Here is a 238,559-nt window from a genome sequence, read left to right as displayed (position 1 = left end):
TACTGGTTAAACTTCCCAGGTACTTTCCTGGAACTAACTGGTTGCCTTTCTAGAACTTTACAGGTTCTGGAGTTTAACTGTATTTGCAGCTCACTTTCTCAGAAAGTACCAAGTACTTGCAAGGTACATTCCTGTAACTTACAGGTTTAAAATGTCAGAAAGTATGTAAAACTAACTAGTTACTTTCAGAAAACCTACCAGGTACTTTCCAGCAGATATAACTGTACATAAAGGTTACTCTTTCAATACTTCCTAGATACCTTTTAGAAAACTTATAGGTACTTTCCTTAAACTTACCAGATATCTAACTTCGTAGAAACATACTGGTTGAATTTTTGGAAAGTTTTTGGAACTGACTGGTAAATTTCCAAACCTTCCAGGTACTGTCCTGGAATTTTCTAGGAACCAACGGGTTAAATTTCTGGATCATTCATAGAACTGATCAGATACTTTCCTGTATCTTTAATCATACTTGCCGGTTACTTTCTCATAATTATCCAGGAACTTTCTATATTTCCTGGATCTGTATTGTACTGTTTTAAGTTGAAGTAAATCCACAAATTTCACGACCTTTCATTTTGAGGAAAGTAAATTTCCATCCTTAAAACTGCCATTTAAATATTTTTGTTAATCATGGATATTTCTCAAGCTTTCTCAATTTAACAGAAAAAGTGGTTATTAAACATTTTTGCAGTGAAACATCTTTCACTATCCCAACCTGCATTTAAAATATCCTACACCGGTTGGTGGGTCGAAGTTCCCATCCTGGGTGTGTTTGTGTGTGTTGCTCCTCATCCATCATGACAATCATGACCATTATTCCAGCGTCAGCCGAGGCCGTTTCACATCCATCTGGCTTTTATGATAAATATTGCAAGTGATTTGCATTGATTGGTACAATCAGTAGTCCACGTGAAAGTGCCATTAGTATTGATCTCTTCCCATTACTATACCCAATAAGTCGCACTCGTGCATTAGTCTATTATTTAAAGGAAGTAGCTGTATTTTTCTGCATGCACATCAAAAGTTGTTGTTATATGTTGTGCAGTAAAGCAGTGAAGGCAGTGAGAAGCAGCAGCCTGTCGCTGATGTGTTTGTTCTGCAGGGGCGATGCATAAATAGCGAAGGGGAGGAGGATCACTGACAGCTCCTAACTGTTTCCTAATCTGCCACTTCTATATTCTGTCCAACCCCAGCTGGAGACACTTCACACTGTAGCCAAGGTGACACCAAAAACGGAAATCGCACCAGATCCGTTTGGCTGCGGGAGAAAAAGCCCAAAAGCAATTATTAAGCCAAAGACTTTTATTTTTGATTCATGACACAAAACAGAAAACAACTGCAAAATTTGGAGGAATTTCTGCATGCAACACCATCGCAGGACAAAAGTTGTGACTCAGTCCTTCTGTGAACAATGTTCTCCCACTTCATCCGTCCATTTATTCCGAATAATCCTGTTTCAAACAGCCATCAATGCATTTAGTTATCAGATTAATGGAAGTATCTGTGAAACGGAGAGCAGAAAGACTGACAACATAATGGTCAGTTAGTAGAATCTCCTTCATGCACCATTTAATCGTGTAAAGACCTTTTTTATCTCTGCAGAACACACTTGCAATCTCAAAAGACTTAGCAGGTGGTTCAGCAAATGTTCAGTTGCTGCAAAAGCATGCTACAGGCAGAGACGAGTTGCTCAGGCAGAAACACCCAGCTTTACATAACATCGCACTATTTCTGCCGCACATTCAGCCTGAGCAAACGCACCGGATCTGAAAACATCGCTGTCTGAGTCACCTTCCTGAAAAACAAAAACACATCATCTGGAGTAGCTGGGCTTATTCCCAGTAACAGAACCGTTTATTTGAGCTTTGTGCAGCTGCAGCGGATCACAGATTGACAAAAAACCCAAATAAAGCTGACGGCCGTGGCATCAGCCGTCACTTACCTGGAAACACCTGGCCCGGTTCTGTCACACAGAGGAGGAGTCGTGAAATTTCATTTTCAGTTTTAACTCCTTGTAGTCCGGATTTCCAGTACAAATTCCTGCTAAAGATCAGTCAATTATATGTTTCTTTAAAGGGCAAATAGGATCATATCATAAACCTAAGAAGTCTTGAAACTAAAAAAAATCATTGAATTGGTTTTCGAAGCAATGAATAATTTTAAGATATTTTCTGAAAGGACAAGAAGAAGGTTAGGGCACCTGAAAAAAAATCTGACTTTAATCAAAATATTGTCTTTTTATCAGGATACTGAAGCCTGTAGACCGAGAACGTTTTAGGTTAATCTCACAAATTTTCTAGAAAGAATTTAGAAATTTCTGAAGAGTAAAAGATTGATGAAAAAAAAAAACTCTGAAATTTTTAAATTAACCTTGGAATTTGGAAAAATGTTGGAAATTTCTCAGCTTCAAAAGTTGAAAATTTGTGAGTAAAAAATTTGGACATTAAATTTTATAATTTTGTATATTAAAAAATGTTCGACTTTTGGATGTCAGAAATGTCCATGTTTTTTCTAGAAAATCTCTGAGGTTTATCTAAAATTTTCAGTTTTTTGGCGGAAATTTACTCATATTTTTTTTTTTTACTATTTACGTCATAGGATTTTAACATTAATCTCAGAATTATATCATATATAAATTCTGAGAAAAATGTAATAATTTCTAGATTTAATTCAGAAACGCAAAAATTTGAAGCTACTCCATTTTTGTTTACATTTTGTGAAACAGGAAGTTGAGCTCAGAGTCTTCAGAGGTTTTCATGTTGTTTCATTCAGTGGTTCTTGGTGCAGCGCCCCCACAGGCCAGAAGGGGAACAGGTTTTCAATTTGTTTGTATCGTTTGACACAGCAATGCGAAATCAAACTGCAGCAGCTGAAAATGTAACAAATGTTGCAATTTACGCCCAGATTGTACCGAATTTAGTGTGAAAACACTGGAAGCTTTTAAATTCCAGGATAGGGTGCTGGTTTGTTTGGTTTCCCAGTTTTGGCACTGAGATTTTGTCCTAATCTGTCTGAATCTGAAGAATGTGAAGGAATGTTGAATTTGAGATTATATTCCAGGAACATTAGTTGTATGTAATTTGTTGATGTGGATGAAACGAGCTTTTAGAGGCAGCAGATTCTTTCTGTTTGTGATGCTGCAGAGATCTGATGCATTCAGGTGACTCACGGTCATCGTGTTTACAGACCTGCAGCCCCTCAGATTCCCCAGAATAGAAAACGGCGTCGGTGACCCGCCCTGACTCCTGTTGCCGGTCAGAACTTATCGCTGGCTGGAGACTTGTTATTAACCCAGCAGCACAGAGACATTTTTTCCTCTGAATCGTTTCCAGCTAACAGTCAGCGCTGAAAATAATCAGGTGGGATTTGTGCTGAAAAACAGACAAATTTCTGCCTCCTTTTGACATATTTACTAATTAAGAGACCAAAAAAATGCATTAAGATTAGTGTATTCAGCTCAATGGGGGAATATAGAAAGCAGAACAAGAACAATGAATGCAGTCATCCAAGTCCTACACAAAACAAAAATATAGCAAAACTAAAGTAAATTCCTGCTACTTTACAATCATACGTTCACTTAAATATTCACATTATTGAATAGATTTATTTATTACAATAGTGATGATAAAAACTAACTTAATAAATCTATAAACAAAGAGGATGTACTTAGATAAAAGAAATGAATAACAACAACCAGGGGAGGGTCTACGAATTCAACTACAATACCAGAGAAGAAGAAATGAAGAGGAGAGGCTCCGAATCCTAAAGTCACACGGTTAAAACAACGACAGAGTTTTCAAAGGTGATTCAGTTTTCAAATGCTGAATAACAACAAAAAAGACATTTTGTGTAAATGTAACAAAAACCTGGTTACGTATGTGGAAAACGGGATATTAGCCATCAAGAAAATTAACTTATCTCGCGAAAACCGTCAGAAAATTAACTTTAAAAAAAAAAACATTTGTAAAAAGTAAAGGGGGAACTCAGAAAATTAACTGAGGAAAATGAAGAATTAACTTGTCATTTTGAGAAAACCTCAAGGGAAAGAAAATGCAGAAATCAGGAAATGAACTCGTCATGTTGGGAAAACCATCTGGGAAACAGCGAATTCAGCTTCAGTTTAGCGAAAAATCCTCTTATACTCTGAAAAATCCTCCGTTTGATCGATGAGTGAAATCTCACCTGGATGATCAGAACAGGTAGAGACTCAGTCGCCTCCTCCAAAGCGATCTCGGCCATCTGTGGCGCAAAGCGAGGCTGCAGCGTGAGGCAGCCTGCTGGCAGCCGACCAGCAGCCGTCAAACCAACGCAGACGAAGCCCCATCATCATCATCCTCATCATCCTCCACACACACACACACACACACACACACAGGCGAGCAGACACACTTTTATCACTTCACAGCTTGTGGCCTAATGACTTCAGACTCACACACGGATGTTCGAAACTTTCAATTATCTGTGAATTATCACACCGAGGCAGATCTGCAAACACCTTTAACACCAACAAGTCACTTTCATTTTGAATAAATTTAGTTTTTTTTCCATAAAACCAACAAGGATGGAGCAGAATCAATCCCTCCTTACGCGTTATTGTTGTAAATTTAGCACACAAATACTGGCTGTTTATGTTTTCCTGAGGTACTCAGACTAAATACGTTTCTGATTTTCCTCTCGTCTCTTTTTCTGGCTCAAATTCTTCTATCATTTTGAAATATACATTAAAAAATGTGGATGAGAATAAAAGAAATAAGTTGCACAAGAAGGTGAAACACAACAAAATGCACTATTATAATAATAATTTAGATTGTTAAGTGGTTGTGCTTTATTTCAAGGTGACTGCACTACAAAAACAAATTCTTACCAAGTATTTTGTCTATTTTTTAGTGCAAACATCAAACTAAATTATAAGTAACTTTTCAGCAAGAAATAGGAGTTTGTTTTAAGTGAATACTTTATAAATATCAATTAAAAGAACCAGTTAGTATGGAGCTAAATTGGAGCCGTAAAGTTCTTTCTAAAAAGAAAATCTACACTGAAAAAAAATCTTTGAAACTGATAATTTGGGTGTTTTGCAAACAATCACTGGTAATGATAACAACAACAATAAAATAATTTTGTATTGTTAACTGTGCTTGCACTGCAAAAGCAAACTTTTATTACGTCTAGTTTCTGTTGCATAAATAAGTTTTCAGTAAAGCTTGTTTCAAGTCAATAATTTATAAATCTCGATAAAAAGTGCTAGCTCCACCGGCGTTTTTATTTATTTATCTCTCCATTTATGACATGTTAAAGAGCAAGGACTCGCTGGCAAAGCTTTAATAACTACTGGAGAGAAACAAAACTTCTGTTTCTAAGGTGATCAGCAGCATTTAGCGATTCAGACGAATATAAAAGGCCTTTGTTGGCGTCTGAGTGCGTCGCCATGGTAACCCACAACCAGTCAAGGTCACCTGGCTGAGCGCAGGTTGGGTGTTTAACGGAGGAAGACTTGGTTTCACTGTGAAGCAGCTCAGACGAAGATGAGTGTTCAGATTTTTTGTGCTCAGCAGCTGCTGGGTAGCAGTTGGTCTGTCACACGACGCCTTCTGTCGCGTTTTCAGCCATTTTCCTGCATAAATTATTATTTCTGCTGGATCCCGATGATCAGGCGCCTGGAAGATTCACATGTGAACGTGTTTAATCTGAGCGTGTTTAGTAGAGAGGATGGTTAAGGATGTTTTAGCTGGAGGTTTGCAATTTGTGCTTCATTCAAAAATCACAAAATCTTACCGAGGATTTTTTAGTTTCTAGTGCAAAATGTGTCGGTTTCAACAAGATATAGTGAATAATAAGTAAATATTACGTAAATAATTCCTTGATATTGATGGTAGAGTCCCAGTTCAACTGGCAGATTGGGAAAAATGTCTCATCATAACTTAACTTTTCAAACTCAGAAATTTTTCTTGAAAATTTCCAAGATCAATCTCAACATTTTTTTTGTTTTTAGTAGAAGATTAATCTCAAAATAAAAATTTCAGAGGTTTTTTTATAGAAATGTTCAACTTTTCAAACTCAAAAATGTCCTTGTGTATATCTGGGAAATTAATCTCCTTTAGGAGACAATCTAAAAAATTCAGTTCCTAGTACTTTCCCTAAATTTAAGGAATTAAAATAAAACTTAAAATAAACTGGTTTGTAACTATTTGTAAGTTAGTTTGATCTAACTTCAAGAAACTAGATCAAAAATACTTGGTAAGATTTTGTGTTTTTGCAGTGTGGTTTCTGAATAATAAGTCAACAACAAAGCAAGTGTCTCTTCCAACACAAACAGTGAAAAAACAGCTGACCAAACGTGCTGGAACTCTACCTGGGTTGCTAGGTAACAGGCTGGGCTTGGCTGGGGTTGCTAGGTAACGGTCACAGTGCCCTTAAAATGTGAATAATCTGACAGAGGAACCAGCAATTGATACAAGTTCTCTACAACTTGATGGCCAAATATTAAACGGGGTGTATGTAAACATTTGAGCCTATCAGAGAAAATTTAAAGTAAATTAAAATCTGTGCTTCAAATTCTTTATTTTGGAAAAGAAAAAGGGCCAATTAAATCCCAAAGTCCGTCTGCCTTGTTGATTTTGAGCGTTTTTAAAATTCTGCCTGGAACATGTAAATCTTAGTTTTTTGGCCTTTTTGGCGTCACGTGCGCAGAATTAGGACGCGCATGCTTCCCGTTGTGACTCGTTAGTTCAACCCTCATCAATCAGCTTCAAATAAACGTTCGCGACGAGGTCAAAGAGCCGACCAGCAGAGTTCAGAGTTCATCGTTGCGTTTTGACTGATTAATGACATGTCATGCTGCAGCACCTGTTCCCACAATGAAATTAGCATTTTATCTCATGTCTTCTCACCGAGCTCCATGTTTTCAGTGTTTGGATACGTTTTTGTTAAAGGCCAGAAGAATATTTCTAATATTTTATGTATTTTTCAGGTTGTACTCATTGGTTTGGTGTCTTTTATTCAGCTACGAAATCAAAAATGAATAGTGTTTCCTTTTATCACGCTATATACTCAGAAAAAAAGTCACGTTTCTTTTGATAAAATTTAGTCGTTTTCCACTAAACCAACAAAAATCTAGCGGCAACAAATGCAGCACACAAATATTATATATTCCTGAGACTCAAATGTAATTATGTTCCTTTTGTTTTGTTTCTCTTTCTAGTTGAAAATTTTCAATAATTTAACCACCACACAATTTTGGGGTTTTGCAAACAATAGCAATAACTGATTAATAATAATAATCACTTATATTATTAACTTGTTGTACATTTTCTTTTTTCAAAAGAAGAAATGAAACTATCAAAAAAATATTTGAAACTGACAAAATGTCAAAACTACTTTTCAGATTAAATTTTATTTTCAGTTTCAAATCTTTATTTATTTATTCAGTTTTAATTTTTTTCCCATTTGACGGCCCTAATTTAGCTCCATAGATTAACCAATTACAGAGAACTGTTTTGAAACTCAAACTGGTTGGTCATTAGATGGATTAACAAACTTTAAAACACTAAATCTACACATAATTCTGACTTTTATATTATTTCTCCTCCTTTCACTCAGTCCTGACCTCCAACTTTTCGGTTAGCGGTGTAGCTAACCAAAAAGTTAGCTAAAGCGCTAACCTCTAGCTAACTTTTCAATTTGTGTTGTAGCTAGCCAAAAAGTTGACCAAACATTTAGCTTGCTTAGCTCTCACTGAATTAAATTTTCCCTTTAGCTGAACGCAAACTTTTCGATTAGTGCTTTAGCTAACTCAGATGTTAGCTAAACATTTAGCTTACTTAGCGCTCACTGAATTAATATTTCGATACATTTTGAAATGTGAATTTACTCGGCTGTTTTATAAACTTTCAGTTGAATAAAGTTCAACATTTGTGCTCAAAGTTTTGGTTATTGACAGTTTGCACACTTCTGCTAATCCGCTAATAGTGGACGTAACATTTTTGTTAGCGTTTTTGCTAACTTTGAAAACATTTAGTTTCCACTAAATTATCCTAAATTCTGAAGTGTGATTTTACCTGGCTGTTTCGCAAGATAAAGTTTGACATCTGTGTTGAAGTTCTTTGTTACTGACTGTTAAATATCCATTTTACTGTTAGTGTATTTAACTTTTTATGCAATTTAATCAAGAAAAAGACAGCAGTGCTGCTTGCTACGGACTCAGTTTTGACACTCTTACTTCTGTTTTGGGAAAAGCATGATTTAAAACTAATGATGTGCCTACGGTGGTTTGTCCTTTACTTCTTTTTATATGAAGCATAGTGAAATAAAGACGTTTAGCTTTATTTTGAGAGCATATTTAAGCCTTAACACACAATATCACAGTGCAAAATGTATTAAAAAACAATCTTTAATTTAAGTAAATTTATTCAATGTTGAGAAAATCCAATGTTATCAGATTTAATTGTGTGCCAGTCAGCAGGATCTTTAGAAGTTCAGATAAAATGAGTGTAATTGAAGCTCAGCAGAGGGAGGCAGGTGGATGAATTGCTCAGCAGATGCAGCTTACAGGTGATTAATATAATGACACTTGTGACAGTTTGATGACTGAGAGCCCTCATTAAAAATAAAGATGAAAAAGATGCGTCTTCATTTTGTTTCCCGTCTGTGCAAAGTCATATTTATCCCTAGGAACACAAAAAAAAAGATTAAAATGAGAATAAAACAAAGGAAACGAGCTACTTAACACAGATTGTTCATTAAATAAACAATTATAAGTTTGTTTGTGAAGAATTCTTCATCTTTTTTGTGTTAAACTTGTAGAAATGTATCTGTTTTAGGAGGATTAAACAACAGTAACATAAAAATAGGTCCCACATTTGCATATTCAGTTTAATCAGGCTGTAAAAGAATGTGCCCTGTGGAGAGTAATGATGCCTTCGCATCCTGACGGATGACTGACTCTCTGCAAGTGTCAATCACGGTTAATGTCATAGCTGCTGAGCTTCTGAATAGATTCATGCTGCAGGTCATCTTTCTCAGCCTCCTGAACAAGAAAACACAACATTAAAACTTAACATGTGAGGGGAAGATCTTAGGAAATCTAAGCTAAATCTAAATATTTATCCTGGATGGGACTGAGGTGAGCAGATGGGCAACAGCTGTAAGGAGCAGGAAGCTGAGGCACTGAGGAAAACACCACACTTATGATCAAAGATGGGAACAAAATGAAACACAAGGCGCTGCAGCAGAACCACTGTGACTCCAAACAGATCATGAAAACATTAAACAGTAGATATAGCGCAAAATTCACAGTTTTGTTCTTCCATTTTGGTCTTAACTGCTAATAAAAATTGTCCAAACATTTTTTTAAAAAAAACACTAACTTGTTTTTTCGCAGTAAGTTGATGTTGTTGGTGTCTGGAAAATGAGCCATTTCAAAAACTTGCCAATTGTTAAGTCACAATCCATGAGCAATCCACCATTACCTAGCAACCCCACACGAGCCAAGCCCGGTTACCTAGCAACCGAAGCTGAGCTCCAGGACATTTGGTCTTTACAATGACCCCTGGAAAACACAAGCGTTTTGTTAGTGACTTACCATCCAGAAGCCACTTGCTGCAATGTTGTTGGTTGTGCAGGAGGCTCCACTTCTGCTTTTCAAAGATGTACAGTAGGATAATTGTATGTCTGTTTTCAGCCATTTTGACGTGGGAATGTAAATGTTGCATTAGGGCTGTGGGCGTGGCCAGCGGCTGCTTATTTGGATTTAAAGTGACACGTCACCCTAAAACTACAGCAGTGTGTAATAGGACCACTGTGGATGGATAATACGGGAGTACATTTTCAAAAAATGCCAAAATTTTGAGATTAATCTCAAAAATGTTCTAGAAATGTTTTGTTTTTTTAATTCAAAACTTTTCATTTGTAGGTAGTTGTGTTAGTTAATTTTAAGTGGAAATTTTGGTATTTAAAAAATCAAAATGGCAATTATTAATATAAATAACAAAAAATAAAATGTTTCCAAATCAGTTTCTATTAATAAAGAACTCATGAAACTTTAACTGGTGAATTTTTGGTTAAAACATGTTTGTTTTTCATTCAGTGGGTAGAAAATCCAGAAGTAAGAGAAGAAATACTTTATAATAAAATTACTGAAATTACAGCGTAGTAAAATACTCCTAAATGTAATTTTTTTATCCAAAAAAGTCACTCTAGTAAATGTACTAGAATAAATGTAAACAACTCGGATTTTACGACTTGACAGGATAGTTTGAAAACAGTTTGGTTTTTAGAAAGTATTACTTCACGTAGAAGCTAATAGCATTTTTACCAAAATCTGTTAGCTAACCATTAAAAACATTTGAGAAAATAATTTCCTGATATTAACAGTGTTGGTAGCAGATGTGCATCAAAGTCCCTCAAAATGTGTTTGAGTCTCTTTTGTCGTCCAGGTAAATTGTTAAACCTCATTTGTTTGGGGTCAGAATCGTCTGGCAGGAATATTAAGCATGTTCATTATTCAGAAGGTGTGAGCTGAGGCAATCCCATTAGGCAGAAAACAGAGGACCAGGAAGACGCCTGCTAGCTCTCATGGGACGGCATCCAATTAGCACTTAAGCTTTTCCCCGACATGTTGGCTATTTTCAAAGAAAGAGTGACAAAAATCACACAGAAACACAGACTGAACATCTTCTTTTAACATTTATGCACCACAGGTTCACCTGATTTTCTTTTGTGTTTTTGATACTAATGAATTTAATTGGAATTTTCTGTTTCATTATAGCTGTGTCTCCATTGACCTTAAAAAGTTGCACATTTTAATTATGAACATTAGTTAGCTCAATGAAAATGAATTTTTTTCAGCTCAGATGAAGTAGTATTTCAGTTGAATCAAAATGAATTTATTTGACAAAACTACAATGAAAAGACTTTCATCACATCACAAAATTCATGTGATCAACAACAAAATGTTACTACTGGCGGAAACGACAAAAAACCCGACAGGAAGTAGTCATTTTTTTTATGACTCATGTACTTGTAATTCTCATTTAATGGAAACACAGTAATTGGGCAATTTTGTATTTTCACCATTAGCGGAATATTGACAAAGTTTTGCATACATTTGTAATGGAAACAAAATAAAGCTCAAGTGTTGCCTTGTTTTGTGTTCCATACGGTAGTTTACATAATTTAATCAACAGCTGATCCAGCCTGCCTTTGATGTTTTTTATTTTTTTTGGGACATTATGTTTGCAGAAGTATTACTGCATCTCTCACATGCTACCATATTTACACAACTACAACTCAAGTATGTTCATCCTCATACTACACAATGCAAACATTCTGTCTGCGCTGATGAAGATTCACCCACATCCAGGATCCAGGCATCCAGGATGATTGGCACTAAAATTGAAACTTTTTTACTTGTTATTATTATTAATCTGGTAAAGGAATTTTAATCCCAGAGCAGTGGTGCCTCCAAGGGGGGGTCCAGGGAGGCCGTGCCCCCATCTGGCCACAGTATTAGCATAATGTTCAGGTCATATTAAACTATACAGAGTTTTACTTAATACATAAATACAAAACCCAAAAAGTAGATAAATAAATTTAGAAAATTAAACATAATTTAAGTATGGTTATGTATTCAAGCAGCTATTAGCTAGCACACAGCGCTAACATGATGCTACTGTTACGGAGTGAAGCTTCTTCAAACAAAACGGAGGCTCGTATGTCTTTTACTGAACCTTTCTGTTCAGTTCTTTATTGAAGAGAGAAAACGGCGACAGCTGATAACGGCAACAGCTGTTCGTAACCAAGACAACCAAAATATCAACAAAGCAAGATAGTGACAAAACAGAACCAGATACTTAAGCATTCTTCAAAATAAAAGACTTCTTCTATTCAAATAAATCATGTCTTGCACTTAAATATATTTCACTTCATCCTTGTAATTATATACAATCATGTTGAATTCAATTAATAATAATCATGTAATCTATGCTTAACATATAATTGTAAATCAGTCACTTATCATACTGAACAACATATAAGTGTAAAAAAGTCACAACAGCTACTGCTAGCAAAACAATTGTCAAGATATAACCATCCATACATTTTCTTACACCCTTGTCCCTCGGTTATGCTGGTGTCTATCTCCAGCTGACGTTGCGGGCGAGAGGCGGGGTCACCTGGACAGGTTGCCAGTCTGTCGCAGGGCAACACAGAGACACACAACCATGCACACACACACTCACACCTTGGGGCAATTTGGAGAGACCAATTAACCTGACAGTCATGTTTTTGGACTGTGGGAGGAAACCGGAGAACCTGGAGAAAACCCACCATGCACAGGGAGAACATGGAGACTCCATGCAGAAAGACCGGGGCCAGGAATCGAACCCAGAACCTTCTTGCTGCAAGGCAACAGCTCTACCAACTGCGCCACTGTGCAGCCCCCTGTAAATATATATGTCCAAATAAATTAAGCTCTGGACGCCATGTTTAATTCCTAACAGGAAGTCGTGTTTGGTTTGAACTTCTGAAGCAATCTGATTGGCTGACATAGGTTTTAGTTTCGCACTACACTGCCCCCTATGGGTTTGGCATGTTTTTGCGGGGTCATGTTGATGAAAACTTTTCTGAAACCGATCGTGTGTGTACAACATTTTTTTAAGTGATGTGGCGTAATTATTTTATTTTTATAAAGACCGGGCTTTAAAATTACGGAGGAACCATAGATGAAACTAATATAAACAGCAAAGAGAAAAGAATGTTAATCTAAGAAACCCAACTCTAATACCAAATAATAATTCAAGAAGTAAACACACAGAAGATTGAACCAAGACCAGATCTAAAATAAGAAAACAGAAACACAATCTGAGTCTAAGGCTCAAACATCAACGCATTATGATATTTTCCCAATGTAGTTGAGGAAGAACAAACCTTTATTCCTAAATCAAGCAAAAAAATCTGTTTTAGTCCTTTTGGGATTATAGAACAAAATTTTATGTTAATTTGACTTCAAGTCAGCGTTACAATTATCAAGCTCATTTCGTCTGAGCTTGAGAGAGTAGCAGCCTTGAACAAATGTTGACTCGTGTTGCTTCACAACGTCTTTCTTTCTGAGCTATGCAGAGATTTTTACTGCAGGATTTTTGCTTCTTTTCCAAATAATCCTCACAAATACTTTTCCTTCTGTCTCATACGCTGTCATATGGGGTAAGTTTGAAAAGGGAACAAACTAAAATGGCAAGAAATAAAGAAAAGCAAAGAAATGATCAAAAGAGAATAACTGAAACTAAAAATTCAAATAACAAATAATCATAACATACACAGTTTATGATTTATTTTAAGATTCTATGTGATAAACCAGGAAACATTTTTTTAAGAAATGTTCCCAGAAAAGAAAAGAAATTTTATTCAAAAAAGTGTGAAATATTCTTATTGTATTTTTGGCAGAGTAAACCGTCTGTATTATGTACAAAATAAACCACGTTAATAAGACAATGATAAAATTGGCTTACATTATGTTACCAATAAAAATAAGTATACAGCTTTATACTGGACCAGTGCTTAAATAAATCTGGTCAGATACACTGCAACTAAATTAACCTGAAATCAAGGGGAAAACATTCGTAAAATTGCCTAATGTAATTAGCATTTAGGCTAACAGTAGTTAGCATTTAGGCTCATGGCAGTTAATGGTCACATTGACGGTAATTAGTATTTAGGCTAATGGCGGTTAACAGTCACACTAACGTTAATTAGCATTTAGGCTAATGGCGGTTAACAGTCACACTAACGGTAATTAGCATTTAGGCTAACGGCAGTTAACAGTCACACTAACGGTAATTAGCATTTAGGCTAACGCCGGTTAACAGTCACACTAACAGTAATTAGTATTTAGGCTAATGGCGGTTAACAGTCACACTAACGTTAATTAGCATTTAGGCTAATGGCGGTTAACAGTCACACTAACGGTAATTAGCATTTAGGCTAACGGCAGTTAACAGTCAGACTAACGGTAATTAGCATTTAGGCTAATGGCGGTTAACAGTCACACTAACGTTAATTAGCATTTAGGCTAATGGCGGTTAACAGTCACACTAACGGTAATTAGCATTTAGGCTAACGGCAGTTAACAGTCAGACTAACGGTAATTAGCATTTAGGCTAATGGCGGTTAACAGTCACACTAACGTTAATTAGCATTTAGGCTAATGGCGGTTAACAGTCACACTAACGGTAATTAGCATTTAGGCTAACGGCAGTTAACAGTCAGACTAACGGTAATTAGCATTTAGGCTAATGGCGGTTAACAGTCACACTAATGGTAATTAGCATTTAGGCTAATGGCGGTTAACAGTCACACTAACGGTAATTAGCATTTAGGCTAATGGCGGTTAACAGTCACACTAACAGTAATTAGCATTTAGGCTAATGGCAGTTAACAGTCACACTAACAGTAATTAGCATTTAGGCTAACGGCAGTTAACAGTCACACTAACTGTAATTAGCATTTAGGCTAACGGCAGTTAACAGTCACACTAACGGTAATTAGCATTTAGGCTAACGGCAGTTAACAGTCACACTAACGGTAATTAGCATTTAGGCTAACGGCAGTTAACAGTCACACTAACGGTAATTAGCATTTAGGCTAACGGCGGTTAACAGTCACACTAACGGTAATTAGCATTTAGGCTAACGGCAGTTAACAGTCACACTAACGGTAATTAGCATTTAGGCTAACGGCAGTTAACAGTCACACTAACGGTAATTAGCAGTTTTTCCTTCTGTCTCATACGCTGTCATATGGGGTAAGTTTGAAAAGGGAACAAACTAAAATGGCAAGATATAACAAGAGAAATTTAATCCTAAATTAAAGTTTGTTGTTATAAATAAAGTGTATTGTTACATACATATAAATTAAAATATAAATATTTGACGGATCTTTTTTCTGACTCACATTCAAACCCGATATACTCGCACTATTCAACCTGGCTTTAAATACTTCAAATAAATGAAAGTATTTGCTGCTTTATTTCTGCAGACCAGCTCGTCCTCCGCTGCTCTTCTGTCTCCTGCCGTCTTGCTGAGATTGACCTTTGCTTTGTGTCATCACAGGTCTTATCATCTTCACACAGAAAACATACATTCACAGCTAATCTCTGTGTTGAACCTGCAGCTGATAGCTCAAGGCAGTAATAAAAGATGGCGGATCCCCTGAAGAGGAGGAGGAGGAGGAGGAAGAGGAGTTCCTTACCTCATCTTAAATTTAATCCCAAGAACAGACACAGAAAATCTGTAATTCAAATAAAAAGCTTATATTTGGAGGAAGGAAGTGAACAGAAGATTGATTTTCTGAAACATTTTCCACACTCACTTAATGTGATTGATGTTAACATTTATAGTAGAAATCTAGGCAAACACCACTTGTGTTTAAACAGCTTTAATCCAACTCCAGTCCATTTGCCTAGAAAGTCCGGTTCGGTTGGGGAGGAGGGAATGCTAATCGAACTCTGGTCCGCTTTCAAACCTGTCAGTTCAGTTGAAATGAACTGGTGTGGTTTGAATACATATGTGAACAGCAAGAAAACTGGAGACCGCTCCGAAAGCAGGAAGTGGACTACAGTGCAGTGCATTCTGGGTAAATGAAACCAAAACAAACGAGTTAGCCTAGCGCTAGCAGGAGAAATGGCTTGTGGTCTTTAACCAAAGATAAAAGAGAAATCCTCCTCCAACAAAAATCTGATGGAAGGAAGGAAGTTGCATTTATCTTCAGGGGTTTTTGTGTTATTTCCTTTAGTGGATCTTGGTGCAGCGCCGCCACAGGCGAGGAGGGGAACAGGCTCTTTAAACGATTTGGTTCATTTGATTCAGTGCAGTGTGAAAGCGAACCGCAGCAGCTGGAAATGGAACCAAATCTACCGATTTATCGTCTTTACTCAACTCCACTGCTGATCATGGCTTGTCTGCAGGTTGAAGGACTGCTTGTCCTCCCACCGTTCCCAGTCTGCCAGCAAAGGCTGATGTTATTGGTTCAGACGCTTTTCCTTTGCCAAACAGAGAAATACATGGAGGTAAACTCAGGAGGAAACAAACAAAATGAAGAAAACATCCAAATATTATCAATTTCCTGCTAAAACAGAAATAAACCTTCAACCCACATGAAGATGTAGGGCTAAAGAAAATTACTTATTTATTGCAAACAAATTAAAAATGAACAGATTCCAGTAAATAAAAAGAAGAACAATTTAGCTTAATGAAATTGAAATGCATAAGCTGCTGCAGCTGTGAAATGAGGAAAACTGATTTATTTTTTCATATTGTAACATCTGAGAGGAGGAAGTGAAGCTAAACCCGATCATGCAAACACAACAAACATAAAGCAAATATTGCAGCGTGTAATTTCACCTCCAAACCGAGGTGTAAACGTATTACTGCTTGGTGAACGCAGAGGCAGAGAGCGTGCACTGATGTGACGATAATGACAGAAGAGGGACTGTCACACACACACACACACACACACACACACACACACACACACACACACACACACACGCATACACTCTCTCTCTCTCCCTCGGGGGATTTGCTCGCCCCGCTGAGTGGCTCGGTTTGCAATATGAAGCACCACAGGCAGGATTTCTGTTGGGACTCTTCACGCTACGCGTCTCATTTGAAAGTGATGCAGACAGGATGATGTCACTTCCCTCCACTGGGCCTGAATTTCATGTATAAAAATCAAGTTCCTCAAAAACAATACTGAGGTTTTGAAGCAACAAAAATTAAGACTTTGTGTGACGCACTGCAAAAACACAAATGGTGTTTTTGGGTTAGTTTATTAGTACGATTGAAATAAGACAAACTAACTTACGAGTAAGTTTTCTGTAAGTTTTAGGAGCTTGTTTTAAGTCAATAATTCATTAATATTGATGAAAAAGTTCTAGTTCACAGGCAAATTATAATATGGAAAAAAATGTCTTTCCGGGGCTGCACAGTGGCGCAGTTGGTAGAGCTGTTGCCTTGCAGCAAGAAGGTTCTGGGTTTGATTCCCGGCCCCGGTCTTTCTGCATGGAGTCTCCATGTTCTCCCTGTGCATGGTGGGTTTTCTCCAGGTACTCCGGTTTCCTCCCACAGTCCAGAAACATGACTGTCAGGTTAGTTGGTCTCTCTAAATTGTCCCTAGGTGTGATTGTGTGTGTGCATGGTTGTGTGTCTGTGTGTGTTGCCCTGCGACAGACTGGCGACCTGTCCAGGTGACCCCGCCTCTCGCCCAGAACATTAGCTGGAGAGGAACCAGCACCTCCTGACCCCACCAAGGGACAAGGGTGAAAGAAAATGGATGGATGGAAAAAATGTCTTTCCATAAATCGTGAAAAAGAATTAAAATCTTGCACCACAAAAGCTCAGAATTTTTTTAAAGAGTTTCTGAGTTCAAAAGTTAAAAATTTGCTAGAAAAAATACAAACAAAACTTGAGAATAACCTCAGAATTTTTCTAGAAACATTTGTACATTTTGAAATTAATCTCCAAAATTTGGACTATATCAAGTGTTTCATATATTTGACCGTTGAAAGCCAGAAATTTCTTCTTTTTTTTAACAAAAATTTCAGATTTCTTTTGTAGCAAAATTTTGACTTTTCAAACTCAGATATTTCCAAGTTTTTTCTAGAAGATATCTGTGATTAAAATAATTAAAAAAAATTTTTTTCAAGAAGCAAACTTTCAACTTTTCAAACTCAGGAGTTTCTGAGTTTTGTCTAGAAAATTTGTGAGATAAATCTAAAAATTACTGATTTTTCTCCAAGCATATTTTTGACTTTTCAAACTCAGATATTTCCAAGTTTTTTCTAGAAAATTTTAGATTTTTTCTCTTTTTTTGACGGAAATGTGCTCCTTACACTAATGCGCCCATATAAAAGTGAGTAAGTTAATTTATTTGACGTAAATCCCTCCGTGTAACATGTGAAATCAAACACATGTTCCCACAGCAGAGGCCGGGTCAGCGGGGTCACGCGTGGGTCGGTCCGTCCGTCCGTCCGTCACCAAACTGAAACAAAATGGCGGCGCCACCGGCGGGGCGTGGACGAGGCTGACAGGCGGCCGTGGCAGTGTCATCCTGCGACACGTCTCCTCCTGTGACTGACAGCCGATCCCAATTAACCTCAGACAGAAAAACACGCACAAGTACATCTGCTCTCCGTGTCACACACACTGGCGAGACACTCATGTCATTTTACACCGTTACACCCTGTGAGAGTCAGATTATATGTAGTTAATAAAATGAAATTAGGGCTGAAATTATTAATTGGATGTATTATGATTAATCGCACTAAACGATTACTGAAATAATCATCTAATTTAGTAATCAATTAACTAAATTAATCATAGACCCATTTGCTGAAACATCAGAGCAGTAATTAAGACTTTACAAAAATATTCACATTTTGCATTTAAGATCAGCAAAAACTTCTTTATTCTACCTGAAACTCTTCAAGTCATAGTTTCAGCTTCACCTGCTTCATATAAAATTATTATAATAAAAAAAACCTCATATTAAGCGTCTTTGCTATCTAATTGGTTAATCCAAAATATTATCATCAGATTTTGTTTTATTTTAGGCAAGAAAACGTTTTTCAAACCTTATTTGTCTTAGTTAAAACTGAATTAAATTAGTTATTTGCATTTATTTGTGTATTTCTAAAAAACAAAAAGTCTTAAATAAAAAGTTTAAATTTTCATTTTTTTTTTTAATTGATCGATTCATTGTAAGGATATTTGATTTTTAATCAATAACTGAAGTAGTCCTTAATTGCATTTGTGAATAAATTACACCTCTGACACGAATTGAAACTTAAAATTATGTATTTTATTCCCCACAGCAGGAAGAACGTGACTCTGGCTCCCTCTAGCGACGACATGGACGCAAAACATGCCTTTAATTTGTAGGCCTATTTTGTTTAATAAACCAAAACAAAGTAATTGCAATTTAATAATAAAACATACTTGTTTTATAATCTAAATAAAATACGGAAGAGTCCCTTTTCGAGTAATTTAATCTGAATATAAATCCATCTGTTCTGTTTCTGGCTTCAGAACATTAATGAACAAACACAGATTATATGTTATTGATTGGCTGCTGTAAGCGTTTAGATATTATCGTTTTCTATTCTGTAATTATGTGAATAAGCTGCATTTCGTTTGAGAAGGATGTGATTCCGGCCAGTAGATGGCAGAGTTTACACGCATTGTTTTAAAAAGTAATCATATGTAGCCCTGAAAAGAAGCATTATTCTCCCGTTTGTCACCTATTATTACTTCATAAAAAAAATTACTGATCCACAATCTACAGCAAATATCTTAGTACACTGAAATGAGATAAAACTGATTAAAACTAACTTTTAAGCAAAAAATGTGAAACGTAAAATAAGCTCACGGCTTATGATTTCTTAATATTGATTTTAAAAAGTACTAGTTACATTGCCATATTATTTCACTTCTGGCATTGAATAAGGGTTTTTTTAATACGTTAAATATTCTGCCAATTGAATATTTAACATTAATATTAAGGCATTATTGACTTAAAACAAGATGCTGAACATTTATTTTATCTTATCTGAGGTGTAGAAAGAAATTTGCACTAGAAACTACAGACTACAAACACTTTAATTTAGTGTTTTTGCAGCTTTCCCAGGTAATTTACTACTATAATTTACTATTAATAAAATGTAGGTCAACCGGAACTACTTCCGGTCAGAGGCTCCGCCCACTTTGAGACGTTAATGAAGCTTTATTGATCAGAATGAACTTCTTGAGTGTTCCTCAGAGAAATGTGGGAATAAAATAAAACCCTGGTTCTGTTTGGACCTCCGGCGGTGCTGTGGGAATGGCGAACCGGCACCAGATGAAAGAAGCCCTCCAGCAGCGCATAGATTCATTGAAACAGCAGCTCCACACTCTGAGTCGGGACATCTGGACCCGACCGGAAGTCGCTGGCGAGGAGGTGAACGCTCACGACGCGCTGGTTCGGTTCTTCTCAGAGCAGGACCGGGCTTGGACGGTCCAAAGCCACTACGAGCTGCCGACCGCGTTCCGGGCCAGCTGGGGTTCGGTCGGGCCGAACGTGGGTTTCCTGTGCGAGTATGACGCGCTGCCGGAAATTGGGCACGCGTGCGGTCACAACCTAATAGCGGAAGTGGGAGCTGCGGCTGCTGTGGGGCTGAAAGCGGCGGTGGAGAACCAGCCGGAGCTCCCAGTGCAGGTAACGGTCCTTCACTGGGTCATTCTGGTCTCACTGGGAGGAAGAGCACAAGTTAAGACACTGCTAGTATAGATAAATACCCCCCTTGCCAAGCTAGCTAATTGGTAATAATTACACCAGACGTCTATGGAATATCAACAGTACCAAAAGTCAATAAGTCCTTTGTCACGTTTTAAATATACCTTCCTAAAGAAATGGTCCATGTCATTTTTCACCAAAAGCAATTCATTTATTTGGTTAAACACAATCAGAAATTTCTTTGTTTTTCTTTATTAGAACATTTCAGAAAGTTTTTTGATGAAAATTTACTCCTATTTTTTTCTTTCTACAATCTCCTTAATATGATGTTCACCATCTCAATGATCAATAAACTTTAATTTTGTAAAGGAAACTTACATTGGAACAGGAAGATCTATCTATCCATCTAGACCAGGGGTGGGCAACTCCAGGCCTCAAGGGTCTCTTGCAACTTTTAGATGTGTCTCAACTTCAACACACCTGAGTCAAATAATGAGGTCGTTAGCAGGACTCTGGAAAACCTGACTGCACTTAGGAGGTGACTCAGTTGTTGGATTCAAGTATGTTGGACCAGGGAGACATCTAAGAGTTGCAGGACACCCGCCCTCGAGGATCAGGATTGCCCACCCCTGATCTAGACAGACAGAGTTGTGGCACTTTTGTACTTCCATATAGGGAAAAAATTCTTAAACCATGAAGTACCTCTGACTTTCTTCTCTAAGCTTTTTTATATACAGTTCTTCTATGTCTCCTCCATTACATCATCTTGTTTGTGAAAACTTTATTTTGATCAAAAATATAAGTAATAAAATTTCTGTTTAATGGTTGATAAAGATGATAAAGATGCATACAGTCTCATAATGTTGACTTTATTTTAAAGGCTATGATTCCTGGAACAGGTTAGAATTTGTCTGAAACATGTTTATTACATTTGTTACACAAAATCGTTCCTAGATAATGAGATCTTAGTCGGCCCAGTTCTGGCTGTTTTCAGATGTTCTATAGTGTCTTGTCACTTTAAATTCAAATAATCTGCCACACCCCACAACTGTACATTTACAAACGCTCATGAAAATGGCTGTAAACAAATGCACAACTATACAACCACACATCTTTGAAAAGCAGAAGTGGAGTCTCCTGCACAACTAACAAGAATACAGCAAGTGATTTCTAGATGGTAGGTCAACAACAAAACACTTGTCTTTTCCAGCAGCCATTGTACAATGCATACAGCAGGAAAACCAGCTGACCAATTGAGCTGGAGCTCCCCTGGGGTTGCTAGGTAACACAGCAGCACCTGTTAATTTATGACGTTGTATTCTGGGAGTTTTTCAAGCAGCTAATTTTTCAAACACCAAAAATCTTTAACTTTTCTGCATAATTACTCCCCAAGAAACAGTTGGGTGGGTGTTTTTAAACACTTGGGCTTTTCTTAAAAGCAGTTGAGACCCAAGTAGAAGTACAAACATATGCAAAATGTAAATTTTGCCTAATAGATCCCATTTAGGCCAGTTGACTTATGTGGATCATGGATCATGACTGGCACATAGAAGCTGATATTTACGTCAGGTTACTAAACCCTTTTAATCCCAGATAACCGTTCTGGGAACACCCGCAGAGGAGGCGATTGGAGGAAAGATCGACCTGATCCGAGCCGGGGCTTTTGCTGATGTGGATCTCATCTTCATGGCTCATCCGGCTCAGCAGGATGCCTCCTTCCTTCCCACCGTCACAATCGCTGAGTGAGCTCTTTTCCTTTCTTCTTCCTTTTCTGCCTTAAAATAAAAACCTGAACTAACCAGGTTGATGTCACAGGGTGTCGGTGAAGTACCACGGGAAGGCGTCTCATGCGTCTGCGTATCCGTGGGAGGGGGTGAACGCTCTGGATGCTGCTGTGCTAGCTTATAGCAACCTCTCTGCGCTCAGACAGCAGCTGAAGCCTGAGTGGAAACTTCATGGTGAGGGAAGAAATGTTAACGGCTTATTTATTCCTGCTATGGAGAGAAAAACGTGGGTGCTCATTTTTCAAAGCCATATTTTTACCATGTTATCCATTCATTTATAAATTAGTGAAATCCAAAAAAACACTAGCTGCATTTTTATTAAGAAATGCTCGCAAAATGTTGTTGATATTCTGCTAATGTTAAAAAACACAATTTTGCAACTGCAATGTTTCCATTAAATAAGAATTACAAAACCACACATGAATATGTTTGTATTAAAAAACATGATGTGCCATCATCCTCCTCCCACTTCCTGTCATCTTCTTTGTCATTTCCACCAGTAGCAACATCCTGCTGTTGGTCATGTGGCTTTGTAATGCAAAAAAAGTGTTTCAAATGCAGTTTTGCGAATTATGTAAATTTTTGTTTGTTTTTTTAGCCACATTAAATTGGTTTATTTTGCAAAATTGAATCATTATTGTCGCATCATATGAGTCGCATGATTAACAAGATGTTTTTTGGAAAAACATGAGTGTTTTTCCGAAATTGGCTTGTTTGTATTAAGTGTTTATTTTTGTGATTCCAATTTCCTTGTTGATAAAACAGTAGCTGCATTTCCATTGAGCAAATTGGAATTACGAAAATAAATCTGCTTAATGGAAAAAGAAAAAAAATTTTTTTAATTGGTATGTTTTCGTTAAATTTAATTTTGTAATTCCTAGCTGCATAATTATATGATCAATGGAAACGTCACTAGTTTAAAACAGCATTTAATTATGTGCACCAAGTGTAAACCTAGTTACTGCATATAAAAAGAAAATGGACGCCTTCTTTTCTATCCTCCGTTTTTCTTTATGTCTTTTTGTTTTCTTTCCTAACAGGCATCATCAAACACGGAGGGGTGAAGCCCAACATCATCCCTGCCTTCTCGGAGTTGGAGTTTTATCTGCGAACCCCGCGGCTCGGTGATCTTTGGGAGCTGAAGGCCAAAGCCGAGGCGTGCTTCAGAGCTGCGGCTCTGGCCACAGGCTGCCAGGTGAGCTGCTGCTCATGACTCACCTGTCGTCTAGCATCATCTTTTTTATCTCATTGCTGTAATTATGCCCCAGAATGTTTGTCGCTGTTGCATAACTGCTGCCTTTGAGCTATAAGTCTCCTCAGTCTGCAGCTGATCTAAACAGGCTCTAGTTTCAGGAAACGCACAAACAGAACAGCTTGAATATGATCTTAACCTACACGAGAGCCTGGACATTTTTTTAATTACATTTTTAATAACTTTGGCTGTGCTAAAGGGGAAGAATAATGCCAAAGTTCACATTATTCATGTTTTTACATTTCCATTTGGGTCTCAACTGCTTCTCAAAACAACCTAAGTGCGTAAAAAGAAACACTCAGATGTTTTTGTGGCAATAAGTTAATGTTTTTTGGTGTCTGGAAAATGATCCGTTTCAAAAACCTACTTAAAATTGACTTTTCTGAGCTTTACATGCTTTACTCGTGAAATTGGAACCATATGGTAACACAACAATCAAACAATGAGGATTATTCTTGTCATTCTTAAAGTAAACTTGCCAATTCTTAATAGATCTTAAATTTTAAACACACTGTGACTGCTCCTTTTGGTCCCTGTAGGTGGAGATAATCTACCCGGCCCATACTTACTCCAACATTCTGCCTAATGAAACTCTGGCAACCCTGTATAAAAGCAACGGAGAAGCTTTGGGCATGGCGTTTCCTGAGCATCCAGCCAGCTTCTCTGGTTGGTAAATATTTAATCTTTATAAAAACATTCTCCTCTCTGTCTGTTTTGCAGTGCTAACATTTAGCAGCAGGTCTTGTTTACAGGATTGTTTCGACACAGAGTCATTATCGCAATGAATTTCTAACTATCCGGCAGGTTCCACAGACTTTGGCAACGTTTCATTCATAGTGCCTGGGATCCACCCGTTCTTCCACATCGGCACCGACGCGTTAAACCACACAGAGAAATACGCCGAAGCAGCAGGTACAGCAAAGTTATTATGTTATTATAGTTAGCTAAAACTAGCAAAAATATTTCTAACTGAGGTAAATAAAAACTATAACTAATGGAGAAAAATACAACTGGAAGTAGAATGAATGTTTATAAAACTAAACTAAGCTAAAACAGACTAAAATTAAAGATATAATATCTTTGTTTTCTCGTTTATGAATCTATTTTTACATAGTTCCCACAAGTTTGAACCAGAAGTGATGGGCACCATCTTGGTAGGCAAAATATAGATGAACCGTGGCTTCCAAACCAACAAAAATAAATTATATTGACACTTTTCAACGATATGGAAAAGAAATGCATATCAACAAAATGGCTGCTATCGTGATCGAAACATGTCAGACAATATGAACAAGCTTCCTCCGATCTCATACTGTGATATTGTTACCTACCTACTGAGCACGAAGTTTAATCCATGGACGCTTGAAATCAATGTTTAAACGGATTTGTAAAGGACGTACGAACTCTTCAGGTGAATAACAAAATCAGAGTAAGGACATGTAGCAAGTTACATGTGTGCTACATGTTCAAAAGCTACACTAGCTAAGCTAACTTTGCTAGTTAACACTGCTAGGCAGTAAGTACTGCAGTATATATCACTGATATTTATCTTAGTATTACACAGAGGTGGATAGAGTACTTAAAAATTGTAATAATAAGTTATAACAAGTTAAACATGAACAAGGTGAGAGTTAGCTCTAAAGCTTGTGGCTTGTTTATTGTAGTCATAGTAAATCCATAGCAACTGCCTACCAAGATGGCCGACAGTTACAAAGATCACTGAAGTGTAACATCACATGAGAAATGTGTGTTAGCCTTTCGAACTGATGTTAAATTTACCCACACCCAACACAAGCAGTTTACATCGGCTGTCGGCAAATTACGGCGCTCCATACGGCACCTACGTTAGTCCACAAAATGGCCACCGCAAAGTTTAAGAGAAAAAAAAACACTCAGTTGTTCAGCAAAAATGTAATCTATTTTTGAAAAAAGATTAAAAAAACTAGAACTACTACTGTAGCTAATAAAAACTAAACAATATTTAATAATACTAGTGTGTTTTGCTAGTTAGTAAAAACTAGCAAAACACACGAAAACTAACTGAATTAGACAAACAAAAAGTCATAACCAAATAAAACTATTGGTTTCTGGCTATAAAGATGAGGATCCCTTCCATGCCACGTGGTGATTTCTATTTTTAGCGTTTTCTTTTCCTTCTTGCGCCAGGAGCCGAGGAGGCCCAGTTGTACGCCCTGCGGGCGGCCAAGGCTCTGGCGATGACAGCTGTGGATGTGCTGTGCTGCCCGGATCTGCTGCAGCGCGTCAGGGACGACTTCAGGCTGGCCAAACTGAGGGAGGAGACGCGACCAGAGGGCAGAAACAACAACAACTCGCATTGAGACACACAAACTCCCCGAACTCCGCTGGACGGTTTCACTGCTAAAACAAGAAATTAATGGCACTTTGAAACAAATTTCAATGTATTTTACATGATAAACTAACACAAGTGGGGTAAAAACAGGAAGCATAAAGAAAATAAATTATGATTATTGATTCCTTTTCTTTTACAAATAAAAAAGGAAAAGTGTGGTGTGCAGTTTACTAAAACTCAGTAGCGCTGCAAAACCACAAAATCTTACCAAGTATTTCTAGTTCTTGCACAAATATCTTAGTCCAGTTGAAATAAGACAAAACTAACTTGCAAGTAACTTTTCATCAATATAAGAGCTTTAAATCAATATCAAAGCCAATAAGTCTTTGATATTGATTTAAAAAGTTAACTTGTAAAGACATTTTTCCCTGGTGAAAGTAAAATAATCTGCCTGTGAAACTTGTACTTTGCTACTGATCCAGCTCCTATTGTGCTGTAAAGTTAAAGGACTTTTGTTTTATTTCAAGTGTGATGAGATATTTACACTAGATATCAGACAGAAAACACTTGGGATTTGTGTTTTTCGCTGTAAAACATCTGTTTACACAGTGAATCTTTGCGGATGTTAAATGTTACAGTAGAGATTATAAACCAACTTGGTAAGATTTTGCCGTTGTTCCGTCTTTGTCTCTTTTGCAGCAGAGTATCCCAGTTTTTAAACTCTCTCTTCTTCAGCAGCTTTTATGTGATAAAGAGTCGGATATTTCCCCTGAGGCTGCTTGGAGATGAAATGCAGAGTCAAAGGAAACCGCTCAAAGCTGAATCTCTTTCACAGGTGAGCAGGAACTCCCGATGTGTCCTCAAATGAATGTTAATGCTGCAATGTGCCTCCCTAACAGCAGGGGGTGCTTCACTTTGAACTTTTTCTTTTTATTTGGTGTTGGATCAAACTGGGGTTTATGCAGTTTACATGCAGACATCCTGTCATTTAGATCTTAGTGATGTTTTCACGACTGACGGCTAAAGTGGCAGAATACTGGGAATTTAGGCAAGTAAAAGCAGCATCAGTTCAAAGGCATAAATTGGGGGCACAAGTTCTAGTTTCAGTTGGACATTTTTTAAATCCACAGAGCCAAAATTTCAACTTCGAAGAAATGACAAGCATTTTATAGCTCCAAAAACAAACTCCTGGTTTGATATTTCATCACTTTTTTGTTCAGAATTGGTGGATTTCATGGCACAAACTCAAATTTTAATCTATTTTCAATAGAACTGAATTGCAGAAACTTAAATGTTGGCCTGCTTTGTATATTAGAAAACTACTTGCATGTATAATTTGGATTATTACTGTTGGAGCATCCAGCTGCACCAAAATCCTAACAATTCAAACCCAAACTGTCACTTCTGATGAGCCCAAATTGATAGAGTTGTTCCAGAAAATACAAAGAACTTTGATTTAGATGTCAAACATGGTGGTGGCAGCATCATTCTGATCATTCAAGTGCTAAATCACTCAAATTAGGTCCAAAACCTGCTTTAACTTTCTCTAGATGTGTAATTAAAAAAATATATATCTTAATGTTTGATGCAAAATCATTCAAACCCAGAAAAACAAAAGTTTGAATAAATAAGTATGAGCTCAAAATTAAAGTTATTCCAGTTTTGTAAATGTTTTGCTTCAGTTTTCACTCTTAATTTTTTTCTAATTTCTTTCTTTTATTAAGGTTAAAAATAATAATCACAGCCATGCATGTCAAAGCTCTTCGTCATTCTTATATTGCATGCAAGAGGGAATTTACATTAGCTGTGATAAATTCAGCACAAACTATTTTCACATTTTTAAGAAAATAAAACGGTTCTCTTCAATCTTTAATTTACCTCAATCAAAGTACGTTTGGTCATTTTACAAATTAAATATCTACAGAAGATGATTAAGGTGAGTAAAAAAAAAAGGATTCTGAATTTTTTTCTGACTTCTAAGATTTCAGAATTTTTCTCAAAATTCAGATTTTTTTCTAAGAATTCTGTTTCCTCAGAATTCACTTTTTCACTTTTTTTCTTATATTTTTTTTTTCCTTCAGAAATCTGACTTTTAATATTCTGAAATCAGAATTCTGAGAAAAAAAAATCAGAATTACTTTTTTCCAGTGGCCCTAATCTTCTTCCGTAGATATCTCTATTCCATTTCACCAAAACTTTATGATAAAAGATAAAACTATCAACTAACAGGTCACAGTGAACCTCAAAGCCTCACGACAGCAACAACATAGGAGATCAGCTTCAGTATAAAAAAAATAAATGAACATGAAATACAGACGTTTTAAAAAAATACTAAAACAGGTGTTTGGGATTTACTTCCTATATATTCAGATATTTTAAAACCCTTTTCCTAAACAAATTGGCAATAAAACAGTTGCACTGATCAAAAGTTTATGTAACATAAAATGAGTCATGATGCAGAAAATCTGGAAATCTACCAAGAGAACTGAATACGAAAACTTTGACTTATTGGAACAAAATTTGTTTGGAAAAACTCAGAAATTTTAAGACTAATTTCAGAATTTTTTCAGAAAAACAAAAAATGTTTACATTTTGAGATTTCCAACATTTTCTACAAAAACGTAGAAATTTCTACATTTCAGAAGTCAACAGTTTTTGACTTTTCAAACTAGCAAAGTTTCTAAAAGTCAAATATTTCTAACAAGTTCCTTCAAAGCTCAGAAATTTCCTTGTTTGTAGAAAATTTCTGAGATTAATCTCAAAATTTCTGAGTTTTTCGATGAAAATGTACGCCTGGCCTCCTTATCTACAATGGCCCTAATGCGATGTCGTAAAATATAAATATTCTATTAGATATCAAAATCTCCATATCGCCAGTAGAAATATTTTAACATGTAGCATCATGACAAACTTCACATGACTGTGAATTTAAGTAAAAACTGAAGTTTTTATGAAGTCAGAATTAGAGGTATTAGCAGATAAATTCCCTTAAGCCTTGGAAACATGAGTTCATTTAAAGTTTTTTCCCACGTTAATGTTAAATGAGTCGATTCTCCCCCAGCAGACCTGAAAACAGAGCGTCACTTTGCTCCTGAGGTTCTCCACGTCTTTGTTGATTGTCATGCCCAGTTTTTCTGCAGAGCGGAATTTTTTTTTTAAAATGGCGGTTTTTCACTTTTTTCACAAAGTCCAACGTTGTCATCGACACCAGACACGCAAAAGCACACGGATTTTGACGGAGCGATGAAACGGCGTTCTCAACAGTTTTAAGTGGCTGGGGCAAGAAGGCAAAAGTTTTCCATCTGTTGTTGATCCCCAGTTTATCCCCTGACGGAGCATCGGTTTAGCTTCTGCGCTAGCCAGCCGGCTAAATGGCCTGCCAACTAGCTAGCCATCCGGCTGGCTAACTAGCCTGCTGGCTATTTGGCCGGCTAACTAGCTCGTCGGCTATCTAGCCGGCTAACTAGCCCGTCGGCTATCCAATCGCGTTCTATTTAAAGCATCCCAGTTTACGAGTATATGGACCAGTAAATGATGTTGAAGAGGACGTACGCGCCGGGGAAGACGACCCGGGAGTATTTGTCTATGGCGTGGGTGTCTATCCAGATGTTGACGTAGCTTCGGGAGGCCTTCACCTGACCCGTGATCTGAGGGTCGTTCAGCGCCACCTGGGCCAGGATTCGCTCCTGGCGCCCGCCGTTCTCAGGTATCCCATAATTCCCCGTGGTGTTGACATCCATGGAGCCGTAGCCAGTGATCTGTGGGTCGATCATCATCTCGTCGGGGTTGCCGATGCCACATGTGCACGGCAGCTAAACATAAAAGGTAAAAGGTGCATAAATCACATTTATTTAAAGGTGATCAACTCTTTAGTCATTTCATAAATGTTTTGTTCAAAATTATTCTTAAATAATGAGGTTTTAGTCTGGTCTGTTCTGAAGTTATGAGTATGACGGTATTAGGACCACGCTAAGAAAATAAAAATTATAAAATTACGAGAATAAAGTCATATTTTAATGAAAATAATCATAGTTATTAAGACTTTATTCTCGTAATATTACAACTTTATTCTTGTAGTATTTCAACTTTATTGTCATATGACTACTCTTAATTTAATTTCTTTATAAAAAATTAGCATAACCCTAATGCTCAACCAGCTGACTAAACCTGCTGGAACTCTGCTCGGGTTGCTAGGTAACGGTTGGAACTTTTTCTGGGGTTGCTAGGTAACAGATAGAACTCTGCTGGGGTTGCTAGGTGACAGGCTGGGCCTCACTGGGGTCACTCGGTGAGGGGCAGTGCCTGCTGATTTGTGGCATTACATTCCGTAGTTTAATTTTACAGATACCAAAAAGCTGAGTTTTTTTTTTTTATCACTTCAGATGTTTTTAGAAGCAGTAGAAACCCAAATGGAAGAACAAAAAGTGACTTTTGCATAATGTGTTCCTTATTGTCAAAGGTAATAAATAAAGTGTGCTAATTTCTGTATCACACTAAGGGCATTGAAATGAGTTCGCTGTGGAAGATTTATTGAAGATGTTTTTGCTGCAAATGTTCCTCGAGGTATGTGGGCAGTTTGGCTCCATATGCCACAACATTTGGCACATGAAGAATAGCAGCTCTGCATTCCCAGAAATAATTTACCGTAGCCCTCTGAGGAGCTTAAAGAGAGACGATTCAGAAAATATTTATCTGTTTATTGGCAACGAACATGAATCATTAATGCTCGTTTCTGCCAGTTTGGAAATATTTTCCCCACAAATCAGGTCAGTCTCGACTGATGCGTCAATGAACTCGATTTAAATGTCTGAGTTTTCTGTGTTTAAACGGGTTTTCTTTCATCACAGTAACAAAACTTAAATATGTTCTGTGTTTGACCAAAATGTGCTTTTTAACTGCAGCTGCACAGATTGATGTCGACAAATCTCATAAATTATGCGCAGGCAAATATTTCAAGTATATGAAAACCTTATTTTTTAATCACATTCCTTTATACATTTGGAAAATATCCCAGATCTTTGTAGTAAAATTAACTGAGTAAAAAACTCCAGGCTAACTAGAAAACGAAAGCTAACTACAATGTGGAACAACATTTTAGTTTATCTTTTGAACTTTTATCTCTGAAATCTCCAACTATGGTACCTTAATGCTGTGACTTTGGGTGAAATGTCAAACCCAGCTCCAATTTCCAACTTTGCTTTTTTGTGTTTTTTTTTATGTTCACTTACAAAACCAACATTAAATATTTAAAAACTCTCTAGTTTGAAAAATGTTGCCATCAGATCAAAATCATCTTATTTATATTTCACAGCAGGCAGGAAACATGGAGAAAAATCCAACAAACGAGCAAACAGAAATAACTTACTCTCTCCCTCAGCTTCCTCTCTTTCCTCTCCTGCACAGTTGAGAGGTAGTTCACAGCCGCATACTCGATCACCGAGAGGAAGACGAAGACGAAGCTGACCCAGAGGTAAATGTCCACGGCCTTAATGTAGGACACGCGAGGCATGGAGGCGTTGACCCCGGTGATGATGGTGGACATGGTCAGCACTGTGGTGATACCTGGAGAGAAGACGGTTACAAACTTTATCAGGACATCAAATATGTCGGTCAATGTTTAATTTATTATGGTTCATTTACCAACAGGTGGGTTTTTATCTTTTAGGCAGACCTGTGAAGACACTGTTGCAGCAATCAGTGCGATGAAAGATAAACGCATGGACGAGTTTCTCTAGATCTTGTTTCAATATACGTCCTTTAGTCCTGGAAATGTTTTTCAGGCGATGGAAGGCTGATTTTGTAACTGCCTTTATGTGACTCTGAAGGCTCAGGTCAGAGTCCATCACTACACCCAGATTTCATCCTGATCTCTAGTTTCCAGCTTTAATAGCTGAAGCTTTGTGCTTTGACTAGATCGTTCCTCTTTAGGTCCAAAGACAATCTTTTCTGTTTCTGTTCAGCTGGACAAAGTTTTGGCACCCTGTTTTTTTCCCAACCATCTGTTTAGTACATCCTGTTTGTAACCTGAGCAAACGAGAGCATTTAGATTTTGAATAGGAGGACTGTTGCTGATATTATCCTAAAAGTTAGTTTAATATTTAATTAGATTATATTTTAAAATGATGGAAAAGGCGAATTACTTGAGGTCTAACACGGTTTTTGATGGAGGAATAGCTCAGATTCTTTGAGTTAGACGTTTTTATGTGGTTGTTTTCTTCAGCTCTGGCTCTCAGAAGGATCTCATCAGTCTCTTATACAAAAACCCCTGAAGGATCTAACCTTCCTGAAGACGAAAAACCTTTTTCTTTAGCTGCATTTCTTTTCTCCTGTTTATTTATTTCATGTTGCAGCATTCAAGACCTCAAGAAACAGGATTTTTATCAGATTTTTCTCACTTTATAATCCTGTACAAGGTGCAACATTACAATGTTTTAGGATTTGTAATGTTTAAATCAGGGACGAGGCAGTCATTTTCTCTGTTTAAAGTATAAACTTATTTCGGATTCATTAGCATGCCATATTGAAACAGTAGGTACAGAGTTCATGTTGAGTCTGATCAGACAAATGAAGACTAATCAGGTCAGAAGGGGTGGTGAACCCCCACTCTGCTCAGTTCTGCCTATAATGAGCTGTTTTAGGGCCTCTTGTGACCAAATATGCTGCTCAACTTTTACACTCGAACGTGAAAATGGCTGCAAACAGATGCGCAATTATACATCTGTACATCTTTGAAAAGCAGAAGTGGAGCCTCCTGCACAAACAAGAAGATAGCAAGTAGTTTCTGGACGGTAAGTCAACAACAAAACACTTGTCTTTTCCAGCAGCCATTGTACAGTGCATTCGGTGATAAAACCAGCTGACCAAACGTGTTGGAACTTCACTTGGGTTGCTAGGTAACGGGCTGGGCTCAACTGGGTTTGCTAGGTAACGGTACAGAGTGACTTGGCTAGACCAGACTTTTGTTCTCCAATTTTTGGTAGAAAACGGGAAAAAAAAGAAAATATGATAAATCATGAAAATTGAATTAAGTGATTTATTGCGTAATGCGACATGCCTAGACTCAACAATCGGGACATTTTTGAAACAGCTCATTTTCCAGACACCAAAAAACATTAGCCTGATGCTAAAAACCGTCTGGATATTTTTTTTTAACCAGTTTGAAGTGGTAGAAACCCAAATGAAAGTATAAAAATGCCAATTATGCATAATAGAAAATGTACTAATATCAAGAGATATCCATTTAATTAATTTAGTGTATGTAATCTTTGCAGCGTTGGCAATAAACCCTCAAATTATGTACCTAAATTATTGAGAAAGCTTTAAGAGAGGCTATTTTTTAGTAAAATATATCTACCTAGTGGCACCCTGGCAGGCACGGCCCTGCGATCGATCCAGAAGGAAACCCAGGACAACATGACCATGAGGGTGGCGGGGAAGTACGTCTGCAGCAGGAAAAAGAAGATGTGGCGCCGCAGGGTGAAGTGGATGTACAAGCGGTTGTACCAGCCTGCAGCACAAAAAGAGAGACAGCGCCAGTTATTCCCACATTGTCAGGCAGCTGATGAGCCGTGTCAACGCTTCAGGAATTGTCCCTGCAACTTTGGCAGAGAAGGATGCTACACAAAATCCTTTTCATGCGCTGAGTCGCTGGAAAGTGACATGTGGCTGTGTGAACAGTGCAAAGCTTTCTGTGGGTTTCCTGCAGAGCACAGCAGGTTCACAACAGCCTGTCTGCTTCAGTTCGCTGCCAGGATTATGGATTCTTCACTGCAAAAACACTAAATCTTACCAACTGTTTTCTAGTGCAGATATCTTGCTGCACTTAAAGTAAGACGGAACTATCTTTCAGCAAGTTATAGAAGCTTGTTTTAAGTCAGGGGTCCCCAAACTTTTTCCTGTGAGGGCCACATAACTTTTCCCTTCTCTGGTGGGGGGCCGGAGAAGGGAAAAGTGTTACACGTTTATCACCTGGGCTGCCGGAAATTGTTGAGGGGGCGGGGGTGAGGGCGCGTTTCTCGATTGATTTTTACCCAGAAAGCACATGGGCAAAAACCGTTAGTGAAACGGTCACTGGGACTGACTAGTATATATTCCATTGAGGGAAAGTAACTTTAACATATGAATTCCTCCTATGTTAACATAAAGGCTAGTACAAGCTGCTACTTACAGGCATTGCTTCGAAGAATTCGACCTGTAATGCGGCGTGTTCATCTGCTCTACCGCTAGCAAACAACCGTACTGATTAAATAACATAAAAGTCAAGCAGTTCCCTAAAAGTCCCCACAGATGGCAAACAAAACACCCACAGTTTACAGGACACACTTCCTGCTAAAGAGCCCTCTGGTGGTTGAAGAAAAATCCACATATAAACCGGAAAATACAATATATGAAAAAAAAATCTGAATGCTCTCTGTCATTGTTCAGGGGGCCGGACCAAATGTGGAGGCGGGCCGGATCCGGCCCGCGGGCCGTAGTTTGGGAACCCCTGTTTTAAGTAAATAATTCCTTAATATTGATGAAAAAGTTCTTGCTTCCTTTTACTGATAACGTAGGAAAAATGTCCTGAAATAATCGAGAATGGAACAAATACCTTTTCATTAATATTAAGGAATTATTGACTTAAAACAAGCTAATATTTCTTGCTGAAAAGGTATTTTTATGTTAATTTTATCCTATTTCAAGTGTACTAAGACATTTGTAGTAGAAATTAGACTAAAACTACTTGATACTGTGTTGTTCTGTTTCTGCTCTGCAGACGGCGGGTTCCTGTATAAAGTGCCTGATCCGTTTTGTTCGAAGTGACATGAGGAATGAAGTTTTAATCCAGGTGTGTGGATCTACCTGTGCTGCTGTAAAACGCCAGCTTTGTGGTGGTGTGAAACTTTTGGATCAGGAACTGGGACAGAGATATTCTGTCGTCCGTGTTCAGAGATTCGTTTCCTTTCTTCCAGTACAGCATCAGGTCGTCGTCTGTGTACGCATCTGTTTGGGAAACATGTAGAAAATTTAAAACATTTTTAGTTGCCAAACAATTTTAACCCATTTGAATAATAAACTGAACTTGGATCCAGGGCTAGCTAAGCTCGGTTAGTGGCGTTTAACGTTTATTAATTTCCCTTTTGGATCAATAAAGTACTTTTGAATTTGAATGAATGCCCTAACTCTTTGGTTACCTAGCAACAACCTCTTGAGGAACTTGTTACCTAGCAACAACTTGCGCAGCAACAGTTTACAATTTTGCCGCTGTGCCTCAGAACTGCTTAAAAATAAAAAGCTGCAGAGGGAAAACAGGAACTTAAATATTTAAAACAAAAAACTAGTCAATAACTATCAATATCGACTGATATGAAACGCCTATTTCTTCAGTCATGATACATTTTGCAACCATATTGTCCATCCCTACATCATATATTTAAAAATACTAGCAGTCTTCAGAAATTAAGAAAATACTTATAGTAAGAGATAGTAAATATAGCAACAAGGTTTGTTTATATTTGAAGAAACCTCAAAGTAAAATCTAGATGCGTTTCAGTTGTTGGTGTGAAACTGTGGAATAAATCAAATGTGCTTTTTTGTTATTTGCTTGTAAAATAGTGTTTTAATTTGTTTCCTTTTTTTGCAATGCAAATGTACATAAACAAAGCTAATCTGAATCTGGATGAAAAAGTGAACTACCCAGCACCATCAACAGGCATCACGGACTCTACCTGCCATGTGATGGCTACGTGCTGCTCTTTATTCACCGTGAAGTTTGAAAACATGAGACGGACTTAAAAGTAAAGCGGCAGAAACTCCTAAAACTTTAATGGCGCAGCAGATCTGGGGTTTCAGGGAATATCTGGTATGCAAAGCGGCGGACATGTCAGTCTCAGCGGGGGGCAAGAAGAAAGCTCCTGAAGAGTGATGATATTAAAATTTACTGTCAGGCGTCATGATCTGTGGAAAAGAAATCGGCAGGAATACTCTGGAGTCGGCCGGAAATCTTTAATGTTTCTGATGGGGGGAAAATTTTTACTGCAAATATGTAACCAGAGTTAAAGTGTCAGTTTATCTGACTTTATCTCAGATTGGAGTTTTTATCCTGTGCTCCAGGTGCTGTATTTCTATTTGCATTAATTTTTTATAAAGAGAAACTGCAACATTCACTGTTTGTACGTTTTTGTACTTCCACTTCAGTTCGTACTGCTTCTAAAAACAGACAGTGTGCTTTAAAAAAAACTGCTTTTTGGTGGTAAATAGTTTTTTTGCTATCTGGAATATGAACCATTTCAAAAATCTATGGAATGTAACTTGACAAATCAGCAGGCACTGTGCCATGACCTAGTGACCCCAGCAAGGCCCAGCCCGTTGCCTGGCAACCCCAGCAGAACTCCGCCCGTCACCTAGCAACCCAATCTGATTTCCAGAACATTTCATCAGACAGACTGTTTTATTAGCTGTTTGCAAGTATTTCTTGTCCAGTTTTTAGTGGAAATCTCTTAGTACATTTAAAATAAGACAAAACTAACTTATAAGTAACTTTTCAGTGAGATTTATTAGCTTGTTTTAAGTCAATAATTCCTTAATATTGATGAAAAACTAGTTCCACTGGCAGATTATTTCACTTATAACAAGGGAAAAATGTGTAGCTGTATCTGAAATAATCTCTTAGAGTAACTAGTACTTTTTAAGATCAATATCAAAGACTTATTGACTTAAACAAACTCCTATATCGGTGTAAAGCTACTTGTGAAAGTGACTTTGGGTTTTGTACTAAGACATATGCACTAGAAACTTAAAATATGTGGTAAGATTTTATGTTTTTGCAGTTTAACTTTAAGTTCTGAGGGAGAAAGTATCTTGAGAATGAATGCTGTTTTAGTTTTTGGTGTTTCCAAACAAAACGGTTGAAAATAGATCACAGTAATCATTGGCTCCAAAATAAAGCAGCTTATTTCATCTCACGTCTTATCTTCAACCCCAGCTGTAAAACAAAAGACCCGGGTCTGACGTGTTGAACTTTGCCCCTGGAAATCATTTCACTCACAGCTCTCAATCTCCAGTGAGCAGGTCTGTGTGTCCAGGGGGAAGCGGCTCAGGTCCATGTTGCACATGGCAGTGACTGTGACCCTGCAGAAAAGACGAAGCAGATCCACCTTAAACCAAGACAACAATCTGAATATCAGATGAGAATCACTCAACCTGGAGCTGCTCTGTTTTATAACAAGGAAACTAATTAGTGTCTCCTATTGCTGTGTTAAAAATGTCCTATTACCCTTTAAAATGTAATCAGTATTAATTATCTGCAGGTGTTAAAGGGTTGAGTCGTTTCACCATCATGACTCACTGACTTACAAAAGCCTCCTTGATTTATCTCCACTGTGAAACTGAGATATCCTTCATATTCAATCAAGGCTTGCAGCTCCACAAAAGTTTCTCAGCCTCCATTTCACCTGCAGTGCTGGCAGAGGAACGTCCTATTCAAAGCACCTTTCACACTTCCAGCAGTGCTTCAAAAGCTTTAAAATGCATTTCTGGGTTTTTCTAGAGCAGCATAACCCAATTAAAGTGGAATATTTTAATTTGAGTACATTTATTGATATGGGAAAAATCCAATATAAAGAAAAAAGTTACGTTTTTTACAGAATTACCTGCATCACAATTATTGATCCATCTGTTATTAATGGTTTATACATGTACATTTTGCCAATACTCAATCTCTCTGCATCAGTGGAGACTTTTGACCCTAATTATTGGTTGAGTAAACAAGAATCATTAGTAAAAATATTGTTTCTGTCTATTTGAAAGTACTATTTTTAATTCTTCACCCAATTCTACCATAAATGTGTTTATTGTTGCCACCTTTGGTATTTTAATTTCTGAAAAGTATCCCAAGACCAGTTGCATGGTGATTAAATTTAATTTTAATCAATTCAACAATACTTTATTAATCTCTAAAGGGAAATAAAACATTGTTCTAACTTATATTAGCAGCATTACTTGGACTTTTGTGATGTTAATAGTTGCTCCCGGTTCAAAAACCACCTTGTTGCTATGGTTACGCATCATAACGGATGTTGAAAAGTAGCACAAAAAAAAAAAAAAAGAATCAGCAAAAATCCTTCCAGCTGCATTTCATCCAAAATCAGAGGGAATAGTGGATCAAAAAAGTGTCTCTGCCAGAACCGGAGAAATTCAAGAAAAAAATCAGAATGAGGGTAAAACAACCAGAACTAACATGACTAAATATGTTATGTGAAATTGTTAGGTATTATGTAGTATTATAGAATACAAATAGAAAATGTAAAACAATAAAATTGCGAGGACAAAGTCATAATATTACGAGAATAAAGTAGAAATGTGAATCAAGTCATATGTCAAGAACAAAATCAGAGTTATTGCAGGAATTAAGTGGAAATAATACAAGAATAAAACCATCATATTAAAATAAAACCATCATTTTTGAGAATATAGTCGTAATATTACAAGAATAAAGTTATAATATTATGACTATTCTCGTAATACTATGACTTTAATCTCATAATTTTATTATTTTTATTTTCCTAGTGTGCCTGATGATTTTATCAAAAATCAAGCCATATTTTTAACCTCACCAGTTAAATGTTCTCAGATTATTTTACCCTCATAAAAGACAAGTTGGCTTCTTCCATATCTTTATTAAGGTGCCAGTAAGGAAGATAAAGAAAACGGCTGCACAGATGTGGTTACACAGCTGCATCATTGCTGCTCTTTGCTTTGTGAATTAGATAGAAAAGTAAAAATAAGTTTGTTCTTATACCTGAGACTGTAGAGCACGTTTCCGTCAGGGTAAACTCTCAACATGACGTTATCAGTGGTGGTGTCGTGGATGAAAGAGCGCTTGGAGTGAACAAAAAACATGTCAGGAACCCAAATCTTCTTCACCAGACGACTGTCGAAGGTCATGCTCTGGTTGTTGGTGCTGGGAAACGACAGCCGCTCATCTTTCCAGTAGTGACGCAGATACAAAGTCATGGTGAAGTCCTGCAGGAACAGAAATATTTAAAAACTCAGTTCATGACAAACATCATCTTAATGCACTTGGCAGGACAAACATCTAAATTTGTCTCGTAAGTGAAATTCTGATGAGATTAGAAACAGATGGGCAACAAAAACATAACTTTTTATTTAAATTGACACCCTTTATCACCCTGGCTTAGATTTAATCTTCCAAAAAGGTTATGGATGTTAACTGAAAAAAGAAGAGACACATTTCATTTTCAGGAACAACCTGTTGAAAATATGCTTTAAAAACTCTTAATAACATTAAGTTAGCTTGTGCGATAAAATGTAAAACAAGCTTTTGGGCAACGTTTACATTCAGTTTTAGCGGTTTGCATGTTTTTTTTTACCCAAAACATGAATACTAAACTATACTAATACTAAAATAGTGCAACTATTTCAAAAAATTTCAATATATAATTTTAGAAAATGGCTGCCAGTTACATCTGATCAGTAGCTGATAGCAACATCAATGCTAACACTAACGGCTAACCAAATGTGCAACACTTTCCAAACAAAAGAGCTTATGACTTCCAGCATCATAGACACAGAAACATGTTTATTTTAGTGATATCATCAGAAGACACACATCGTTCTCATGTGACGTCACACTTATAGGAACTTTGTAGTTGACAGCCATCTTGGTAGGTATCCTTAACTAACTGTTATGACAGTTGCTAAGGAGTTGCTATGACAACAATAAACAAGCCACAAGCTTAGAACTAGCTCTCTTCTAATTCCTACCTAACTTATAAACAATATAAGTACATTACAGCTATTAACTTTATTTCATTCATGCTTTGCGCTGAGCTTGCCTACCAAGATGGCGGATCAGTGGCGCAGATCCCTTCCAGCTCTGACTTGTTGGTGCGATATGAGTCGATCCCTTAACTGTCATTTTTATTTTTACCATTACATGGAGTTCTTGATGTCCAATAAGTGAAGTGTGACCTGTAATTCATGACTTCCTTTTTAATTTAAAATGATTTTTATGAACCCAAAAAGCTTTGCCATGCTTACCATATCCACCTCTGAGATGGTGTCAATACTTTCCACCTGAACGTCAACACCAACAGGTATTGGAGGACCTGAAAAAAACAACAATTTCAAAATATTATTTTCTGCTTTTCCAGAAGATAAGAAACAATGTAACTAAACACGCAATCATTTTGACCTTTTACCTACAAAAACTCTCCTCTCAGTCAGCCAGCTGATTATACGGTTTAGTCTAAATAAAATGTTATTTTAGTCATTAAAGCAGCTTTCTAAAACATTATTGTTTTTTTCTGACCTTCTAAACTAATGCTGCTTAATTTTTCTTTCATAAAACACACCATTACTGTGCCTAATGTACTGTCACTATGGCAACGCCAGGGCCGGCGAAAAACCTTTTTGGGGCCCAAAGCAGATTTTCATTTGGGGCCCCGACTACTAACATGTCAACACCAGATTCTTCATCATTCTATGTGTGTAACATACCTGCTGTCATTAGCATAATTTGTAATTAACTTACATCATAACAGTGTTAGCTGATGATTTTAACCTTACAAGAGAAACAAACTTAAAAAATAAATATTCAGGTTTGCAGATTGGTATTTAAATGTGCCATATTACTTTAACTATTTCACTTGCGGTTTAAATTTTAATTACAGTAAGGAAGTTAACAAGTTTGATATCTTATATTTCCCCAACAATGGCAGCAAGAAGCAAGAAGAGATTAATCTATTATTTGCATAACAACTATAAAAACAATATAGAAATTATTTTTTTATATGTAAACGCATTTAGTTTGTGTTATTCAATGCTATTATATGTTTTTTAGTATTACATGTACTGCCATGTTGTTTATTTTAGATTATAATGGGACATAAGAGTTTGAATTAGACCACTGTAAACAAAAATTGCTCTTTTCTCTAAGCCAAATCTTGATCATTTTTACATCTTCACTCAGCTTTAATTCTTACTGAATGGTAAGATTTTAATTTTTTTGGCTACAATCTTCAAAACAAATAAATTTGTGTTGATTCTAGTAACGTTCATGCTTCAGATGACTAAACTTTCATTGAAAAACTCTAAAACTGATTGTATTTTTGAGAAAGTAGCTCATATTCACTGGATTTGTTTACTTTTTTTTATAGAAACGGCATTTAAAAGAAAAAAACAGCGGCACAGACACTAGCACACAGCAAATGCTCGTGCTACAGCTGTGACAGTCAGGCTTTGATTTATCTTTGACCTATTTCAGCCGCTGTACTCTGCATCATCAAATTCCCACAAGCAGAAAACAACAATCAGGTCATAACAGATAAAAGCTGATGCAACACTGGATGCAACTCCACTCTCTCTTCCTCTTCATGCTTCACATTGGACATCACAAACACGATCCTGCAAAGCGTCACTTTGTGTTTGTAGATTGTTGTGATTTAAAAAAAAAAATAGCAGCACATGTTGCAAATTAAAAGCGGTCACGGCTGATTTGTTGCTGCTAAAATAAGCTTTTGTTTTTGCATCAAAGGAGAATCAAAACTATATCAGTATTTTTGGTCTAGTTTCTATTGAACACTTGAAATAAGACAAAGCTAACTTACAAGCAACTTACCAGCAAGATGCAGGAGTTTGATTTAAATTAATAACTCTGTAATATTGATGAAAAAGTTTTAGTTCTATTGCAGATTATTTCACTTATAGCAAAACATTTTCCCTTGCTATAAATGAAATAACCTACCAGTAATCGACTAAAAAGAAGCAGAACATTTTCATCATTATTGAGAAATTAACTTAAAACAAGCTTCTGAATCCTGGGCTGCACAGTGGCACAGTTGGTAGAGCTGTTGCCTTGCAGCAAGAAGGTTCTGGGTTCGATTCCCGGTCTTTCTGCATGGAGTCTCCATGTTCTCCCTGTGCATGGTGGGTTCTCTCCAGGTACTCCGGTTTCCTCCCACAGTCCAAAAACATGACTGTCAGGTTAATTGGTCTGTCTAAATTGCCCCTAGGTGTCAGTGTGTGTGTGCATGGTTGTGTGTCTCTGTGTTGCCCTGCGACAGACTGGTGACCTGTCCAGGTGACCCCGCCTCTCACCCGGACCGTTAGCTGGAGAGGCACCAGCAACCCTCCCGACCCCACTGAGGGGACAAGGGTGTAAGAAAATGGATGAAGCTCCAGAATCTTGTTGAAAAGTTACTTAAAAGTCAGTTTTGTCTGATTTTAAGTTTACTAAGATATTTGCTCTAAAAACTGGACAAGAATTGCTTGCTAAGATTTTGTGTTTTTGAAGTGTAGAAGCTAACAAATACATTATATAATTTCTGTCTTCCAGTCTGAGTTTATCTTTGCATAATCGTTCAACAAAGTGGAAACAAAATGAAAACGTGAAGCAGAGCTGCTGCTGATGATAATGGCGTTCTTAAGATTTCAGCGAGATTAGAGCCTGCAGGACTAAAAGGTTAAAACAAAAACAGAAAAACACTGATTGGATCTTAGTGTAGCATTTCGGCGTGTTTAATTTCTAAAGTAGTTTCTAACCTCCAAACGCCGGCCTCATGGTGAAATCGTGATCGTCTATTCTCAGCAGCTGCTCAGATTTTGTCATCGGGTTTTTCGTCAGGTCTGGACTTCGTTTGTAAATTGGACTATTTGGAAAATAAAAGCAAAATGTTTAAGAAATATAAACTTTTATATGATTTAAAAAATAAAAGAAAGAAAAGGCATTTTTCTTTAATTTTTACCTTCCAGACTTCTGACCACCTCCTCCCTCCATTCTGGTGTCTCTTCTCGATCTGGTGATTCAAAACAGAAAACATTATGGCAGATTTATTTATACTGGGGTTTTTCTATCGTTTTATCGTATTTCTTTTGTTTTTACAGTTTTGTCACACTTAAATGTTTCCAATCAGAAGCACATTTTAATATCAGACAAAGACAACTCGAGTAAATACAAAAATCTTTTTACATTTTGTATTTTATATGCTACAGAAAACAAATCATTGTAATCACAATGGATCTTAATGACTTTGGATAAAAATGAAAAAAAACCAGCTAATATTTTTACATTTAGATATAATAATAATAATAAACAGGTTTTTAGCTGTTTTTCATTTTCTTCCTGGAATATTTGTATTTAATTTTCACAAAAATTACATTAAAAGTACTAATATTGTATTTTTAGTTGTGATTTTATTGCCATTATGTTGGGATCTTTGTTGTTTTTTTATCCCACAGAAAAAGAAGATCTATTCTGTTCTTGCTAAATTTTATTATATCTTTATTTTAAATTCTAAACATAGAAATGAATGTGTGATTTAAAAAAAAATTATAGCTAGTTTATGGTATAGTTGATATTTATCTAAAATTATAAGTTGTCCTTTTTCAAGTTGTCTTGCGACATTTGCAGCTGTGAATAAGTTTTATTTGGCTAGCCAGAGAATATAAATCCCCAACTCAACGTTTACACTGGCACATGAAAATGCACAGCCGTACATCTTTGAGAAGCACAAGGGTAACCTGCTGCACAACCAACAAGAATGCAGCAAGCAATTTCTGGGTGGTAAGCGAACAACAAAAACACTTGTCTTTTCCAGCAGCCATTGTGCAGCAGTAAAACCAGCTGACTAAAATGTGCTGGAACTCAGCATGGGTTGCTAGGCAACAGGCTGGACTCTGCTGTGGTTTACAAATTACTTATGTAAAAATACAAAAGTAAAAGTCTCCTAAAAGTATATTTTTTCCAAACAGATTACTCAAGTAAATGTAACTAGTTACTATCTAATTCTGGTTTTAATGCGTTGCAGCCAGTTGGTCAATTTTGCACCAAGTGACCAAGGTGTTACTTTCCAATATGGCCGCCAGTCTCTTTGTACCTTAGGTATAAATTTTTAGGCCACGAGCAGAAAGAGGGACAGAATAAATTAAAAAATAAAACCCAAACTGGATTAATAGAGTAGCGCTGTGCTGTGACAGGCGAAGCCAAATCCCTGTCGACTGAAGACGTGCATTCAGGAAATATCAAAGACGGAGCGGAGCCGAGACGCAGAGACTGAAGCAAACAAAAGAGGGAATAATGCAGAGCGAAACAAGAGCGAAGGAACAAGGTTTCACTGGGTTAAAGCTGCAGCGCAGTCGGTGTTGGGCCAGTGGATGCTACACATCCACCCAGCAGCTGGCTCTTAATCCTCTTGGCAGAAATGCCTCTGCAATCCCCTCTCTGCTGGCCTGCGGCACATGCAGGCCGCCTGTCCGCTGCGTGGTCCGCCACCGCAGCTGCGGGAATACATCACTGCTGAGGCCGCACCGCGGTTACTGGGCCAAATTTGTGCAGAGGTCATTATGGACGTGTTTACTAGCAGCAGGCCTACAAATAACAGCCACTGAAAACAGCAGGATAACTGTAAATAAAAAAAAGGCACATTTTGTATTTAATCCTACTAAATGTTAAATATTGAGAGAATTATAAAACATAAATAAATTTTAAAAAATGGCTTTGTCGAAAGCAGAGATATCTTTCTAATCATTTCAGAGTAATTTTTTACGAAGGTCTCCATGTGCATCTTTCTTAAAAAGATGCGGATATAGGAATTCTAATTTAAATCTCAGAATTCTGACTTTTCTGAAAATTCAGAGAAAAAAGTAAAAATTCTTTATTTTTAGTACCATCATCCTAATTCTCCTCCTCAATAATGATTCTGTGGCCGCATGCTAACTAAATATTTAGCTTGAAGCTACAAATCTAGCTAGCTAAATAAGTATTCAGTTTGTAAATTAAACAGTTCTGGTAAATATATACTTATTTTCAGTATAAATATTAAGCTAAGGTAAGGTAATTTTATTTATATAGCACATTTTCAGCAACAAGGCAATTCAAAGTGCTTATTAAGCTATTAGGTATTAAGCTAGCAGGCTAAATGTTTAACTTCAGTCTATTTAGCTTTAGACTGAAGTTAAATTTAAGTGAATATTTATCTTGCTAACCAAATATACAGTTTAAATATTTAGATCTCTAATTAAAATTTATTTACAAGCAGAAAATTGTAAGAGTTTTGATTAATGTCCTTTAAATAAAAAACAAACAGGCTAAATTTGTTCAGTTTTAAATGGTAAAAATTTTGCCGTTGGGTCTTTCGCTTCAGAATCTCCACTATGAGGCGTTTTCTCCTCTGCTGTTCTCCTTCTGTGGGTCTCGTCTTTCCTGACTTTCCAAACCCAGCAGCACTCCGTCGCTTTGGGGATTTCACAGTCAATTCAGGAGACAGGTGATGAGAAACAGAGGAGGGGAAGAGTTGAATGCAACATAAATGTCTGAGGTTTTTTATTCAAATTGAATTCACAGAGCCTGCATGTGCCAGCAGGGAGAAGTTTGATGTGAGGTGACTTTTAATAGGAAGAAACGGCAAACAAGCTGCGTTTCCATTACAATTATACGCAAAATGTACACAGTTTTGCAATTGTGGTATTTACATTAAATAAAAAATGCTATTAAAATTTGTTAATTTGATAAGTTATTAAAAAACATGCAGTGCCATGATCTTCCAACCACTTCCTGTCGTCTTCTTTGTCGTTTGTGCCAGTAGCAGCATCCTGTTGTTGATCACATGATGCATTTGATGCCAAAAAATGTTTTGCCAAATAAAACTAAATCTATAAAGCCAATGAACAACACCTCATATTAGCTCCAAAAAGTTTTATTATGTTTCAAAATTGACACATTTCCATTAAGTTTATTTATTTTTGGAATTTTATGGTTACGAGAAACACAAGCTGCGTTTAATTTACAAACTTTGATATTTTGCTAACATCAAAAAAACAACAATTGCAATGTTTCCATTGAGTAAGAAATGCAATTAAAATCACACGTGAATAAGTTTAACACGATATGTTGTTAAAAATCATGGCATGCCATCATCCTCCAGCCACTTCCTGTTGTCTTCTTCTGCTTCGATGTCTCTGCCAGAAGTAACATCCTGTTGTTGATCATGTGACTCATAATGCGAAATAAGTGTTTCCATTAGCATTGTGAAATAAGCTAAACCATCCTAGCACAAAAACGTTTTATGCGGTTTCAAAGTTAAGCAAATTTAGTAATAGCTTGGATAATTTTAAGATCAACGGAAATGCAGCCAGTGGCGCTCTTGCGTGAATTGGAATTCTTAAAATAAATTTGCTGAATGAAAACACTGCAATAAAAAAATACATTAATTAAAAGGTTTTTGTGTTAGGATCAGGTTTTTCTGTATCAAAATGGTATTTTGCAAAAGTGCAATGGAAACTATTTTTTACATGATCAGCAACAGGATGTTGCTACTGGTGGAAATGACGAAGAAGACAATAGGAAGTAGTTGAAGGATGATGTTTTTAATGATTTATCATGTGAACAGAAGTATTCATGGGTGATTTTAACTGCATTTGTTGTTTAATGGAAACACCGCATTCGTGAAATTGTGTTGTTTAGCGTAATATCGACAAAGTTTTGCGCACATGAAGGAAATTTAGCTACTGACATTTAAAGATTACACCCCAGTTTGGAGCTGCATATTCTGTCATACTAATAATAATTTTAACTAGCTTCTGCTCGTATTTTAATGATCATCTCACCAGAGCAGCTTTTCTTTCTTTCTGAAATCTCACCAGTCCATTAACTTTGACCCTTTTATCAGGATCTCTGCACACAGCAGCTGTTTATTAATTAAAACCTATTTGTTTCCCTCAGATGGAGGAGAGCCTTAATAATGAACTCGTTTTTCTGATCTATAAAAACCAGCGGAAGCATAAAAAGTGATACTGCATCTAAAGGCAGGGGAGGATTATGATTTGACAGGGTTTGTTGAATATATTAAGTGGATGCTGATAGCATTTTGAGGCATTCAGCGCTGTTCTGGCACACTTTGGGGAAATCTTATCATCTTCTGCAGATTTTAATTCAAAGACAGCTTCTCACTTCAGGCAACAGGCTGCAGCTGCACTTAGTGCTGATATATTTTTAAATGACAAGCTGAGAGCGCTGCTGTGTATTTACCATCCACAGAGAACTTTCTCTTCTTTTTTCCCCACATTTAAAGTTGAGTGTTGCTTGTTCAAAGTGCTTATTTACCTGATGCCTTTGCAGAAGTTGTGTTTATGTTTGCACAGTTTCTGTGGCAACCAAACTGAAAGCGACGCCTGAAGCAATTCCAGGAAATGCACTTTTTGCTTATTACAAAATGATGCAATTATATCTGAAGAGCTTTAGGAAGGGATGCCAGAGTTTTGTGCCACTGTATTAGGCAAAATTGGTGCATTTTCTTTCTATTATTTTGTTCTGTGGGCAGGAGGGATCTCCTGTTGCTGTCTGTACTGCAGCGTATATTAAGGAGCCTCTAACTCAGTGGTTCTTAACCTGGGTTCGATCGAACCCCAGGGGTTCGGTGAGTCGGTCTCAGGGGTTCGGCGGAGCCTCTGCCGCGGAGGTAAAGACACACTTGTGTAAAGTCGTGATGGCGCTCCGCTTTGCCATCACTTGCTGCAGAGGATCACGTTACATTGCTGAGCCAATCAGAGGATCACGTTACATTGCTTAGCCAATCAGAGGATCACGTTACATTGCTTAGCCAATCAGAGGATCACGTTACATTGCTTAGCCAATCAGAGCTGTGGAGGAGCTCTGATTGAAGGAGTTTCACTCTTTTTACCAAATTCTATAGTCTAAATCTGCTCCTTAGTCGCATCTTTTCAGGGTTGCTACTGCCTCTAGTGGCGTGGGGGTGGTAACACAGCTAATATAATTACATTACTAAATCAGAATACCGCAAGGTGGAGGAGGAGGAGGAATAAGAGGGGTTCGGTGAATGCGCATATGAAACTGGGGGGTTCGATACCTCAAAAAAGGTTAAGAACCACTGCTCTAACTGAAGACACTCTATTATAATGTACCTGTCTGTGCTGCTAGCTAAAAAGTTAGCTGCGCTAACCCTAAAGCCATAATCGTAAACATTAGTTCTGCTAATGCTAAAGTGCTAACTTCAGTTCATATTACATGTAGTCTGTTAGTTTGTTAGTGGAAGTGTGCCCACCACTGTTCATAATGAACATTTTTTAACTTTCTATGTGTCTCTTAAAAATCTACAATAATCTTGTTTGTTTTGATCCCATTCAAGATAAAATAATTGAACTGGACCTTTTCCCGCCAAAATAAGCAATTAAAACCAAACAATTCAGTCATGTATATACAGATTGATCTGAATTTTAATATAATCCTGTTTAGTTTTTAACTGGTAAAAATTTTGCACACAGCACTATCTGGTATGGTTCCGAGGTCAAAAGGGACAGAATTCAAGAAAAACTTTGAATTATTGTTGAGAGGGGATCAATATGTCGATCGCGATCTACCAATCGATCGCAAAGCTAGTCCGGATAAATCGCATGACATTTTAAAAACATAAACATATGCCTTTCATTCAGCCCGTTACTTCATTGATATGAGGGGCTGTTTTACCAGTTGGTGGCGGTAATGTTTCCTTCACTTGTTATACAAACGCCATTATAACAAAGAAGAAGAAGAAACGAACACTATCTTATTGCGCATGCGCTGGGTGCAGCCTAATGAACTGCATGGCTAGTTAGCTCCAGTTTTTAGCCTTCGGCTCTTCTCTTAAGAAATAGATTAAACATAAATAAGTGAATACTTATAGGACTGGAATACGTGATCTGACACCAGTGAGTTGATTTTTGTTTGTTTTTGTGAGCGTTTTATCTCGTCAGTGTACATTTTTAAATCTTCAGACACCAAGAATTAAGTATCAACACTCCGCCTATACGAGACGCTGGCTGTTTTAATTAGCTGTCACAGTGAATGGAGGAGAAGAATTTAAATTACTTTAGAAAGTTAGTTTGTTTTATTCTGAAAGCTGCGGTGACAATTAGAAAAGCTTGATCATTAGATCAAATGGCAGACTTGTTTTAAAAATTGGGAATGTAGGTAAAAAGGCCTGGATTTAAACATTAAAAGCATTTATTTTCCATTTTTAATGTGAAGTGCAGACAGAAAGGCAGCGTGTTGCAGCTAAACTAGGTGAGCTTTAGCTGTGCCCTACTTTAAAAAATATTTCCAAATTTTATTCAGACAGCTAATACTCTCACATCCTGCACCTAATACTTAGCAAGACTTCATGATTTAAACAATATTTCTTAATATTCCATAATAAAAATGCAAAATAAGTGTAAAAATGGCTATCGTTATTCTTTTGATTTCTTTTGTAAAACAAGAATTCTGAACATTAATGAAGCTTAAAAAATGAGAAATGGGTTAATTCAGGGAAGAAAATTGTGAATTTTATAGAAACATGTTAAATATTTATTTATTTTTGTCCCCAAATGATCACAATGCTACCTGCAATGGGCATAAACCTTGATATATTCTGGCTGCAGCTAAAAGTTGATTAATCAGATTAAATCCGACAGTTTATAAATTACCTTGTTGATCAGATGACATTAGCTTTTAAAATTAAAATACTTTTTAAGCATAAATGATCCGAATGCCAGAGGTCAGTCCTGAGACATTACTTCCAGTCATTAAACTGGAAACGTAGATGTTTCATCGACTGATCCAGTTTAGACCCCAGTAAAAATGTTTAATCCAATGCACACATTAACCAGACTGCAATTAGCCTAAATTATCACCTGGAAATGACATTGGCTACAACTGCAGCCGGCGGGGAAACAGTCATTATCTGCCCTGCAGCATCATCCCATCGTACATAAATAGAAGTAGGGATTTAGGTCTCCCTCTCTCATCTGGCCGACCTGCTGTCTGAATAAGTCTGTTTTCTGAGGGGAGGGAGCATCCAGGTGATGCAAAATAAACTACGAACGGGGAATAAAACTTTCAGTCTCTGTGCATTTTCATCTTAAAATATTTGTTTTCTTTCTATAGCTTTTCCTACGACGGCGCATTAGGGCCATTGTAGATGGAACAAAGGAGTCAATGTCCACCAAAAAACACTCAATTTTGAGATTGATCTCAGAAATTTTCTAGAAAAAACAATATGAGCCTGAAAAGTCATAAATTTGCACAAAATAGGATATATATACATATATATATATATATATATATATATAAATAAAAAATTGGAGAGTAATCTCGGAAATTTTGAAAATTTGAGCTACAAAAGTAAAAAAAATAAAAATTGCTAGAAAAGATGTCTAAAATTTTTAGATTAATCTCAGAAAAATTCTAGAAAAAAACAAAATGTCCGAGCTCTGAAAAGTTGAACAAATTTCAAGATTAATTTAACATATTTTCCAGAAAAATTTTGAAATTTTTCTGAGCTTTTAAATTTGAAAATATTGCAAATTTTCTAAGTTTGAAAAGTGACAATTTTAGGCATTTTGAGCTCAGAAATGTTCTTGGTTTTTTTTCTACAAAATTTCTAGGATGAATCTGAAAATGTCAGTTTTTTTCTCGCAAATTTCCAGCTTTTTGAATTCAGAGAATTTTCTTTTTTTTTTCTAGAAAATTTCTGAGATTCTTTTTTACAAAAGCTCAATTTTTGGAACTCTATTATGTTCTGTTTTTTTCCAAGAATATTTCTGTGATTAACATGAAAACTTCGTAGTTTTTTTCTTGCAAATTTGCAACTTTTTGAGGTCAGAGAGTTTCCTTGTTTTTCTATAAGATTTCTGAGATAAATCCCAAGATTTCTGAGTTTTTTGGCTGAATATTACTCTTTATTTCTATCCGCTTCTGCCCTAGTTGTCACCTGTGGGTCGTTACCTGGTTTGTTTGTAGGGCTCCAGCTTGTGACCTCTCGGCTGAATCATCTTCGCTGCTGTTCCTGCCATCCAGACGCAGAAAAGCATCAGAACCGTTTCTGCCTGCATGGCTCACATTCCCCGGACCGCTCCTGTCAGTCAGAATCCGCTTCCCACCGGGGTTTCCAGCACTCTGCCCTCCTCAGACATTCCCTTCTCCAGCGCCGGAGGAGCCGATAAGACGGAGGAAAACGGCAGCAGCAACCCGGCTATTCTCCGCGCTGAGAGGAAAACATCCTACTGTGCTTAATCTCCACAGTGGGAAAAGCAATTTTGACTAAACCCGTAAATCCTTGAGCGTCAGATGGTACAGATTTGATCCCTCCAGTGGCGGATGTGCCTGCCTCTCTGCTGCTTTCAGATACCCTGCACTCTGATGCGCTCTCCTCCACTTATTGCGCCGCCCAGATTCACCAATTCTCGCAGTGATGCGGCGCGCTCCTTTGGAAGGTCAGGCACACAGAAGCAGAGAGGAAGCTCTTTGCTTCAGCAGGATCCGGAGAAAAGATGCTTTACATTTACACATTTCAGTGCCAGCAGAGGTTTGTCTTCTGAATATTGCTGCTTGCTGCGTTATTTTTCAATACCTGAGTTTCCATCCACCATAACACTGCGTAAATTGAAATTACAAAAATACCTTTGCTAAATCGAAACACATCAATTTGAAAAAAAAACAAGTGTTGGCAGTAGGATGAGGTGCTATTTTCTTTTTGGGCTGTATCAAAATTTATTTCACAAAATTGCAATGGAAACACGTTTTTTGCATCACACAAGTTGTAATCAATAGCCAGATAATACTACTGGTAGAAACAACAAAGAAGACGACAGGAAATAGTTTGCTGATGATTTTTTAATGACTTATTGTGTAAAAAACTTATTTGATATTAATTTTGTTTCTTACTTAATGGAAACACCACAATTGGAAATTTGTGGAAATTGGAATTATGAAAATAAATTTGCTTAATGGAAATGCGCAAAATTTGAAAAATAATTAATTTATTTTTTTTTTAAGTTTTAGCGCTAACATGAGGTATTTTTTGTTTGTTTGTTTTTGCTGTACATGTGTTTCTCAAAACCAATGAAAACATCACAAGTTATATGATCAACAATCGGATGTTACTACTGGTGAAAACGGCAAGGAAGATGACAGGAAGTAGTTGGAGGCTTATGGCGCAGCATGTTTAATGATTTATTACCTGAACAAAGTTATTTATGTGTGATTTTAATTGTATTTTTTAAATTCTAATTAGCAATAGATTTTGCGGCATTAGTGGAATATCGACAAAGTTTTGCGCACATTTGTAACGTAAACTCAGCTGAGTACGTAATATTTTTATACTATAGTTGTACGGAAAACTGCTGAAAAAACATATTTTCACAATTTCCATTAAATATGAAAACTTTCAAAATCACATGTGAATAAGTTTGTTCATGTAATAAGTCGTTAAAAAATATGCAGTGCCATCATCCTCCAACCACTTCCTGTCATCATCTTTGTCATTTCCGCCAGTAGTGACATCTGGTTGTTGATCATGTGACTCGCATGATGCGAAAAAGTGTTCCTATTACAGTTTTGCAAAATACAATAATTTCAGTACAGCCAAAAAATCCAAAACTTTTTAATCAAAAAATGCTATAAATAAAATATGTGAATAAGTTTGTTTACGTAAAGTTTGTTTACGCTGTGCCATCATCCTCCTACTTCCTGTTGATGTCTTCTTCTTTGTTTCTGCCAGTAGTAACATCTTGTGTTGATCATGTGATTCATGTGTTGCAAAAAAACTGTTTCCCTTAGTTTTGTGAAATAAACCAAACCACCTCATCCCAAATTTTATTAAAAAATGTGTTTGTTTTTTTTAAATTGATGTGTTTCCATGAATCTGTGATTCCAATTTGTGCGATTTTATGGTCGATGGAAATGCAGCTGCTGTCAAAACGTTGAGCAGGACCTGCAGCGATAAAGGAACCTGTAAAACTGCAGCTGTGTGCTTCTGTGGTGACATTTTGGTTAGAACAAGCTGCTTCTTCATTCAGTGAAGTTACTCACAGTGGGCAGAGTATTTAAACAATTTACTAAAGTAACTTCATAGTGAAATTACTCAACTAAAAGTAAAAATTACGGCGTATTAAAAAATACTCCTAAAAGTAATTTTTTCCGAAAAGGCTCCTCAAGGAATTGTAACTAATTACTCCCCCTCTGCTAATTTATTTAATCCAGTCAACAGAAAAACTCAATTTGTTTATAAGCAACAAGATATATTTAAACGGCACGTTTTGTCCACCAAAACGTGCCGTTCAGCTGCAAACGCCAGTCAAAAAAAGCGCTGACGTCATCATCCGCCTGGCCATGTGTCCCCCTTTCCAGACCGCACAGCTGGATTATAAGATCATGAATTTGGGTTAACTCCACCTACGTCAGTCTAAAAATTGGTCTAAATAATCTTAAGCATTATTTGTTTTTCAGATTTGCAGGTCCTTATTTACACAAGTGTCACTGACCGAGCAAATACAAGGTTCACAGATTACCCAAAGACTCACGAGAGTCGTTATTTAGACATCAGGACTTTGTTGTGCTGGTTTAAAGTAGGTCTTTGGAAAAAATACATATATATATAATATATATATATATATATATATATATATATATATATATATATATATATATTAGCTGTGAGCTAGAAATAATAATAATAAAATAATTATTTTATCGAAATATTTATTTCCAGAGCAAAATTTTACATTTCCACTCAGAAATATTTGAAAGCTAAAAGAAAGTACGGAATGCCAAAAGAGCAACAATGCAATGCGATAAGGAAATAATTTTTTAACCACATTTAAAAAAAAAAAAACATTGTGTATAAATTTATATATCTATGCAAAGTGTAACTCAATAAAGAAGCAAATAAATACTTAAATGCTTATATGATGTCGATCATTTAAAACTGTACATAAATAGATAATCCGTAGTCGTAAATTAACTTCAATTTTCATTCTTTGACACTTTTGAAATAAATATTTAATGGAAACTTTATTCTCAGAATTTAGCTAAATTTTACATTTCCATCCATTCTTCAAAACTATAAAAGAAAAATGTACGGAATGCCAAAAGTGCCGCAATGCAATAAAGAAATAATTTGTTAAATATTCACATAAGCAATATTACGGAAGTCTTACAATGTCAAAAAGGGATATGAAACAAGTTTCAGTAATATAAAAAAACAAAACAAACAGAATTTCCTAGCAGAATTAATGTTTTCTTAATTAAATCTGTATTTTATTAAATCTCTGTTCAACATAGCAACATTTAGTTCAGGTTCTATTTTAGCTGTGAGCTAGAAATAATAAAATGCAGGTCAGATTTCTATTTAGAAAGTGTCACAACCTTTTATTTTAACAAAATAATTGTTAAAAGTTTAAAATCATAAAACAACTTCATAATCACAACCAGCTGCAGTGCACGTACTGGGCAGAACACAAGGGGGCGCCAACTCCACATTTACTCAATAATAGTAGATACAAAAGTAGTAAGAAACTAAAACATTGATGTCGATTTTATGTGCTTATTGTTTCACCACATTTAATTAAATGCTCAAGCTACGTTTCTTTTTACAAAAAAGAAACGGAGAAAGAAAGCAAGCAATCTATAATGAGTAATAAAAAAACTATACATCTTTGCGCACTTTGCGATATTTAAAATATAAATAAAAAACATACAAGTGTGGCCATAACATGTTTAATATTTTCCAAATCTGTTCTAACTTGAATGCTGAGATAAAAATAAAAATAAAAAACATGTATATATTTAAAATTGTCACGTTGTGTTGAAGCACTTAAGAAAAACAGACTAAAAACTGAAGCTATAATTGAAATTTAAATTTGATTCTGGTTTAGGCCATGTTTAGGCTCCTTCTTAGTCTGTACCGGATTCAGGTATGAACTTTCTGCCCGTCATTTTGTGTGTTAGGAAAGAGTCTCGACTTTAACGCGTTAATTTCACCCTGAGTTTTGACTGTTAGACTGACTTTTACTCAGAAAGAAATATTATTTTTCATGACGTTGACGCATTATAATTTTTACGCTATATTTTCTGAGAAATACGTAAATAAACCTCTAAGCTAAAAAGATGTAGTTGAAAATTGAGTTTTGTGGAGCTGTCCTGTTCGATGTTTCAGATAGCGGGACTGTGCCTTGCAGACAAAACTCCGGGTAAATTAACCATCGCTGTCATTGGTTATCGTCTTCCTGGCGGGGAACTGTGAAACTTATTGCGTATTTTGAGCCAAATGTCGGGGATGTTTACTAAGATGATTACAGTAAATAGTTGCTTTTTTTAATCCGACACCCAAACCGACCATGAATGTTGAACGCGCAGACAAGCGGCAGTTAAAATGAGCTAAAGGTTGTTCGGTTTATCCTTTAAGAAACCAGCGCGAAGCTAAAGTTGTCGTTTCCTCCCAGCTGCAGGTCTGCCGCTAGCTAAACAAAGATGAGCTCCTCTCGGGAAATTAAACGCAAGTATCTCTTTGTTTACGTGTTTTCCCTGCTAGTTTTGAAGGAGGATGCTAACCTCCGCGCTGTTGTTGTTTGTGTTTCATCAGAGCTGCAGAAAGCAAAAAGCAAAGCTCAGGCTAACAGAAACTTGAAGGAAGAGGCTAACATCTGCAACCAGCTCGGAGAATTGCTGTCCAGGACTGGTGAGACATGTTTACACTTAACATTCTACTAAATAGTGACAAAAATAGTTTTTAAATACATAAACACTATGTTGTGACCATTTCAGACTGCTGCATTAATTTGATGAAAAGTTTAGTGGAAGGAAAAAGTGTGACGTCAAAAGGTGCACTAGCAGCCTTGTCTGGATTCTGAAGCAGTAAATGAATGAACTTTGTATTGAGGACATTTCTGCTTTAAAATCCTTTCTTCTTCTTATGTAATCATATTTTCTGAAAAACTGAATTTGTGCTCATGAGCTGTAAGGAAGAATCATCAAAATTAATAAAAACAAACTTTTGAAACTGGTTTAATCAGACGATATTGTGTAAAAGTTTACCTAGCTGAATTTAATTCTTTTGTAATAACACTGAGTACACATCTACGTTAAAAAATTCAGTTTTAATCTCTACCAAATTTAAATATTTGATTTCCAAATGTCTGAACATTGAGAGGCAAAGGGGAGTTGCAGCCAAATCCCTTATTTGTTGTACAAAAATGACCAATAAACTTAATTTGGAATTACTGAAATTAAGTGACTTTTCAAAATACTGTAATTTATTCAGTTTCACCCATATATTAACAGTATTTTTGGTTTTAATTTTACTTATTTCATACTTTACGTCTTACTTCAAACTCTTCTGTAACTTCTGAGCATCTTTGCGACGATACATTTTACTCAGGGCTGCAGCTAACAGTTCTAGTCATTTATTATTCTGTCAGTTATTTTGATAATTAATTGGATTAAAACATTGGCACATTTTGCAGATATTTTTTTGCTTCAATTGCAATAACATGGCTTTTTTTTTATTAATAAATGTACAGCAAAAAGATTTTATTTTACAGACTTTTAACCAGGTGAAGCTAAACATGCTACGTGAGTCTGGGGGAGAACATAATTACAGAAAATTAAGGTTTTCATATCAGAAATATATACGGTACATATATGTTGGCTTAATCATTTCTCTGAATGTGTTATTTTTCAGAAAATGGCCATTTTTAGAGTCTGTATGCTCCACTTAGCGATTAATCGATTAACAGATTAGTTGAAAATTATTCCAATGATCGATTAATTGTTTCAGCCCTTCTTGGATTCATGGTTCCTTGTTTCAGTTTGTCTTATTGGGTTTATTTTGCACCTCAGGTGACTATGAGGGCGCCATTAGGGAGCACCAGCAGGAGCTGGCGCTCTCTGAAGCGCTGAATGACGTGATTGGACGGGCTGTAGCAAACCGCAAAATAGGAGAGTGCTACGCTGAGACGGGAAAAATCGAAGCCGCTTTAAAGGTTGGTTTTCCGTACAAAAAAGCCTTGTGTCATTAATGATCAATTAGATTAAAATCAGTTTCAATCGATTAACTGATGACGTCCGCTTAGACCTTCTTTTAGCGTTGTAGTTTAGCCGCCATATGTTATGGAAAGATGGTCAGTCCTTCTGATACAAGAGAAAATCTTAAGTTTTTAAGAAAATAGCCGCTTATCAATTCATTGCTAGTCGATTTACTCATTAATTGATAACTTCCATCCCTACATTCGTCGCCTTTAACTCTGATTCTGGAGTTGTAGGTTAAGGGTAATGTTTCTGCATAAGGAAGTGTGAGACGTTTTGCTCTCCAGCACCAGCGTTGTCACCTGGACCTGGCCCGCTCTGTCGGGGATCATGCAGAGGAGCAGAGAGCGCTGGCCACCATTGGTCGAACCTTCCTGTTCCGGTATGAATCCGACCAATCAAAAAGCAGCTTAAAGCAAGCAGAGGACGCTTTCAGGAAGAGCTTGGCTGTCGTGGATGAACGCCTAGGCGGTGCGTGTCGTTTTTGTTTAGTTGATTAGTGAGTGATGTTGAATGATTTTCTGTAGATTATGTAATTATTTAATATTTTTAGGGACGGTGCCTGAGCGAGAGATCAGAGAGATGAAGGCTCGTCTCTTCCTGAACTTGGGTCTGGTGTGTGATCATCTGGGGGAGCAAAAACGCTGCAGCGAGTTCATCCGACGGAGCGTTTTCATCGCAGAGTAAGAACAAGCAGATGGTTCATTTATCTGACATCAGCTGGACCAGCGGAGTGATGTCAGCACATGGCGGCCATTTTGTTTACTGCTTCTGCTTTGAATTCATATCAACTCCGTGACAGAAAATCAGCAGCAGGCGAAGATTTTTTAATGGGGAGAATAAAGTTGTAATATTATGAAAGTGCAGTCCTACGACAATAGAGTCGAGATAACATGAGAATAAAGTAGTAATAAAATATTATTGGGTTATTGAGCATCTTTTGAAGTGATACTTTGGTTTTATAGATAATACTTAATAGAAATACTTAATCTGATCATATTTTCTTGTAACTTAACTAAAATTCTTGTAGTTTTGGTCTAATTCTCTGTCGTACAACTCAGATATGAATAAAAGCCACTTTTTGGAAATACTTTAGTAATTTCATTTTAGAAAAGAGCAACAAAGTTAAATCTGCCAAAACAATAATTTTGATGAATTGATCAAATTGTCCCGATTGAAATGTCTTATAAGTCAGGAAGTTTCGTCATTAATTTAGTATTTCACGCTCCACTGATTGCCGATGTTGTGCATCGTTGCTTAACCTGGTGTTTGTCTGAAGGAAGAGCCAGCTGCTGGAGGATCTGTACCGGGCGAACTTCAACCTGGGCAACATCTTCTTCCGCAACGGCGAGCCGTCCAGCGCCGTGCGCTGCCTGGAGCAGGCCAAGGACTGCGCCCGGAAAATGAAGGACAAGTTCAGCGAGAGCGAGTGCTTCCACTGCATCGGCAAGGTCCGAAACAAGTTTATTTCATTTTAGTTTAGTTTTATTTCGCTGCTACTTTTTTTGTCTAATTCAGTTAGTTTACTAGTTTTTATTAATTATTATTTAAATATTGTTTAGTTTTTGATTAGTTATTGTTAGTTGTAGTAGTAGTTTTAGTTTTTTCAAACTTTCATTCAAAGATTATTGTATTGTGATTATGTAAACAGGGCTGGACAATATGGCTGAAAGCTTTATCACAATACAAGTGTTTCATAGCAGTTTATCAATAAGTATTGATTAGTTTTTTGTTTTTAAATATGTGAAATATCACCAAACTGGCGGTTTAACCTCCTGCTTTATCCACAGTTTCTTATCAATTTGAAAGGCTCAGAAACTGATTCATATACACAAAAACCAAGGATGTTGTTCACATAATTACAATATTCTGCGTTGTTTTATAAATGCACAGCGCAGTTCCTCATTAATTACCGTTTTAAATTATGTCAGTTATTGGAAATGTTTCCATTCTTAGTTTAATTTAACTGGAATCAACAGGTTCAGCTTTCTCTGGGCGACTTCGTGGCAGCCCGACGATCTCTGAAGAAAGCCCTGCTTCTCGGCTCGCAGCAGCCGGCGGACAAAATGGCCGTGAAGAAAGCTTTCAAATACGGTGAGAAATCATCTCCTGCCTTGTTTCTGGCTTTGTTTTTGTAAGGCAGTTGCTTTTATTTCAATATTCTGCAGCTGATAAGGGGTGTAGGCTGGAGGAGAAGCTGTCGGAGGATCAGGGCAGCAGACCCAGCTCTCACCAGGCTGTGGAGCTGACCGAGCAGCTGGGGGATCTGTGCTGCAAAGTGGGCTGCTACAGCAAAGCTCTGGACGCCTATCGTGCTCAGGTGAGACGTCAAACTGGGCCATAAATCCGTTCCAATTACTTATTTCACTTTTGGTGTTTGGAGATTTAACTTTTTGGAAAATCTGGATTTTTTTTTTCCCACCAGTTCTGAAGGGCGGCCATCTTGTTTCACAGCTTCTGTTTATTTGGACTTTGAATTCAGGTCAACTCTACGATTAAATATTAGGACCAGGCTCAAAAAGGTTTTATTTTGATCATGAAGTCATAATATTACCAGAATAAAGTCGTATTAATACTACAGTCATATTGTTACCATATTATAGTTGCACTAATACAAGAATAAAGTTGTATTACCAGAATAAAGTCAAAATATTGGGATAATAAAGTAGCAATTTTATAACAAACACTGAAAATAACAAAAAATTAAAATGAGGAATGTTGAGCATCTTGTGAAGTTATACTTTGGTGTAAATTTTACAAATAAAACTTAATACTTAATCTTTTAACACATCATATCAGTAGAGGGACTTTAAAACAAAAAGAGCCACACAAACCTGAGCTGCTCATGTCAGATCCTCATAACTGAAGATGTTTTCTGATTAAGGCGAATTTTGTCTTGTAATTTTATAAAGTTATTTTTTAATTAAGATCCACACTGACTGGATGAGCTGGTCACCAGCTCTTCATAACGCCACTTGTTATACATTATAACAACTTTTTTCTTGTAATTTTAAGACATTTTCTGGTAAAACTGCGTCTTTATTCTCGTAATTAAACAACAATTCTTACAGCCTAATACTCCAGAAAACTCACAGAAAGAATGCTTGAATTAAAAAAACACTTTTTGAAAATACTGTCAGTTTTATTTAGCTAAAAAAAACCGATCTGTTATTTAAAAAAAAATAGGAGATTTTATTTGTAATCCATATCGAGAAGCATCAACATCTTCGCCTGTGAACTCTCCCTGCCGACTTTCTCTGCGTTTGTTTTTGTTTTGCGGCTCAGCTGACGGCTGCGGAGGCTTTGGGGAAGCCGGGTCGGGAGCTGGCCGTCATCCACGTCTCCCTGGCTGCGACCCACACCGACCTGAGGCAGCACCGCCAGGCCGTGGAGCACTACAGGAAGGAGCTGGCGCTGCGCCGCGGCAACGCCGCCGAGGTGCCGATGAGCAGCACGCTGCTGCATCTTCTGGACTTCAGCTCACTGAAAATCAAACAAATTAAATGAACAGGAGCATTAAGTCGCAGGACATCATCAGGAACGACGTCATGAACCGATTACTGAAATAATCGTTAACTAAGTGGAGTGTACAGGCTAGAACAGTGCTGAAGTAACAAGGCAATCAGCTGTAATTAGGTCAAAACTGTACAAAATCTATACACTTTGCATATAAGATAGAAAAAAAACTAATTTTTCTGTACAAATATTTCTCCTCCAGTGGCAGATTTAGCTTCAAATGGTTTAATTTCTGTTCAAATATCATTTTGCTATCCAGTTATTAATCGCTTTATCAAATAATAAACAGATCAGTCCTATGCTGTATTGCTGTAAAGTCGAGCAGAAAGTGTTGAGCTTTTTGCATATTGATTATGGGGGAAAAGAGAGACTACATTTCCTAAAAAAAAATTTAATACAATTGTGTAGAAAAAAGAAATTTCTGAGTTTGAACAGTCACATTTTTTTGTGGGAAGAAACCTAGAAAAAAAATTTTCTTTCAGAAATTTTCTACAAAAACGACATGTCCGAGTTTCAAAATGTGAAAATTTTCAACTTTTGCAACTCAGAAATTAAAAAAAAAACAAAACAAAAATTCTGTTTTGTCTTCTGAATTTTCAACTTTTGGAATTCTGAAATTTCAAAGATTTTTCTGGAAAAATCTAGAACAAAAAGTTTGTCTCAAATTTTTTAATGTTCAAATTTAAAAATTTCCTTATTTTTTCAAAAACATTTTCTCATTTATTTAGCAGAAACTTACTCCTCCCTTTATTTTTGTTTTGAGCCAGACTACGACTCTGACACATCATCATAGTTATTGCATTATAGAAAGTACAGTTTTATTATCTAAAAACAAAATGAATTGTTTGCATTTTTGTTATATTTCAAATATTGCATAAAATACGTTTAAGTGGATAAATGAAAAATTCATGACAAAAGTTCATTCCGATTACTTGACTAATCGCCAGAATAGTCTGTTGATAAGACCGACTATTCCTTTTGCACTTTTGAGTTTGTCTTTGTTTTGGCACTTCAACACTTCCATATGCACTCATACAACTCATCCAAGCCTTTGCATTACACCAGTGATACTGATATCCACAATCCATTGTCGTTTTTGTTAATAAATATTCATTTGTATGCACTTTAACCGCAGCAAGGACGACTGTTTCTGTTACGACCCTGAGCCAGTCGTAACAAATGGAGTAACAAAAGGAGGGGAGCAGTTAAGGCTGCAGTGTTGATTGTTTTCCGTGTCGCAGGAGTGCAGCACGTGGCTGAACATCGGCGCCGCCCAGGAGGAGAGCGGCTGCAGCTGTGAGGACGTGGAGAGCAGCTACAGCTCGGCCGCCAGCTGTGCTGAGGCGTCAGGCCAGGCCCGGCTGCAGGTGAGCTGGTGAAGTGGCCCCAGCAGAGCAGAGCGATTTATTCAGCCTTGGAGAAGCTAATTAAATCGATAAACTGTAGTTTCCAGTGTGTTGTTGCTGATGGCAGCATCACAGGCCTCCTCTGTGGGAGCTGTTGATGGAAGCCGGCTCTCGTTCCTGCAGAAGCGGGCGCTGCGGCTCTGGCTGGCGTCCCGGCGGCGGCGCGGCGTGGCGAGCGATGATGCGTTGGAGGCGCGGCTGCAGCGGCTCTGCGCGGCGGAGAGCTGGGACCCCGAGGGGAGTGAGGGAGAGGAGGAGGAAGAGGAGGAGATGGAGAACAGCGAAGCTCTGGATGACAGCGACGTGGTTCTGTCAGACTCGGGTACGGCGGCGTTCATCAGAACCGAGAGAGAACAACAATCAATCAATCAATCAGTTGATTAATTGATCCTGTTTGGTTTTTCTGCAGACGACGATCTGGACGGTTACGACAAGATGGTGTCAGGAAGAAGGAAGAGAGGGAGGGTGAGTGGCACAAGCGGCCATTTTTAATATCTCGGTTCAGACATTTTCAGTTTTAACCTGTGACCTTTCACCTTTGACCCTCTGTGCTGCAGTGGAACAAGAGGAACGAGAAAGGAGAGACGTCTCTGCACAGAGCGAGCATCGATGGAGACCTGAGGCAGGTCCTGTACCTGCTGGAGCAGGTGAGCAAACCAAATGCTTTCATCTGTTCGTTCGTTTGTTCTTTCTTTCATTCATTCATTCATTCATTCATTCATTCATTCATTCATTCATTCATTCATTCATTCATTCATTCATTCTCATTTTCCTTCCTTCTACTCTTCCATCTTCTTTTCTTAAAGATTTGAAGTTAAAACGCGGAGTATCTTTGAGCTGTTTGTGTTTCAGGGTCACCCGGTGAATCCCAGGGATTACTGCGGCTGGACTCCGCTGCACGAGTCCTGCAACCACGGTCACCATGGTAACCTGCTGTTTTTCTGGTTCAATTATCTATTTTTATTTTGTGGAAAATGATCCGCTGGGTTCATGTCGTTCCTGTTTTGTTTTTTTGTTGTTGTTTTTCCCCAGGCATCGTAGCCGTGCTTCTGGACCGCGGCGCTAACATCAACGACCCCGGCGGCCCGCTCTGTGAGGGCGTGACCCCGCTGCACGACGCACTCGCATGCGGAAATTTCAAAGTGGCTCGGCTGCTGGTGGAGCGAGGCGCCTCCGTCACGATCCGAAACGCAAAGGTTTGCGTTTTCTTTTTCTTTCATGAAAAAGAAGGAGGATGCTCTGAATCGTTCATGGAAAAATGAAAACGCAGCTGCAGACGTGATAAAAGCAGGTTCAGGGTGTTGACAGCAACATGTGGGGGCAGGGCTCCTGCAGGAAACTGATTTCGCCGTTTTCCAGTTTAGGGAAAGTAAATAAAAGTTTGAAGATTTTGTTTTAGAAAAATGTCTAAAACAAACTCCTCTTAAAGAGCCTTCCTTCCTTCCTTCCTTCCTTCCTTCCTTCCTTCCTTCCTTCCTTCCTTCCTTCCTTCCTTCCTTCCTTCCTTCCTTCCTTCCTTCCTTCCTTCCTTCCTTCCTTCCTTCCTTCCTTCCTTCCTTCCTTCCTTCCTTCCTTCCTTCCTTCCTTCCTTCCTTCCTTCCTTCCTTCCTTCCTTCCTTCCTTCCTTCCTTCCTTCCTTCCTTCCTTCCTTCCTTCCTTCCTTCCTTTCTTTCTTTCTTTTACAACACGAAGGGCTACTTTTCTTGGCTCAGCCTTTATAACAATAATACATATGATTACATGCCGTCTAATAATATTAATGTTAGGGACTATTCACAATAGTTATCAGTAATTATTACCATGGCAGCTATGGGTAATTGCTATTATGTGATCAGAAGCTCTTAGTTTAGTTTTAAGTTTGATTCCCTTTCTTAGCTTTTCTGTGTGATTTTAAATTTCCCACAAGTGACAGTGTGGATTATTGCAGCTGCTGGACGCACTGTGAGATTTTCCTTTAAATAAAAGAAAAGTTATTGTATATTTTTATTATCCCTCTTTATTATTAACAAATTGTGCAGAGAAAAAAATGTCCGACAGATTATAAGGTAGCACAAAACTATCCCTGCACCTGACCTGTAAGTGCGCATCTCTCCAATGCGCATCATGTGCGCGTCGCACAAAACCAGCGCAAACTTAAACCACTAAAGCAGCGAAGCCTTTGTAACACAAACGATGCTAAATACTAATAAATACATGGAAGCGGAGCCGACCTGTGATCCACGGAAAGAGGAGGATGTTGATCCAGCTTCAGGTGTCAGACTTGCAGAGGAGAAGGTGAAGCAACATTGTTTGCTTAGTTTTTACTCATTTGGAAAACGTTTCAACTAGATTACATTGTTTTAACACACAGTGTTAGAGCGACGCTAAGTATGAGTGGCAGATGTCAGCTAACGGGTGACCCGCTAACTGTCCGGTTCGGGAAACTTTTCTTTGCCTTTCTTACCCCTGACGATAACCCTGAGACGACGTGGCTCAGATCACGTCGTCTAATTCTGCAGCTTGTAGAAAACATTTCCTATAAATTTGAGCTTTATTGTTTTCTTTTTTGAAGCAGCTGACTCTGCAACGTTGGTTTTATTTCAGACCCGATGTTCGTGGTTTTCACACTTATCTGGTTTCTCTTCTTAGCAGCTTGTCAGATGATGTTTTGTTTTATTTGCTGCTGTAGCTGAACTTCTGCATTAATCCAGACTAACAGTTGAAATATTTTCCACTGTGGATAACAGATAGAAAATACGACTAAATGCACTTTTCCGTCACTTTTAATTTGATTATATGTTTAATGCTTTTGAGTATTTTGGTAATTAATCGAGCTGCAGATCTTTGAACCGCCGCCATCGACTCAGATCTGACAGGAACGTCGGCGCTGCGGTGGAGACGATTTACTAGTCTGTGGTTTTTAGCACTTGATGTTGTTAAATCATGTAGATCAGAAATGATCAGCTTAACCAAGGTTTCAAAAGGTCAACTTTAATTTGCTTCTGATGTATTTCTAATACAAACCGCCAAGTTTTACTTAAGCTTTTCAAGAATTGCCGCTCTCACAGGGAGATGAATGTTTGGGTGCAGCAGCATCAAGTTGTTCCAAAAGGTTTCCACATGTTGCAAATAAACCTGGAAAAAATTTCCGTCTCAAACTTTTTCACATTTTGGAACTTAAAGATAACTTTGATGTGTTTTATTAGGATTTTAAGCCGCACAAATTGGTGCATAAATGTGAAATGAAAGGAAAGTTATCAATAGTTTTTCACATTTTTTGCAAAAATAAATCTGAAAAGTGTGGTGTGCAATTCTGGAATTGGCAGCATGTTGGAAAAAATATGTTGGTTCTGATTTTATTTTTTTTGTGTGAACTTTTTATGGTTTCTTTGCATTTTTTTGCACTTTTTTACTTTTGGACAGTCATGATGCGTAAACCTGTCACACTGAACAATAGATCAATTAATCGCATGATAAATTAAAATTGGCTCAATAATTTCCATTTGCTTGATGATGTGAGATATGACAACATTACAATTAAGTTCAGTTTAATATTGAGTCCCAGTTTTGGAGGCAGCCATTTTGGAGCATGATGCTGCCACCACCAACGGGGTTATTAATGCTCACCAACAAAACAAAATGTGGCAACCAGTCAGGATATTTTCTTCTCGTGAGTTTAGTTGTTTCCGTCCCTTCAGGGTGAGACTCCGATGGACACGCTGCGTCACTGGCAGAGGACGTACAGGACGGAGCTGGACGAGGAGACCAGGCAGGAATGTCTCTGCACGGAGAAGCTGCTGAGGAAGTCGGCCGCAGGAGGAGGTGAGCCGTTACCTAGCAACCCGAGCGGAACTCTGCCCGTTACCTAGCAACCCAATCTGAGCTCCAGCACTTTTGGTCAGCTGGTTTTACCACTCTAGGCGCTCTGTAATGGCTGCTGGGAAAGACGAGTGTTTTGGTGACTTACCATTCTGAAACCACTTCCTGCATTCTGTTGGTTGTGCAGGAGGTTCCACTTCTGCTTTTCAAAGATGTTTGATTGTATAATTGCTTATCTGTTTGCAGCCATTTTTACGTGCGAGGGTAAATGTTGAGTTGGGGGCCCTAAAGAGGCCTACAAGAGGCCCTAAAACGACTGAAAACAGGCCGAAATTACCAGATTAAAATCTCGTAATCCAAGAATGATTTTGTAATGAACATGCTTTGCTTCACCATGGACCTATTCTAAAGTCTAAGGTCACCTTTAAAACAACACACTGCTAAATACTTTTATTTTCTTTCCATCACAGTTCCTGCTGCTCCGGCTGCAGCCAAGCCGTTTGATGCCCTGCAGGACAGCCAGCTGTTTGATGCAGAGAACTCAGAGCCCCTCCTGGCCACCGGAGGGCGCTCTTCGTCAAACCAGGACAGATCCAGCCCCAGGCAGCGGCCGAGCAGCGGCACGTCGAAGCAACACAGAGCCAGAGGCACCGAGGGCTCTGTTTTATACGGGGTAATGTTTGCAAAGACAACATTAGAGTTGTTTTTTTTTTTTTTTTGTGAAATAGAGAAAAGTAAACCGGAGTCTGTCTGTGTGGTTCAGACGTCCAGCTGCAGCTCAGACAGCAGCGACTCCGACAGCCCGGTCAGTCCTCTCCGCCCCGTCCGTCCCAGACACGCCGTCCCAGCCGCTCCGAGTCAGAAGGAGAATCCCTCAGCCCAGGAGCCGCTCAGGACCGAAAGCACCAGGGAGGCCCCCGCGCCGTGCGTCTTCCAACGAGACGAGTACCACAGCGCCATCCGCAGCCTGGGCAGCGCCAAAACTCTTCGTCAGGCTCTTTCGCAGCCGCAGTTCTCCAGCGCGCCGACCGTTTTGTCCGCTCTGGTTCCGGAGGACGAGTATCTGGCGGACGACTGGTTGGAAGACGATCTGGGTGAGATGCAGCCGAAGAAGAAGAGGCGGCTTCGAATCGATTTTAACGAACCGAGACGGGAGGAAGCGGCTTCGTCATCGGCTAGAAGTCAGAATCATCTGAGCGCAGAGTCGTCCTGCAGAGGTAACCGCTTAGATTTCAGTTCTTAATCCCAGTTTCTCTCCCAGTTTCACTTTCCTACGGCTCAAACGCAGCTGATACCAATTATTTTAGTTATCGATTAATCGATTAATCGACTATTCTGACGATTAATGGATACATCTTCTTAAAAACTGGTCAATTCTGCAGACTTTTCATTTAAGTCTTGTTTATACGATATTAGAATTACATTAATAACATGCAAATAAACAATTTAATTGCTTTTTAAATTGGAAAGTATACCTAAAGTGCAAAGAAAAAATTTTTTCAGTAATCGATTTATTGTGATTAATCACGATAAATTGTTTGATCCCCATTGGGCTCTCTTCCTCTAGGCGCTGTGTCGAGCTCGTCCAGCAGGGGGCTCTCTCAGAGGAAGAACGGCTCGCTGAAGCCTCACCAGGTCAAGATGACTCAGATGCCAGGGATGGTGAGGCTGGGCACACGAGAGGTCAGCAGGTCAAGCAGCCCCTCCGTTCCAGACGACGAAGACGTGAGGCCTGAAGCTCCTCCACTGCTGCACTTTCAGGTGAGACGCCAGACACCAACTTCCACTAAATGCTATTTATTTATACAGCACTGACACAAAGTGTAAATGTTTCTTCCTTAGTGAGGCGTTCAGTCAATTGTTGCTTTTCTCCCCCCAAAAAATGGCATAAAGAAGTTTAACTGCATTATTTCTTGTGGATTTTTCTTTGTTGTTGTTTTTTTGTGGACTAAAACATGATTCAAGATGGCGGCTTTGGTGTTTCTCTGAAGTCAGTTTTCCTGGCTAATGAAACTTTTTCTGACTTTATATTCTGGGTTGGAACTGATTCATTTTGACTTGGAAAGTCTGTATTTAGTTTGATTCCTTTTTCTTTTCAAAGTGTCTTTAAAATGAAATTTGCTGTGAATTAAAGCACGGACTGTAATTAAATCGTTCCTGATGTCGTATTTGAAGGTAAATTTGAGTCTCTTCCTGGTTCCTTTGTACATTTTAGCCTCTGACTCCTGCTGCTCCCATACCAGCATCACTGCCTCCACCAATCAGGATGAGGGTCAAAGTGCAAGAAGATGTCTTCCTCATCCCAGTTCTGCAGAGGTTTGTGCTGCAGAAGCCCTGGCTTCAAACCTGGAGGGTTTTGGGTGATTTTTTTCCCCCCAGTTAACGCCATCATGCTGGGTTTTATTTGCAGCGAGGCGGACTCCTGCACCGTGTCGTGGCTTTGTGAGCAGGCAGCTCAGCGCTACTACCAGAAATGTGGCCTCCTGCCGCGCCTCTCGCTGCAGAAGGAAGGAGCGCTGCTCTCTCCACAGGACCTGCTGCTGGCTGTGCTGCACACCAACGAGGAGGTGAGGGATAAATAAAGGAGATTAACCAATCAACTTTAGATAAACTGATTAATCGATATCTTGCATCCATAATCTGAGCTGAAGTTATTATCTTTGGACCTAAACAGGAACGATCTGGAGTCAATGCACAGCTTCAGTTATTACTATCAGGCCCGAAGGTGATGGACTCTGACCTGAACCTTCAGAGCCACATAAAGACAGTCACAAAGTCGGCCTTCTGTCGCCTGAAGAACATCTCCAGGAGTAGAGGACTAATGTCTCACTGAGATCTAGAGAAACGCATCCAGGCATTTATCTTTAGTGCGTGGTTGCAGCATTGATTACTGCAGCAGCGTCTTTACATCAATCCTCCAGCTGCAGCTGATCCAGAACCCGGCTGCTGCTGGAGTTCTGACTAAAATCAGGAAAATAAAAGTCCCTACACTGGCTCCCTGTAGCTCAGAGAATAGACTTTAAAATAATTCTGTTAGTTTATAAATCACTGAACGGTTTAGCACCACAATACATTAAAGATCTGCTGCTGTTGCATCAACCTTCCAGTCCCCTCAGGTCCTCTGGCTCAGGTTCTGGTTCTAGTTCTGATCTGGTTCTGGTTCTGATCTGTATGCCCAGAACCAAACATGGAGAAGTAGCATTCAGCTGCTACACACCACAAATCTGCACCACTTCCTGAAAACTGCAGCACAGCCGAAACACCGAGTGCCTTTAAATCTACACCAGCTGTTCAGAGTTGCTTTTGAAACATAATAAATGAAACGACAGCAAAATGTAATGTTCAGAAATGCCTTGCTGCTGAAAGGTGCTATATAAATAAAATGTATTGATTGATTGATCGACTGATTGCAGGTTTTGGCTGAAGTTTGCTCCTGGGATCTCCCTCCTCTTCCTGATCGCTATAGGAAGGCTTGTCAGAGTCTGGCAGTGGGTGAGCAACACAGACCGTAACGCAACACCGAGTTTTCTGCTTCTTATTTATTTGCTGTAACCGAACGTGTCTCCGCCTCCAGACGAGGACAGACGCGTCTCCCGGCTGTGCGAGGTCCAGGACGGCGGCCAGTCCGTGTCGCTGTGCGGCCTCGGTTTGGCCCCCGCCGCCCTCCACCCTCTGCTGCGCGCCCTCAAGCTCCAGGCCAGCCTCACCGAGCTCCGCCTCTCTGGGAACCGTCTCCATGACGACCTCCTTCCAGAACTGGTCGCCACGACGACCACCATGCCCCGCCTCCGGCTGCTGGACGTTTCGGCCAATGGCATAACGGGGGAGGGGCTGGAGAAGGCTGTGGAGGCGCTGGAGGGACAGAGTCGTCCTGCGTACGCGGTAAACTTTCCTCATTTCTAGTCACATTATTACCACAACTTTCAGAGCGAAGCAGCAACACAAAGTACACTGCAAAAACACAAAATCTTACCAAGCGTTGTTGGCCTGGTTTCTGCTGCAAATATCTCACTGCACTTGGAATAAAACTAAATTATAAATAACTTTTCAGTAAGACATAGGGGCTTGTTTTAAGTCAATAATTCCTTAAAATGGCAGAAAAAGTACTGGTTCCGTTACTGTACGGCAATTTTAAGAAATTATTGACTTAAAACAAAGTCTTATGTCTTGTTGAAGCATTATTTGTGAGGTAGTTTTATCTTGTTTCAAGTGCACTAAGATATTAGCTCTAGAAACTAGAGCAAAGATACTTGGTAAGATTTTGTGTTTTGCAGTGTAGAGCATGTTTGTGCAACAAAAAGCATTGATGGCTTTCAAAAGTTGACACTGCAAAAACACAAAATCGAGTACCGTATTTTCCGCACTATAAGGCGCACCTAAAAACCTTCAGTTTCCTCAAAAGCCGACAGTGCGCCTTATAATCCGGTGCTCTTTATATATGGACCAATATTGAGCCACAACAGGCCTAGCAGCTACGGTAAGCAGTCGCCCACTTCATTTTCGCCTGTAGAAGAAGAAGAAGCGCGCGGTGCATGCTGGGATAGTTGTCAGAACGCTGGTTTGTATATCTATTAATAAAGTTTGACTGACCTACCCATCTACCTACTGACCGTCTAGAATCAGGTCGTCTGCAGGTCATTTAGCACCACATCTCCACCAACATGCTGTGGGCGAACGGAGAAGGGTGACCATCGTCCGGTCGCATCCTGGCCTATCAAGGCTCTCCTCGCCGACCGGAGTCGGACTGTTTTGTTGATATTCACTTTACTGCAGCTCCATCTAGTGGATGCATAACGTTACTCCAGCCTCTCCTGTAGCGTCTATTCTATGCGCCTTATATATGAAAAAAGTTTTAAAATAGGCCATTCATTGAAGGTGCGCCTTATGGTACGGAAAATACGGTATTTCTAGTTTAGTTTCTACTGCAAACATCTTAGATCGGTTGAATTAAGATTCACAAGACATCAAGACATAGAAGCTTATTTTTAACTCAATAATTCCTTAATACTGATAAAATTATTTTTTTCACTTTTATTAAGTAAAAAATGTCTTGTTTTAAGTAGAGATGCACTGATCCGATACTAATATCTGTATCGGTCCCAATATTGAAAGAAATCCAGATGTGGGTGACGATGTGCCACATCCATCTGTTCTAATTCCATGTTTGTAAAGCACTGTTGTGCTTTATTATTTATTTTACATTATATTTTGAATTCCTAACTGCACTTTCTGACCCATTTGTTATTTTTTGACCAAGGAAGTGAAGCTATTGTTTCTGTCAGTTTCTGTATTATTTATTTCATGTTGGCTGTTATTTTCCTAATTTCACTGACTGAGCAAATTGAAGTTGTTCTGACATGTTTGAATAAGGAAGTGAAGCTATTGCTGTATTTAAGTGTGCTAAACTGATGGATTTGTCATTTAAATCTGTAATTCAGTACATTTATGTCTATTTTTTTTTTTAAAAAAGGAAACGTTTTAAATAAATTCAGCTGTTTTTCTGATACAAAACCTCAGATATTAGTATTGTATTGGAAGTGAATGTAGTTATAAGTTTAAAATATCCACCATTGGAACTGGTGCTTTTTTATGTAAACTATTTGTACGACATGGTCTAATTGCTTTTAATTAAAACAGAGAAGCTCCAGTTATTCCTAAAACTGCAGGATAGCATCACACTTTAATTATAACGGCTATAAAACAATAAATTCAAGGGTTTTCAAATGCTTATCGCAAGCGTTTCTGTTCTTCACATAACAACATTTGGTAAATAATTAACTGATTTTAGCTGATTAGTCAGGCTATCTGCTCCTGCTGAACCCATTAAACCTTCTAGTTTCAGTTCTGTGAGGCTTATTTCTGTCATGATTTTGTCTGTTTTGTCTCTGTAGTACCTAGAGGAGCTCGATCTGAGCCTCAACCCGCTCGGAGACGCTGTGTCCGAGTCTCTGTCCTGCCTGCTGTCCAGCTGTCCTCTGCTGTCCAGGTTGTCTCTGCAGGCCTGCCGGCTCACGGCCCGCTTCCTTCAGCAGCACCGCCTGCCGCTGGCCGCCGCGCTGACGGGTAGGTTGACGTAAACCTTCACTGCTAAAAGTCTAAACGTCGACATTTCAGGCCATTCTGCCGACATAAAGCTGTAAATCAGCTGCATTGTCTTATTTAGAACATAAACATTCACTTTAAAAGACCCAATATTACTGTTAAATCAACTTTTATTGATTTTATTGAAATTTTGGTTTTTGTTATTATTTTTGGAAAATGTGGATTTTTGCACTCATTGGGTTTCCGTAGTTCAGAGCGACGTCATCATGCCCAGGTCGGCCATCTTGTTTTACAGCTTCAATTTGAATTCAGGTCAACTCTGCGACGGAGTTTTAGCGAACGGCTAATACAACGTTTATTGATTGATTTATAAAGATGCAATAATGTAACTTTTTTATTATATTTGGAAAGAAAGTGAGGGAAAAAATCAATAAATCCCTTCATGCCTCAGGACTGAGCCACCTGAAATCAGTGTCCCTGTCCCACAATGCACTGGGCTCCACTGGCTTTGAGCTGGTGCTGAAGACTCTGCCCCTTCAGACGCTCACTCATCTGGACCTGGCCGCCGTCCGCAGGGGTCCAGCTGATCACCTGGCGCTGGAACATCTGGCCAAACTCCTGTCCCAGGTACGAACACACTCAGGTTGGGACGTTCTGGTCGTTTCTGTACGATAAAACCAGTTAAACCAGTATGTTTTTACAGGGCGAGTGTCCTTTGACCTACCTGAGTCTGGCAGGAAACGGACTGACGGACGGCAGCGTCGCCATCTTGGCCAGGTTTGTGAGTGAATGAAGCTCTCCCATGTAGGGCTGGACGATAAATCAGTATCGCAATAGAGATCGATATCAATCGATAACCCTGATCCAGAACCGCACAGCATTCTGGGAAATGAAGGCAGGGGAAAGGCTAGAGCTGCTAAATGTCTCACAGCTAGCTAAGCAGCGTTATTGGAATCAACTCACTCGCTCGGTCTGTGGTTGCCTAGCAACGACCTGCTGGGTGAGAAGCAGTCCCCCTGCTTCTTCCTGGATTTATGTTTTTTAAACTTTTTCTTATAATTCAGACTTTTTTCTCAAAATTCTGACCTTTTACTTTCTTTTCATTCTTTATTTTTTTAGAACTCACTTTTTTCTTACAATTCTAAGTTTGTTTGTTTTTTTTAATTCTGCCTTTAATCTTTTGAGATTACAATTCCTAACTGTTTTTGTTCTTCAGAGGCTCTGATGCTTTTCCATTTAACCCAATTGTAGTAAAGAGTGTTTTTGTGCTTTAATTTTCTCGCAGCACCTTCAACTCTCGATTCTGCTGATTTATGTAAACTTTAAGGAGTTAGCAGAGGTGGTTAGCCGCAGGTAGCTAACTTCCTAATGGTGGGTACGGGAGCTGCAGAGGCCAAAACACGACAGACTCCTGTTTATCCTTTTCTTATCTGTGAAATTCTGAGTTTTATTGCGGATTCCTTTTCGTCTATTAAATTCAGTTTGCGTATAAATGTGACGTCATCATCAGCTCTGTTTCTGTTTTCCGTCAGGTGTCTGCCTTCATGTCCAACCCTGACGAGTCTGGACCTGTCAGGAAACCCGTCCGTTTCCTGGTCGGGCCTCCACAGCATCCTCACATCCGTCCGAGAGGCTTCTCGACCTCTGACCTTTCTCAACCTGCAAGGTAGACATCAGCCTGTACTTCTTTTTACACACATTTGTAAATATCCAATCAATCGTCAGGACTGTGTGCAGGTTTAGTTTCTGGAGCTGCGTGTGGTCGAAGCTCTGCAGCTGCATAATCACACAAATTACACAAACCAGACGCATATAAAGAGTTTACAGAGCAGCTGATGAGCAGTAAAGTGTTTTTATGGCAGATTAAACCTTTGGTTCTTGTGGCGACGTTGAGCTGATTTATTGCAGCTTTAGTAGCTGAAGCATCAGTTGACTTCTGTTTGAGATCGTTTTACGTCACTTAAAATAAAATTAACTGCTTGATTTCTCCGACTCAGAAAATTTGCACAAAACTTCTAAACAATCTATGACTTGCGCTTTTATTTTCAGTTAATTTTGGTAGGTTTTCATTAAAAACTTGTAAACATTTTGGTGTTTTTAAAATGCTTAATTTCTGTACAAATTCCTTTAAAAGTTGTGGATGTTCAAACTGCACAGTTTTGTAATCTAACATTTAATTAAAAGCTTAAATTTACATTGAAAGCCAGATATTTTCATACTTCTTACACATTTCTTTTCTCGCCGTCTAAAGTTTAATCATACTAAACTTTTCTTGTTTTACGATGGTTAGAATTACCAAAATTATTTACATTTGCTAATTACCAGAAAACCTGGTGAGAAAATATTTTAGATTTTTTTGGAGCGTTCTTTAAGAGTTTAATCTGAGCAGGAAGGTATGAATATTTGTTATTCCAAATGGATCCATTACTTATTGATCTGTGTAACTAAAATAAAGGTCAGCTTATATTTTATATGTTAAACGTTATTGAAATTTGGGGATTTATTCTTTTGTGAAATTAGTTTTGGTGTTTAAGTTGTCTGAGACAATTGTTCTTAAATACGTTAATCACAGGTCTTAATTCTTGTCTTAGCAGGACTATTTAAGTTCATATTCCATGTAGGTATTTGTTTTTCTTGTGGGACTTTTTCTCTTTGAGGCTAAAGTTTGAATGGTACTCGGACGTCTTTGCTGCGTTCTGCGTTAGCTAGCTGCTAACACTTGCTAGCTCGCTAGCTTTGTGCTTCAATCAACTGAAAATGTATCGCCACTTGGCTGGACGAACTTCATACATTGAGTCTTAAATTTCATTCATAAGTCTAGAACAGTAATAAAAAATATATAAAATAGTGAATTTAAACTTTTTTCAATTTTAATTTGTATTTTTTTATTTCTGAAATATGGTGCTTGGGAAAGTTTGAAAGAGACGACTCCGTTCCTCCACATTTGTTAACATTTTAGGTGTTAATATGACATTTTTATATAATATTTGGGTTTAATTGTATATTTTCTGTGATGAATTAATCGTCCTGTTCATCAGGTTGTCAGGTTTCCGGTCCTTGGAGCAGCGAAGAGCTGGACGGTTTGTCCGAACTGGTGCAGGATCTCCGTCTTTGCTCCCAGGGATTAAACAAGCTGGACAGAGACGCGTTGAGGCACAGCTGGGGACTCCAAGATGGCCGCTGTGTGAACCGAAACGCCCGGTTCCTGCTTTCCGCAGCAGCAGCAGCGTCATCATAAGGAGGCGTGTTTCACTTATAATGGACGATCTTTAGAGCCAGCTGTGGTGTTGACTGTAAATACGTGTGTTAAGAAGTATTGTTTTGTTTGTTCCATATACACTAAATAATGGAAACTTAAATTAAAAAGCAAAAAAAAAAAAATCCTTTATTTCCAATTGTCTGCATTTTTGGGTCTGTATTTTTGTATTATTGTATGTATATGTAATATTTTTTTAATGAAATAGAAAATTACCCAAAGCCTTTTTGAAGGATAATGTTGGAGAAAATATTTAAAACTGTCTTAGCTAAGCGTCTCTGGCCAAATGAAACCCTTATACATAACGAGTCTCATGATTCTTCAGGTTGACGGAAATTTTCTAATTTTTAAAATATTACTCGCACCATCAACTCTAGAACAGAACCAGCAATAGCGGACATTGCTAACGAAAAACAACTAGCTAACTAACCTCTAGTCACGAACAATATTTTCGCTTACAAAAGCTTAAAAATTGTTTTACTAACACTGACCTTCTACGCCAACAGTATTTAGTGAAAGCTAATGCTAATGTGCTAACTTAAAATCATTATATCTGAGCACCGATTTAATTTTTACATAATTTGCATGCGCTGCAGTATCCTTAGATATTTTATATCTCTTTCTATACTGTCCGTTTGTTTCTGTTTGAAATGTTATGGACCTTACCAAGCTCCGCCCAGAAACGCCCCTCGAAAGTCTCACGTGGCTGCATGTCTCACAAACAAAGCCTCGCGGTGCTTAGTTTCTATGTGTAATTTCATTTTTGACTGACTCTCTGCAGAGTATTTCTGAGTTGATTAGCATTTCTGCCGGATTTTCAAAAAATATCAGCCACAACAGTGGACAGGGGAACCAACAAGTTCATGTCATCTTTTTGGACGACATCAAGGTGTTAGAGCCACGCGATGCCTCCAACATTGTGCGTCACAGCTAAATGCTACCGGTTGATGAGGAGCACAGCAGATCCTCAGACCCTCAGCATAAATATAGCTGGACAAGATCACTGATGGCTGTTGTTCTTGCAAGGCTGGCTGAGTCGGGCATTCATAGTTTTGAGGGTTCGAATGTGCCTAGGACTTATACACTGTACTCGGTGCTAGCGTGGCTAACACAATTACAGTTTAGTAAAAAGCCTTTTCAGGTGAAATAAAATCTTTAATGTATGTCAGATACGGTACACATTGCATATTGATCTGTTCAGCTAACGTAAATCTGTAACAGACAGGCTTCAAGGTGGAGAAATTGTATCATTATCCTGTACTTGGCTAAAAGGTTTTCATAGTGGATGTGTTTATTATTGACTTTATTTTTTTCATTCACTAAACACAAAGAAAGCAAAGCAATAATACTTACACCAGCAGACACTTTGTTCTTATTGATCCTACGACGGTTGAGCTGCAAATGCGGTCGTGCACCAGCGTTAATCCAAGCAAAGCTTTCCGTTTCAGATTTTGTAAATCTGTGAATTTTAGTTCCACAAATACGATCAGGATACATGACATCGCCTGTCCAGATACCCCACTGACAGAAGTTGAAGCAGATTGGATGAATGAGCGCTATCAAGGTGAAACTTTAAGGTGGATTTCGATTAATTCCAAACAGAATCGCATAAAGTGCATTCTGAATCCCACGTTGTCGGAGTACGATGAATTTTGAAAATGTATTGTAGCACCTTGAAGAATTTCCCATTCAAGTGTGTGCGTCCGCCATCTTTGTTCCTGTACCAACGGCTCCGCTTCAGGATGACCAGCGGCGCCCCCTGCTGGATGGCGGTCATACAACACTAAAAAAAGGTCCAACTGGACTTTATTAATTGATTGGAACTAATTTTAAGTTAATAAACAATTTATGGACAATTAATCATAACTCGGTTAATTATTCGCATCCCTAATGCAGACTCTTTCTTATGGTGGAGGCATGACCTTTGACCTTATCTAAGAATTATAAAATGAAGCCTGAAGTTCTTTGGATGCTGTCGTATTACTTTTCCCACAAGGCCATTTAGGTTTGAATTGTTTCTCACATAATAATAATAATAAGCATCTTAATTTCATAGTATTTGACTAATATTTAAATTGATTTGATGTTATGAAACATAAACATGCAAAAATAAATAAATAAGAAGAAAAAAACTGACACAATGATGTCAAATAAAGCGATTTGTCTGCCAACTTTATTTGTTTCAGGAAGAAAAAGTTTTCAGATGAAGATATGCTTTAGTTAAAGGAAGCTAAGAAAAGTTAATTATTTGCTGTTTGAAGGCGTTCAGCTCATTATGTTTCTCAGGTTGTCAGTTGACTTCACTGATCTCGATGCGTCGCATTTCTTGTTTGTTTGGATAGAAAATCATTTCCAGATCCTTTGGCCTGCAGAGAAAACGCAAACAAAAATGAACACATTAAAGTGTTGCAGTGAAAAACTGTAAAGCTGATCTGTGTTGACTCACTTGCACGCTCCAACGTTGACGCAAATCGTTCTGACGTCATCAGTCGTCGTCAGCTCCTCAATCAGGACTCCAAGGTTTGTGTTCACAAATTTGTGGCACTTTGATTTTAGTAATCCAATCCCATCGCAGACGGATCGCAGTTTTGCTTTAATGGCCTGGAAAAATACAAATAACTTGAGTTTTTTCTCTCCACGTGGCTCTGATGGGATTTTTTTTGCTGCATGCAGCCATTTTGAACTTTTACCTCCACAGTGGCGTTTGATCCAAGTTGTTTTTTCAGCTTGTTCAAAGCCCATTTGCATCCCCAGCACATCCCTGGAATCTAAACAAGAGTTGGAAAAATAAGAGTTTAGAAAATATCTTAAATTTATTTCACCTCACACAGAATTAATCCAAGTTTTCATTTAAATCCGCTTTAAACCACTGTAAATAACTAAACAAGGTTGGGTCGTAACTAGTCACATTAACTCACATTTGCTTGAGTAACGTTTTGGAAAAGTTAGAGTAAAATATCTGGGTACTTTGCCGTCTGAGAGTAACTTCACTGAATAAAGAAGAACTTTGTTTTAATCAAAAATTCACCGGAAAATAAACCGGAAATAATTTTCACTTAGGTTATTAAAATTCCAAAAAAGCTACTTTATATCATCATACTTTAGTTCATATGACGATATAACAAAAACTTTAAGTAATATAAAGTTTTTGACTTGAAATTCATCAAATTTCTAAAAGTGGACAATTTTTGATTTTTTTCTTGAAATTTCTGATGTTTTTTTTTTCCCAAGAAAGTTTTTGAGATTAACCTAAAAGTTTCTTGTTTTATTTTTTAGAAGATTTCTGAAATAAATTTAAAAATTTCTTTAAAAAAAACAAATTCCAGAAAATTTTTGACTTTTGAAACAAAAAAATTTCCCTGTGTTATTTTCTAGAAATTTTCTGAGATTATTCTCAAATTTCCTGAGTTTTTTTTCCTGCAACATAGCAACAACCTGATGCTGTGAGTTTAATCTTTGAATTTACAAATACAAATTAGTAAACTGCGATTATAACTTGTTGCTTTATAGGCTGATCAATTAAACTACTCCCTTCTCCCATATTTCACTAAATCTAACACAGAAGCTGTTAGAGGTGCTGATGATTTTAGGAACAAAAGGGGCCCCTAAGTCATATTCTGCTCCAGGCCTCATACAGCCTTGGACCGGCCCTGTATGATGAGGCAATCCGCTGCACCACGCAGAGATGCGCAACAAACGGGAGATTTAATTCAATGCTGCTAATGTGGCTTCAGCAGCTCTTTCATTTCGTGGCTGTTGAGTTTTTAATAAGCGTCACAGAAACTATTCTGGTTGGTCGAGTTTATGGGACGGGTTTCTCAGATCTCCGCTAGACAACGCATTTCATATGGTTTGATGCATCGTGTAACCGGAAAAATAATACTAAAAGTAATAATAAAATAATATAAAATCAGCGTGATGCGTTACAGACCGGAGGGCGGGAAAGCTCCTCACCGGGCTGAACCTGCACGATGAGGTTAGCGCTGCTCGTTTTCCACAAACGCTTCTGCCAACCGGGACCACAGACATAAACTTTCAGTGGCGCAACTACACATTATTCAGGTGGATGCGAAAACATAGATCGGCGACCCCCCTGCCCCCCTCGAGGGAAGGAACGTGTGAGGGTGAAGGAGCGACGATCACTCAAAGCATGGCGGGCCGCCAGGCTTATAATACACTGGGGGAAACCCTGGGATTAACAAAGTCATAATATGTCATCTGATCATAAAATATTTTGCAGTGTTTATGTTAAACAAAAGTAATAATTATTTAAGAGTGAATAAAATTTGTTTACATATTTTTGTAGCATTCTGTGATGTTTTTAGCAAGAAGCTAACGCTATTCATGGCATTAGCTTTTTTCTGGTTTAACAAAAAAATTGGCTGTTTCAGTTGCATGTCTTTTTAAAAAATTCTTTATTATAGATACAATGGAAATTGGAAAAAAAAATAACTTCCAGAATAATTTTAACCAAATTAAAAAAAATCCTTACCCCTTGAACGTCTCCATCAGGTTCTCCCAGCTCATCATCATCATCATCAATCCTGATCTTCAGGCTTCTTCCTTGGATCATCCAGACTGTGAAAATATTAAACAGTTCGATTAATGCAAACTTAATTTAATGCAAATTTTGAAAAAAAAAAAAAAAAAAAAGTGCGTACTTGAACATGCCAGAAAGATGCACAGAAGGAGGAATGAGCGCTTCTCCATTGCTGACTGTCAGCTGAGTCCTCTGGAGCAAAGTCTGTCCCCAGTATTTATGTCTGAAGGAGGTGGATGTCAGTGCAAAGAGCCATTAGCTGCAGACATTCGCCATCATAACACCTCCTCCCTCTTCTTCAAAGGGGTGGAGGTGTTAGGATGGTGGTCTTCTTTGTTCCATTCCAGTCACTGCTGTGAAAGGAAATGACGGTGTTGGTTTAACAGCTATTTTTTATTCCCTTATTAATAGTCACTATCTTCATTTCTTAGCTCAAGAAGTCATTCAATAGACAAACATTTAAAATAAACTCTGTAAGATAGCATTACTGTTGGAAAATGTATCCTCGGTACACAAAGGAGCATTAACACAGATCCTTCCTATCAGGTCACAAACAGTTTTACTCAATTCAAATAACGTCCTGCTGGTATTTAAACATCTCTGTTACACTGTTCTTCTTTTACATATATTGTAAATATGCTATTGTCTTTTAAAGAACAAATTAACATATTTACACTGCAAAAACACAAAATTTTACCAAATATTTTTAGTCTAGTTTCTATTGCAAATATATTATTACACTTGAAATAAGACAAAACTAGCTTACAAGTAACATTTCAGCAAAATATAGGAGTTTGTTTTAAGTAAATACAATAATTCCTGAATATTAATGAAGAAGTGCTGGTTCTACTGGTAGGTTATTTAACTTATAACATGGGAAAAATGTTTTGTTATGAGTGAAATAATGTGCCAACGGAACTAGCACTTTATTATCAATATTAAGGAGTTGTATACTTTAAACAAGCCTCTATATCTCTTTGAAAAGATGGATAGTTGTGAGTTAATTTTGTCTTATTTCAAGTGTACTAAGATATTTGTACCAGAAGCTAGAGCACAAATATTTGGTAAGATGTCATATTTTTGCATAAAGATAAAAAAAAAGAGAAAACAATGGGATTTCAATATTAATTGAAGAAGCTTCATTGGAGTCTAGCTTCAAGCAAAATGTGAAGCCCCTAGTCAGACACAATTTAGGTGAGAATGTTGGTTAAAATCAGTTGGGTGAATGAGTCATATCAGACATATTATGGTGTCTGAGGAAAAGACACCATGAGATTCAACTCAAAAATCATTATTAAAAACAAACAGTATGTGATGGTTATTTGTTCACACTCAATGCCAAATGACACCACAAGATCCAGACTACAAAGACATGAGTGGGTAGGTCTGTGAATGTTTTGAGCAAATAATAATAATTAAAAAATCATAAAACACTACATTCAGTCTGTCACAGTCAATGAAAACATAAATATTAGATGGGTTGATAGATACTTGATATGCAGAAACAACAAGAGACTCAGGCTGGGTAACCTTGGTAGCGCTAAAGCTAATGCTAATGCTAAGCTAGCAACCCTAGAGTAAATTATAATACAGTTTTTTAAAGTGTTTTTACTTTTGTTTAAACTAGAGCTGAAAACCAGCAATCAGCCCGTAACCTGGGAGTAGTGATGACCTCTGACCTGAACCTTCAGAGCCACATTAAGACAGTCACAAAGTCGGCCTTCTATCACCTGAAGAACATCTCCAGGATTAGAGGACTTATGTCTCAGCGCAATCTAGAGAAACTCATCCATTCGTTCATCTTTAGCCGCATTGATTACTGCAACAGCGTCTTCACAGGTCTGACTAATAAATCAATCAAACAGCTGCAGCTGATCCAGAAGCTGCTGCTGCTGTTCTGACTAAAACCAGGAAGATAGAGACATAACACCAGTTTTAAAGTCCCTCCTCTGGCTCCCTGCAGCTCAGAGAATAGACTTTAAAATACTGTTAGTTTATAAATCTCTGAACGGTTTAGCACCACAATACCTTAAAGATCTGTTATTGCTGTACCAACCGTCTGGACCCCTCAGATCTTCTGGTTCTGGTTCTGCTCTGCATCCCCAGAACCAGAACCAAACGAGGAGAAGCAGCATTCAGCTTCAAGCACGACAAATCTGGAACAAACTTCCAGAAAACTGTAAAACAGCTGAAACACTGAGAGCCTTTAAATCTCAACTTAAAACCACCTGTTCAGAGTTGCTTAAGGCTAAATTAGGGTTTAGAGTGCGGGTTTTGATGTCTTTGATGTTTTTAATGTTTTTATCTTTACTTTTGATCTGTTTATGTAAAAGTGGCGAGTGACTGAGGGTCATTGCGCGCACAGAAAAACCCTATAAATTCTAGACTCTAACAGGTAAAAATCGTGCACAAAAATCCGTGTAGGACGGCAAAGTCCTAGCGCAAACATTCAGGTGACAGGTGGACGGAGCCTGGAGCTGCAAGGTTGGAGACCTTGTCCTGTTAGGCGACGGGGCCTGAATGATACCCGTGTTAAACGGACGGTGGAGTCCGGCGACGACAGATGCTTAAATTCAGTAACAAAAGTATGTTTTTTATTTCTTTTTCCAAAATCTCTTTCTTTTTTACTGTTTATTCAGTGTCACATGCTGTTTTTATTTTGTTTTTTAATTATGTAAAGCACCTTGAAATGCTTTGCTGCTGAAATGTGCTATACAAATAAAATTTGATTGATTGATTGATTGATAGAGATCAGGCTTTTTCCTGTCGATTCCGATTCCGATCACCCATGAGGGCCGATCACCGATACCGATCACATAATTATTATTTTTTTTATCATAAGCACTACGGATACATTATGTGGAAAAAGGAACCATGAATTCACCTTAATTTAGACAAAAACTTGTTTCTAATAACTTTTCCCCCAAAAAAAAACAAAACAGGCATTGTGCAAATTGTCCTGCTATCAGTAATACTATCTTTAACAGACTGACAACATATGGAGGCTCTGAAGAGGCTAAATAATGCAAAGAGTCAAAATAAAATCTCAACATTGCCAAAACATTCAAGTATAAAACTTAACATCCAAAGGCAAAAACAGGATCCATTACAATAAACAATCCAGAGTTACTGAATGAAAACTTCCTGTTAGCATGGCGGCTAGCTGATTACTGCTAGCTCTGATTGGCTGTTTCTGACTGAGCGGAGTAATTATGCAGAGCAGGGAGGAGATCGATTATTTTTTTAGAGATTATCTGTCTCATGTTAGGACAGCGAAAGGTTTAATACATATGTAAAATGTATTTTTTTTAAGTTAGATGCTGCAGCTTTAAACAGAGGTTCGGTGTGAGAGTCACTACCATGTGGAGCAGAAGCGGCGCTCCGTCTGTGAAATATTACTACCTGTAGCGTAGCAGCGGTTCAACAGCGAGAGCAGAACCAGCGTCTTACATCGCAGCTCCAAGACTTAAATAATTTTGCGAGTTATTTGTTTAGCTTTCTGACCGTCATGCTAATCCGGGTGAGTGTTTGTAGCTGTGCGTTGCTTTACCTGCTATCTGATCCTCCATATGTCTTTTTTACTGCAGTGAGCCTCGATGTAGCCAAACTCCGTCAAGTATGGCATTGTTTTTATGCCGTATTAGCTTCGTTGTGTTGATGCATTTTGACCTGCTTCAATTTTCCGCCGCAACACGTAAACTTCCCCATTCACTCAGTGCGTTATAGTTCAACATCGCTTAGGATTTGTTGCTGTGCGTTTGCACAGAGTGAAGGAAAGAGGAGACCAGCTGTACAGGCAGGCTGAGAAATGAGATGCAGGTGATCGGTATCGGCAACAAGAGCCAATAATCGCCGATCACCGATCATACACTTTTTCACGGACATCAGCCGATTATGATCGGTGGCCGATCGATCGGCACACCTCTAGTTTAAACGTATTTCCAACAATATAGGTCTATGTGATGGATGGATGGATGGATCCGTTCAGTGAAATGGTTTATAGTTTTACAATTTTCTTTTACCAATAAAAACTAGAAAATGTAACATCTATTTCTATCTCTACCAGAGCTAAACATTAAATATTTTGTCAATTTTTTCCAGTATTCTTGAATCTGTCAGACTGAATTAAGATTTGATGGATTAATGTCTGATTTAAAGTCTCTCCTTGTTGTGTGTCTTGGTCTTCATGATGTCATTTGTTCTTTAATAGTCAGTGATAAACTTCTTATGCATTACCAGAATAGCGGTGCAGAGGAAATGACACCTACTGCAGCACTTCATCATAAAGTACAAGAAGACTGGAGACTTCTTTTAGAGAATTTATAATTCCCTCTAATGCAATGTTGAATATGTGGAAGAATTATATTTCTATTGAAAGGAAATCAAACTGAATCAGCAGAATCTATATTATTATCAAAGTTGTTTAAAATCTTTATTTATGACTTAAATGAACCATGATTAAAATAATTTGTGGCCTTTTGCACTCAAAACTGCAAACATCACTGTCTGAATATGAGAAATAATTATTTTACTCGGGCAGATTTAAACCAGAAACAAAGGCAGGAAAATTCCTTTTTGTTTTTTAGGAAAGAAAAAGAATAAAAATAAATAAATAAAAGCAGTGGTTGTGGTGTATTTTAAAGTTAGTTAGGAACGAGGCAGTTAGTTACAGATACCTACCAAGATGGCTGCCAGTTGTAATAGAATGATTGTAGATTAAAAAAAGGGATGAGTAAATTTTATAGAATTTTCTTTAAATTTTCTGTTTCAAAAGTCAGAAATGTTAAACTATTGTAAATGTTCTGATATTCAAAAAACAAAAATGTTTGGCTTTCTTTTGAAAATTTGAAATTTTTGGACTTTTGGAAAGTTTCTGAGTTTCAACAGACGAAACTTTTGAAACTCAGAAAATTCCTTGTCTTCTGTAGATCTGTGAATCTCAAATTTTCTTCAGAAAGCTGCTGGTTTTTTCCATCAATGGCCCTAAAATCCAGAGAGAAGAAATGTCTTAAAATGGGGGAACTACGATCGTATTCAGACTTCAGGCCTGAATTGCTGCTAAAGTTGGACCAACAAAGTATTAGGCAGAGAATGGAACGTTTTCTATAAGGAGAGAGATTAATTTAACTGAATTTAAAACAATGTTTTCACATAAAATGTGTAAAAAGTGAAGCACTGTGAATGTTTTCCCTACATTAGATGTTGCTAAGTGACAGTAAATTCATAAACAACTACCTTAAATAGCTTTTCTATTTTCAGCATTTCGAACATATTGCCAACTTAAAATAGTTGAGAAGGGGAATTGTACTTTATCTCCTGCTCTTTTCTTAACTTTCTGTAAATAGTCAGTGGCCTTTGTGCTGCCATACACACAATACTAACTCTCACGCTGTCGGTGTGTGAAAACAGGAAGCAACAACAGGGTTTCACTATATGAATATGTGTTAGGTGAGTAAACTCCACCACTATTAACGGTAACCTACTATGTTTCCCTGAACAGGTTAGGATAGTTCTATGTTCATCACATTTGAGCACAAAATCATCTTGGACAACAAGAATTTAATCTTGAGCTGCTTCCAGAATGAGCTGTTTTAAAGCTTCTTATCACTTTAAATCCAAATAAGCTGCTCAATATTTATACTCGTACGTGAAAATGGCTGCTAACGGATGAACAATTATGCAACAGTTCATCTTTGAAAAGCATAAGTAGGGACTCCTGCACAATCAACAAGAATGTAGCCAATGGGTTCTGGATTATAACATGTGTTTTCCAGCAGCCATTGTACAGCGGTAAATTCAGCTGACCAAACGTTCCAGTGCTATTTGAATGTGACTCAACAATCAGGGGTTTCTTGATACGACTCATTTTCCACACACCAAAAACATGAACCTACTGCCAAAAGACGGTTGGATGTTATTTTCTGAGCACTTGGGGTGGTTTTAGAAGCAGTGAAGACCAAAATGCAAGTACGTAAATGTGCAAAATGTGAGTTTTGAATAATAATAGTGCTTTAAAAGGGTAGTATTAAGTAAATCCCAGGCAAATGGTGCCATTTTATAACACAATCAGGTAACTATGTTATCTTCAGTTGTTATAAAAGTGCTACATCTATCAAATATGACTTAAAAGGAATCAGACTTCTTGATTTAATGCGTTTAAAATGAGTCTATGTCTCTTTAAAGCTGCTGCTCTTTCTGGCACAACCATTGTACTCAAGGTTAAACTTATTTTGTGTGAATTTCATGACTTCAGAGTGGCCTAACTAAGGCCTGGACTCAAAAATGATTAGGATGCTGTGGTAGGCCTTTAAAAAACTCAGGGAGAGTCAACAAACTGTAAAACGTTTGATAAACTTGGTAGCATAAGATGTGTTTTAAACTCAATTTCGGTTGTGGCTTTTGTTGTGTTGTGAAGTCAAAAGAGTTTAATTTGGACTCATTTAAGATGAATCTGTGACTGGATTAGTTTACGAGTTCTTGTGGTCCGTTTCGTCCTCTGGTGATACATTCATGGTTCTGTGTCAGGGTTTTCATTTCCTGAGCCAGCTCTGTGAGTTTTTACTGTTAACTTTATAATAAAGTTATAACTTACCCTAACATTATGTTATTTTCTGATCAGTCACTTAGTTTTTTTATTTTTTGCTTTACTTCCTGTTGATTTGTTGGTTTTAGACCAATAATTTACTGTTCTTGTTCCCACATGATGCTACAAGCATTTCTACAAAGTTCACGGGCTGCTCTTTATTCCAGGTGAGAAATTAAACATGTACAAATGTCATACATCCTAAAAATAAAACCTGTCTGTTAGAGATTTTTTGGTATTATCATTTTGTTTCAGGTTAAAGTGTTCTCTTGTTTAAACTGTAAGTGTGAACTGACCTGGAAGTCACAGCTGCCTGTTATCTTCATGTGAAACAGTTTGACCGAGATTTGAACCGGGCTCAGATCAGGGGCCAGATGTTAAATTGTTTTACGACCTTTGCTTTGTTTAGGTAAAATGTTTTACGACCTTTGCTGTTTTTCCTCTGCTGTCTATCTTGCCTATCCTCCCTCTTTGAAGTTTGAGAATAAAAGACAAGCTGTATCCAAAGAGAAGCAGAACGCTCTGTGAACAGCTCTGAGAAGCAGTTGACAGAGTCTTCTCCTTTTGCTTGCAGAAGTTTAGTCATAAATTCATATACGTTGTCTGTGGTTCTTTTATGTAGGTTCTAGGAAAATACCTATCATTTTGGTGCCGAAACCCGGGATCTCTCATACCGACCGCTGTCAGGCAGAGGAAGGCGCGCTGAATCCATGCATGGCCAGAGTCAATTGGACCTGGAAAGAAAGACCCAGGAAGTAGAATTCTTCGCTGGGCCAGCGACACATGTCCGACTTTGTCTGCCAACGGCGGAATGACGAGATCCGACTGGACAACCCGAAAACTACAGAAACGTAGGTGAATTTTAAAATGGCTATTTTAGTGGTTTGAGTTCCCTTGTATGATGTCGCTCTGCTAAAACTCTGTGGTTTGAGAATCCTTGTATGATGTCGCTCTGCTAAAACTCTGAGGTCTGAGAATCCTTGTATGATGTCGCTCTGCTAAAACTCTGTTCGAGGAGACCCCATAAGGGCAAGTCCTCAGGCGGATAGGAAGCTTGTCATTGCTGTGTGGTTTTGATTTTTTGATGGGTAAAATATCACTGGTGCTGAGTTATCTGACAAGGCAAAAACAGATAATGTTGCGCTAAATCGTAGTCATTACTGTGCTTATATTGCTGGTTTGCTACTGCTGCTTTGTGTGTGTGAGAGTGATTGGAGGTTTAAATACCGCTCTGTATTTTACCTCATATAAAACAGTGGAATTAAACAGCAAACCTCTTGTGGATGCAATAGGCAAGATTCTCCCACTCGAAAGAGTCGAAGCGGGGAATACCACAACAAGGTATTTTAATTGCTGACCCACTGAAAAGATCTCCAGTTCATAGGACTCCCTAGGAGTCAACGAACCTGGACCAAATTTAAATAATTTCAAATAAATAATATTTTTAAGCTGAAATTGCAAGTGTTTTAAATATGGGAAATAAACATTCTTGTAATTCATCACTCGGTAAGGGCGCCGATGGGGATGAAAAGTACATGCTGTCCAGGTTTCCTGGTAGCACTGTACACATGAAAAAATGGAGAAAGAAATATAAAATAGATGGAAAGCTAAAAATCGATCAATGGCAAACAATTGTGGGAATTTTGGAGAGTAGTGTAGAAAGAAAAATGGGAATAAAAAAAAAAAAAAAAAAAAAAAGGAGAATGAGCTGAGGTGTGCTAAATTATGGTTAAATGAATCTAAAAACTTAATTATAGAGAAGGAAGAAAATAAAGTAATTCCAAGCACACGGAATGCTGCAGCGGTGCAGGGAGAGCAAGCTCCTGCAGCCACCTCTCCCCTGGCTGCTTCAGCAGCTCCGTCTGCCCCAGTATCAGCCGCTGCTGTTCCAGCAACACGACTGTATCCTTCCCTAAAGGAAGGGACACAAAACTTATATATCTTTAGACCCTGTACCTTAGAAGAGGTCAGGAAAGCTGTGAAAGGATCAGATGTTTTTCACCTGGAGAAATTTGGAGGTTTATATACCTCTGCCTTTTCCAACGACCGGACAAAAGGCCGTGGAAGAGGCAGAGGCAGAGGAGGTCACGATAGGCGAAGACCCCAAAATAACACCCCACAAAATCTACGGTATTCAAAAGGCTGCTGGATTTGTGGCAATATTGGTCACTGGGCAAGAAACTGCCCTTCAAAGAATGTTGCACGGGGCGACAAGAGGGGTGGTGGAGTGAGGAGACCACAAATAGGAGAAATCTTCAGCATGATCAGACTCTACCACACCCCAAAAACACAAACCCCCAGTCCAAATTGATGAAATGCTAGAGACATGTGCATGCAGTTTAAGACGTTAAGTAAAACCATAAAAGAAATTGAATTCCTGTAAGAAATCAATGTATGCAAAATAATTTTTAATGCTACTAATGTTAGGTTTAAACCTCACAAGTGAGAAATAATTTGTTTTAAGAAATACTGATGTTTGTTTTGTTTTTCTTTTTGAGCTTCCTACACCTTTATAGAAAACCAGTAAAGAGAGGTCTCACTGAAATAACAACATGGGAACAACTTCTTTGTATGCTAAAAGTGGAATCATGACTTTCCTGAAGGAGGAGAAGCTGAAAAATAAAACTAAATAATAAAATTGTCCTCAGAGAACAATGTTTAATGTATTGTGTCGGAATAATATTATAACACCAACTTGGTGAAATGATTCTTAGCTGTCTATCTGGAGGGGTCAGCGGTCAGAGTAAGGTACCGACCTGGACATTGTCCAGCCTCGTAACTCTTAGGCCTTGAGAGGAGGGCTGCCCGCTGACTTCACAGTCTGCAGCACTGAGATCAACAAATTTAGAGAAATCCATTGTTCTCTGGTGAGACGTGTCTTAGATGAAGTTAACTTAAACTTACATTCTACATTTTACAAGTTAATGGTGAACATGATGAAAGAGACTACAGCTTTTAACATGTTTCATGTTTATATGTGTTTGAATAAGGAAATGGTTTATGACTTCTTAAAAAGTTGGATAATAAGTGGCTAAAAGCTATACGATGAAAAGTAAAGAAAGTTATAATTGACTCTTATTTGCTTCTTTCCTTTTCCTCTGTCTGAGCCTCGCTGCGCTGCGTCTGACCTCTGACCTCAGCTCAGATCTGTCCTGCCAATCAGATGACTCCCTCCTTTATCACCAGCCAGTTGATAAAGAAGCGAAAAAGGACAGGACGATTTCTACCAACTGGACACTGAAGGCAATAAAGTGTCCACTGGTCCTAATTCCTTGACATCTGGGAACTGCCATGCAGCAAAACTACTGTATGGAGTCCTGCTAGACGTTTGGAAAAAGAAAGCAAACTGAACTGTTTGCCGCTTGTTTCATTGGTGGACTAAGGGACGGTCTGGACAACTTATAAATAATCCAACACCAGAGCCAGTTGGACTGACAGGGAGCTGGAGAAGAGACAGAGGGAGGACCAGCTGCAGCGACGCCAGCAGCAGGAGGGGGAAGCGAGAAGCAAGACAGAAAGGAGAAATGCAGATAAGTTATACACACACACTGCTGTGACACACACTGCTACTGTAATGAGGACTTGTTTGCTTACTTACTAGCAGGAAGGAATTGTCTATTTAGAAAAGAACATTTTGAAGGTTTTAAGGTACAATGTTAAATAAAAATCTTTCATTTGTACCCATTAACTCAGTCCTTAACAGAAGGACCAGTGATCCTTTTAGGGCCCACGAGCCATAGATTGGGAAACTGTGAAGGAAAAAACTGTAATGGTTAAAAGTTAAGAAAAAAAAACTGAGTGTGATACGGCTAAATTACACCAACTAAAATTCTTAGATTCAAAACTAATAATGATTTGCAAATGTTTTATTTTCTTTGAAATAAATATACAAGTTTGGAACTAAATTAAACATATCTAAGTGTTGAACTTAATTGATATTGCAGTGTTGAAATACTATGGAGTATTTCTTTGCATTTAACTGAAACGCTTAACTTAGAGTTTAATTATATAAAGAATCTATAAATTGATTGGGATTGTGTTTGTGTGTTTTATATTGGGATGAATGACAATTATTTTGAGACGAGAGAAATTTTTCTGCTAAATTGAGTAACGGATAAAATTATTGACCATTTAATTTTTTATAAAAAACTTACATTGTTACCTTGTCTGAAATGCGAGGTTAAGTGAAAGTCTGAGACTTTAAGCAACCTTGTAAACGGCTACTAAAAACTGATGATTGTGATTAAAAGCAACATTTTCTAGACTTCAGTCTAGAACATTTTAATCCAAATTTGATTGATAGTCAATAAATTCAAAAAGAAATGGAAAATTAGAGGATTTGAGGTTTTGGTTTAATTTCAGGATGGTCATTTTTATTTAGAAAGAGTTATGCTTTGATGAATTTGATAACATCTACAGGGAAACCAGTCACCCATGCATCCTTGCTTAAGAATCTTTTGCAGGCCATACATTTACCAGCTGAACTAGCAGTTTGTAAGTGTGCAGTGCACACCACGGAACAGGATGAGGTTTCAAATGGCAATAGATTAGCTGATAAAGTAGCAAAGGAAGCTGCAACTGGGAAGCATGGGGGAGACGATTTCTCAATACAGATAGAAGATCCTCAAGTAATAGACAAAGCTGTGTTAAAAGACATGCAAGATAATGCTCCAAACGCAGAAAAACAAATGTGGATAACTAAAGGGGCGACACTGAATGATGATAACATTTTTTCAGTAAATAGAAGTCGGTCCTTCCAAAATCTCTATTTAGAGCGGCAGCAATTTTGACACATGGACATTGTCATGTGTCAACAGGGGGGATGGTCTCTATGCTACAACAGCATTTTACCACATTACCACATATGGATTAAATTCTTACTTAAAAAAATTTTTTGTACTGCATGTCCAGTTTGTGTCAGAAACAATCCTCAAGGAAACATTAGACCAAGAAGAGGAAGTTTCCCAAAACCCTCATCCATTTCAAACAACGCATATGGACTTTATTGAACTCACACAAAGTGGACCACATAAATATTGTTTGGTGATGATTGATGCTTTTTCTAAAAGAGTTGAAGTAGTTCCAGCAAAGCCTGCTTTTGACAAAATTTATGGGAGAGCTTACATATTGCCTCTGTTTGCTCCAGACTTACAGAAAGCTGATGAAGAACAAACATTGGTAGATTATATGATCAGGATCCTGAAACAGAAAGAGGTGTTAAATGCAAATTTACTGCCGTCTGACTGTTCTCCTCTACAGGAAATAAATAAAACCACCCCCATCCAGCCAGGAAACTGGGTCTACATAAAGGTCACCAACAGTCGTAAAGACCCAGCTGGATACATCTCAGTCCCTGCAAGCTGCAGAGAGTGTTTGAACCCCTAAGTAGGCGGAGGGAGGAAGGCCGGACTTCAAAGGGGGGCTATTTTTTAGGGTAGCTCGTCTCAAACCCGGTGAAGAAACGCTTAAGATTCCCCGTCTTTAGGTTGGGGGTTCTGACATCTCTGTGCACCGAGCAGCAATGGGGACTCCATATGCCAGATGGATCTTCTACTGCGCTGTGACTGCAGCATCAACCTGTGGTGGAAACTAATGAATAGAACCGCGTACGAGGGACATGCTGTGAACTGCTATGTGTGTGCGCAGCTGCCAATCGCCACACACAACTCAGGTCTGCGTGTAGGACACATCACGGATGACAAACAGATGTGTCTCTATGGCCTGAGCACACAACCACGACTAAGCGTCCCCATGCCAAAGGGATGCAAATGGTGTAAAAATGACTATTCTGTTCTACTTCAGATAGGAGATGCCGTGAAGGAACTTTTTGGATCTATGAACTGTTCCTTTAATGCTGACGTATTTCCATTTCCACTAACCGCATGGAAAATACCAGAGACCATTTCTTTAGCAGGAGCTAAACCCGGGTCTCTGAGGAGCTGCGTGTTCAACAACGGACACGTTTCTCTTGGAATGTTACCTTGGAACTTGTGTAACAGAGTTTACACCCACTGCGAAACGACACCGGATTACATCAACTGCATCGCCTGTAGGGGTCAAAGGATGACTCCACACTGCAAAGTCTGGAAGGACAACCTAGACTGTGACAACTTGCTTCAGGAGAGGAGTTTCAACATCACGCATAAGACAAAGAGGAAACAGGAGACAACGCTGTGCAGTGCCATAGTGCCAGGAGACTATGGTTCACGGGTGATGGCAGACTGGTACTTCTTGTGAGGAAATGGAGCTTAGCTGCCCGCTCCAAGCATGCAGTTATGCCAGAGGCCTCACTACGGACACTGGAGTTCCATGGGAAATTCAAGATCTGGACCGGAGGTGAAAAGTTCATGCAGAGCATGTTCCCAGGAGTTGGATTAGGAGAAGTTCAGGACCACGTTGACATCAACAGATATGGATTACTGCAACTCATCAACAGCGCACACCGGCTGGCAGACGGCTCCATGAGAGGGCTGACTGAACTGAGAAACATGGTTTTGCAAAATCGTGTTGTGCTTGACCTGCTCACAGCCTCTCAGGGAGGTGTTTGTAAAATCATTGGCCCAGCGTGCTGTACATTTGTTCCGGATGAAACAGGAGCTGGTGGTACTATTTCTGATGCTCTACATGGCCTGGAGGAACTTAAACATTGTGTAGACGGTGCTACGAAAGGATCACATCCTTTTGACTTTCTGTCTTGGTTCACGTCTGGGCCGTGGTGGACTTTGCTGTTGAAGATTGTTACACCAATTCTGACTGTGTTGATTCTTTTTTGCCTGTTTACAACTTGCATCATGTCATGCCTTCGTAGCATGATGCTAAAGACATTTAACACAGCCATGATCAACTATCAGATGGTCAGGGTAATCTCTGACACCGATGAAGATTACATGTCTCTTCAGAGAGATGAAGATGAAAAAAAAAAAATGTATGACGATGTCCTGTAACTAATAAACAGATGGAATCAAATGTTTTATGACGCCTACACCGAAAATGTGAAAACAAGTGGTGCTAGTGATGAGACACCTGCATTTGGTTTATTTTGCTGTTTCTTTCTTTTGTTTTTGTTCATTTCATTTATTCATTATATTAATTTAGTCATTGTGTAACTTTTATGTTTAGACTAGGGAACCAAAAAAAAAAAAAAAACATTCTTGCATTTATTGGTTCTATTTTATTTCTTTTCTTTTCTATGCTTGGCTTTTGAATAGGGTTTACACACATGGTAAAATGATAAAAAGGGGGGAATGTTAGAGATTTTTTGGTATTATCATTTTGTTTCAGGTTAAAGTGTTCTCTTGTTTAAACTGTATGTGTGAACTGACCTGGAAGTCACAGCTGCCTGTTATCTTCATGTGAAACAGTTTGACCGAGATTTGAACCGGGCTCAGATCAGGGGCCAGATGTTAAATTGTTTTACGACCTTTGCTTTGTTTAGGTAAAATGTTTTACGACCTTTGCTGTTTTTCCTCTGCTGTCTATCTTGCCTATCCTCCCTCTTTGAAGTTTGAGAATAAAAGACAAGCTGTATCCAAAGAGAAGCAGAACGCTCTGTGAACAGCTCTGAGAAGCAGTTGACAGAGTCTTCTCCTTTTGCTTGCAGAAGTTTAGTCATAAATTCATATACGTTGTCTGTGGTTCTTTTATGTAGGTTCTAGGAAAATACCTATCACTGTCCCACTCAAGCATCTAGCTAGAAATTCGTTGTTTTCTTACATTTCAGTGATTCTTGAGAATAGGGACAAAACTGGTCCTATGGATAAAGCACAAAATTTGAATAAAATATACACAAAATATAATTTTTTCAAATATCTGACTAAACTAACCTGGGTCATGTGAGCACAACAATCTATATTTTCCAGGTATTTGCTGAATATTTTTTTATTTTAAACATTGTAGTCGGTGGATGATGCCTGTAAAAGCCCTTATCCTGGAGCAAAACTCAATACATTATAATAGTTTAAAACAATTAAAGAAATACTAAAATTATATATTATTACCATTAAGTATAAGTAGTCATATAAATAATTATAAAGGTATCAATAAATTGAATTAAAAATCATTTTTATATATTTTCCAATTCCATTGAAATTTGTCCCTAGTTGTTGTCAACACCGTCAGAAATGAAAAGAATGTAAAAAAATCAGGCATTATTGGGGGCACCAGAACTTCTGAGGACCCCATGACCACTTCCTTTCTCTTCCTTTGCTAACAGGGCTAGTTAGCTCCGGTTAGCTTATGTTATTCTTTAGTTTTTTCTTCTTTTCATTCCCAAGTTGTTTGTCACAACCATGACGTGTCGACACCATAACTGACAATTTACAAAACTTTGATGAAATTTTGTGAAATAAAAGCTTAATTTTGGTAAAATGTAAAGATTTCATGGACCTGATGAGCTACAATATGGCCTCCTTCAGAATAACATCATATAAATTGAGGTAGTTTGGCATTTCGTCAACTCCGTCAGATGTCAACTCCATCAGTTTGTGTCACTCTTTCAGTGAAATTGTTGACAAATCTCACTTAAATGTGCAGTTAATTCATTTTAATGTATTTTACATAAATTGCATTACTTCACATGTATGAAGTTTTTCATTTTACTCACTAGTTTGTCACCACCTTCAGTTCTGTGTCAACTCCGTCAGATGGACTTTTTGTTGTTTTTTGTTTTAAATAATATTTTGTTTCTTGAGAAGCATTTGTCTGTAAAATGAGTAGAAATATCACTAATAGGGTCATTAAAAAAAATTTATTTATTTATTTTTGTCAGATGGTGATGACAAAGTTCTGGGTCATGTCGATAAAATTATTTTTTTTAATGTTGCAACTGTACTTTAGCATCTTTACATTTCCAAAACATCATGTCATATTTGCATACATAAGGTTGAGAAATAACAAAAAAATAAATAAAAAATGGGAAAATTAAAACCCATTTTGTCCCCATTCTCAAGAATCACTGGTTCACAAGTCAAAACCAGCAAACATCAGTCTTTAGAAAAGTTTCTGTTCGAGTTATGATGCTTTCGCTCCCTTTCACAGAGAAATTTTACTGACACACAGAGATAACGCGAATACAAACAAATTATGATTTAATTAGTGAAAGCTATCCAAACCAACTCGACCTTGTGGAAAAGTTTTGCCCCATAAACACTGCAGAAATCCCGAGGGGGAAACCCGACCCAGGACGAAATGTCGGCCATTTTACCTTTGTAGATGTTTTTAATATCGCTAGATTATTTCTCTGTCATCGGATTTTAATTTATTTTTTCAGTTTCACCAGCCAACAGTTCTAACCGATTGTACAAGGTGTCTTAGTTAGATACAACAGCAGGCTAGTCCGCCATTAGCTGCATCTCAATGACTTCTCTTCCTGCCTTTCTCAACAGAACATCCGGTTGCATTTCAAAATAAGAGCATCAACATGGCACTGTTTTAAAACTAACTAGCAATTTGTCAGAGATAAAAGGCTGAATGTCAGTATTACTATGGCGGCGTATTTAAGGCCATTGTAAATAGAAACACTGGAAATTTCTGTGTTTGAAAAGCAGAAAATTTGCCAGAAAAAGCTCAGAAATTTTGAGATTTATCTCAGAAATGTACTACAGAAAACAAGGAAATTTCTGATGTTTCAAAAATAATGAATTTTCAACTTTTTACATTTCCAAAAGTCACATTTATTTTTACTTCTGAAACTCAGGAATTTATTTTCTTTTTTTATTATTTCTAAGAATAATCTCAAAATTTTTGTTTACTAGAAAATGTTCAGCTTTTCAAACTTCAAAATGCATCATGTAAGGCATCATGCATCTCCAACCACTCCCTGTGGTCTTCCTCTTCATGGTTTCAGGCAGTAGTAACGTTCAGTTTTTGATCATGCGTCTTGTTTGACGCAGAAAAGGTGCGTCCATTGCAGCTTTGCAAAATAAACCAATTTCAATACGGCCAAAAACAAAACAAAACAAAAAAAACCCTTACCCTGGCTCCAAAACATATTGAAAAATGAGTTTTGTTTTTGTTTTTTTGGAATTGCAGTGTTTCCATTAAGCAAATTTATGTTTGAGATGTCAAATTGTGCAATTATATGGTCAGGACATTTAGCACATATAATCGCTACCATTATATTTTCAGGCTACATTTAGGATATCTTCATTCTACTTGTCTGGCAGTAAGTAGGGCCTGGATGTGGCATTTATTTTGGTTTGGATAGGATTCTTCCCTCAAATTCAGTCTTCGTTTAAAGCATGTTTTGTTTGTATTCGATCAGGCTAGCTTAGATTATTTTTTTAGTTGCTTGATGATAAAAAAAATTGACACAAAAAGAGGAAAATAAGGCTGTTAGAACTTTTTACAACTTTGTAGTCTAGATAACTTAAATCTTTGAGGAAAAATAACAAAAAACTGCAACTTAAAATTAAAAATGAGTCACGTAGAAAATGTTTACAGCCTAACAAGTAAAGTGGCAGATGAGAGGATAAAGATACTGGATATTTACTGTAGGTTACAGTTTTTCCCTTTATAATATAGTCCGCAGGTCTTGAACATTGTGTATTCTTGGATTTAGGTTGTTTTACGTTAAATCTTTATTTCTTCTAGCAGTCTAAATGTGTTTAAATATTTAGATAAATCAGTCAATAGGCTAAAGGTTTCCATCTTAAAATGGAAATTTGGTGTAACAATTTTGGGGGCTCGTCCGGGATCTCACTGAATCTATTACACTGAAAAATGTAACAATGCAACTGTTTCTGATTAATTTGGACACAGTGAGGGTCACATCATAAAATACTTCTCATCTTTTTCTTTCAATTTTACCGTTTCAGAGCCATTATAGAATAAAAATAAGGTTTTGTTTGATGTTAAGAAGAGAGCTCAAATGAGTAGAAACATAAATAATAGAAACGCATTCATAAACTTTCAGGACAAATCAAGGCATAAATGCTCTTATTGTGAAGAGACATGTTTGTTTTCGTACTGCTGTGTGGGGTCAGTAACTCTGTCATAGAAAACTACACTTACTATTTACTTCTGTACATTATGTGGAAAATCCTGTAGTATAAAAGCATTGGGAGCTAAACTATATAAAAGGAGAATTCTGTTTATGTAATAAAAGCTGTAAAAAATAATTTCAATAAGCAATCGTCTATGTTTTTACACTTTAAGCTGTTTTCTTTTACATGAGCAACCGCTTATATTTAAATAAACTACAGAAAAACAAAACAAAAGCCACAGGCTCTATAAATTAAAGTAAAAAACAGTGACACAGTGATCTCCTGTCTCCTTGCAGTTTGTCGTCGCAGCGTCTTCTCGAGCAGGACCGTCTGAGATGGAGTTTTTTCTGGTGCCAAACCCATCAGCGCTCCATTAAACTCCATTTTGTGACGATGTGAACGCCTCTCTTCCTGCTCCTCCGGTTCCTCCACCTCCTGGTGGCTGATCCAGTCTGACTCTTTATCCCTGTCATGCTTTTGCAGAGTCTTTGTCTCAGATGATTTCCAGGACATCACAGGGAACGTAGCCTCTCTTCTTTCCAAACGCCACTCTGATGAAGCCGCCGCGCTCGCCCTCACTGCTCACACAGATCTGCAGCAGAGGAGAAATCATCACCAATTAATGGATGAGAAACATCTCAGCAGTTGAGCAGCTGCTCTATTCTCTTACTACATTATGCCAAGTTTAGCTTTTACATCCCAGATTTAAAATGAGTCTGCAACAAATCATTTTAGTAAACGATTAATCGCTAGTCTGACGATTAATCAGATTGTAAAAAATTCACTCAACCACATAAGCATTTTTTATACATTACAAACAAATTAAAGAATTAATTAAATTTCTGATTGACTTATCAATACATTGTAGGGGCAATTTGTTGATTACTTTTTGGATTAACCCATTAATAATTATACAGCACACTTAATTGGATATTTTTAAGAACATTTGAACCAGATGAAGCTATAAATGCCACTATAGGGGTTCATGTTAACAGACAAATACCTTTTTTATCTTAAAGGTAAAATGTATATTTCTGTGTAGTTTTGGTTTAGTTCCTGCTCTGTGCTCTTTATTTGAGTCTATATACTCCAGTTAGTGATTAATCAATTACTAAATGATTATTTTAGTATCTGACGCATCACGATTAATCTATCTTAATTAGATATCATTAAAGAAGGAAAGGAAATGTGTAGCATGATGACAAAACACGTTGTTGCTCATCAGTTCATTTTTGGTTGGCTGTTTTGGTTTAAAATTCCTGGCAAAAATAGCCTGTCATAAAAATAGTCTGGCAGCAAAAATTAACAAAAATCTGAGTTTCTCACAACAAGCTCATAAAAAAAAAAACTATTTTACTTTTTTTTCTGCATTTATCAACTTCCATATCTTATTTTATTTCAATCACATCATTCACTCCTTTCCAGCTGTCACTTTAAATGAACTACGAATGGATTTGACGTTGGTCGTGAATGATTTCTGTTCCTCGAAACACGTCACGTGTTTACCTTTTTGGACTGGCGTCGTTTAAACCTCGACCCTGTTAACGGGACAGAACACATGTATGTGCATGTCTGCTCTGAGCATCTCTCCCCTGGGTCTGAGTGAATGGAAAAGAGAGTCAGCAGGTCACAGATTCATCTTGCCGAGCTGGTTTTATCCCCACTGGGGCGCGTTTACTTTAGGCGCACTCAGAGTCTTCAACACAACGGGTCCTGGGAAGCAAACAGAGGCTGGTCTGAGATCTGCTAACAGCTCACATGCTAATTTGATTAGATTCCTGAGAGGAAATGTCTGTGGACTCCAGATTAACTTTTATCTGAACAAGTGTGTGCCAGAATAATTTAACCGAAGAGCTGTCGGATAATTTGAAGCTCAGGTTGAGCTGTGACTTTGCATTTGACATGTTAATGTATGAAATTAGAGGCTAATTAGGGACTTGAGGTTTTATTTCCAAATGTTTCTGTCCCTGTCAAATAAACCTAATAAAGAAAAATAAATGTGTTGTTACGGCCCCTGGCCTCTTGAAGCATTTTACATCTCACTTGTTTTCTCTGGACACATCGTTATGTTACACCCCCTGAACTGTAACACGTGCAGGTAACGATTATTAATCAAATATTCTGACAATTAATTGATTAATTGGATTAGAAAAGGATGCATTTGCACCTAAAAACACTTCCAAAATGTAATTAAACATTTTTTTCCAGATTTGGCTTAATTACAGCCAAAACTGTAACGTTTATACTTTCATTCATACAAGTTTAATCAATTACTAAATTATTTAAATAATCAATTCATCACGACTAACCTGATCAACTGTTTCAGCTCAGTATGTTAGTTATTGATTAATCTATTATTCTGACAGTTAATCGGATAAAAATATTCAGTTAACCTTTTTACACAGTGTTAGAAATAGATCAAAATGGGAGAATAAACTATTTAAATGAGACCAAAACATCAAACTAAAGATTTTTATCATCCAGTTTTTGGTAGAAAGAAAAAAGAAAAACAAAAAGTCATGCAAATGGAAATTATTGAACTGAATTTATTATACGATTAATTGATTTATTGCAACAAGACTAATTTTATGATGTCAATTTATTAGTTTACGTTTTTCTTTAATACATTTTTATAATTTAAAAAACGCTTAAAATGAATTAAATCCCACAAAATAATGTTTTTCTCATATCACAGTTTATAATGTTTTGTTCCACTGGTAGTTTATTTCTCATATCTACAACTTTTTCATCAGTATTAAGGAACTACTGACTAAAATCAAGATCCCGTATGAAGCTAAAACGTTACTCAGTTAGTTTTGCCTTATTTTAAGATATTTACGTCAGAAATTAGACCAAACATTTTTGTACGATTTGTGATTTTGCTGCTAAAACAGCAACAAAAGAAGTAACTCCAGTAGATTTGGTTTGTGAATACCCCGCTGGATGGTTGTGGGGTAAATTGGCTGCAGTACCTGCCCCTCCTTCAGAGTGAGCTGCCCTTGCTCTTTGCAGCCGATGAACGTCCTGTTGCACCTGAACACCTGATCTCCCTCCTGCAGCTCATGAGCAAAGGCTGCTGGGAAATAGCCGATCCTGTCCTCAATCACCCCCTAAAAAACACAGAGCAGACATTCATCAGGCTAAAGCTAGCGACTCTAAGACGGCCGAGCCGAACACAAACGCATCAGGAAGGTGTGCAGAGCTCTTGGCCTGTTGAACTGGGACAGATGTGCTTTTTAATCTGCGCCTGCAGACGATGTTAAAATGCGTAATGAGTTTCCGTACGCTCTGCTGGAAACAGGCCGGCTCGGCCATTTTGTCCCCTAATTCACCTCCGATGTGTTTAATGAGTCCTGGAGAATCTTCAGCTCAATTTCCCCTGATTTATTATAAGGTTTATCTGTATTTATCTTTGTTATGAACAAAAAAATTAAAAATCTCAGCACAACAGTTTGTAAAATGAAGCATTGATTTCCTTCCTACCTTCCACCAGTCGTCGTTGGAATCATCTGCCAGCAATATTCTGTCCCCTGCTCTGTAAGGAGAAATACGGAGGAAGATTAGGGCCACCGGAAAAGAAAATAATCTCACTTTAATCTCAGCATCCTGGTTTTTTTTCTCAGAATTTTTTTTATTTTCTAAGAATTTTGATTTTTTTCAGAATTCTAACTTTTTTGCAGAATTCTGACTTTTTTTCCCCCATAATTTATATTTTTTGTTCTCAAAATTCTGATATTTTTTCATCAGAATTCTGATAATTTTTCATCAGAATTCTGATAATTTTTCAGCAAATTCTGACTTTTCTTCTCAGAATCAGAATTGTTTACATTACTTTTGCACAAATCTAGTCTTAAAACTTAAATCTACCAAGTAAATCTGGGAACATGTTAAGGTGCAAGTTTACAAATCTTATATCAAGGATTAAACGGTTATGTTATTATTTTTCACATACCAGCAAAACAACTGACACATAACTAAGAATGTTTGGTTATTCATTTGGATTTTGACACAGAAATTAAAGTCAGAATTGTATTTGTTTATTTGTTTTTGGGCCATAATACTCTTCCGTAGAAAAGAAAGAGATATTTGTAAATAAGAAAACTCATAAATGCACATAAACCTATTAAACCACTAGAGGGTCCTGTTTCAGCATTTATCCCCAATAAACAGTGTCAGCATGATTTTGATCTCTAGTAAAAGAAAAATCCGAGATTTTACAGTAAAAGGTGTCAAAAGTTTAACCACGACTTCCTGTAATCCTCTGAGGAAGAACGTTTTTGCTCCACTGGAACAAAAATATTAAATATCACAAACAGATTAATTCTGATTCCAGTATATAACTTCCTTTGTTACACATTTTTTTATTGTGACATATAGAAAATTAAGCTGGTGTGTGAAAAAATAAAATAATTGTTTGAAGATGTGGAAAGCTGAAAAAAAGGGGAATTAAGTATAAAATATTAAAACCTGAAGATGAAATGGAGGAACTTCTTTCAGGATTTTGCTCTGATTTAAAAGTGCGTCATCATCACATGTTGAAAAAAAGACAATAATGTAATTAGAGTCCGTGTTTGCAGCTGAAACTAATCAACAAACTAATTTTCTTACTTTAAATCAGAATGAAAATGAACCCTTTTGATTGGGGATACTCTTTAGTTTTTCATTTAAAGCACTGATTTATTTCTGAGCTAAACGGGAGGAAAAACTTGGAAAAAAACGAGGAAAAGAGAAATGCATCTTATCCGAGTTTCCTCAGGAGATTTCTGTGAGAACCGGAAACGAAATGATACTTCGGCTCAAGGACTCATCTTTCCCGAAAGCCTATTTTAAAGTATCCTGCAGATCATGAGCAAAGAGCCAAAGCTTGGAAAGAGGATAACATCTGGACTCCGTAGGAAGTCCGTTTAGAAGCACTCCAGCAATGTAAAACAAAAACAAAAAATCTGAAAAATACAAATAATCAACTAATACTCAGGTTTTACACGCCGTTTTAGGGCGTCTGTCACTTTAAATCCAAATCATCTCCTGCTGGCCACGCCCCCAGCTCAATGTTTACACTCACACATAAAAATGGCTGCAATACATCTTTGAAAAGCAGAAGTGGAGCCTGCTGCACAACCAGCAAAAATAAACACCACAAATTCACAAAATCTTACCAAATAATTTTGGTATTAAAATAAGCAAGAAATGCATATTAATAAATCAATTTCATTCATTTTATTGCTTAAAATACAGCCACATAACATTCCTTCAGTGTATGCTGGATCATCTGTAGCAAAGTAAGCATGTGCAGCTAAAAGCAAATGCTAAAAATACTTTAGTAATCCTTTTTCACTTCACTTAACATAAATACAATGTATGGCTGATTATTCTGTTCATAATTTTTTTCAATTAACTAATTTATGACTGGATAACAAAAGGTGCTCAATTTGAGATTTTATTTAGAAAATCCAAACCAGGTGAAGCTAAACTTCCCACTTGAAGAGTTCTGGCTAGGAAATAATTACTGATAAAAAAGATCTTTCATCTAAAATATTAAAATGTTTACACTGTTGTAAAGTTTTGGCTTAATTACTGCCCTGACTGTGTTGGTTTTTCAGTCTGTATGTTTCAGTCAACGATTAATCGGTTACTAAATTAGTTAAAGATTATTTCAATGATTGATTAATCGCGATTAATCGGTTCAGACCTCAATTACTACAGTTGCAGGGAATGTTTCTACCAACTTGTCACATCTAGATGCTGCAGCTTTTGACTGTTTTTATTTGTAAAACAACTCAAGCTCAGTCAGATTTGATGGCGGGGAAACTAAACACAAATAAATTAAAAACCTATTAAAATGTATTTTCTTCATAATTATGTCTGATTTTGTTCTAGTTGAAAATCTAAATAGCACTCACATTACATGAGAATCATTTATAAAGCTCCTTTTCCTCTGATTTATCTTTCATTCGTCTTTCCTCCACATCCTAAAGTGCAGCAGCATCTACTTCTGTTCTGGCCTGAAATATGCGACACTTTGTCAGTTTAATGGCTATAAATCATATTTGTATTAGGCTTCACACACGGTGCAGTCCATCTTAGTGAAATACCCTGATGGGAGCTATTAATGGAATATCCTGGCATCATTAATCTCATTCAGGTTAGATATAAAAAGACTGATTGGGTATAAATACTTAATCCCATTTCTCCATCAGGTGTCGTTAATGAGGTCACTCTGCACATCTGAGTCTTTGGATCATTTGTCTCATTTATAAATATAAAAGTTTTACTGCTGTAAGTTATGTTACAAATCAGTGGTAAAAAAAATAATGGAGTGCAAGAACAGAAGGAAATGCAGAAGTAATATAGGGCTGAAACGATTAATCGTGATTAATCGATTATTGAAATAATCATCAACTAATTTTGTAATCGATTAATCGTTAACTGGAGGATACAGACTCAGAAAAGGTCATTTACTCAAAAAACAGAGAAGTATTTAAGCTAAAAATGTACAGAAATCACAGTTTTAGCTCAACTTGGTTCAAATTATTTTAAAAAATGAACAAAAAAATTTATTCCTACAGTTTATTGACAAATTAAGAAGAAAGGGACGAGTTTTTCAAATAGTATGTTTTTAGCTGCAGATGAATCCTTTGCAACAAATGATCAAGCGAACACTAAAGGAACGATATGTTATTGTATTTTAGGCAATAAAATGTTCATTTTCTTATTAAGAAAATTATTTAATTATTTGTTGTCCTTTTGCATTTTTAATGCTTGTCTAATATTATTTTAAAAATGTTTAAGTGGTTAAATGAAAATCTGAAAATGTGCCAATTTCTTTATCCGCTTAATCATCAGAATAATGAATAGTATAATCAATTACTAAAAAAATAAATAATGCTCTATTCAGCACAGAAAGGTGCTGAATAGAGCATTATCGGTATGTATTGGTACATACCGATACCGATCTATTAATTTATTAATAAATATGGAGGGAGTTATTAGCATTAATGCACATAAAGAAGAGGGAAAAAACCTGATTTCTGAGGATTTGACCTGTTGCTGAGAGCCACTCATGAAAAACATTTATCAGATTTTGAGTTCTAATTGGTGTAAAAATGTCTTCCCCTGATTGAGTCTAATTCTCCAAACTGAAACTGCAAAATGTGAGAAGGGGAAACGATGAAAAGTTAAATCTGGTTTCTTTGCAAAGTTGAATCGTTGGATCTGGAGAGGTGAGACCGCTGTGCACAGCGAGCCTCAGCCTTTTTGTTTATTTCACATTTTCAACAACAAAGAAAATCAATGAGGAGACGTCAGAGTCAATCAGTCAGCAGCGTTTCACCCGCAGGCCTGGAAAGGTGCTGTTCTGCTGGATGCTGTGCTGTTTGCCGTGTGTGTGTGTGTGTGTGTGTGTGTGTGTGTGTGTGTGTGTGTGTGTGTGTGTGTGTGTGTATGTGTGTGTGTGTGCGCAGGCAAACCTCATCTCCAGGTCGTGGCTCTCCTGGGCGCTGAAATCGTACAAGGCCACCAACGTGTTGAGCTTGAGCGGATCGTTCTGCAGCTGGATCTGATCCATCTAAACAGAACAGAAACACAGCCAAATATTTACACACACCATATTAAAAACACAACATCAGTGACCTTCATCAGAAAGACAATGTATGGAGCTCTGGTAGTGCCTAAAAAGCATATATTTTGGTGGCTTGACTTTTTTTTTTTTCAATAAACTGTGCTTAAATTAGTTTTATATAAAAAATATATTTTTCAAATATAGCCTTTTTTTTATTATGATTGGATAAAAAATATATTTATTTAATTTTGAATGAAACGGCTTTCCATATTGGAGTGGCCATCATAAATAACTTTTATTCTTCACATTTATGAAATAGAAATTATTTTGGTAAGAGTAACTGACCCCAAATTAGGAAATATTTAGACCGATTTAATGTCACAAAGTGAGATCAAACAACTTTTTCTATTCAATGTGTGTAAATTATGACTGTTATAAGTAACTAAAACTAATGAAATAACCAAAACTGAAAGCGAGAAAACATTTTCATTAACTGAAATACATAAAAAAAAGGTCATTAATAGGGAAAAATTTTAACTAACTCAAACTTCATTGTGCATTTATAAAACTAAAACATACTGAAATTATATATTTCTTCAATTTTGTGTTTATGGATTTATTATCCTTCTGGCTGGATGTGGATTGTTTTTTTTTCTACCCAAACACGCAGTTTATGTCAACTGTCGGCAAATTCGGCTCTCCATACGCTAATGCTAGCCCGTAAAATGGCGACAGCAAACGTTGGAAGAAAACACCAGTTATTTGGTTGAAAACATTTTTTAAATAAATGGTCTCGTCTGGTGAGTATTTATTACACAATCTGTATAAACACAACCACAATGCAATACTTTTTGAATTCTACACCTAAAAGTTAACCAAAATATGAAAAAAATAAATTACTACCTTAACTAATAAAGACTAAACTAAACTATATTATAAGTTAAAAAATATTTAACTTATAATATAAGAAAAACTAGCAAACACACTAAAAAACACAAACTAAAACCAACTGAATTAGACAGAAAGTCACAACAAAAACCCCAAAACTATTACAACCCTGATGTAAATATCTGGTTTCAAACTAGACGTGTAGAATATTTATGTTACTCTTGCAGATGTGGGAAAGTAATTTGTTTCTGATCAGTTTCTCTTTAAATCATCAATAAAGGTGAGAAGAAGAGGAAGAATCTGGTTTCCAGAGGGTTGCCGAGTTTCTGCAACCCATCAATATGGAAACTCAATCTGCATAGCAACAGCAGCAAAACAAAAAAGTTAAAAAATGACACGACTTTTAGGGAATTTAATTGCCTTTTTCTACTGTTGGACAGCAAGAAACGGCTATAATAAAGTGAAACGGCTCCAAAGGCGTCACCAGCAGTGGCTGCTAATGCGGCTGACGGATGGGTCTAGTTAAAGCAAGCCAGGAGGTAAACGGCCTCGACGGCCTGGGGGTCCAAACCGTGATACCAGGCATCCATTACAGCCGACGAAGAGCCGCCAAGAACACAACGCCACATCTGTGGTACAATTAAAATCAGATTAACATTTCTGGAGCGTATCAAATACAGAAATCCATCTAAAGTGAGAATATTTTTAAATATACAGTTGAAACAATAAGTTTATATTCAGCACAAAAAAAGAAAATGTAGCTTTTTTATTGCTTGACATGAAATCAGACTAAATGTTTGCTGTTTTAGGGCAATTAGGATTACTTTGCCAAATAATAAAATAATCAGAAGGGAAAAAAAAATCAAAATATGCAAAGAAACTTAAGGAGCAGTATGTAACTTTTATAAAGAATATTTTTATATATATATTTGTTGAAACTGTCACCATGTTGTGACAATATATGAAAAGATAATCTAGGAAAAAAAATTTAGCTACTCCGCCTTCTCCCAGCGCTAACTAGAAACAACCAATCAGAGCCAGGAGGCGGGTCTTGGCGCTGTCAATCATCTCATAATAAACCGACATGGTGACAGTTTTAATAAATATGTAAAAATACTTTGTTTTGTTGAGTAAAAGTTACATACTGCATTTAAAATGTCCAATTTAGACAATTTATCTGCAAAAAAAGGTCGATTTGAGGTTTAGTTACTCTGTGAGGACATTTTTAATGTTTTAATGAAAAGATTAAACTATATGCACATTATTATTATTACTATATCATAATAAAGTATCTTCCAAAAGATACTTTATTTTGGCTTAAAAATAAAATCCTTCTCAAGTTGCCATGACAGCGAAGAGTGAAAGGTCAATGGCTGTTTAGCCTGATACTTACATGAAATCTGATTTTAGATTATGGATTTGTCTATTATCACCATAATTACTAGTAATTATGCATTTTGTTTACCTTTTTAGGGGAAACATAAACTGTACTGTTTGCTAAAAAACCCCGCAGAAAAACCTGATAATAAAACGCGGCTGGCGTTGCCATGACAACAAAGAGTTTTTGTAGGTGGAAGGTCAAAATCCAGTGACTGGTCAGTGCTACGCTTTTATAAAATTATATTTTTGGATCTGGATTTGAATGCTACCACCTTTAACTACCAATGATTATGTATTTTATTCACCTTTATCAGTGGAAGTATGAACTGTACTGTTTGCTAAGAAACGCTGATCTCAGCAAAATCCACTATTGACGAGGAGAAAGCCATTCCTGCGTGGACGGCTCTGCTCTGGTGAAGGATGGCTTTTCCAGACGTTTTTTGGGCTCGTTACCCTGCAGAGCCTCCATCTGTCGGTCCGCCAGCCTGAGCTAATGGGCCTGTCGGCTGACAAACCGCCCGCTGCCAGCTGGCCCGCTCCAGCCGGGCCGGGCCGGCGCTGAACTTCCAGCCACCTGCAGGTAACGGACGCTGGCTGCTGGAGCGACGCCTTGCACAACACAACCAAAACCTTTTCACGTTTTATCGCTTTCAAACCACAACTTTCGGTGCATTTAATTGGGATTTCATGTGAAAGACCAGGCAGGTTTTATAGTTCAGTTCATACGTGGTTTATAAAGTTAATTTTTACAAATAAAAATGTGATTCGTGTTTCTATTCAGCCCGGCAGAAATGGCGAAATTTATAAATACAGGCAAGCAAATTCTACCTGAATGCAATATTTGGTTTTTTTTGCCCGTATGCAACTGAATTCAGACTTTTTCATGGCAATCTGAACAAAAAAATTCTCCAATCGCGCGTGAGGATTTTTTAAAAAAAGAAAAATAAATCTGTAATTTTTCAAAATTTCTGATAAAAAAACCCCTGAAAATTTTAGATTAATCTCAGAAAGTTTCTAGAGAAAAATTTCTGAGTTTAAAAAGCAAACATTTTTGACTTTTGGAAATTTTTTGAGTTTCAAACTCAGAAATTTCCACTTTTTTTTTTTTTAGATATTTCTGAGATTAAATTCAAAATTTGGGGGGTTTTTGTACAAACTTTCTATTTATTAAACTTGGAAATGTTGTTTTTTTCTAGAAAATTTGTGAGAACCTCAAATTCTGAGTTTTTTCTCAGATTTTTGACTTTTTAAAATCAAATTTAGTCGTTTTTCTAGAAAAATTCAGTTGTTTTCCCCACATATTTTCAACTCTGAGCTCAGAAATTGTTTAGTTTTTTTCTAGAAAGTGTCAGACATTTTGACAGACGCGGAGCAAATCGCTTGAGTCCAGTGTCCGTATTTTCAAAATAATTCAACAAGATTATATTTTGAGAAAATATACTTTATTTATGTTAATGAAAATAAAGGTATATTTAAAAATATGTCCTGTCAGCATGTATCAGTTATGGCTGACATTCCCAAAATGCAGTTTAATTCTAAACCTGTTAAAGCTGCAGAAAGTAACTTTTATTAAAATATGTTTGTTCTTTTACATATTTGTTCAAATTAACACCATTTTGTGAAAGTTTGTTAAAACACATATAATCTGTGAAAATATAAATTTTCTTCAATGTCTCTTGAACTGTTATTGCCGTCTGAAGAAAAGCAACGCTCTCGACCAAAAACAACCAATCAGAGCCAGGAGGCGGGTCTGAGTGCTGTCAATCAATCTCAAGTATTTGCTGCTAAATGTGCTAATGGTGGAGAAACAATCGTTACAGGAAAACCGTTCATCTGCCATCATGCTAACTAACCTAGCATTCAGGCTATGCTACCTGAATGCTAGGTAGCATAGCCTGAATGCTATGCTACCTAGCATTCAGGCTAGGTAGCATAGCAATCACACTGACACTGATTGACAGCACTAAGACCCGCCTCCTGGCTCTAATTGGTCGTTTCTAGTTAGCACTGGGAGAAGGCAGACCAGCTTGATTTTTTCACAAATTATCTGTCTCAACACATTTCAAGAAACATATTTTTCATAAAAGTTACATACGGCAGCTTTAACACCTGAAGGTAAAACCGTAACAGAGTTTCCCCCTGAAGGAGGCGATAGAGAGGACGAGGGCTAATGAAACTGCTCCATGAAATATTCATTGTTGAGCTGCAGGAGGTGATTCACAGAGTTTAACCTTTTCCCTTTCTGCAGCATGCATTCTGCACCATCAGCACTGAATCCCAGCACAACAGCAGCAGCACAGTCAATGGCAGCAGATCGAAGGTTTCAAGGTCAAGGCTCGTCTGCACTCCCACAGGGGAACATCAGTTTGGGTTTGCTTTGGTTTAGACGGATGAAAACTGAATTTTCCCCCCAAAATCCCAGGACATTTAAGCAGACAATCACAGTTGGTGGGAGGAAAGATTGCTGGCTAAGTGTAAATTCTCATAAAACCATAAAGTAGATGATAAAGAGCTGAAAAAGATTATTTCAGGAAACAGTTTCTCACCGGTAAGTCATCGGCTTTTCTCTCTGGCAGGTACAAACACTCGGCTCCGTTCTGCATAACTGTGAAAACTAAGAAAACAAACAGAAAAGTGACTCACTGCAGAAATCTGAACTCTCAGCATGTGGAAAACTGCAGGAAAACGAGTTCCTGGAACAGGTACGCACCGTCATCGCTGTGTTTTCTCGACAACTCTTGCCTACTGCTGTGAGCCACGACCTCCTCTGGGACGTTATCCAGATCGCTGGCCTGAAAGCAATTAATCAATACGCAAACTGATCAGCTGGCGATCAGCAATCATTGCTTGGGATTTATTTGTAACATTTCTGACAAGCAAAGCTCAGATATTTAGAGGAAAATTGGTATTGACATGATGACATTTTTCGTGGTGCCACAGATTCTGGATTCAGTTCTGGACTTTGACTAGGTCACTCTGGCATACCACTGAGTTTAAATTGTGGCCAAATCATGGATTTGTTTTATAGAGAATAATTAAATAAGCTTGTTGCAAAAAGCAGTAAATTAATCAAAAAATGTATTAAAATGCGGTTGATAATTTCTATTTTGATGATTGACATTTTTGAAGATAATAAATTATTTACGGATTTGGATTTTACGACAGCACATGTAGGTACAACAGAGAAAAAAAGTTAATTTTTGCCAAAAATCTCAAATTTTGAGATCAATCTCAGAAATTTTCTAGAAAGAATTTACAAATTTCTGAGCTCCAAAATGTGAAAATTTATGAGAAAATAAAATCAGAATTCTTTTAGAGTAATTTCAGAAATTTTCTAGAAAAGTTCCTAAAATTCAAAAGTTTTTCTAAAAATATTTCAGAGTTTTTACTAGCAAATTTTAATCTTTTCAAGCTCAGAAATCTCTAGAATATTTTAGGTTAATCTCAAATTTCTGAGATTTTTGGTAGAAATTTACTCCTATTTTTCTTTTATTTTCTATTGAAACAATCTTAACATCAGAATAGCCTTATTTTCGCTACATTTACCATTAAATATGAATAAAATACGTGCAAAGTTAGTTCACCAAAGTAAGCGGTGGCCACATTTATGCTAGTACGCTAATCTGATACTTTGCTAATTCAGAGCTCATATTTAGCTTAACGTTTTAGCATTTTTGCAAACTTTGAAAACAATTAGTGCACCCAAACTTCATCTAAATAAATTTTTCCAGATAAATTTTAAATCGCTAATTTACTTGGCTGTTTTGTAAAATAAAGTTCTACATCTGTGTTTAGGTTTTGGTTCTTGACTCTTAGAAATTCAAGCAGTTATAATGTTTATTTTCATGCACTAACAAATATGACACTGTGGATGGCGACAAAGTAACATGTTAACAAATAGCATCAACATGGTTGAATTTAGCGCGTTAGCATTAGCTTCTTTTAAATACTCTTTTGATGTAGTGATTTAGCGTTAGCGCAGCTAGCGTTTTAGTTAGCCGCTGCCTAAAGTACAACAAAAAGTGCCAGAAAGCTGTTAAGCACCAAATACACATTGTTTAACAAACACTTTTCATTAACAAAACATGCAGGGAGGATGGCTGAAAAGTCACCATGAGAGAACTTAAAAATATTCACAACTTCAATCAAAAGCCGCCACAAAAAAAAGTAATTAAAGACGGCAAGAACCACAAAACCAGTCCCCAAAATCCTGACATTAGGCAACTTCTGAAGGGAGTTGGGATGGACTAGATTACACTTAAGCGAATTAGTATAATTACACACCACACTTTTCAGATATTTAATTGTGCAAAACAAGAACAAAAAAAAAAACTTTTCTTCAATATCTCAATTATATCTGCTTGGTGTTTTATTGAATGTAATCTCAATTAAACTAATTGAAGGGTTTTTAATTGTGATGAAACAAAACATAAAACAAGCAAAGGGGTGTGAATACTTTTACGAAGCACAATAAGTAAAGAAGTAAAGTTTCAGAGCACTAAGTTTCCTAAAATGAATCTATTTTCTGTGCTGAACTGCAGATGGGAGTAAACGTGCTGCTTCCTAGTCTGCATTTGGAAGCTATTATCAGGCTCCTGCTGAGATCACATTGTCTCTAAAGTCTCCACACACACACACACACACACACACACACACACACACACACACACACACACACACACACACACACGCACCTCTAACAGCTGCACAGGACAGCGGATGACGGCTGAAACCCAGCAGCTTTCAGACGTCATCATCCAGAGGCACGCGTCCAGATTCGGTTCACCTTACATTACGATATATATGGCAGGAGAGCAGATTCTGCATGCAGCTGCAAATCAGTCTGATTCATCTTCGGAGAGGTGACACCGCCGTTCGCAGTGACATCTTCCAGCAAGCCCGCCGGGGCCGCACTGCCTTTATTGGTAGTGTTTGCAGCTCTGCAGCGTACGGATCTATCTAAACCATCGCGTCTGCAGAATTTACATGAAGCCCAAACAAAAGTAATGGTGCATTCACACCAGCTCTGTTTAGTCCACTTCAAACTAACTCCAGTTTGTTTGTCTAGGAAGTTTGGTTCGTTTGGGGAGGTGTGAATGCGTAATGGAACTTAAAAAAAAAAAGCGAAGTCTGAGTCTGGGTTTGGTTGAAGTGAACTCTGGTGCGGTTTGAATGCATAAGCAGACTGGAGATCGCTCCAAACGCAGAAAGTGGACAACAACAGAGGGCATTCTGGGTAAATACTACCATAGCAAACGCACTAGCCTAGCGCTTGCAGGAGAAATTGTTTGTGGTCTTTAGCCAAACTCAAAAGAGAAATTCTCCAACCGCTAAAATCTGACACTCCATTTTTGTTTACGTTTTGTGAAATAGGAAGTTGCGCTCAGCGCCTTCTTCAGAGGATTTTGTATTGTTTTGTTCAGTGTTTCATGATGCAGCGCCCCCTCAGGCGAGGAGGGGGACAGGTTGCTTAAATGTGACGTATTATGCTTCCTTGAACAGGACGTTCATTACATTTTTTACACAAAGTCATTTTTAGATAATGAGATTTGAGTCTGATCAGTTCTTCTAATTTTGAGCCGTTTTAAGGCGTCTTGTAAGTTTAAATTCAAATAATCTGCTGCTGGCCATGCCCCCGAAACTTAACGTTTGAAGATGAAGATGGCTGCAAATAGATGAGCAAATACACATCCGTACATCTATGAAAAGCACAAATTGAGCCTCCTGCACAACAAACAAGAACACAGCAACTGGTTTCTGGATGGTAAGTCAACAACAAAACACTGTCTTTTCCAGCAGCCATTGTACAATGCATACAGCGGTAAAACCAGCTGACCAAATGTTCTGGAACTCAGCTTGGGTTGCTAGGTAACGGACTGGGCTTCCCTGGGGTTGCTAGGTAACGGGGTCTGCTGATTTGTGACGTTACATTCTGGTGGTTTTTGGAACGGCTCATTTTCTAGACACCAAAAAACATTAACTCATTGCCAAAAACCGGCTGGGTGTTGGTTTGTTTTAACCAGTTGGACTGTTTCTATAAGTGTCTTTGTACTTCCAAACCAAAGCAAAAAATTTTATTTTTTATAATTTGTCCCCTTTAAAGGCTTTGATTTGTTTCAGCAAACCGCAGCAGCTGAAAAATGTGACAAATGTTGCAATTCTGGTCCCAAATCAAAGTGACAACACCTTAAAGCTCCAGATACCACATAAAACCACGTATTGGGTTCTTACCGAGTTTCTGTGTGGAGAATCTGAGCCGCTTGCCCTCTTGGCCTTTTGTGCCAGCGACGTCCCAAACCTCAGGGCTTCATACACTGGGTCCACCTTATTCCCACAGGCTTTGGAGCAAAACACAAGATACAAGATAAGATGATGAGCAAACAAATATGAAGCTTTCATCTTGGCCAAGTGGTTTTTCCATAAAGACGTAAACATTAAACAGCAGATAAGCTCTATAATCTGTATAATTAGATATACAGCCAAGTATAAACACATAGAAGCAGAGGTGGGTAGAGTAATCAAAACTTGTACTCCAGTAACATTAGCACTACTTCAACATATTTTCACTCAAGTAAGATTAAAAAGTAGCATTTTTATGAGTAAAAAAGCATTTGGTAAAAGGTTTACTCACATACTGAGTAACTGATCAAAACATTATTTACTATTTAAAAATTACATAAACAGACCAAATTATTAAGTTATGTAGAAATGTTGGTACTTTAAAGATCAAAATGTAAATAATTCATATAAATAATAATTATAAAATGACAAAATCAGGCAAAAGTAAAAACTTTCAACTAAACTTTAATAAAAACTTAATTCAGTAAAGTTACTCACAGTGGATAAAGTATCCAGAAATTATGCTGAAGTAAGAATAGCTAGCTAGCAGTAGTTAGCTAGCTACCCCATTAGCTAGACAGCTATGTAGCTAGCTTGGTAGCTAGCTGTAGATAGTTTTCTTTCTAGCTTGTGAACTAGCAGTGATAGCTATCTAGCTAGTAGTTGATAAAAAATCATCTAACTACACAGATAACTAGAAGTAGATAGTTATCCACGTAGGAAGAGAGCTAGATAGATTATTAATCTCATGTGGGAAATTGTTTTGCTAAAACAGGGACAACAACTAGTAAGTAAAAATTAGCCACTGTATTTTATTTTATTTAGATTTTTTTCAAAACGTTACTCAGGTAAATGAAACTGAGTAAATGTAAGTAGTTGCTTCCCAGCTCTGTGTATTAGATGTTTGAATCTCACCGATGGGCATGACTTCTTTAATGCAGCCATACTGTTCCTGGTTCAGCAATGGAGAGCTGTAGTATCGGCGAAAACCTTTTGGCTGCAGAAGAGGAAAACAGTGAGTCAAAATATGTCTGTATGACAAATCACAACCATTAAAAATAAAAATAAACATTTACTGAAGTCATGAAACATTTGGATTTTTGTCAAAGTTGTGGAGAGGGGTGTTTTTATCCAAAGCCGTGCATCTGTGCAGCAAATGCGACCCATTTTCTCACTTGAGCAAAGAAAAACAGGCAGACTGAACTCATCAAATCTTTTAGTCGCCGTTTATCAGCCTATAAAATTAATAGAAATGTTGTGACAGCCACAAATAAAAGGCAGTTCAAGGGCGAAGTGGGGAACAGATGCCGGAGGGTGTGGCACTGCTAACAAAACGATGTCCTGCTGAGCACAGCGCCGCCCTGAGGCCGCAATTCCACAAACTCCCAGTGTTACCGCGATAAAACACAAATATCAGTGGTTATAGTTTAAAAAATAAAATCTGTTCCGTCATTCCTAAGGCTGAAATGTTGACAAAGGTGTATCCACGTTTTTTTCAATACTTGCTCAATGTTTTCTCAATGTTTATAGAAATAGTTTAAAATTATATATTCTTTTTTTTAAAAAATCAAGCACTGGTGGTTTCTCTAGAAAAAAACCATTTTTTTTAATTTGTTGGTTTTATGCAAGCATTTTGCAAGTTATATCATATATTAGCAAACATGTATAAATCACCTTTTATTGCTATAAGCAGATCAGTAATTCTGAAAACTCTTGTCATACAAAACAGAGCCGCTCCAAAACAGGAGGGCAATGCAAGACATGGACATAGAAATGTATCGCAATATTTTATGGTAACATTGTGATAACAATAAAAAAATATTTAAAAATTGATTTATAGCTTTTTTTTTTAATTTAGATACAAGTATGGGTGTGACCGTATTTTGCAAAATAAACACAAACATTGCTGTTGAAAAACATTCCCATTTTATATAGGCTTCTTCAGGAGGCAGTTTACTTTTTTAAAAATGTGCATCACTAAACTTCAAAAAGTAACTCAATGTAATCAAATTTTTTAATTTACTTTATTTCTAATAATACAGTCAAATTATTTTTAAACATCGTTAATTGGAATTTTTCTCCAGAAAAGTTCCGGCTGTTACCTAGCAACCCCAGCAGAGTTCCACCTGTTACCTAGCAACCCCAGAAAAGTTCTGGCTGTTACCTAGCAACCCCAGCAGAGTTCCGGCTGTTACCTAGCAACCCCAGAAAAGTGCCGCCTGTTACCTAGCAACCCCAGCAGAGTTCCGGCTGTTACCTAGCAACCCCAGAAAAGTGCCGCCTGTTACCTAGCAACCCCAGCAGAGTTCCGCCTGTTACCTAGCAAACCCCAGAAAAGTTCTGCATGTTACCTAGCAACCCCAGCAGAGTTCCGCCTGTTACCTAGCAACCCCAGAAAAGTTCCGCCTGTTACCTAGCAACCCCAGCAGAGTTCCGCTTGTTACCTAGCAACCCCAGTCGAGCTAAAAGAATGTCAGTGTAAATGCAAAAAAAAAGGTGAAGAACATGGTTTGTTTTGCTGATAGACGAATCCTGACCAGTTCAGAGAAGCATAGTAAGTTACCCTTAAGCAGCCAACATATCAGTATGTCTAAAAGGTTCTTTTTAGAGAAATGATTCAGGTTTAAAAAATACTTTCCAACAGGAAGTCACTTTCCATTCTTTGGAGGAAACCTGAAGGAAGATGAGCAGGAAGTGTTGCGGCCTCTCTTTATGTTTGTGACAAGACATTCCTCAAAAAAAAAACCTGAAAAATGAATCACTGATTTTCATCGTGAGCAGCGCTGTGAATTAATTTGATTCCTTTTCAAATCATGTCGCTGCAGATATTGTCCAACATGTGAACGGCTGTCAGGATCCGAGTCTGAAGCAGTGACTCACAGATCAACTGACACGTGTTAGCTCATGCTAACAGCAAATACAGCATCTAACAGTCAGAGGGAAAAAAGCCTTCAGAGTATGAAACAAATATTTCTCAGGCAGACTTTTTATGGTTTTTCAAAGTAAATAATTTTAAAATTGACTTTTCAGCCACCAAAAAACAAGCATTTGAGTCACAGTTCAGAGATGTACTTTCATGTATGGGTTGTGTCCTGGCAAATTGTGTTATTTCTTAGGAAATAACAATTTTCACATCAAAATTATATACTTTTCCAAACTTAATTTTATATCACGTATAATATATATATATATATCAGAAGAAAATAAACTAAACTAACAAAGTCTTTCTGAATTATGTGAAAATTTAAATTATTTTAAGTAGAGTTTTTATCAAGAGCCACATTCCTGCACTACAGTGAGCCTTTAAATTTCAGGATAGGGTGCCAGTCTGCTAGGTCTCCATGCTAATGTTGCTTTATCTTTGTCATCTTTAGATACATTTTTTCATTTCATGAATTCAGGTTGAAGCTGGAGGCTTTTCTTTGGGTCTTCATTACGATACCTGATACCTGCTGCAATAAGCAATAAATCAATTAATTACATGATTTAAATTTGGACAGAACTGACAATTTCCATTTGGACAAGAAACATTAAATTGAATTCCATTTTAATACAGTTGAAAATTGCTGCAAAAGTCCTACCTAGCCCTTATGAGCGTGTTCCCTGTCTAAGCTGAATGATTCATATATTTTCAAATGCAATTTTGCTTACAGAGATTTAAAAATCCATTTTAGATATTTTAGTTTTGGTTCGTTGTTTATTTATGTGGGACATTTGAAATGTTTTCCATTTCCAGTGTTAAATGTTCTTTTGGAAATTCATTTTCTTCTTCGTCTTTTCAACTCTTTAAGTTGGAAAGACTCTCGAAATGACAATATTATCATTTATCGCAATCGTTTCTGGGACAATATATCATCCTGCAGTTGTTGAGTTTTGAAAACTACACCCTGCTCTCCAAAGCTGTCAGTTTTTGTTTTTTGGGGGGAGGTTTGGAGAGCTTATTGGCAAAACTAAGTTTCAGCTTTAATGCAGCTTTAGAGCATGAAGTCACTTGCTTTTCTACTGGCTGCGTTCAGTTAGCCAAGAGAAACAAGCATGGCAGCAAACGCATCCAAGTTTAGAGTTTGCTGAATTTAGAGCTGCACTCCTCTGGGGAAACTTCCCTTTATATGCTTGACCTTTCAACCTGATTTTCCACTCCTGAGAGCTGGTCATATCTGCGAGCCTCATCCCAGGGAAAAACATAGCAGGGGGGGAAAAGGGAGAAAGCAAAGGCTGTGTTGTTGATTTTAAGGCTACATCGTTTCCATATGACATTTATTCCCTTTTATCTTGCTTGACACCAACTCAGCGTACTCCAAATGTTCCTAACTGGTTCCAGTTATTGTTGCATAATGGAGACAACAGAGGAGGTTTAAAGAGGGGGAGGTAATCATAAATGGTATGACTTTAAAGGCCTGCAGAGGCTGAGGTGCAGCGTGCAGGATGACAATGAAAAATGCTTCTCCGTCTTTATGAAAACACCAGGACCACCCTGACAGATGCATCCCTTAGCCAGAAGATCTTATTTTCATTCACGTTATAAACGATCCAAAGAGATAAAAGTTGTGACACATTTTTTCCAGATCTTTGTTTTTAACTCTTAAGTAAATGGCCTACAAGTTGAATCACTTCATGGTCTACAAAAACAGTGACAAAGACTTTCCTGGGAGTAAGATTCCTAAGCAAAGTGTTTTAAGGTTACGCACTCGCTGCTGCCCCGGCGTTTAGAATCAGAGGGCATTAAAACGCCGGTTTACTGAGAAGAATCTGCACATTTACAGAAATAACGGAGCTAAAATTGTCAATCGTTTGCATCATGAAGGACATAAACGAAGCTTCACTGAAGACAGTTTAAGTAAGCTGCTAATAAAGCAGTTAACAAAAGCAGAAATTAAGTTTTGGGTAACACTTTAGTTGAAGAGGGTGAATAAGACTGTCATGACACTGTTATAAACATGACATAACACTGTTATAAACATGTTATAACACCTGTCATGAACATGAATAAGCCTTCATGAATATTTATGACTGTTGTCATAAAGCATCATTCGGTAAATTATGACACTTTTAATACAAAGTTTGTTATGACAACTTGACATTAACCAAGAAATCATTACAGTTTAAACTTTACCTTTAATAACATAAAGTTACCTAATTTTTAAAGTGCAATCAGTAATACTTTTATAACAAATTTATATCAGTAATTATTTATTGGTTAATGTCAAGTTGTCATAAAGACATTTTGAATAATGTCAACTTTGTACTAAAAGTGTCATAATTTACCGAATGACGTTTTATGACAACAGTCATAAATATTCATGAAGGCTTATTCATGTTCATGTTAGGTGTTATGACATGTTTATAACAGTGTTATGACAGTCTTATTCACCCCCTTCAACTAAAGTGTTACCAAGTTGGGCCTTGTAAGTATTTACGCTGCTTGACGTTTTTCATATTTTGTCAAGTTTGAGCCACAAACTTTAATATGTTTACTGGGATTTTATGAGACATGAAAGACAGCTTAGTTATGAAGTAAGAAGAGAATGTGAATTCTTTTATAGGTAAAAATATGAAAAGTTACATTAAAATTCACGAATCAATAGGAATAGAAATTTATGATTCCACAGAGATGAATCTCAGGTGCAACAGCAGCCTTAAAGGTGACCTGTTATGTTTCCTTGGACAGGTGAGGATAGATCAGTGGGGAACAACAAAACCTGTTCATTACATTTTTTAAATAATGAGATTTTCATTCTGCCCACTGATCTCCTTTCAGAATGCGCCGTTTTAGGGCCTCTGTCACTTTAAATCCAGATAAGTTGCTCCTCAATCAGTTGCTTCGGCACCAAGCTGAGAGCTAATCATTTAACACAGCGCTGGCCACGCCCCCAACTGACCAAACCTGCTGGAACCATCCTGGTGTTGCTCGGTAACGGGTTGGGTCTTAGCTGGGGTTGCTAGGTAACGGCGCAGTGCCAGTTGAACGAAACTCAACATTCTGGAGATTTTTCATTTCAGTTGTTATTTTATACTTTTGCTATAAATAAGCAACATACATTTTTCACACAGTCAAGTCGTTTCAGAAACAAACCACCTGCTGCCACAAAAGGACTTTGATTGGGTTAGAAAGAAATAACGACACTGAAGTTTGTGGTTCTTTATTATTATCTATGGAATGTTATTAATGTTTCTTTGGAGTCAATAAAGGATCCAGAACTTTTAGAAAAGTATCCAACTTTTATAAACAAAATTTTAAATGTCTTTTTTTTTTTTTGCATATTTGTTCAAATTATTATAAACAGTATAAAACAGGTAATCTGTGAAAATAAAAGCATGGTATGAGACCGATAATCTGGGAAAAAAATTGTTACTCTGCCTTCTCCCAGTGCCAACTATAAACAACCAATCAGAGCCAGGAGGCAGGTCTTAGTGCTGTCAATCATCCTCTTTCTCTTCCTTGCTAAGGCTAGTTAGCATAGCCTCCAATGATGACGGGTAAACAGTTTTCCTGTAATGGTAAGTTGTTTCTTTGCCATTAGCACATAAACCAGCCGTACATGAGCATGATTGACAGCGCTAAGACCCTCCTCCTGGCTCTGTTTGGCTGTTTTGGACTTGGATCTGTGATAATAGCACTGGAAAAAGGTGGAGGAGGTCGATCTTTTCACAGACAATCTGTGTCATATTATACCGGATATGGAAAAAACACTTTTTTGTAAAAGTTGCAGCTTTACAGGGTGTGAATACTTTTTACTTAGCTGAATGTTTTCCATCTACATTTTAATCTCCAACCTGTGGACAAACTTCATTATTTCAGGAATCCAAACCATCTGACTTCCTGTTAAAGTCACGCACATTAAACTGCCTCATGATCCTTGATAAGAAGCCCGAGGGCCGTCGCGTTTGTCTTTATTTACGGTTTGCGCTGACGCGTGCTGGACACGATGAAGATCAGTGTTTTTAGACGGGGAGCTGCGCTGCTCTTATCTAACACGGGTGATATAACGATGATGAGGAGGATGACGACGGTGGTCACAGATGCGCTGGCACACTGACACATAAAGTGTGATTTCTGAATAAGCACATTCTGGTGGGAAACAGCCACTTTTCATATTTCAATGTGTCTGTTTTGGTTGCTGTCGCTGTGACACTGTGTTGACTGACTTCCCGGGGCTCAGACTCCCAAACTGGTAAAAGTGCGTGCATGCGCCATGCGGTCTGCGTCTCACCAGTTTCCCCATGCAACGCTGCTGGCCGACTCCGTTCTCACATTTGTGGTGCAGGCTCATCTTGCAGGCTTTACAGCGCAGGCCGTGCTTCGCTGTGTTTCCTGCCAGGAACACCACGTGCTTGGCTGTTGTTCCTGATGCAAACAAAATGGAGGGAAAACGGCTTAGGAAAAACAAGAAATCCACTTAAAGCCATAGAACCTAGAAAAGATTTTTCTAGATGCCCTCAGTGTTCACGTCTGTGTGCGAAAATGTAGTTATGCAAAACGATAATTGATCTGCAGTGGCGAGCACTGGGAGAGCGGAGAGGATTGAAGATGATCTATTCTAATATTTAACAATGTAACATTCGCTGCTTTTCCATTGCAAATGTGTGCAAAACTTTAATATTCTTCTAATGTCGAAAAAACAGTTAAAATCACACCTGAATATGTTTGTTTTTACGATAAGTCATTAAAAAACATGCAGCTCCGTCATCCTAAAACTACTTCCTGTCGTCTTCTTCGTCATCTCCACCAGTAGTAACATCTGGTTTGTGACCATCTCATCCTAGCGCCAAATGTTTTAAATAAAAACAACAAAATATTTGGTGCATTTCCATTAAGAAAATTAACTTTTAAAATGTCAAATTGCACGATTATATGGTCACTGGAAACACAGCTAGTCGCTGGTTCTGCAGAACTGTTTGCCAGGATTACAGGACTTGAACTTCTGTGTCATACATAGTAAACAATTTTCTTTTAAAATAGACAAAAACAGCAAAATAACTTCAGTTTCTTTGCTTACTTTTTTGTGAAATCCATGTTAAAACTTTGTAAAGGTCCAGTAGATTGCTAAAATGTTTAAAGCTGAAGCGATTAATTGGATTAATTGTGATTAATCAATTATTGACAGAATCGTCATCAAGCAATCGTTAAGTGGAGAATACAGTACTCTCACAGGTAAGTAAGCCAAACTGTACAAAAATATAAATACATTTTGCATTTGCATGAATGTCTTAGGAGGAACTCAAGCAGTTTAACTTTAGCTTCACCTGCTTTTTGGTTTTTCAGTTTAAGAAAACTAAAGAAAGTAAAAATCTCCATGGGTTTTGCACATGTTTAGTGTGAGATGGAGCTTCACAGATCACCACAGCAACACCAGCAGCAGCACAAAACCTGCAGCATTTTTTCCCTTAAAATTAATTATGTCCTCTAACGAGCATCTCGTGTTTCACACCCCAGGTCAGCGGGTCTTTAATAAAGGAAACCTTTTAGGAATGAAGCTGTTAGTCTGTCTCTGGGGAAACTCGGGAACAGGAAGTCAAATATTCTCTCGTTAGGAAACTTTGATGCTGACCTGAGAGAATAAACACCAGAAATGTTCCTTTCTTTGAGGATAAACTCCTCTACGCTGAGCATTTAAAACTTTAAATATGAGCAATAAAATGTGTTAACGCTTTTCATACAGCATTTTGAACAGGAAGTGCACAAGTGAAGACGATCGTTAAGAAACTGACATCAATTAATCACGATTAATCAGATTATCTCAATTAATCATCATTAATCAATTACTAATTGTCTGTTTTATTTGTTTAAACTAAGTGTTGTTTTAAATACAATTGTACTGAAAAACACATCAACTAATTTAGAATTTATTAGTAAATTGGATCATATAGACTCAGAGCAGAACCTATTGAGAGCAGTAATTAAGCTAAAACTGTACAAAACAAACATATATAAGATAAAAACATCTTTCTCTATAAACATGTTTTACCAAAAACTCCTCAAGTGGCCGTTTTTTTTCCACCTGGTTCAAGTTCACTGTAGGAAATGCATTTATTTCTGCATTTTAAGCCCTAAAGTGTTTAGTTTCTTATTTACGAAAAATAATTATATTTTATTTACGTCTTTAAATGTATTTTAAATATCACATAAAAAGGCTAAAGTGGTTAAGTGAAAAATTAGTAAAATGTGCCAATTTGTAGCCGATTAATCGATTTCTAAAATAATCGTCTACCCTGTGAATGTTTTGTTTAAGAGACGGAACAATTCAAACCTCAGGTCAGTTTATCAGCTGTAAAAATGATCATATGTGCCCTTTAACATTGTTACCACAGCATTTGTAGGCAATAGGCAGCGCAACGTTATTAAACAGTGCCACTGTTTTAACATTGTTTTCTGCTGTTTTACATTTGTTCATATGTATTAATTAGTTTTATTTTGTAACCAGGTTGCTGTGTATTGCAGATTTCTGCCCAGGTCCCTCTAGAAAATGAGATCTAGATCTCAACGGGATCTACCTGGTTAAATTTAAAAAATAAATAAATCTGGAGCACAAACAAATATGATCATTAATTCCACAAATGAAATATAAAACATTGAAAACTTTCTGTTTAAAGGCTCATTGAAGGCGCTTTTCAGAGTGGTTTACATGTTGGCTAAAGGGCCACATTTACACGTCTTTTTACCTTTTCAGTGCTCGCATTATGCAGTCATGTGTTCCTGACATAAGGCCTATCAATATTCATGGACTACAGGATTTCTGCTGCCAGAGAACTTGGACTGTCTGCTGAGGGAAGGACAGATGGAGGGACTGGACTCAGTGGACACAGACGGACTTTGCTCAGGTTGGGCTGAATAATCTGTGTCAGGTTGAGCTGCAGTTTTATCACCTATTTATCAAATCTCTTCTGCTAGAAATGTAAAGCTGAGAGAAAATAACACTCTGCTGTTTTTAGGCAATAGTTTAATGTTTTCTGGTGTCTGGAAAATGAGCCGTTTCAAAAACCTCAGGAGTGTAGAGTCACAAATCCGCAGGTTACCTAGCAACCCAAATTGCATTCCGCCCGTAACCTAGCAACCCAAGCAGAGTTCCAGAACGTTTGGTCAGTTGGTTTTATCGCTGCATAATGGCTGCTGGAAAAACCAGTGTTTTGTTGTTGACTTAACATCTGGAGACCACTTGCTGCATTCTTGTTGGTTTTGCAGAAGGCTCCACTTCTGTTTTTCAAAGAGGTATGGTTGTAAAATTGTGCAGCCATTTCCACGCGCGTAGGTCTGTCACAGTAACAAATTTTGCTTGATAATAAATTGTACCATAAGTTGTTGCGATAGACATTATTGTCGTTTTGAGACCATTTTCAAGCAATATGATGGTAACAATCGCTCAATAATGCAAGAGCACATTCTCAAAGATCAATAAAATGTAAATTATAATGAACATTTACCACTAGAGCTGGAGGACATTTTAAACATCCATCATTAATAAACAAAACAACAGAAACAACAAATAAAATCTCCTTAAATAAAATGATCCTTTAAAAAAAAAGGGCTAGTTTGTCATGCAGTTTTTAGTAGAAAAAAAAAGATAAATCACACAAATAGAAACTGAGTTAGTTTTAATTATCATGTGATTAATTGATTAATTTTGCTTGGTCAGCAATAAGTACTACAGTAAATATCACTGATATTTATCTTAGTATTGCACAGAGGTGGTAGAGTACTCAAAAATTGTAATCGAGTAATAGTTGCAAAGTATTTATATTGTTTAAAAGCTAGGAACAAGACGAGAGGTCGCTCTAAGCTTGTGGCTTGTTTATTGTTGTCATAGCAACTCCATAACAACATGGCTGTCAGTTAAAGGCAGAAGACTTAGGGGGCATGGCCCGTGCTGCTGCTCACATTTATACGACAACGATCCAACAAAAACGAAACTTTTGTTCCGTTTTTGTTTGATCGTTTACACGAAAACGTTTTAATTATGATCTGTGTTTACACAGGAACGGTACACATAGAAAACGTGTAATGCTCTCGCTGCGCCTAGTTGGTGCTAGGTTCTATGAAACTGAGTGCCCATGTTTTTAAAAAAAAGTTCAACTTGAAGGCATGTGGATTCGCGTTTCCCTATCAGGTACCGTTCTCCCATAGATTGGGAGAAAACACGCATTGTGTGCGTCTGATTAGGGCGCATGCAGTTGGAAAAAGTGGGATAACTTTGCTGAAACACGTTGTTTGAGCTTTCACAGTGTCCGTAGCGAGCCCCGGACTGGAAGCTGTTTATTGTTTTTACCTTGGAATGGCCAACAGTCTGTTATTCCCATATCAATTTGAGAAAATAGGAGTTCCCGCACGTCCCATATCCGTGTCCTCTGTTACCTTTTTCAGCAGTGAAAACAGTTTAATCCGTTGTTAACAAGTCGTTACTTGTTTTTCCGAGCCGCCTTCAAACGCAACTTGAACGCTGGAACCCGTTTTCAATCTGTGCCGTTGTTAGAGAAAACATTCGGTGGTTTTGTGTAAATGCACACTACAAACGCAACAAAACTCTTCCGTTTTCCCCCGAAATCGTTGTCGTGTAAACGGGGCCTGATCATAACTTTGTCCAAAAACTTTAATGAACCCGTTTTGGTGCTGCCCGTTAACCCACGCCAACCTGTTTACGGAAGCACAATAGCGCTTCATTCCCTGCTCTCAGCTCATGGATCACGTCAGCAGAGGGCGGCGCTCCAACCATACCTACTATCATGTGGTTGCAGACGTCGCAGAACGTGGGCTTCTTGAAGATGTGCTCCATGAAGCAGTGTCCGGCCGAGTCCACCTGCAGCGGGTTGCGCGCCTGCGAGCGCGACGTCGGCGGCGGGGCGCAGGGGATGGCGGGCGGCACCGGAGGGATGGGCAGGCTGGTGGTGTGCGGCGGGGCCATCCCGATGTTGCAGAGATGGCCCGTGCTGCTGCTCACATCCGACAGCAGCTCCGTCTTGTTCTCGCTGCTGGTCCGGAAGAAGTTGTCGGCGCTCTTGCTGCGGATGCTCTTCGTCTTGAAGGAAAGCGAGCGTTTGAGTCTCTGCAGCTGGAAGACGAGAGGAGAGGAAAATGTAGAGCAGGTTTGTTTTAATAAACGACCCCAATATGAGCTGCATCCCCATTAACCAGGTAATGGTTAATGGGATAATGGCTACTGGTTTTCTCACCTGTTGACTTGGCGACTTTATATTTGTGTGTTTTTATGAAGTAAGGCACTTTGAACTGCCTCGCTGCTGAAATGTGCTTCACAAATAAACTTCACTGATTGACTGATGTTTGCACAATTTGACATTTTGAAAATACATTTGCTTATTTACACTGTAAAACACAAACACTACTTTCAGACAGTCATTATTACATGGATCATTTATTAACCCTTTAACCAAGATTTTATCAGCATTTCATTGAGAAGTAAGAATAATGACCTTCAGCCAGGTGTTTGCTAATTGCTGCTAGCTAGTCTATAGGAGCTGCTCTACTGAAGCTCTTCAGATTGGAAACTGCAGCACTGAGGAGGAGCTTTGCCATGTAGGTGGAGCTACGTCCACCCAGGTATTCTGCACATGGTTGCCATGGAGATGAAAGGATTTCTCAAACATGCATAAAAGAATCAAATCTACACTCCAGGTTTGTTTCTGATGAGGGAATAAAAGTACAACATGATCTAAAAAAATGTCTATTTAACACAACATTTTAAGGTCTGAATTTAAAACAACTGCACTTATTTTAATTGTATTTTTTAGACTTTATAGTTGGTGTTTACGTATTGTTAATAATGTCTTCCAATGACAAATAATTAGCAAGGCATATTTTGAAATTTCCTGTCAACTTTAATCATTTTTTAACTAAAACACAGTTTGTTGTGGGATGGCTTAAAAGCAGATTTATTTATTTTGTTAATGTCCAACTGAGAATCTGTGGCAAGACTTGAAAGCTAAAGTTCCCAGATGCTCCAGTTGAGCTTCGGCTGCTTCAAAAAGAAAAAAAAAAAGGCCATTTTTTATTCTCTAGATGTGGAAATCTGGCGGAGATGTCCCCAAAACTCTCAAATAGCCGTGAATTACTGTTGGGAAACAAATGCAAACAGCGCTGTGGTTTCACTGCAACAAGATGGGTGTGAAGTTCAAGGGGTGTGAACACCTTTGCGCCGCACTGTGCAGTTTATCCGAAACACAAAGGCTGAAAGTTCAGAGCTGCTAGCTGAGTTGACACATTGTGCACAGGCTGGTTTTACTTGTCATTTTCCCTGAACACGGCTGTGCAAATCGTTCTGAGTCACTGCAGCAGGGCCATAGTGAATCAATTCCCTGGGTCACTCTGGAAACAATCAATTTAGAGCCTTTCTCTACCATTACCACCCACACACACACTTTCACAAACAAACATAAATCTACAACAGAAATACCTCCATGTTACATTAAATTACTTCTACAAATAAACCTCATTTACAGAAAAGCTGGGAAGTTTTCTGAAATGCTTCAAAACCTTGAAGCGGGTTCAGTCCTGCTAGCATCGCTGCAGTATTTATAAAATAAATATAAATACATTTAGAATTTGGTGCCAGTAAAGACAAGCAAATGTCACATTTGAGCATGAAAAGCAGCTCATCATTTTGGATATGTGCTGATAAGAAACTGTAAATAATCAAGCAGTGGGAGTCCACAGAAATATTAGTATGCAAAGACAAAAGCAACAAGCTAACATTGCATTAGCATGAACAAGCTAACATTGCATTAGCATGAACTGTTGCGAAACTAAGAGATGATGCAAAATGACAAACTTTTACCAAGTATTTTTGGTCTAATTTCTAGTGAAACTATCTTGCTACACTTGAATTAAGACAAAAACCAAATTAAAAGTAAGTTTCAAAAAGTTATAAGAGTTTGTTTTAATTTTGCATCATTTCCACTCATAACAAGACATTTTTAAATTGTTAAAAGTTAAATAATCTGCCAGTGAGACTTGTACTTTTTCATCAATATTAAAGAATTATTGACTTAACACAAACTCCAATATATTGCTGACAACTTAGTTTCTCTTAATCCAAGTGCACAAGGTATTTCCACTAGAAACTGGGTCAAAAATATTTGGCAAGATTTTTGGTTTTGTTTGCAGTGAACTGATGTTTCCATGGATAAATCTGGATTTGTTTTGGTTTTGAGAACCTTCCATGTTCCAGAAGTGACAAAGGAATACAGGCAAGTGGAAAAGCCATGCACTGGGGTTTGTTTGTGGCTGTTGAGCTGATGCAGAGGCAAATGTTGCGTTTTTTTTTAACATTTTATGCCGCCACCTGTGAGAGATGCAGGGCTGGACGATAAATCAGTAACAACATATACCATGTGACAGACATGTGATCAATATTAATACATAATAAATCAATATATATTCACTGAACTCCCTTCTAGAACCAAACAGCCAAGTTGGTGGAATCAACTAACTCACTCATTCTTTGGTTACCTAGCAACTCACTCATTCCTTGGTTACCTAGCAACTCACTCATTCTTTGGTTACCTAGCAACATGTTGAGTAACTTGCACAGCAGCGGTTTCATGTTTTGCTACGGTGCTTCATAACTGCTTAAAAAATAAAAAATAAAAACTTGGTAGAGTGAAAATTGCTGCTAAGACAGTAAAGGTTCGGTTTTCTTCTTTTCAGTATTTTCGATATTTAAAACAAAACCGAATCCAGATTCATGAACATCGACTGATATGAAACGATTGTGATGCGATTCAGTTTCAGTGATTTCCATCCAAATATTTTGTTTAATACCAATAATATATATATATATTTTTTATAAATGCATTAAAATATGTACAGTTAAAAAAAAATGTAATCATATAAGCATGACGCTGCCACCACCATGTTTCGCTCTGGGGAGGGTGGGTTCAAGGTGATTAGTTTTAGTTTTAAGACAAAAGTTTAAGGTCCAACTAAGAGATCCTTTCTACAACTTTCTTCCTGCCAGTTTGTGGCTTTATTGGGACAAAATGTGAAAAATGTGGAGGCTTTTTTTGCGAGCGCCCTAGAGCTGGGCGACACGGCTTAAAAATAAAATCTAGGATTTTTTCAATACCACAGCCAGTTTTTTTTTTCTTGCTTTCTTTACTAAAAAAACACATAAATGACAAATGACTGAAAATATTTTTGAAAAGCCTATTTTATTTCCATCAATCATTCTGGGAATTTTACGCTGGAGTTTTATTATTTTTGTTTTATTACCAGAAGCATAAAAAATACATAATTTTACATAAATACATTATAAAATTACAAGAAGTTGTTTTAATGAGAAAAAAGTTTAATAGTGTTCTTGGTCTGACTCAGTTCATTTGTTTCTTCTAAATAAACACATTTCAAATTAATGCAATCAGAGCTAAAAAAAACAAACAAAAAACCCTGAAAAATCCATTTGCGAGGCTTTTGTTGTGCATATTTTGATTTTTGATTAAATTTAAGTGCTCGTTTTCTTTCATTTTGAAAACTTCCCAACCTTTCTGGTGATGCAGTCGGCAGATTAATCATTATTTGTGTAATTTTATCATCCGTCTTCTTTTTGCTGCAGCATTGAATCCAGAGCAGTGAGGGAAATGCGTGCATGCAGCTCATGCATCAGGTTTATGGGGCGCATCATAAAGCAGGAAGGGTTAAACAAACCGCAGCTACTAGTCACTGCTAAAGATCCAAATCTTAATCACATGCAGAAGAAGAAGTGCAGTTTATAAGTATGGGTGATGATGGATTTAACTGGATTCCTTACAGTGGTTTTACTTTAAAAGCACTAAAAGTTAATAACGTGAAACAGGTTTTATCTATATATATGTGCATGCAGGTATGCTTTTATATAATAAAGGCCTAAAATCAGCTGAGTTTACACAGGAGTGGAGGCTCACCTTGCGCTTCTGATGCTCAGGTCTCACAGTATTCTTAAAAGGAGGAATGAAAACACAGACACAGCTTTACTACCAGAGAACTTTTCTACTTTTTCTATCAACAAAACGTCCGGCGCGGCGCTGCTGCTCCTTTCAGCTCAGATTTAAACTGGCTGTCAGCACAGGTGGAGCTAAACTAGACCAGCTTCTCGCTCACGTTTGGAGCGAGAGCAGGCCTGCCGGGTCCTGTGTGGGAGTTTTTGGGACAGGAGAGGAGAAGAGAAGAGAAGAGAAGAGCGGACGACTACAGTCCAATAATGTGCTGCTAATTGTAGGAGGCCGGCCAACATGTGACCCACATAGACAACGCCAGAGGCAGCGATAAATCTCTGCTGCTCGGCTTCCATCAGGAACAAGCAGAAAGTGCAAAACTACTTTTGGTTAGACGCAATTATTAGAGCCGAAATTAACCACTTTTGAATCTAATTTAATCAGGAAACTCCTTATAACTTGATTTAATAAAATATGATGCAAAAATCAATAATTATCTAAAGTAAGATAATAAGATGCAAAGTTATAAGAGTTAAAATTAGTTTTGTAACTTATCTGGTTCACTTTTACAGTGCAAAAACACAAGATTTTACCAAGTATTTTGTCTAGTTTCTTGTAAATATCCAAGATTTGAAATTTAAAAAACCGAACTTACAACTTTTCAGACTTTAAGACAATATGATTCCTCAATGTGGATGAAATATAAATATAATCTCTATTTTTGTACAGTTTTAGATTAATTACTGGTCTGAGTATGTTGTTCTTTCAGCAAATTGTCTTTTTGCATAATCTAGTCAATGACTGATCATTACTAAGTTAGTTCATGATTATTTCAGTATTATCACGAATAATCCAATGAATCTTTTCATCCCTACATTTTGGAAATAAATTCCTCTGACGGGTGAAGCTTGACCCAAACTGGGGCATCAGCAGGACAACAAACACAGACAGGAATCTATAACAGAACCGCTGGAAAAAAACAACCAAATGCAGCAACAGTCAAATTAAAGTCTAGACTTTAAGCTGATGGAAACTGCGGTGGGACATTAATACGTTTGGAATAAGGAGTAATTCACATTTACGTGATATGAGCGATCCAAACAGAGAACTGCTAAAGAAAGATTTTATTTCTGAAAGTGCAGTTTTACACGCTCCATTTTGGCTTCATATGGGATCAATAAACAATAACAGAATCTGTTGTTTGCTCTCTTGAATTCAGATTTAATTTTTTTTAAAAAAAGATGATTTTAAACCATTTTTACTGAAACCGCCAAACAGAAGGATGGTGCATTTCCATCTGGTTCTCTAATAAATAATAACATTTCTGATCATTATTCACCGCGATGTGCATCATTATGTCAGGGTGAAACTGAATATTCTAACATAATCCCTCTCTGGTTGGTCTTAAAACTACTTTCAAACTATTGCTGCTGGTTAGTTGATCGCAGCTGAACTGATTTGACGGAAGTTTCCTGTTTCTAAGACTCGCATCCTGTTAAAACTCGAGTGTTGATTAGGAAATAATAGGATTTCCAGGGCAGACCTTGGTTTCCTGCTGGCTGGCGCTCATCGTCGGGGACTTTGGAGCTTCATCCCGGTCCTGCTCGTCCTCTTTGCCTCCGCTGTCGTCCTGAACTGCGTTCGCCGGTGGGATCATCCTCTCTTTCTGTCTGCTCTGTTTGAAAAAACGCTGCTGCCCTTCAGAGTGGAAAGCTCGTTTCCACTCCCCCAACCCGAAACAGTCACAGTGAAGTCACCCAGAACCGAGTGACACGGCAGGAGGAAGGAAGAAAGAAAGATCCGAGAGGAAAGAAGGAGACACACACGGAAAGAGGAGATTCCCGAACTGAACTGCGTCCCGCTCCGGCTCCAGCTGCGTGGCGTGGCGTCGTGCGTAAACCTTCCAAGACGTTTCCAAGAACACGCTGCGCGCTTTGCGCCTCGCAGCGCCCGATCCGGCGGCTTTAAGGGAAGATCCGGACGGGGAAGGAGGAGAAACGCGACGTCGTCCTGCGTGTTGTCAAAATTTAGACTTCCAGAACACGGAGGCAACACGCCCACTATGGGCAGCCCACTCCACGCGTGGCTCTTGTTTCTGGAGCAAGCTCGTTACTTAATATGTCACACTTTAACTTTCACACAGGTTTTCACCAGGACTTTAGTTCTGGTCACATTAACTTCCCCACAGACGATGTTTTCCTTCATGGAGTGAGAATCTTTAGGATGATTTATCTTTATAGTGAAAACTTCTGTTTTTTATGTCTGCAGCTTGTTTTCAGTGTTGGAGGTGAAGAATGTGCACAAAATTTAAAACAAATAAATAACTTGACAGTCATGTTTTGTACTAGAAAGCAGAGTACCCAGAACGATTAATTGGGTTAATCATGATAACCACCAACTAATTAAGTAGTCCAATAATCTGTAGTAGTGCCATTTTATATCTCAATCCAGTAACTATGTTACCTTCAGTTGTTGCAGTATGTTCATGTCTTTTACCTCCTGATTTAATGCCTTGAAACGGAGCCTGTCTCTTTAAAAGCTTCAGGAAGTCGTTACAATATGGTTCCTCCTCAACAACAACTTTACCAGCATTTCACTGAGAAGTAGCTCCTGTAATGATCTCCGTAGATGCTGCAGTTCTACCAGGTGTTTGCTAACTGCTGCTGGCTAGTCTGAAGGAGCTGAGTGGGGGCGTGGGGAGGTTTCCCTGCGGTTTCAGCGCAGGGAATTCTGGGTAAATACAACCAAAATAAACATGCTAGCTTAGCGGTAGCAGTTTGGATTTTTTCGAAGAAGGAAGTTGCGCTCAATGGCTTCTTCGTTTCCTTCAGTGGTTTTTAATCCGCCGGCCCCCCAGGTGAGGAAGGGAGCAGGTTTTTCCGATAGTTTGGCTGGTTTGACTCGGTGCAGTGTGAAGGCGAACCGCAGCAGCTGAAAATGTAACAAATGCAGCTGCTTTGGTCCCAAATCGAATCAAATGTACAGGACTATCAGGTGTGAAAACACCCTGAAAGTTTCTTTATCCAGAGCTCAAAGCTGAAAGAGTTAGCAATAACCACACACACACACACACACACACACACACACACACACACACACACACACACACACACACACACACACACACACGTCTGTCCCAGTATGACTTACATGGATTCCCCAAGAACCAAGGCTAATTAGCTATCTTATTATGAGCCTCCCCTGGAACGTCTCTGCAGGATACAGCAAAGTAATGAGGAAGAAATATATATATATATATATATATATATATATATATATATATATATATATATATATATATATATATATATATATATATATATATATATATATATCCCTACACGGGATGAACCACTGACTATTAACTGAAGCTGCTGATATCAGGAAATCCTACCAATGGCTGGAGAAAGCTGGACTCAAGGTCAGCCAGAGGTTCCCATCCTGGCTGCACAGGAACAGAACCTAAACACCAGACAGGCTCAGATCTACACACCAGACAAGACCCAAGGTGAAGGTTGTGTAAGGAGACCCCTGAGACAGTCTGAGACAAATCCCAGGCCTTGTCCAGACCCCCACACGTCATCCAAAAACCTATGATAATATAGGGGCTTTTTTCTGCATGTGGGCCCCGGTCTCCCAATCCGCCATGAATATATTTGCATACGCAGGTGCAAATTTATTACCATGGCTGGGCCCTTAATCTGGAGGAAGAATTGGCTGTCAAACATAAAGTCACTTCTTTTTAGATTTATCTCCAATAATTGTAGGAGTTCTTCGTCTGGCCTCCTCGAATGGGGATATTTCAAAAACATTTTTAAATACAATTAACTCCTTCATGTATCAATATTAGTGTACAAGCTGTCGATGTCGATTGTGAATAAAATACAGTCCTGAGTAGAGAAATTTATTTAATTTTTTCAGCAGAATCCTGTGTGTCTTTAATATAGCTTTAGTGTATAATAGATAGAGGATATAAATAATGATCGATAAACTCTGCTGTGTGATAAGTTTCACTCCCACAGTCAGACAATCGGCCCCATTTTGGACATTTGGGTCGGATCAGGGTTAGGATATGGTTAAGGTGTAGGCAGTAGAAATTAATGGAAGTCAATGGAAAATGTGTGTGTGTGTCTAGCCTCATCTGAGCTGAAGTGTCAGAGAAACGGTTCACTCCTGAGGAATAAGCCTTGTTAAATGACACGCACAGATGGTTAAAGCGATTATCACCCTGTGAAGCATTTTCCTGGTGAAACGTTTTGATAATAATCAGAAATCCCTGATGTTTTCCCAAAATAAACCATCGCCCTGTCAGAGGTGAGCTAAAAACACCGAGGGGTATCCTGGCGAGTCGATGCCAGGGGACATGAGCGGCGAATGTTGTTCCCTGGTCTGTAAGTGGGGAGTTTTAAGGGGAAACATGTTATCAGCAGCCATGTTGTTATGAATGAATGATCCAGAACCAAAAATAAGATAAAAGCTTCTGGATAATAACAAACAAAACACTTGTCTTTTCCAGCAGCCATTTTACAGTGCATAGAGCTGTCAAAATGACTGACCAAATGTGCTGGAGCGCAGCTGTGGTTGCTAGGTAACAGGTAGAACTCTGCTGGGGTTGCTAGGTAACGGTGCAGTGCCCATGGAATTTGACTTCACAATCCACACCATTAGCCACAAAAATGGAAAAATTAGCATTTTAATCTCCCTTTACAACAGGCATGCTAATAAAAAATAAAAAATAAAGAGAATAAAGTTATAAAATTACTAGAACAAAGTTATAGTAACATAGAGAATTAAGTCGAAATAACAAGAAAATAAAGTCTTAATATGATAATAAAGTCATATATAGTACATGAATAAAGTAATCTGACAATAAAGTTAGAGTAAAGCTAAAGTTGCAATATTTTAACAGTCGTATTTTGACTTTTTTCTCATGTTATTATGACTTTATTGTCTTAATTTTATAACTTTTTTCCAGTACAACTTTATTCTTGTATTTTGTTTCCTTAGTGTGGCTCTAGTATTCTGTCGTACCCTTTAAATAAATGTATTATTGGTTTTTTTAATTGCTAAATTGTCCTTTAACTTAGTTCCAAATTGTACCTTATTCTGTAATATTACATAAATCATGACAGGCACCCAAACTCTCACAGCTTCTTCTCCTGGGTGGTTGTGCCACTCAGAAAACCTAAACTAACAACACTAACAAAATTAAAACCACACGTTTTTGTTTGTTTTGTTTTTAGGATTATTTTTCATTTTAATTTGTTCTAAGCGTATCTGGTTAAATAAATCTAGTCTTTTCTTGAATTGCGGCCACAGATGATCTTTCCAAGAACCTCCGATAGCCCCCACACCGCACTTTGGACACCACTGGTTTAAGCTAGACTGCACAGTGGAAGCATGAGGTCATAAATATTCATACCTTCTTGTCCTGTGAAAGGCAGAGATTTTAACGTCAGGTTGTTGAACTCTGCCTCGTCTCTCTGCGCTGATTCATGAATCCTCTGCACCTCTCACAGCTCTGAGGTGTTAATTTCATCTGACTGGGATGTTGAACATTCTGTCAGCTTCTCTCGTTTGATGCTAACGTGTTGCTGCTAATTTTTAATATTTGCTGTTAGGTGCTGGGTTTCATTTATTATCTCTTTGCTGGCGTCCAGATGCTCATTTTTGAAGATTATCGGAGTTCCAGTCAGGATTAAAGGACAACAAAAGCTAAGAAATTATCAACTTTGACTTCTAAAAAAACTTACTTATGTTTTTCTGTGTTAAGCCAAAATTATAAACCATTTTCTGTATATCAAGAAGCTCTCTCAACCTAAAGCCCATCTGTTCCCTTATTAATTATTCATTGATGACACACTAATAACAAAAAAGGCTCTGTTAATGAGCATAATGCTACATTTAGTAATAAAAACTAAAATAAAATGTATCTCAGAAAGGTCACAGCATGGTTTTGGTTGTTTTTAAAAAAAATATTCAGAAGCATATTTTATAAAACAGCCTGAGGAAGAAATTATGATTTTAGATTATGTTGCTGGAAGTGTGTAAACGTTTTCATATTTTCTCCTATCACAGTTACAAACTTTAATGTGTTTTATTGGGTTTTTGAGGGAAAGAGCAACAGCCTCTAGGGATTTAAACATTCATACATTCACTCATGTTTTGTCACAAAAAAATAAACTTCAATGTATTTTACAGGCATTAATTTCATCCGACTGGGATGTTGAGCATTCTGTTAGCTTCCCTAGTTTGATGCTAACATGTTGCTGCTAATTTTTAATATTTGTTTTTAGATGTTGAGTTTTTTATTAACTCTTTGATGGTGTCCAGCTGCTTAGTTTTAAGATGAACATTGTCTTTAAGATTAATGCAGTTAATCTTAAAGAATCAGTCAGTTTTAAACAGTGCTGTGCACACTTCTGCTAGTCAGTAGCGCTACTGCTAGTAGCGCTACTAGCAGTAGCTAGTAGCTAGCACGTTTGATAACTTTGAAAACATCTACCCTGCTTAGGTTTCCCTAATTGGGGCAAGTTAGGCGCTTTAGCTTTTCTTAAATATCAAATTAGCATAGCACTTTAGCATAGTGGAGGTAATGTTTATGATTAAGGGTTAGCGCTCTTTAGCTAGCAGTGCCCACCACTCATTGAGTGAAATTCAAGGAGAAAAATATCTACGTTGACTGTTCCCAGAATAAAACCTTCCTGTCATAATGAGCTTAACAGAGTAAAATTTGGAAGTATTGGAGTTGTGCTAAATTACAAACTGTTTTCTGTAGAGCATCCACTGCTTTGTGTTCTCCCTATGCATGCTTGAGTTAGGCCAAAACAAGAAGTGTTAAAAATAAACAAGTCACGTTACAATATTACCCCCATAAATATAAAATGATGTGGATTGCTCAATAAAAAGAGAAGAAAATGACTGCAACCTTTATGAAACATGCAATATGTCCATTCACAGAATTCCCCTGGAGTGAAATATTTTATTAATGTTTCGGGAACAAATAACCTGCACAATCTGATGTATTAGAGACGGATTCCTTCAGCTGCCCGTCTGGAGTTTATTACTGTAGCTTCTTCTGAGAGTAAAGGAAGTCATAGAGTATCTTTAAATGTGTTCTGCCTTTGAGTCACACATTTATTACTGTTTATTTATTCTGGCTGGATGTTTATAGATGATCCTTAAAAAGAGATGTCTTTAAAACAAACTGTTCAAACAATGTGGATCCTCCATATTGTTTTATTTTAATAACATATTCATAATTTGTTTTTTTAGTTATGGCATTCTTTTTCTGCAAAAAAAAAATATATATATTGAGACTCTCAAAAATTTTCTATCAATTACTTGGAAATTTCTGAGCTTGAAAAATTTAAAATATTTGACTTTTGAAACTCAGAAAATTTCAAAACGGTTTTTACTTTTCTACTTTGAAACTCCCAAGTTACAACTTTTTTCTAGAAACTTTCTGAGATTAATCTTAATATTTTTGAGAGTTTTCTACAGAAATTTACTCCATTTTACCCTGTCGCAGCTGCTATGGTTAGCATTGAGATGCTATTTTAGGCTTTAAGAGCTTCGCTGATAGGCTAACTCCTGTTAGCACTCCTTCAACACAACAATGGCGGTTTCCAGCGTCCCATCAGATCGTGTTTTGAAACTGCGATGGATGGCAGATGCGGCTTGTGCGTCAGATTTACGGGCGTACCAGAAACGTGAGTATAAAGGTTCCAGGTTGTGACTTTCATAGATATATCTTTAAAAAGCAACTCTGCCGTAAAATTTTAACACGTTAAAATCTATGTAACTCATAAAAATTAATGCGTTCAAGTTCCGACCGTGAGTTTTAGTCAATAGTTCAGATCTTGTGCTACACAACAGTGTAGGTGGTACTATAGAGCTAAATTATTGCCATAAAGTTAGTTAAAAAGAAAACAATTTAAACTTATTTTTAAAAATCCTACAATCCAATAATAAAACCTTGAAACCTAATAGTAATTTTACGTTTTTTTCAGTTTCAAAAGATTTTTTTTATTTTAGATGTTAATCTGCTCAAATATTTATTTTCCGTTCTTTTTCTATTTCAAATCTTTTCAGTTTCTTTTATTTTCTTTTGAACAAGCTCTATTGTACCAACTGATCACAAAGTTTGAAATTGAAAAACGTTTTAATATCAAGATTTTATTGTTCCAAAACAATTTTAGTCAATTTTAAATCTTTATTTTCAGTTTTTTTTTTGTGTTTTTTTTAAATATTTTTTTAAATGTCACTTTGTTTTCTTTTGAGCACACTTTATGGCCCCAATTTAGCTCCATAGTACAATGGCTTCTCCCCACTCTCCATTCAATGGGTTTTCAGAACTAAAACTGAAGCTAACCAAAATATTTGTGTCTCTGCTGAAACGTTTGGCCAGGACTGCAGTTTTTTGTATCGAATAGACAGAAACATTCAGCACGGCGCCACTGCTTGTTCTAATATCATATTTGGGTAAATTTGTTAAAATAGTTGAAGTTTATTACAGAAAAACTCCTGAAGCTTTTTATTGAATTTAGTTAATTTTCATTCGACCTTTTCAGGACACTCCTGTTTACCCGCATCTTCAGAAATTACGAAAATCTAATTTATTGGGTTTTCTTAAATGGGCATTTATTAGATGTCCTGATCACATGGCATCCAGCGCCCAAACAACAGTTTGAGGAACTGCAACATGTCGTTCAAAGAATCTGAAGAGTTTAGCTTCAAAGACACATAATATTACTTTAATTTGGGTTTTAATAGAGCAGAAACCAACTTTAAGCTGTTTCTGTTAGAATGTATAAAGGGAATAAACATAGAAACCAAGTAATAAACAACCAACTGGTGTCCTGATGACAAATGCAGGTTTTTGGAAATTTTTCAGATTATTTTGATAGAATAATTTCACCAAAGAATGACTCCAGAACGACCAGTAATATTTTAGGTTGGTTTTGTCATTATGTTGGAAATTATGTGTTTTATCCAAATCAGAATCAACTTTATAGGCTAACATTGTGTGCCCAGACAAGAAGTTTGACTTCCAGACATTAGGTATAAATAGATCGCCTTTAGGTGAATTTTATACACAAATCATCATAAATGTTGCCTCTTTTTGGTTTGAAACCTAAAAAAATAGAAATAAAATTATGTGTTTTACTTTATATCAGTAGATATTTGTCAAAAAATATACAGTCTTTTTATTTAGATGGACTGAGGTGAAAATGTTTTGGTTACAAAGTTTGCAGACCTCTCTATGGGATGGTTCAGATCAAAACATGTTGGACTGGCCTAGTCAAACTAAATACAATAGGCAGCAAGACTTAAAACTTGATTTTACAGGCACTCAAAATGCAGCATGACTGAGATTAAGTTGGACCTTTAGAAGTGCCAAGTTGAGTCAAACAAACCTGATATAGAATCAAATCAATACAGATGTAAAATTCAGATTTTAATTAATTTTTTTAATTATACAGCTATTTTTCCACTGAAAGTGTAACAAATTACCCTGTGAAAGGATAGCCACGCCCCCTAAAAGATGTTGAATTTTATTTTGTGCCAAGAGTGGGCGGAGCCACGAGACCGTGAGGGGCGTGGCCAATGAGGTTGTGAACTTTGTTGCTACATTTAATGACTTTTTTTAATCGTCCAGTGACAAATTTAGCGACTTTTCTTGTGATAAATTAAAATTTTCAGCTATTGTAGTAGCAAATAATATCTGAGTTTTTTTTGTCATGAAAAATGTGAGATTCAGGATCACTCACAAATTTGTTGGATACGTCACAACTAAAAAAATAAATGTGAATTGCTTCTTAGGTTGTTTTTTAAAGTACAAGGGTACATTTTAATTTTTCTTCCTACTATAGGAGGCACTATAAAAATTTACTATTTTAAACCAGAGATCTTTAGCAATTAAAACACAGATGCCGCATCTTTTGAATTTCACAATCAGCTCTAAATACAAGTTGTCACCCATTAGAAGCTGACAGCCGCACTCCAATTAGCCCTGCTAATTAGCATCAGAGAAAATTTACTCATGGACACGATTTACTCAGCACTCATCTTTAAATGGCAACCCCACTTAATGAGACGCAGATGACCAAAAATAGAAGCAGCGGAGTGATTTGGATTGATCCGAGTCCTTGTGGAGCTGTCGCCATTGTGAGTCAGAGGAGTTTTGTGTCTTGATGACGCGGGGGTGGTCCGCGGGCCGCGTGGGTAACACTCGGGGAAGAGTGGGCGGCCGAGAGGCTCTTGTTTTTCCCCCCGGACCTTTTTCATCCACTGTGTTTTCAACTTGTTGTTGCTACGATACGCTGAAGAAGATGGCCCTCAGGCTGAACAAAGAAGCCATTTGAGCAGCTAACACAATGATGCTAGCGCTAGCAGAAAATACACTAACGTAACCATGGTAACTTTGGAGGAGTAAAGGGTCTTCAATGGGCGGCTGGCCATTGTAGATATATAAAAAGAGTAAATATCCATCCCAAAAAAACTGATTAATCTCAGAAAGTTTCTATAAAAAAACAAAAAAAAACAACTTTGATTCTTTTCTATAGAAATTAATGTTTTATAATTTTATAGACAAAAAATGTATGTAAAAAATGTACAGAAAGAAAATCCCAAAATGTTCTTTTTTTTCACTTTTGGAAATTTTCTGAGTTTTATAAATTGAAAATTTTGACTGTTCAAGCTTTAAAAAAATTAATTTTTTTCTTGCAAATTTTAAAACTCAAAAATATATTTTTTTCTACTTTCTGAAAATGATTTCCAAATTTTTACGTTTTCAAACTCAAACATTTTCGATTTTTTTTCTAGATAATTTCTGAGATCAATCTTAAAATTTCTCTTTTTTGTCTCACAAACTTTTGACTTTTCAAACAGAAATTTCCTTGTTTAATTTAGGAATTTTAATGCAGTTTTTCCTAATATACACCGTTGTACATTACCCCTTCTTTCTAACTGCTCCTTATGTGTGGTTAGTAGCCAATAGTGGTGTAGTTTGGCCGTCACCCAGCAGAGGGCGCCGCTCGTCATCTTTAAGTGGAGTCAGCGATGAGGGATTAAAGATGGCGGAGCCGTTCCAGAACGGAAAAGGGAAATGGTCGACCGGAGTCCGATGTCGGATGAAAAATTCACGTTTTGCGATTATGTTTAGAAATATAAACTCTCAAAAAACTCCTTAAGTTTTACATAAACAGCCCTTCATTCAGCCGAGCTGCATGTGAACATCTCGGTATGACACATTTCATTCTTTTCGTCTTTTATTTTTCAACTTAGCGACTTACGTAGCAACCATACTGCTTTGCATCAACGATTTCCTTCCTAAACTTTATTTTGAGTAAAGTCACAAGGAACTCTGCAGATTTAGTTACAGTTCGCTTTAATAATGTATTAATCTGTTTTCTTTAGTTCGCCATCAATGTGAACTTATCCGTTCACCAGAGCCTCATTTTGACACAAAGTCCCATTAACGGAGCCCTCCAAAGAAATATGGCTGCATCTAAAATTGGCAGATGGATCTATTCTTCTTCACCTCCACGGCGGAGGTGACGAGGGACAAAGTAGGACAAGGACTCAGAAAGTAGGCTGAGAACCACAGAGGAGCTGGATCATCCGGGGAAAGAACAGGAAATGGAAAATAATGTGGGCCAGCGCTGATCCTGGAAATTTAGACAAAGAGAAATCAAATTACACAGGAAAACCAGCGGGAAGAGACATCTTTAAGCTTTTTACTAACAATATCTTGGTTCTAAAGTTAATGTTCTTTAATGTTATTGTTGGGTATTTTTACTATGCTGCACTTTTTACTTTTACTTTGAGTAATTTTATTATGAAGTATTTCTTCTCTTACTCGAGTAAAATTTCTGGATTTTCTACCCACTGAATGAAAAACAAACGTTTTAACCAAAAACATATATGCTCTTAAAATACCAAACTATCTGCTTAACTTTACATGTTGGTCCGTCTGATGACGTAATTTTAAATATTAAATGATCACTAATCTGATCAGTTACTCAGTACTTGAATAAACTTTTTACAAAATACTTTTTATTCTTATTTGATTTAATTTCTTGAAGTTGTGCTACTTTTACTTGAGTAAAATTTTGGGTACTCTGATGTTAGTTCAATTCAGCTCAGGTCAGTTTATTAAAAACTGTCTGTATGAAACTTAAAAACAAGACAGTAAACAAATTCAATTTAATATATTCTTTATTTATTAAGTAAAAATGTTTTAAATTAATTTCAGGAATCTTTTTTACTCCAGGATATGTTTTAAAAATGCAATTATTTGAGTTTTGGATTAGAGTTGAGTAACCCAATTTTTTTTTTTTTCTCAAGTAAGAATAGCACAACTTCAAGATATTTTTTACTCAAGGAAAATTGAAAAATAACAATAAAAAAAACTTTTGATCAGATACTGATCAAAACAGTAAATATTTAATCAGGGTGTTTTTATGTCTTTACATCATTTTTTGTCTATTTTCAAACCCAATATTAAAAAATAAAAACACTTTAATTTTGAATATTCAACATTTTTTCTTTTGGTTGCAGTGCCCCCATGTGGTTACACTCCGTTACTACACAGTAATCAGAGAAAGACGCAATAATTTTAAAAACAGTCACACAACCTTTATTTACAGTTACTTGCATGAAAAAACAAAACAATTAAAAACAACAAAAACAGAATAAACACATTTTGATGAGGTACAAGAGTTACACACTCATTCTATGGCAGAAAAGCTCCAAACAAACCCAGCAGGGTTTCCTTTAGCCAAGCATGCTGCGGGACGTTTACGACACATTTCACCTCATTTAGGATTAAAAACAAAAAATGAGCGCTGTAGTGCCAAGAAGAAGAAGAAAAAAAACAGAGTTCCCTTCTTTAAAACATCCAAATGACCAATAAAGACAGAGAAATGAGTAAATCTCGGACAGATTCAGGAGAATCTCAACCAACATGGGAATAAACTGAACTAATTTTGTTCAAAAAGGGCTCAGAATGATGTAAACACACATTTTATTAGGTAGATAAGCTTGTTTACCGTTGAGTTAAAGCATAAACTACTAACTTCACCACTAATAAAAACACTCAGGTCAGGTTTTGTTTGGTTTTCTAACAGTCAAAACAACAAATTCAGCTCCATAAATTAGAATACAATCGCACATTTATCAGTTTTAAAAAGTGAAACGGTTTAGTTTGAATTATTTCTTATATTTTATATTAATAATTGTGTTGTACTTTCCTTTATTTTGTATTTACTGTTCAGAAAATGTGTGTAGTTTGGTCATTTTAATGTTATTTTGTTTAACTATTGTTTGTTTTTAGCAGAGCAGATGAAAAAAACAGCCCTTTGGCTAATTCTAGTGCATTTAGACACGCTAACGTGTCTGCTAACGTCTACTGCTCCTGCCAAATAAATAAAAAAATATTTGATTCATCCTTCAAAGTTGTATATTTTAAGATTTATTCCTGTTTGTTTATTACATCAGAGCAATAAAAGATTTTAATCTTTTAGTCTCTTATCAGAAATCCATTAAACAAGCTACTAAAGCTAAATGCTAAAGAAAACAGGTGCTGTATTAACATGCCAGAGGAAAGTTGAGTGGAAGGAAAAAAAAAAATCCAACTTATACATATCCGTGAGAGGATGAAGTATTACAGTTACTTTGATTAATTACTGCGTAAAAACAACAACAGATGATGTAATATTTCAAGCTATAGTCACCAAACTTCATCAATCTATACATGTTCCACTTTTTAGAGCCGAAATAAATCTACGTTTCAATCGTATTCTAATTTAAAGAGATGAAAATGTTTCTGGAAACAAAGAATTATTTTCTTCACTTTGACACAAGAGATGTTTTTCCCAACGATGCAAAAGGCAAAGAAAAATAAAAAAATTGCATCTTTTCTGGTGGAAATCAGCAGCCAAGTTGCCTCATTTAGATCCAATAAACAATAATAAAAGTTTGTAAAACAAGTTTAGACAAAGCCAGAAAAGAACCTCGATTCTAATCTCTTCTCCGTCTGTTGTTCTGGGATCAGAACGGCTGCTGATCCGTGGAACAAACTAAAGCCTAAAGTTAACAATAAAAATTGAAAAGCCTAAAAAATTCAGCTCTCTGCTGACTTACGTGGCGCAGCAGGAAGCGGCTACTTCCGTTTCACAGCAGCAGCAGAATCCTCTTCCTTCAGGACAAACTTTTTCCTCAGGGCTTCAGAAATCAGCGTGGCGGAGTCTTCCTCCCTGAGCGACGTGCAACCGCGGCTGTACCTGTGAGACAGCGCATCGTCAACGCATCATCAGAGCATCGTCAACGCATCGTCAGCGCATCATCAACGCATCGTCAGAGCATCGTAAACGCATCATCAGAGCATTGTCAACGCATCGTAAACGCATCGTCAGAGCATCGTCAGCGGCGCAGAAACATGAAACAGATCTTATTCATGCCAGACTCATTTCAATCCACCTCTGTACCAGATCTTATTGTAAGTTTTTTTTCATACACCTTCCAATTTTGATCACATTTTTTCCCCGTACAAGATACGATTTGGATCGATTTTTATTTTTTGTACCAGATCTGATAAAAAAAATTTTCATACTAGATACAACTGCAATCAATTTCCTTTCATTCCAGATTTAAATCTGATCTTGTACAAAAAAAATTGATAGAATAAAAAATTTTTTGTATCAGATTTGATTAAATTCTTTTCATCCCAATTATGGTTTCAATCAATTTTATCTTTGATACCTAATCCGATTTTAGATCAGTTTATCATAAAAATCAGATTGATTTTTCTTGTACCAGATTAAATTTTAATCAATGTTTTTCCATCCAGGTTTGATTTTAATAAATTTTTTTTCTCTTTTTTTTTTAAAGAAAGAAATTAGAAATGACAGAAAATATTTTCTGAAACTAATATTTTAGTCTCTCCTTCCGTTTGCTGTACGACGGAGCATTAGAGCCCTGCAAACAGAATTTGGGTTTAATTATGAGAAAACAGTCGAAATATCAGAAAAAAGACACTTTTACCAGGAGAACGTCTTAAAATTATGAGAAAAAATGTGTTTTAATGAGAAGAAAAGGTTTCATAATGAATTCAGTAAATGTTCATGTTGGAGATCTGATAAAGCGACAACTTCCTGCTCATTATTTTGTAATATTACAGTTTTATTCTGGTGTTATTTCGCCTGTATCGGATCTGGTTCTATTCTGCAGGAAGCTGCAGGTGAGCTCTGCGCGCTCCTCACCTGTCTTTGCTCATCTTCATCTTGTTCATGTCCTTCAGGATGTCCATGACGTCGGCGAAGCTCGTCGACTTGGACAGCGACACCGTGTCTTCCTCCGCCTCCCTGAACTCCATGCTGGGCCGGTCCAGGTCGAAGGTCGCCGACGCCGTCATGGAAACCGGCGGCAGCGGGTCGGGCAGCAGCTCCGACACGACGGAGACCACGTCCTTCTCGTCTTCCTCCACCGGCTCTTCGTCGTCGTCCTCCTCTTCGTCCTCCTCGGTGACGTCGCTGATGACGAAGGAAGCGGGAGTGGCGGCCGCCGGCTGGAAGGAGGCGGCCTCGAACGGCGCCATGGAGAACGCCATGCTGGTGTCGTCGGGGGAGAGAAGTTCAGGGGTCAGCGGGTTGGAGTCTGGAGGGAGAAGATCAGATCGCTCCGGTCGGTCACTTATCACGGATTAGAGGAACTTTAAAAGGATCAAAAAGGGGAAAAATCCACATTTTTCAGGTTTTTTTATGTCTCTACTAAAAACAACACAAGTATCAATTTCGGACAATAAGTTTAAATGTTTTGTAGAATGGGTTGAAAAACCTCTGGAATGTAACCAATCAGCAGGCGCTGCACCGTTACCTAGCAACACCAGCGGAATTCCGCCCGTTACCTAGCAACCAAAGCAGAGCTTCAGCATGTTTGGTCAGATTATTTGGATTTAAAGTGACAGAGGCCCTAAAAAAACACCTGGAAACATCTAGAACTGGGCAGAGTAGAATCTCATTATCCAATCATAATTTTGTGCTAAAAATGTAAAACATGTTTTGAATCGACCATAAATTGATCCTAAGCTGTTCTAGGAAGCATAAAAGGTCACATTTAAACCTGGGAAAATTAAGCTAAAGGTAATTTATGGACAAACATTAAATTTTTAAGGTAAAAATGACATATTTTTACTCATGGTGGAACTCAATCACAATTTTTAATTAAGTTAATAGCAGGTTGTATAATTAAGCAATCAAAGATGTGGCTGAAAAGTTGCTTTTTAATTTATTTCGTCTTACTTTAAGTAAACTAATATTTGTACTAGGAATTAGACAAAAATACTTGGTAAGATTTTGTGTTTTTGCAGCGTACTTAAAACTGCACTTAATCAAATTTTTAAAGACATTTTTTTAATTTATTGATGCTCTCATGGAACAAACTGAAGATTTCAGATCCAACTTCAAACTTTTTTTTGATTCGATCCCATTCTAATCTAGTTTTTTGTACCAGATACCATAAATAAAAATAAAATTTGATATTATTTGCTTATTTTTTATTTATTTAAAGTAATTAACTGAAATTTATTGAGTAAACAAAATCAAAATCTTATCCTGATATGAAGGTTTTGCTGATAAATGATAAAAGCCCAGCCATAACATCAGACAGAAGCTCTGCCTGCAGCGCAGAGTAAATCCAACTACATCATGACAAATATGCTCCTCAATATCAGATCCCAGCAGTTATTCAGTGCAATTAGAGGAATTTTAAAGAGCTCAGGCTTTAAAGAAAGAGACCGAAGCTGGAAGAAAGCAAGTAAACAAGCCGACAATGAATGGAGATATGGAACATTTTAGGACAAAACTGAGAACACGATACGGAAGGACAAACATTTTTCCTAAAACTTTTTTTTCTGGAACTGAAAACTAAGTCAAATTCTTCCAGGAACCTTTTATAGAAATCAACCAGAAAACGTTTTAAATGATCCGTCATGTGATGTGCAGCTGCCACAGAACGGTGGGGATAATCTTCCATCGCTGACCTACAAACCGGCGCCGAGTCACTGCACCACCAAACGGCTTAGAGGGAATCAGGGCGGCAGCACAGAGTCACATGAGGCTCAGCTGCAGGCAGCAAGAACAGCGAACGAGAAGAATCACCAGCAGGTTCGTCCACTGATACAAAAAATGTGACTTTAGTTTGATCCACAGTGACCAGCACCTGGATGTAATAGTTTATTAGTTTTATTTTGTTGTGACCTTTTCCTATTATACAGTTAGCTTTAATTAGTTTTTAAGACTGTTTGCTAGTTTTTATTAGTTAAACATTATTATTAGCTATTATTAATTAAATATTTAGTTTTGTTATTGTTTAGTTATCAATTATTTAAACATTGCTCAGTTTTTATTAGTTATTTAAATTTTAACTTTTTTTTATTAGTTATTAGTTAAACATTGTTTAGTTTTAGACGAGTTTCTAGTAGTTTATTTTTTTAACACTTGCAGAATTCAAAAAGGACAAAGTGTTGTATTGCGATTATGTTTATATTGATTGGTTAATAAATACTCAACAGAAAATAACATTTACAACAAATAAATATTCAGTTATTGCTGAATAAAGAACTAACTGGTGTTTTCTCCCAGCTTTTAGTTGGTTTTCTAAACACACAGTATGGTTCCAGTTAGTTTTTCCCACATTAATTACAGTTTTTATTCATTAAATTTCACAAAAATGTTATCTCAGTTTCAGTTTTTGTTATTTTGCTGGTTTTATTTAACTATAATAACTCTGTTCTGGAGTTACTGACCCGAGTCGCTGGCGACGATCTTGGCAATCTGCGCTCTGAGGCGGCTCAGCTCCTCCTGCAGCGCCGTGGTTCGGTTCAGCGCCGTCACGCCCGGCTTCCTCAGACCCTCCATCCGCTTCCCCTCCCGCCGGAAGTTCGGCACGGACGAGTTCCTGTGCAGAACGAGGAGCGGCGTGGGCCGCCACTCGTGTTTGAGGGGCCGCGAGTCGCTTCTGCAGAGAACGGTGGTTACTTTTAAAAAGCAGCTGAAGGCACGTTTGTCTTAATGTGTTTTACATCCCATGTACACTCCTTCAAAAAATTAACATTTGGTTGGCAAAAAGTTTCAGGTAGAGTGTGATTAAATATAACTTTACTGTCACAATATCAGGGTTTATAAACTTTCTACTAGGGCTGAAACGATTCCTCGAGTGATTCGAGTACCTCGATTATTAAAATTCTTCGAGGAAAATTGACCTGCCTCGAAGCTTCGTTAATTTATGTTTTATCATTTAGCGCACCGTGTTTCAGCCGGAACATTATTTGCGTTGCGCGGAGCTCTGACTTCCGCCTCTGAGTTGTTGACGGAAGCTACGTGTTAGCGGCATAACGTCCAATCTTCAAGTTCGGCCCGCGGGGATTTTACTGATTGGTGATAATTCCTGGTTTCCATCGTTTTTGTGGGACCAATAAACATCCTTAAAATGACCGGCGCGATGCCGGGAGTTCGGCAGCCTTTCTGCTCCGGAGCTGCTGGTTGAACGGCGGGAAGAAGCTGAGGAGGATTTCTACAGGTGAGCGGAGAGACTGAACACGGCGGGCGGCTGAGGGTTGATGCTTACAGGGTAAGAGCAGCTTTACGGACGAACCGCACAATAAACTGATATCATCCCGGTCTGAACAAACGGGAGGCGGAACATGGCTGGTAGATGAGTTTCTGAACGGAGGAGCTGTAAATATCCCGTGTTGCTCCCCCGGTCTACAAAAAAGTTACTGGTAGGGAAGCTCAAATGTGGAAAAAATAGACTGATGTTGATATCCGATAGTAACACTGGTGTTATGGAAGATTTACCAATATTTTATTTCATAATTGTTTTTATCCGATTACTCGATTAATCGTAAGAAAAATCTATAGATTACTCGATTGCTAAAATAATCGTTTACAACAGCCCTACTTTCTACACAGTAAAATTCAAACACTTTTCAACCATTTTCAAGATAAGTCTTCAAACTTTTCCATCACCGCACTTCGGAGAGTAGAACAATACAAAATAATCTAAAAAAACCGACAGCTTAACTTCACTGTTATATATAACTTATTACTGCTGCATGATGGTTTTCTACAGCAGGAATGAGGTAAACTAAAGTTTTACATTTTAAAATGTTTCACTCTGCACACCTGACTGGTCTGAGAACAAAAACACAAACTTAACAACAATAAAAAATAATCCAACTTGTATTTCAATTGAACAAATCAATAACTCTTTTATCCATTAGGATTATTAAATATTCAAAATTAAATAAAAAAAGTTCTTAAGTTTTCTCTCATTTAGCAAATATCAATAATTTTGGTAACTGACCTAAAATAAGAAACGTTAAGTCTGATTTAAGTTCAGAAATGGAGGAATCAAAATGCGTATGTCTTTTTATTAAGTGTGTAAAAATATCTGGCTTCAACGGTAAAATGATTAATTTGGGCTTTTAATCAAACATTAGATTCTACTTTATTGCAAAACTGTGTAGTTTGAATATTAAGCACTTTCAAGGACTTTATACAGAAATCGATCACTTTCTAAACCTTGAAAACTTTTAATTTTCAAGGATTTTGTACTTTTATGCTGGTTTCTCAGAACCAGATTTGGATTTCGGACCTGACTCTGGCGTACGTCTCCTCCTCGTCTGCGACGATCCAGGCGATGTCAGCCAGGGTCGGAACCGACGGGCCGTCGAGCGGACGGAGCGAGGGCAGACCGGGCAGCTCCTGGTGGAGCAAGACGCGCCATTTTAACTCATCCAGAAGTGGATTTATTGGTTAAGAACAGCAGAACACAGAATCAACAAACATCCCAATAATATAGGACAATATTTTAGTTCTATTACAGTAAAAAAATATTAACTAAAACAAGTTTTTAATTAATAAAAGAGGCTCTGACCTGATATTACGCAGAATATTTGGCATATAAAGTCAATCCTGATAGAGGATCCAATATGGGAAGAATTTGATTGGAAATTGAAAGTTAGGCATTTTTTACACCCCCTCTTATTATTTCTAATTTGCAAAGGAACCGTCGACTGCATGTTGTTGGAGAAAACGTGGGGAAATCGAAGACAATACGCACATATTCTGGGAACATCCAGTTATCAAAAAATATTGGAGAAATATCAAGGTGGACTAAAAAAAACAACAACAAAAAAAGCAAAAAAACAAAAAACCAGTGCAACTCCAGATGTGAAGCGTACCTGAAAACACGCCCTCTGTGGAGGCTTTAGAGGAAGAGTGGAGCCTATCCTCCTGACGACGCTGCGGGCGGCTCCGTGGGGCTTATTCTGCCAGATGGGAATCATTTCCTGCAGAATTAAAAATAAATAAAAACACTCCTGACCTCTCCTCATCGTGTATACCTGCTTTCTGCACAACTTTCCCACAGCAGCATAATCTTACTGTCTCTGTTTCCATGGTGACGGTGTGTCAGCCTCATTCGTTGCAAACCAAATCTTTGTGCAAGTATCGTCTGAAGAAGCAGCAGCTCAGTAAACAGATGCCATGTTGCTGCGAATGCCAATTCCTGGTAGTAAACACAAAACTCACTGAGGTCAAATTCAAACAAATTAATAAGAAAAAAACTGTTACTAGTGTTTTCAGTTAAAATTATCTTTCTAATGTTTCATTAACCCATTGAAACGTTTTCCAAATGGGGCAAATTTAAGTAATTACAGTATTTATACAAAACAAAAAAACTGTTTAAATGTGAAGTTTTATTTCAAACATTACCTAGGCATTAAAAAAAAACAAAATAAGACCTATGCAAGAACTTTGTCTATTTTTTTCAGTGCTCATAAACATACATAATTTGAATAAAATAACCAAGTTACAAAAAAGTTAAATACTTTATTATTTTTTAAATTTTATACAAAAACATTATACAAATAAAAAAAATAAAAAATGTACATATTCATCCTTATTTCCACCTATTTTAACGCATTAGTTATCATGTGTTAAGTTATCTCAGTAGAAATTCAGAAGATTTTGTAAGGCAGTTTACATTTTTTTTTATTCCTAACAGTCCTAGCAATAGTTGGGAATAAAAACTATTATTATTATTTAAATTATTATTATGTTCCATGTGCTGCAGAACATTATGACCTTATTTTATCTCCCCACTTTACCAGAGACCAAGTCACTTAGCAGGGAAAAAAATACAACAGAAGTAATTTCATTGTATTTTTTAGAAAATTAATTTAAAAATATATATTTATACACGGTTAATATTTTCATTAGTGATGATATATTCTAACGTGAGTCGCTTTCGGTGGTGCCAGAAAAGGATATTCACTAGAAAAAAGTGTTCGTTGCGATAATTATTTCAACCGTTGGTAGAAAGTACGAACAGCCGGGTGGCTAGGCTAGCATTAGGAACCCACAGTTAGCATTCGCCGCACCCGGTTGACCCAAAAGGGTTTCTTTACAAAGTGCACTCGGTAAGCTAAACACTTCTGTCTAAAGTTCACTCTAAATCAACAGAACTACTTACGGGATATAAAAGCTGAACCGTGAGAGGCTAACGAACAACTGCCTCTGAGAGTAACCGCTTCTCCTCTGTTGACGTTTGTTAGGCCGGAAACCTGCGTCTCCCTGTCCTGTAATCTGATTGGCTGCAGAAGGACCGGCTTCCTTTATGGAGCAAACCGAACAAAGCAAATACAAGCTCGCCATCTAGCGAGAGAAATGAATACTGCAGGGTGAACCATGTTAACTCATTCGAATCCAAAATACCCCAAAGATTCGTAACTAACAGGTTTCGTTGAGTTCATATGTTATGATTCTTTAATTTTCTAATGTATTTTTTCAGCTGCTTTTTGTGTTATGTGTTCTTTATATGTTACCAAACATAAAAACATTTTTAGGTGTAAATTTATTCAGCTTAGTTCAACTTCTTAGTTATATAACACAAAATTACAACAACAAACAAAACTTGAATTTATTTTTAAGGCCATATTGTATTAACTAATTTTATGGAGCCAAATATTTTAATTACTTGTATCATAACTGATTGTAATTTCTGTTTTTTAAGCAAAACAAACAAACAAACAAACAAACAAACAAGATCTCTAGTAAATGAGATCTTGAATCTTAAAGTTCAAAAAACAAAATCCTACATTAAAGAATAAAAGGTATGTAAACATATGGGTTTTATTAAGGTAATAAGAAAAAGAAATCTAAAATTGTCTGCGACAGACTGGCGACCTGTCCAGGGTGAATCCCGCCTCTCGCCCGGAACGTTAGCTGGAGAGGAACCAGCTAACGTTGGTTAGCTGGTGCTAACGTTAGCTGGTTAGCTGGACCACTAAGGGACCACTAAGAACCCTCAGTGGTCCTTAGTGGACCCTTGTCCACTAAGGGTCCACTAAGGGACCCTTAGTGTAAGAAAATGGATAGATGGATGGAATCTAAAATTGTATCTGAAGACAAATAAAATTAATTTGTCTTGTCATATAGTGTAAGCAAATATTTGTTTTTTTGCTGTACAAATAGGAAAAAGAATGGGCTGAAACACTGAGCCTTGCGGTATTCCATAAAACAAATCTAGTAAGAAGAACAAACGGGACAAAAATGAACTTCTTTTCAACAATATTTTGTGAAATAATTTCAGTCACTGCTAAATTATGATTTATGTTGCCTTTTTATTTCAGTCGTACAATATTCCACATGGTTAGAAATGACGAGAATCAAATGACGAGTGTTGAAACATTTAGTGTAAAAATAACCATAATATTGTTTCTTTCTTACATTTTTTTCAAAGATGTTTAAATCTACAAGATGTATCACTCCCATCTACTTTATTCCGCGTGTCTAGAAGGGGAGGGGAACTATCTTGACAAATGGCGGAGTCGGCGCTCCTGACAGGGAGGAGCCTCAACTTGTTTCTGTTATCTGCAGTGATATCATAACCCTGCAACATGAAGGTGCGCTCATGTGACAGCCGCTCATCTCCGTCCTCGGGCTGGACTCAGGTCAGTAGAGATGCAGCTCACGTTCCCCTCTCTGTTTCCCGTTTGTTTTCATTCTGCTCGCTGCTGGGTGTCGCTTGCTTCTGCAGTAGCTGCTGTCTAGATCATTCTGTGTGATGTCGTCTGAATTGCTGACTTCCTCCACAGCGATCATATTAACACCAGCTTTTACAGGAAACAAGTTCTTGCATGTTCTCAACAGTATGACTGAATAATGGAGGGAAATTACTAAGCGTGTTTTGGTTACTCTCTGTTGCTAATAAACCACCACACAGAGGGACGTGAGCCCGGAATACCAAATGAGGGCTGCAATCTAATGTTTATTATATTGTTATTATTGGCTCTTATTTAACTGAACTATATTATTTGAAACATATTCGACGATTAGGCTTATGGTCGAATAATGTTGGTGCTGTTTTGCTGCCAAAACAACAATGACCCGTCCATTAGCTCCACTTGACCCCTGAGAGTGTGCTGATGTTTAAGTTATGAGGTAGGGCCTCCCTTCACCGGACTGGTTTTTGCAGCAAATCTCACACATTCTCGACTTTCATGATATCTGAGGAATTTGAAGGCCAAGTTAGCAGTTAAGCTAGTTATTGTGCTTCAGAAATGCTAAAATTGGAGGTATGACTGTACCTTTGCAGTTGTGCAGCTAAGTACCTTCTGAAGTGTATGGAGATACATTATATGTTCAAAGCACAAGCAGCTGTAAAATGCAAACTACAAATATTTTTCCATCATCTGGCGCCCGCACTAGCGGCGCCCCTAAGCGTCATTTAGCGTATATATGTTTTTTGCGCCACTGTCTCTGCAGAATGACTTTTCTTGCATGTTCCCCAATGAAGTGACTCGGTCATGTAACAATTAATCAAATTAATTGTGATGAAAATAATCCTCAGCTAGTTACTAGTCAATTAATCGTTAACTGGAGTATAGAGACTCAAAAAAGGGAGTTTTTCTGAAAGAACAACACAAATAGAAACATTTTGCATTTAAGAGGAGAAACCCTATGTTCTACCCAGAACTCCTAACGTGGTAGTTTTAGCTTCACTCGGTTCAGATTATGTAAAAAATAGTCTTCTTCCAGGCATGTTTTACTATCCAATTATCAATTTATCAGCTCAACTGTAGTGATGCTAAGTCAAGAAGAGAGGGCTGCCTTTGCTATAAATTATCAGGCATCAACTAAAAGAATGCTATGCTATTTCATTTTAGGCAAGAAAATGTTTATTTTCTAATTTACAAAAGGAACTGAATGGCTTTATTATTTGCATTAATAATAAAGCCATTTATTTCTAATATTATATTTCTAATATTATATAAAATAAGCTAAAGTGGCTAGCAAAAAAATGTTGACTGTGGCAATTTCTTTATCTGATTAATCGTCAGAATAAAATAATCGTTTTCTGTAGCCCCACAAACATGCATGGTATCTTTGTTTTAGCACCCATATTAGCCGATGTTAGTCATTTTTTATCGGTCCGATAAGTAAAACTGGGCCAATTATCAATGTTTACTTCCATCTTGTTATTCCCTTCACTTATACAAAAGTTTTGTGAATGTTGCAGATTAAATAAAGGATTGCAAAACATGATTCATAAATTTAGCTAGCAAACTAAAATGGTTGAGTAATTTTTCAGAAATGTTTTAATTCAGCCACTTTGTAGCATTTAAGGTCCTGTCACATGATTCCAGTCAGATTAATAATAAGCCTCCAGGCTCTTACAAAACCTTCTTTTTAGTGTTTAAGCCATTCAGACGTGGATTTTCTGGTGCTTTGGATCATTTTCCTGCTGAAAAACTCTCAGCTTAATGGTCAGACATTTTCTCTCTTGATTTTCTTATAGAGATCGTTACAAATGATCCAGACTCTGGGTGATTTGTTGATTGTTGACTGTTACGACTGGCTCAAGGTCATAACAAAACGGGAAACCATGCAGGTGTTAAAGTGTAGAAAAATGAATATTTATTAACAAAAACAACAATGGATTGTGGATATTAGTATCAGTGGTGTAATGCAAACGCTTGGATGTGTTGTATGAGTGCATATGGAAGTGTTGAAGTGCAAAAACAAAGACAAACTCAAAAGTGCAAAAAGGAAGGGAGCTGAGGCCTGGCAACAAAACACTACAAGCGTCAAGGCAGAGTGGACGCTGAAGGCCACCCAGAAGATGGAGACAGCCAGGTTTAAGTACTCTGCACTCCCAATCAACCTGATCAGCAGCACCTGCAAAGGGGAGGAGCACAAGGACAGACAAAAGCAACACCTGCAGCCCAGCCCTTAAGGCCCAGGGCCGTAACATTGACTGTGATTTATTTGAGTAACTTTGGTTTGCCAGCTAATCCTGGAAAGATTCCCAACTGTTCCATGTTTTCTTGGTTTGTGGATTGGTTGGAGATCCAAACCCTCAGAAAAAGCTTTCTACCATTTCCAGACTTAAAGGGGAATTGTTTGTCATCAATTCGATTCAATTAAATTCACAACAAAGGTCATTTAAAGGGCATCTTACAAAAACAAATAATTTAAATTCAATCTTACATTCATTCCAATTGATCCTAGATATTTATTATTCAAAGTAGTTTGCAAAGTTTTGTTTTCCAAGTTATTGACTTGCAGCATTCAAACATACTGAGCATGCATGTGGCGACAGTGGAGAGAAAAAACTCCCTTTAACACAAAGAAACCTCCAGCAGAACCAGAACAAGCGGCCATGTTGGATTATTTTCTATGTTCATGAAGAGTAAAAAGTTAATAGCAGAAGAACCACAGCCAAACTGAACGCCAGACCAGATGTTGCTTCTAAAGAACAAAGAAAACAAAACGCTGGCACTTGAAATAACAGCAAATAACACAAATTGTAGAGCAGAAGAAGAAGAAAGTGAGAGTAAGTGTTCAGTTTGACCTCCAGTAGCCTCAGCCTACGGCAGCGTAATTACAGAAACACATCAGAATAACTGAACTCAACTGTATGAAAAAGGAAAGATTTAAAGAGGAAGTATTATGTAAAATTATCTTTTTGAGCTTTACATCGTCTTATAATGTTTCTCCCTCATCAAAAACAAACCTGGAGCGCTGCTTTGATTTTTTTTCATGCATGTTTGAGGAATCCCTTAATCTCCATGGCAACCATTCAACTGTGCAAAACGCCTGGGTGGACCTAGCCCCGCCTCCAAGGATGAAACTCCTCCCCCACTCAGCTCCTTCAGACTAGCCAGCAGTAATTAGCAAACACCTGGTGGAGCAACTGAGCTCATTATAGGAGCTGCTGCTCAGTGAAATGCTGACAAAAACATTGATGAAGTGATGAAGGGTTAATGAAAGAGCAATGTTGTTATTTAGATCAGGACTTGATGTGTTGCTTCTTTACCTCCTTCATGTTGTCACACAGGTTCTATTGAACTCATTTCTTGATTCTTGCAGCAACCAGACCCATGAAATAGTTGAATCATGGTTCAAAGAAGGGAGCAGGTTGGTTTTCACAGCACTTCGCCTGGCGGCCTGGGGTTACAGGCTCATATTGATTGTCAGGCTTACGAACTAATGACATGGGATGATTGGCAGTTTTGCCGAACTGAACGGCTGCCTCCGTTATTCTGACGAGAGTCTGGTTCACGTCCTCCTGCCTGGTGAACGCAGGTAAAAATCAGCTCACATTGTATGATTTTCCCGTCTCCTGCCAGGTGCAGTAAAAGGGGCTAAACAGTGAGCATGGGGAACAAAAGGAGGAAGGACGCCAGCTGAGCTCCTGCACCAGACCAGAAAACCAGAAATGGCTCAATCAGTGAGACGGCCGGAGACGTTAGGAGCCGTCAACCTCAAACCTCAGGCGGATAAAACCAGGAGCGGCTACTTCTGCAACGTGAAGAGCAGGTATCTAAACGTCCTGACTGGCTCATACCTTCTTCAAATCCAGCAAAACTGGCGTCAAACGTTTGTGCTGCAAATGTTTTTTATTTGTGCCGCTATAATTTAAAAGATATTAATAAAAGTTTCCAGAGGTCATGAAAGGTCAACCAGCCTTGCCCACATTATCCAAATCTAACAAAACTGATGCCAATCAACTCAATTATGTTTGTGCAGCAAACATTTTTGTTTGAGCTGCTTTTTCTTTGGAGTTATTAATGAAAGTTTAAAGGTCAAAAGGTCAACCAGCCCCAGCCACATCATCCAAATCTAACAAAATCGGTGTCAAATGTTGGAGTGGCAAAAATTTCTGTTTGTGCTGCGTTTGCTTTGAAGATATTTGGTAAAGTATGGAAATCTTTTTATCAATGTCTTTAAAATAACAGCAGCACAAACATTTGACACCAGTTTTGTTATATTTGAGGACGGTGGGGGGCGACTGCTCCGGGCCTCCAGGGCAGCACCATGTGGGTGAGAGGAGCCCCATCTTGGCAGGAAGTGTTCGACGACTCCCACTCCACTATAAATAACTCAGAGCCGACTGCGGATGCTGCGCTGCTCACGCTTTGGCTCTCCAAGTCCGAAATCCTTGAAGCTGCACCTCAAAATAAAATCTGTGAAAAAGAAGAGTCGAAAAACGAAAAGATGCATGAAATGCAGCAAATATTGTCCAATCTTTGTTCTTTTTTGATGCTTTTTATCAACAAAAGAAAATAGCATCCCAATCTTAGAAATGATTTTCCAGTGTTGCTGCATTAAAAAAAACATCTAGATTTAAAATTCTTTTAGCTTCAAGTTTATTTTCAGTTATAAGAACAGGATTTGGTTTCTTCTGGAACAATTTGTCGACCAGGAAAATCTGTAATCTTGACATTTATCAAACTTTCTTCTCTTTTTTTTGCGTTCTCCACCTTTTCATGTTTAAGTGTGCAAAATAAATTGTCCAGTTTTCTTTAAATTCCCTTAATAATTTCCTTCATGAAACAGAAAACTCAATTTTCATCCTAATCAGCTCAGAAAATTAAGTTTAAAACTTGGACCAAACCCTAAAAGTTGTCCAATGTGGATCAGAGGAAAGTATTCATAGAGTAAATTTCCACAATGGAGCTTTATGAATGCAAACTAATAGTGTGGCACAGGTGTTACGTTGGTAATAGATCAGTTTATATTGGTAATAGATCAGTTTTTATAGGTAATAGATCAGTTAGTTTTTATTGGTGATAGATCGGTTTTTATTGGTAGTAGATTCGTTTTTATTGATAATAAATCAGTTTATATTGGCAGTAGATCAGTTTATGTTGGTAATAAATCGGTTTTTATTGATAATAAATCAGTTTATATTGGTAATAAATCAGTTTTTATTGATAATAAATCAGTTTATATTGGTAGTAGATCAGTTTACATTGGTAATAAATCAGTTTTTTATTGGTAATAGATCAGTTTATATTGGTAGTAGATCAGTTTATGTTGGTAATAAATCGGTTTTTATTGATAATAAATCAGTTTTATTGGTAATAGATCAGTTTACATTGGTAATAAATCAGTTTTTTATTGGTAATAGATCAGTTTATATTGGTAGTAGATCAGTTTATGTTGGTAATAAATCGGTTTTTATTGATAATAAATCAGTTTTATTGGTAATAGATCAGTTTACATTGGTAATAAATCAGTTTTTTATTGGTAATAGATCAGTTTATATTGGTATTAGATCAGTTAATGTTGGTAATAAATCGGTTTTTATTGATAATAAATCAGTTTTATTGGTAATAGATCAGTTTACATTGGTAATAAATCAGTTTTTATTGATAATAAATCAGTTTATATTGGTAGTAGATCAGTTTATATTGGTAGCAGATCAGTTTTTATTGATAATAAATCAGTTTACATTGATAATATATCAGTTTTTATTGGTAATAGGTAATAGATCAGTTTTTATTGATAATAGATCAGTTTATATTGGTAGTAGATCAGTTTGTGTGTCTGCGTGTCTCAGGTTAGGATCCAAGCTGCCTGCTGGTGTTTCTCAGCCTCCACGGTTCGCTAAGCCTCCCTGGGAGAATCGACCTCAATCCCACATCATGCAGAACGCTGTGGCCGCCGCCGCACATAGCAACGACCCCGTCGCCGTGGGCCGACCCCTCGACCATGTCCCCCACATCAGGAACCCAAAGCTGAGGCAGTACTACCTGCAAGGTGCTGCTGGGCCGCATGATTTCAAATTTACTTCAAATTCCTTTAACCTACTTTGAACAATTAACTGGGCATCAACTGTTTGGGTTGATAACTGAGGCTAGTTGGAATATGTGTGTTGGACTGAACTGAGATTATTATTATTATTTTTCTGAAAGTGCTTTGAGACGACGTTAAACAAACTGAATTAAGATTAATTTAAATTTGAACATTATTTAGATCCTGGTTTCAGCTTCACGGAGAGGAACAGGGCCACTGAAAACAGGAAGAAAACTGGACTTTTCACTCATAATTCTGATTTTAAATCAGATTTTAATTTGTTTGTCACTGTACACAACAATAAACTCAAAATTTATTTTTATTTTATTTTCAGAATTTTGACCTCGTTCCTGGAATTTAGATTTTTTTTCAGAAGTTTGAAATCTTTCTGAGAATTTAGATTTTTTTTTTCAGAATTTTGACTTTATCAAAATTTTAACTGTCAGTACTGATTTTTTTTCTCTCAAATTCTGATTTTTATCTCAGTAATCTGACTTTTTTTCTTCATCCAGAATAAAGTTATAACTTCTTTTTTTAGTGGACATTATCCTCTTCCATACAGCTTTGTGTCCTAAGGACAGTTTTTACCCAGAGTACCTTTAAAAATTGAAACAAGCTTCACTTTCCCCCTCACAGGAACGGCGTGGGATCTCAGCAGCGCCGCAGTGACTGGTGGTTCACCAGCAGATGGCAGCACTGTGAGTCTGTTCTCTTTCACATCCCAGTGGTTGCTACAGCAGCTCCGCTACTGAAACAGATGAGCCAACTGATAACTGGGACATTTATGTAACATCTCTGTGTGGTTGCTAGGAACAGGACTTGGTTTTGAAATGCGTCTTGAGTTTTATGGGCATGTGAGTGTTGCATAGGACGTGTTCAAGGTTCAGAGTTACGATTCAGGTCCAGCAGTTCTGCGACACCATGGGGAAAACGAGTCTGTTCAAGAACTTCTGCAGTAAATACAGTCGAAGGAACGCACTTTCAGGCTTTTACTCAAAGGTACCTATCGGTTTAACTTTTAGAATTTACTTATATTGTATTTATGAGTTAAAAACAGGAAGCTTGGATACATTATGTCTGGTGTGATAAACCTCATGTTCTCACACATTTAGAAATAGAATTAATAGTTATTAGAGCCGTAAAACATTATATTTTGTTCTTTGAACCTGTACTGAAATAGCAGTAAAATCTGAAACATCTGGAAATCTGAGCTATATCTTGCCTCCATAAAGCAAGATAAGAGCTTGCTTTAATTACATAACTAAAAAGTTCTAGTTATAAGTGGAATCTGCCAGTAGAACAAGATATTTTTCCCATCTTATAGAAATACAAATTACTTTGACATATGCTAAAATAGGCTATGAAATTGATTCATTTAAAAACTACAAAAACGCTAAAATCACACTGAGTTTAAAAATCTGCTATCATAAGTTAAAAATTTTCATTGGCAGATTATTTCACTTATTACTAAAACTTTTTCATCAATATTAAAGAACTGTTACCTTAAAACAACCTCATGTTTCTTGCTGAAAAGTTACTTGTAAGTTAGTTTTGTCTTATTTCAAGTGTACTAAAATATTTGCACTAGAAACTAGACCAAAATACTCTGTAAATTTTGTGTTTTTGCAGTGCGTTGTATCGTTTATAGCTGAATGCTTTTGGAGAATAATTTGCAGGCACTTTGCGTTGCTCATGAATGCTCTGATTATTAATTATTTACCACTGAAGTGTATGTTGAACGGAGATGTCATGAGAGGTCTAAGTGCTGCAGGGCGGTAACTTTCCGTTTTAACTTGTCAGGGAATAGAAAACTGATTCGCAGCAGCAGTTAGTCACTGAGCGACGCTAACTGACCGCCGTATTTAAACCACCTGCAGATGTTTTACATTTTCTTTTTATTTGCCTCCCAGCATCAATGATTTGCACAACACGCCATATAATGAATTGTGATGATTAATGACATAAGCATGACTTTTATTGTCTTTCAACTGAAAACAAACTGTTATTTATTGCATTAGCAAAGAGGCACATGTGAAGTGTTTGAACGTTAGGTGATAAAAACTGACTGGAAACCATTTTGTTGCTGCTGGTTGCAGGGTCTCCCCGGGGACACGGTGTTCAGCGTTTCGTCTACGTTCAGCAGCAGCGATGGATCCTCAGGGGACGAGAGCAGAACTTCAACGCAACTCAGCTCTGATACCAACGTAATAAAAGAGGTATGAGCCAGCTGTTAGCATCTAATGTCAGCAGAAATGTGGCTTGTGTTGATTTGTAATGCAAACTAGCACTTCCGCTGCTCTTATGACCAAAATACTCAGCAGGAAGTTACTCCCTTATAGTTTCCATGCCTCACTCAAAACATTCAACCTAGAAATAAAAGCTAATATTATTTTAAAGGGTATCTATAATGCAAAATTCACATTTTGCACATTTTTGTGCTTCCAATCGGGATTCTACTGCTTCTAAAAACAAACCAAGCGATTAAAAAAAAAAACACCCAGCTGTTTTTTGGCAATAAATTGTTTTTTTGGTGATTTGAAAACGAACCATTTCAAAAACTTCTCAAATGTAACATCACAAATCAGAAGGGACTGAGCTGTGACCTGGTAGCCTCAGGGAAGCCCAGCCTGTTGCCTGGCAACCCCAGCAGAGTTCCGCCCGTTGCCTGGCAACCCAAGCAGAGTTCTGCCTGTTACCTTGGAGTTCAAGGACATTTGGTCAGCTGGTTTTACAAAAAGACAAGTGCTTTGTTGTTGACTTTCCAATCAGAAACTATTTGCTGCATTCTTGTAAGTTGTGCAGGAGTATGGAGCTAAATTGGGGCCATAAGGAATAGAAAAAAAAATTAATTCATAAAAGAAAAACTTGACAGAAAATTATATTGAAACTGAAAAAAATCATCTAAAGAAAAAAAAACAAATACTTTTGAATCTGAAAAGTAGAGTTGGACTTTTTTTCCAGTTCAAATTTGTTATTTTCTGTTTCAAAACATTTTTCATTTTCACTTTCAATTTTTATTTTTATTTTTTTTTACAAATTTATCGCTCCAGTTTAGCTCCATACAGGAGGCTCCACCTCTGCTTTTCAAATCAGAGCCATTTTCACGTGGGAGAGTAAGCTGGGGGGGCGTGGCCAGCCAAAGCTTATTTAGAATTACAATGACAAGACGCTCTAAACATTAGGCAGAAATGTGCAGACTAAAATTTCATTATCCAAGAATAATTTTGTAAAAAAAAAATGCAATTAACATTTAATTTAATTTCAGCTTAGGATAAGTTTTGTATAGCTCTATCCCAACCTGTTCAATATGTGACCTTTAATGTGATATTATGGAGCATCGCAGATGAAACAGCCACTTTACATTTACAGCCCTCATCTCCCTCCTGTTGCTCAGATGTGACTACAAACACAGAGAGGAGGGGAAATGCCGAAAGAGGAAGTGATCCCTCCTGCCTTCGCGGTGCGCCCTGTGTCCATGTCAAAGTCAGAGCTAATCTTATCATGGCTTCCTTTCTGAAGCAGCTGGTCTCGAAGAGAAAGGACGCCTCTGTCAGTGGGAAATCCTCTCAGCTTGAACTGGACTGCAGGTCGAAGGAGAAACCGGAGGCAGATCAGGACTGTTTGGATTCGCTCCCGGCTCAGACTCCGTCCCCCTCACCAGAGGCTGAATATGACAAACTTCTTGTAAGTGGAAAATTTGCTGCATGTTCTGCATTTTGCTGAGAAGTGTTTACAAGTTGTAGCCTTTTAGAAAGAAGTAGTTAGCACCCAGTGATTGTTTATTAGCAACCACTGTTTGCTTACGTCAGAGATTTATTAATCACTTCTGATTAGGGCTGAATCGATTAGTTGGATTAATCGGGATACACTAAACAAACCTGCAGGTGTTTATATTTCACAAATGATTTACAGAAAACAAACTGATTTATTAAAATACTGTGTTTATAGAGCTGGAATGATTAATTAGATTAATTGTGATTAATCGATTATTTAAATAGCCATCGACTAATTTAGTAATCAATTAATCATAAACATCTGTTGATAAAACGACACAGCAGTACTAAAACCTAGACTAGAAAAATATACTAAAGATAAAAAAAAACCTTTTTTGTCTGTAAATTTGTTCTACACAGAAGTTTTAGCTTCATCTGGTTTCACATTCTGTTAAATAATTCTCCTATTAAGCACCTTTTGCTCTCCAGTTATTAATCGGTTAATCCAAAAATCAATCTCCAGATCAGGCTTGATCTGTAACGATGTTACATCAAGCAGAAACGATTGAGCTTTCCACGTTTTTCAGTTGTAGGTGCATCCTTTGTATCTGCAACTAAGGATGGAAAGGATAATTTTAGATTAAAAATAAGTATTTTCTTATTTCAAAAGGTAATTGAGTTGTTTAATGTCATCTTTTAATGTATTTCTAATATTGCACAAAAGGGACTTCGATGGAAAATGTGCAGAATATGCACAATTTTATCCGATTAATTGATTAATCGTCAGAATAATTAACTACTGAAATAACTGTTAGTTGCAGCCCCACTTTTGACGGTGCATCATGTCTGCCTTGTTATTTGAAAACTAACATAATTAATCCCAAATCAAAGCAAAAGAAATCAGAGAAAAGCTTTTCTGGTCCTATAGACTTATCAGTATTTATAAATAACTACTTAAAGAGGCCCAACCTTTTGGTTTTACATTTTAGACACGTGAAATAAACATTTTGGAAAGCATGCAGCCTGCTCTGAAGGGACACTTAGAGGCTCTAACACCATCCTTAATAAATCCTGTTTACAGGCTGGGATACCTGCCAGAAGCAGGTTTGGGTTTGGAGGTATTACTGCTGTCACTTTAACTGGTTGCTTTACAGCGTTGGCACCTGAGCTGGATGTAGTTTTTTATTTCCAATGAACAACGTGCTGCGCTTCTCTTTGGAGATTTTATTTACCCCCCCTTATCGTCCTCCATATTGTGTGTTATGGTTAAATACGGGTTCCTGCCTTGTTTGTCACAGATCGTGCTGCTTTAATTACTGTTCTGACTGTAGATATGGGTAAGTTCAGAGTAGAAACCTTTCAGAGATCAATATTGTTTTATTGTAGTTAGTAGAATCATAAAGTCCTTTACTCCTCTGCTTAACTTACATAAGCAGAGCCGGCCCAAGGCATATATATTTAAAATAACATTGAATAATACAAATTAAATGCAATTACTCATGGAAAAATGATTTCTATATTTTTTTTTCACAGTTGTTACACCAATAATAGGTTAATCTCTTCCTGCTGTTGACTGCTGCCACTGTTGAGGGAAATATAAGACATCAAGCTTTTAAACTTGTTTACTGTAAATTTAGTTTTTATCAGCTGGTGTTACTTTCAGATAATTAAAATAATATGGCTCACTTAAACACCACTCTCATTTCAAAACCCATTTTTTACTCCTGTAAGGTTAAAATCAACAGCCATAATAATACTGGTGTGATGTAAGCTAATAACAAATGACGCTAATGATGTGATATGTTACCACAAAGAGTAGCTTAGCAATGTTGGCATTGGGGCCCCAAACGAAAACCAGCCTAGGCCCCCAAAAGGCTTGTGTCTGCCCTGTACAGAAGCTATAAATCAATAAAAAACAAACAGACGGATTCTTCTATCTTAAGATCAAGAAGATCATCTTGTTTTGGTTTAGTCCACGCTGTAAAATAAGCCTGTTCATGTGACTGTGCTGCTGGCAGGATGTGGAGGCGGTGCCGCTGCCAGATGGGCGCCTCTGCCTTCTGGCTCTCCCTCCGGAGTGCTGCCAGGGCGAGCGCCCGGCCGCCATGTTGTATCTCAAACTGTTCTGCCGTTACATCACCGACGGAAAGGTGAGGAACGACAACATATGAACTCTGATTTCAGCTCCGTGGACGTCTGAAATCCCGTCTCCGTCTGTCTCTGCCAGGGTGTGGTTTCTGGTATCCTGGTGGTGACGCCCACTAAAATCTTCTTCGACCCGTCCAAAACCCATCCGCTGGTGATGGAGCACGGCTTCGAGGATTACCTTCTGTCTTGCGCTGTTGACAGTTTGGCGTCCGTCTCCTTCTTCTCTGACGTTTCACACATTCACTTCAGCGCCTCCCAGCAAAGGTCGGTGCTGTTTCACAAATGAGACAAACAGGTTCCAGTTTAATGGTTTATTAGATTAAAATTAGTTCCAGTCGACTAACTACACCGTGTTCCACATTATTATGCAAATTGGACTTAAGTGTCATAAAAATAAAATTTTTTGTTGTGCTATTAAATTTATAGATGGTATTGTGTCTCAGGGATCTTTAAATCACTGTAATTAATTTCATACCTGGGTTCATATCAAACAGCAGCTCTGGGAAGGTTTTCTAACATCCTGCAAGGACATTCAAGCAGAAACTATCCACAAACTCACAAGTTGAATGGATGTGCAGGTGATATAAAGAAGGGTCCTATGTTAAAGAGCTTTTGATTTTAGTACCTGTGACCACTTAATGCTGCACATTTGAAGAGTGACAGTTTGCAGTTCTTTATAATCCATGAAATGTTTAGAAATTATGCCGTACATAATAACTTGGAACAGTGCATTTTGAGTTTTTTATTTTTGAAAAAATACTGTTCTCATCATTTGTTCAGTAAAATTTGATTTATACTGTAATAGTTCAGTATAGTATGAAAATTATACTGACCATTAAGGAAAATCTGAGAAAATAACCACTTGCATAATAATTTAGAACACGGCGTATAATGTACTTTAAGAGTTGTAGTTCTGTCGCAATCCAGCAGAGGGCGTAGCTGGTCACCCTTTTTAAATACGAAGACACAAAGATGGCGGCTATACAGCAGGAGAGAAACGGTCCAGAGTCCGGTTTCGTATGTAAAATGCACTTTATGCGGTTCTGTTTTGAAATATGAAGACCCGACAAGGTCTTTAAGTAACATTATGGGGATAAAAACCCATAATGCCAATAAGCCAGGTTATTTTGAGAGCTGTCGTGAGTTAATGCACCTCATTTAGCGAAGTTTTAACCTTCGGTCAAGAGCAACTGCAGGCTACTTCTCTGTTCATGAGGAATTAAGTGTTTCATAGTTTATTTTCCTCTTTTATTGTTCTATTCAAAAACCTAAGAGGTTGTGAGAAAATAACAACTTTCTGTTTATTTGGTCAGTATTTATACTACAACGGCGTATTAGGGCTATTGTAGATGGGAAAATGGAGTAAATTTCCAACAAAACAAGTTACTTAGTTCCAAGTATCTAAATTTGCAAGAAAAAACTCAGAAATTTTTAAGTTAATCTAGGAAATATTTTGAAATAAAGAATTAGGGTTAGAAAAGAGTTTCAAAAGTCAAAATTGTACTTTTAAAACTCAGAGATTTCCTCTTTTTCTAGAACATTTTCTAGCCAATTTTCAACTATTCAAACTCATAAATTTTTGGTTATTCTAGAAAATATCTGAGATTAATCTTTTTTTTCTATCTGCAATGTCCCAAATACACCATCATATAATTCACCTGATAAAATAATATTTAAATTTAACTACTTTTTTATTCAGCATTTTATAAAAAAATTATGTTGTGAAAAGATGGTTGATCTTCTTGTTACAAGAGAAAACTGGTTGATCGATGAGCTCAGCCATCTTTACATTCAGTTATTAATTGATAACGCGCCTCCTTAGTTCAAAGAAAAAGCTAAAATAGCTGATTTTGTTGTTTTCATTGCAGAAGGAGAGGAAAACCAAAGAACATATTCCAGAAGCTCAAATCCACTAAGAGTCATGGAGGCAAAAAGCCGGAGGATTCCCCACCGGCGCTGGTTTCTGCGGCTCCGTCGCTGCTGCCCAGTCCCACCCTGAGCCTCACCAACCAGGTTCCCCAGCAGGACGAGGCGGACGGCAGAGACACGGACGATGTGGACGGGGGGCTGGACGGCAGCTCGCTCAGGGTGCTGAACGAGGAACCTGTGGGCGGCCTGGCCGTCCTGAGCAGCGCCGCCACTTTCTGCTGCGGCGGACCAGAGGACACGGAGAAATCCTCAGAGAAGAGTCAGGCTGAAGGTGAGGCTGGATGACATGGCGTTTTAAAACTAACACTACGAAACTCAACAATAAACTCAGCTTTTTTTGAAATTATCAAAAACTTCTCAAATGTAACATCACAAATCAGCAGGAAATGAGCGGTCCAGTTATATATATAAGATAAAAGGGACAGGGAACTGGGGTTCCCTGGTAACCCCAGGGAATCCCAGTCTGTTGCCTGGCAACGCCAGCAGAGTTCCACCCGTTGCCTGGCAACCCAAGCAGAGTTCCGCCCGTTACCTTGGAGTTCAAGAACATTTGGTCAGCTGGTTTTACGAAAAGACAAGTGCTTTGTTGTTGACTTTCCAATCGGAAACTATTTCCTGCATTCTTGTAAGTTGTGCAGGAGTATGGAGCTAAATTGGGGCCATAAGGAAAAGAAAAAAAAAACATAATTCATAAAAGAAAAACTTAACAGAAAATTATATTGAAACTGAAAAAAATCATTTAAATAATAAAAAAAAACACTTTTGAATCTGAAAAGTAGAGTTGGACTTTTTATCCACTTTCAAATTTGTTATTTTCTGTTTCAAAACATTTTTCATTTTCAGTTTCAACTTTTTTTCTTTTTTTTTTTTCTTCAAATTTGTTGCTCCAATTTAGCTCCATACAGGAGGACTCTGCTTTTCAAATCAGAGCCATTGTTGCAACCCCCTATGTTATATTTTCTTTATTAGGATAGGTTTGGTCTTTATATAATACTGATGTGTAAATCATCACACATCCCAAAGTTAGAAATGTTTACTGTATTCTAACCAACTAGACCAGGATTTGTGTCACTCTTTCTTTAAAAAAGTTTACTATTTTAATTTATCAGAATTTTGCCCTTGTTAAAAATAACTATTTTCCATCTGGGTCTAACTGCTGGCGGGGAAACCGTCTTGCTCTGGACGTCTGTTTGCCTTCCAGCTCCTCGAAGGCCGTCGGCGGGAAGTCTGGGGGGTTTGATGTTCGTGCGACTGCGGGTTCAGTCGCCTGCGGGGAAGAAGAAGAGCTCAACTAAAACTTTACCCAGGAGGGACACCTGGCTCGCTCTGACACAAGAAAGGTACAGAAAGGAAAAACAATACCTACAGCAAAACCCACACACAATACTACAAAATATGTAAAGAAATACTGACTTTTCTAAAAGTTACTCAATATTTCTCACTTTCGGTTAGCATAAGTGCTAAACTCTCACCTTCTGATTGGTGTGGGTTGAATGTTTATTTTGTAAGGTTGTCAAAGTCAAGCTAGCATAGCTGAACTACTTCCCTCACTATTCTTTTCTCCTAATTAAAACTTTTTCCTGACCTTATTATCTAGTTGTCGTAGCAAAGCTCTGTGTCCCTTTTATTTTATATATCAGGCGTACATTTAAAATTTAGCGCATATGTTGATAACTTAACAGCTAAAACCAATGCAAGTCATCATTAGCTGGCAGTTTTTGCCCTCCAGCAGGAAATGGGGGTGGGATCCATGTGACGTCACGCTGCAACTGGTCTATAAAAACAACTGATGGTTAATGTTGAAAGAAACTTTTGACACAAATAGATTTTGTCAGATTTATTTGTTCTGCTTTTGTTTTTTGTTTGCATTGTATCTCTGCTGTTTTTACTAAAGTAAATTAATGACTCCAACTCATTTAAAGTCACCACTTGTTAACAGGTGACTTTCTAACTCTTTAACATGCAGATTTGCTACTTTTTCCTCGTTAAATAAGAGAGAAGCTCAGGAAAAGCAGAGCTGATATTAAATGCTGTCTTCCTCGCAGCAGCGTCTCCTTTCTGCTGCAGCTGTCGCTGTTGTTTGTCATCCCAGTTATCCTGACTCATCCTGCTCCCCCTGCAGCTCCGACGAGCTGCGCTCCTTCCTGCAGCTTCGCCGGCCAGACCTGCGTCTCCTGGACGGGGAGGAGGAGGCAGACCACGATGAAGAAGAGTTCGTCCTCATAGAGGACAGCGCAGAGGAGGACGAAGAGATGTTTCAGATGCTGCGCGGCTCCGGAGACGACTGGGAGGTGAGCGGGACCCTTTCCTACCTGTGGATTAAAACCAGAGGAGCTAATATAGCGTCTGCGTTTCTTCTTTGGAGATGGTGTTGATGGAGGAGAATAAAGACAAGCTGATGATCGACAGGGAACCCGAAGGGGTCGGCAACGTCGTGGAGAACAGCCGCGTTCTGCAGGTTTCACATGTCAGAGAGGTGAGCGACGCTCCGCCATGTGATCCCACTGTTGACACAAAGCACACATGCACTTTGAAAAGCCTCGACTTAGTGGAGCTCAAAGGTCTAATTACTGCTTTGTTGCTTTTAATTCACTTTAAACCCTTTCAGTGAAATTATGATTACATGAGCGACTAACGACTAATCGATTAATCTATTGGTAATTCTGTATAACAGGGGTAACCAAACTTTTTCCTGTGAGGGCCACATAACTTTCCCTTCTCTGGTGGGGGGCCGGAGTTAGTTTGTAACAGAAAAAGTGTTACACGTTTATCACCTGCGCTGCTGGGAATTGTTGAGGTGGGGGAGGGGGGGAGGGTTCCTCGATTGATTCTTACCCAGAAAGCACATGGGCAAAAACCGTTAGTGAAACGGTCACTGGGACTGACTAGTATATATTCCAGTGAGGGAAAGTAATTTTAACATATAAATTCCTCATATGTTAACATAAAGGCTCGTTTTGAAGTATAAGCTGCTACTTACAGGCAATGTTTCAAAGAATTCGACCTGGAATGCGGCGTTCATAACAAACACGTGTGTTCATCTGCTCTACCGCTAGCAAACAACCGTACTGATTAAATAACATAAAAGTCAAGCAGTTCCCTAAAAGTCCAACAGATGGCAGCAATGCGCCATGCAAGACAAAACACCCACAGTTTACAGGACACACTTCCTGCTACAGAGCCCCCTGGTGGTTGAAGAAAAATCCACATATAAACCGGAAAATACAATATATGAAAAAATGAAACAAAACTGAAACTGTTGACTTTAACATTAAATACACCTTTCTCAACAGGTGAGGGCGCACTTTTTCCATCTATAATCAGACATTTAAGCGACTTGAAACCATTCCTCCCTCCCTGGCACCTCCAGCCCCCCCCATAGCTCCACCCCTGCTCTCTGGTATTGTTCAGGGGGCCGGACCAAATGTGGAGGCGGGCCGAATCCGACCCGTGGGCCGTAGTTTGGGGACCACTGCTGTATAATATTGGAAATACATTCATGAAATGCAAATAAACAAATGATTTAATTCCTCTACCAGTAAGGAACATCTTTAGTACGACGTCTTTTTAACTTAAATGTATACATTTTTGTACAGCTTTGGCTGATTTTGTGCTCTGACTGTGTTGTTCTTTCAGCAAATGGCCTTTTTGGAGTCTGTCCTACTTCAGCTCACAATTAATCAACAAATGAAGTAACTGACAATTATTTCAATAATCAATTAATCGTGATTAGGCCGATTAATCGTTTCAGGCGTCGGTGAGCAATGCTCTGTTATTTGATCTGACTGTTGAAGCACAGACTCGATTTAAAGGTTTAGCTGATGCTGCGTTTCTCTTATTTCTCTTTAAAATGTAGAAATTTCAGAGAAGTAATGATTATGTTAGGCTCCGACTAACAATTATTTACTAATCGATTAGTCTATTGGTTATTCTGACAATTAATCAGACTAAAAATGTTCAGATTTTTTTTATCAATATTAGAAAAACATTAATAAAATGCAAATAAACAAATGATTTAATTATTCTATGATTAATCGATTACTAAATTAGTTGCTGATTATTTCAATAATCAATTAATCATTCTTCACTTATTGATTAATTATCTGCAGATCAACTCGTTTTAGGAACTCAACCAGATAAATATTTCACACTGTAAATGTTAACTTTGTAAAGTTTATGTGGGACATACAGTCAAGGTTTGTAATAATTAAACTTTTTCTGGCTTGTGTAAACAAACGTTGAGGATTAAGTTCAACTAAATGAGGTCAAATAAAACATTTACAATTTGTTTTTCTTATTCAACCTGAAAAAAAAAACATTTATAAGTTTTAATGTTCCACAGGCTGTTGATCTGTTGCATAAAATCCCTGAAGTTGTTGGTTTTAAGTGGTAAGTGTGTTTTTGGCAGCTGTGTAAGGAGCTTCCTGCCAGGACGGTGGGCCGCGCCTGGCAGCTCGCTTACAGCACGTCCCGGCACGGCGCCAGCCTCAAGTCCCTCTACAGGAAGCTCAGCAGCACCGACTCTCCTGTGCTGATTGTCATAAAAGATGCTCTGGATGAGGTAAAAACTGTGACAGAAACTATAAATGTGGCGCCGTCGGCTGTTTTTGATCGATTGTGAACTAATCCATCAGCTTTTTGGGGCCTTCCTGTCTGATCCTCTGAGACCCAGTGAGACGTTTTACGGCACTGGAGAAACCTTCCTGTTCATGCTGCATCCTCGTTTTAAGGTAAGCTAATAAAAGAGAAGCTAACTGGAACAAACTCCAGCTTTTCATCTCATTATTAAGGGAAAACTTTTCCAAAATGGCACCAATTGTGAGATAATTCATTATAACTTAGTTACCAAAGAGCATTAAACTTTATTATCACTTAATATATTACAACTATTGTATTTTATAACATAATTTTTTTGTATTATAAAAATGTATTTTTTTTATAATTGTAGTGGCACTCTTTCTTCGGTGTTTTAAAAGAAACCACTCAGAGCTGCAGACACAATAACTTCACTCGCACGACATGACGAGTTTAGATCTTTACTTAAAAATAAAGAGGTTACAAGTCATTTGCACGGACGTTAAGAAAACTATATGTTCTCGTACAGCTCTGTCTAATATGGCACTGCACGTTCTCCATTACGTCACTACAAGGGAGCGTCAAGCATTTTTCATATCAATAATTTTCTTAGAACTAAAACTACATAAGATGAATTAAGAATTATATAAAATATAAACTGCAACTATAAAATTTACTTTTCCACATTCTATCTTTCCTGCTTTATGGCTCTTACAATAATATAATTATAAAAATATATATATTTCATATTAATCACATCCATTTTTTTCTTGTCAGCCATTTCAGTTGGATTTAAATAAGTTACTTTATTTAAATGTATTTTATTCTTTTTTTCCATTTTTCTATTTCTACTCCCCACAGCGCCCCCTGGTGGCCCCAGTTAAAAAACCCACTGTATTAAGATGCCCTGCAAAACTAAAATAACTGCCTTTTTAAAAAAAAATCTTATATCATTAAACCGTTTTTATAGTTTTTTAAAGTTAGTTTTTAAATGTTTCATGTGTTGTCACTGTTTTCATCTGGGGAAATGTATCAAATGTTCATTTAAATCCATCCATTTTCTTTACACCCTTGTCCCCCAGTGGGGTCAGGAGGGTTGCTGGTTCCTCTCCAGCTAACATTCCGGGCGAGGGGTGGGGTCACCCTGGACAGGTTGCCAGTCTGTTGCAGGGCAACACAGAGACACACAACCATGCACACACACACTCACACCTAGGGACAATTTGGAGAGGCCAATTAACCTGACAGTCATGTTTTTGGACTGTGGGAGGAAACCGGAGTACCTGGAGAAAACCCACCATGCACAGGGAGAACATGCAAACTCCATGCAGAAAGACCGGGGCCGGGAATCGAACCCAGAACCTTCTTGCTGCAAGGCAACAGCTCTACCAACTGCACCACTGTGCAGCCCCTCATTTAACTCCATTCTTTTTTACTTTTTTTCTAATTGTCTTCTTCTCATTTTATTTTCTCCAGTCCATCAAAGCAGCTGAAAATGAGCCAGGCTGTTCCAGCTCTGAAAACAATGCATCTGCTGTCCAATTAGGCATTACATTAATTAATCGTTTAATTAATTCCCGTTTGCATGATTTTTTTTTGTTGTTCTTCCAAAAAACTGGATGATAAAAGTTAGCAGAGTCTTGGTTTGGTCTCATTTACAGAGATTTAATAATTCATGTTGTTTGTTTTGCTGTTTATTTATTTTGGATATTTAAAATGTTTCAGAGCTTCAGGTGGACAGGAGAAAACTCCTTCTTCATTAAAGGAGACTTGGACTGCTTCGCTGTTGGCGGCGGAAGGTAAAAATGTTTTCAGCTTTGCGTTTCGTCTGTTTTAGGACGAGATAATCCTTTATTAGTCCCACATGTGGGACATTTAGGCTGCTTGGCAGAAAAGTCGGGACATTCTGCAGGTTTTTCATTTACCACCTCAGCCATTTTTTAAATACAATATCAGAAATACATAAAAAGATGTAAATAATTCAGTTACTTTTTTAATAAGAAAATTAACATTTTAGAATATGTGGCAACTTGTGTTGAAAATTTTAATTTACAATAAAATATACCTTCTAATAAAAGAAATATATAGAAAATAAGTATCTTTGGATGCTCAGTTTGCTGTTCTGTTGATCTTGAGTCTGTATATAGATGTTAGCAATTAATCAATAACTGTATTAGACAGTTATATCAAATCAATTAGTGATTAATCATGATTAATTGATTACTAAATTATTTGACATTTATTTCAAGAATTGATTAGTCTTGATTCATCATTTTTAATTTTGATTAATCAATTACTAAGTTAGTTGACGATTATTTTGATAATCGATTAATCATGATTAATTGTGATCGTAATGACTTATTAAATTAGTTTAGTTCAGTAATTGATTAATGATTAACTGATTACTAAATTACTTTTATTTTAATAATAAAATGTAAATCGCTTTATCATGATTAATCAATACTAAATAAATTGATAATTATTTTAATAATTGATTAATCATGATTAACGGATTTACTATTTTTAATTAGTCATAATTAATCTTTACTAAATTAGTTGACAATTATTTGAAAACTCAGTAAATTCTGATTAATCAAATAATTGTTGTACTAATTGTGATTACTTGGTTAGCATAATTTCAGTAGTGATTAATCGTGATTAATCGTTCCACTGCTGCTGCTCTCTATCTCCCCCCAGTGGTCACTTCGGGCTGTGGGTCGATGAGAACCTGTATCTGGGCCGCAGCAGTCCCTGCTACACCTTCAACAACTGCTGCCTCTCTGAAACCGACGATTTCCGCATCATGGAGCTGGAGGTGTGGACGTTCAGCTGAGGACACGGCTAATTGCCCAGAAGAAGAAACTCGTCTATGTAGATCACGTCTATATAGACGTATATTACCAGACTGTCCTCAGCCAAACTGAGTGCTCTTACTGTAAATTAGCATCCTCAAATTGTTTTATAATTGGACATTAATACGTGTGAATACAATCCTGCATGACTAATGTTAAAATACGTACGAGATCTGAGGAGTTCATCCGCTCTTCATCACCATGTCTGCGGTTTTTCGTCCAGCTGGAACGGAGACGATGCGTTTTTTCTGTTCCACGGTAAAACGGCGTAGAAACGGGACGAGCGTCATCACTGCTGCTCAAGACTCTGACCGCTCTACCTGGCTCACCTCATTCAGTGGATTAATCCGTGGAAATCTGCACAATGTGAATTCGAAAGGTTGTTTCCTGGATCTGGTAAAACGTTTGCTTTGACTCGTCATCACCTGCGCAGACGCCATTTTGATCTGGGGTTTAACGACACCTACAAACTATGATTTGTTTAAGTTGGAGTGATTAAATACAATGAAATATTACGGCCATACTAACAAAATAAAAACTAAAAGATTAATTTAGGAGAATAAAGTTGCAGTACTATGGCTTTATTATCAATACTATGAGTAAATAACTACTAAATTAGTTTATTATTTCAATCGTTTAACAATTCATCTATTCAAACTATGAATAAAGTCTTTGCATGAGAATGAAGTATTACAAAAATGAACTCAAAATAATTCAAGACCAATCATGACTGTTTTATATTGCAACTTTATTCTTGTATTATTTTATTATTTTACGCTCATTATTAAAGGCCGTTGGAAACAAATTACAAGACTTGACCCTCATATTTTTATTTTCTTAGCGTGGCCCTAAAGCTGTCGCAATCATATGAAACAATTGGGTTTTAAAGGCAAAACTCGATTCACAGCTTTGAATTTATTGGTAATTTTCTCTAATCAAAACTCCATCCATCCATCCATCCATTTTCTTGCACCCTTGTCCCCTCAGTGGGGTCGGGAGGTGCTGGTGCCTCTCCAGCCAACGTTTCGGGCGAGAGGCGGGGTCACCCTGGACAGGTCGCCAGTCTGTCGCAGGGCAACACAGAGACACACAGGACACACAACCATGCGCACACTCACACCTAGGGACAATTTGGAGAGGCCAATTAACCTGACAGTCATGTTTTTGGACTGTGGGAGGAAACCGGAGTACCTGGAGAAAACCCACCATGCACAGGGAGAACATGGAGACTCCATGCAGAAAGACCGGGGCGGGAATCGAACCCAGAGCCTTCTTGCTGCAAGGCAACAGCTCTAAAACTGCGCCACTGTGCAGTCATCAAAACTCTGCCTCCTTATATTTGGTCAGACATTTCTTATCCGGCTCCAGAGAAACCACACTTCTGCAGCCATCTGTAAATCTGGATGGATATTTGACTTCTCCTCCTTTAACGCTTATGACCAGAACTGTTTTTTAGATTGTTAAGGAGAAAAATGGACTCATTTGTACAGAAAAACGTGTATTTATTATGAAAAAATGGCACTAATAGTTCAGGGAATAACTGTTGTTTCTCCAAAAGGCTTTGTACAGGAAACTGGAAGGTTTGTAGTAACCAACTTGTTTTATACTCGAATGTAAATTAATCACATAGCTGAGGCATGAGATGAAAACAGAAAGTTTCTTGTCTAATACAGTAAAACAGGCTCTATACCCAAAACATCTTTACGGTTAAAACATCAGTTTTGTCTCCTGTAAATATGAAGCAAGTGGAATAAACGTGAAACAATGCTCTTTGGTCTGATCACATTAATATCTGCACATTTCTTTACATTTTTAATACAACGAATGAAAAAACAATCTATATTTTATGTGCCAGAGTTTGACTGTTTTGCTCCTCCAGCCGCATCGGCAACAACATCAGGCGCCGCCCGGCTCGGACAGCTTTCAGGCGACGACGTCACAAAATGCACGAAACGCGGCCGGAGCAGCTCTGGACGCGAAGACGCTTCAACACGAGAAAGACCCACAAAGGTTATTTTAACTAGGGCTGAAACGATTAATCGTGATTAATCAATCTATGAAATAATCAACTAATTTAGAATATGATTAATTGCCAACTAGATTACACTGATTAATTGATCGGATTGATTAATCGAATTAAATGCAATTAATTTCTGAAATAATTGTGAACTAATTAAGTAATTACCGTATTTTCTGCACTATAAGGCACCTAAAAAACGTAAATTTCCTCAAAAGCCGACAGTGCTCCTTATAACCCGGTGCTCCTTACATATGGACCAATGTTGAGCCACAACAGGTCTAGCAGCTACGGTAAGCAGCTGCCGACTTCATTTTCGCCTGTAGAAGAAAAAGAAGTGCGCGGTGCATGCTGGGATAGTTGTCAGAACGCTTGTTTGTTAATAAAGTTTGATAATGCATTTAAAGCCAAGGGGGAAGAGAGACAGAGACTGCGGCAGCAGCATGTCGGTTGGTCTGCGTTACCCAGAATGCAGTTGGGCACAATATCACAACACCATGAGTGAAATGACTGGGGCAGACTACTAGATAAAGTACTGGGGACCATTTCTTTACAAATGTAGATGTGTAATAATAGAGTACGGAACAAATTAGCAACCCAAACTAAAGCGTCTATTCTATGCGCCTTATATATGAAAAACGTTTTAAAACAGGCCATTCAGAAATGTGTTATTGATTACTGTCGAGCCCCATGTCAGAATAAATGATATATTTCTGAATTTGCAGCCCTAATTTTACCACAAAAAGTATTTAATAAAAACTAAGCAGAAAAAATTAGAAAAAAACCTTTTTCTGCTGCTGACAGAGGAGAAATCTTCACAAAATGCTCGACGGTGCCAGTTGCTGTGAAATACACCGTTATTACTGGGTTATGTAGTCCTTTGCTTTCTCCAGGCCCTCCTGCAGGAAGTTGATGTACGTGGATGTGGAGGGGTCCTCAAACCCCCCAGAAAAGCTGAAAGTTGCCCCTTCGTCCTCTGGTTTCATTGCTGTTTGGTCGAGGAAGTAGTTGGCGTTGATGTGGTGGACCTGAGGGATTCACAAGAAAGACATTTCCGTTCTTATCTCATCAGGAAAGGAGGCTGCATGTCCCTGAACAACAAACTAATACCAAGAGTCCAAAGCAAAAATAGTTCAGGGCAGTTTGGTTACAGAACAATGAACAATTATCATTCTCAAGGTTATTTATAGCACTGAACGCATGCAACCTGCTGCAGATTCTCCCAACATGCACTTACTAACTTAACATTCTTACACGAGTCGAATAAAGAATATAATATACTGTATTGATCCCCAAAGGGAAGTAGCCCATTAGTGCACAACTATCAGAAAAATGCAAGTAAAAGCCATTGCAAGTAATTTGTAATGAAACATTACATTTACAATAAAATCTACTTTCTAATAAAATAAATGCAGAGAAACCAAATCAGTTGACTCGATATTTACAATGGTTCCATTGGGCAAAGCCACCAACATCTCCACTGGGAAGCTGTACTTCTCCAGGTGTAACTGGGCCTTTTCGCTCAGCGCAGGGTTCTGCTCGTCAGCCTGAAACGGAAACAAACAGAGCAGTTGTGTGGCTGCAGAGCAGCCAAGTGGTTTCACTGGTTCTCCACTGGGGGCTCACCTGCATGTTCTCCAGCTCTTTGACCAGAGACCAGCTGCTGATGAAGCTCTGGTTGAGCAGAGCGAGGACGGGCGAACTTTCCAGGACCGTCTCCCGGAGAGTTCGCCCCGAACCTGCAGAGATTTAAAAGGTGAAGGTGAAAAAGGTAGAAAAACCTGTAGAATCAAGAAATAACATCAACCTGTCTGACCAGTGGTGGGTATAATTCTGCTAATGTGCTAATAGCGGAGCTAATTTTTAGCTAACCGCTTTAGCTTTGCAGGTTTTCTGACCAAAGCCCTTCGGTGGTCAGTTAGGTAAAAATTAAGAATAGCTAGCTCAACAGCTATAAAACTGAAACCACGAGTAAAAGATGCTAAGTTTAGCATGGTTAAAAATACTGCTTAAGAACTAGCTTCAGCTAAATAACGTGGTGACGTAACACTTCACTCTTAGCAGAACTAGCAGAAAAAATGCTAGTTCTGCTAAGAGAACTAGCATTTTAAAGTTCATGATTAGAACTTTAAGGTTGTGCACCAACTTTAACATGGTCAAAGTTAGCACTTTAGCATTAGCTTCCACTAGATACCATGTTGGTGTAGCTCTTTAGCATTAGCAGAACTAATATTTATGATTATAGCCACTGGGTTGTGTGAGCCAACGTTAACATGGTTAAAGTTAGCACCTGAACGTCAGCAGAACAAATGTTTGTGATTAGAGCCTTCAGGTTGGGCGCCAACATGTGCGCTAACTCTGTGTTTTAGCATTAGCTGTCCTTGCTGGAAAGTGTGGGTGAAAATTCCTCTCTCATTGGCAGTTATCATTAAAGCTGGATGGCTGTAGCTGCTAATCCTGTAAAATTAGCTCCTCATTAGTGACATCACCTCAGCAGGACTGATCATCTAAAGCTCCCCAGAGCAGAATCGAATGGACCAGCTTCTTCTCCGACTCGGCTCGCTCAAAAGCCTCTGCAAAAGGCAAGTAGGGGACCTGCAAACACATAGCAGTCAACAACAACCCACTGCTGCCACCTACTGACCGTTCAGCCTCTCTAATGGACGTTTACCTTCTTAAACGGGTAGAAAGTGACCTCCAGGCGGTGGGAAGCTTCCTCCTGACTGATCGCCGAGGTCCAGCGAATTTCCTCAAAGACAAACTGGATCGGTTCGCTGCGTCCGTCTCGGCTGTCGATGACGTTTCCATCCTCGTCCACAATGACAGAGGGAGTGGACGGTCCTATAGACCGCAGTTCCAACTGCAAACAAAACAGTTTTCTACTGACGCTGAACTACAGTGGATCTAAACAGGGCTGTTAAAATACCCTGACTTCAACCGTTTTTCATATCTATACTCAGATCTGCAGGGGGGAAAGAGCAAGAATCAAAAAATTACAATAAGCTGGTTACTTTAGTACAGAGCAAAATTAGGGCCATCGAAAAATTCTGACTTTAATCTCAGAATCCAACTTTTTCTCAAAATTGTGACGTTAAACTCAGAATTCCGAATTTAATTTCTGACATTTTTCTTCTGCCTTCTCAAAAACTCAACTTTTTTCCTCAAAATTCCAAATTAATCTCAGAATTCTGGTGTTTTTCTCAGAAATCCAACTTGTTCTCAAAATGTGAAGTGTGGAAAGTGCAGGTTTACAAACCCTTAGAAGAAACAATGTGAGGTCTAAAAACATTATACCCAAAAATATTTGGTCATTTATTTGGATTTTGACACATTGACAGAATTAGAATTTTTGGTTTAAGGTCAAAATTCTGAGAAAAAATTTATTCATAACATAATTTCATAACAGACTCAATATTAATCAAACAAATGTGTGTCAAATATGCTAAAAAAATTAGCTTCATAAGAATACAAAAAGTTAATTTCTATCAATTAAGTTTGATTTTGTTGATGTGTTGAGGGGACAGCAGGTTGATCTTTGGTGACTGGAGGAAACTTGAAATACTTGCTATAAATAGTTTCAATAAAAATTAAACTAAAGAAAAAATGGAGATAAAAACAGTTTCTTGTTTGTGGTCTGAATTAAATTTTAAAAAGTAGCCAGGTTAACTTAGACAATGAAAACTTTTATCTACTCAGCTCAGCAGAAAAAAACAGGAAATAACTCTAAGAGATTAGACAGTATTTTCTATTGTTACAGAGCAAGAAGTGATTTAATGACTCCTGCATGCGGGAGTAAACGTTTATTCATACCTGTGGCAGGTAACCGATGTCCACCTCCATGTTGCTGCTCTCGCTGGCGCCATACAGCCACTCCATGTCCACGTTCAGAGACCTGCGGCACAGCAGGACACCTCACACTAGCTGCATTTCCTTTACAAATGAGCGCAAATGTGGAAAAACCCATAACTGCGGTGTTTCCATTAACTTAGAAACGCAATTAAAATCACACCTGAGTAAGTCTGTTTTTGCCGCGCCATCTTCCTCCTACCACTTCCGGCCGTCTTCTTCATCGTGGTTCGCGCCAGCACCGACATGTTTATCCCGACATCCGGTTGTTAATCACGTGACTCTTATGACGCGAAAAACGTGTTTCGCGAAATACATTTATTTCAATGCGGCCAAAATCCATCTCCTCCTTGCGTCAAAAAATAATACAATTTATTTCGAAATTTACGTGTTTTATTTAAGTGAATTTATTTTCGAAATATCAAATTATTTGGTCAACGGAAACGCAGCTACAGTAACTGACGCCGACGTCTCCTCGCCAGCTGTTGACGAGGCTAATGCCTCTGACAGATGACGGTAATTGTTAATATAATTTAATGTAACTGTTTACATCGGTCGCCGCCATGATTTTTAATGACTTATCGCGTGACAAAGCCAATTCACATGTGACTTTAGTTACATTTCTTATTTAATGTAAACACCGCTGGCGTGGCCGAGCAACCAGCAGCAGCTTTTACCTGTTACCGGGTACATAAAGGCGGAAGTGACGGACGTGGGAGGCGTCTTTAGAGATGACGATGTTTCCGGTGAACTGACCCGGGGTGAACCAGAAGGGAAAGTTTGGAACATCATTGAGCTGAAACTCTGCGTGAATCCTGCAGGTATGAACACAACGAGAGTCTGAGCTTGTATTACACACATTTCAATGTTTCAATGCAAGAGCGACGTATCAATATGGATTTGTGAGGTTCAGAGTTTCACTATAAACTTCAAAAAGTCTAATTTATTCCCTTTTATTCCACACAATTATGTGTTAAGGTTTCAGGTTCCAGAATTCTGCACAATGCAAAAAATTATTTCTCTAAACTAAGAGATTAACACTTAGTCCTGCTGTCAGAGTCGGTGTGTACGTCGCCTTTTTTTGGTTAACTGAACCAAAAGGTCATCATAGCTGATATACTTACCTTTCACTCACTACTTTTTGTAATTAAAACTCTTTCCTGACCTTGTTATCGAGCTGTCGCAGTGTGGACATTTACTAGCAAAGCACTGCATCCATCCATCCATCCATCCATCCATCCATCCATCCATTTTCTTGCACCCTTTTTCCCTCAGTGGGGTCGGGAGGGTTGCTGGTGCCCATCTCCAGCCAACGTTTCGGGCGAGAGGCGGGGTCACCTGGACAGGTCGCCAGTCTGTCGCAGGGCAACACAGAGACACACAGGACACACAACCATGCACACACACACTCACACCTAGGGGCAATTTGGAGAGGCCAATTAACCTGACAGTCATGTTTTTGGACCGTGGGAGGAAACCGGAGTACCTGGAGAAAACCCACCATGCACAGGGAGAACATGGAGACTCCATGCAGAAAGACCCCAGGCCGGGAATCAAACCCAGAACCTTCTTGCTGCAAGGCAACAGCTCTACCAACTGCGCCACTGTGCAGCCCAGCACTGCATCCCTTTTTCTTTTATATCTCAGACATACATTAAGATTCAGCACATGACGTTGACAACCTGACGGCGTTATGCTGCTAACAGAAAGCCAGAAGCTGCTCGCTTCCTCACCTGAAGACGATGTCGTAGTAAAAGTCGCTGCTGGCTCGGATGCAGGCGACGGTTCCCTGCGGTGCAAATCTCGACTTGATGAAAGGCCGCTGGTGGAACATGCTCAGCAGGGAGTGGATCAGAACCTGCAGCAGAACCAGAACGCCGGATCAGAACAAAACCCAAAGTAACCCAAACAGACTGTTCTGGAGCGCTGGATCACCTCTTTGCCCTTTGGCGTGGGAGGGTGGTACCGATTGTTGGGCAGGTAGCCAGTGAAGATGTTGAGTTCGCTGGGAATCACCCACCATGCGTCTCCCGGCTCTGTTTTGCCCTTTGGGGGCAGAAACACCCGGAAGTGCCTGGCGGGGAACGAGGAGGAGGGAATGGCGGGATGCGTCCAGGAGCGGAGGCCACTCAGTGAGCTGTGAGAAACCTGCACAGAAACGATACCGGTTCGTACATTTCAGCACCTTCTGGATGTTTTACTGAATTTTGGTGGGGGGTTTTACCCCGAGAAAGCCGTCGCGGCTTTTCGTCATGGAGTCCAGCAGCAGAGGCTTCATGCTGGCCTCCAGAACCAGAGTCTCTCCGTTTGGGTCGTCGATCTCATCCTCTTCCAAATCCACCGGCGCAGTGATCCCTGCAAGGAAAACACAGTTACAGCTTCTTGGCAAAGTACTTACATCCCCTAAACTCAATACAACCACAAACCTGAAGGTGTTTTATTGAGATTTTATGTGAAATGTATATTAATCTGATTTGATTTGACTGACAAAAACAATATTTAGAGTTGATCTATTATGCAAAATGTGCATTTTCATTTGGGTCTCTTCTGCTTCTGAAAACAGCCAAAGTATTTAAAAAAAACAAGCAGCCGTTTTTGGCAATAAATTAATGTTTTTTGGCATCATTATCATTCTAGCTAACTGGATTCAATAAGTATTTCTTGAAATTAATTAAATTAACATCTTTTCACATTGATGTAATTTGGCAGTGTACCAATAAAAAACTGTTTTGATTTGACTGATAGAAATAATATCCAAAGGGGACATAATACGCAAAATTTACGTTTTCATACTTTCATTTGGGTTTTTACAGTTGATAAAAATCCAACCATCAATTTTTTTGGCAATAATTTAATGCTTTTTGGTGTTCAGAAAACAAGCCGTTTCAAAAACCTCCTGTTTGTTAAGTCACATTCCACTGCGAAGTTGCCTAGCAACGCCAGCCAAGTCCAGCCCTGTTACCTAGCAACCCCAAGAAGAACTCCAGCAAGGTTTTGGTCAGTTGGTTTTACATGAAAGCATAATAGGTCACTTTTAAGGTCACGAATCACAGGGAACGGGTTGAATATTGTAGATAAACAGAAAGACTGAAGACTGGTTAAGAAATGAAAATGGACACAGGTGAAAAGATTGACCTGTAAGCTTCTCTGCGATGGGTCTGAACTCCTCAGGACTCAGGTAGAGGTCATGGTCCGTGTCCAGGGAGGAGAAGAGGAACAGGCCTTCGACTCCCAGAGTCTGAACCGCCTCTTCCTGATGAGCAACACGGATATTTATTCACATAAAAACGATTTAAAGATCACTAATCCTGAGCCAAAAACTGGGACACCAAGCCATGACATCAGCTGAACTGAAATACTCCAGGGCACAAATAGTCACATGAGTGTAGGCACAAAAACATTTATTTTCAAAAACTCAGCAGTATTCTATGGAGGAAGAATAGAGCCACTGAAAAAATGAGGGAATTCTGATTTTTATGCAGATGGGCATCTGGGAGCAATCGGCTAATGAAAGAGACAGGAGGACGGCAAACTTTCCGGAGGAACGCGTCAAATTTCAGGGATTTTCTCTCATGGCTGAGGACGATAGAAACCTGAGATTATCATCATAATTCAGAGAAAAAAAGTCAGATTTCAGAGAAAATAAGTCAGAAATCCAAGATCAAAGTCTGAATTTGGAGAAAATGTCACATTTCATAGATTATAGTCAGAACTATAATGTTAATCTTAATCCGGATTTCCCCCCTGAAAATCTCTGAAATTAAAATCAGATTTCTGATAAATTCTAAAGAGTCAGAATTCTACGGAGCCCCTAAGGGGACATGGAGAAAAAAAAAAAAGGGAAGAAATCCCGACTTATTATCTCGAGATCCCGACTTTCGAGATAATAACTCGGGATCTCGAGATAATAAATCGGGATCTCGAGATAATAAGTTGGGATCTCGAGATCTCGACTTAGTTTCTCGGGATCTCGAGATAATAAGTCGGGATTTCTTTCCTTTTTTTTCTTCTCCATGTCCCCTTAGGGGCTCCGTAGAATTTCAATAAAAGTCAAATTAAAATTTTTATTTTTTCTGAAGAAAAAAGTCTGGATACTGAGAAAAAAAGTCTCAGTATGGGGAAAAAAGTAAATTTAGAAAAAAACTTTAGAATTTGGAGAAGAAAGTAAGAATTCAGGAAAAAAAGTCAGAATTCCAAGGTTAATTCTGCTCTTTAATTTTTCCACTGAATGATTTTCTTCACAGAATTCCAATATTAAGATCAGAAACTTTGGGGAATAAAGTTATAATTCTCAGTTTAAAGTCAGAAATTTGCAGCTGCCTGAGGAAACATCATCTCCAGTCTGACCAGCCTTTCTGAAGGAGATGCGTGTCTGCCAGCAGCTCTACAATGGAGGGAGGCTGAGGAGGAGGGGGCGCAACAACAACTTGGAGCCAAACTGCTGTGGACGTCGGGCTTAGTGATGTTTTAGCAGCTGGCAGACAGACAGACGGACAGACCTACCCACCCAATAAAACCACAGCGGGGCCAGAAAACTGCTGAGGGGACTTTTAGGGGCGACATGTCAGAAAAACAGGAAAAATAACAAAAATCACATTTTTATGATTAATCCCAGGTCATTAAACGCAACTGAGATGTAAATCCCAGAAGTGGATCTTACATGACGCCTGAGTAGCTGGGAGTTCTGGTAGTATTTTATCCCAAAACCAGCCAGAGGAACCGCGCAGACCGCCAGCAGGGTCCACATCCCTCCGCGGAACCAGGCTCCACATCCCGGACTCCTCTGCCCACTGCGCCCGGTGCTGCGCGCTCTCTCCGGGGCGCTTTTATCCACGTCTGCGGCCATGCTCGATCCCCGCTTCAGGAGCTCATTGTAGCCTAATTAGCTGCTAAACCTGCTGCAGGCAGGGCTTCAAATAATACAAAATATAACAACCGAAGAAGAAGAAGAGAAGTTCGCCGGGAGAGGCGACTCGTTTCCAGCTGTTATTTCTCCTCCTGTCTGCACAGATTTCTGTTTCCACATCCAGACTGGAACCATATGGATGCGGTTACACGAATAAAGTTACTATCGCTGATCAACAGGATAAAAGCCTGACGCTATGCAAACGGGGATACAAAATAAAAGCCCCGATGATCGAAAGACAATTGTGGGTACACTGAAAAAAGAGAAAGCCCCAATGTGCCGTCATAGGTGGCTTCTTATAGTTTTTGACTGTTTAAATTATTTTATAGGATCGCTTTTACATGAGCCATAAAATAAAAAAAATACACAGTGAAATAATTAAACTTATTTCAAAAAAGTTTTCTTTAAATACTTTTCTTTAAATTCATTATTTAAATATTTATTTTTACATTTAATTGATGATTTCCTGGTGTATTTATTTATTAACTTATTTAATTTAATATGTTTAATTATGTATTGGTAGATTTAATTAAGTTTTTGACAATTTTATACATTTAATTTGTTAATGGTGTGTTTATTTATATAATTTTGCCACCCCTAGCACTCTATACTATCAATCAACTATGACTCAATATGCCTTCTTGCTGTATTTTTCTCATTGTAAATAAGCTTCTTGCCATTATTTGCACATTCTTATTGCTTGCAAAGTTTGTTTTTTTTACTTTGCATATTGAAATCCATGTATGTCTGATCCATATTTTTTTCTCTAAATTAACCTAAATTTATATCAACTTTATTTGCATTTAATTCTAGTTAATTTTTTTTAAAAAGGCAGCTGGGAATTAATTTTCTTATGTTGTAAATTTGTCATTACTGTTTAATTTCTTATTCTTTGTATTGCTTATTGAACTGAGTTACAATAAAAACGTTGAGGCAAGCTGACCGCGTATTTATTTTGAAAATAAACCGGAAGTTTTCGCCGTATGACTCGTAAATATGTGCACCTTGACGTGCTGGCTCGGGACTCCCATTTAAAGGGGCAGGGTCCCCTTGACCATCCAAAGAATGTCTCCTTAAGAGTCAATTACACGTTTTTGTGCCAGAAAGAAAGCCGCTGTTATTTTTCAACCCAAATCAACCGAGGTGGACATTTGCTTTTCCATCAGAACTGGAGATATAAACTCTCCTGAAAATAATAAAACCAGAGTAAACAACTACATTTTGCTTACATAAAATCAAAATCAAATACATCGACGTTTATAGGGGTAATGTGAAAAATATTAAGATTATGAATTTATTAGGTGCTGCATTTGAACTGAAATTTTAAAATACATTTGTGAAATAAGGAATTAATTTGTTTAAAATCCTGTAATTTGTTTAAAATCCTGTAATTTTACCAATTAAGTTAGCATAGCCACCAAGGACATTAGATAAATAAACATATGTTTATCCAATGTCTGCTGTTAACACTTGTCTTTTCCAGCAGCCATTGTACAGCGCATACAGCGGTAAAACCACCTGACCAAATGCTGGAACTCAGTTGAGGTTGCTGGGTAACAGAGCTAGGCTATGCTAGAGGTTGCTAGGCAACGGGCTATGCCTGCTAATTTGTTACATTGCAGTTCTAGACACAAGAAAACATGAAATTATTGCCAGAAATCAGCCTGGTGTTTTTTTTTAAGCACTTTTGATGTTTCTAGAAGCAGCAAAGAAAAATGGAAGAAATGTGCAAAATGTGAATTTTTTGCAGAAAAGATCCCCTTTAAATATCATTTTATCAGTCTTACCAAATCAGTTTTTTATTTGAATACTGCAAAATTACATCAACTCGAAAGCATACTAATAATTAATTACCTTTAAGTATTCATTGATTTCAGAGAAAACTAGAATTTTAACATGTAGTTTTTTAGTTTATTATTCCATGTTTACGTGGATATAGAAGGCAGAAAGTTACAAGCCGCCATAAAAATCACAGCTTTGTGATGATAATAAATAACAGAAGGTTTCTGTTAATGAGAGTCTGTGCGTTTAGCAGTGTTCAGTCCATGTTTTCCTCCACAGGTTGCGTTTTCACTTCTACGGTTTTCGGGGCGATGTAGGATCCCATCCCTGCGGCGCGCTCCGCCTCCGCCTGCGTGTACGGCTCCTCCCTCAGTTGCTTCAACCTGCAGACACACACAGGTGAGCCGCCACACACCTGCAGGTACAAACGTCTCTCTCCCCAGAATGATGCTGCCACCTACCGCTTCTTATGCACTTTGGTTTTGAAATGCTCCTTCATGGATCGCATGTCGACAAAGTATCGCCTGTAGGAGAAGAAGTCAACAAACACATAGCAGAAGAGTCAGGCGGTCAATAGTTATCGGTGACTTTATTTTGACTTTTAATGAATAAATGTGTCAATAAACGGAACATAAGTTTCTACAAATATTTCTAGAGTCAGCAAAGTTTCAAGATCAAACCTGGAAAACCTAGAAAGGAAGGAAGGAAAGTAAACATGAAGGAACAAAGGAAAGAAGAAAGGAAAGTCAAACCTGTTAACCAACATTTACTAACAAACTCAATTTCTACCTGTATAGAGGAAATACTCACGCGCAATGTAAGCAGTAGTGTTGTGCGCATCCCGTTACGTCATAGTCCACGTCCTGACGCAGCAGCTTGGCCGCGGTTTCCGGCTTCATGTCCGAGTGGATCTGGTCTAAATCTTTGGTCCGGCGCTTCGTCTTCCACTTCTTAGCGATGTTCTTCTTCTTGTCGCCCTTATGGTTTCCGGTCTGTTTGGACTTCCCCATGCTGGACCGAGCAGGACTGGAAAACACGACATCATTACAACAGCTGGATAGCAGGGACTCTGACGTCACATTCAAACAAAAATGCGTTTAAAGGACTACGAATGAGCTTAATGTCAGATTTAACCGTTCAGAACTATCCGCTTCGCTCCAAACATCACAAACAAACCAGAAGATGATCAATAAGTACAAATAGAACCCAATTTTATCTAAAACCCCCGAAACAGACCGACTTTCAGACTTTGCTTACCTTCTGCACGTGCAACCAAGGGGAGATAGAATGTATTTCCGGGTTATCGCGGCAGTTAATTTGTTCTCCTCCAGGGGGCGCCAAGTGAAGAGAGAAACAATGAGCTAAATTGGGGCCATAAAGTTTGAAAGCAAAAAAAAAAAAATGAAATTACAAAATATTTCAAATTGAAAAAAGGTTTGAAACTTTTTACTATTACTTAAGTAACTTCTTGGATGGTCATTTCTTACCTTTTTTCGAGTAAAAATATGTTAAAGTTGGGATACCATGTAATTTTTAGGTCCTCTGCCTATGTCTGTTCATTAAATATACGTAGATGTATTGTCATATATCAAGCTTTTATTTCATGCAAATTTGAGACACAGAAATTAAGACTTTCATCATCTGTAAGCCGAAATAATCAAGTAAGAAAATAAGTCTTGAAATAGTTCACTATCTGTGTAAATATATGGAGTTCCATCAGAGCAAAAAATATATTTCTGTCAGTCTGTTGAAAAAAATTCTTGGTGGGTTTGATGTGCCAGTATATTTCCCTTCCTAGTCTAGTACGAGGACTTAAAGGAATAGTAGACAAAGGACTTGGGGATAGTTCCACAACCACATGATATTTTTCATACAGCAAAATAACATGATGGGTTAAATTAGATAAAAGTAAAATGTTCATTCAGTAACTTGCAAAATACACAGGTTTTAATTTTTTAATCACTGTTAACAGTTAGCACTGAATCAGACTCCAATGATAAGCTATTTAGCTTCACTTCTGGGGCACAATTAAAGTCACATGAATAAGTTTGTTCACACAATGAGTAATTGGCCCTCCAACTACTTCCTGTTGTCTTCTTCTTCATGGTTTATGCCAGTGGAAACATTTTGTTGTTAATCATGTGACTGATGTGATGCATAAAACATGTTTTCATTGCAGTTTTGAGAAATAAGCCAAAAAAACCCCACCTCATTCTAGTTTCTAAATTGTTATTAACAAATGAGAGTTTTCTTTTTATAAATTGGCATGTCTCCATTAAACGTTATTTTTAAAATGTCAAATTGCACAAACATATGGTCAATGGAAATGCAGCTTACGTAAGTTAAGTATGCCTACGTAATGCTAGGTGTCTAAGTGCATATAAGCAGACATGTAAGAATATTTTTGGCACTAATGGAATCCCAGGTTTGGAATCTATATAATACATTGTCACCTTCATAAAATGACTGCACAAGTAAAGTGATTTTGGCAAAAACAAATCACAACTATTTTATGCCACAAGTTGATTTAGATTAAAACATTTTTTTAACCTAAACTGATTTTGGCATTATTTTAGGAAGGTGACAATATGAGTTTCACTTTCTGAAATGAGGGAATCTCTGTCCACTATGTCTACAATGATTTAATTTTATTACAGTACATCTTTTGTTATACATGAAATGGCGTTTGTACAGAATGTTATGCTTAAGGACAAGTTTTCTGTCTTTGGATGGTTTTCCTATAGGTGAAGTTTCTCTGATGTGTTTAAAAATTGAGACAAGAGATTTTTTAAATTGGCATGCTTCCTTTAAGCAAAGTTATTTTCAAAATGTCAAATTGCACAAATATATAGTCAACAGAAAACACAGCTTATGTAAGGTGTGCATGTATGTATATGTAAAGGCGTGTAAGTGCATTTGTAACGCAAATGTGAAAACATATTTTTGGCACTAATGGAATCTCATACTTGGATTGTATATTGTCACCTTCCTAAAGTAACGGCTTAAGTAAGGTGATTTTGAAAAAAAAGAAAGAAAAAAAAATACATCTTTCATGGCAAAAGATAATTTAGGTTTTTATAAAAATTTTGACAAAAAATGACAGCCATTATTTTAGGAAGGTATGAGTTTCACTTTCTGAAATGAGGGAATCTCCGTTCAATCTGTGTAATTTAATTACAGTACTTTTTTATTATAAATGAAACGGTGTTTGTACAGAAAGTTCTGCTCTCACATTTAAATTTCTAGTGTTTTTGGTTGGTTTTCCCACAGGTAAAATTCCTCTGACGTGTTTAAAATTTCGGACGGCCCCTGAAAGCAGCACCAGGTTGCACTGCATACGCGCCGTGGCGGAGAGCGAAGATGGCGGAGAATAATGTCGAAGCGGAGCACGATTGGAACGACTGGGCCCTGGATGCGGCCGAGGATACTGTCATCGCGATGGAAACCCTGCTGGCCACGCTCAGAGCCTTCGAAGACGTTCTCAGACAGCAAGAAATCTCCGTGGCATCTTCCACGGAGTACTGCGACAACTTCTGTCAGGTAATGTGTATATCGTAGCTATCATTAGCTTCACGTTAGCTCCGCTAGGAGTGTGTTGGTCTTTTTTCATAGAAAACATGAAGAGCTGCTGCTGCTGCTCTCCTCCCAGCCGTTATTTAGAAACCAGCTGCGTGTTTACTAATATTCCTCGGTGCGTTCAGTTGAATAAATCACATTCCTGCTGGAGGGGAAATTCACATTATTTGCAATATGTTTTATGTTTTGTTTGCTGGTTCCGCTTATTATGTTAAATTAGTTTTAGCTGTACCGTTACCTCAGTTGGCTTCTTTTTGTTTGGGAAATAAATATGAAAATGCAGGATTAGCTCATGACATCGCTCCAGTTTGCACATGATGCCTTGCTGCATGCATGTGGGGCGGGGCAGCATCGCGGTGTGTTTACCCCAAAATGTCAAAGGTTCTGCACCTTACTGATAACTTAATCTGTTTATGATTTCCAGACTGGTGACCACCCGGTTTGGGTGGTGACCGGACTCTCTGCCATGTTGTTTCTGATTGATAATGACCATAAATCACCACGCAAACACTGGGATGCACAATGTTTAAATGTAACCACGACCTTTTGTTTTATTTCAAAAAGGTTTTTGAAAAGCGGTGCACCAATTGCAGTTTTCAGGCCGATCAAGGATCTTGGAAAATCCTTTAGAAGTTGCTAAATGTAGCAACAAAGTTGCTAAGTTGGCAGCAGTGGGATGACCATTGTTAACTGCACACACATCTCACAGGAGAGCAAAAGAGGACAGTGGCTTTTTTTAAAAAGATAGTGGATATAATATAAGACTAACTTACCAAAATTAAGGAAATCGGGGTCAAAGTTATCATTGCACCCCTTATCCAAACATTTAAAAATATAAAATGAAAAGCAAAAGTCATGTTGAGAGAGTTGAGGCTCTACTAAAACCTGGTTATTCATAAAGAATATTCTTAACTCTTAGGCCGGGAGGGTCGTCTTCTGAAATCAACTCGAATGCCAAAAATTAGGGAAGTTCAAAATATTGGCATTAACATCTGTATTGGCAAATCATTTTTAACATATCGGGTTAAATATCAGCTATTGCAGCAATATTAATGTTGAATATTGCTGCATTTCTACAAAAAATGACATTATTGCATACGTTCTTGACATTCTTCCAGGATTTTTATGTTTAAGATAAATTAATATATATTTAATATTTTTTTCCCTAAAAAAAATACTTATTAAAGGGAATTAATGAGTGTTTTATACCAAAGCATAGTTCTGATTTAGTTGTTTAAAAGAATACAAATTAAAGGTACATTTAGTAAATAAATAATTTATTTTTTAAGTTCATCTTATAAATTTGTAACAGTGACTATCTTTGTTGAGAGATAATTTGAATTAATAATTTGTAAAAGTTTGGCTCAGATTAACCTTTTTCTGTCTTTAACCAACTTATGCATTTATTTAATATAAAAATGACCAAAAAAAAAATCTAATTAGACGATCGATCAATACTTTCAAATTCATCAAATATCCTTTGAGGAGGCAAAATATGATAATTAATGTAAATTATTATTATTATTTTGTTTCAGTAATATTTTGTTTACAAAGGTGAAGAATATTTAATCCATTCTCAACAGTCTTCCATCCGTGCAGCTTGATTGTTTTTACTATTTTATAATAATTAATTGGCTTATAAAGACAAAATATGGACAAAATAAAACGTTTCTGTTGAATATGAAGCTGCAGTTTTTTCTTGGATGCAGCTAAAAGTCCCAGGTGAGTTTTTCTGTGTTCTGGGAATAAAACGGGTAAAGAACGTTTTAACCTCTGATGTGTATCAGAGTGAACTGAACATGAGAAAATGTATTTTAATCATTGTATTTGTTCTGTTGTGTTGGTTAAGGCTTCAACTAACCGATTAATCGGTTAAAAATTTGTTACATTCTGCAAATTGTTCATTTAAGCACTTTACCCTTTTTATATATTACTAGAAATGCATTAAAAGACTCAAATACTTTCTTTTCTAAATAAGAAAATTGGCAATTTGCATTATATTGGCTTTTATACAATAAGTTTGATCATTTGTAGCAAGAGATGCATCTGCAGCTAAAGATATAAAAATAAAAAAATCTCTTTCTGTTTGACTTCACATCATACAGTGTAGAGCTGATCTGTTGATTATTTGGATTAATTGACTAATAATTTTGTAGCAAAATATGATTAATGGATTGTTTTTACAGAATTTTAACCAAGTGAAGCAAAATGAACATATTTACAAACAAAGAAGGTTTATTTTTTATCTTAAATGCAGAATATACTTTTTTTTTTTACAATTTTGTCTTTATTTCTGCTCTTAGGTTTTTCTTTCTTTAGCAAATTGACTTTTTGACTGTTTACTCCAATTAACAATCAATTACTAAATTAGTTGACAAGTATTTGATTAATCACGATTAATCGTTTTACTCTTGATTGATTAAAACTTGTCTCAGTTTGTTTTTAATTCCTATAGCAATACACAATTTAATCGTTTTCTTTTTGACATTTTGCTTAAACTGTTAAAACTTTCCCTTTAGTTGGTAGAGAGACGAACAATTAGGTGTGTCACTGAGTTTAAGTGGGAAGTAGTTCCGAGTTAATTAGTCTGCTGATGCAGGTCTCTGGGGCTGGGACTTTATTCCTGGCTGTTGTATATTTAGACTGAGGGGAATTAATTCAGCGAAAAGTTTCTCCTGTCTGATAATTGAGACTCCTGAGATGTTCGTTGTGTCTGCAGGCAGGTGAAACCAGGTGAAAATGTTGGATCCTCCCATCTGGTTTATTGTTTCTGAACAAACGACAAAAAGCTGCTGAGCAGGAAAAATATTAGATTATTTTTCAGTTTGGTGTCATTTACTGTTTTTTAATGTTTACAAGCAGCTTTTTGCTGTTATTCCTGGTTTTGAGGTGCAGATTCAGGTGTGTCAATTCCCCTCAGACCCAATCAAAAAGCAACCTTCAGTCTGTCAACTGGGATCCAACAGGTGCAGACTGGTTTTTCCCCATGGAGGAAAAGCCCCAGTATGCTAGACAGGAGGTGTGTTGGTCCATTTCAGATGGGGGGGAAAAGAGGAGTACATTTATTTAAAAAAACTGTAATTTAGAGATTAATCTGAGATCTTTATGAGAAACAAAGCATGAAAGTTTCTGAGCTTTAAGTCGACCTAAATTTGCTTTGATAACTCAGAAAGTTTGAGATTTATTGAAGACATTTTATAGAAAAAAAACCCATAAAAAGTTCTGACTTTGAAAAGTTAAACAATTTCTTGAAAAAAAATCCTCAAATTTTGAGATTTATCTAAAGTTTTCTAGAAAAAAATGGGGAAATTTTAGAGTTTGAAAAGACAAAAAAAAATTCTAGAAAAACTCACATTTTGAGATGAATCTCAGAAGTCGTCTGAAAAAAACGAGGACATTTCTGAATTTAAAAATTAGTTACCTTAGAATTAGTCACAGAAATTTCCTAGAATAATCAAGAACATTTCTGAGTCTTAAAAGTTGAAAATTTGCTTGAAAAATCCCAGAAATATTTAGATTTATTTAAACATTTTTCAAGAAAAAAGTGTCAATTTCTGAGTTGGAAAATAAATTTTTGTCAGAAATTTCCTCCTCCTTTCTTTTCCTGTCCATCTAGAACGGCGTAGCGCGCCGCCGCCGCCGTAGCGGGCAGATTTAACCGGAACGTTTCCTGACTGTTGTTCTGCTGTCTGTCTGTCTGCAGGCGCTGATGCACTACGCTGGGAGCAGGAACTCCATCGAGCACGGTCTGCCTCTGCTGGAGGTCTACTGCCTGTCCATTAACTGCTTCGCCGCGGCCAGATCCCACCTGACCGCAGAGTCCGACAGAGTGGGGCTCGTTTTGAAGAGGCTCGCTCTGTACGTAACGAAAATAATCCTCAAACATTTTAGACCAGAATCAGTCGCGCTTCTTCCTTAGCAGAGATCGCACTGCAAAAACAGAACAGTAATTTATCTAGTTTTCTAATGCAAATAACTCAGTTTCGTAGTAAGTTATAGTAGCTTTTCAGTAAGTCAATAATTGTTTAATCTTGATTTTTAAAATCTGCAAGTTCCACTTGCGTGTTAAGTGTAAATGGACCTTTTTTAAAATCAAAATTACAGAATTAGCTTAAAACAAGCTCCGACATCTTGCTAAAAAGTTAGTTGCTGAAAATAGTTGCATGTTAGCTTTGTCTTAATTCACGTGTACTAAGATATTTCCATAAAAACTAGACAAAAAATATTTGGTGAGATTTTATTTTTGCCGTCCAAACGATTCTTTAAAACCGTCCTGATGAAAAATTTGCACGACTTTTTTCTTTGCTCATCAATCTTTGAATATTTGTTAGAATTATTTTGTGAATTTATCTGCAACCTCTTTTAAGCATTCAGTTGAAATATAAAGCAAGTGTTTTAGATGCTATCAGAAATAGAAATATGTCCTTGACATTCAGAATTTTCATATTTTGCACTTTAAGTCATGTATCTGTGAAGACATTTTGTGCCAGCAGGCCCTTGTGGTTGCGATGGATTGATAGCAAGATGACGATAGTAATTTAGAAAACGCTGCAGCTCTGGTCTTTGCTAAAGCAGGTTTTCGGTTTTTCTCCTTCAGGCTCCGGTTACATGAGAAAATTTGATTGAAATGTATTTGCAAATCATATTTTCATATAATTCTGCAAAATCCTCTCCTAAATATTCCCCAGTTCACATTTAATTTAACACGGTGCAGAAAAAAAACAAAAAACTGTTCTTTAAATAAATCTAACAGCTGTGACGAGGAAAATGGTGCCTGAAAATGAGGTAAAAATAGATCATTAGCATCTGGTTGAATACATTTTTCATCTTTGTTTCTTTTCTTTGTCACAAGGAGGAAAATACAGGAACTGTGACCAGATGCTCTAGATCAGATCTGCGTCTCCATTAAGTGTCAGAAGTAAAGAAAAGAGAAATTTTTTTTTAAATCGAAACACTGCAAAAACACAAACTCTTAAGAGTATTTTTGATTAGTTTCTGGTGCATTATCTTGGTGCACTTAAAATAAGAAACAAATAAATTATAAGTAACTTTTAAGCACAATATAGGAACTTGTTTTAAGTAAATAGTTTCTTAATATTGACAGAAACATGCTTGTTCCATTGGCAGATTATTTTACTTGTGTGAAAAATGTCTTTATTTTAAGTGAAATGATCTGACAGTGAAACTGAAACTAGAACTTTTTAAGGAATTATTGACCTGAAATAAACTCTTATAGTTTTGTCCTATTTCAAGTGTACCAAGACATTTGCACTAGAAACTAGACTAAAACATTTTTGTATTTTTGCAGTGAATGTTATTTTTTTAAACATTAATGAATTCAACTGGGTTTGTATCCAATTTAATGGCAGGTGAAAGGCTTCAATCTCTCCCTATATGTGGAGTTGATTATTTTCACTTAAAAATAACCAATAAAATATTTTTTTATCATCATTAGAGACTACCTTTGAAATAATTTCTACGTACAGTACATGGTGTTTCTGTTCTTACTGTAAAAACAAGCGCTGTAAGTGTAGAGATGATTGACGGCCATCTTGTTTTCATTTCGTGCAGGAGCTGCTTTGAACTGTTGCTGTCGGTGCCTGACAATGAGATCCCATATGAAGCCTGGCTTCAGTTCCACCACTCTGTGCAGGTAGGAACCTTCACAGCTCTGCTTGCTGATGGATTACAGATGGAAATCATTTTGTGGAGGTTTCCACCCCACCAGTTCCAGTGTTGAACTGGTGTTGGCGCTTTATGCTTCCTACACTGCTGGAGATTGGTTCCTGGAAACCAGCGACCAATCAAAGTGTCCAGGCTGCCAAGATTTGTTTTGATTTTGTTTGGAATCTGAAATTCTGGCTGGAGGTTTTTTGCATGGAGTTTGCATGTTGTCCCTGTGTGAACTCCATGCTCAGGCTACAAACAGTCATATTGGGTTTAGGGCTGAAACGATAATTTACTAATCAATAAGCAATAAATCAATTAATCGCACGATAAATGAAAATTATCGGCCTCATTTTAATTTATCGGCTTCATTGTTTCTTCCTGCCTTTTTCTCTTTCTGTTGATGACTGAATGAAAACGGGTTCAACTCTCCACTGACCCGCCCTTCCTCATTTCCTTAGTGTAGTGGTTCTTAACCTTTTTTGAGGTACCGAACCCCCCAGTTGCATATGCGCATTCACCGAACCCTTCTTATTCAACCCCCCACACTCCCTAACACACAAAATACTTTGCGGTATTCTGATTTAGTAATGTAATTATATTAGCTGTGTTACCACCCCCACACCACTGGAGGCAGAACCAACCCCGAAAAGATGCGACTAAGGAGCAGATTTAGACTATAGAATGTGGTAAAAACTGTGAGCTTTGCTGAAGTAATTAAAGACAAGTTCAAATCCATGCTGAGAGTGGAGCTCCTTCAATCTGGGCTCCTCCGCAGCTCTGATTGGCTAAGCAATGTAACGTGATCCTCTGATTGGCTAAGCAATGTAACGTGATCCTCTGATTGGCTAAACAATGTAACGTGATCCTCTGATTGGCTAAGCAATTTAACGTGATCCTCTGATTGGCTAAGCGATGTAACGTGATCCTCTGATTGGCTAAGCAATGTAACGTGATCCTCTGATTGGCTAAGCGATGTAACGTGATCCTCTGATTGGCTAAGCAATGTAACGTGATCCTCTGCAGCAAGTGATGGCAAAGCGGGGCGTCATCACGACTTTACACAAGTGTGTCTTTACCCCCGCTACAGAGGCTCCGCCGAACCCCTGAGACCGACTCACCGAACCCCTGGGGTTCGATCGAACCCAGGTTAAGAACCACTGCCTTAGTGTGATGCTCAGTTCACTCTGCATGATTTTGCATTTAAAATGATGCAAGAAAAGACAGTTTGCTGAAAGAACACAGTCAGACCAGCAGATGTATAAAAATACTCGTATTGGGTTTCGGGTTGAAGTGACTTGAATTTGTTTCTGTTTTTGCCGCAGATTGCCCATGACACGCTGATCCAGTATGGAAGCACAGACCTCCAAGCACTTCTGCAGATAACGGGAGAAGGTGGAGCATGGAGCAACCCGATCCTGAACGCTCTGCTCACCGGCCAGACCACCAGCCCAGAGGACGGTGAGGCTCCGCCCCCTTTCTGCCTTCACTTACCGCTAGAGCTGGGCCATTAATTCATTTAATTTTTGGTTTTTAAAGAGTTTATTTTTGGAAAATCTGTATTTTTTTCACCAATGTTCTCCATTGGTTTTCATAGTTCATCTTGTTTGACAAACGCATTTCTATTTGTTCAGACTTTGAATTCAAGTCAGAATATTAGGACCAAGGTTATAAAACGGTAATTTCAGGATAATAAAGTAGTAATTTTATTAGAAATCCCAACGAAAAATTAAAATAACAAATGTTGAGCATCTTTGGTATAAGTTTTACAGATAATACTTGATCAAGACGTTGAAACAATCGTGCAAACTCTATTTCGAAAAGGAGAACTACACACTGAGCTAGTCACTTCCGATCATAACTAAGCTTTTTTTCTTGTTAAAACAAAGTTTTTCTAAAAATTTTAAGACTTTTTTTCTAGTAAAATGGCTTTTTTCTGCTAATATTTTGACTATATTCTCATAACTGCCAACAGTCATCACCCTATGCAGTAATTCTGATGAATTTGAACTAATGTGAGTTACATTGATATTTAAGTTCCCTGTGTAGTCAATAAAATATTTTAAATTTGAAATAATTAAACAAATTGGCTCTAATATTCTGTCGTACATCTCAGGGAAGGGATTATGGAAATAAAATCCACTTTTTGATATTTAATATTTTCTGCCATTTGCAATTTTTTATTTGTATTTTTAGAAAAGAAAGCAAGAAAAAAAATCGCCCATTTCCACTTACTTTATCTTTCAGGCATGAATATTAACTCCTGCTTTGTGTGTGTAGTTAATGCGTACATTAGCCTGGAGGGCGAGGGCTTCATGGAGATGCGGGTGAAGCACCTGGAGAAGATGGGGGAGGTCGCCAAGGCCGGCGTGTTGGCCAAAGCCTGCGCCGAATGCAGCCTTATCTCCAACCAGGGAATGTTCCGGCAGATTTACGTCTCCCAGCTGTGCCTGCTGCTGCCCAACGAGGAGGCCATCATGGAGGCAAGGCTCCTCTTTATTTAGTTTTACTCAACTTTTATTCTTTGCTTTCAATTCACTGATAACCTATCAGAAGTTTCCAAAGCTATGACATCATCATCATCATTGTTTAAAGATGGTACAGTTCTTATTTTGAAGACATTATTAAATAAATCTCTGACATTGTTGTTTTATTTAGCAAATCATTTCATCTCATCTAAAAAAAAGGAGAAGTTTGGTCTGATTTCACTTCAGACGGAGGCAGAAAAATGTCATTTTATCCAGTGTCTGTAAACTTCTGGTTTCAGCTGTATGTTTCTTTAAATTGCCACATTTCAACTTTTTTATTTTTAGATTTTACGAATGCTTTTGAAATCCTTTCTTGCTTTTTTTCTTGATTTTTTTTTTTTCTTCCAATATTTAAAGATGTAACCATTTTATAATTTTTTTTTCCAAAATGCCAAAAACAGATGTAAAATTAACCTTTCAGAGCTTAACATCATGTTATGATGTTATTCCCTAATCAACAACAAACCTGGATTGTTGATTTGATTCTTTGATGCCTGTTTGAGAAATCGTTTAATCTCCATCGCAACCGGTCATGCGGAAAATGGCAGGGTGGCTCTAGCTCCGCCTTCGAGGCACAGCTCCTCCTCAGAGCGGAAGTTTTAAGCTTCAGAGCAGCTCCTTCAGACTAGCCAGCAGCAATTAGCAAACACCTGCTGAGCTCATTATAGGAGCTGCTTCTCAGTGAATCGCTGCTATAAATGTTGTTGGAGGGTTAATAGAGGAGCCATGTTGTGATGACGTCCTGAAGGCAGATACTTTGATGTCCCATTTTCCTGAAGGCAGCACAGAAACGATAGAAACACTGAAGAGAAGAAGAGCTATGATAAATGTAGTTACAGTTATATCCATGTTTTAATGTTGCAGAGCTCAGTCGTTTTGCAAATAGATCAAAGTTTAAACTGGCATGTTGAACATCATTTATCTGGTCATTTTGTGGAATATTTAACAACTAGAAAAATTCAAAGAATAAGAATATTTTATCCACTCTGATTGGCTGCTGTTAGGCCTACCAATTTTAACTTGAATGTTCATTGCATTTTTCTTAGACACCTGTGAAAATAATTTCTATTCACATGACTTTTTTGTTCTCTGGAAAATTATCTTGATGATAAATGCAGAAACAAGCATAAAAATCAAAACATCTACAATAGTGATGGTACTATTAATAATAAAATAATGGTCAGTGCAAAGTAGCCTACAAATTCTTTGTTGGGGGCGGTGAGGGGCCTGGATAAAGGCTAGGGGGACACTGGGCCAAAAAAGGTTGAGAAACACTGATTTAGTTGGTAATGTTGCATGTTCTAAATTACTTGCAAAAACATTGACTGAAAGGACTCTTATTTAATGTTGAGGGATTTTTGCCTTTAAGGCTAACCTTTAGGGCACAGACATTTTACATTTTGTTTTGAGTTGAAATGTACTGAAGTCTTACTTAAGTTTGAGTGTTTAGCTTGTTAATTGTATTGTTAGAAGCAATTGTTGCACTATTCAAAGACACCTTTTATTAAACTGTGGCAATAGCAGCGCTATAGTAAATTTCTATCATAACTATAAGTTTTGGGCTCAGGATTTCTTTTTACTTTAAGCCTTGTAGATAAGACATCTTGCTCTGCATAAAGAAGTCTGTTGTCTTTCTGAGGAAATGGAGGAGAATTCATTGATTTCTACAGCTTACTGAGCTCCAAACCAGCAGAAAAATAAAAGTACTTTACATGAACTTCTGTTCCGATAGTCTGAAAAATAAAGTAACTGCACATGTAGCCTTTGTCTTACCGTTTTCTGGCCCTCTTGCAACAATAGTTACTTTTTGTCTTTGGTTCCTCACGTCTGAATGATGAGCTGTTTCCTTCTTCAGATTTCCAGGCTGGACTGTAAGGACGTGCTGGACATCACATCCAATTTGGAGTCGGAGGGAGAGGAGAACACGGCCTTCATTCTCTGCACAACTTTCCTAACGCAGCAGCTGCAGCAGCAGAGTCTCTACTGCTCCTGGTGAGCCCACTAGTCTGGTTCAGGGATCTGCAATGCTTACAACCCAAAAGAGCCATTTTTTCCTCTCGGTTTGGATAAATTAACTGGCTTAGAATCGTGAATATCACATTATCTTTGGAAAATACAACTTTTAATCTAACCAGGTTCAGTCTGCATCTTAACTCTAACAAATTAAAAACCTTTTCATGAATTTGCACCAATTAGAGATTTTATGGCCAGTTTTTATCACAGACTTTGTGGATGTGCTATTTGAAAATGTTCTTATGTTTCTTGATTGAAAGGGATTTGATATCGTTGTGGAGTAAGCTTCAGAGAAGACTTGACCCCTCGCTGACCTCTCTGCGAGAACGATGCCTTCAGCTTGGTGCCATTGCCAAAACGGTCCAACATCTGCTGTACCTGGTCCGTGTGATCCAGGCAGAGGTTCGTTCGCCACTTACTTCCAGCCCTACTCTGCATTTAAAAAAAAACAAACAAATTATCTACAAATGTGTTAATATTAACGATTTTCTCTTTTTTTCAGGCAGAGGAAATTGGAGTACTTTCCTCAGTGGGGCTTTGTGTCAAAGCCCTTCAACTTCCGAAGCAAGACGACTCAGAAACGAGAACATCCATATGCAAGATGGTGTCCTCCCTCCTTCCAAACGACCTGGAAGTTTTGCGTGCCTGCCAGCTGACGGAGTTCCTCCTTGGCACCAGCCAGGAAGCCTTCAATTGCCTGAAGGAGCTCTACATGCGGCCAGACCAAAAGTACGACGAGGGTGAGGTTATCCCCAACTCGCTCCGCTGCGAGTTGCTGCTGGCGCTGAAAGCCGACTGGCCTTTTGATCCCGAGTTCTGGGACTGGAAAACTCTTAAAAACCACTGCGTATCACTGCTAGGGATTAGGCCAGAGTCAGAGGAGGAGGAAGAGGACGAGGAAGAGAAGGCCAAGCAGCAGGAGCCACAAGGACCTCAAATTAAAGCAGAGCAGGAACCCCACAGCAGGATAAATGGGGGTCTTGATGCGGATAAAAATCAGATGAATAACCACATGGGCATTAAGGGAGGGTGTGAGATAAAAAGGTCAAAGCTGCGGTGTCAGATTTGTAAGAGATCCATCACAGACATACAGATTATTCATCACTCCAAAAGACACTCAGACAAGAGCAATCACCCCTGCCCTGTGTGCTTGGAGGACTTCCGGAGCAGAAAGGATCTGATTCCCCACCTGAGGAGACACATCCCGGTTCACGAGCCTCCAACTCGGAACAGCATAAAGACCGAAGATGCACAGAAGCAACTGGATGAAGACGATGACGTTGAACCGGGCGAGATCACCGTTGACCCCTCGTTGATGCTGTACTATGAATCCACGCATGACCCGGACGTGTTGCATCATATCGTCGAACAGGCCAAGAACAAGGAGAAGCAGGAGGAGAGTGACGAGCACATCACCTTCGACTACATCGACAAACACTTCAAGCTGCAGAACCGCGAGGTGTATCCCTGCCCGGCAACCAAATGCACTCGTATCTTTAAACACTCTAAGTATCTATACGTCCACCTAAAATCGGAGCACAAGGGAGATGAAAATGTGAAATATTTCCATCAGATGCGAGACAAAAGGGAAAAATGCGTCTTCTGTAGACGCCACTTTGTCTCGGCTTACCATCACCGCAAACACAGGAAGGTTCACTACGGCGACCGACCTTACATGTGCGTGGTCCACGGCTGTGGCGCTCGTTTCGGGACGTCCAATGAACTCGTGATGCACAAGCACACTCACGGCTTTCAGCTGAACTACCAATGCGAGCTCAAGGGCTGCTATGTCACATACTCCGACCTGGGGCAGATCTACCACCACGAAGCGCAGCACTTCAGAGACGCTGCCTTTACCTGCAGTGGTGGTGAATGTAAAAAATACTTCTTATCCAAAAGGGACTTCCTAAAGCATCTATCCACACACAACAAAACGTTCACCGAAACAGACTTTGAGGCGCAGAGAAGGGCTAAGCGGAAATTCTTCAAGGCTGTCCGTGAGGTGATGGTCCGCCCTGTGAAGCCTGCCGATGTGAAGGATGCTATAAACGGCGATATCCTGAACTCTCAGTCGATCAGTTCTGGCTCCTCTTTGCAAGAACCCGAGTTCAGTGAGCCCAAGGCGATGATAACACTGGTGGCTGTGTGCTTCGATGGAAGCAAATTCACGTGCGGCTTTGAGAAGTGTGGAATGACCTTTACCAGAGCCAGAGACGTGCAGAGGCATCTAAAGTGTGCTCACCCGGAACATCTCAAGCTGGAAAACAGAGATCAAAAAAATGACAAGGTGGAGAATCCGCAGATGCTCAAGGAGATCAAGATGGAAATGGAGCAAGAGATCGATGAGCGTGGAGAACAAGAGCACTCTCCATTGTTGCCCGTTGAGTCAGGCAAAGAGAAGAATATGTCCTGTGATACCACACCAAATGAAACGACTTCCTTAAGCCTTAACGCAAAAACTGACGCTCTGAACGAAATCCTTATCGGGCTGAGCAATCTAACCCTTGACCCCTCGTCGTCTCACAGTTCGCAAAACTCAGACTTTATATTGTCTGAGTCGTCTCTTCACCAGGCGATCATAGCGAAGCCTCCTGTCGTGTTGCTCAAGAAGAAACGCCATTTGCTGGAGCAGAGGGTAAAATCCGAAGCAGAGCAATCATTGGTAACGGCGGAGGAGGATGACTCGTTAGCTTCAGCCAAGCCATATCTTTGCGAAATCAAACGGTGTGGCTTTCGGACTGCAAGAAACTACAGCTTGCTGCGACACTATGTCTCCATTCACAACCACTCGCCCGATGAGGCCAAGCTGATGACTTCCTCATTCAAGCCTTACAAATGCCAACTTTGCGCCAAGAGTCACAGAGAGAAGAGAGTCCTGAAGGCCCACTATCTTCAAGTGCATAAGATGACTGAGGACTACTTTGAGAAACTGAGCTTTGAGCCGTTTGAAGGAAACAAAGGCTCTCCAACACCACAACACAGTGAGAAAGTTATAAAGGAGGCCGAGGAGATGCTGCAGCTGAAGGCAAAGGAAGAGACCGGGACCAGTGAGAACGGAGAAAATGGCAGCAATCACTCCTCAATGGAAGAAGGAGAGGATGAATCGGAGAATAAAGATGAGCAGAAAGAGGAAAGTGAGGAGGATAAAACACAGCAGATCCGAACAAGGCGTGTCGTGGCCAAAAGCAACCTGTGTTACATGCTGGATAAACTCAGTAATCCGTTCCACTGTGTGGCCAAAAACTGCTATGCCTCTTTTTCCACTCAGGGAAGCCTCGTCCGCCACCTGCAGTTGGTGCATCACTACAATCGTTCCCAACTCCTTTTGGAGAAAGACGGTGATGCGCACAGCAGTCCTGAAGCTAGAAGGGAACCTGCAAAGAAAAGACCTCTCACAAACTCAGATGAACCTCAGCCCCAGTTCAAGTGTCACTTTGCCAAATGCTCTGCCTCGTACCACCTTAAAAGCAGTCTGGTGAGGCACACAAGAGATGTTCACTCCCGGCCTCCAGACCTCATACAATGCAAATTCGATGGTTGCTCAAAGGTCTTCAGCCACAATGAGGACCTTAAGAAACACACTCTTTACAGCCACTTTGAGTACTATGACTCACTGGTGGTACGGCTGCAGAGCACGCACAAAGAGTCGGTTTCTGGCTGCCAAAAAAAGGTGATCGTTGCGCAAAAGAGTTCTTGTAAGGATGAAACTTCTGAACCCACCACTGAGAATTCAGAGTCCGAAGGGACAACCGAGTCGGACAAAAAGGACGTCAGCGATGCTGATGGGAAAAAGGCGTTGAGTAAAAACGAGAAGCCAAGGAGAAACGCCTTTAGTGACTTTGTGCTGAGATCTCACGAGGAAGCACTACAAATGTGTCAGGACCGCTGTCTGCGCGTGGCGTACCCATGCATGGTCCAAGACTGCGACTCTGTTGTCACCTACCTGCACAGCTTGCAACGCCACTACAAGGGGGTGCACCGTATGGAACAAGAAGATCTCTGCAAACATGAAGACAAGCTTGTTTTCAACGCAGAGCAGCTGGAGGTTTTGATCCAAAGGAAGTCCGCCAGGCCCCCCATTATGGGAGAATCGTCACCTGGGGTGGTTCAGACAACGGAGGACAAAGCTGAAGCGGAAAATGCAGAGGAGCAGCCTCAGAGTCCTCCTGCAGTCGAAGCCAAAACGCAGGGAGAGGAAAGTCCTGAGTCTCTGGAAATATTAGAGAAAAAAAACGAGGAGGTTCCACCTGAGGTTGCAAATGAGGCGCCTAAAGAGGAAGAGATCAAGGAAGAGCCTCTTGAGGAGGTGCTTGAAGTTACAAGACCAGACAGCGCTACAAAACAGGATGAAAGATCGATACTAGACAAATTCAAACCACTGCTTCGTCCCGTCACTGTGGCTCTCTCGCCTCCATGCTCGCTTCATGTTGCTTCTGATGATAAAGTAACAAACGCTACACCACCACAAACACCGCCGGCGTCTCCATCACCACCGCCCACTGCCCCCATCCGCCAGCCGCTGAAACGGAAAAACGAACTCTCTGAACAGCCTCTCGACATCCAAGAAACCAAGTCTAAAAGCCCCTCTCCAACCTCTTTTGACATCGGCACCTACAAGCCAATGGGCTTCGAGGAATCCTTCTTGAAGTTCATTCAAGACTCGACTCCGGCAGAGGAAGACGAACCGGCGAAACGCAAAGAGACTTTGAAACGGGGCTGCTCCTTGAAAGAGGACAACCAGTTAGGGATCTCTCACACCCGCAGCCGGCGCGCCCACTCCCCACTGGTGAAGCCCCACACCATGACTGGAGACTTCACCTCAGTACAAAACTTGAAGTCCATCCTGGACAAAGCCCTGGCCGGGTGTGGGGACCTGGCCATCAAGCAGCTACAGTACCTCAGACCGGTGGTGGTCCTGGGAAGGCCTGTATCCAGCACCACTACGCCTGACCTCTTCCCATCAAAGACTAACAGCAAATTGCTTCTTGGAAGTTAGTTTCACTGAGCACCTTTTTTTTTTGTTTGTTTGTTTTTTTGTTAGTGGCAATGAAAAAGAACTTTTTTCCCCACACAAAAAATTTCAGTATTTTTATTTCATGCAAAACATTTTTTTCTAAGTTAACTGACCTTTTGTAGAAATTAGAATAGTAATAAAAAAAACAAGCCTCAGATGTGCACATCAGGACAATCTGACAGTATTTTAGATTTATCAGTCAGATAACATCCAGTGTGTGAATTCAGTCGCTAATGTATATTTACTCCAGTCCTCCCGGATACATGTATAGCTTTTCAGATTGTTAGAGATGATCAGTAGCAAAATGCTAAGCCTTTTCACTCTGGTGAAAATGTGACTGAAATGTTTCCCTACTACTTCAGTCCAGAGAAGTATGTTTGGTTATTTTTCACCTCCATTTATATAAAACCAGTATTGACAGCAGTTCTTGGACAACATGTATGTAATAATTTCTAATAAAAAATTTTAAAAAAAATTACATGTGGAAATAAGTTTAGGGCATTTTGTAATCAATGATATTTTTAGTTTGAAGGTTGTTGGATTCATTAAGTGCCAATAATAAATGCATTTCGGTCTGTTTCTGATTTGGAAAGAAGAAAAAAAAAACTTTGTACATTGATATCTGTAAAATATAGTGTCATGTTTTCAGTTGCATAATAGTATTTACATAGTCGGAAGGCTAGTAAAAGTAAATCATGTATTAAAGTCACAGAAAATCCAAAGAAGAAGAAATTATGCAGAATTATTTGCTACATCACTGTTCACGCACTTATTGAGATTATCTAAAATTATAGACAATATTTGATTTTTCTTCCAGATGCCAAACATTTTGGGTGTGGTGCTCTTTCAGTTGGGAAATGACTAAATGACGCCCCCTACGGGGTTACATTTTACAGTATCTCCATGAGGTGGTATGATGGTTCAATTTGTATGTCAATCGTTGCCGCCATATTGTGAGTGGCATTTCTTTGAAACATGCTAAAAGTTGTTTTGTTTCAAGAGATTTAAGTGTGTGAGTTGGAATCCACTCGGGTTTATTTTTAGAGCACATTTAATCAGCAGAGCAGTTCAAAGTGCTTTAACAAACAAAACAGAAGTAATGAAAAGTTAGAACAATTAACCTATTTTTATGTGTCATTAGCCTTGACTTAGTGTTTCAGCTCTTTTGCAATTTTCTTTGTTTGTTCCAGATTAGTATAGCATAAAAACTGAACTCTGCTTCTCAATGTTTGGTTATTTAATGTATTAAGAATACATTAAAATAATGTTATTTAATGTATTAAAATACATTAATACTTCAAAACTACAGTATTTTGAAGTCTATTCTGATCTACAGGGAGCCAGTAGAAGAACGTTACAACTCAGCATTGTAGCTCTTAATCAGGACTACATAACCTTGAATGTAACCATGTAGCTCCTCCAGGTGTCCTTAAACCCTCCACAAGTTGCAGCTGAATGAAAATACAATTAGCCTCTCATAAATGTGGCTATTACAGTAAGAAGCAAAACATTAGTGCTTTTATCCTGGAAATGTTCTTTAGGTGATAAAATCCTGACTTTGTAATTATCTTTATGTGGCTCTGAACAGTGGCGGAGCTAGACTTTTAAAGTTGGGGGGGCCAAGGGGGGGCCAGGACTACCTCTGGGGGGGCAACATTTAAAATGTGTGTGTACATCTATCTATCTATCTATCTATCTATCTATCTATCTATCTATCTATCTATCTATCTATCTATCTATCTATCTATCTATTAATCTAATCTAATCTAATCATTTAAAAAAATAACCAAACTGAATATTTGGTTATTTTTAAGCCCCTCTGTCATTTGACATGTTATAATTAACACCTTTGACTGTTGCACATGGAGACATGATAGACTTTATGCAGAGTTCATCGCAGAGGAAACTAAAATCAATCAAATAAAAGATCCTTTCTGAATATCATCTCATGGACACTGAACTAAATGCGTCTTTCTGACCGAGAGCTGACAGCGTGTTGAAGAGTTATGGACACCTTGGTTAGGAAGCTCTGGTTTGACAGGTAATTTGACAGGTAAAAATATTTCGGGTCGGACCAGAATTATTTGCCTGATGGTGGTTCGGGCTTCTAATGAGTTTACATTTAATGAGTTTGCAGCACACAGAGAAAACCTAAAGAGAATGTGATCTACTTATTGTAGTTTAAGTAGAGGAATAACAGCTGACTGTTGAGAGAGGAAAGAATTTAAAGTGCAGATCGCTGGGCAATAAATGCGCGTAAATGCTCCACCGTTACGCTCCAACTAATCACACATGAGATGACAAACGCCAAATATACAATATATAGTTACACTGCTTAGTTAATGGTGTTTTAAAAACAAAACCAGTAAAAACTAGTTAATATGTCAGATTCCCTCCTCAGCCTCGTCTTGATAAGAACAGAGAGCAGTCCGCTGGTTTCTGTCCAGACTGTGGTCAGCTGACCACTTGGTGCGCAGACAGTTTCAACTTTACGCACAGAGAACATCGTGGAGCTCATTATTAATCAGACTAAGAACAACATCAGTCAGAGAATCATCTCTGATCTGGACGCTTTAACGGACCAGAGACTTTGGAGCTTCTAGCTCAGCTGATCCGCTTCTGCGGAGTTTTTCTCCCGCTGAGGGATCAGGAAACGATCAGAGTTCTGTCGTCTTCTAATCACGTCATTTCGTGAATTGTTACCTGATTTCAAAAACGTTCTAACAGAGAAATAATAAATGTTTCGTTTGATGACTACAAATTGGAAATAAAATTATTTTTTTCTTTGACGGACAACGAAAAAACTCTAGCGCCACCTCTGCTCCAAACTATGAACATCGTCGGCCCCTCTTCGGTTTTTTTCTTTTTTTTGCGGAGGATCAATAAATAACTTATTGGTGTTTTACAACCACCAGGTATGAAGTGCTTTAGCCTTTGAGTTGCACCACAGCGCAGCACAACTGAAACACCCAGGACAAGAATTTCAGCTTGTTTTTATGAGTACAAAGGAGGCTGGTATCGCGCCTGATCTAAATCTATTTATTTATGTCATCACATGGACTTATATAAAGTTTTATACATTTTCTTTTGATATATTTATTATTGTTTTTCTTCTTTAGATATTAGGTTGACTTAGAATGATTCCAAATAATGTACAGGAATAACCTGGTGCTGTTACATGTCAATCATCTGGGGGGGCCAATCAGATGACAGGGGGGGCACTGGCCCCCCTGGCCCCCCCTCTGGCTCCGCCACTGGCTCTGAAGGTTCAGGTCAGGGTTTATCTTTACACCCAGATTTCAGGCCTGATGAGCCAAATCGCAGTGATGGACGAACAATGACCCAGTAGAAGATGAGCAGCAGGTTGTACGTAGTTTATCTTCTTTTTACATGTTGATTCACAAATATTTTTGTCTTTATAATTAGTGTTGGTCTATTAAACTGACATACCAAGTTATATGGTATGTAATGGTCAGGGGTGAAAGTAGTTTTAAATTCTTGGGGGTACTATGACAAAAAAAAAAAAAATATATATATATATATATATATATATATGTGTGTGCTTTGGAGTTTTTGTGCTGATGAATTTTTTTGCGAAGCGATAAAAGCTGGTAGCTCTTGAATTGCTACAAAATAAAGCTGTATTTCCTGCAGCCCACTGGCTGCAATGTTGACACCTTGAGATGCCATGAGACCTAAATCCTGAACATCATGGCACGGAGTCATCCCAGTTTCCCATGTCTGACATATAACCATTACTTATAGCTTTTAAACTGGTTATATTGATCCTGTGTCCAGACAGAGGGACAATCTATAGGCCAATAGCATCATGACCTGTTTGTTCTGAAGATCCTGCAGTTTCCACTTCTCTTCCTAACATGGCGCCTCCTCACCCTGACTCTCACACTGACAGGAGGAACCACAGAGCTCTGTTAGGTTAAAGCTCATCTTCTGAAGTTGGGATATTTTTCCTCCAACAGGTTCCAGAGGAATCACCTCAAACCAGATGTTGGACTGGATTTTATTTCAATGTCATTTGTGAATGTTAGCTTCTCATTTTCAAAAATGGAGCTATAAAGGTCGAAAAGGATTATTTTGGAGAAAATCACATCAACATTTCCACTAAATAAGAGGCAAAACAAATTTGTTTGATGAAGGAAAAGCCTCTCAGACTCTGAGCTCAAAGCACCAAACTATTTTTTTTTTATCAGACAATTTAATTTAACATAATTATCGCGGTAGAAGCCATTTGTTTGTTAAATACTTAATGAAACATATTTACCGTGTTTGATGTTTGTTGTAAATGACGTAAACTCAAAGAACGAAGTAATTAGTACAAGTTTGTCGTTTATTGAACGTTCAGAAATTACAGCGGCTGTGATGAGCCAATGCAAAAGTAAAAAAAGGTAAAACAACCTGAACAGGTGATCAACTCTAAACCACTCGCACCTTTTTACTCTCCGTCTGTCATTTAAGCACACCCGTTGCTATGGCAACCTCCTGCGCTCCACAAGCCGACCCAAGAGTACCTTAAAAACAACATTCAGTCCGTTACGATATTAGGTTTTCAGGCTTGATATTTATTTTGCGATTATTAATAAGCGCTCCCTGAACACAGCGGTGGTTGATTAGTTAATTTTAAACTCCTGCTCTGCTCGTTATTTTGATAATGGAACCGAAACGCACAGAATTGCGCAACACCTTGTTGAAACAATAATCACTGAGATTATTATTGCTGTTGGGTCATTAATTTGAACACGTTATGTTGATTTTTTTTTGTTGTTGTTGTTCTTTAATAAGGTTATGAACGTTATAAGCCAATCAGAGGACGTGCTGGTCTCAGCGTCCTGGCGGCGTTCAGTTTGTCACCCTTAATGCCGAGATCGACATATTGCGCCCCTGCTCTAGCAAAGCACGAACAGTTCAGAAACGATATGAAATGAGAAAAAAGCCATTTATTAACTGATTAAGTCGTGTTTTAGATTGTTCTTGGAAAAACTGATCAGTCACGGCTGATTAGTGGGTGAACTCACGGCTGCACGGTGAACCCATTCATTTTTTTTACAGCAGAGAGCCACTCCTCTCTGCCGTACCCCCTTTCTTTCACCCCTGGTAATGGTTGAAATCAGGTGAGCTTGCCACTCGCAATATGGCGGATGAACTAACATTGTTACTGCTTTGTGGGTTTATTTAATTGGTTAATGCCATTTGTTTACAACTTATTGACTCGTTTCGAACGACTTTAACCCCGGTTTTAAAAATAAGCTGTTAGTTTTCTTTCCAACCGCAAAAAGAAGAACAAAACAAGCCGTTAGCTCAAAGAAACGACTTAGTTTTAATGAAGCAACTGCGCCTCCTGGTGTCAGAAGAAATATCACCATCTCGGAATTCATTGCGCGGCGGAACTAACGTCAAAGCCGTTTGATTGGGGACAGAAAACGTTGAAGCACTTTCACCCACGGGCGCTTTGGGAATCTTACATGAATGGGAAAAACGGTGAATGTCGCAGTTTTGGGAATGAGAGCCGGATGTGTAGTTTTCGTTTTTTAGTCGGTGTCTGTCGGATTAACGCAGAGTCGTCTTGTTCTCCGCTGCGGGAAGTTTGAAGCGCGTGAAGCGGAAGCGCAGTAGCCATTAGCCCCGATACCTGTCAAGTCAGTCAGAGGAGAAAAACCCAGAGAAAAGATGTTAAAAACTCTTTTTCTGCTGCCAGTTGAGACGCAGATATTTTATTCAGTCCTGGTATTCTCATGGACGGTTTATCTCTGGGAGGCTTACCTGTCCTGCAGACAGGTGAGTAAATGTGTTTTTATCTTTCTGTACAGAATAAAAAACCCTCAAAGATTAAACATAGCTCCAACTGTTGTAATATGAAATAAACACGAATTAAGAGGTTAAATTATGTAATTGTTTTTGTCTGAAAGGTGTGTTTTAAGGCATGTTTAATTTCTTTGTCATGTTATAGCAACAACATGTGATTTTTAGTATTGCGTGATTAGATAAACTCAGTTATGTATCATGAAATGGGGGACAAATGTACACAACGTTTTTCAAATATATTTTAAATAAAACACCCAAAAAGTTCTGCTCTTTTATTAATATATATATATATATATATATATATATATATATATATATATATATATATATATATATGTGTGTGTGTGTGTGTGTGTTATTTTTTTTGCTAAATATCTCAAGGAATATAACAGTATGTGAGTCACACTTCTGATTTTTTTTGAGTGTGAATAATGATAAAAACCAAAAAAATCCCCCCAAAATATAACTTTCCAATCAGACACTGAAGTTTGAGGTTTTTAATGTCACAAAATGTTATAATTTATTTTTATTTTTTCAAGAAAGTGTTTTAGGTTGGGATTACTAGATTTAATAAAGACATGCTCTAAAAATAATCAAATCAACACTTATTTTAATCCCGAGTTAGAAAAACTGTTATGAACTTCATAATTCATTGCTGTTCTGGCTTGCAAAACTATTTTTGTGGTAAATGTTGGTAAAGTCTCGGTGAAACAGCATCTTAGGACGAAGATAAAGACGCGAGTCAAGTTCTCCTAAAACAAGAAAGTGAGATTAAAGTTAACATCTGTTACAATTTTACAAACCGAAAACGTTCCAGCATTTTCTTTCAGCTTTTTATGTCTTCAGTTTACAGAGCAGAGCGTATCAGATTTAGCTACAAGATGCTATGGATTACTGTTAAAAACAAAACAAAAACAACCTGTTTAAAAATAATCGCTTGTCTGAGCATTAGATAAAGACATTTAAAACTTTAATTGTGTGAATAAACAGAAATTTATGGGTTTCTAACACTATTTTTCGACCTTTTCCTGCCTTGCAGAGGAAAATATACCGGACAACCATTCACGTCCCAGAGGAGCTTGGAAAGATCATGGATCCCGACACCTTTGAGAAGTCGCGTCTGTATCAGCTGGATAAAAGCAACTTCAGCTTTTGGTCGGGGCTGTATTCAGAGATCGAAGGAACAGTAAGAAGAAAACCAGAGCCCTCATTTTACAAATATATTTACAATTCGCTGCATTAACGCTGCAGTATGTAACTTTTATTTTAAATGTTGTTTTTACATATTTGTTTAAACTGTCAAGTCGTGTCTGTTTGATATGAAGCAAATAATCTGTGAAAATCTGAACTCCACTGAACTCTCCATGTGGCGCAGTCACAAACGACGGTGGATTAATGGTTTTCCTGTAACTAAGTTGTTTCTCCACCATTTGCACATTTATTGACAGCACTAAGCCCCGCCTCCTGGCTCTGATTGGTTGTTTTTAGTTCGGTTCTGGAAGGAGGTGGAAAAAGTTGATTTTTTTTTTTCACAGCTCAGATGTCTCATAATTTACTGTCACGACATGTGTAGAGTTTTAAGAAATATACAAAAAAAACAAAAAAAAACGTTTTTATCTAAAAGTTAGATACTGCAGGTATCACTTCACTTCTGATACTGATATCTGAAATACAGAAAAACAGATGAATTGATGTAAAATACTGAAAAAACATAAAATCTTACCAAGTATTTTTGGCTTAGTTTCTATTACAAATATCTCTTTACACTTGAAATGAGACAAAACTAACTTTAACTTTTCAGAAAAATAGGAGCTTATAATAAATCAATAATTCCTTGATATTAATGATGAAGTACTAGTTAAATTTGTGGATTATTTCACTTATAAAATGCTAAAAATATTATAAGTAGGATAATCTCCCAGTGGATCTAGTGCTTTTTGATCAATATTAAGGAATTAGTTGCTTAAAACAAGCTGCCATCTTGCTGAAAAGTTACTTTTGAGTTACTTTTGTCTTGTTTCTAGTGAACTGAGATGTTTTACTTGAAACTAAACTAAAAATATTTGGTGAGATTTGCTGTGAATGTTTTTTATTTTTTTAAATTGTGATCAGTGTTTAAGTAAACTTAACGTTTTGTTTGTGGCCCTTCCAGCTGATCCTCCTGCTGGGCGGAATCCCGTTTCTGTGGCACTTCGCCGGTTCTGTGACGGCTCGGTTCGGGTTCGACCCGGACTATGAGATCAGCCAGTCGTTGGTGTTCCTGACTCTGGCCACGCTGTTCGGCGCCGTAACCGGACTTCCCTGGAGTTTGTACAGCACCTTTGTGATTGAGGAGAAACACGGCTTCAACCAGCAGGTTTCCTGCCTGAAAAACGTTTTTTCCTCTCATTTCCAAAAGCTTTTTCTGGTAGATTTAATTTCTCTCCCTCCTTCCGCCCAGACGTTGGGCTTTTTCCTGAAGGACGCGGTGAAGAAGTTTGCAGTGACCCAGTGCATCCTGCTGCCGGTGAGCTCGCTGCTCCTGTACATCATAAAGATCGGAGGAGATTATTTCTTCATCTACGCTTGGCTCTTCACGCTGCTCGTCTCTCTGGTCAGTGAGGAGATCGTCCTCCATTTTCCTCTGTCGGTTTCTCCCGTTTTGATTTTAGGTGGGAAAAAAAGTTTTTTTTAGAGTGGAAGAAAATGTTTCTCAAATTTTATTGGAGGTGATATTTTTGTCTAGTTGAAATTATGAGAATGAAATTATATTATCACAATAAAGTCACAATAAAACTAGAAAAATGTTTAATGAGAGCAAAGCTTTGATATTAAGTTACTAAAATCAGTTTGTTTCTTTCATTGTTTCAAATTCCTACTGGTAATAATTTGATGCTGATGAGTTGAAAGAAAGTATTTCACTATTTTTTTATAACTTTACAAGGTACTCATCGTTCCTCGTTTTAGGTGTTATAATTAAATTACTATTTCATTCTACTAATACTACAACTTTATTTTTTAATATTTATAATTTTTTCCTCATATTTTTGCCACTTTATTCTCATAATATTGAGTCTTTGTAGTATGAATTTATTTTATTTTTTGTTTTACACTTTATTCTCCTGACGTTTTGTTGTGTAACTTTGTTGTGTAACTACAATTTTTTGTATTATTGTGACTTTATTTTCATAATATTGGCTTTTTATCATACAGATTTATTCTTGTTGCAACTTTTCTTGTATTATTTAAAGTTTTTCTTGTATTATTACAACTTTATTCTCATTTTCCTTAACTGTCATACGACTTTATTCTCAATATTACGACTTTGTAAATTTATTTTTGTCATACAGTTTTAGTCTCATAATATTTTCTTTATTCTTGTAATTGTTTTAAAATACACAGAGGTTTGTAGTTGTAACTTTACAAAATGTTTGAATGCTTTCAGAAGGCTCTGTACTTTATTTCAGTGTTTAAATGTTGTTGCTGTATTTTCTGCTCCACTGATCCGCCTTTGCTCGGGGATTTGAAGGTTCTTGTGACCATTTATGCCGACTACATCGCTCCGCTGTTCGATAAATTCACCCCGCTGCCGGAGGGCGAGCTGAAGACGGCGATAGAGGACATGGCCAAGAGCATCAGCTTCCCTCTCACTAAACTCTACGTGGTTGAAGGTAGAAATGTTTAGAACGGCAGAAATCTTGAGCTCTGGGAGGAAACGCGTTCCCGGATGACTTCGTTTTCCGTCCCTCCAGGTTCGAAGCGTTCTTCGCACAGCAACGCGTATTTCTACGGCTTCTTCAAGAACAAGCGCATCGTGCTGTTTGACACGCTGCTGGAGGATTATTCCCCTCTGAACAGCGCCGGAGAGCCGCAGTCAGAAACGCAGTCGGAGACGGAGTCGGACCCGGAGGAATCGTCCAGCGAGAAGAAGCAAAAATCCAAGGTGGAAAAGTCAACATTCAAATCCTCCTCACACAGGAAGTGGTGAAAGTGGAAACATGACGGGATCATTTTAATTTCCTTCACAGAAGAAGCAAGGCTGCAACAACGCGGAGATCCTGGCGGTTCTGGGTCACGAGCTGGGCCACTGGAAGCTCGGTCACACCGTCAAGAACATCGTCATCAGTCAGGTGATCAAAACTAATCAGAAATGGTTTTTAATTCGCCATCACAATAATCAACATGCTTCACTTTCATTCAGCTGTTTTAAAGGTTTCATTTCTGTGAAAAGTCTTTCAAAATGCATAGTTTTGTAACAAAGTGCAATTAAATACTTAAATTTGGATACACAAAATAAAACGATATGTTTGTTTTTTCATTGTCTGAAGTTAAAGCCGAGTAAACTTTTTATTTTTTTGGTCAGTTCAAATTAGCAAAATTAATTATTTTTCCTAAATTCAAGAAAATTTTTCAAGAACATTTTTATTTAGAGATTTTTTGTACATTTGTATATACTTTGAGCAGAAAAGTAATTTGTTTTATTATTCCTATTGGCTCAGTGACTTATTGATCATTTTAATTGATAGAAAAATTAGCTTATATTTTATACTTTAAGTGATGTTATTAAAGTTGGATATTTTTTTGTGTTAGTGTTTTGTAACATTTCAAAACATAAAATGTTTTGCTTAAATTGTCCCTGCTGCGGTGCAGGAAAAGTTTGAGAAGTTATTTTAAATTTTCCTGTGGGAAACGTGTATGAACCCTGAATCAAACAGTGCTTACTGGAGCAGATATCATTTATTTTATTTTTCGTGTCTGCAGATGAATTCCTTCCTCTGCTTCTCCCTGTTTGCGGTTCTGATCGGGCGGACGGAGCTGTTTGTGGCTTTTGGATTCACTCAAAGTCAGCCTACATTAATTGGCTTGATGATTATCTTCCAGTTCATCTTCTCTCCTTACAACGAGGTAATTTGGGTCACCAAACTGTTTATTTTCTGAGTTAATTTAAAATTAGCTGCTTGAAGTGATCGCCTCCGTAGCAAATCGGTCATTTTTAAATGAAAAGTGGACGCCGCTCCGTCATGCAGCTCGGCTGAATAAACGCTATTATTTTTAATACTTTTGAGGAGTTTTGTTGAGAACAGAACCGCATAACGAGCATTTGCCACTCCACACCGAGCTCCATTTGGACCGTTGTTGTTTCTGGGCGCCATCTTTGTAACTGTATCACCAGCGTTGCTTAAGGCGCCCTCTGCTGGCTGCCGGCCAAACTACAACACTAAAAGGAAGTCTAAACGGACGTTATAACTTGCATGTTAATCGATGAGAAGTTGATTGCTTCAGCTCGGATGAATGACTGCTGTTGAAGTGAAATTTAAGGAGCTTGTCGAGTGTCTCAATTTCAAAACAAAACTGCATAAAGTGCATTTTGAATCCCAAATCGGACTCTGGACCGTTTCTTTGACCAGCGGCGCCCTCTGCTGGGCGGAGGCCAAGCTACAACACAAATAATTTCTACTTGCACATTTTCAGTTAATCAATTGGATCTAATATTAATCTTCTAAACTGTTAGTCAACAGTTAAGTGTAAGTCGATTAATCCACCTCCTCCTGCTCTGTTCTGCAGCTGCTGTCTTTCTGTCTGACGGTTCTGAGCCGCCGGTTTGAGTTCCAGGCGGACGCCTTCGCTCGCGGCATGGGCAAAGCCTCAGAGCTGTACTCTGCCCTCATCAAGCTCAACATGGACAACCTGGGCTTCCCTGTGGCGGACTGGCTCTTCTCCATGTGGCACTACTCCCACCCGCCCCTGCTGGAGCGCCTCAGGGCGCTGGGGAACGTCAAGCAGGACTGACGCGGCCGAACGGGGGAGCGGCGGGCGCCGCCTCCTCCTGCCGGCCTCCGCAGACCCCTCCTTGCCCTGTGACGCTGCCTGGTCTTTTTTTTCTTCCCACCTGTTCCCCAAACATTGAGTTTTACCTTATTTTAGCACTTCACTGTCCAAACATTCAGCAAAACCAAAACATCTCAGCGAAAAGCGTTTTCTCAGTGCGGCTTGCTGTGAGGAATCATCTGGACAATGTTTGTTTAGAAAAAGTTAGCCTGACTACAGTTTACAGATTGATTTGGCAGTTTGTTTTGTTTTCCACTTATTTATTAATTTCATCCTGTACATATTTTAAAAGGAAAAAAGACATTTTAGGATTGTTTTCCAGTATTAGGATGTCAAACTAGTGAGGAATTTCTTAGAATAGTTTATAAATGAGCTATTCCAGTTGTTTATTGCTTAAGTAGAAGAACATCTGTAATTATGGCGACGCTTTTTACAGATAAACAGGCCAGATTCTGATTCGTCCTGCAGCCGCCAGCCCTTGAACTGTCGATATCAAAACTATTTCTTTTGTTGCTTTTAATGAACAGTTTGATTCATTTTCATTTTCTTTAGAGGACTAATCATCACAAACGTGAGTGCCTCTGAATGTCTTTCTGTTCTGATGGTGATGTGAAAGTTTTAGTTTCATTTTTTTTCTACATGAACTGATTAATTGTTTTTGTTTTTATTCTTATTTGCCTGCAGTCGAGGGTCCAACCAGCCCTGTACATAATGTCGTTGGTAGTGAATGTGGTTGGAAATTTTACGTTTAGTTTCTTCCCGTGTTACCTGGCAAGCAAAATGTAAAATATTTTTGGGGACGTTGGGAGGCAAAAACTTTCCTTTAGCACACAAGGCAGAGTTTGGTTTGCTCAAAAAGGGGATTGAAGCTTTCTTTGCTGTGTTGAATAAAATTCTGCAACGCATTCCGTTTTCCCATCTGGTTCTGATCATACAGTTAGAACTCTGTTAATTTAAGACATGACTGAAAAAATAGCTGCTCAGATGTTTTAAAGCAATTTTAATCAAACCCAAAAATGAGGCAGAAATAAGTTTAAATGTATTTTTAAAATAGTTTTATTTAATTCTTAATTGCATGTTTTTTTATCACAAACTTTCTCCTTTCTTCTTATGAGATTTTCTCATAAGTATGACAAATTATTCCATAAATAACAGATGAATTTCCAACAGAGATATTGTAACTATGAACATTTATCCTCAATATTTTGTAATTTAATGCCCTATTTTATGAGATATTTCCTCTCAAATTCTGTAAGAATTCAGTGTCATTAATTTATTTCAGTAACTTAATTCACCAAGTGAAAATGTTTTTAATATAATTTCTGTTAATTCTGACAATTTTTCATTCAGAGTGAATTAAAACATGTATAAAATAAAATGTATAAAAATGACCATTTCATGTTTAATATTCTTTCATAATATATTTTAAATATTTCTCCTTAAAACACTTAGCAAAAGTATTACATGTTGGTATAACAACTATTAACAGCAGAATATTAAAGAAATGAAACCACGGAAAAATTAAAAACTAAAAAAATTAAAAGCACCAATAAAAATAAAATCTTGTTTATAGCTAATTAAATTATGATATAATTTTGAAAAGTTTGACAGGACCTGTTCATATTTAAAAAAAAAAGATTTACAAAAACATTATGCAATGCTTTTTGTAACACGGCATTTATAAATGTAAAATTTGCTATTTAAGAAGAATATTATTTCTAAAATGTTTAACTTTTTTATTCCCTTTTGAAATTCTATATTTGATCCATTTCCAGGAAAAAGTAAATTTGAAGATTTTACCTTGAAAGCGAAAACGACCCGTATCAACGTGGGGTCGACAGATACGTAAATCACGTAAGATGTTACGCTGGGGGACGTACCATTACGTAGGTAGAGCTATTTCACACTAAACTACGTTTATTTCTACAAACTAAAGTTTTACAAAGTCACTTTTGAACGTTTTAATATGTTTTCGCCATTCGACATAAAAATGATTCTTTTCTACAGAGTTTAGACCAAAAGAGCAGGCGGACTCGCCCCTCCGTTTCGCTGCTAATGGTACGGTCCACTGGCTGGTTTCTGTGGACAAGGGCAAACCGTCAGTGTCAGCGTTGTTTTTGTGCCTGACGGTCAAACATGGCGAGGCTGTTGAGGTTAAACATCAGGAGTTTTGTCACATCCCAGCTGAGAATGTCCTCCGATCAGGTAATAAACGTCTTTTTCCTCCTGGCTGCTTTGAAAACCAGACCGCAACCCTGTCATTCAACATGTTTTTAGCTAACTAAAACCTAACATGATTGGAATAACATCGGTTTAAAATGGCCAGTAATGGTTTCTAGACTATATTAGTGATTTGGGTAAAATGTGTCTGGTTAAATCTGACCTGTAAAAGGTGTATCAATTACCAGCTGCGTCATAACGGAGGATCTGTGAATTGTTTTTACCTATTGTGATCGTTTTTGCTCAGGTTACACAGTAAAACACATCAGTATTTTATTATTTTTGATTATTTCTAAACCTGATTTTGACCTTCGAAGTTGAGCTGACTCAGTTGTGTTGTTACTGTATAACTTATCATTAATATTTAGATGCAGTCCTTCTATTTCTACTCAGAAGTTTTTCATATAAAACCAGAAGTAAAAAAATAAAAACTCATAGCAAAGCATCACTTCCTGCATTTTCAAGTTTGAAAGCAGCAAACTTGAGACATATCCTCTTTGTTTGGCTTTTCATAGTTAAGATTATTTGAAACTAACTGAAGTTTGTGATAGGAGTTGTATTTTTTTGTTTGTTTTTACTGCAGTTTCAGTTTTGTTTAATTAAAATTTTATTTCCTGTACTTAATTTACTTGTTGCTGTGAAATCACAGACATCACTGAGCCACAGACTGTCTTCAGTCAGAAGCTTATTCAGAAATGCTGCAACAGAGACTGCTGCAGAAGCATCAACAACACTTTGAAGGAAATTAAGCGTTACAAAGATTTTAATTTCCATCAGGGATTATTAAATAATTTTTATAGCATTTTGAAAAATAATTTGTTTAAATTTTTTTAATTTTTTATATATTCAATGCATGTTATTATTTGTGAATTTACTTTTAAATCATTATAAGTATTTTAGCGTGTATTCATTTGTTTAACTGGTATTTCTTTAATATTTCAAGCCAGTGTTACTTCTATTAACTGTGCATTTCTAATTCATGTCATTGTTTATAACTCTTTTTTGTTCCATATATATATAAAAAATCTGGTTTGTTTCATTTTTAACACTCAAATATTTTCATGTCAGTGAAAAATTACCTTACTAAATGCAAATTGAAGTTTTAAAATGATGATTTAAATTATTCATGGTGAATAAAAAGGAAGGAGCCATTCAAGCTGAATGAATTGGATTTTTTTTTTTAGATATTTTCGCCTATTTCATGCTGTCAAACATGCTGTTTTCTACAGTTTAGACATTAATCAAACCTGGGTGTGTTAATTTCTGATTTACATGCAACAGAAAACTAAAATTTAAAAAAATCTGTAATTTTTATATGTCCACAGTAACGTGATAAAACCTTTTAACTTAACCAAGAGTTGCTAGAAAGTAGAACATGCATTTTCTGACCTTTACATTTGGATATTTATCACTTAAAACTCTAAAAATGATCTTAAAACAGAAGATCAAAATACGCCAATAAAGCAAACGCCTTTTTAGGTCATATTTAAATTACTTATAATATTGCATTTTGTATATAATATGTTGCTTATGATTATATTTGTATTAATAATAAGCAGTTTTCCCCTCAGGACTCAGTTCAGTCTTTTTCTTTGAATCTCTGTCCCACCTGTTGCAGCTGGGTGAGCTGGGAAAAGGTGCGGGAAAAGGCGGAGGCGGCGGCGGCTCCATCAGGGAGGCGGGCGGCGCCATGGGGAAGAAGCAAGCTGCTGAGGAGGAAATGTATTTCAAGTACGTTTTTTTATTTATATATATTTAAACCAACAGTAGCAGCGTTACAAAATATTTGTTACTAAAACTAACTCTGCTAATTTCCAGAAAACACAGCTTTGCTATTGCGGTGATTCAGTTTAATAAGAGATGAAACTGAAATCACACGGGACTACGCTTGTTCACGCGATAATCCTAAAAATTATGGGAGCGACGGATGTAAACAGTTACATGAGACAATATTCATGCTAGCGCTAATCATCCATCATATGTCGAAGTATTGTTATAGTCGGCCATTTTATAGAAGACTGATGGATTCAACGCCTTAGAATGACACATGTGTGATGCTGTGGCAGCCGGAATAAAAACATCATCCATCTACCAATTCCTGTCGTCGTCTTTGTGGTTTTCGCCAGTAGTAACGTTCGATAGTTGATCACATGACCCTTGTGATGCGAAATACTGGCCGTATTTTCATACCACTTCATCTTAGCACAAAAACTTTTTTTTTTATCAAAAATTTTACGTTTTTTTTATTGCCATGTTTTCATAAAACATTTATTTTCGTAATTTCAATTTGCACACTTTGACGGCGTGTGGATCTTATTTTAATATGACCGAAACAACACCTCATCTTGGCGGAATTTGTTTTTAGCAAAAAAAATTTGTTTGTTCTTTTTTTCTCTGACATTTATGTGTTTCAATTAAGCAAAATTATTTTTGTAATTTAAAATTGTGCAATTTTATGCTTAATGGAAACACAGCTTTTACGTTTTCAGTGGCTGAAAAACCCTTATCCTATTGAAAAACTTTAAAATGAAAAATTAAATGTTTTTTTTTAAATTGAAGTGTTTCCCTTAAGCAAATTTGTTTTCATAATTTAAATTTCCCAATTTTATGATTAATGAAAACAGATTTTATTTTAATTTGGCCCAAAAAAAATTTCATCTTAGTGCAAAACTTTTTTTTTTTTTTTAGCAAAAACAGTGAGATTATTTCCAAAATTGCCATGTTTCCATTGAGCAGATTTATTTTTGTAATTTAAATTTCCAGCAGGTTATTTTATCATGGATGAGAAACCACCTCATGCTAGTCGAAAAACTTCTTTTTCAAAATTGGTGTGTTTTCATTGAGTAGATTTATTTACGTAAATTCAGTTTGCACAATTTTATGGCTGCTGGAAACACATCTAATGTGGTGGATTAATTATTAAAAATCTGACATTTACTTTCCTCCCTTCCTTTTTATTTATTTTTTTATGTTTGTCTGTGGAACGGCACAAAAGGCGGAAAGAGCAGGAGCAGCTGGCGGCCCTGAAGCAGCATCACCTGGAAGAAATCGATCACCACAAGAAGGAGATCGAGCGCCTGCAGCGAGAGATTGATCGCCACAAGGGAAAGATCAGGAAGCTGAAGCATGACGACTAAGTGGAGCAGTCCAAAAAAATTACATTTATTTTCCTTTGCCTTTATTCATAACACCTGTTGCTGCATGCATTTACCAGGCAGGACATGAATGTGTGGAAGTTGCTGTTGACTGAAAGTTATTAAATCTCCTCATCTACTGATGTTTTGGTTGATTGCTGTAGTAACAACATTGCAATTTCTGATCAGTGCATTTTATGTTTCAGATCACAAACTGTCATGAAGTACAGTTAAAACTGTGTTTGTCAACATGAGCTTTTTGCATCGTTTAAATAAATAAAATTGTGCATTAAACTGCAAGTTTGAAACACTTAAAGCTGGTTTTCTTTGTTTTATTTCAACGTATTGGGACTCTGGGACTGCTCTGGTATACCAAGGTGGTTACAAATTAAAATCATCCAAACATTTAGATTCTTATTCTATGAAGACAAAAAAAAGCTGTAAAATGCTTTCAATAGTTAATTTTATGCAAAGTAATATGACTTAAACCAATGTTACCTAGAGATACTGGAAGACGATTACGTAACCGCTGCAGTGACATGATGCTTTTAACAGAAAACTTAATTAAATACAGAATGTTAAAGCACAAAGTCTGACTTTAAAACGTCACAAAATACCTTCTAAGCTGAAACTTTCTGCAGTTTGCATGCAGAAAGGGTCACCAGTGTGTTAGAAATGCATGTTTGCAAATTATGTGGAGATCTAAAAATATTTCTGTACAATGGCAATCAAAACTAAAAGAGAAAAGCAATGGCTGTCGTTTTCAAATTCTTAATATCACTGGCAGTTCTAGATTAAAATGAATCGTTTATTTTTGTCAACATAGTTTTTTCCCTGACTGGAGGCAATATTAATGTTTTACTGTCAAATTTCCAACCAGAAACACGTGTAAAGGTGGAATAATAATTATTTAATTTTCGATATTGTTATTATTACTAACAATAACAATTATTATTATTAATACAAATTAAAAAAATAATAACGTAGAAAATTGCATTTAAATAAAACAGCCTCCTCCATACATAGATGGCGCTATAGCAAGACGTACATAACGGAGAAGTCTAAGTTTCGTCACTTCCGGCTGCCCCTGCCTTTTACCGCGAGCAGCCCCGTTCTTCTTTCTTTTCGCACATCATGGCGGACCGGTTCAATAAGGTGAGCAATCGCTGCGGAGCTATTTACTTTGCTATTTTAACTTTTGAGTCGTCTTTTGTCAGCCCGTCATAGCAAATATGCTGAAAATAATCATATTCTATCGATATAATGCCTCTTTAATTCTCAGTTTTCTATGAGACGCAGCATTTTTAGGGTAATGACAGGCGGTTGGCCGTAGCTCTGTGAACATGCCTTCCATCATGGCAGCTTCCCTTTACCACACGTTCAGCTTCACTATCCGAACTGTTTCTGTTGTATTGGGAAGCGGTCTTTTAAGCTTAATGTAATTAAATAGACTTAGACAGTTATAGCAGGTTTCAACGCTTCTCCTCTGAAACGACTCCATCGTGTTGTGTGGTTGATGCTAACGTTAGCTTAGCCGCTCGCAATGCTCCTTTACCGACTCCGTAGCAACTATGACGAAGTTTTACAAACGATTCAACATTAAAACAGTATTGTGTAGTAATGAAAAGCATAGTTGCATGTTTAAAATAAAAACTGCTGCGGTTTAAACTAGTCTCAATTTTCCTAGCTTTGACGCTAAACCACAAACGTAATTTAGGGTGTGCAAGTTATATTTTTAAAGTTAAAAACGGGACTGAAGGTTCTGGTTCTGAAACAAAGGACATTCAGATTTAAATCTAAATTTTGTGATGGTTGTTGCATCATGGGTTTTGTTTCACAAATACTTTTTAAGATTTAGGGATGTTACTCAGTTTATTCCCCTTACGTTTTCATGTTAAAGATTTTGTTATTACAGCCCAGGCTTTGGTTTTATTAAGAATTTAAACTTTTAAATTGTGGATAAATCAGCATGATTTCCTTTTTCTTTAATCCTAAGTGGGTAGCAAAGTGTGATACCAAAAATACCAGCATTTTTTCCATGTGTCCTTTCTCCAACACTTGGATTTAATGTGTGAAAAATAACTGGATTTCATCCGTTTTAATGAAGCAAAATGCATCTAAATAATGAAAAATCTTTATTTTTGTGTTTTCTCTGACAGGTTCTGCTACTTGATGGCAGAGGCCATTTACTGGGCCGACTTGCTGCCATTGTGGCTAAACAGGTCCTCTTAGGTACGATTTAATTTGATATTTTCCCACCTAGGCAATCAAATGTGACTTAATCTTTAACTCGTATTTGTGTTGCTTCGTCAGGACACAAAGTGGTGGTGGTGAGATGCGAGGGCATCAACATCTCTGGCAACTTCTACCGTAACAAACGTGAGTTCAGTCTGAATTTTCAGGGTTTTTATTGGAATTGCTCGTCTGTGATGTTTTACCCAATGTTGTTCGAGTTTCATTGACCATGAGAATACTTTACATGCACTACCATCTGAGACATGAGCGCAGCAGCAGCAGCTCTAGTTGTTGTTTGGTTGATTTGAGGTGTGACCAGATGTTTATTGTCCAACAGTGAAGTATTTGGCTTTCCTGCGTAAGAGGATGAACACCAATCCGTCTCGTGGTCCTTATCACTTCAGAGCTCCTAGCAGGATCTTCTGGAGGACTGTTAGAGGTAAGAAAGAGACTTTAATGAAAAACTGTGATACGTTTGGCGTTGCTCAACAGTGATGAAGCTTTTTATCCCGAATCTGATCCTCGGTTGATGAGCCAAACATCAGATCTGACTGCTGAGTTGAGCATCACCAGCTGCGTTTCCGTTCATTGTGTAATTGATCAGTTTGACACTTTGAAGATAAATTATCTTAATGGAAACACGGCAATCTGAAAAAATGTTTTTGATCACATGAGTTGGGATGTTACTACTGGCGCAAACGCCAAAGAAGACAGGAAGTAAATTTAATGGAAAATTTAATCTTATGAAGATATATTTTTAATATAAATGCAGATAATGTTGCCTGTGCGCTTTGATGTTAAAAGGTTTATCTTTTTAAAGAATAATGTTGTTGTGTTTAGGAATGCTGCCTCATAAAACCAAGCGAGGCCAGGCGGCTCTGGAGAGGCTGAAGGTGTTTGACGGCATCCCGCCGCCATACGACAAGGTGGGGGAAATGCTTCAATCTGACTTTTATTTGAGGTTTTTCGTCTGTGATGATGTTTATTCTTAACTCCCTTAGCTGAGCTTCAGATGAGAGAGAGAAAAAAAAATCCCTGAGACATTTAAATCTAGGAATAAATGGATGGAAAATGAGTTTTTCTTCCGTTAACTTTGGGTTTTGTTTTGCAGAGGAAGCGCATGGTCGTCCCAGCTGCTCTTAAAATCGTGCGTCTGAAGCCGAGTCGTAAGGTGAATACATTTGCTTTAAGCTAAAATGCTAAATTTAAGTTTTTTTTATTTAAATTGTATAATTTAATTAGATTTTTCTGTTTTTAAGGCCTAAAGTGTTAAATTTAATATTTTCTGTCTTTAATGTTTAAGCTATAATGTTACATTTCATCGTTTTTCATGATTTTAAATCTAAATGTTACTTTTAATGATTTGTTTTTTTAATTTAAAGTGTTAAATTAATTTGATGTTTTCCATGTTTTTTTTAAGCTAGTATGTTGAATTTAATGAGCTTTTTCATGTTTTTTAGCTAAATTTTAGTGCTTATTTCATGTCTTTTCCCCCTCAGTTTGCCCTCCTGGGCCGCCTGGCCCACGAGGTCGGCTGGAAGTACCAGGCCATCACGGCCACCCTGGAGGAGAAGAGGAAGGAGAAGGGGAAGCTCCGCTACCAAAAGAAAAAGACGCAGATCAAGCTGACCAAGCTGGCGGAGAAAAACGTCGAGAGCAAGATCGCAAAGTACACAGACGTTCTGAAACAATACGGCGTTCTCGTCTAAACTGGCTTTCAGTGGCTAATAAAAATTTAAGTAAATGTTTACAAAATGCTTCTGGTCATATTTTTCACTGTTAGTGTCTTTTTTACCACAGTGTTGGTAAAATCATAAAGTGCTGGATGTTTAGTTTTATTTCTACCTCTGAAAAATATTTTATTTTCCAGATTCACTCATCCAAACATTTTATCTGATATCTGCTTTATCTGTTTTACAGGTTTCATATATAATATGTATTTATAAGTCCAGCGATTTATTAGGGCCATTGGAGAAGGGGGTTAATTTATGCCAAAAACATTTAGAAATTTACTACAAATAACATTTTCTGAGATCTAAATGTCAGATTGTGAGGGAAATGCTCAGAAATTTTTAGATTAATCTCAAATTTACTGGAAATGACACGGCAGCTTCTGAGATCAAGAGGAAAATTTTAAACTTGCAACTCTGAAAATTTCTGAAATTGAATTTCTGAGTTTTTCTAGCAAAATTTCAGCTTTTAGAGCTCATGAAATTTCCATGTTTTCCAGGAGTTTTTAACTTCAAAACGTATTAGAAATGTTATAATTATTTTATCTGCAATGGCTCTAATGGAGTCTAGTTTTTATTTTAGAGGTGGTTGTTCCTAAAATCCGTCTCGACGTGCAACTCTCATTTTGTATCAGGAGAGGGCAGCAACAGAAATGTTCTCAGAAGTTTATCGGAACAAACATTATTTTTCTTGGGAAAAGTCTGAAATATTCTAGAGAAACAGCTTTGTTTTTGGCTTAAAGAGGGTTTTTTAAAAATTATTTTTGAAAAATGTCAAAAATTAAATATTAAATTTCCTGAGCTCAGAAATGTAAAGAGATTGACCTGAAAGTGACAGTTTCCTGGTGAATATGGTCTCATTTTTCTGTGTACAATGGCGATAATTCGCTCTTATTTCTGGAGAGAAGTGTCTGATCGCCATGTTGCTAAAATCCGTCTCGTGTAATTTCTCCTTCCCACCAGCAGAGGGCAGCATCGTGCTTTCATGTCAGACGTACAGCGCCGCTCGCCGCTACTTCAGTAGTGATTTTTCTAAAATCTTATAAAACAGAACCAAACCTTGGTTCAGTGGGTCCACTACAGTATCTAGAATTATTCAACACCACAAATAAATCAAAATCCTTTCCGCAATTGACCTTCTGACAGCAGTAAGTATTTAAATAACCGTAGCAGCTCTCCATTGAATATGAATTTATGTGTTGGAAGTATTTGCACTCTGCAGACCGTGGTTATTGGATATCTCTGCAGGACGGCTCGATGTTAATTTGAATTTCTTCGGCGTGTGAATCTCTTGGGACGGACTGGATGGCTTCCAGCTGTAATTAGGACAGACTCTCAAGTTATTACCGACCAATTACATCCTATTAATCACACCTTTAAAAAACTGAAATTACAGATTCAGAGAACTAAATGGCTTTGTTGAAGCTCAGATATCGTTAATACTTTCTGCTCCGTCGGAATCAAGGTTGGCCTAAAAGCAAGAAGGTGTTCAAAGTGGGGGGCGGGGTCCATTTGCGGACCCTAAATTGATTTTGTGCGGCCCAAGAATACATTTTGACAAAATTGCAAATTTGAATGAAAATCTAATTAGATGTTACCAAAGATGTCAAAAATTATTCTCAAGAAAGTAAGAGGAGCGCAAGTTAAACATATTTTTACTTAAGTAAAGGTAAAAGCTGTCCAAGAAGTTTGTCAAGAGTAAAAAAGTATTTGGTAAAAAGTCAATTGAAGTACCGAGTAACTGATCAAATGATCAATCAATTAAATATTTTTAAAAAATTAAACTCATTTTACATTCTTCAATGTAAATTTAAGTGGAAATTTTGGCATTTTAAGGATGAAAATGAGAATAATTCATAGAAGTAATGAAAAATAAAATGTTTCCAGATCAGTTTGTTTTGATGAAAAACTTATGAACAAAATTTCTGTTCTGCAGGTCTGTGTCTGGTGAATGTTTGGTTAAAACATGTTTTATTTTCATTTGGTGTGTAGAAAATCCAGAAATGTTACTCCAGCAGAAATACTTCATAATAAAATTACTCAAAAGTAAAAGAAGAAAATATTTTGTCATAAGAGAAATCATCTCAAAGTGGATCTAGTACTTTTTATTTACATTCAATAATGAATCACTTAAAACAAACTCCTATATTTTGTTTTGACTTATTTAAAGTGTACTAAGACATCTGTACACTTACCAAGGAAACAAAAAAATCCTTGGTAAGATTTAGTGTTTTTGATTTCTAGCTCAGTTTATTTGAAATAAGTCGATGCCAGTCGCCATTTTCCAGCTTCCAGGCTTGAAATCCGTATTTAATCCTGTTTTTTGTGACGTTATTTCCTCTCTGGGACTTTCAGACCTGAATTGGCAGCAGTAAGTAAAAACAACGCAGAACAAACTCACTTTACAGTATTCCCCAGCAGGTGCAGCAGATTGATTTCGGGGTTTCCCGGGGCGTCTAGGCGGCTTCGCTGCCTGGTTTGTGGCAGCTTAATGATGACGTCTAAACGAAGCAATCTGTCAGGATTAGAGAGGAAAATTGATCCTTTAACGCCCGACTAACAGAGAAATCAAAAGCTGATAGTTTCTGCAGACAAAATGGCAGGTTTTTATTTTGATTTGTGTTTTCAGCTACCAATTTGAGAAAGTATCATTAAGGTTAAGCTTTTTACTGGAACAGACTCTCCTTTAACAACCCACCTCTTCTGCAGTCGAGTTAAAGGGGCAGTATCATGTAAAATTAATTTATTTTAGCTTTGCATCATGTTATAACGTCATTTCCTCATCAAAAATATACAGTGTTACCTTGATCCTTTCATGTATGTGTGAGAAATCCTTTAGTCTCCATGGCAACCATATGGCTCTGCAAAACGGCTGGGTGGACATAGCTCCGCCTTCAAGCCGTAGCTCCTCCTCAAATGCAATGTTTTATGTCATATTAGAAATGTATAGCTTTTTATAAACAACTGAAGTTAACATACTTACTTGATTATGCTATAAAATGACACCATGTGCCTGAAAAACATAATGCTGCTCCTTTAAATACCTTGGAATTAGGGCTGGGCATTTATCGTGTTGTTTATCGTGAAGATTTGAGATTTATTATTAAATTTCAATTAATATAAAATGAACTAAATTTTAATTATTTCCATGTTTGCATCATTAATCATTAAATCAAAAATAATAACATTTAGTTTAATCCATGGCAACTGTTCAGCTGTTGGTGGGCCTAGCTCCGCCTTCCAAGCGTAGCTCCTCCCAAACGTAACTTTTATGTCATATTTGATATAAATGCACATTTTTTAACAACTGAAGTTAACATAGTTACTTGATTACGCTGTAAAATGACACTAAATACATGATACTGCCCCTTTAAAGTGATTAGGTGCATGTGTAGGTGTTATGTTTCAGACATATGGCCTTTTTATTTCGACTGACTCCAAATGAGGCGGAGTATTGCTCATCTTTCCAGATAAAAACAGATGTCCCCCTGAGGATTTCTTGCATCATAAAAGCTGTGGATAAAACCTCATTCCTCCAAGTTACCCACCATAAACTGTCGCGGGTCCCGTAAAACGCCGTCATCCGGAGAATCAGAGCTGATGCCTGCCTGAGCCGTCATGGCTCCTCTGAGCAAGTGGAGACGTCAACGCTGCCAGGACGGCAGCGGGACGTTCGGCTGATCGGGCCGGCCTCTGATCACAGCAGCTGATGGAGGCGGCCACATGGTGCGTTCACACTGCAGCCTGAAGTGACCCAATTCAGATTTTTTTTGACGTAATGCGACCTGAATCTGATCTAATCATGGCAGTGTGAACAGCACAGGTCAGATTCTTTTTCGAATGCGACCCATATCCGATACGTATCCGATTCAAATGCGACCATAACGTCCAGGCCGCATTCATCCAAACTGAACGTCACTAATTCTTAACAAATCTCACTATTCTGCGTCCTGATACGCGCAAGTGGGAAGAAAAACAACAACCATGATGGATTATATGAGGATTAAGTTGTTAATATGCTGCTCCGGCCGGACAACAACTTCAAATATATAAGCTAAGCTCCACCGTTAACCTCCATGTTTACTTCCGCAAACACTGAGCTCTTCTTCTTCTTCTTCTGGCGGTTGGCAGAACACTGAGAACGCCGACGCTATTGCGCCCTCTAGTGCGCATGCGGGACACTTTCAGGTCGTTTGCCAGTTTACACTGCAGAACACATACAGGTCGCATTTACTGGCAGTGTGAACGACCCCGGCAAAAAAAAAAAAAAAAATCGGAATTGAGTCACTTCAGGCTGCAGTGTGAACGTGTCTGAAGCCTCAACGGCTCCCTGCTGAGCAGAGCTGGACAAACGTCCACAGCTCAACCCCGAGAGATTAAACTGAACAAATAATGTACAGATTAATGAGTTAATCTGAAGATGACTGAGATTATACTGTAAAACAAAAATTGCTGTTTTCTTAAAAATCTGAGTTTTCTCTTAGATCAAAAGGTCCGACCGTTTTTTAAGAAGGTCCATAAAAAAACTAAAATCATTATTTTTATTTAAAAAAAAATTTCTATCAGCTGCTGAGTTAAACAGGAACTAGTTAATTACATCTTTGAAAATAATTTATGAGTATTTTTACGATGCTGTATTTTTAGCTTTTCTTTAGTAATTTAATTATAAAGTATTCCTGCTCTTACTTGAGTAAAATTTACCAAAATTCACCAGACACAGACCTGCAGTTTCTGTTAGTTTATTAGTTTTTTTTAATTGACAGAAACTGATTTTTTAACTTTTTATTGGTATTTTTTGTTAATTATATAAATTGTCATGTTTGTTAACAAACATGACGACAAAATGCAAAATAATATATCACACATTATATCATATTTAATATTAAAACATTTCCATAAACTTTAGTCTGAAATGTCGGGTCTCTCGTGTTTTGTCAAACGATTCAGATACTTTTCATTTTTTCTTATTTTGCCCTTTTTTTATCCCGTTTGCTCAAATTTATTAGGGACACGGCGAACACTGTGTTGAGATATGTCACGGTTTGAGTAATGGCTCCTTGGAAAACCACCTTGTAGGGACAAAAATACAATTTTATGCCCAATAATCTGTTATCTTGAAGAACAAATTATCGTGGCTGCAGACAAAGTGCTGCTTGGTTTGGGACACAACAGAGGTTCGTTCTTTAAACCAGAAAGGCTCATTTAGTTCCTGAACTGTTTTTTTAAAATGATTTAATGTAGGTCAAGCTGAATAAACCAAAGAAAACTGAAACTGAGAGCATATTTTTGTTAACTGAAATAAATAAAAATGGCAGTTAATGGGGAAAAATAATAACTAACTGGAACTATATCATGCATTTAATAAACTATCTAAATCATATTTAAATTATAAGTGTAACATTCTTCATTTTTGTGTTTATTAATCTGATTTTAGCCGTTAGAACTGATGGGAAATACATTTTTATTTATAAGCAGTTTACGTCACATTTCAGTAAATTACGGCGCTTCAGCTCACAAAATGGCAACTGGAAAAGTTTGGGGAAAAATACTGAGTCAGTTGTTCAACATTAATAGAAAATAGAAAAACATTTTTAGAAAATGTTAAGTTCTGTCGAGTATTTATCACCCAACCCATGTAAAACATAATCACAACATTTTAAAGTTCCGCGCCTGAAACTAACTAAAGTATTTATTTTATTTATTTCGAACAGACAGAAAAGACAATCAAGAAAAAAGAAAACAAAATAAAATAGAATGAAACAAACGTAAGAAATAAAAATGTAGAACTAATTATTCTGCCCATGTGACATGCAAATTTTATATTTTCTGTTTGAAAAGGAGCAGGTAGAAGATATAATGTCTTATAATGTCCTGCTCCTTTCCTACTCGTCAATGTTTAGTCAATTATGTCAGAACATCAAAAAGAGACAACTTGTTTCCATTTTACATCATGTTTGATTTTGTACAATTATTTAAAAACTATTTAAATCATCAATTACATTATAGACTATTAAACAGTCATCTTATATATCATGCTATGAAATAAGCTCTGTTTTAATGAGTTTTTTAAATTATTTTACATTTGTAATTTTTTAACTCATCATTCAATCCATTCCACACATTTACTCCACACACAGATAAACAAAAACTCTTCCTGGTTGTTCTAATACGTTGTTTTTTAAAATATCCTTCACCTCTTAAATTATAGCCACCCTCTCTGTCACCAAACATTTCCTGTATATTGTGTGGAAGTTTCTGATTTCGGACCTTAAACATGAATTGTGAAGTTTTAAATATTATAAGGTCCCAGAAATTTACCATATTTGATTTGATAAATAGCTGGTTTGTGTTCCCAATATCCCACTTTATGTAGTATTCAGATTGATTTTTTTTTATAAGACATATAATGGCTGTAAATTTGTTTTGAATGTTTTCCCCCACATTTCCACACAGTATGAAAAACTAAAACTGATGAAAACAAAACAATATTTAACTAATTAACTGAATTAGACAAACAAAAAGTCACAACCAAATAAAACTAAATCACAATGGAAAACTCCAAAACCACTCCACAATACTTAACTAATGATAACTAATAAAACTGGCATATTCACTCTGAACATGAATTAAAACTAGCAGATTAGACAGAAAGTCACAACAAAATAAAACTATTATGATCCTGTGAATAAGTAGACTACAGGCTGGAATAGCAACCAAACGCTGAGCCTATTTTAGGTTAAATTTATTACATTTGTCTGAATTTTTTGTTGTTTTTGCAGCAGCACAGCTGACAGATTAAACCTGTAACCCAATGTTTCATTACTGGCAGTTTAACACACTTTCTGCGTGACAAATACGAACGATAAAAAGGTTTTCCTCCGTGCCGGCATGAGCTGATTGGTTTCTTAAGCTTCCATCAGATGTCTGCCTCAGAATTATTCTGTAGAGTCATTACTGAACCAGAGACGGCTTCAGAATCAGATTAGCAGCGACGGGAACGTCGGGGAGCAGCGTCTTAATATCTAATTCAGTCCTGATGAAAGCTGGTGGGACGAAACGCTGCAGAGATTCGGCCTCTTTCAGCGTCGTTCCAGTATCTGCTAATTTCACCCTGGAATGACGACAAATTATTCTCACGCTGCTTAAAGAAGTGAGGAATAAGAAGCAAAAAGAAAAAAAAGGAAAATTGGAAAAACATAAACTTGACAGAGTTATGCATTCGTCCATAAATCAATAATTTAGACCAGATTAATGTTCTTTACGACGTTATTGATTTACCAGGATTTTTTATGTTCAGTTTTAGCCTCATGCGTTTTTCATGCTCTGCAAAGGAAATGTGATGTTTTAAAGGCAGAATGGGTCCCGCACTGCAAAAACACAAAATCTCACCAAGTATTTTTGGTCGAGTTTCTACTGCAAATATCTCTGTGCACTTGAAATAAGACAAAACTAAGTCATAGGTAACTTTTCAGCAAGTTATAGGAACTTGTTTTAAGGCTACAACTCATTAATATTGACAAAAAAGTGAGATTATTTACCTTATAACATGTTGTTGAGTCACATTCCATGAGCTCTGCATGGTTACCTAGCAACCCCAGCAGAGCCCAGCCCGTTACCTAGCAACCCAGCAGAGCCCAGCCTGTTACCTAGCAACCCAGGTGGCGCTCCAGTACATCTGGTCAGCTGGTTTTCCTGCAGTATTCGCTGGAAGAAACTTGTTTTGTTGTTGACTTACTACTCAGAAGCTACACAGCAAAAATACAAAATGTTACCAAGTATTTTGGTTTAATCTCTAGTGCAAATATCTTGTTAAACTTGAAATCAGACAAAAATGATTTACAAGTAACTTTTCTTGTTTTAAGTAAATAATTCTTTAATATTGATGAAAAAAATTATTGATTGGTTATTTAATTTACCACTGGATATTTTTCCCATGAGGAAATTTTTAGCTATTTTTATTTAAAAATGTATTAAAAATTTTATTTAATTTAATTTCCCTTTTGGATTAATAAAGTATTTTTTAAAATTTGAATTTGAAAGTGAAATAATCTGCCAAAGGAACCATTATGTTTTTGTCAATATTAAGGAATTATTTACTTTAAACAAACTCATATAATTTGTTGAAAAGCTACTTATACATTAGTTTTGTCTTATTACAAGTGTACTAATATATTTGTAGTAGAAACTACTAGATCAAAATACTTGGTAGGATTTGGTGTATTTGTACTTCTGGGTTTTATTTTTTTGTTTGTCTAGTTCAGTTAGTTTCTTATATTTTATTAGTTATTATTGGTTTGGTTTTCATTAGTTATAGTGGTAGTTTTAGTATTTTGTTAAGTTTTAGGTGCAAAAATCAAAAAGTATTTTATTGTGACAATGTAAACATCGATTGGGTAATGAATACTCGACAGAAGATGCCGTTTTCTAAAAAATATTCAGTTATTGTTGAACAACCAACTGATTCTGATGTTTTTATCTAAACTTTTGCTGTCGCCATGTTGTGGATTAATGTAAGCGGAGCGCCGTAATTTCCCGACATTGGACGTAAACCCAGTTATATTTTTTAGCTTACAGGCAGATTGAGCTCACCATAGAATGCTTTTAAATCTCTGTGTAGGTGCCGGTCTGCTAAGTCTCCAACATACCACTCAAATGGATTCCTGCTTTTAACCTATATACAGTTTTACACAAATGAGTGTTTTTATAGAAGTGCTCTCAGTTGGCAGGGTAATATATGTAAATCCACACGCTAATCTCTGCAGAATAAACCAACCAGTGAACCCACTCAGAGGTCGCAGGTCATTCCAACAAATCACATTCTGCATGATGAATGTCAGGTGTGCAGCAAGCAGTAATGCATTCCTACGAACCTGAGGTGCAGCAGGGCATGTCTGTGCCGTGTTTTCATTCGCTGACCCCGGGTGTAATTGAAATGATGATTTAGAGCGAGAGCGGCGCGACTCGATTCGCTCAGTCATTCCGAACTCATTACATCCATTCGAACACAAAAGGCAGCCGTGGCAGAAACCGGCCGGCGGAGACTGCTGTTGGGCTCGCAGGGCAACAAATTGAATTTAGGATCTGAAAATGACCTGTCAGAAACCTTTATCAGCTCCTCTTTAATGAATCACAAGCAAAACACGCACATTAGCTTGAAACGCAACGGAGGGCCGAATTCAATTGTCCTTCAGCAACAAAAACCGAACAAACAGACGACCAGCTCACTCTGAGTACGACGTCTCTGTGTCAACCACCAGGAAAATAAATACATTATTTACGATTAATCGATTAATCAAATTTAAAAAAGAACTGGCACGTTGTTCAGATTTTTCATTTAAACTGTTTTACTCAATGTTACTTTCTTTTAAGTAAGAAAATAAACATTTCATTGAATAAAATGCACAAACAGCTTTTCTTTATTGAACGGTTGGATCGACAGCAAAACGATCTTTCAAGCACAGTGTGAGAATTATCTATTTAGGATTAACTGATTAGTAATTAGATAGCAAAAGGTTATCAATACGAGATTTTATACAGAATTGAATTAAATTAAGCTAAAAATATAACTTGAGGAGTTCTGGGTTGAACATATTTACAGACAAAGCTCTTTTTTATCTTAAATACAAAATTAAAATTTTATTTGAATTTTTTTTTTTACTATTTTGACATAATTGCATCTTTGATCAGGTTGTTCTTTCAGCAATTGCCTCCTTATTGAGGCTGTATATTCCTGTTAATGATTAATCAATGAATTAGTTGCCTATAATTTCAACAATCGATTACGATTAATCGATTCAGCTGTATATTTCTATCTGGTTTCTAACATTTCTAACAGCCGCCTTGCATTTCTGATCGATAAAACGTGTTTTCAGTGTGCCGACATTATTTAAACATGCTAATGACGCCGTCGTGTCTCACATGGAAAAGATTCACCGGTTCTTCTAAAAATGATCTCAGGAGCAAATAAAGAAATAAAGTTAGAGGATAAATCAGAGTGGAAAGGAGCAGCGGCGATAATTACAGCTGGTTTCACTGACAACATTTAGCATCTCCTAGGTCAGTGGTTCTTAACCTTTTTTGAGGTACCGAGCACAGAAGTTTCACTGAACCCTTCTGTAGCGATAAATAAAATATGATTCCCCCCCGCCAAATTCAAGACATAGGGGTGACCCAACTAGAGTCTAGATCACCCCATGATCACTAAGTCTTCTTAAAAGGTAGAGTCTCTGAGAACAGTTCTTCAAAATATAGTCAGTGTTTTCAGCAAAGTTGGTCTGACTGTCCATGAACGACCCAAGGTATTTAAAATCTGCCACAGTTTCAACAGGTTGGCCATCGAGAGAAACTGGAACCACTTTAAGGTCTTTAGATCATTTAATTAGCTCTACATTCTTAAGAGAACGAAAAATTAATGAACACTTTGCGGTATTCTGATTTAGTAATGTAATTATATTAGTTGTGTTACCTCCCCCACGCCACTAGAGGCAGCAGCAACCCCGAAAAGATGCGACTAAGGAGCAGATTTAGAAGTTCACCGAAAGCTACAGAATTTGGTAAAAACTGTGAGCTTTGCTGAAGTAATTAAAGACACAAGTTCAGATCCCTGCTGAGAGTGGAGCTCCTTCAATCAGTGAGCTGTGATCCTCTGCAGCCAGTGATGGCAAAGCGCCGCATCATCACGACTTTACACAAGTGTGTCTTTACCTCCGCGGTCAGCAGAGGCTCCGCCGAACCCCTGAGACCGACTCACCGAACCCCTGGGGTTCGATCGAACCCAGGTTAAGAACCACTGCTCTAGATATTAGATTAAAACTGCAGCTGTTCAACTAAACCTCTAGAATTAATGAAATTATGCATATGTAGTAAAAAAAAGAAAACCTGCTGAAATGTGATAAGTCAAATTCTAATAACTAACTTATGAATAAGTTTAGTAAAAATTAAGTTTAAAAGAGGAAGTTATTAGTTATTATCTACCAGCAATAAAACGGAAACTGAGATTTAAAAAAAAGTCATTAATTTAAGGTTTAATCTTCCAGATTTTATATAAACAACTTAAAATAAATATATCAGTCGTCCTGATAAGACTGGTCAGAACAGTAACCTTCTAATCAGGTTTGATTTATCATTTTGTGTTTGTGTATTTAATTTTTCCCAGATGCTCCAGGTCACAGTTATATTTCTACTAAAACATTAATCACACCACGTGTCTCGTAATTCGCCTTCCACCTAAACAGCTCATGAAGCAGACGAGCCCCTCGCTGAGCCCCTCTGGCCGTCCATAAACTACAAATCTGAGTTTATAGAAACCAAAACAAGTTTCTGGACCAACTTCTCCCACTTCAAAGATCCCAGATGAAAGCCACAAAATGCTCATAATAAAGATGTTTTCTCATTATTTAAGGTTTTTACCTCAACATATATACAAACCAAACCATCATTAGGGAAAATGTGGTGAAACTAAGCAACGTTTATGCAGCAAAGTGGATAATTCCTGCTATAATCAGTAAAAATATTTATTGTTTTGACAAATTCTTAGTTTTGCTCCAGTTTTTTGCATAACCTGCAAGAAATATGAAATGATATAAAGTATGTTTTGGTCTAATTTCTAGAGCAAATATCTTATTATATTTGAAATAAGGCAAAACTAATTTATAAGTAACTTTCCAGTAACATACAGGAGTTTGTTTCAAGTCAATAATCCGTAATATTTCAGATTATTTCACTTATAAAAGGGGGAAAATGTCATGTTAAAAGTGAAATAATCTGACAATTGAACCAATATTAAGGGAATATTATTTAATTTGAATAATCTCCTGTTTTACTTGTAAGTTAGTTTTGTTTTATTTAAAGTGTAACATTTACAGTAATCAGACCAAAGAGATGCTATACTTTTGCAGAGAAACATTTATTTTCTGTTTTTGTTAAATGTTTTGGATAATCAAAGAAAACCAGACTAAATACAAAACTCTGTTCTAAAACCATGAAGTAAATTATTAAGGGTGAAAACCTACAAACCAACTCAGCTCAACCTGAAAACTCCTGAATGTAAGAACTGGATGTTAGCAGCAGGTGTCTGCTCAAACTTAAAATGTGTTAATTTGTGTGTCTAAAATAAAGCCCTAAAATGTTTTCATTTAAAAAAGAGAAAGTTTGACTTAAATACTTTAACCACAGGACTTACATTTTTTTCTCCCTCAGATGATTTCCTGACTCCAGACGGTTGCAGCTACCGCTAGTTAGCTAGCTAACTAGCTAACAAGCTAGCTAGCTAGCTCTTTTTTGCTTTTATCGTCTGTAAGAGCAAATTTACAGACGGAGTTAATTGTTTCAACTGTGTTGGCAACCCAGAAAAGGCTAGATTAGATATGACTTTATTCTCCCATTATTATTTTTTAGTTCTTTTTTTATTTTATTTATTTTTGTAATGTTGTGTTTTACTGTACAGCACTTTGGATCAGCTGTGGTTGTTTTAAAGTGCTTTATAAATAAAGTTGGATTGGGTTGGATTATTACAACTTTATTCTCAAAATATTAGGACTTTATTTTCATTTAACTTTAATCTTGTAATATTTTGACTTTATTCTTATATTACTTTGACTTTTATGCGCACATTATTACAACTTTATTATATCAATATCACATTCTTGTCGATCACATTCTTGTCTTTTTTTTTTACTCTGTCTAAAAAATGGCCATTGTATGCAAACAGCTGAGGAAGCTACCAATATGGCGGCTCAGGGGAAGCGGCTTCCACTCAATCAGAAAAGATGAATAAAAGGTTTTCCCCAGGCTGACTGAATAATCAGAGACTTTCTCTGCTGCGGAAAGAAAAACAAATCTTTAAAGAAAACAGGAATGGGAATACGTCTGTCTTCTCTTTTGTACAAACAAGTAAACAAAAAGCTTCATTCGCATCAACGCTGAACCTTACTGATCTATTCTGGCTTCACACACCTCAAATCAGCTATAATAATAAAAAATAAACTCTGTTTGGTATTTGATAGATGAAGAGTCGAGTCGTGTGAAGAACTGCCATTAAATTAAACGGCATTCTTGAGATAAGCATGCTGGCGAATGCCTGGGGTTTTAAATAGATAATTGCCAAATGAGAAGGCTTTCATGCTGCAGAAATGTAAAACAAATGTATTTCACATGGATTCAGTGTTTCTGCCTGAGGCGTTTGGCTTTCCAGCCTGGACTGAGGCCTTTAAACTGGCATTTTAACAAGAACGCAGAGAAATGTCGG

At 37.6% G+C, this 238,559-nt stretch overlaps 13 protein-coding genes, 1 long non-coding RNA gene and 2 other non-coding genes across 23 annotated transcripts; 9 read left to right on the top strand and 7 right to left on the bottom strand.

Moving 5' to 3' along the window:
• Positions 1 to 19,232: 19,232 nt before the first annotated feature.
• Positions 19,233 to 26,274, top strand: LOC103458814 (peptidase M20 domain-containing protein 2). The gene is made up of 7 exons (XM_008399884.3): positions 19,233 to 20,244; positions 21,856 to 22,004; positions 22,078 to 22,220; positions 23,087 to 23,241; positions 23,838 to 23,964; positions 24,103 to 24,210; positions 25,465 to 26,274. The coding sequence occupies exons 1-7, from the start codon at positions 19,870 to 19,872 to the stop codon at positions 25,635 to 25,637; spliced, it is 1,230 nt and encodes a 409-aa protein (XP_008398106.2). The 5' UTR covers positions 19,233 to 19,869; the 3' UTR covers positions 25,638 to 26,274.
• A 1,088-nt stretch (positions 26,275 to 27,362) lies between these two features.
• LOC103458816 (gamma-aminobutyric acid receptor subunit rho-1-like) lies at positions 27,363 to 50,620 on the bottom strand. The gene is made up of 10 exons (XM_008399891.3): positions 50,367 to 50,620; positions 42,355 to 42,405; positions 42,152 to 42,258; positions 39,650 to 39,717; positions 38,388 to 38,611; positions 36,636 to 36,718; positions 34,451 to 34,591; positions 32,964 to 33,116; positions 30,975 to 31,171; positions 27,363 to 29,421 (listed from the first exon to the last, which is right to left on the bottom strand). The coding sequence occupies exons 1-10, from the start codon at positions 50,471 to 50,473 to the stop codon at positions 29,119 to 29,121; spliced, it is 1,434 nt and encodes a 477-aa protein (XP_008398113.1). The 5' UTR covers positions 50,474 to 50,620; the 3' UTR covers positions 27,363 to 29,118.
• Positions 48,189 to 75,078, top strand: tonsl (tonsoku-like, DNA repair protein). Of its 3 annotated transcripts, none has more exons than XM_008399888.3 (29): positions 48,189 to 48,310; positions 54,863 to 54,915; positions 55,003 to 55,098; positions 56,259 to 56,401; positions 56,732 to 56,915; positions 56,998 to 57,127; positions 57,724 to 57,895; positions 58,424 to 58,538; positions 58,613 to 58,764; positions 59,730 to 59,882; positions 61,202 to 61,327; positions 61,490 to 61,688; positions 61,776 to 61,831; positions 61,924 to 62,013; positions 62,219 to 62,291; positions 62,399 to 62,562; positions 65,044 to 65,167; positions 65,635 to 65,837; positions 65,928 to 66,381; positions 66,732 to 66,925; positions 67,380 to 67,480; positions 67,575 to 67,731; positions 68,578 to 68,656; positions 68,739 to 69,046; positions 71,056 to 71,227; positions 71,658 to 71,833; positions 71,910 to 71,983; positions 72,739 to 72,872; positions 74,245 to 75,078. In XM_008399888.3, exons 2-29 carry the CDS (start codon positions 54,891 to 54,893, stop codon positions 74,442 to 74,444), a joined length of 4,254 nt encoding a protein of 1,417 aa, XP_008398110.2. In that variant the 5' UTR covers positions 48,189 to 48,310; positions 54,863 to 54,890; the 3' UTR covers positions 74,445 to 75,078. The 3 variants fall into 3 exon arrangements, with proteins under 3 accessions (XP_008398110.2, XP_008398107.2, XP_008398108.2); XM_008399885.3 differs by lacking the exon at positions 48,189 to 48,310 and adding an exon at positions 50,617 to 50,854; XM_008399886.3 differs by lacking the exon at positions 48,189 to 48,310 and adding an exon at positions 50,617 to 50,946.
• Positions 75,079 to 76,606: 1,528 nt separating this feature from the next.
• On the bottom strand, positions 76,607 to 79,874 carry LOC145550017 (prosaposin-like). Its single transcript, XM_081603321.1, has 5 exons — positions 79,124 to 79,874; positions 78,955 to 79,040; positions 77,153 to 77,230; positions 76,909 to 77,063; positions 76,607 to 76,828 (listed from the first exon to the last, which is right to left on the bottom strand). Exons 1-5 carry the CDS (start codon positions 79,170 to 79,172, stop codon positions 76,753 to 76,755), a joined length of 444 nt encoding a protein of 147 aa, XP_081459447.1. The 5' UTR covers positions 79,173 to 79,874; the 3' UTR covers positions 76,607 to 76,752.
• A 14,442-nt stretch (positions 79,875 to 94,316) lies between these two features.
• stac (SH3 and cysteine rich domain) lies at positions 94,317 to 130,822 on the bottom strand. 4 transcript variants are annotated; one of them, XM_008399895.3, is made up of 13 exons: positions 130,191 to 130,822; positions 128,618 to 128,650; positions 124,440 to 124,773; positions 119,944 to 120,077; positions 113,648 to 113,729; positions 112,625 to 112,731; positions 109,104 to 109,185; positions 108,940 to 109,007; positions 104,034 to 104,131; positions 100,051 to 100,102; positions 99,540 to 99,677; positions 98,074 to 98,165; positions 94,317 to 97,159 (listed from the first exon to the last, which is right to left on the bottom strand). In XM_008399895.3, exons 1-12 carry the CDS (start codon positions 130,302 to 130,304, stop codon positions 98,109 to 98,111), a joined length of 1,299 nt encoding a protein of 432 aa, XP_008398117.1. In that variant the 5' UTR covers positions 130,305 to 130,822; the 3' UTR covers positions 94,317 to 97,159; positions 98,074 to 98,108. The 4 variants fall into 4 exon arrangements, with proteins under 4 accessions (XP_008398117.1, XP_008398115.1, XP_008398116.1 ...); XM_008399893.3 differs by lacking the exon at positions 98,074 to 98,165 and having other exon boundaries at positions 130,191 to 130,819; XM_017302380.2 differs by lacking the exon at positions 94,317 to 97,159 and having other exon boundaries at positions 98,151 to 98,280.
• A 9,200-nt stretch (positions 130,823 to 140,022) lies between these two features.
• On the bottom strand, positions 140,023 to 150,342 carry mtfr1l (mitochondrial fission regulator 1-like). The gene is made up of 8 exons (XM_008399896.3): positions 150,188 to 150,342; positions 149,098 to 149,221; positions 148,896 to 149,003; positions 148,307 to 148,416; positions 146,457 to 146,668; positions 143,914 to 144,307; positions 142,796 to 142,935; positions 140,023 to 140,319 (listed from the first exon to the last, which is right to left on the bottom strand). Exons 2-7 carry the CDS (start codon positions 149,110 to 149,112, stop codon positions 142,815 to 142,817), a joined length of 960 nt encoding a protein of 319 aa, XP_008398118.1. The 5' UTR covers positions 149,113 to 149,221; positions 150,188 to 150,342; the 3' UTR covers positions 140,023 to 140,319; positions 142,796 to 142,814.
• Positions 150,343 to 151,534: 1,192 nt separating this feature from the next.
• LOC103458822 (oxidation resistance protein 1) lies at positions 151,535 to 174,784 on the top strand. Of its 3 annotated transcripts, none has more exons than XM_008399899.3 (16): positions 151,535 to 151,667; positions 155,349 to 155,538; positions 157,565 to 157,764; positions 158,437 to 158,498; positions 159,897 to 160,016; positions 161,323 to 161,484; positions 163,532 to 163,663; positions 163,741 to 163,925; positions 165,530 to 165,861; positions 166,792 to 166,930; positions 167,713 to 167,881; positions 167,956 to 168,066; positions 169,999 to 170,151; positions 170,225 to 170,320; positions 171,891 to 171,964; positions 172,863 to 174,784. In XM_008399899.3, the coding sequence occupies exons 2-16, from the start codon at positions 155,438 to 155,440 to the stop codon at positions 172,996 to 172,998; spliced, it is 2,172 nt and encodes a 723-aa protein (XP_008398121.1). In that variant the 5' UTR covers positions 151,535 to 151,667; positions 155,349 to 155,437; the 3' UTR covers positions 172,999 to 174,784. The 3 variants fall into 3 exon arrangements, with proteins under 3 accessions (XP_008398121.1, XP_008398120.1, XP_008398122.1); XM_008399898.3 differs by having other exon boundaries at positions 161,320 to 161,484; XM_008399900.3 differs by lacking the exons at positions 151,535 to 151,667; positions 155,349 to 155,538; positions 157,565 to 157,764; positions 158,437 to 158,498 and adding an exon at positions 158,539 to 158,799 and having other exon boundaries at positions 161,320 to 161,484.
• Positions 174,499 to 183,965, bottom strand: selenon (selenoprotein N). Its single transcript, XM_008399897.3, has 12 exons — positions 183,541 to 183,965; positions 182,016 to 182,133; positions 181,105 to 181,235; positions 180,816 to 181,028; positions 180,614 to 180,738; positions 179,558 to 179,695; positions 178,845 to 178,926; positions 177,706 to 177,894; positions 177,524 to 177,629; positions 176,661 to 176,773; positions 176,480 to 176,581; positions 174,499 to 176,062 (listed from the first exon to the last, which is right to left on the bottom strand). The coding sequence occupies exons 1-12, from the start codon at positions 183,724 to 183,726 to the stop codon at positions 175,895 to 175,897; spliced, it is 1,671 nt and encodes a 556-aa protein (XP_008398119.2). The 5' UTR covers positions 183,727 to 183,965; the 3' UTR covers positions 174,499 to 175,894.
• A 1,593-nt stretch (positions 183,966 to 185,558) lies between these two features.
• znf593 (zinc finger protein 593) lies at positions 185,559 to 186,941 on the bottom strand. The gene is made up of 4 exons (XM_008399903.3): positions 186,826 to 186,941; positions 186,379 to 186,594; positions 186,030 to 186,092; positions 185,559 to 185,951 (listed from the first exon to the last, which is right to left on the bottom strand). Exons 2-4 carry the CDS (start codon positions 186,576 to 186,578, stop codon positions 185,825 to 185,827), a joined length of 390 nt encoding a protein of 129 aa, XP_008398125.1. The 5' UTR covers positions 186,579 to 186,594; positions 186,826 to 186,941; the 3' UTR covers positions 185,559 to 185,824.
• A 1,905-nt stretch (positions 186,942 to 188,846) lies between these two features.
• Positions 188,847 to 204,844, top strand: rlf (RLF zinc finger). The gene is made up of 8 exons (XM_008399901.3): positions 188,847 to 189,108; positions 192,848 to 193,002; positions 194,716 to 194,797; positions 196,137 to 196,272; positions 197,092 to 197,294; positions 199,195 to 199,331; positions 199,613 to 199,754; positions 199,855 to 204,844. The coding sequence occupies exons 1-8, from the start codon at positions 188,929 to 188,931 to the stop codon at positions 204,346 to 204,348; spliced, it is 5,529 nt and encodes a 1,842-aa protein (XP_008398123.2). The 5' UTR covers positions 188,847 to 188,928; the 3' UTR covers positions 204,349 to 204,844.
• Positions 204,845 to 209,708: 4,864 nt separating this feature from the next.
• zmpste24 (zinc metallopeptidase, STE24 homolog) lies at positions 209,709 to 216,899 on the top strand. Its single transcript, XM_008399904.3, has 9 exons — positions 209,709 to 210,159; positions 211,226 to 211,372; positions 212,339 to 212,542; positions 212,627 to 212,779; positions 213,695 to 213,836; positions 213,918 to 214,108; positions 214,194 to 214,295; positions 214,927 to 215,070; positions 215,731 to 216,899. Exons 1-9 carry the CDS (start codon positions 210,052 to 210,054, stop codon positions 215,953 to 215,955), a joined length of 1,416 nt encoding a protein of 471 aa, XP_008398126.1. The 5' UTR covers positions 209,709 to 210,051; the 3' UTR covers positions 215,956 to 216,899.
• Positions 216,900 to 218,046: 1,147 nt separating this feature from the next.
• Positions 218,047 to 221,664, top strand: atp5if1b (ATP synthase inhibitory factor subunit 1b). The gene is made up of 3 exons (XM_008399905.3): positions 218,047 to 218,199; positions 219,833 to 219,945; positions 221,210 to 221,664. The coding sequence occupies exons 1-3, from the start codon at positions 218,131 to 218,133 to the stop codon at positions 221,349 to 221,351; spliced, it is 324 nt and encodes a 107-aa protein (XP_008398127.1). The 5' UTR covers positions 218,047 to 218,130; the 3' UTR covers positions 221,352 to 221,664.
• Positions 221,665 to 222,418: 754 nt separating this feature from the next.
• On the top strand, positions 222,419 to 225,338 carry rpl13a (ribosomal protein L13a). Its single transcript, XM_008399906.3, has 7 exons — positions 222,419 to 222,503; positions 223,508 to 223,580; positions 223,662 to 223,727; positions 223,921 to 224,022; positions 224,424 to 224,509; positions 224,695 to 224,754; positions 225,083 to 225,338. The coding sequence occupies exons 1-7, from the start codon at positions 222,483 to 222,485 to the stop codon at positions 225,290 to 225,292; spliced, it is 618 nt and encodes a 205-aa protein (XP_008398128.1). The 5' UTR covers positions 222,419 to 222,482; the 3' UTR covers positions 225,293 to 225,338.
• On the top strand, positions 223,768 to 223,849 carry LOC145550123 (small nucleolar RNA Z195/SNORD33/SNORD32 family). Its single transcript, XR_014085972.1, has one exon. It is a non-coding gene; the product is annotated as a small nucleolar RNA Z195/SNORD33/SNORD32 family (small nucleolar RNA).
• Positions 224,070 to 224,144, top strand: LOC145550106 (small nucleolar RNA SNORD50). The gene has a single exon (XR_014085955.1). It is a non-coding gene; the product is annotated as a small nucleolar RNA SNORD50 (small nucleolar RNA).
• A 2,249-nt stretch (positions 225,339 to 227,587) lies between the features above and the next one.
• LOC108165832 (uncharacterized) lies at positions 227,588 to 237,631 on the bottom strand. Its single transcript, XR_001776148.2, has 3 exons — positions 237,495 to 237,631; positions 228,862 to 229,057; positions 227,588 to 227,828 (listed from the first exon to the last, which is right to left on the bottom strand). It is a non-coding gene; the product is annotated as an uncharacterized LOC108165832 (long non-coding RNA).
• Positions 237,632 to 238,559: the final 928 nt, after the last annotated feature.

This window comes from Poecilia reticulata, chromosome 22 (genome assembly GCF_904066995.2).
Source record: "Poecilia reticulata chromosome 22, P_reticulata-male-v2, whole genome shotgun sequence".
NCBI classification, from domain to species: Eukaryota; Metazoa; Chordata; class Actinopteri; order Cyprinodontiformes; family Poeciliidae; genus Poecilia; species Poecilia reticulata.
Note: the sequence above shows the minus strand (reverse complement) of the source record. Positions and strands in the feature narration are given on the sequence as shown.

Coding starts and splice junctions, on each gene's coding strand:
- LOC103458814 (XM_008399884.3), top strand. CDS start 19,870: ATGGCGAACCGGCACCAGATGAAAGAAGCCCTCCAGCAGCGCATAGAT. Junction 22,221..23,086: donor GCCTGAGTGGAAACTTCATG/GTGAGGGAAGAA, acceptor CTTTCCTAACAG/GCATCATCAAACACGGAGGG. Junction 23,965..24,102: donor GCATCCAGCCAGCTTCTCTG/GTTGGTAAATAT, acceptor ACTATCCGGCAG/GTTCCACAGACTTTGGCAAC.
- LOC103458816 (XM_008399891.3), bottom strand. CDS start 50,473: ATGCAGGCAGAAACGGTTCTGATGCTTTTCTGCGTCTGGATGGCAGGA. Junction 42,406..50,366: donor GAGCCCTACAAACAAACCAG/GTAACGACCCAC, acceptor TTGAATCACCAG/ATCGAGAAGAGACACCAGAA. Junction 39,718..42,151: donor CATGAGGCCGGCGTTTGGAG/GTTAGAAACTAC, acceptor TGTTTTTTTCAG/GTCCTCCAATACCTGTTGGT.
- tonsl (XM_008399888.3), top strand. CDS start 54,891: ATGAGCTCCTCTCGGGAAATTAAAC. Junction 59,883..61,201: donor GCCGCGGCAACGCCGCCGAG/GTGCCGATGAGC, acceptor TCCGTGTCGCAG/GAGTGCAGCACGTGGCTGAA. Junction 61,689..61,775: donor CGTGGTTCTGTCAGACTCGG/GTACGGCGGCGT, acceptor GTTTTTCTGCAG/ACGACGATCTGGACGGTTAC.
- LOC145550017 (XM_081603321.1), bottom strand. CDS start 79,172: ATGGAGAAGCGCTCATTCCTCCTTCTGTGCATCTTTCTGGCATGTTCA. Junction 77,231..78,954: donor CTGATGGAGACGTTCAAGGG/GTAAGGATTTTT, acceptor ACTCTTGTTTAG/ATTCCAGGGATGTGCTGGGG. Junction 77,064..77,152: donor GATCAAACGCCACTGTGGAG/GTAAAAGTTCAA, acceptor GTATTTTTCCAG/GCCATTAAAGCAAAACTGCG.
- stac (XM_008399893.3), bottom strand. CDS start 130,304: ATGATCCCACCGGCGAACGCAGTTCAGGACGACAGCGGAGGCAAAGAG. Junction 112,732..113,647: donor TAAAGAAGTCATGCCCATCG/GTGAGATTCAAA, acceptor TTTGCTCCAAAG/CCTGTGGGAATAAGGTGGAC. Junction 104,132..108,939: donor GAAAAGCCGATGACTTACCG/GTGAGAAACTGT, acceptor TGTTCTGTTTAG/ATGGATCAGATCCAGCTGCA.
- mtfr1l (XM_008399896.3), bottom strand. Junction 146,669..148,306: donor GAGACGTACGCCAGAGTCAG/GTCCGAAATCCA, acceptor CGTTCTCTGCAG/AAGCGACTCGCGGCCCCTCA. Junction 144,308..146,456: donor GATCGTCGCCAGCGACTCGG/GTCAGTAACTCC, acceptor TTCTCCCTCCAG/ACTCCAACCCGCTGACCCCT.
- LOC103458822 (XM_008399898.3), top strand. CDS start 155,438: ATGGCTCAATCAGTGAGACGGCCGGAGACGTTAGGAGCCGTCAACCTC. Junction 160,017..161,319: donor ATACCAACGTAATAAAAGAG/GTATGAGCCAGC, acceptor TCCTTTCTGAAG/CAGCTGGTCTCGAAGAGAAA. Junction 171,965..172,862: donor TTCGCTGTTGGCGGCGGAAG/GTAAAAATGTTT, acceptor ATCTCCCCCCAG/TGGTCACTTCGGGCTGTGGG.
- znf593 (XM_008399903.3), bottom strand. CDS start 186,578: ATGGGGAAGTCCAAACAGACCGGAAACCATAAGGGCGACAAGAAGAAG. Junction 186,093..186,378: donor CACTACTGCTTACATTGCGC/GTGAGTATTTCC, acceptor CTTCTCCTACAG/GCGATACTTTGTCGACATGC. Junction 185,952..186,029: donor ACCAAAGTGCATAAGAAGCG/GTAGGTGGCAGC, acceptor GTGTGTCTGCAG/GTTGAAGCAACTGAGGGAGG.
- rlf (XM_008399901.3), top strand. CDS start 188,929: ATGGCGGAGAATAATGTCGAAGCGGAGCACGATTGGAACGACTGGGCC. Junction 194,798..196,136: donor AGTTCCACCACTCTGTGCAG/GTAGGAACCTTC, acceptor TTTTTGCCGCAG/ATTGCCCATGACACGCTGAT. Junction 197,295..199,194: donor ACGAGGAGGCCATCATGGAG/GCAAGGCTCCTC, acceptor TTCCTTCTTCAG/ATTTCCAGGCTGGACTGTAA.
- zmpste24 (XM_008399904.3), top strand. CDS start 210,052: ATGTTAAAAACTCTTTTTCTGCTGCCAGTTGAGACGCAGATATTTTAT. Junction 212,780..213,694: donor TCACGCTGCTCGTCTCTCTG/GTCAGTGAGGAG, acceptor GGGGATTTGAAG/GTTCTTGTGACCATTTATGC. Junction 214,109..214,193: donor AGAAGAAGCAAAAATCCAAG/GTGGAAAAGTCA, acceptor TTTCCTTCACAG/AAGAAGCAAGGCTGCAACAA.
- atp5if1b (XM_008399905.3), top strand. CDS start 218,131: ATGGCGAGGCTGTTGAGGTTAAACATCAGGAGTTTTGTCACATCCCAG. Junction 218,200..219,832: donor TGAGAATGTCCTCCGATCAG/GTAATAAACGTC, acceptor CACCTGTTGCAG/CTGGGTGAGCTGGGAAAAGG. Junction 219,946..221,209: donor GAGGAGGAAATGTATTTCAA/GTACGTTTTTTT, acceptor ACGGCACAAAAG/GCGGAAAGAGCAGGAGCAGC.
- rpl13a (XM_008399906.3), top strand. CDS start 222,483: ATGGCGGACCGGTTCAATAAG. Junction 223,581..223,661: donor GGCTAAACAGGTCCTCTTAG/GTACGATTTAAT, acceptor TTGCTTCGTCAG/GACACAAAGTGGTGGTGGTG. Junction 224,023..224,423: donor CTTCTGGAGGACTGTTAGAG/GTAAGAAAGAGA, acceptor TGTTGTGTTTAG/GAATGCTGCCTCATAAAACC.